Raw genomic sequence first — 247,448 nt, forward strand, 5'->3', positions numbered from 1 at the left:
TATATAAACTATTTAATTAAATCTAGCAATATTTATATAAAGTGTAATAACTCTTTTAACCTCTAAATTCTATATAGTAGAAGAGGCTCCTTTTACTTTATGCTTTTTATTACTAATATATATAGGTCTAAGATCTCTTATAAGGTCTTTATTTATTATAGTATAGTATTAGCACCTTTTATTAATAAGAGTAAAAGTTCTAAAAGTTTTCTAAAGGATTATATCTATATATATAAGGTTTCTATTTATAACTCTCTTAACCTTTCTTTATCTCTTTACTAATACTTTCTCTACTTTTAGTTTCTAACTTTAACTAAGAGCTATTCTTTTCCTAACTTAAAAGAGGTAGACTCTAATGTTTTATTATTATCTTCTAATAGTAGTTTAGCTTTAACTATATTAATCTTTACTATTTAAACTAATAGAGCGTATATATACTTGCAGATATAATATCCTAATACTTTATACTAGTAATAGAGTCTTTTCTTCTAGCATTTCTCTCTTTCTATAGAGTCTATCTATTTAGCTCTCTACTTTCCGCTTGTATTATAGCATTCTCTAGGCTTTTTCCTACGGCTATTACTAGTACGTATTAGAGCTATTATTATATTCCCTTTACTATTCTTTACTAAGGTTATAAAGTAACTATAAGAATATATAATCACTATTATTTTTATTCTAGATTTCTTATTCTTCTCTTTCTACCTCTTATTTAATGCTTTAAACTAATCTATTTCTTCTAGATTAGTTATAATTTGCTCTACCTTTATAGTAAACTTATAGTAGTCTATTACTTTAGCTATAGAGGCTATATATATATAGATAGAGTTTAAGAAAGTGTTTTAAAAGTAGCTAATCTTTATATTATTTTCCTAGCTCTCTCTATTAGCACTTAGTAGAAGTTTATTAAACTTGAGCTAGTATTTATACTACAGCTAACTTAGAGAGTGCCTTATATTTATAAGATGCTCTAGGGCTTTTACTTATTTATTACTATTTAAGAAGATCTTATTAAGCTATATAAAGAAAGCTTTAAGGTTCTTACTTTTTATAGAGTTCCCCTTTTTCTAAAAGTAATACATTTAAGCTCTCTCTTATGCTAAGAAGGTGTTATAGATAGTATTCTAATAATACTTAGCTAAAAGCATTGGTTTTACTTTAAAATAAATATAATATAAGCTTCTAAGCCTTAGAAGGTAATCTTAAAAGGCATCTGCCTAGCTATTCTATATTAGCAGCTTCTAATCTCTAAGGCTTAATAGTTTATAGTTAGTCCTCGTATAAGTTATTGCTAAGAGCGACTTAATTAAAGCTCTTATAAGATTGCTCTAGACTAGCGCGTCCTCTAATAGGCCCTACTAAGCTTCTCTTATTCTTTAGTTATTTATAGTAGCACGCGTTTCTAATAATTCAGTTTCTAGCTATTATTAGCACATATATATTTCTTAGAAGGCAGCTAGTAGTTAGGCGTTTAATATATTACACTAAGGGCTTTTATTTCTTAATAGTATTAACCTAAGGTCTAATATAAAGCTAATAGGTAGCTATAAATCTATAATTAATTAAACTTAATATTATAGATAAGTCATATATATATAAAGGCTTAATATAGTATTTAATAAGTTTAATAAAAGAGAGAGAAGAATCTTCATCTAGATCCGAAGAAAAGTAAGCGCTCCCCAGTTAAGGCTTAGTAAGCTAAGCACGGGCATAGCTCGTGCTTTACTTCTAGGGCTCGCCTCTTACACTTTACCTCTAGAGCTCGCTTCTTATAAGCTCTCTCTTATGCTAAAAAGGTGTTATAAATAATATTCTAGTAATACTTAGCTAAAAGCATTAGTTTTACTCTAGAATAAATATAATATAAGCTTCTAAGTCTTAGAAGGTAATCTTAAAAGGCCTTTGCTTAGCTATTTTATATTAGCAGCTTCTAATCCCTAGAGCCTAATAGTTTATAATTAGTTCTTATATAAGTTATTACTAAGAGCAACTTAATTAAAGCTCTTATAAGGTTACTCTAGGATAGCATGTCCTCTAATAGGCTCTACTAAGCTTCTCTTATCTCCTAGTTATTTATAATAGCACGCGTTTCTAATAATTTAATTTCTAGCTATTATTAGCATATATATATTTCTTAGAAGATAGCTAGTAGTTAGGCGTTTAATATATTATACTAAGGGCTTTTATTTCTTAATAGTATTAACCTAGAGTCTAGTATAAAGCTAATAGGTAGCTGTAAATCTATAATTAATTAAATTTAATATTATAAGTAAGTTATATATATATAAAAGCTTAATATAGTATTTAATAAGTTTAATAAAAAAGAGAGAAGCATCTTCATCTAAATCCGAAGAAAAGTTAGCGCTCCCCTGTCAAGGCTTAGTAAGCATAGTTAGTAAGCATAGGCATAGCTAGTGCTTTACTTCTAGAGTTTGCCTTTTATAATATTAAACTTATAAATTTAAAGATATAATTATAGTTTATAGATTAGCTACTATTAATAAATCTATATTATATATTTAAAGCTAAAGTAATAATAATTGCAATTATAATATATTATATAGAATAGAAAGTCATTTTTAGAAAGCTCGCCTAGGTGAGCCGTATGTAGTGTGGCTCCTACTCTTATATGCAAATTGGTGCCTAAGGCTGCGTCGGTGGGGCAACCTGTAGGTAACAACCTTAAATTCGCAAGGCTATCCAGCTCTAAAGGCTGTGCTGCAGTTGCATCAACTCTAATCAACTTCAATTCAAAGTTGTTTCAACTCCAGTTAAACCCCCTTGGTACCTCTCGATTATCATATCACGCGGGCTCCCGTGCAGAGTCGCTACTCCAACCTCATCGCTCTTCTAGGCCACCCCACCACCATGTCTCTCCCTCCGGTGACGGTCCACATCAAGAGAAAGGCCACAGATGAACCAGTTGACTTTCTCCGTGCGTTTCGATCAACCTATCTATCTAAATGAACTGGGCTTCGTTGCTGACCTTCTTTCTTTCTCCACCCACAGGTGTCCATGAGCTCCATGGCAAGAGACAGCGTAGAGCTACAGACTTTGTATTCTCTCGACAAGCTGTACCCGCACCCAACAGCGAGACCAACACCGCCCCTCCCCATACAGATCCAAATGGAGCACCAGGATCGAATGGGATTCAGAGGACACCCGGTCCACTGTTTCCGGCCCAGCAGACCATGGTGCAAGTCTCGCCGCCCGAGTCTTCGTGTTATGCGGAAAGCGCAGAGCCCGGAACACCTGCTGTTAGATCAGACCAGTCAGTATTGTCTTCGAGTGATAACTCCTTATCCCGAAAACGCCCAGCCGATTACAATGATCTCAGCATGCCCCTGCCAGCTGCTCAGGTTCGACGTTTCCATATGTCCCGAACACCCACAGGTCCTTTGCGCTCTACAGCGGAGGGACAGACTCGGAAGCGAGGCGTTCAACCCGCTATCTTTATTGAGCGCAAGGGCAGTGGGAAAAGGCTACAATCAGCGCAGCCAGAATTACAAGGAACTATGGGCCCAATTGCCGCACAACCTCAACTACCTCGGCCCCAAAAAAGACCAGGTCTTGCTGCGAGAAGCCAAGCCGTCCCTGGGGGCCTCGCTAGTAAGCAAAACTCGGCCCAAGTACTGGCAACAACTCCTCTCAACCGGAATGTGCGTTTACCTTCTGGCCTGACGATGCCTTGGGATGTTAATTCGGAACAATTGGCTGCCGAGATGCAAGCTTATACTTTACAAGAAATAGGTAAAAATCTTGCTGAAGCCGAGGCAACAATACCCCGGGCTCAGCTTACGACAAAGGATGTCAAGATGAAGAAACCGCAGTCAAGATTTAAGCCCAGAAAGCCAGCATTGCGATATCACGAACGGCATCCGAATGAGGTATTGGACGTACCTTTGAGAACGGACACTGAGGATCATTGCAGTGATGAAGAAATGGAAGATGGTTCCGAGTATATCATTGACACATATGTTCGCATGCCAGCGGAGGCTTTAGAAACATCCCATATCGAGAAGAACGTTGGTCTCCTTGTTCTCGACTCGCAACCAGACATAGATCGATTCTATCTTGAGGACTCTGATAGTAGTGAGGAAGAAGAGGACGAGGATGAAGACGAAAATGGCAAGTTCGAATGACTGATCCTGAACCAAGTAACTAATTACTTGTAGCCGAAAACCACTACACCGCGGACTATCCGGATGATGAAGTCGCGTCTGATGACGAGTTCAATCAAAACGCCTACCTCTACAGAACTCACAATGCGTCTGACCTAGAAGAATTCGACGAAAACGACGCTACCTATAGTGACGATGAGGCTGACGCCACCAAATACCCGTGGGAAAGTCGACCATGGATTAGACGCCCCGAGAATCGTGACCTGCTTGCTGATGGCGGAAACGAATAGAATCTCAGAGTTCGAGGTCAGTTGCTACATGCTCACGCTCTGAGGTTATATAGTACCATGTGAATTAGAAAATTGAAATGATTGACCCAATACTATAGATCTTCATTCCCCTGTATATTTCCATAGGTTCAGACTAATGATCCCAATATTTCCCCGATTGCTTATTTTCCAGGGTTTGACACGTGGATTTTCTATCGAAAAGCCACAGCCACTGAAGAAGCTGGACAAGAACACTCATCCCTAACGCCAACAAAGTGATTGCCGACCCAAATACCCCAGGCCATCAAAAACCCCTATTCTTTCAGGGCCCCAAGAACTTTACAGCAAGTCTTCAGCCTCGATATATCGCCAAACCCTACGCCATCTCTCTTTATCTACGGCAACAATCAGCATTCTTTATTGAGGGTCATAGATGGTAAGCCTGGGTACTTACTTCCTACCAGAGGCGGTGATATCAAAATTCTTCTGGCCATAGCTTTATGTTCCTCGCTGACCCACTCGTATTGGACCGCACGCTCGGGGTGTAACTCGACGAGGGTAAATGGGTAGTCTAACTCCATTCCTTCGGACGTGCTCCTCTCCCGGACTAAGGCCTCTACCCATGTAACCTTTCCGTTCTCATTCAGGATAGGGTTCCAGTCCTTATCGGTCAGTGGTCTCCTGTTGTCCCTGTAACCCCGTGAGGAGAAGCATTGATCGGATGTCCTAGAATCATAGCCATAAACACCGGGGAATTGCAATGCAAACAGCGATGGGAGCTCTTTCCATTTGTGCTTGCAGTCTTCCTTCAAATAACGGATCCAGTCAATCTGTTCAGGGGTGTCTTTTTATATTAGCGACGCGGTGGTAAACGAAGAAGACCATAAGAGAGAAGAGAGGGGGTAGCAGAAACATACACGCTTTATTTGAATGAGGAGGTTTGTGTGGTTTAGGCTGTTTGAAGTGTTGACCCGCGTCCGCCGAGGATGCTCCTAACTCTCTATTGGGACAAGAGCGGCGCCGGTCTGGCGAAGTTCGAGTGTTTAGTCGGACCTCTTCCGAATTCATACCTCCGTTCGGACGAACTTGGGGGAGATTGCTCCTCGTCGGTAAGTCTCGATGGCGCTTTTGAATACCGCGAGGCTCGCTTTGGCTAGGGCTTCTTCTCGGTCTTCGAGGGTCTGGAGTAGTCTTCCTGAGATGGAAGTCTTGAGGTGTAACTGAAAGAAGTAATGCGTTGGAACTTTCTTTGGAACATTCTCCAGAGCCATAACAACCGTGATCGTTTGGCTGCTGAAGCATTTCCATCTTCGGAGGGGGCAGCTTGCATTCGTCGAGGTTCCAGTCCATCGATGAGTCTCTCGATATTTGCTTATCTTTGACAGTCGGGTTAACTTCCTCGTCCTTAGAAGTGCTGTTCAAATGACTGTTCGAGGGATTAAGGATCGAACTCAAGTCCATTCGATGAGCCACATCGCCACCCTGGTCCTTCTCCTCGTCATTGTTCTTATCCTCTACCCCGGCCCCAGAAAAGAAACCAGCACTGCTGTCCCTGTTACCTGCTGAAGGATTGAGCATTCTATTGATGTCCATTCTGGAGGGTTGGGTGTTGGTAGTTGGCTGGGTCATGCTGAGTGTTATATGAAGTCACATCAAGCCTCGTTGGTTTTCCAACGTATGCATTTCTAGCTTCAAATATGCGTGTAGTTGACGTCAAAATCGCAGCAAAGGTTTCAACTTCTTAAAAGTAACGAGAAGTCTATTCAAGTTCAAGTTATTAGTGATGAGCAAGGAGACTAAGTAGGAGAACGAGAGACACCCCCGGCAACAGGGGGCTATAACCAACATGTTATTATCGCAGACGTTGTACAAGACCTAGTCTAGTAATAGAAGGGTTGGTGCTTATTGCGGTCCGGAATGCACCATCCAAGACTTGCCGGAGGAGCTTCTCCATAGTGGCAGAAGCGAATCTAGGCTTTGTGCAAAGTAAGAGGGTTCTTAGACACCCAATGAGACTCGAAGTACTTAATCTTGTCTTTGTGGTTCCAGCACTTTGGTTCTACTATGGATCTTCAGCGATATATCAGTTTTCAGTACCCGAACGGCAATACTTGCTTGACGCCGATACCCTCTGGGCCGAGATAAGTAGGCGGGACAACTGGAGAAAGAAGCATAACTGAGCCGTTCTTCGCCGAACCCCGTCTTCGACCGGGTATCTTCTATTTTTCATACTACTCTGCTCTGGGAAGTGGCCAATTTCTATACTCACTGACTGGTCATACATACAAGGTGACCATGCTTGTCTGGTTAACGGATTGGAAAATTATTGGCCACTGTGAGGGTATTCATCTCCTACCACATTCAACACGCTCCAAAGCTGCAGGAGCTCTAAATGTGACAGTGTCCTTACCAGACTCCCGGGAATTTCCCGCATGCAATGTACCATCATCTGATTCGACACAATTACTAGGACGTGGCCATTTTGTCTCTTCGAATAGGTTACCTATCATATAGGCTTGGAGCAATGCTTCTGTTCTTCAGCGGGTGCTCACTGATCTTCTTGCATTTGCAAATATGCCCTTACTCACCCGTTTCGCCGTTTCGGCCAACCCGTCACATCTACCAACCGTTCCGACCTAGCCGACACTTTCGGATTACCATCCCGTCAGTATGTTTCGAAACGAATCCAACAGTTAGTACCAGGATAAAATTGCTGAAGGTTGGATGTTGGATGCTTCATTCGATCATTCTGATAACAATAACATATATATCGCGCTAAATATGGCAGAGAGTTTAAAGGTTATGAGTATGGCTAACAGGAGCGCCTTTTCCACAAGCTGGAAAGCCATGAAACCCCCGTGAAGGAAGAAATGAAGGGGCAATAAACATGTCCAGAGAAACGTGGGGTACGTCTAGTTCTAGACTACTAATGTCAACGATGGGGATTCTACGCGTGGGGAAAGCGTAACCACAAAAGCAAGAAAGAACTCCATTGCAAAGTTAGATGTGTTTTTGGACATTGCCCGCTGCTGCTTTGAGCGGGAATGCAGCGCGGAGAGCCAATCAATTTTGGCGCGGGTACCGCCGTAAGAGATGGAGGCCTCGGATTAATCGCTATTCTAGTGGAAGGCTCCGTGGAAGGGATGGCTTGATGGCCCCTACAGGTAGGCTTGCAATTTATTCCGTGCCTCCAACTTGCGAGATAGTTGTATGCTTCTAAGATTACAAAAAGGTTCTCAGAGCTATGCACCTGTACTGTACGGCAAAGCTGCAGGCAGACAGATAGATAGATAGAAAGAAGCCTTGCGATAGCTCACCCTTTACGAACAAAGCAATGTGTAGGTGTAAGATGAAGTTTTACCAACTGATTATTGCTGAGATGACTTCTAATTGCAAGCTACCTACCTACTGTACGCTTACTTACCTGAGGTGAGGTAAGACGATGCGACGGTACATAAGCAAGGCTGCCAACCACGTGATCTATAAGAACTTTTATAGGTCGCATGCTTTGGTTTGCTTCACGCCAACTCTCAATATACTACACCACATGCGAGTAAGAGGCCGTAATGACTTAGGGTTCAAGCTGCATAGCGCGGTGTGCATCATGGAGCAGATACAAATAGATGATTGAAAGGAAAGGGGAAAACAATAGCTTCTCTATTCATCCACTCGCTCGCACCAACTCGACCGCTTTGTTGCAACGCCGGCCATTGTTGTTGGAACTCTTGCAAAGAACAGCCCTCTCCTCTCCCATTACATCTCGCGACCACCCAAGACACACACTCCCCTACTGGTATTTGCTCGACTTTTTTCGACGCCTTTTCATCAACGGGCCCGAGTTCACTTTGCTTGAAGTTGGAGCTGTCGCTACCTTTGTCGTTCACTGCGCGCGAAGACTTCAGCCTTGCCCCTTCGCACTTACGACATCCACATACACCCGCAACTCTACAGCATGGCAACCATCAATGGCCCCGTCCGCTCAATAGAGGCGCCCGGAGTCAGGATAGACGGGCAACTGCTGCGCCAAATGCAGTCTGAAGTCGCGTCGCTGCTTGGCCGACCGAACCACAGCTTTCCAGGCGCACAACCTGTGAGCTTTGCAAGGAAGCATCTTGAGGAGTTGACCCGGCAAGAGTGAGTTGGGCTGTGCCCCGGTGATTGAAGAATGCGTATGCTAACTCCCTATAATAGCTATTACGTTTGCGAGAAGTCCGATGGGATGCGATATCTTTTATACCTTACAAGAGACGAGCACGAAGAAGAAGCGCAATACCTCATTGACCGCAAGAATGATTACTGGTTCATACCCAAGAATGGCTTGCATTTCCCCGTTCCGCGAAACGTCGAAGGGTTTCATACAGACACACTGATTGATGGTGAACTGGTCCTCGACAAGCTTCCTAATGGAGGGGTACAGCCCAAATACTTGGTGTTCGATTGTATGCTGTTAGACGGAAACAGCTTGATGAATCGCACGCTGGACAAAAGGCTTGCATATTTCAAAGAACGAATATACGATCCTTACAAGGACCTCCTCGTTCGGTATCCAGAGGTATGCCAATCAATCCTATTTATGTTTATAAGCGCCTAATAACTGATCAGGAAAAACAATACATGCATTTTATAATGGAGATGAAACAAATGCAATTCAGTTACGCCATAGACCTGATGTTTGGCAAGATCCTGCCCCACCTCCCGCATGGCAACGACGGGTTAATCTTTACATGTCGGATGTCTGATTATAAATTCGGCACTGATCAGAATATCCTGAAGTGGAAGCCAGAGGCCGAAAATAGTATTGATTTTCGCATGACACTCGATTTCCCCACCAAGCAACCTGACGAGCAAGATATCGCAGAAGGATATAAAGAGCCTTACGTTGATTACGATGCAATGCCGGTATGCAATCTTCATGTTCACCAGGGAGACTCGCATAGAGAAACTTGGTATGGCGAAATGTACATCGAGAAGGACGAATGGGAGCGCCTAAAGTCATTAGAAGAACCGTTAAACGACAGAATTGTAGAATGCTACATGGATTCGCAAAAACGTTGGAGGTATATGCGATTTCGCGATGATAAGACGAATGCCAATCATACCACCACAGTCGATAGTGTCATTGAGAGTATCATGGACAGAGTGACGAAGCAGGATCTGATGGCTGCGCAGAAAGTGATTAGAGATGAGTGGAAGAAGAGAGCTGCCGAAGAGCAAGCGAAAGAGAAGAAGATGGAGGAGAGGAAGCGCGTTGCATCTACTGGCATCAACCCTGCGAATGCGGGCGCGAAAAGAAAGGCCGAAGAACAAGGGAATGGGAGGCCAAGCCCTGGACCTCCTGTAAAGAAGGAACTGTAAAGTAAGCAGGTTTTGGGCGTATCGTGAGTACTGCGAACATGGATCACGATTGCTATCAACTATTTGTGCAAGGCGTTCGGTCTGCTGGAGCTTTGGAAAGGGTAATCCTGCAGACATGGCAGGATGGGCGTCTGGGCACGGAGGCATGGTCTTCACGGGATAAACGAAGACGATTTTTATATCCTTTTGGTCTCCTAAGCGCTATTTATCTAGTATCTGGGGTAGCAACGCAAAACTACTTGTTTGGTAGCTTGGGGACGACGCGATACCAAAGTCGGCATTTCGCCTTGAGGGATCAAGTATTCTACAGCATGAATGCATGTGAGAACCAATGAAAAGAGTGCCTGCAGCCATCTCTTTGATTCCCAGGAGACAAAGAGCTCCTGGCATCTACACCACTTGAACTTTTTTGCGCTTATGCAAGGTATTTTGCGCCGTGAGGAAGGAAAACACAGTAAGATAGCTGAAGGTCTTGTAACCTTCATCTATATAGTTCAAGCCTACCCTGTATTAGCCCTTACATCAACAATACAGTTGTGTCAGTCAACGTACCTTTTGAATATGAATTTGTTCCAACGCTGACGAGACATCGCGCCAATTCGAGAAATGAAGAAAGCCATACGCCACGCAACGTAAGAAACGCGCGATCATCTCTTAAATCAAAGCGGCAAGAGTTAAGAAGCCCACCAGGAAGGCAAGCCTGACGTTATTTGCACTACCGCTGTTGTTTACTTGCGCGAAGGTGCTCGTGGGCGCGGATGGGAGGCCATGAGATGCAGTAGTGCTATTGCCTGGTGGCGAGATCTGGTGGACGACGGTGTTCACTGCGGTTGAAACTGATGTGCCGCCGGGATAGTTGAGGGTGTCTGCGGAGGTAGGAAATCCTAGCGAATTGCTGGATGAAGAGGTGGCTTCGATGGGTCGTACTGATGCTGAGGGTGATTCAGAGGGCGATGATGATGCCTCCGAGCTTCTGGGCGATTGCAATTTCTGTGCCGCAACTGTACTTGCCGTACTGATCACTGGCGTAGCGGTGATAGTGATAGTTGTAGTACAATCGCATACATCCGTAGCTGAAGCGCTGGTTGCTAGAGATGAAGCAAAGTAGTTCGAATTCAAAGCGACGGTCTGGGTAGTTGTGCTTGTCATCAAGATCGTGCTAGTAATACCAGAGGATTGAGTGTCAGAGGCTTTTGGCGATGATTGCGTGGTAGATGACGGGATATTGGCTTCGCCAATGCTGGACGAGACTTGGGATGTGAGTCTAAGTTTGGTGGCTGCCCCACTTGGGAAGCTCATTGAAGCTGTGGTCAAAGGAGCAGTATAATACGTAGATTCACCACCCCTAATTGTGATGCTGCTGGTTGCGATTACGTTCGAGATCGTGGAAACTGTAGTAGTATCCGTAGTAGTAGACGTAAGACTCCGAGTAGGGCTGTTAAATTTGCTTGAAACCGAGGCGGTGATTGAACTGTCTGAAATAACGGAAGTACCGGCCGCGGAGGGATATGTGGGTGGGACAGTAGGCTGGGTTGCCCATGGACCCCTCGCGGTAACAGAAGTAGATGGTGTCTCAGTCTCAGTCGTAGAGTCTATCATAGGGACGCTCAAAGTTGTGGCCGTAAGATAAGTTTCGCTAGTGATGGAGGACGAAGTCTCTGAAACAACATCAGAGAGCCTAGTCTCTGCAGTAGCTGCTGATACGGGAATGCTTGGAATAGCGGCTGGGGAAGTTGGAATAGAGGATTGAGCTTTTAAAGGGGCTCTGGAATTGGAAGATGAAGATAATGTCTCAGTCCCCGTTGTAGATTTTTGTGACGGAAGCGCTTGAATTGTTGCTGCAGAAGATGGGATATAAGATTGATTATTTGAGGAAGGACTCGAAGCGGAAGGTGTAGATGATATCTCGGTCCCCGTTGTAGTCTCTACCGCAAATGTACTGGAAGTAAAGGCTGCAGAAGACGGAATAGAGGATTGAGTCGACGAGAGAGAATCCGAAATGGACGGCGAAGATGATTTCTCAGCCTCCGTTGTAAATACTGCCCCGGATACACTGGAAGTGGATATTGGTGCGGTTGGCGTGACGATAGCAGAAGCTGTAGACGTCGCATCTGGGCTGGTGGAAAGGTCTGCGGATGAAGGAGTGGATTTGGGATAATCAGAAGTAGTCAAAATGAGGACAGAGGGGGTATCAACAACACTGGCGGAGGTGGATAATAGAGGTGGCTGCATGCTCTCAGAAGTAGCGAGGATTGAGTCTGAAGCTGTAACAGCTCCGGCTAGATTTGACGAAGTAGTGGTTGAGCAGTCTTCCGTGGGGGAGAGAGAGCGAGACGGGGAGGGAGTGACCCCGATGTCTCTACGGTCTAGATCTGGCAGATGGATTGCGCAAGGAAGTCCATCTAGCAAGTCATTAGTAGAGAGTAGGTAGGTTGGGCTTCAGGGGGGAGACGTACCCTCACACTGTGCCCCAGCATGTGAGACAACAAGACCTGTGGAAACCAAGAGGGCGCTTAAAGAGACGATGGTTAAAGAAACCTTCATCTTGACGGGATGCTACTGAGGAGGGAGTGGAGTGTCCAAGGGCCAAAAGAGTGTGGGGGGATGGAACCAATTCCAAGATTCTTTTCGTGCTTGTTTTGTGTGGTTGTAGTTGTAAAAAAAGTGTGGGGTGGGGAAGATATATGGATGGCTGTTTGTTTATCGGAATGGCGATTGATTGATTGATTACAGACAAAGCACAGTGAATGAATGAATGAATTAATGGCAGGAAGCCATTGCCAATTTAGCAAGGGAAACCGGTGAATCTCTCACTTTCGGTCGGTCTTTGGACAAATCAAATGCATCATTTCAGTCATCTCACAGGACAAGGGGAACAAGTATGAGTATAGTACGGTATTGCAACAAGCAAACTTAGAGCAAGAACCTAGCTTGCCTTGTGTAGTATTGAGTCTTGGTCCCACGCATTTGCCTTCCCAATCAAGTATGAATACCAAGAGCTCACGCATACAATCAACATGATAAACAGAAGAGATTTGGACGGCGGCATTGGCAGATCACCCCTCAACCATCCAGTAGAACCTAATGCAAAGAGACTTGCTTGGGGATTGGAATGAGCAACAATTCAACTGGGCCAACCCAGGGGCACTTACGCGTATTCGTAGAATGGGACCTGGGACTGCGATACAAAGGCGCGTTGAAAGATGTTTGTATCTTTGCAAAGGATACTACTGTCTGGATCGAGAGATGGGAAAAGGTCGAACGCAGTAGAGTAGAGTAGAGTAGAGTAGAGTAGAGCATAGAGTAGCATTGCAACTGCCAAATAATCAAGCACAAATGCAAATGGTACAAGGCCACGCCTCGCACCTTCTGACTGTGACATGTACTCACTATAGCAAATGTGTTGTCAGCTTGCAATTGGATTGGAGCTGAGCCGGATTAACATGTCAGTGGTAGATAGATGTAGATATTGTATGGATGCATGGATGATAGACAAATCGAGAAGAAAGCCGACAGACACATTGAACTCTTTCATCCCAACCTGAGACGGGAGTCAAGAAAGAGTGAAGGAGTGAATAAGTGAAGGAGTGAAAGAGTGAATGATTGCAGTGAGTGTGGTGCACGTGCCTTGCTTTAAGTTAGACGCGTCTTTTTTGTACTGTACGATGTGTGCAACGCGCCGCGCCTACTGTACAGTAAGCATTGCCTCCTGCGAGATTAGATCTCCCCCCCTCCTCTGCCCCCAGCCCGCAAAACAACAACCAGAAAAGCCGCCACGCCGTTTCCTTTACTTCATACCATAGCCATAATCGCCCTCCCTAACTAGAAGAAAATAATTAACTTCATCTTCCCTGCACCAGCACCAGCACCAACACCCGCGACTGGAGTCCCCCCCAATTCAAAATGGCTCGGCGCCATGCTGAGAGCGTGGCTCAGGAGCCGCAAGGAACCAGTCTTGTTTTCAACGAACCGCTGTCATGGCGAGCGGGAAAGCCCATTGCCACCGGCGAGCTGCTGAAGAGACTCGACGCGCTGTCAAACGAGCTGCGCGAGATGGACCAGGAGGAGATTGACAAGGACTCGTTGACCAAAGTCGCGAAGGAACTCGCAGGCCAGAACCTCTTGAGTCACAAGGATAAGGGAGTCCGCGCTTTTACAGCTTGCTGCTTGGTAGATGTCTTGAAGCTTTGCGCTCCCGACGCGCCGTTTACTGGTTCTCAATTGAAGGTGCGGTGCGTCCCAAATTTGGTAGCAAATACGCAGCTAACACTAAGCTCAGGATATCTTCACTCTCTTCATTAACTCCATACTACCAGCCCTGTCGGATCCTTCCAATGCCTACAATACCCAGCACAAATACGTCCTGATGTCACTAGCAGAGGTCAAAAGCATTGTGCTGCTTACGGATATCCCAGGCTCCGACTCTCTAACACTCCACCTCTTCAGTAACCTGTTCGATATCATATCGGGTTCTTCGAAGGCCTCCACGGGGGAGCAGATTGCCAAAGATGTCGAGTATAACATGAGCCAGATGCTAGTGACATTAGTTGATGAAGCCGCGGTCTTGCCCCCGCAGGTTGTTGATATCATCGTTGCTCAATTTCTACGGGCAACGACTCCAGGCGCAGGGAAGGGTAAACACGAAGAAGCACGCGCCGATGAGAAGCAAACTACACTTCTCTTGAAGGAGCTTCCAGAAGCGTACAACATGGCAAAGACCATCTGCAAATCATGTCCCGAAAAGATGGCCCGCTATGTAAGTCAATACTTCAACGATGTCATTATGGATGTTTCCACCGGACCGCCAAAGTCGAATGGCCATAGGAGAGCTAGTGATGCTCTCGATTCGGATGAAGATGAAGGACCTGCTGGTCCCACTGAAGCAGACCTTAAGGAGCTTCAAAAGGCGCATCGATTGCTGCGCGAGTTGTGGCGCGCTTCGCCAGCCGTTCTTCAAAACGTGATTCCCCAACTAGAGGCAGAACTGGCAGCAGATAATGTTCAGCTGCGCCTTTTGGCTACCGAAACACTAGGAGATATCATCTCTGGAATCGGTGCTGCAGGACCACCGCCGCCTCTCCCAATGGATCCTGCTGCGTACCCACCTGTAAGGCTTGAAGATTGTCCTACAACATCGATTTCCAACAGCATTCTCACTACCCCTATGTCTCCCCAATCATTTGCCCAGACACACCAATCAGTGTACGCCAACTTCCTCAAGAGAAGGAATGACAAGTCCTCAATCATACGGTCGGGATGGACTACAGCAATTGGGCGAATACTCGTGACTTCTGCGGGAGGTATTGGGCTGAGCAGAGAAGACGAGAATACTCTGGTCAGGGGGCTTGGGGAGAAGTTGAACGACGCTGACGAGAAGGTCCGCCTGGCCGCTGTAAAAGCAATCTCAAGCTTTGGTTTCCGCGACGTTATGACAAAGTTGGCTCCAAACGGAGGTGTCACCAAATCTGGCTCGGTATTGTGCAGTCTTGCGGACCGAGGCCGGGATCGCAGACATCCCGTGCGTATCGAAGCCATGACTACTTTGAGCAGGATATGGGGTGTAGCCGCTGGAGAAATCGCGGCAGCCAATGAAGTGGTAACGAATGCTCTAGGTGCTATTCCTTCGAAGGTATTCGATGCATACTACGCCAATGATCTGGAGCTTAATGTTTTACTTGATCACGTTATGTTCGAGCAACTTATTCCCCTGAGCTATCCGCCGTCGAAATCAAAAGCATCGAAAGCAACAAACGGGGAGTCCCAAGGCGCAAGTCAGACAAATGGAGATGGACCCTTTAATGCTGATAAAATCCGCACTGAACGAATTCTGCTTGTCGTCAGGTCTCTAGACACAAAATCGAAGAAAGCGTTTTTTGCAATGCAAGCTCGACAGCCGACATACTCCAACGTTGTAGCCGCTTTCCTGAAGAGGTGTGAAGATTTCAATGGGGGCGTCATGGAAGGTGACTCTAAAGAGACAAAGACAAAGCTTGACGGCGTGGTCAATTGGCTCGCGGATCTGCTTCCAGATCCTTTACGAACGACCAACGAACTACTCAAGTATGCCAAATTACACGATCGAAGGAGTTATCAGCTGCTGCGATTCGCAATCGGGTCTGATAATGAATTCAAGACCGTTTTCAATGCCATCAAGGAGTTCTCAAAGCGCATCGAGTCAGCACCGGCAGCCCCTGCAGGCCTGTTAGAAACCCTCACCCCCATCATTTACCGATCGGCGTCACTTGCCTACAACCGTAGCCATCTCCCATTCATCATGCAATACATGAGAAGCGACGAGAATGGGCTTGGTGCCATCGCACATGAACTGATGCAAGAAATATCGGAACGACACCCGCAGATTTTCAAGGACAACGTCAAAGAGCTATGTAAATCATTGGCGGAGCAAGCCCCTTCGGGAACGAAACCTAATGATCTGGGGAGCGTAGAGACCTTAAGAGCATTGGCATCATTCGCCAAGAACCCCAATAGTTCTAAAGAGATACCACATGATCGCAAATTTGTTCAAACCCTGATCAACTTTGCACAGTATGGAACACCACCCAAAGCTGCTAAGTATGCTGTCAGCGTCTTAATGGCTGCTTCTGACCGCAAAGAGATGCACGCAAAGGACCTGCTGGAAAAATCTACACAAGATTGGGAATATGGAGAAGACCATTTTCTCACGAAACTTGCGACCATCAGCCAACTAACATTCCTGGAGCCTAGAACTACAGACGAGCTCAACGATGAGATTCTTGACATCACTACCCAGAAAATTCTCTTGCAAGTTCGAACTACTCGCACTGATGGTGATTCCAGTTGGGAAACCGATGCAGAGGTGGATGAGGAATGCCAGGCTAAAAGCTGGGCTCTTAGGATACTGGTCAATCGTCTCCGTGCGACTAATGATCCAGAAACTGCGAAGAAGCTCGCAGTACCTGTGTACAAGGTTCTAAACCAGCTCATTTTCAAGCATGGAGAACTGTCTAATAAGAACGACACGCCCAAGTCCCACAAATCTCGGTTGCGTCTCCTGGCGACACAGTTGATGTTGAAATTATGTACGAACAAACTGTTTGACGATCTCCTATCGCCCGTCGAGTTCAATCGTCTCGCGTTCGTCTCTCAGGACATCCTCGGAGATGTTCGGCGGGGTTTCGTTGAAAAACTCCAAAAGTATCTGGTCAAATCTAAGCTCTCCCACCGCTTCTACACCATAATATTCCTGACAGCTTTTGAGCCTGATCAGCGTCTGAAGAGTTCCATCATCACCTGGATTCGTTCTCGCGCTAAGCTTTTCCACGATACCAAGAATAGAGCGCTAGAGTCAGTATTTACTCGACTTATATCTCTACTAGCGCATCATCCAGACTTCAGTCTTGATCCAGAGGAGCTCAGGGATCACGCACAATACATCTTGTACTACATTACTACCGTTGTTACTGAGGAAAACCTTCCCCTGGTTTATAAGTTCGCCGAGCGAGTAAAACAAGTACGTGATGCAATCAGCGGCCCCGATCCGGACAACATTTATGTACTCAGTGATCTAGCCACAGTGTTGCTCAAGAAGTGGCAAGAGAAGAAGGGCTGGATCATGCAGACTTGGCCTGTGAAGGTCGGATTGCCTCTCGGGCTCTATATAGGATTACCGAGTCACGAAGTGGCACAGGAGATTGCCGAGAAGCAGTACTTACCAGCGCCGGAGGTCATGGACTCACTGCTTGATGGGCTGGTGAGGGATGCGGAGAAGAAGAAGGCATGTTCTGCATATACCTGTTTAGTGTTCGCCGGGCTAACAATCTGACAGCAAAAGCGGAAATCCGATGATAAGGATAATGATGCTCACCCAGCCAAGAAGCACAAGTCTGATGCAAAGCCCAAAAGCTCACGGAACCCGACAATCAAGAAGGAGAAGCCCGCTAAGGCTGTGAAGACACCCAAGGCCAAGAAGCCAAAGCAGGCAATAAGCACGCCTACCTCCAGCCCTGCCGAGCGAAGGATGAGTGGCCGCGGTGCAAGCGCCAAGAAGACGTACGAAGAACGAGATTCCAGTGAAGACGAGAAGGAATTGTGGGACGGAGTGGCATCTTGGGAGTATGAAGATGGGAGAATAGAGAAAGACGCGAAGGCAGCACGCGATGCTGCGAATTCCGAGGACGAGGTAGAATCGTCAGGTGCCGAGGAAGAAGTCGAGGAGGAAGTTGCCACGCCTGAACCAGAGGCGGAGAAAGAGGAAGAGGTGGAACATACACCTACACCTCCGCGATCGAATACGAGACGAGCTTCTACGAGGAGTACGAACAAACCCCCTCCCAAAGCCTCTACATCGAAAGTAGTGAAGCCGAAAGCCAAACCACCGCGTGTGCAAGCTAAGGCAAAGACGCCCAACTCAAAGCCAGCTGCAAGGCCGAAGAGGGGAGCTGCGAAACAAGCTAAGGATATCGACGAGATGGATTTGGATGAGGATTGAGCTGAATTAATAATCTGAAGCTCTTGCATACATAGCACGATATATATCTGTTTGAGTAATCAAAAGCCTGCGTTGCTTCTTGCTACATGCATAATACAATACCCCCTGGGCTAGGATAGGAAAGGATGATGACAAAAGCGCATTGGTTTTTGCGTGGGATGTACATACTAGCTCGATTCTGGGATGAGATGAGATATGATGGAGATGAATGCTTTATGTGTACTTAGCAGGCGATAAGATAATACCACAGTTGCTTACCCTTTGCTATTCTGCCTTTTATTAATATTGCATGCCTGTGTGCGAAGTTCGAACTACAAGTAGCATTTTCGAGTAGAGCGACGCCTTTAACAGTTCCTGGTGGCGGAGTCATCTTTCTAGCTTTATGCACCTGGAATATTTATGGTGGTTAGTTATCCTCGTACTTACTGTATTGCAATAAGACTCGCATCTAACCCATCACAGTGGCGCACGCGCACCCAAGGGTAGGTAGGTGGGACCTCATTCCTGAATTGGTCTTTTAGGAGCATTTTGTCGAGAACGAGCACGGTGCAAACTATGTTTTAAAACCTAATAGATCATTTTAAGAACGTAAACATAACAGCGAGGGAGACTTGGAGTAGAGTATTTACCTACTTCGCTACATGACATAACATCCTAAAGTCTCACATTCTCAGAGCTGCTATGACGTACAATTCAACATCTTACCAGTAAGAAGAACTATGGTATGATAATCACGAAGCACCGGCATAAGGTAATATATAATCTCGCTCCTGAATTTGCTACTGTCTGCATCGCCTAACTACTCCAATCCACTTCTTCCAGTCTTTCTTGTTAGGCGTCCGAGCATACAGCAGCGGTACATATGTCCTTCTTCGCTCTCTTCTCTCCATATTTTGGTTCTCTCTCCGAGAAGTAATACAATGAATGCTGCTTGGTATCCAGATAAAAGACCCATCCCGCGGACGCCAATATGATACAATGCCTGAGTTTTCATGCCATGTGAGGGATGAATGCGAATAGGAAACGGAAGGAAAGCCTCGTGGGGCAATAAGAGGAAGAGGGTCAGCTTCTCGAAAAAAGAAACAACTGATATAAAGGATCACGTGACGCAAATGATTGCTCCCACGTGACCGTTTGGATTCTCCTTGCCAAGAAGCCGTTGCTTGGAGATCAAGCTATCCATCATTGAAGGGTGAGTGCATGCTAGCAACAAAGACGCATGGGTGCACCCTAAGCTTCAAGAACGTCTTTGTCGGTCTCGGTGGCGGGGACTGATACAAGTCCGTCAACTTCCATGCTGATCTCGGCGATGGGGGTGGACACAATATGGTCGACTTCCATGGCAGTCTCGACGACTGGAGCAGACACTTTAGATGGTGTAGCTGGAGGCGACTCTATCTGAGGTTGTTGTGTCTCGGGCTGCTGGAGTGGAGGCGCGGATGCAGGCTCGGAGTCCGATTCTGGCTCTGGCTCGTCGTCCTCTTTCAGCTGGCTCCGAATGGCAGCCATGATTGTTTGCAAACACTGCTTGTCATTTTTCGACAGCTTCTGCCTCTGCTTCTTCTGCGATATGGAAGTTGCATCGCCTTGCGCAATTAATGCAATCACTGCGGGAGAAGCTTCGGCCTGTTCAACCATTTGTTAGCACGTGCCACGATAGTGATTACGTCCCAAGAACACGTAGCATGAAAGTGAAAGTGAAAGCGAAAGTGAAAGTTACAGCGTAAACGAATACTTATACGTAAATGTAAAGGTAATTGTAAAAAATGGTACTGGGTAACTTACGAGTAGGGCGTTGATGAGCGTCTCGAGACCGCTGGATGCTGTATCCTGTGCAGCAAATGCCAAGAGGTTTAGAACTGCTTGTTGCTCGGCGATTGATCGCGACTCCCAAAGCGCACTCTGTGCTGCCTCGACTCGCTGCCGTTCGCGAAGTCGAGCCCTGTCAATACTACCACCATGTTGCTTGACTCTGTCGTGACATTAGTAAAACGCGGGATTTTAGCTTGTCGAGGAGTTTTATCTTACTTTGAAATGAAGTCCAGCTTGATGCCCTCCTCCGGTAGCTTGTACACAACCCCAAATTTGTTGTCCTCATAAAAGCCTCCGCCAGGCTGCACATCATCTGAACTTTCTATCTCAATGTGGCCGTTGTTCCTTGTACCTCGCCTCCACGCAGGGGTGATGGGCAAACTACCTTTGATCTTACGATAACGATGAGCGGGGCCCAAATTGAAAGGCAGTATATCCATAATATCGTCAATATGAGCCGGACATCTCCATTTCCTACTAAGGTGGGGTTCCTTGGTCATAGGAGACTCGAGGCAGTCAAGATGCCAATAAAGGCCACAGTAACTGCAAGGAATGATCAAGCGATCTGGAGCAGAAGCCGCCTTGTTGCATGCATGACAGAGGATTGGTTTTCCCTTTTGGTCCCTTAAACGGGAGAAGTCAGGCGCTTCATCGTACCCTTTGTGATTCCTAATTTGAGGTCAGCAATGAGTTTACGAGCTTAGATCTACCGAGGCTTACTTTGGTTTTGGAGGAACAATATCTTCATACTCTCCTTCGGAACCAGTCCTGACACCTTCGAAACACTCGCGGATTTCCTTGGGCAGGTGAAACGCACTCGGATTCTTGCCCTCAAGGCTATCAAGAAGAGAGTCAAAACTGCGAGGCGGGCCTTCTCTCCGAGGAGGGTGTTTTTGGTATTGGCACTGATTACAAAACCATTCGTCGGGTAGCGCGCCTTCTACCATGGGTGGATCGACACATTTAAAATGAAAAGATCGAGTGCAGCCATCGCAACAGACCAAGTCGCCATTACCACCACAGGCCGCACAGTAGTCATCGTTATCTTCCTGTACCATGAATCAGCATCGACATCGATATAACCTAGTGTTATAGAGGAATTATCACGAAGAAGGATGGTGATGGATGGTGATGGTGGTAAGTTTCAGTACATGTGGGGGTGGCATGGTTGGTCTCCTCGGCAAAGGCGGAATGCAGAGATTGGCGCCCGGGCGTTTGCAGCACAGCAGTGTGAATGGAATCAAAATACAACCCACTCGAAGGTTTACTGTGGTCTCCAAACAGACCCGCGATAGCCACGACAGATGACATAAATCGTTTTGACGTAGTTGAAAATGAAGGAGAAAAAGCTTACCTGGTTATTGGCAAATGCACTGTTGCCGACGGGGCTATTTCGTTCACCGCTTGCGCGAGGAATGCCAGCTAGGGTCCCGCCGCCCTTTTTCTTCATTGGCCTGTAGTAGAAAATGGCATTAGCATTATTCGTTGTCCGGATATTTTGAAGCCCAAGACTTGAGTGAAGGTGAAGAATATGAAAAAATGGCGGTCGGTCGCACCGTGCGACACCACCCACAAACATTCCAGGCAACGAAAAGAAGAGGCTCGGTAAGTAACACAATGCAACATACGATGCTCGATGAGTATATATTACTTCGGGCTACGAAGCGATGCTGTGATGCAACAAGATTGATGACTTACGATGTTTTGACACGTAGGCCGCTGCCTGACTTCGCTTTCCTGGTTGGCCGGTTCAGCGTGCTCGGTGTGCCAGCACGAGAAGCAGGAACGGAGTTGGGAGCAAGGAAAGAGAGGAGGGTTGGAGAACTAAGGTCCTCGGAATCATAATTAGATTGTGGTCGCGCGGTCCGGTTGTTGAGCAGACGGATCTTGGCCGGCCGTTTGGACGGGGCGACGTCGACAAAATCACCTTCGGATGCAGTATCCATGTCTGGAGGAGGAGCAACAGGAGGGGGAGGCTGATATCGCTCGAAGCTCTCCGGTGTCTCAGTGTTCGAGTTCGTGATCTCTCGTGCAGAGCGCTTCAAACGACTGGACTGATCACTGTCATCATGTGCACGCCCCCGGACCTTGTCCAGATTCTTCGCCTTGTAAGAGATGAATTTTGCGGGTTTGCCCAGTGCAGGCGCTGGGATGGGAACCATTTCGGCATTTGCACCAGAATTTGAGTTTGAGTCTGAACTTTGAATTGATGCTGCGGAGCGTGAATTTTGGTTGTTGTGGCTGAGAGGATGGTTGACTGAAGTAAAAGAAGATGAAGAAGGTGCAGGGACCGTCGCGAAAGTAAATGTTTTGGGGCCGTTCTTCTGTGGCGCGCTGATTGGTGGTGGCTGACTATTGAGATGATTATGGGGGGCCAGAGCTTCGGTTGGCGCTGAATAGCGAGATTTCGTATTGTCGCTTCTATTATGCTTGCTGCGTGTGTTATTATTACGTCCGCCACCGCTAGACGCACCACCATTACTACCACCACCACCACTCTGCTTAGCTGCTGGGCTGGGAAACTCGCTGTCGAGAATCTTCTCGTCGACTGACGATAATGAGGAGGAGCTCGAGATCGACCCGGATCGTGCCCGGCTTAGTAGGTTCGACGATGCCCCGTTCTGCTGCGGCGTCTCGGGTTTCGCATGCGCTGCTTCAATCGCCCCCCCTGTACCCGCACCCGTACCCGTGCCTGCAACTGCAACTGCACCGATTCCCGAGCCATAGATACCGTTGAGCCCGTTCATCGGCATCGGCGAGAAGGGAGACACATAATGACTCTGCTTTTGCTTCTTGGCGATGTGCGCAATGTCGTATTCCTTGAGCGGTGATGTAGATAAATGCGAAATTGACGTGGCCCTCGCTTGAGTGTCACTCGCTGATCGCACGCCCATGCCGGGGTGTGTCTGAGGAGGACCGTACGAAAGAATAGTATTGAGCGTTGAGAATTGGGGAAGTGGCAACGGATCACTTCCATCGCCATTGAAATAATATTCCCCCGTTCTGTCTTTTTTGCCCTCTTTCTTCTTCTCTTTCATCAAAGCTTGAAACTCCGCCAGTTGAGCAGGTGCTGCGCGGCTGTTGTAGACAGCTTCGATGATTCTGACAACTCGAGCATCAGAGTCTCGAGCATCATCATACAGAATGCGCAGAGCATACGCTGTAGGCCACCGCCTATTGTCGACGGCCAGCTGGACAGCATCTTCAATGACTCTGTCGGTTTTACCAAGGTCAATGAGAGGCTCGCCATCTTCACCAAGAGCTGGTTGAGCGGGGAGCGAGGGAACTTCAGGTGCTGGTGTAGCAGGAGTGCAGACCTGGTGGTTCAGCTCTGCAGCTGTGGCGATAGGAGTAGTGATTTCTGGTTCTGTAGTTGCATCTGTAGCTGTAGTTGTAGCCGTAGTTGTAGCTGTAGATGCGGGCAAAGGTGATGCCGACAGAGCAAAAACTGCTTGACCAGATGTTTGATCCATAACATGATCCACCACAGGCGCTTTTTCAGGACTCGATTGTTGCGGTGTCTTCGGAGTTGGCAGCTCAACATCGTCGGTCTTTGTAGAGGCAGATCTACGTCGCAGAGGGATCGTGGGAGGCTCGGGCGTCATGGCCTCGAAGGGGGTGACGGACGCTGTGCGTTTTCCAATCGTAGAACGCCCACCCGCATCCGAACCTCCGTCAGGCCTAGTAGCAGACCTCATGATCTTGAGACTTGGACGTGTGCCCAGAGGTGCCATATTTGCAACAACGCCACCACGCTCGTGGCCAGAATCTGCAAAGCTCGGTCTGGGAGCTGGTAGAGGGGGCTCGACCCAATTTTCCGAGGAAGTCGTTGGCCGTTCAGCAGCAGCATCTGCAGTTGTATTCGAAGCCTCGACAGCCGCATTGTTGGTTGCAGACACAAAGGGACTGCTGTATCGACTTCGCGTCGTTCTTTCTCCCCGCGGAGCCTGCATGGCTCGCAGCCCTCCCTGAACTCGAATGCGACCGCGACCACGAATCCAGCACGCTGCGAAGATGTTAGCTGAGGAAGCTTGGGCATGAATTCAGAATCAAATACTGCTCTATTGTTCACTCGCATGCACAGCAGAATCAATCGTGATTCGGGAGGGGGAGAGGTACAGCCAGTACCTAGCTCTGAGGAATTGGTTGGTGGTGAAGAGCAAATAGGAGGTAGGAGTCGCTAAGGTTTTCCGTACACAGGGGTCGGCAATCGAGAGAGAGGTCACGTGTGAGGAAGAGCCTGTCGCCACCAATTCTCGACAGTATGTGGTGCGTTTCGACAGATAAAGTTGGGCAAATGGAGTCAGCACTGAGAAGGACCAGACTGGCTTGATATAGCTCGGGATCAGGGAGGTGGTTCGTCGACAGGTGGTGTTGAGGCACGGTATGTTGTGATGTAAAGGAGGAAGTTGTGTGTTAGGGTTGGCGAGGTTGGGTTGGCTTTTCAAGGGGCTCGCTTTGGTGGTGGGTGGTCTGGTCTGGTCGTAGCGGACCGGCATACCATAAAATGCAGCAAGCACATACACCACACCACACCACATCCAGCAAATTAATATCAGTATGATCAAGGACCACCGCCCCTCTTTCTTTTCCTTTGTTTACATCTATCGAGCCATCCAGTTCTGCTCCTACGAGGCAGTGCAGTGCTCTCTGCTCACATGCTATTTTATTCTTTGGGCTGTGCGTGAGCTCCTTTCCAAGTGTCAGCTAGGGATTACAATGACAATGAGTATCCTCTACGGGGTAGTAAGTGAGGGATCTAAGGACAGAAGCTTTTGGGCGAGTGAGATTGAATCTAGATCATCTGTAAGTTATCCTATCCGGTTTGATCCCCATTTGAGGTGAGGTCATGGAATTGTCACACGCATTGTCGTAGGTACCTATCTAGGTACCTACGTACCTCAGTCAACAAGGAGAGAGAACCATCGCGTTCCTAAGAAGACGAAGTGAAAGTCAGAATCCTCATATGATGCATATCTCTATTCTCTCATTTACTCGAGAAGTTCTATTGCTCAGGAACAGCGTGTGCAGTGAAATCCTCCGAGATTTTGAAATGCTGGAGGATCATGCCATCATTCCGCCATTTCTAGACTAACGAAACTTGGCTAGAGTAAAAGTTGCTGGAGAGCTCCATAGCATAGCATATCATGGCATAGCATAGCAAAGCAGTGCCTACAGCAAACGTGAAGACGTGAAGAAAGAATGTCGAATGCAAAGGAATTTCTCATCCCCGTATCATCTCATCTCATCCCAGGGGGGTTTTCTCAAATCATCATGCCGCCATACCGCCATAGAATGCTTTACTCGTCGTCGCTGCTCTCCTCATCCTCTGCAGCTGCTGCCGTCTTCTTGGCCGGCTTCTTCTTCTTGGTCTTATTCTTGACCTTCGTCTCCTTTGCCAGGGGTTCCTCCAAGATCTTGAGGACTTCCTCATCTGTGATCTTCTTGTCCGTCTGGAACTTGGACAGATCTGGGCCTGGTGGTGCAGCAAGTTTCTGAAGACCATTCTTTGTGATAGCTTGCAAACCAAATTAGCCTACACTCACCCGGGGTGCAGAATATGAAGGTTTCTTCTTACCAATTGTGGTCAACAGTCGAGCAACCGGCTCCGCGTCCTTGTCACCGACAACCTCATATTGCCTAAAGACGTTGCCTCGGACACACTCTACAACACCAACTTTTGCGTCTCGCTCGTCTTCCAATTGCCTTAAGCTGAAAGGGAAGACACCAAACTTCTTGACGACTTCATTGAGAATCTTCTTTGAGCTAGGTCGCTTGAGAGCATAGGTCAAAGTAGTCCGACGGTGAAGAGTTGGTCGGTTCTCGAAGGTCTTGATCTTTCCAGATCCCAAAGATACACCCATCTCAACACCCCAAACATCACCAACTTCAGGAACGCCATCGCCCTTGGTGCCATCACCAGGAGCAAGAATGATCTTCTTCTTTCCTTCGATCTCGTTACGCTCAAACTCCCAGCTGGTGGTGTGTTCTACCAGATTGCAGTCGTAGCTCTTGACCACCTTCTCCAGCAGAGTAGTGATCCTGCTTTGGGTAGGTGCCTTGACTTTAGCCGCCTTTGCCTTCTCCTCATCAGTGCCCGTAGCAAGGAGTCCAGGTGGTACCATTAGGCGCAACAAAAGCTCGTTTGCATAGTGGGTAGCTAGTAGCAAGTCGGCATCACGGCCTTTGATCACATCATCCTTATTCTCGGCCGAGGGAATGATGATGGTATCACAGACTATTGTTCCAAAGCCATCGATTTGTGCGCCCAACTGGATTTTGATAGCTTCGCCTTCCTTCAGCGTAACGGAAGCCTCAGCTTCATCAGATGTGAGCGGGGTGTAGGGGGTGACGAAAGAGGATGGCGAGACAGTGGTCGGGTGGGAGATGCCTGTGTATGCTGGTTAGTCGCGACCACGAGTATGACTGAAAGTCAAGCTCTGCTTACCCTTTGTGATCTTCTTTCCACGGTAGACCTTTGCGATCTCTTCCTCCAAGAGTTTGTCACCTTTCTCGCAGATGGTGACGATCTTCTCCCCTGGCGCGCAAAGTGCAGTGACGGCCTCCAAAACCTTCTGGGAGATCTGGGCAGCGCTCTTGTACTTTGTGAGAGTGTCGGGGTTATTGAGAGTGTAGTCTGCATGCGTGATTATTAGTTATTTTTCACTGTCTGGGTGCTTCTGGGGCCGTTGTCTCGAGTTGCGAGAAGGATAGCGGGGTAGAAACATCCCACCAAGCTGTCCTGAACTCGATGGAGGGATGGAGGGATGCAACTTACCAACTTCCTCGGTTTCCTTCTTGTCGGCCATGATGCTGGTAGATTTGTATGTATGTGGGGAAATGAATTTGTATTTAGACCAGCAAAAGGGAGAATTTGTGGTATTTTGTTTAGTTCAGTAGTGTGGTGTGCCTGAATGTTGCTGGCTGTGGTGGGGTGGGTTAGTTGGGCTGGGTTGTGCGTGCCCGTTCAGTATTAGCGAGCCGCTGATTGCTACCTTGTTCTTGCGGTTGCTGTTGCTACGACTATTACTGTACAGTAGCAAATGGCAAATCCTTATAAACCGCTACGGTAGAGTAGGCAGTGTACCAGTCCAGTGTACCTTTTATTGTTGACCGATTCTTTCAGTTTGTTTATTTATGACTGCGGTGGTTGTTATCGTCAACCGCATATTTTGCTTCACCCTACACAGTGGGCCTCAATATTGAGGCTTCAAATAAGACCCCAGGCCAGCTAAGTACAGTCAGTACTCGTACCTTACTGTACGTATATCGGTAGTCTATGCCTTTCGCGCCAAAGTCGCGCCTCAGTTACGAATACTGTATATTTATTTACCACCGAGTTTACCCCCTTCCTGGCATCCACCTAGTCAAGCCAGCCGTATAGCACCAATATTGTCGCAAACCTGTCGCGAATGTGCCCATCATGGCACCCGACCCTCAGGATTCCTTACACGTCGACACTGCCTCCGCCTCGGCGCCTGTAGGAGCTGCTTCAGCAGCAGCAGCAGTAGCAGCAGCATCTTCGCCTGGCCTGGCTCATCGCGAGCGCACAAAAGCCGACTTCGAGAAGTATGTCTTGGACCAATATGTCAATCGCGATCTTGTTCATACGGCCTCCATAGTCGCCGACCAGGATAGCCGAGCAAAGCAATACACCCACATGAAGAGCGAGATAGACGATTACAGGAAGGTCCGAACTGACTTTCGACAATGGTTTCCCCTCAGTCGCCTGTATGGCGAGGGCTACAATGGCTATGGCAACGGCCACACGGATGGCCCAACCAAAGTTGTATATCCAGGCGCGAAACCGAGGCTGGGTCACAAGAAGACTCGTCAATTGCGCGTCAAGCGCAAGGACATGGCTCAGCAGGCAGAAGCTGTGGAAGAGTTGGTGCCAATACGGCTGGATGTGGATTATGACAAGATCAAGCTTCGAGATACTTTTACATGGAACCTGCACGATCGTACAGTCCCACCAGATCTTTTCGCTGCCCAACTAGTTGAAGATTTAGGCTTGGTCACTCCAGCAGCGAATCCAGTACTCGAACAAGTTCAGCAGCAACTGCACGAGCAGCTCACCGACTTCTACCCTCAGGTGTATTTTGAGGAAGATGCTCTTGATCCCGAGTTGCCATACTCAGCCTACAAAAATGAAGAAATGCGAATAGTCATCAAACTCAATATCACCATTGGCCCTACAACGCTGGAAGACAAGTTTGAATGGGAGCTCAATAATCCCTTGAACTCGCCCGAGGAGTTTGCACAGAGCATGTCCAGAGAAATGTCGCTGGCAGGAGAATTTACCACTGCGATTGCGCATTGCATACGAGAACAGTGCCAGCTGTTCACCAGGAGTTTATACATTGTTGGACATCCGTTTGATGGCCGACCTTTAGAGGATGCAGATTTGATTAATTCGTTTTGTCAGACCCCCATTACGACTGCCCTTCGACCGCAGCAACAAGCTAGGGAATATGCACCCTACTTATATGAGATGACTGAGGCCGATCTAGAGAGGAGCGAAGTCATATACTCCAGAGAGCAGAGGAGACAAAAGCGATCAGTGAACAGAAGAGGAGGTCCCACTTTACCAGATCTCAAGGATAGACAACGAACTGTACGCACTTTAATTGTCTCGTCGGTACTTCCCGGGGCTGCAGATACGATAGAAGAGAGCCGGATATATAAGAGAGTGGGTGGTACCTCGGGGCGAGGGAAACGTGCAGCTGGGAAAGGAGATGGAGATCTTTCCGAGTCATCGGACAGCGATGATTCATCTCCAGAAACTCCTGCTATGTCCAATCTACTCTCAGGTACTGCTAGAACGAGAGGTATGCGAGGAGCCGCCACAGCCGCGCAACAGAGAATGGCGAATATTGGAAGGTCTGAAACGCCCGAGGCAGCGATAATGCATCACCATGAGACAAGAACTTCTGCCAGAAGATTTGTGGGTCGCGACGCCCGTGAAGAGAGCTTGGATAGTCCGACAATGGTTATCAAACTGAAAATTGGAAAGGACAAATTAAGGAAACTTGTACGGGAGCTCAAGGCCGGCAACCGTCCTTCGAATATACAGCAGACACCATCGTTCAAAAGCTCACAGTCAGCTCGTGGTACGCCAGTTCCGGGCTCGATGGGGCCCCCTTCAACTCCTGGGACACAGAACCAGCAACTGCAGCCTTCGACAACTCCTGGGACACAGGTTCAAATAGGTCGAGTCGATGCTCCACCACCGCCTGCTCCAGGCCAACCTGCTCATGCACCAGTAAGTTCTATATTCTGTTTGCTTCTTCCCTGAGGTCACATGTGATGAAGCTCGAGGAAATAATGCTTCCTCGAAAACGTCCTCATGAGAGTATGTTTGGCCGGCTTATCACCATCAAGCGATGCGAGTCTGATTGATCCTTCAATTTCTCATTCCCTAAATTATACGTTGCTAACATCTTTCCAGCCTCCACCTCCAAGTTGGCTCACGGAAGGCCTAACAACTCTCCTCACTACATATCCTTCGGACCGTTTTGAGGGTGTAATGCGGTACTCGCCGGTCAATTCCACGACCGAAATGCCCTGTCCAGCACCACCAGCAGGGCAACCTACTCCAGAAGGAATAAAATGGATGTATCTGCCCCGGATACGGTGTCACGATTGTCCTGGCAAGTTGTATACCCCAGGTCCGGAGACCACGGTAGGCAATTTCGAAGTGCATTTGAAGAATCGGCAACATCGCGAGAGAGTAGAGGCTAGATCGGCGACGAACCAAGGCGCAAGTGCAAGTGATGGCGGGGGGTTTTAGGTTCGGAATGACATTGTATTGTTTGTATCATTTAAACGTCAGGGACATCAAGGTGTTAGGCGAATGAGGGCACGGATCTCGGCCTGGATGAATATATCAGTATTAAGTGGCTTGGCTAGATGGAATGGAAGAACTAGTTAAGTGAAAATTGAAAGTATTGATTCGAGGCAGCAGGTGTTATCCTGCTAGCTTCACTTCTCTGTTTGAAAGGAAGATACGAATATACTTTTTCCGGGGCGAAGCTCATTGTTTACTCAGGTAAAATAAAAGCAGGAAACTAATACCAACGAAGTTTACTGTTATGACATCCATACCTGGAAGGAACGACCACCCCTTCTCACCATATTTCTACATGATGCCAGCATTTCCACCATCATCAATACCTGACAGGTTTTCCAATTACGCGCATCTAGCTTCACATCTTTTGAGGCATATTCTCTAACAAAGCAAGGTTCCATTCTCAACCGCTCGTGCTTGCAAGAACTGGCTTGGACGTTGCAATGGATGAAGAAGGCCGACCCCAAGTGAGGATTGTTCCTATTGCTCCCTCCAGCTCGAGACTGACAAGTCTCCTCTGTCGCAGAGACCGCGAAGGAAGGCAGCGGAGGCAGCGGAGGGAAAATATAAGCTAGCGGTGCTCAATAAAACAAATGCAAGCGCTCGCTTCCCTCATCAAGAAGAGGCTGACCATGAGACAGTCCGGTGGGGTTCAAAAGAAGAAGAGGAGCCCTTCAAACAAGAAAGGCGTTGCAAAGAAGGGCACTGCAAAGAAGGACACTGCAAAAAAGGACACTGCAAAAAAGGACACTGCAAAAAAGGACACTGCAAAAAAGAAGGGGGCGGGTAAGAACGGAACAGAAGCCCAGGAATCGCAGCATCTTATATCTATGGGGAGACAATTAAGTGGCGATGAGGAACATGCTCAGGGTCCCAATGACCCTAATAGCATAGCGGTACAAGGTCTTTCCAAACACAACGCAGCAGGTGCTCGGACGAACATACCCACGACAAAACTCCCGACGACTCTGGAGTTATGGAGGGCAACAATGGGGCTATGTTAGCTCCTTCTGAGCCTGTTGTGCCAGGAAGGTCAGGATCGAGCAGATCTCCAGTTTCCATCAACTCAGCCAGGAGTGCAACTCCGTATTTTTCCGAGTTTAGGGAGGCAGCCGATGCCGCAGATGCCGCAGATGCCGTAGCCAACGAGATGACTGGCGTCCCGTTTGAGGATGGTATCTGGAGCGCGGTAGCGGCTAAAGCTTCTCCTATTGATAAAATATTAGAAAATATCAGAATCTCGCCGCCAGTGTTCCCGGTGCCGCGGACGCCAGCCCCAACTGTAGACAGCCCTTTCAGAATTCCCCTCTACGCGCCCCCAAAAACAGCACACGTTTTTCAGAATTCTTCTTCAAAAAACATCAAACTAATTTGTTACAGTCTGCTTCAATCACCGACACAGAATTGGACGACACACTGCTCGCTCGGGAAGGCTCCGAGTCGCGTTTGCCGAGTCCAGATGAACGGATACCAGAAAGTCTCGGACTACCTGCATCATCAATTGGCGGAGGTTCTCCTGGGGACTATCAGTTGCCTCCATACTCGAGGGATAATACCACTCCATATCCCCTCCAGGCCGCGGACGAAGTCTTCAGAGACCCTGAGACAGAGCGATAAAGCCGACAAAGGAGACACTAGCCAGCACCTCCACATTGTTTAATGGCAGCGTTATAGCATGGTTTATGATAAGTTTGGTTGACACCAGGGACGTTAAGGTTCTGGTGCTATGCATAGTACTCGGCATTACATGGTTCGAATGCAAAATGGGAGGTTTTATGTAAACCTAATTCGGCTCCTCCCCCAAGGCATTGGATGGGTAACTACTAGGATATTGTTATCAGGCTTGATATCCATTTCTCACCTCGTTACGCTGCTCTTTAATATGCCCGGTTGATACCTGGATGTTCTCTTTCTGTGGAAGATTGCTCTAGATGAATAATCCAAGTGTCAAGACAGCAGATTTCCCAACGTACCTCAGCTAGCAATTTGGAGCTCATAGCTCTTCTTTCTAATCAACCTATCCTCAAAACCCCCCAGGAGTATACCATTCCACTTTGTGATAACACGGCCAAAAGTTATTCAAGGCAGCTACAATACAACGGGCCGAGTAGTACTTTTAAGACATTCCGTCTCCGTTCTACACTAACTCTGTCGTGGTGATTCGCCTGAGGATTAACGAGGTATTTCAAGAAAAGTCACTTATCATATATCAAAAGCGATCTTATTTTCTCACAGCATAGCCTTGAAACAAATTCGTGAGAGGAGTTATCATCATTCAAAATCCATAACGGGTATCCTACCTAATTCAAAAACCAAAAGCCCCAAGTCCAGTCCACGCCCCTCAATCAAAGCACAATACATTAATGGCTCAAGCTTTAAATTCCACACCCCTCCTAACACCCGCACTCCTCGGGGCCCCGTTCAAGGCCAGCGCCGCAAAATGCCCTCCAACAACAGGTCGTGCGGCAAATTTGCCCCCCCCAAAACTGTCTCATGATTAGGTCCTGATTCTGATTGAGAGGAGGATTCCTTACTCTGCTGACCGCGTGTTGTACAGGTCAGTAAAAGCACGATTCGTCGGTGTTTTGTTTATCCAATTTGCGAGCTTGGAATAAAACATGGTCTTTGTGGACGGGCTTGAGATAGCTGCAACCCACATTTGCCAGTCCGCTTTTCGGGTTGTTAATAAGTACTACTTGGGGTGTCAGGATAGGAAGACTTACATTTCGTATTCGTATTTCTTGTATCAAGCGTTACTCCAAATTCATCTGCGACCGTGGGATAAAAGGTGCTTTGCATGTCGTATATGGAATTTGGGACTAGATTGAGGCCCAGAAGTTTATCGGCGTAAAGATTGTAAAGCAGACCTATAGTTTCGTAGTCAGTTTGAGGTCTAAAAGCTAAGACTTTACGCACCATGCGAGTTGTTATCATGGTAAGCCAGGTTGGTATGTGGAGGATTCGCATCCGTGACCACAGCCATATCCTGCCACTTCTTGATGTAGTCATGCGCTGTGTTGGAAAATCTGGTTACATCCGCATTGTTGCCTGTAAGCCTGGCAATCACAGCCATTGCCTCAATACCAATGATACCCTTCAACGCCAAGTTCGTTTGGTTGGCAAGCGATCCTTGGAAATCGTCGGTAGATAGTTGGTTGTCTGGGATCAGAGAATCAGAGACTAGAAAACCAGCCCATTGCTTCAATAGTTGATAGTGTTTAGACAGGTAGGCAGTGTCTGATGTCGACTGGGCATAGGCTAGAGTTGCGATGATCATGTTTCCACATTCCTCAACAGGCATATCCTCTTGTTGGCCATCCTCATGCCCAATAGCTTGCGGGTAATGGCCCCCCATATCATGTATACTCCACTGCTTGGGGAAGCGCCCAGCTTCTTGATTCTCAAACAATGGATCCAGAAGGTACTTGACTAAGACCGGATTAGAGTATAGGAAAATGGGTATAGCCGGAAAGAAAACGTCCACGGTCTGAATATTGCCGTCGGAGGAAATTTCTTTGAGAAACAGGTACGGCTTGGAAATGGTTCCGCATAACTGAGTACCACCAAAGGCTTGGCGTGCCGAAAGCGAAGTGATGGTGAGATAATCCTGGCCACCAGCCGCAAGAGAGTCAACAGCGAAGACATGATCGATAGCTCCATCTACTGTTGAGTAGTCTTTGTACAAAAACTCGACCACTGCAAGATCAGAACCGAAATAACTGGTCCAGAGAGAGCGGACAGAAACGATGCCGTTTGCACCATCGAATTGAATGGCATTCTCCTGGGCATGAACGATGGTGTATAGCGTTGTGATTGGGTTGTTCCCAACATTGCTGAGGTCATTTGCTACAAAGTAATCAGCTGGGTGTTCGGAATTCAAATTCAATCATCCTTACCGAATGCAAAGACAGGGAAGTTGTCACTGATTGCTCTGTAATTGCTATCTTGGGTGTTTGGGAGCTTGCCGTCACGAAGGAAGTTCCCGCGCACAGTCTCATGACCACCAGATTGGGAAGTCAAGGACGGGGTGGCTGCTGTTGACCAATACCTGTGAAAAATAAGTTATGAACTGACAACAAAAGCACCCGCGCTTACCAATTTCCCCAATGGGAACCATCATCAGGAAAATCCGCATTGAACTCGCTCTGTGTTTGACGCCAGGATTTGTGACTGACAATGTTATTCTGATTGGAAAAGCTATATGGCGTCAGTTTATAGATTGTGTGGAATTCGGATTGCCTCTTACCTCCACTGGGCAGTGTCTGTATTGCGGATAGAAACCCATTCTAGTAAAAGTCAGCACCAAGGCACAATTACATCAAAAAAGTACTGATACGTACCTGCTGTAGTGTCAGCGTAGAGTTGAACAGAATGCGTAGCTCCATCAGTTGCAGCAACAGTGACCTGAAGATAGCTGCCGATGATTGACTGTCTCTTGAGATCCTTTGGTGCAATAGGGGAGATGAATGTTACATTCATAGATACTTTTCCTGCGACGTTCATGATAAAGGTTGATCGTTGGGAGGTATATTCAAAGCTCGTCTGCTTGACATTGGTAGGGAAGTCGTCGCCAATTTTCGGCTGCCCCATCCATGTGTATGATGCCCCGTCAACCTTGATCAATCCTGTCCACCCAGTTACGGCTCCATTGGCACCAACGGCTTCTCCAGGTTGGGGGCCTCTTGCCAGGGAGTCAGCTGACAAGTCCTTCTGATTTGAGAAGTGATAGATTGAACTTACGCCCAGAAGCGACTAGGGAGACTTGTCAGAGTTTGTGCTATAAAAAGAGGTGGATTTTGGGGATACTTACGGCCAAGCACCTGGAAGGAAACCTTGGGATCCTCCATCGCTTCCGAGTTCAAGCCATGTGTTCATGTACGGAGATCTAACTATTCCAGATGTCAGATAATTCCCCAGGAGAAATGAGATTACATACCTGCCAGAGGAATCGCGGGAGGTCTGGCTGGACTGAATGTAGCTGCCAAACCGTTGTTGACAAGTGTGCCTAGGGCAACTACGAGGAAGTGAAAATTCATAGCTGCGGGCTAAGGCAATGCAATAAGTATATCTTAGAAAGCAAAGTACGCCTCCTAGGGAGGGTGGGTGATTGAAAATATGTTGTGGTCGACAATGAGATGCTATAAAGACTATGTCCGAGGGGATTCAGGAGAGATATTTATACAAAAGGAAGGTGCTATTCACAACCTCCGTTGACGCGCATTCCTCCATTTGCAGTCACCGACAACTTGCATGGAAAGCAGGAGACACAAGGGCCGAATGAATAGATGGGAGTAAATGTTAGAGAGGTAATGCTTATTGAGTTACACACATGGAACTAAATCATAATAATACACGCGCGTGGGCAAATGAAGGAACTACCGTGCTCTCAGCACCTCTTAGAAAACGTAAGAAAAACAACCATGACTGGTTTAGTTAATGAAAGCCCGAAAAGAAAAGAAAGAAACGTTCAAAGTTTGAAGAGTTATGTTTGTTAGATACTTGGATAGTTCCAGTGGTGATTCGGGGTTCTAACTTCAGAAAGGGCCAGCATGCAGCTCTTAATTGGTGTATTGATTGTATAAAATCAACGGTGAATATCTCTTTTCCCATATCTGCTACTGACTGTATCTGGGTATATTGGCACGAGGGCAACGAATGTGAGATATCAAATGACTAGATTCAAACCCGTCAGAAGAGGCATTTGATCTGTAAATAACGTAATAATATGAGAGGGCGAGTTGATTGCTGTCCACTTGAGGGATCTGATCAAAACTAGGGGTGTGTGGGGTAGAGTATGGGGTACGGGGTACGGGGTATGTGTGCGTAATTCCTGTTTTTTATTCAATATTATATGTACCTTATATATAATTCATTTTGACAATCAATTCAATTGATGAAAGCCACATCTCCCGCACCAAGCAAGTGGTAACGGGGTGGAGACCAGAACAACAAAATTGCCAATAACACAAGGCCACATGACAGGAAGATACATACATTAAGTCCTTCGGGCCGGTCCCCAGCTCCAGATATTCAGCCCGACCTTTTGTCCTCTCAAGACCGGCAAACCGGCATGGAAAGTCTGCTCATACCCTCTGCCATCTGCTCCTAGATTCTCCCAAAATACCGCATTGCCCTTGATCGGCTTGAACGTGATTCCAAAATCGTCGCCCTTTCCACCACCACCATCATCATCACCATCTGGTCCATTCTTTTCACATTCGAGAAAGTCGCACCACCTCCCCTTTAACACATTTGGCATCTTCATTCTTGGAAATTCGGTTCCTAAAAGTCAACTTAGCATACATCCTATATAAAGTCAAGACTCTATCCTCGAGCTCATACTGTACCCACAACAGAGGGCAAAAAAAAAAAAAGAAAAGAAGAAAAAAAAAAAAACGTTCTTACCTCCTCCCTCACAATCAGCATCAACATACACCATAAACGTGCTCACACGATCTGCCTCTCTACTTCCACCACTCCAATCATAGTGATGCTTATAATGACCTCCCAATCCGTATCTCTGCGTCCTCAATCTTTCGATATGTAGGTCTGGACGCCATCCCTGGAAAGCACGGGATCGATGCTCAATGCAACGAACGACTTCATCACGGTCGACGAGAGCAACCTCAGAGAATCGGATGTCTTTCTGAATCGATGTCTCAGTGCCAGAAGTCACTGTGGAGGCGGCCCATTTATCTTCACTGCGCGTTCTTCAGTCACGTGTGTTTAAATCTGAGACGGATGTGTCGGGAATATGGAAATGGGACGATGATAGAGCTCGAGAATAGAATAATCTTATCTGAGCTGAGTGGTCGTGAAGAGTTCATAGGGCTGGCATTACCTAGGTTACCTACATAGAAGGCATAGGATAGTCCTAAGACGCTTCAAGCAGTAATCGTTTTGCCATCGGAAGTTTAGGATCCAAAAGCAATTAATGAATGATGCAAAGCGAAAAGGGAACCAGATACCTGATGCTAATAAGATGGGCCGATTCTTCAGCAGTAAGGAAGTTCTCAATATAGATGATCAAAGGTTCTTGAGATAGGATGAACGTGTTGTAGTTGTGTGGAGGACAAGATAGGGGTTCGTCTGTGGCAATAAAAGAACTGTTGAATAAAACATTCTGGTGGTCCGAGGGTTTTTGTTTCTGTGGAGTGCCAAATATTACATTTGAGAGGGGAATCCAGACGAGGACGCAGAGAGGGAGGAGGGCAGCGATGTAACCCAGCATTGTGATGGCTGTCCTGATACTGGTGTTGGTGAGACGAACCAACGGGCGTCAAATATGGTGCGGTTTCAGCTAGATCACGTGCATTAAAAGGAATATCCTAACTACCACTACGCACCGAATCCAAGCTCTAACATTCTACTCTTCCCGGCCTTTGTATGGTCTCACCTAATTGGTCCTCCATATTATTATCTTCTTATGTCCTGGTTTCAATTCTAAGGTCCCGGTCATAAGTGAGACTTAAAGGGTAAATCACGGTTAGAAACCTGGTTTAGGGGGTAGACGGTGAGCGAGGCGCAAGGCTTAGAAGACAATAATTCGGCCCAGATGAGGAAGATGCAGTCTTGTAAGAATGCCTATTGCTTATGGGGAGGGCTGAAAAACATGGTGTTGATTTGAGGGATAGCCGCTGGATGGAGGAAGGCCATTTTTGATCATTGTAACACTATTTTGGAATGTGTATGAATATTGCAGAAGAACCATATAACAAAGACATGAAAAAAAAATAGGATACATGCATGATGTATAATGAGTATATGCTGGGCGTCTGATATTTCTAGAATACATCATGGTTTAAGTATTGTTGTCATGTGCTGTGCCGCTACACCACTCGGTGATATTGGTAGAGTGAGCACTGTTTGGTGTAAGTTTTGACAGAACGAGAAAGATCCCTTCGTAAATCCATACCCACAATTCATCGTTCCTACACTTTTATGGGGTCAAGGGTCCCGAATTGTTGGTGTGACTTCCCCGTGGGGTCTTGGTCTGTTCTATTGTTCTTTTTGTGACGCCATTTGCCCATGCCACCCCAAACTCCAACGCTATGCAATTGAAAATTATCGGTCATCCGCCCGTCTTCGATCAATACACCAACTTTGCCAATACTTCGTCGCTCTTGTTTTTGGGTTGATTGGCGAATCCTTCGCTGAGAAGTATGGCCAGAGAAGCGAAGTTGAGAGAGCTGCAGCTGCAACGGAGAGCACGCAGTCAATACTACCATGCCTCCACATCCTCTCGTTATTGATTCCGAAAATTCTTCTTTTGATAGAACAGATCGGTTCTTGAAGATCCCAAATTTATAATCTTCGGACATCCATCTCGGTCTTTCTCTAGTCGTGTACACTCGAAGCAGTAGAAAGCATCGGAGATACCCTATGTAAGTGTCAGTACAGATCCCCTCTATAATATTCGACGAAAAAATACCTCGCCACCACAAACAACACACTTGTTCTGGTAGTTGCCAAAGCTGCATTCATCACAGATCCGAACTAGGGTCGTAGGTCGCACGTAGGAGTCGCATACAGGGCATTTTCCGTCGCACTTATCGCAGAGGCGTCCGATATGAGTGCCAGACTGCTTGCGACACATTACGAGATCACTTGAGAAAATGTCAGTATATGTCCCAGGAAATAGAAGGAGCCAGAGAGGCGGGTGGTGACAAGATGGAGGGGTACGGCAAAGTGGAACTTACGGATGATGGCGAGACATATTGCAGGCTTATGGATTTGCAAGCACTTTGGGAGGTAGTCGTTCGATAATTCTGGATTGACTCAAGCTCAAGATGAAGACGTAGGATTCCTTCGTTGTCGTTGGGTTAAGGAAAATGTAGTAAGGAAACGAAACCAAGCCGACCTGAACTTATCAAAACTCCGCCCGCCACCATAAATTGATTGGTAAGCGCCGAATCGGGTAATCACCTTCGATAAACCAGATTGGCAGCCGCAATGACTTCGTCCATATCCATATCCATATCCATATCCCTCGGTATGCATCAAGAGCAGGACTGTTAAAGACGTATTCATGTCGACATGGCGGAAGCTATCGGGTTTGTTCACGTCTAACTCGTGGCCGTAAGGCAAATGCTAAGACTCTGCAGACCCATCGCATCCGCAGTCGTCGTTCCCGAACATGCGCCAGCCAAATCCCCGAGTGCAGGCGCAAAGCGGCGATTATCATCTGAGCCCGAATCTGATGCCAAGCGTTCCAAGGTTGAGGAAGAGATTAGAGAGGAAGACAAGCCATCGAGCCAGCGATCATCAATCAAGGCCGAAAGAGACAGCCCGGAAGAGCAAAAGAACCTTGGCTCAGATAGGCGCAAGAGCAGCGTTCAAGAGGAACGGAAGCGTGGCCAACGTTTATTCGGCGGGCTTCTAAGTACATTGAGTCAGAGCACGCCCAATGGTCAGCAGAAACGACGGCAGGAGATTGAAAAGCGTCAACAGGAGAAAGCTAAACAACAGAAGGCCGAAGATGAGGGACGAAGAACACAGAAGCTCGCAGACTTGAAGGCTGTTCGCAAGGTCGAGCAAATCAAATTCGACGAGCAATCGGTATGCTATTGCCTTATGGCTATCTTGATATTGTGCTAATACCTCTATGGATGCGAATTAAGCATACGAATATGCTGGCAATGGCCAATTCCCTTACTACCAGTGCGGAACCTAAACTGGTATGCTGCGGAGGTCTTCTCTTCTGAACCAGAGCTGACTATGACTCTAGTATTACAAACCATGGGAGCTGCTGCCACGAGAGGAAGAACGTATCAAGGAACAAATCGCCGAAGCTGAGGCTTTAATCGAACGAGAAGTAGACGAATTTTACGCCCGGTATCCCAAGGCAGACGAGGAAGAGTCATCTGCGAAAGAGAAAGCTAACATCACGTCCAAGGAGACGGTGGGTGAGCCTCGTACCGAGTCTCCGTCTGTTTCTAACGCTGTTGATACTACTAATGATACTCCTGTGACTCAGTCTGAACAGGTTACAGCGGAAAAGCAGTCTATGGAAGAACATAATGGGGAGGTAGTCGTTGAGAACGAGGAGGATACAGTCATTTACTGACTGCATCCCATTTCTTGTACAGGTCATGGCATTTGATCGGAGTCCGGATTTTTGTTTGGAATGATATCCAGGCCGTTTGCTGTAGACTGGGCGAATAAAATGTTCATGACTTTTCTTTGCTTTGGCAGAGAAATAATTCGATGGTAGTATTAGTATATCAAAGTTTGTTAGAGTATAACATCAAGTGCAAAGTTGTGATTTGGTAGTTTGAGTGGCTAGGGGTGAAGGCTCTGAAGGGTGAGGGAGGGGGTCGATTATAACATGGATTAGTAGTTAAGATTACCTGGTATGGTTTTAGTAATAGGGATTAGTAGTCGGGGATTAGCAATCAAGGTTTAAGATTAGTATATAAGATCCAGAGTAAAGAAATAAATACTAAACCCTTCAAAACGTGTTCAAAGATACAAGAATTAGTGATCTGCATAGGAAAATGGATCCCTGATATCTTTAATGCGCGCATTTAGGGTGGATTACTAGCATACGGACGTAGACAACAAGGTTTGCATTGAGGGGCAGTTAGTTCATCATACGTATAAATGGGCCCGGTCACCGTGCCCCTCTCAACGAACACGAATACACTGTTGTTTCTCACAACCTATCACACCAATCACAATGGCTGAAAAGCTCACGCCTAAGGACGTCCAGTACAAGACTGCCGTTTTGAACGGCAAGACTTACAGCTATATTCTGGCTGAACCTCAAGGCAAATGCCTCAACACTATTTTCCTAGTTCATGGATGGCCTGATATGGTAGGCCTATCCTTATACAAAAAGCCGTCTGCCTCTATAAGAGCTGTTTCTGGAGCCTATCTGCGGGCTCAGACTACCTTGCTCTCTTAATCGCTTGACTTTATCTATGCTAATTCGTCGGGGCAGGCGTTTGGTTGGAGATATCAGATTCCCTTCCTAACCTCTCTTGGCCTTCGAGTCGTTGCACCGGACATGATGGGTTACTCTGGAACCGATGCGCCAGATTCCCCTGAATTCTACACCTACAAGCGCGCGGCTGATGATCTGGCTGCTCTTGCAAAAGAACTTGGCCTGTCTAGCATTATACTCGGAGGACACGACTGTAAGTACCATTTGCGCTCACTATCTTCCCCCTCCCAATTAGACCCGAAGTTGTATCAAAGACGTCTGACGTTACCACCCAACCCTGTCACATGGCCTGCATACCAAAAATCTTTATGGAACTGCAACTGAATTGTATCACAGGGGGAGGAGCGGTAGTCTATCGCGTTGCGCTGCGATATCCAAAGCTCATATCTGCTTTCTTCTCTGTCTGCACTCCGTATTTCCCACCACGCAAGGAATACTTCCCCATCAGTGCGCTGCCAAATTTCAAGTACCAGGTTCAGCTTGCATCTGGTGAAGTGGAAAAGCATATTGTGGGGGAAGAGAAGCTTGGTCAGTTATTGAATGGAATGTATGGGGGTAGAACTCCTAGTGGAGAAACGACGTTCGACGTTGCCGTTGGTGTTGTTTACGACAATTTGCCTGAAGTAGGACCCTCGCCTTTGTTGAGTAAGGAGGAGATAGACTTTTATGTAAAGAGATATGCGATTCATGGAATCCATGGACCATTGAACGTAAGCAAATCGCTTCTCCAACCCCTCCAACCCAGTACCAAAACAGATTGTTGACTTTACCTTCTTAGTGGTACCGAACCAGTGAGCTGAATTTCAATGATGAAATAGAGTTGGCGGAAAAATCCGTGGAAGACCTGAAATTTCAGATGCCGGCTTTGTTTATTGGAGGAACGAAGGATCAAGCCTTGCCGCCATCCCTGGCAGCTGGAATGGAGAAGTCGTTCAGAAGTCTAACAAAAGGAGAGGTCAACGCTAGCCACTGGGCTTTGTGGGAGAAACCCGCCGAAGTGAATCAGTACCTCAAAGAGTTTCTTTTTGGGCAGGTCGGTCTAGCCAAAGCTAGCTTATAAATGTCTGGTCTTCGTACATCAAAAGGTTGCCTGATTAAATAAAAGAGAGGTTGTGATGAAGATGTTTTTGGCGGTGGTGCATTGAAGATCCTCTGGTTACGACTGTAAAGACTGCACTTACTATCCATCAACATACTTCGTATTCTCTCTACCTTTTGGATTATGACTATAAAAGCATTCAACTTTTAACATGTAAGATTGAGTATTTGAGCTACTCCAGGCGGGTGCCCCCTAGAAAGCAAAAAGCCCGAATAGCATCGCATCACGCCACTGAATAACTTCATGCACACTGGCGGGAAAGCGAAGGAACTAAAGGGTGGCGTGCTTAGCATACCTTGGGATAGGTACTAGAGGCGGGATGCTTCTGTTTCTTTTCTCTTTCCTTTCTTTTGTTCTACTTTGTCCGCCAAGACATATCTCGAGTTCTGATGTAAAGATGTGGTAGCGGGACCTGGGAATTAGCTGCTACGAAGTATAATAACAGTATCACCCCCAGAGCCTTCGGTACTTGTGAATGAAAGAGGAATGGCATCTGGTCCGTCAGCTCAGCTTAGCTCAGCTCGGCTGAATCTTTAAATAATAAAGGTATCACGCACATAGTATAGGCCGCCACGGACACGGACACGGACACGGACATACGATAATACGATACGATACGGACACGGCCACCTTTGTTTATCCGAACTCAATATGACAGCGACGGCTCCCACCCACGGCCACGGCTCCCACCAGGCGGGTGATTGCTGTTGGGTTGGCACTGACCACAGGCCTGCAAGCTCACACTTGATTTTACCTCCATAGAGTTCGCAGTCTTACTGTACTGTACTGTACTGTACTGTACGTACAGGGATAGTTTGTAACGGTTTGTTCTGTATTCGTCATGTCAATGAGGCCTGGAATGATGGGAAAGAGAGACACCTCGGCCTTCACCTGACGCCGAACTCCACTGCATCCATCCAAATACCCTGCACATCTACCGAGATACGCATGTTTGCCTGAGATCAGTGGCATGTCCACCTGTTTGACCACTGCTTTGCTTTCTTTCCAAGGGGCAAGTAAGTACTCGAGTACACGTAACAGAGCCCCGACTCCCGACCCCCGGTACGGGCTTCCTTTACACTTGTGAGCTTCTTCGCTCTCCGGACCCTCATCTCTAATCCGCTGCGCTACGCAAGTTTGACTTGTGGATCCTATCAACCATACCCATACCCATGCCCATATATATAGATAGGTAGGAGGTGCTCACTCGCCTTGTACTTATAGCTAAGTACTCACTCGCCTTGTACTTTTGGCCGCTTGTCCTCTTTGTTCTATTCCAAGTATTAATCAATTGTTCTCGTCCTTCCCTCTCTGCCATATTTGCATTTCTTTCAATCACATCCCAACCTCTGGACCGAGTAATCCAACACACACATTAGACATTCGCCATGGCGGCGACAGAGCCAGAGCCAAAGCCAGAGCCAAAGACATACGCCCCAGTGACCACGCAACCCGGCCTCATTTCACGTATTCTCACCAACACCTCCGTCCTCACCCGCCGCAATTCTCAAAGGGCATACGATGATTCAGACGAAGATGAACACGTCAGTATGGCTTCCGACTGGAAGATGATGCCCGAGCTCAGGATGGTCCAGCGCCAGGGCGAGAAGGATGAGGTAAAAGGGCGAAAATTAGGAGTCACGTGGAAAAACCTGACAATCAAAGGCATTGGTGCTGATGCGGCCATCAATGAAAATGTGGGATCCCAGTTCAATATTCCACGGGCCATCATGGAAGCCCGAGGTGGCGCGCCGCTGAAAACAATTCTTGAGAACTCTCATGGCTGTGTCAAACCAGGAGAGATGCTCTTGGTTCTCGGTCGCCCTGGAGCCGGCTGCACCAGTCTATTGAAGGTATTGGCCAACAGGAGGGAAGGATATGCGGAAATCACAGGCGATGTACATTGGGGAACCATGAATCCAAAAGACGCAGCCCAGTATCGAGGACAGATCGTCATGAACACAGAAGAAGAGCTGTTCTTTCCTACACTCACGGTTGGACAAACGATCGATTTTGCGACTGCTCTCAAAATTCCATTCAACCTACCCTCAGACAAAGCGACCCCGGAAGAGTTCCAAAAAGAGAATGTTGACTTCTTATTGAAATCCTTGGGCATCCCTCATACGCGTGACACAAAAGTTGGAAATGAATTTGTACGTGGAGTTTCTGGCGGAGAACGTAAACGCGTTTCGATTTTAGAGACTCTAGCAACTCGGGCGAGCGTTTTCTGTTGGGACAATAGTACGAGAGGTTTGGATGCTAGCACAGCCCTGGAATACACCAAAGCGGTTCGAGCCATTACAGACATATTCGGTCTCGCATCAATCGTCACACTCTACCAGGCTGGAAACGGGATCTACAACCTATTCGACAAAGCCTTGGTAATCGACGAAGGCAAACAAATTTACTATGGTCCCCTGAAGCAAGCTCGTCCATTTATGGAGGATTTAGGCTTCTATTGTGATGATGGAGCGAATGTCGCTGATTACCTCACTGGAGTCACGGTCCCATCTGAGAGGAGGATTCGCGAAGGGGTCGAGAGCTTCCCACGGACAGCCGATGAGATTCGAGCGGCGTATGAGAAATCCAGCATCAAAAATGAAATGGAAGCGGAATACGATTATCCCACTTCAGAAGAAGCGATATCCCGGACTGAAGACTTCCGGATTAGTGTTCATCACGAGAAAGCTAAAAGCCTGCCAAAGATATCTCCATATACGGTTTCGTTTGGGCGCCAGATCGATGCTTGTGTCCGGCGCCAGTATCAGATCCTCTGGGGTGACAAGGCTAGCTTGATCATCAAGCAAACCTCCGTCCTTGCCCAGGCCCTCATCGCTGGATCACTCTTTTACAATGCGCCTGCTAATTCTGGTGGTATCTTTGTCAAATCTGGAGCACTGTTCTTGGCTCTATTGTTCAACAGTCTCATGGCTATGTCCGAAGTCACAGAGTCTTTCTCCGGTCGTCCTGTTCTCGCAAAGCACAAGAATTTCGCCCTCTTCCATCCCGCCGCCTTTTGTCTTGCGCAGGTTGCAGCTGATATCCCGGTACTCTTGTTCCAGATCACACCTTTCTCTATTGTATTATACTTTATGGTTGGATTGAAACACGATGCTGGTACCTTCTTCACCTTTTGGATCTTCTGTCCGTATTCTCTTCTCCTCATTCCTACATTCTCGCTTCCGAACACATCCCATGCTGTCAAGGTTTCCTAACCTAGAAGTAAATTTTTACTAACATTTTACGAATTTAGTATTTGCAACATCAATGTGCATGACAGCTTTATTTCGGTCTATTGGTGCTGGATTTACGACTTTTGATGGCGCCAGTAAGGTGTCAGGGTTCCTAGTCTCGGCTTTCATTATGTATACTGGATACATGATTCAAAAACCCGCAATGCATCCCGTAAGTTCTAGTGCAGACTCAGATGAACGTAATAAACAATTTGCTAACTATGGTATGCAGTGGTTTGTCTGGATCTATTGTATGCATCCTCCCCTCCGACCCCCAATCCCCTTCTAAAACAGATGGGCCCACGTATCTCCACCGCACAAGGCCTCATACGCCCAGAAATTCCAAGTCTACATAATAATGGGTTGTGGCCTGGAGCTAATTTTGTATAGGGATTGATCCTCTAGCTTATGGCTTTTCCGGAATTCTTGCCAACGAATTCAAGGACGCTATAATTCCTTGCATCGGAACAAATTTAGTCCCCAACGGTCCTCAGTATGGTGATCTTCTCTATTCAGCTTGCGCTGGGGTTGGAGGAGCTCGACCTGGCGCCACTAGCGTTACGGGAGCTGAGTATCTTGCCTCGTTATCTTACTCCGCGTCAAATATCTGGCGTAACTTTGGCATTGTTTGGTAGGTTTATTTCCGGCCCGGATTAACTTCTAAGCAATCTCTAACATCAGCAGGGCTTTCTGGGTTCTTTTTGTTGCAATCACAATCGTCTCGACAACTCACTGGAAGGCCCAGGGTGGAAAGAGCGGGGTTCTCCTTATTCCCCGTGAAAAGGCCAAGAAGAACATCCAACATCTTGTTGCCGACGAAGAATCCCAATCTAAGGCGCAAGTTGATCAAGAAAAGAAGGTCGCGGGCTCAGGTACCTCTTCTTCCGACGAGATAACGGTCACCGGTCAACAATTGGTTCGGAATACCTCAGTGTTCACCTGGAGAAACCTGTCATATACGGTTAAAACACCCTCTGGAGACAGAACTCTCTTAGATGATGTTCATGGATGGGTCAAACCTGGTTCGTTATATTTCCCCCTTGCTCTCAAATTGATTTAGGAGCTGAATGAGATATCCCGGGGCTTGTCCCTCGGGGGTTGGAACTTATTTGAGAAATATCTGCTAATGTGCATCGCTCTAGGACAATTGGGTGCTTTAATGGGGTCGTCTGGAGCTGGAAAAACCACACTTCTAGACGTTTTAGCTCAGCGTAAAACAGATGGTACGATCAAAGGATCAATTCTTGTGGATGGGCGGCCTCTCACTGTGAGCTTTCAACGCTCAGCTGGTTATTGTGAGCAACTGGATGTTCACGAACCTTTGGCAACTGTTCGGGAAGCACTCGAATTCTCCGCCCTCCTTCGTCAGTCTCGAACAACTCCCCGAGAGGAGAAGCTCAAATATGTCGACAGCATAGTCAATCTTTTAGAAATGCACGACATAGAGAATACCCTTATCGGAACTACCGGCTCTGGTCTTTCCGTTGAGCAAAGGAAGCGGTTAACTATTGGAGTGGAACTTGTGTCAAAACCCAGCATTCTAATCTTCTTGGACGAGCCTACCTCCGGACTTGACGGACAAGCAGCTTTCAATATTGTTCGTTTTTTGAGAAAATTGGCAGATGTTGGACAAGCAGTTTTGGTAAGTCATCAAATTCAAAAGTCTAGATATCCTACGACCCCGAATCTATTTAGAGGAATAATGCTGATTACCATTTCTTGACTCTAGGTAACTATTCATCAACCGTCCGCTCAGCTATTCCTTCAGTTTGACAGTCTCCTGCTATTGGCCCGGGGCGGCAAGACTGTTTACTTTGGCGATATAGGCCCTAGTGCTGCCACTCTCAAGGAATACTTCGCTCGCTATGACGCTCCTTGCCCTAAAGATGCCAATCCCGCTGAGCATATGATTGATGTTGTTTCTGGCTCTCACTCGCAAGCAAAAGACTGGAACAAAGTCTGGCTTGCTTCGCCCGAGTACAAGCGATCTATCGAAGAATTGGAGCATATAACTAGCGACGCCGCCTCAAAACCACCTGGAACGGTCGATGATGGCTTTGAGTTCGCCATGCCGCTCTGGCAACAGACGAAGATTGTGACACATCGCATGAATGTCTCGGTTTGGAGAAACACTGACTACATCAACAATAAACTAGCACTTCATGTTGGATCTGCTCTCTTCAACGGCTTCTCTTTCTGGAAGATCGGCCACAGCGTTGCAGATTTACAACTACGCCTCTTTACGGTCTTCAATTTCATCTTCGTAGCCCCAGGAGTCATCGCTCAATTGCAGCCACTCTTCATCGACCGACGAGATATTTACGAAGCAAGAGAGAAGAAGTCAAAGATGTATTCTTGGATCGCTTTTGTCACTGGCCTCATTATCTCCGAGCTGCCCTACCTGTGTGTTTGCGCAGTGCTCTACTTCGTTTGCTGGTACTATACCGTTGGGTTCCCTACCGATTCCAATAAAGCCGGTGCCACGCTCTTTGTTATGATTATGTACGAGTTCGTCTATACGGGTATAGGCCAGTTTATTGCAGCATATGCTCCGAATGCTGTGTTCGCTACTCTTGCCAATCCTCTGGTTATCGGGACCTTGGTTTCCTTCTGTGGTGTTCTTGTTCCGTATGCACAGATTACGGCCTTTTGGCGTTACTGGATTTATTGGATGAATCGTAAGTTATATCCAGATCTATATGTCTTCTCCAACTTTACTAATCCTCGCTTTCAGCTTTCAACTACCTCATGGGATCCCTCCTCACATTCACAACTTTCTCCGCTCCAGTCTACTGCGCCGAGTCGGAATTTGCGATCTTCAACCCCCCTCTCAATCAAACCTGCGGTGTCTACTTGGCAGATTATATGAGTGGTATAGGCGCTCGTACAAACCTCACGAATCCTAACGATAGATCTCAGTGCAAGGTTTGCGAATATCGGACTGGATCCGATTATCTCTCGAGCCTAAACCTGGTCGACTATTATTACGGATGGAGAGATGCGGGGATCGTGGTGTTATTTGCGTTCACCGGTTATGCCATGGTGTATCTGTTGATGAAGTTGAGGACGAAGCAGTCCAAGAGGGCTGAATAAGGTGATCGTTCTGGTGAGGACCGAAGCGTTGGCGGCTTGGCTATACATACGTATATGTTCTGTCAATATTTCAGGGGGTAACTTGGGTTAATGCCAGACCTGCATAAATTTGTTTGGGTTTTCAAAAGATGGCGTTCTAGAGGATTATTTGGGAAGTAAAATTTAATTACAGTATATAGATATTAGATAATAAGCAGATTCAATTGTGCAAGACACAATAGATGCTAGTCATTGAGTGGACTATCATTGCTACCAATATGGAGACCACTATCCTGAGGTATCTAACTGTCTGTCCCATGCGAAGTGATAGAACATCTAGATATAGGTTTTGACCACATCACTCCTGCAGCGATTCAGACTGATTTTTAAACGGGTGTCGTGTATGTTTCATGAGGGTATCGATATTCACTAGCTAAACTCCCAGATCGCCAGCCAAATTACACATTACAGAGCATTACGACCCATAGCGATTGACCCACCACCTAAAAGACGCGTTCCAGACCACTAAAATTCGTCCATCATCTCACCGGCCAGCTTGTATCAAATTTGACAATCCACTTCAGACAGTCTCCCCTGGAGCCGAAGCCGCAGCTGGAGCTGGAGCTGGAGCTGTAGTGGAGACAGGCTCGACAACACCCTTCTCCCGTTCCGGGAATTCGCCTCCCTGAGCGACACGTCCGTACTGGGTGAAATAAAGGTTCAAGCTACGATAATCCCAGTTTCTGCTCAAAAACAAGACCGTGCATGCAATGACAGGAACATTGAGAACGTCCAGGATACCGAAGAAAATAAATCCACTGGTGACGCTAATTTCATTACCGCCATCATCAAGACCGTAGGCAATAGCATACAGAACCCAGATGAAAGTGAGCCACGATGACAGGAGCAAGTAGCTGCTCTTGATTTGGAGACGCCTGGCGGTGATGCTGCCGGTGTAGAGAAGGGAGCTCACGAGGAGGAAATAGGCGAAGACGCCGAAGGCATAGAAACCCCACTTGTAGTGTGTAGCTACCAGAGCACCAGAGAGCCAGGATGCTATCCAGACCCAGGACAGGCCGATGTTATAGATTATTGTTGCCCAGCTCACACCGGACACCAGACCGACCGCGATGAGAATCGGCGCCCATCCCACGAACCTGTCATATGGTTAGTATTTGCGTGGAAATTGCAGAGAAGGTCATATATACCAATTGATGTATTTTGCGTAGAATATCTGCCGAGTGCCAGAATCACCTGTCGATGTTGCGATGGGGGTACTTCCTAGGTCACTGGCCATAGTGAAGTATGCTACAGCTCCGACGAAGAGTGAGATCGTAAACAGGTAGTGGAATATCTTCTCTCCAGAACGAGCAACGTAAGAATGGCCGACTACGAGTAGTAGAGCAAATAGGTATATGGCAGTTACGGTCCATAGCCAATCAGAACCTGATACCGTGAAATGGTGACCACCCACTACAGGATTGAAGAATTAATTTTCAATTCTCGGAGAAGTCTTGAACGAGATACCTAGAGGGTGTGACAATCTACTAACCTGGGGGGTTTATTTTGAGAGCATCATTGCTGCGCTGAAGCAAGATGGACATCTTGGGAGTAAGAACGGGAGCTTTGGGTTTGTAGCTGTGTACAGACGATGGATTGGTATTATATACTAAGTTTGAACTGATTCCTAAGTCACAGGAGGGGTGACATGAAACTTATATCCTTCCACCAACATCTAAACAGCATCATACAATGCCAGTCTTCGGCACCTGACAAAAGTTTGGACATCTTCCAATCAGGCGTACATGCATACAACTCTATCGATATACTTCTACGTCATTGGAATGGAGAAGCACTGTGAGCTTTATTGCAGACTTACGGAATACTTACCATTTCACTGCAAGGCAATTGATTGCTTGCAGCTATGACTGGGTTGCTTACGCAGGTAGGCAGCATGTGATGAATCTGTTGAGGAAATGATAGCTGATTGTCGCCCATGCCTCTCCCATCTCCGCTAGGCACTGGAACGGGATAATCGGCAAAATGGTGGTGTTATGACGAGGAAATTGTTTATTGGCGACAGAGGGAGTATTCGTGAGGCGATTCGGAGTCTTCGGAGGGCTGGTCGCAATGCAACTTTCATGCTGGTGATGTGACTTGTGGGCTGATTGGTTTAGGGGATGAAATCACCTACCGGCATACAACATGGAAAGCTTTACTACTGTGGTAATGCCGTGCTCTTAGAAATGCAGAGTAACAAGATAATTATCCAGTCAGCTTGCGAATTGGCGACAACAGCACACATGCAGGTGGGGCAATTCTGAGACTTCCGAAGTTTCGGAGCTTTTCCTCCACCTTCTCGATGTTCGTCTATGAAGTACTTCATACAATTTTCAAGCTCCCAAATGATTGACAGAAGGTAGGGCATGTGTACCAATAAAACTAATAAGAAAATCCACTCAGGTGGTGGTTCAGCAACTGGCGAATGCTAGCGGAAAAGCTCCTGTCGATTTCCCTTGACGAAGAGCGAATAAAATCAATGAGGAAATGAAAAGGTAGAAATATGTCATCTATTAAACAAATTGCTCTATATTACTGCGGGGTTGGATGATGCAACATATCATGATCGTGGCACAGAACAAGGGGGTCGCAAGCATTCGTGGACCGCACACACCTTTCAACTTCGTAAATCCCACTGAAGATGGGAACAGTAAAATGGACTTTTACCCGGTATAATAGCCGGGAGGTGTTTGAAGATGCGAATAACGATCCACCAAACGCTCCTTTACTCCTATGTTACACGAGTTTGTTAAGGAGAAACAGATTGGTGACCCTGACTTTGCAGCAAACACAAAAGATAAAGCGTGTCTAGAGAATGCACAATGAAAACAATGCGAAGTTGTGAGAATCTAAGGCTAATAAACCAGACAGAAAGGTACGAAGTTGACTATGAGAACCGGACTTGAGCGCGAATGTGGACTTCCAAATATTTTAGTCTGGTCTATGAGACAGGTAGATACTAAAATAATGCGAAGGTAATCATGTGACGGAATTGTGACTTTTCCTGGTCATTGGCTGCAAAGACCTGCTTTTGAAGGTATCGTATTCTCAAATAGAAGGGGTATATATTTTTACAAGAACTGACAGCTAACTAAGAGGATCGTAATCTGTCCAGCCGGTTTCTAGCACCTTCCACCAGCGCCGTTTCGCGATTCAACAATGCAGTGATCTGGGCCATCTTTGCTTTTCTGATCTCAGAAGGTACCTTCACACCTCTTGACGCCGGTCTTGCATCTTCCGCGGCAAGATCCTCAACTTGGTCCAGAAGCTCGTCCTTCAATTGTTTGACTTCGTCGAATCGTACCCAAGGCTGCTTCGTCGTCCCGAAACCGTCCACTGTGTCCCCTTCCCCAAGAACTGCACTTTGCACCTCAACTATCTCCTCAGCCCAGCCCCTCTCCTTGTCAGTCAGCTCGCGGCCAGTTGCCTTGGTAGCTTGTCTCCTCAATTTCTCAATTCGTTCCGTCAGCTCCTTCTGCCGTTTACTGGCTTTTGAGATTCGCGCCTCAACTCTTTCATTGACGTCGGCCGCGGGTTGGTCGTCTCTATCGTCCCCAGTAATTTCATCTACACGTCCGGCAACCTTATGGACCTCTTTGATTTGACTCTGCAGCTCGATCTGTAAGCGTTCGCATCTTCGGAATAACTCTGCTGCGGCAGTTCCAATTCGAAGAGTTTCCTCGCTGAGAACTTTGTGAGCGTCAGTCATCACATGAAGGGTTGCTGGTGATAATCGGATGTCTTCTTTCAGTAGCCGCTTGTATCTGCTATGTCGTAGCTTCTCTAACAACGATGGGAGCGCAGATTGTTCCTCGAGGGCGTGAGCGGGTTGGTACACAGGTCTTGGGTTAATTATAGGTTGCAGTGGCTCAGAGTCATAAGTTGGGGAATAAGACTGATGGCCGATTTCTTCGATTTCTCCGGTGTCCGGAGACTCAAAAATCACCGCGACTGGATGGTATGGTGTTGCAGTGAGGATAAAATAGCCAAGATCCGGGTCCCGCATGGCTACGCTCGAAGCAAGAGGAGACAATCGATCTTTGGACTGTTCTGTATAAATTCTCCCCCGAAAAGAATTGTGTGCCTTGACCATTAGATCAATCCGGAATTCGGCACCAACTCCGCTGTCCCTCAATTCGTTTTCCAAAGTAAATACCCAAGGCGTTAGGGATATATAAGTGACGCTGGAAGTATCTGTAACGAAGAAACTGTACCGTGAAGTGAAGTCGCTGCTGAACATGGGCCAATTCCCTTCCCAAACTTCCCCATTCCGTGTCGTGTCGAGAACTTGGAATGTCAATAGTGACGGGGGATCAGAATCGTCCGTAAATTTGAGAACTTTAGATCCGGGTTTGGGAAGCCATTGTGCTTCTACGCCATCAAGATCGAGCGAAATAGAAAGTCGACCGCTGCTTGTAAGCAAGCAAACCACCCCAAGTGATAGCCCATTGCCGGGGTCGTCAATTTCGAGGTCATTCTCTTCTCCGAACATCAACTCATCTACATCGAGTTTCGGACCAATGACATAAATGTCAGTTAAGAGATTGTCGAGCTCGTCTTCCGACTCCTCGGGTGCCAATTCAAAGTCGAAAGGGCCTTGCAATTTCGGAACCTTTCCTGGCTTTGTTGGCCTGGCATAGACGTCTGAGTGCCGATCGCCCAAGGGAGATGCAACCTCGGCCGGTTCTTGATTATCTAGATCAGACATCCATGCTAGTTGTTGCTGAGTGAGAATTCTGGTGCCTTGGGGCACGTCTTGGTCATCTTCTATGGCGGCAACCTTGGCAACGATTGATACAGATAATGCTGGTATCAGAGTTGGAGGTGGCGACCACTTCTCGGGGAGTAGAGGACATAGAGCATAGACGTCGCCTTCCCTCATCGCTATCCAAAGAGTCATGGGTGACCACCCACCGCTCTCTCGGCCGGCGAAGCATGCTGATGCAACTTCCATTTCGAAAGAATCAGGTGAGAAGCCCGTGTTCATGCCTGGTTTCGAAGCTTCAAAATCTTGATCAAAAGATGTTCCGTCTGCTAGCTTTTTGAGATCTATTGAGAGCGTGGGCTTGTCAAAAGACCAGCGATCATCCAGGGACAACTCCCAGACCCGTACCACAGCAGCTTCCGTCACCGTAACCAAACAAGATCCATTTACTCCAAGGGGATGCCATAAAGCCGAAACAATAGCCGCCTGTGATGTGACATGTGTTTCAGGGCCGAGCGTGTACGTCTTTGGTTTCAAAGGGCTTGTGTCGAAAGCAGTGAGGTGTGATGAGTCCGGCAAGATTGCAATATGTACAGTATGCGTCGTTAGGATCGCAAGATAGTTCGTGTGCGGAGATATGATCAGTTGCCTGATGTCTTCCGCTAAGGAGACTTTGAGAGTCTGGAATGTTAGAGACTGTGAGTCGGCAAGAGTTCTAGAGGAGCTTACTCTGTACCCTTGAGCGTGATCCTCGTCATATTGACTTGGACTGCCTTCCCTTCCCTTCCCTTTAGAAGTGCCGTTTTTCGTTTCCTCCTCGTGAATCCATGCTTCCTTCAGGTATGCAAGATCTGCCCATCGTATTTCCTTCCCAACAGCTGTAAAGATCTCCGTTCCGCGGCGCGCAATCGTTCGACGAGGACCCGGCTTCGCATTCTTCTTTTTGCTCGTGCTGGATCCGTTTAAGGAAGCGGTACAGGTGCCCGCAGGTTTTCTGGAAGCACCAGTAAAGAGGTCATAGCCAGGAGTTCCTTTCCCGAGCCATGCTGGCGTGTAGCTGATTACCTGGGGCATCTTGGAGGTAGAAGCTAGGGAAGAAGCTCAAGAAGCTTTGAAAGGTGTTGGGTTTAAATGCAAGTCATGAGGAACATGTTTGCGACAAGCAGGTGTGAATTGATGGTGTGTTGTTGACAAAGCTCTGTACCTTTTTTGAGGCGCCTGAGAAAACAGCGCTAGTCGCGTTCCTGCAAGACAGCTCACAGCTTGCCTTTCTCGACACGCCTTCAACGCAAGAACAAAGATGCCAGCAGCAATACGAAACACCGTAGACCGGCTGGACAAGCCAAGTGCTTACTACCAGAGCAGGGTAATGCAATGCCTTCATTTCATCGCCTCATGATTGTGCATTTTGCTAACTATCAGCTTTTCCCTACAGACCAAGAAGCGCAAGTACGACAGAGACAATGAGGAGCGCGAAAGAACGCCAGAGGAGCCAGCTGAAGACCCCCTGAAAGATGCTGCAACTCTTTATGTGGGAAATTTGTATGTGCCAGCCTGATGTATCCTATTTTCTTTTAGATCGAAGCTTACGAGGCGCATTCAGGTCCTTCTACACAACAGAAGAACAGATTCACGAATTGTTTGCTAAGTGTGGAGAAATTAAGAGGTTGATTATGGGCCTGGACAGATTTAACAAGACGCCCTGTGGCTTCTGTTTCGTCGAGTACTATACGCATCAGGATGCATTGGATTGCATGAAATACATTGGGGGAACGAAGCTTGATGAGCGAATCATTCGGACGGATTTGGATCCCGGCTTTCAGGAGGGGAGGCAATATGGAAGGGGAAAGTCTGGCGGCCAGGTGCGTGATGAGTACCGGGAGGAGTATGATGAGGGTAGAGGTGGCCTTGGTCGAGCGATTCAAGCAGAGAGACTGAAGGAAGAAGAAGAGTATGGGAAAGGTAGATAAGCTCATACAAGGTGTAAATTCGGCGTTTTGGAGGCGTCTGGGGAAAGGGGGATTAAGAGCATTGTGAAATTCACAGCACTTAAAATGGAATATTAGCTGAATACTATTATGTATTATGCCATTGCCTTCATTCCTGATATACATCCGGGTCAAACGCCGTCCCTGTGCTTCATACACATACTGTACAACCTTCGATTCGTCTGTCCATAAAATGCACTCAGTATCCTGGAGGATTGACTCGCTGTGATACTCTTGTCCACTTTGGTAGCTCTGTAGCTGCGTTAGCAAATGTCCAACTGCTCCTGTATTTGCTATCGAGAACCCACTTCGCATGCTCTTTCTGTATTTCTTCTCCTTCCGGTCGAAGATTGTATATTTGTCTTTTGGCACCATCTCCTGCTCAATTGGCATCTCCTCCTTCCACCTCTCCACAGCCTTCGTAGTGATGCTCTTCTTCGTCAATGCCTTATCTAGAGTAGCTACAAGCGAGTCGACTGCGCGTAACCGTTTGCGTTGTCGTGCCTTTTGGAATTTGGAGAGTCGCCATGGGATCTTCCTAAATTGAGACATGCAGTCAGCAACGAGCTCATATAAAGCCAAGTCAAGGACAAAGGGGTTTGGCATACCATAGAAGACCCCCGGATAAAGGATTCGTGGGTCTGAACGCTCCGAACATTGTGGTTGATTTATCTGAATCTGAGGAGGGAGGAGCTGGACTGGTGTTGGAAGGTTGCTTGAGATTTATCTGCGCCAAGGCGTCCAATCGCATCGGCCAATCAGGGTCCATTCTGTCAACCTGCCCTGCTCCTCAAACAGCTCCCCACCAAGCAACAAGCAACGAATAGCACAATCATAATTCCACCACCAGGCCTGCCGCAATGTCGTATTACTTTGCCATTATTGGCACTCAGGATAATCCTCTCTTCGAGTATGAGTTCGGGACGGCTAAACAGGGAGGAGATGGTGTTGCCCGATTTCCGGAGCAAGCACGGCATATGAACCAATTCATTGTCCACAGCAGTCTTGATATTGTAGAGGAAGCACAGTGGGCACAAGGGCAGATGTACGTTTCCCCAGTATTCTATTTTATTAGATATCCTGACAGAACCGCTTGGCACAGGTATTTCAAATGCATCGATCGTTTCTACAACAACTACGTTTCCTGCTTCATGACAGGTGGAAGTAAGCGTTCCCTTCAATTGTACTATAACGAGACCTAACGAAAGTTTAGATGTCAAATTCCTCCTCCTTCATGCTCCTTCTCAGCCCGCTATCGCAAACACCTCCCGAGCCAGTACTTCTATAGCTGCGAACCCAACATCACCGCAAACGGAGGAGGCAATCAAACAATTTTTTACGGAAGTCTACGAGAATTGGGTCAAGACGATCATGAGCCCCTTCTACCACGTTAACATGGAAGTCAAGAGTCCAGTATTCAGGAGTAGAGTTGCTGCTGCTGGGAAGAAATATTTGTGAGCGGTTTATGGAACGGGACGAATAAGACTTAAACCACCTTCGGTGGTACAAATGGCGCTCTGTAACAACTTGAACATCTTGGAGAGATATCTACAGATGCACAGGCATCTTAGTCCGTGATAGCCACACGACGACAGCGTCCCAAGATTCCGCGACAGGTAAGCTCCTATGAGGCATAGATTTACGGGATGAATTTATTGAGCCTGCCACGGAATGAGAAAAGGGATGGCATTGATGTAAAAGGTTGACGGAGGGGAGGTTGGACGCATCGTGGATGGAAGATTTACGTGGATCCCCTTCCCATTGGGAACTTCCAGATTCCTAATGTCTTGTTCAGATGAAGTGATAAGATAGGGAATACTTTCCTTCCTGCTAGGGCCGTGAAAATTATATAAGAAGGCAATGATCCAAATGTTTCCCTGTGAATCAAGCTGTCGATTTAGTTCATGACCATTTGGACAAAGTTGTACTTGAAGGGCTCGCTGTTTGATATTCTACATTCAGGTAAAAGTGCTGCCACGATTAGGTGAGCTCAAGCGGAGTGTTGAAGCTTTTACATTTATAGCAGGTTAAAAATGACAAACGTCATCGTTAGTAAATACAACGATTGAGTGTTATGCAGATATTAAAGTGAAAGAATGCGTCTAATATAAAGGAGAAGAGAAAAAATATTGATTTGGTGACTTCAAGTTTCGTTTCTTCCCCTTGAAGGCCCTTTGACTCATCTAAGTGGCTCACGAACTGTTTCTCTAACCCTCCCTACCATTCTTTATACTTGTATATACCAAAATAAGATATTCTGTATCAAAAAACCATGTTCTCCCTGGCGCAATTGGTTAGCGTAAGTCAGCCTTTGCATCGTATCACAGTTATCATCACTAACAATATTCAGGCGTCCGACTGTTATCTGTTAAGATCTGCAATCGGGAGGTTCTAAGTTCAAGCCTTAGGGGGGAAGATGCAACCATTCACCAGGAATAATTTTTTTGGCTTTCTTGGGGAAGTATTTTTTTGCTCACATGTGCTGGCTTTAAGCGAGGACTTCTTCATCCAACACTACCCGAGCTACCTAGCCTAGGTAGGTATTATTAAGTCGGTCTTTGCGGAGACCAAAACATTATAATGAAATAACTTTATTTCTATCGGAAAAACCTATTTTATTTTTAACTAATTATATATAAATATACTTACTTGTATAGCATTAATTTTCAAGATTAAGCATCTATTAATGTTTCCTGGAAGAATCAGAATACTAGCGCTTTCATAGTGTTAGCGCTACTCTAGCTTATCCATACTGTACCATAAGGATTATCAGGTAGTAGAGGTCATTTGATAGCAGAGATATCGCTTCCTCACTATAGTAGAGTCGCAAGGGGGCGCGACTCTGATATCAAGGAAACTGGGATTTACGTTTGTGATATCTGGAATGCATACCGCTTCCATACGACACTGCTACGAGCCTACGTGTCTTGTACTTGTCACAAAATGCCACCCATTTAATATAATATAGACTAAATAGCATGGCATGCTGCACACGAGAATGCGGTCTTACAGGCTCCTGCTACGTGCTTTTTCACAAGAATACCATTGGCTACGGTGTAGACTAGAAAGGGCGGCATGGTACACAAGAGAATGCAGTGTTATGAAGATCCTCGGCATCAGGATCACTCTAGATAGTATATATGTCTTGTATAATGTCTGAAAGTAGTGGTGCAAATTACCAGTAATATCGTCAAGCATAATGCAATCTCAACTGACCGTCATCGGTTGCGGCATCTTTGGTCGTGCCATTATAGACGGACTTTCATCTGAAGCCAACCAGTATCAGTCATACTCCCTTGCCTTGACGCACCGTCGCAAAGAAGCCACAGAGAAACTTCAGAATGACTACCCTCAGACATTGGTGACGAACGACAACACAGACACCCGAATCTGGATGTCACCTAAACACCAGGAAAACAGGCACATTGTTGTGATCGGGACGCAGCCGGAATACACCGCCAATGTATGTGATGATATCACTCAGGCCTTTACATTGGCTGGCGGAACCCAGGAGCTGGTGGTGGTTACCGTGTGCCCAGGCATCACCACCTCGCAACTCGAATGCTGGCTGCCTCCCAACACTCCCATTGTACGGACAATGCCTAACACGCCAATTGCTATCAGACAGGGCGCGACGGCCCTTTTTGCCAACCGTTCGACATCTTCCGTAGTGGCATCCGAGATCCAGTCAATCTTCAAGCGCATGTCTCCTGCTGTGGTGTTCCTCCCGCGTGAAGAGCTGATGGATATCGTAGCCTCCGTATCCGGGTACGTATACGCAACTCGAGATATGTAGCCATCTTTCTCCGGCAGATGCCATCTCGTCTTTTCTCTGCTTCTTTCTCCATTTTATCCTTTCATCACTCTTCACGTTCGTCATTCTTCATCAGCTGATCGCTGCCTCTAGGTCTGCTCCTGCCTACTTCTTTCACTTGATCCAATCTTTGGTGGCTGCCGGGGCTGCCTTTGGTCTCCCACCCGAGATTAGCCGCCGACTAGTTGTCCAGTCTTGTCTTGGCGCGGCTCTGCTAGCACAGACAACACCTGATGCTACGATGCTTGAGTTGTTGGCCGATGTATGTGTTGTAGGCGGCAGTACTGAGAAGGCTATCCGCACCCTGGATCGACTTGACACAAGCACGACTGTACTAGCTGCAGTGGAGGAAAGCTGGCACGCCAATCGGGCAATGAACGAGGAGGTAAAGGCAAACTCCCAATCCAGCAGCGAAAAGATAGAGCAGGGAAGTGTTGATGTAGGACACCAGACTTGCTAGTATTTGAAACCCCACAGCCTCAGTTACCATGGTGGATTTTGCATGATATTGCCGCAGTTATAATACCTTCTGTTTTCTGCATCCCTACATGTCCTTTGCCTCGAGGTCGCGGTGCCAAGAGTATCTATTATCGTTATAATCGTTGGCAGTATATATATATTATTGCGTGCGGAATATGATTAGCGCTAATTATAAGTCTATTCTGAACCGCTAGACCTCCACTACCACTGCTTACTAAGAATAATCATTGCAGCTACTCGTTGCCCATACGATGCCTCGTAAGATTTGAGATACTGTACATGAAAATCTTCTAATTGAATTTAAGAAAGACCTCTGAGGGTGGCGATATGCAATTCATCCCCCAACCAAAACCTTAACCCTGTCCGGATTGACCCGATAACTACTAGGCAAATCTACTTCCTCTTGCCCATTGCCGTTTCCAAGCAACATTTCAACAATAGCCTTAGCACTCAACGTCGAATTTGGCATCCCATGCCCTGTAAATCCAGCACAAACAAAAAGTCCATCCGCACCCCCTAGCCCAAGTTCTTCAGTCACCTCGCCAACCCAAGGTCTTTCGTCGCGAGAGAAGCCCATTATGCCAGTCCATTCATGAGAAGCTTTGAGTTCTTCAGAGGGAATGGCTGAGATGTCCAGGACGTTGTTGAGTTTATTTCTTAGGTAGGAAGCTGCGGTTTTAGAGGTAAATGAGTCGTCTGAGACTCCGACGCCGGCCTGGGCAGCGTATTGGCGACCGCCGCCGAACATGAGCTCTCCTCCTTTGGATAATGAAGTGGTGGTAAAGGGGCGTTGGATAAGGTAATCGTCTTGATGAATATCATTATTCAAATCGTGGTTATGAAAGACATATGTCCTTCTTAGCGACGAAGATGACGAGGAAGGACGAGCAGATGCTGGGGGGATAAGCGCGCTCATTTCTCCTTGTACTGGCACAATTAGATTGCTCATTTTGGGTAGGAGATGGGAAGTGTATGCATTTGTAGCAACAACAACCTTTCTCGCCAAAACCATACCGCGGGGTGTATGCACCATCCAACCCTCATCAACCTTTTGAAGTTGTGTAACTGGTGTATTAGTCTGCAAATTAAAATCTCCTACTTCTGAATCCTTCGAACTTGAAAGTAAGTTCTCAAGAACCCAACAAATAAGTTTATAAGGCCATAAACCCGCCGCATTGACCTGGAGAAAGGCACCCACAGCCCGCGGAACCCTCAAATCGGCTAACGAAGGCGACCTCAAATCTTTGGTGATGACTTTCACGTTTTTTGCGAGTTTTGGAAACATTTTTTCGAGGACTCTGAAATGCTGTAAAGAGGTTTTAAACATGTTTTCGTCATAATATGAATGAATACCCTGCGTGTTCACCCAATCACACTGAATGCTATTCTCCTCAACCAAGTCTTTTAAGAACCGAAAATTCCTCAGTTCAAAAGCCCCGATTTCGGGTGGTGAAGCATAGATTGCGGGCTGGCAATGTCCCCCGTTCTGTCAAAAAATTTTCAGTCATCAATCTAGCTTGTGGTGTTGGCTAGTGAAAGGACTTACACGACCAGTAGCACCCCAACAAGCCTCTCTAGCTTCTAGCATCAAGATATGTTTTTCCTTATCTTTCTGACGCAGGAAATGAGCCGCGAAAGAACCAGTGATCCCAGAGCCAATTATTAGGACATCTGTGCATGTCGGGAGGGTGGCGGTAGTGCGATGGTCTAAGAGGGCTACTGAGGGGTCTTTGTGCCAGAATGAGGATGTGGATGTCGCGGTTGGGAGACTGGCTTGATTTGGGGTTGTTGTGGCTATCATTTTTATGTATTGAAGGGTTGAAAAAAACAAGCAAAAGAAAACGGGAGAAGATGTGCATTTAGAGTCTCGCCAGGTGTTTATCATTTAATATTTATGGACGCTGGGTTTTGGCAAGTGGGAAGCCATTGTCGTCGTCATACACACGGGTGTCATTATCGTATATAAACTCATCCACAAGCTCTCTCACTCACTTCATCGTTAGACCACCATCACCACCCCCTTATCCAGAATACTTAGTGCCCTGTTGATCTTTTCCGTCATGTCATCAATCTAAGACGAAATTAGCTGGATTCGTGTCACAATATATTTGATGATTTACCCTTGACAGATCAAACAGCTCGAAATGAGAGGCGTCCACCTCTACTACCGCCTTTATAAACTCAGGATACCGCCCCTCCCATCCCAGGACCTTCTCCTCCCTCCACTGGTCCCCTCGAGATTCTGCCCCCTCCCTTCCTTCGGTCCGTCTGGTCGCTTTCACTAACACGCCCCACGGCGGCGAACCACCCGTCCCCTCATAATGTCCCACAAACTCCACGCTCTCATCTCCTCCAACGCCAACATTCAACACCTCTCCGGCTGCTACCGCCATGTCACCAATTTTCAGTTGTCTTCCCTCACTTCTCCCTGTCCACACGGGCAATTTCCACTCCGCCATCATGTCCACGGCGTGATCAAAGCTAATCCTCACCAGATCAGGTAGTGACCGCACAGCGAACTCATCTAGGTAGTGTTTCTCTCCCGGAACGTGGAATGATGTGTCAATAATCAGCAAACCTTTCACCAAAATCGTATTCCCTATTCCCTCCATCCCAGCCTCAGCAAGTAACTTCGCCATCGCCAAAGCTAGCAGACCCCCCAATGACCAGCCTCCTAGAATTACCTCACCTTGCACATCAGCGTCCCGCAACAGCTGGACGTAGGCTACAGCCATGGCATCGATTCCTCCGGTCCAATGAGTACTGGTCATAAAATTCGGGTTGTGGATGGCCCAAACGTTGCGTCCGAGTGATCCGAGGCTAAAGTATCCGAAGGTAGTACCGCCGCCATCGTGAATCAGGATGAGCGGGGTAGTGGGTGGAAGGTACGACGGGTGTGATTGGATCAGATTTGGGTTTGCGTCAATCATCTTCGTAGTGGCAAGAGTCGTAAAATAGCAAATGTCAAACCGGGGAAAATATAAGGCAACTTCGTGTTGCATTAAATAGAGTGGCGATCCAAATTGTTGTACAATGGATCTTCCGTATCTAGTAATTCAATCCGACATATAGTTCTCCCATAAAACTACCACAAAATTCGTCATATGCTGCAGCAATCGAGGAACTATCAAGCCAAGGTTACACGACGGAATCGCCTTACTTGAAATCATTGGATCGACTGGGATATCGCTCCAGCTCATAAACGAGGTACACGTTGTCTGTAATACCGGTACTACTAGCAACTGAACGCCACAACTGAACGCTTTCCTGTTACGTGTCTAGAGAAAAAGAGTCAAACAATGTGCGGCTGTGATGGGCTTAGCCTCATTTGACGGTTTGCGAGATAACTGAATTCGCGCTGTCCTACCCTACGGTCCGTCGAAGATTGGTCAAGCACGGAGCTTATTATGTCAGGGCAAGCATAGCCTCCAGCTCCGAAATTATCCCTGCTTGCTTGCTAAGCGAGAAGCGAGGCTCCCCCCTATTTTACAGTGAGTTTTGAAATATAAACGTGACGTCATATATCTCCTGCCTGATAAAATTACGCAGAGAATTCTAAATGAACTGTTTAAGAGAAGGTAAACCGTTAGGGCTCGACGTTCAGATTTTCTAGACCTTTCAACTAGAATCACCACTTCGAATATCAAGAAGTTGACTATAAACATTGTATAATATTCAAGTGTTCGCGCTAAGCTGTGACATAAACGGGAGCATATGGTTCTGACTTATGTCTTAGTAATAAGTCAGCACTAAGTAAGCTTGAAAAAGAGCCGAGCTAAGGTTCGAATAGCCTGGCACCCGTCTGGGGGCGCCATTCTGAGTTCTATTTGAAGCTCAGCATCCGCTGTTTCTTTATATCATCAATGAGCACACTCCAATGGTGCTCCTCTAGTCCACATTGCCTGGCTTCTATCCAGCCTTTCATGAGCGGCGCCAAGTCTGCCGCATTATGATTCTCAGACGGGCCACACTTTATAATCTTCTCACCCCATTTGATCCTCTCTACTGGGCTTACAATTGCAGCCGTTCCTGTTCCAAAAATTTCAAGAAGTTCCCCTGAATCAGATGCTGCTGCTAGTTCTGACATGGTGATTTTGCGTTCGCTGACCAACCAACCTAGAGGCTCAAGCTTTTCTTCAGCAAGTTTTAGAATGCAATCTCTCGTAATACCTGGAAGTATGACCCCATCTAGAGGCGGAGTAACCAACTCAAATCGCTCCGATTTCGAAACTCGGAGCGAGATGAATATGTTCATCGTTCCAGCTTCAGTGATGGCGTCGTCATCTCCAAACAACCACAGACATTGTTGATACCCACGGCTTTGTGCAGTCTTTTCTGGAGCCACGCAAGGAGCATAATTCCCACCAACTTTATGGCGCCCAGCACCTCCTGGCCAAGCCCGGGTGGCTATCGCGCCATTTGTTGCTTCAAGAGAAATACCGCTATATCCTTCTCCATAATATGCTCCGACTGGTGAGGCCACGATGTAAAGAAGCGCACTTGTAGGAGCGGTGACAGCAAGACCACCGCTGGTGCCCACAAGTACCGGCCGAAGATAGAGGGAGTACCCCTCTTTCCTGATATGACTGAGAAGAGGTTATTCTGGCCAACGGAATATTCTTACAGTAGGATGAATCTTTCTTCCACTTGCACAAACTCAGCGATCAGCTTAAGGAGCTCTTCAGAATCGAATGATGGAAGTGCTACTCTCGCAGCGGATTCTTTGAAACGCTCCATGTTCATGCGGGGTCTGAAAAGCCTAAGCCGACCACTTGCATCTTTGTAGGCTTTCATGCCTTCGAAGCATTCAAAGCCATAGTGAAAGACGCAGGCGGTTGGATCCAGACTAATGCGTTGGTAAGGTAGGATTTGAGGTGTTTGCCATCCACGATCAAGGGACCAATGGACTTGAAGCATATGATCTAGTGCGCTCTGTCAGCACCCAACTATCACAGACATATGATTAAAGTTCCAACCAGTTAAATGTTTTCCGAACTTTAGATCTTCTGGCGCTACTAACTTTGAAGGAAAAGGATTCCTTATAATCTGTAGCTTCGAATTATCCAATTCTCGTGGCTTGATGGAGGGGCAGGATGAACCAGGAGATGACAGCAGAGTCGATGCCATTCTTGCGGGCATTGAAATAGATCTTAATAGCTTTCTGGCCTAGTATCTGGTGAATCAAGGCTTAGGCTCTCAATTTAACAGTATATGGACATAATAAACAACATGATGAGCAGAGTACAACTTTGAGGATCAGTACTATTAATCCGTCCGGACCGAAGCGGTTGCAGAAGCCGGTCCGGACAACTGAAGAATATAATCACTAACTAGCGTGAAGACATTAAAATCAAATCGTAATCAACAATCACATTTGTGTTGAAAACCGGGTTATATATCATTTCATTGTTAATTTATACGCTAAATGGTTCGGATCACTTTTAGAATATCTAAATTGAATAAAACCCCTTTTCTAACAGTATAATACATAATGCTTGCAACTTATTCTTAGCCAAATTTCTGTTTTTACTTTCCGAGCCTCAAGATATTCATTGGATCAGTCTTAATAGCCTAAGAAATATACATATCCCCGAAAAGAAAACAATTCGTATTTGGTAACGATGAATACGGAACCCTTCATTCCCCTAGTCTAGGAACTTGCGGCTACAGTCTCAGGCACTGTGTCTGGATAGTGCACGGAGTTTCGCATAGACTGATACTGTAAAGCTGTTAGGTCTTCATAAAGCGGCTGCCGTTCCTGGCCAATAAATTCTTTCAATGGCCCAACGTTGATATGCCTATCTGCCTTACAAAAATACACAAGACTCCACCTCTCGGGCACTGTATCACCGGTCATGTCAATTGGTTTCGTGACTCGATGCATGCAAGCTCTAACGTTTCCATTGGTCCATCGTTGGAATGTCTCAGAAATGAGGACAATGACCTCCTCATCTCTATTATACGGCATTGGAATGAATGTACCTGGGTTCTCACGGTCTTCATATTCCAAGCCACCAAGTTCACTTGGAAAGACGAGCGAAATAATTCCGAAGTCGGTATGTGGCCATATTCGACTGACTTGGTTGCTTTCCAAAGTTTCTCGAGCAACTGAAGGAAAATGATTGATGCGTATAGTGCTAGCCTCGTTGGTGCAACGCGATGAGAAAAGGTTGGGGTCATGGTGCATTTGCGAAGCGAGGACTTCAAGGATATCGATGCAGAGCTTGCCACAGTTGAAAAAAAACTTATCCATTGTAGCCTGGCACCCTGGAAGAGCTTCTTCACATGGCCATTTATTAGGGAATTGCTGGTCGTTTGGGATTCCACAATCGAAGCTTTCCTAGACTCTGGTCAGCTTGGATTTAGAGTCCGAGACAAGATTAACACGCTGACCTTGTTGTCGCTAAAGCGAGGAGAGTCGACATTGCCAGTATTGCTTTCTAGCCACCATGTTTTTTCCTCACCAGGTGGACTCCAGCCACGCTGTTGGCCTTTACTGGGGTCATTTATTGTAGGCTTCTTCACATCTAAGGGCAACTGAAAGATCTTCCTCGCCTTTTATCTTTATTAGCATACGGATATGGAGTTCTTCGAATGTGGCTCACCATTGTGAATGCATCCTCGACAACCGGAAGCGGAACACTATGATTAACTAACTTTACAAACCCTTGCTCAACCATGCCGTCTAGCAGTTTTGTGCTGAATGCGTTACATTCATCCTGCGTGCCATTTCTCATACACGCGGCATCGATCACTACTGGTAGTGGCGCCATTTTGGATACGCAGTATACACGTTTGTAGTTTCTGACTGAAGAAGAAGGAGAACTACTATGCTGCTGACTGGCTGACAAAGATTATTGTAGTTTGCAAGGAATTGGAGTTTGCAGGCACCCCGGAAAGATTTGGTTCAACTTTACTTGCCCACTGTTGCAACTCAACATTCCGACTATTGTGTTCCTTTTTTTTTACTTTCCAGACAGCGGCTCAGTGTGGCTATGCAGCTATCGGATCGAGGAACAGATCACAAGCACTTCCGGGCCACATTTTCCTACTGTACTACCGAACGGTCCGAGATTGCGGTCCGCGAAATCCCTAGCGTGCGTGATACGATGCACTTAGAAGGGATTATGCAGTGGTTGTTAAAACATGCCTACTATTGCGAGGTGCAGGACATGTTATGCGCTAAGCCCAATCAGGTCCAACTAGACCTCCTCTCTCTCTGATTACTAAGCATAATCTGGATCATTTCATATATTCCACTTTGTAGTTGAATTCCTACCTACTTTAGCCTAATAGCGAGGAGTGGACTGCAACCAAAACTGAGTCTACTATAGCCTATACTAGTGCTCCTCTATTTCGCATACTTCCAATACTTCCAATATCTACGTATCGACTTTCAATCTTAGAGATCAGATTGTTAGGCAAGTAGAGTATTACCGCGGTTATTATTCGAAGCTGTCAATACACCGTTCAACATGCCAATGTAAGTTGAAGTTCCTGGTTCGAACAAAGTTAGCTTTCCAAGACGCTTAGTAAATCGGTTCATATCATCAAGTCTCACACAATTGCAGGATTCCCAATCCATCCGAAAAATATGCTCCCTTCAACCCTCCCACCCTTGCAGACAGAAAGTGGCCCTCCAAAACCATCACACAAGCGCCCCGTTGGCTGGCAACAGATCTTAGAGATGGAAACCAGAGCCTTGCATTCCCTATGACGGTTGAGCAGAAGTGGACTTACTTTCAACTGCTTGTGCGCATGGGCTTCAAGGAAATTGATGTGTCGTTTCCTAGTGCGTCTGACACTGAGTTCATGTTCACCCGCAAACTCATCGAGACACAATATGCAGTACCCGAAGATGTTTGGCTTCAGGTCCTTTCACCATGTCGTCGAGAGTTGATCCGAAGAACCGTGGATAGTATCCAAGGAGCTGAAAAAGCAATCATAAGTTTATATATTGCTTCCAGTCACTCTTTTCAAAAGACAATCTTTGGATTGTCTAATGAGGATGTTCTGAATATTGCAGTTGATTGTGTGCGATACACGAAATCGATCACCAAAGATGATCCTAATCAGCAAAAGACGACATGGAATCTGATGTTTAGCCCCGAAGCATTCTCAGACACAGACACCTCCTATGCTATTGCTCTCGGTGAGGCTGTAAGGAATGCTTGGGAACCAACGGTTGACGTGCCTATGATTCTGAATCTCCCGGCCACAGTTGAGATGAGTACGCCAAACACCTTTGCTGATCAAGTCGAAATTTTCTGTCGAGGATTTCCACGAGAAGATGTCACCGTCTCGTTACATCCACACAATGATCGTGGTTGTGCTGTAGCCGCTGCAGAACTTGGACAATTGGCTGGTGCTCGCCGCGTGGAAGGCTGCTTGTTCGGAAACGGCGAGCGAACAGGAAATGTTGACCTTGTAACGCTAGCACTGAACCTCTACACCCAAGGGATTGACCCGCACCTTGACTTTTCCGATCTTCCAAGTATTCGAAAGACCATCGAGTGCCTCACTCGAATCCCCGTTCACACTCGTGCGCCATACGCTGGCGATTCTGTCTTTCTAGCCTACAGTGGTTCCCACCAAGATGCAATAAACAAGGGCTTCAAGAGGTGGAACAACCCAAATCCAGGCCAGAAAAATCTCTGGAAGGTGCCTTATCTACCACTGGACCCAAGCGATATAGGTACCACTTATGAATCCATTATCCTTGTAAATTCCCAGAGTGGCAAGGGCGGTGTTGCATGGACACTGGAGAAATCGGTGAACTTGGATATGCCCAAGGAATTGCAACATGATTTTTCTCAAACCGTGAAACGCAGGGCTGATGAGGTTGGCAGAGTTTTGACTTCTGTGGAGATACAGGACATTTTCTTCTCTGAATACCATGTTATAAAGAAAGATCCGAGAATCTTAAAGTATGAAGTGGAACGCCGGCAAAATGACGGGCTTTTTATGGTCAGTGCCATACTTATTATAAACGGTTTCGCTCGGCGCATTCAAGGGGTGTCAGATACTGTGGGAAGTGCGATTTCTAGTTCCATTGCCATTGGTACTGGTCTGCAAATATCTTTCGAGGTCTTTGAGCGCAACTGGAGCAAGGAGGGAGGGACACGAAGAATCGCTATTGCAAAGTGCCAATTGAAGAACGTACTTTGTGGTGCATGGGGGGCCAGTATGAACGATTCTTGTGTGCAGGCCGATTTACTGGCTTGTCTTTCATCCCTTTTGGTAAGTCCGCCCCATTTTCGGTTGTTTGATATTTGATTCTGATCTTAGATAGAGTGTACAAGAACTTGCGCCGAGTTTGGGACTTTTGACTATTACAACTAATTTTGAAGATACGCCAGCGACATCTACAAAGGCTGCAGTGGAGTTGCGGCCGTAAACATTCAAACATTTTTGTTGAAGGGGTATGTTGGCATCACAGGAGTGATCACTTCTCACTAGCTAGTATTCATCGGTAAGACTTGATTCTGGTTTAAGTGGTGGTAAGATTATATTTTGGTGTCTAAGTCTAAGTGTGGATGACAAGGCGAAGAGGTGATTGTAGATGTGAAAAATAACATGATTTGGCGAGATCAAAGCTCTCATGTTCAATTACCCTCATACATCTAGATAATTGCGGAAGGACCGTGGCTGTGTTAAGGTTTCGGACCGAGCTGACAATATATTACTGTTCGGTCCGGTCACCTCATGCCAGTTGATTCTGGACTACAAATAAGTGCCAAACTACCGTAGATAATGGGATAAGACAGTTACATAGCGAAGAAAATCTGCAGCAGCCAGCAAAAAATGTATCATACAAACAGACCTAGGACTCTCTATGAAAAGGTATTTGACGACCATGTTGTTGAAGAGAGAGAAGATGGAACAGTACTTTTATACATTGGTAAGTTGAAGATTCCATGATCTTCAACTTTGACTCTAACATCTTCAGATAGACACCTGATCCATGAAGTGACTTCACCGGTATGTAACGATTTTATAAAAGAAAATTGCTTCGACTAACTATTTGTAGCAGGCATTTTGGGGGCTTGAAGCTCAAGGTCGCCAAACCCGACGTCCTGAACTTACACTTGCAACATCGGATCATAATGTCCCTACTACAACCCGCAGGCGTCCAGTGAAAACTGCTTCTTTCCTTAAAGATCCAGCCTCTCGCTTACAGGTCCAGACGCTGGAACGTAATGTGAAACATCATGGGATCCCATACCTAGGTCTGAATTCCAACATGCAAGGTATCGTACATATCATTGGACCAGAATTGGGGTTCACGCTTCCCGCCACCACCGTGGTGTGTGGAGACAGCCACACCAGTACACATGGTGCATTTGGAGCTCTTGCATTTGGAATTGGAACAAGCGAAGTGGAACATGTGCTCGCGACGCAGACTCTTGTCACGACGAGAGATCGGAATATGAAGATTGTGGTAAGAGGAACACTGGGTGAAGGCGTCAGTTCTAAGGACTTGATCCTTTTCATCATTGGAAAGATTGGTGAGACGAGTTCTTATATAAAAACAGGACATAAGCTAATTTAGCATTAGGAACTGCTGGTGCAACTGGGATGGTGATTGAATTTGCCGGTCCAGGGATTGAAAGTTTGAGCATGGAAAGCCGTATGTCCTTATGCAACATGTCAATCGAAGCAGGTGCAAGAGCAGGAATGATTGCACACGATGAGACCACAACTCAGTACGTTAAAGATAAACCAATGGCACCACACTCATCTTCACCTCTGTGGGATAAAGCACAGAAGTATTGGCAATCCCTATCATCAGATCCAGGCGCTCACTTTGACAAAATTATCGAGATAGATGCTACAGGCGTCGCGCCTACGGTGACGTGGGGAACCTCGCCCGAGCAAGTTGTGCCAATTACGGGATCCGTGCCTTTCCCCGAGGATTTTGAGGACCCAGTGAAGCAACAAAGCTGCAGGCAAGCTTTGGAATATATGGCCCTTGAGCCAGGTACCCAAATGATAGACATCGCGGTCGATAAGGTATTCATAGGGTCGTGTACAAATGCACGCCTCGAGGATTTTCGCGTTGCGGCCTCGGTGCTTAAAGGAAAAAGAATCTCGCCCAGTCTCAAACTAGCATTGGCGGTCCCTGGGTCAGGTACTGTAAAACGAGCAGCTGAAGCAGAAGGACTCGATATCATTTTCAGGACTGCTGGATTCCAATGGAGAGAGGCCGGATGCAGTCTTTGCGTTGGGCTGAATGAAGATGCACTTCTGCCGTTCGAACGCTGCGCAAGTACTAGTAACAGAAACTTTGAGAGCCGACAAGGGACTGCTGGGCGAACACACCTGGTATCTCCAGCAGTAGCAGCTTCAACAGCACTTGCTGGAAGATTGACCGATGCTCGGCTAGAGGATTGGTCAACCCTGAAAGATTCTGTAAACTTGGCGCCTTCAACCTATAACGATGGCTTGATAGATTGGACTGGTTCCGATGCCACCGACACTGATCCAATTCCAGAAAATTCCCCGGCTCCAAAACAGATCGCTACTAACTCATTTCACCATGCCAGAGGCAAAGTCGCTATTCTAAATCGAGCAAATATTGATACAGATGCAATATTTCCAAAACAATTCTGCACAACTATTAAGCGTCAAGGGTTAGGCAACGCACTATTCTACAACCTTCGTTACCATCAAGATGGCAATCTCAATAGCTCATTCATCCTTAATCACAGCGAATACCAGAAATGTCCAATTCTTCTAGCGACCGGTCCAAACTTTGGCTGTGGCAGTTCTCGAGAACACGCAGTCTGGGCGTTGCAGGATTTTGGTTTTAGAACTGTATTGGCTCCAAGTTTTGCAAATATCTTCCATAACAATTGTTTCAAAAATGGCTTGCTTCCAGCAATTCTGGATTTAAATGCAATACAAAGCATCGTTAAAGAAGTTAATGATGGCCGCATCATTGAGATAGATCTCCCTACCCAGTCTGTGTTGGATGCTGAGGGCCGTCAAATCGGGAGTTTTGAAATCGAGGAGCACAGGAAGAGCAAACTGCTGAATGGAACAGATGAAATATCAACAACTTTGCTATCCGAGAAGAAAATCACAACTTTTGAGAGAGACAGGAGGATGTCCCGACCGTGGATTGACGCAAGCGCTAAGATGGGACTTGACTCGGTGTTTTCGCGGGTGCAGCCATCACGCAAAACCTTGGAAGTTGATATCAAACCGAGTTCAATAAAATGGTGATAACCAGAAGCTTATAGGTAGACCCAACTCCTAAGACCCAATACCTGATATCTCATAGTAATCCAATCTAAGTCATAAGTATTATTTCTCCGAAATTTCATCCCATTTCTGTCGCAAATGCCTGGTCGAGGGGGTATTCATGGAGGACTGACGAATACTCAAAATGATTGGTAGAAGAGTCCTCTGGAAAATCAAAACCCCGAGTAGCAGAGAAGGGTGGCAGTTGGCTTTCAAGTAAATCAGTTGAAGAAGCCATACCGGGTGATGCTGTTTGCCACAAAAGCTTTTCGACCTGCGACCTTTTTACTTTGTCTTGGGCTTGTAACCTGGTATCATTGCTGGGTTTCAGTTCCCAGTGTGATATTCTGGTAAGATGGCTCACTCCTTCAAATATTTCCGCGAAAATGCCCCCTTTCGTAGCTAGTCTAGCAAAATATCCACTCGCCATTCCCAGATACCGCTGATACGGAAGCTGATCTTCACCAAATTCAAGGTGACTGACGGCAATAAATATTAAGCTAGCTGACAAAAGTGGCAAGTGAATATGGGGCCTATGGGCTATCAGCATGTAATGATCTTACTAAGCAAAATAAATGTAAATAAACCCACCAATTGAGTTCGGGATCGTTAGTACGAAAAGAATGGGTGAGGTCTATCGTGGCTTTGGAGAGGCTGATGCAACGCTCCCAACTGTGCAAATACGTTTCCAAGATATCCGTCGGGCCAGAAGGCGTGCCTTGGATCATGGCCCAGCGGTGTATGGCGAAGTTAGCTTCTGCGTATTTGAAGAATAGGTCCAATTGTATGTCTGATTCTCGAGAGGTCTTGTCGACTGGTGATAAATCATTACTGTCAGGAGGTCGATAAGCTACGGGAATGGACAATCTCCATGCCTCTAAGACTTTAGACAAATCAGATATCGATGTGGCCGTCTCAGCCGGTGTCATCTTGAGAGCTGACTTGCTATATATGACCGTTACAATATTCGAACAAAGCCGAGCGTAGCGATAGTTCACCAGCTGCCATCTAGACTGCGCTGAAGGCTGGTATGCAACTGCATTGTCCGTTTTGGATGGAGCATCGTACATTATGAGGTTGTCATTGATCATCTGATAGAATTTTAGTATGGATGAATAGTGATTCGGAGGTGACAGGCGTACTGAATACCCACCAAATCTGATCACGAGTGGCATCTCGATAGAATACAGTGACCAAAACATGCATTCCATATTCTTTTGTTGCTTTATTTCTTCCGGGTTTGAGGGTTGTTGGGGAAGTATTAGTGTCAATTCTTGGATGACCTGGATCGATTGTGACAGCAGTGTCCTGATAAGGCTGATATCTTGTTGGTTCTTGGTGTAAACCACCTGAAGGATACCCTGTGAGCAATTGGCCTGCTGATTAAGCTGTAAGTAAAGGACAATTTACCAGAGTCAATAAAGCCTGAGGGCGGTTAGCCTTCCAAATGTATTTCTACAGCCAGAATGCCGTTGCACCTACTTGGAGCTGAAGAAAGGTTGGCTGATCTCCAATTTGTTCATTTTTGGTCTGTAGTGCTCGGTCAAAGTAACCAGTAGCTTGCACCATACTACCACTGCTGGACTGCATCTTCTTGCTCGACGAAAGAGATAAGGCTCTGCATCCAATCGCAAGAACACCATTGACAAGCACAGAAGCATGGGGATTCACACTTTTAGGTGAAAATATAAGATCTGCTAGGGTGTCTTCAACGAATTCCCGGTCAATATATGGTGGTTGTCTTTGCAATCAACTTATTAGCCTTTGAAACTTGACGAAAAAGCGGCGAACATACATATAGTGATCTAGAAAGAAGGCTGATTCAAGTGTCAGAACAGTCCCTTTGTTGGAATTTATCAGGGCCATACCGTCAAGGAACTGAGTGGTATCATTAGGAGCGTAGAGAGAAAGGCTATCCGTGGTCTCATAATTCTTCGGACTTGCCTCACGTTTTGGAACATGTCGTATCCTTGCGGTAAGCCGCTCAAAGAATATTGAAATACCATCTTTAGAATTGTTGTCGGGAACGTGTTTAGAAAGAAAACGGAGCGGAGCTAAAGATGAGAAATCGCCTATCATTCGTTAGTCACTCAATTCCCACCATGCGCAAAGTTTCAGCTTACGGCACATAGTCTCTGCCCACGCCTGGCTCCAACCTAGGTCTGTCCCATAAGAGAGACAATGATCTGATTTAGAATGAGAGAAATCACATCTAGTAGTAATGAAATCCGAAAGGTGATCATATTTATCGGTGACATCGGATGACGGAAGTGAATTGTGAGGCATCAGATCTCTTTCACTCAAATTGAAAGAACTCATATTAAACTCCGCACTTGGTCTTCTATTAATAATTAGATTGATATGATAAATCTAAAACTGCTTACAGATAAGGAAGTTCCGTGCTTTCTTTCCGAGATTCGTTACAGAAAAGCATATTTCGTTTCTCGAGCTGGTCCTGTACATGTGGGCCTCTCGTCTTGCCTTCATACCCTGGAGTATTTGGATGATATGTTCGGGCGTGCAAATAGCTCTGTCGGCTACTAACAGTGCTTGATCGGCTTTTAGTATATAGGCAAACATGATCCGATTTCTGTTAAGTCAGAAGTTAGAAGCATACAGCATGATCCCCAGATAGTGTCATTACCAAGCATTGTGAGCAGGTTGTATTGCCATCACCTATAACATTAGAGGCGCCCTTGATGTAATTTGACGGTTTTTAAAACTTACATCGTATTTTACGTTGTTTGCAATTCATACATGCGCCTTTTCGGCGGGTTATCCTTGGGATATTGTGGTTTTCCATCTTCCTTTGTGGTACGTTTTATTATCAGTGATAGACTATAATGGCATCTCCCTTGAAGGAAAAGATGTCCGGATATGTCGCGACCAATGCTCAATTGGCGGCCATGATGATTAAGCACTCAGAAAATAGGTCTGACAGGTTTAGAACGCCCATTCTGGCTTCGAATTGTTTCCCATGTGAGGATAAATGAGACCGCGAAATCAGAAGGAATTATGACGTAAAGCGATATTCTGATTGCTGATGGAACATTCGTACAAGGCGAGATAGAATATCCCGCTGCATATGAGAGGATAGTGCTCCGACGACAATTGCACGGGAAAGTCACTCGATACCAGTGGGGAATCTAGAGCTATTCCTTCTGTACGCGACGCATATAAGATGAAGTAAGGGAAAATGGATAGAAACCCATTATTGAGAATACTTGTGGCACTGCATTTCTTTGGCTGCCTGCGCTACCAGACTCTGGAGTTTACGCTGCTGCTGTCGGCTTTAACCATGTGGCCAAAATCTATCCACCTCAAGCCTCCCTCATTGCGGAGACCCTGTAGACATCGTCACCTTGAAGACCCGCTACATCACAGATGGGTGTTGTTTCAACGTTGTAGTAACTCCAAGTCACACATCGGCGATGGGTTTTACAACCCCTCCTTCGACTCAAGATTTGTCGCTGCTGTGAAACATTGCAGCTCGGCTTAACTTTTGAGCATGCAATTGATCAGCTGCAAGGTAATACAACTGGAGGTCCCGCATTTAGGTAAGACAAAGTGGAAAATATCATGATCGCTCCTATGGCATAAAGTTCTACTATTCATCCCGCGGAAATCATGCACATGCAGCATGCAAAAGACTAGATACGGAGTATCGCAAGAATATGAACGACATGAAAAGTAACACAATGTAATCAGTATTGTCTGCCGGCCAAACCAGGATTTATGTGATACATGAATGTCATTTTGTTTCAAGGTAGACTAACCGGATTCGGTAATAACACTTTCGAAAACACCACCGAGGCAGAGCCAGATAGTAAGACACGTACGTGTTAGTCAAACCGTGTAAGGAAATGCAACAACCGAACAAGATTTCCAGACCGTGGTGAAGATAGAGCGGATATGAAAGTTTTGAGAGATTTTTAGGATTAGGGCAACAGTGTATTATAATAATTTTATGGGTCTATTTATAAAGCAATGGCTATTTCTCAGCTTGGCAGCATGTTGAGAAGGTTTCTAAGTACAATCTCTCACAGTTCCATTAAAGTGCTTGTGAACTCTCGCTGGCAGGACCACTGGCTTTGTGATTAGACATCTTCTCTTCTCCGGAATTTGTCCCTGCGTTTCGGACACCCTCCTCTTCGTTCTGGGATTCTACCTTCTTGGATGTCTTCAGCGAGAGCCAATTCATAAAGACAGGGCCGAGAATAGATGCGGCGGCCATGGCAACAGCCACGTAGAATGTCTGCACAATAGCTTCGTTGTACGCCTCGAGAACCCGTGGCAGCTTTTCCGGGGAGAAATTTTCGCGGAGGAGCGTGACGCCAGTTTGAATGACGAAGGAGGAATTGATATCAGGAGCATAGGAGTGTAGATTCCGGATGAGCTGGTTTTGGAAAACGTTCTGCGCAACCGACAAGAAGATGGCGCTGGAGAGCGTTTGGGTGAAGATAAGAATCGAGATGGCTATAGGCTGGTCTGTCGGCGCGCTGGCTACTTGAGGAACCAACATGACATTCTGAGCTCCAAGTCCGGCCCCTGCACTTAGGAGAATTTGGTAGCCAAGCCATTCACCTATGCGAGAATTTGTTTTGAGGGTGCTTAACATGCCAGCTCCTACAGCTGTCACCACAGAAGAGAGGATCAGGAATGGAGTGTAGTAGCCGACTGCCGTAACAAGTCCACCACCGATGAGGGAAAAGACCACAAGGCCTAAAATACTAGGGAGGTTTCGGATGCCGGATTGGGTGGCACTGACGCCTTGAATGGCTTGAAACCATATAGGGAGCTTCTCTAGTTAGTTAGAGTTAAGAGAAGGTGAACGTATGTAGCTTACGTAATATGTGAAGATGAACAGTGCCCCGCCCATGCAAACTCCGAACCATACAGCGCCCAAGATGTTTCGATCTTTCAATATGCGTAGAGGAACTGTAGCCCTATCTTTTTGCCAGAACTCAACCCCTATAAACACCACCATCATGACACCGAATACAACAAACAAAGCAATGATTCGAGCGTTGTCCCAGGGATATTTAGCCCCGCCCCATTGTAGTGCGAGTAACAAACAGATAACTCCCGGAATCAGGAAAAACGTGCCTATTAGATCGAAAGCTTTTACTTTCTCTTTCCAGCCGAAATTGCTCTGAGGCGGTGTCGTACTTGGCAAAAAAAGAACGATGAAGAGAATGGCCATGCCACCGAACGGGAGGTTGATATAGAAACACCATCTCCAAGTTACGTGGTCGGTGAAAACGCCGCCCAATCTATCTTTCGTTAGCTTATATCGCCTGTAGTAGGCTCGGATTTGCACTGTACTTACAAAGGTCCCGCAACACTAGCAATAGCGTGCATGCTCGACAGGAGTGCTGTGTAGATAGGACGTTGACGCAGCGGGACATTCGTTGCGATGATGAGGATAGCGCCGGTAAAAATGCCAGCCGCTCCTAATCCCGCGATAGATCTTCCAACGATGAGTGCGGCCGACGTGGGGGCGGTGCCACAAATCAATGAACCCACTTCGAAGACGGCGACACCTGAAAGAAACACCCATTTGGTGGAATAAAATGTATACAGCTTACCAAAGACCAACTGCACGGCACACGTCGTGAAGAGGTAGGAACTGCCGTACCAGGCCACATCGTCGAGGGAGTTGAAGTGGTTGGTGATCTTTGGGATGGCGGTTGCGAGGATAGTCCCATCCTGAGGAAAGAGACAAGTTAGAAGTGAATGACTGAGGGTAGACAAGGGTGGGTTCAAATACGCGGTTTGCTCACCAGGGAAATACAGAATAAGGACGAACAGAGGGCAATGCTCAAGAGTACCAGCTTCCATGAAGCAAGTTCTTGCTCTTCTGCTTTCTCGTTCTCTGCGTTTGTACAAGTGGTATCTTCATCTCCACCTTCGGATTTCTCGTTTTGCTGAGGTTGAGAATCTTGCTTGAAATCTGCTGTTGGTGGGATTGGCGAGGGCAGCGGCGATGCCGTAGTAGGCTGCACCGCACTCATCGTGACTAAGTTACAGATGAAACGGTGCTGGAAGGAAGAGGTAGTGTTGAGGTTGGAAAGGGAATGGGAAAAGACAGAAAATGGAAGCGAACGCGAACGAGAAGGCGAGAGGAAGGTAGTGAAGGGAAGCAAGCGAAGAGAAGGGGGTGTGATTAGACTATTGTCGTCGTACTGACCAATTGGACACCACGATTCCGATAGGACCACACCCGCCCTCTCGCTCGCTCTACACACACGAGGTTAAAGAGAAAGGGGTAACACAAGCATAACATCGGACTGGTTCGCATGGTACAAGAATATCATGCAACGCCAACACAACACCAAGGCCTAAAATAAGAGTTCGAGTTCGAGTAACATTCTGTAAGTCCTCGGGAAAGTGAGATTAGTGAATGTGTTGTCAATTCGCAAGCACTTGTGGAGTAATGAGCAGCTTATTGAACACAAGATCTAGAGCTACTATAGCGAGAGTTTATTGGAATTTATAGATATTGTATAACATGCATATCTTGTATTTTTTCATTCTATCTCCCCTTAGAGGTTATGAAATAAATGCAATATACTCCGGAAGCATCTGTCCATTGCTGGCGAATACGGAATCCCGCAGTTTTGCACATTTCGCCCATCAGATCCGCGTTCCATTTCCCACTCGTCTCGATGCGAACCCTTGTGCCCTTATCGAATGCAATGGAAAGACCCTTTGCTGGAGTCACCTGAACGTCGGACCGAGCCGCGTAGTACACGTGCAAGTTACGGTCTTGTTTATCAAACTGCGACTCGCATTTCCAATCCTCAAGCCGGAACACGTCCTGTCCTAGAGCCGCATTCGCCTGTGATAAGGCGTTGAGAAGGTATTCCACAAATTCAGGACTGTTGAGGTTGTATGCTTGATGAATTTTGGCTTCTTCATGACAGATGTCCGTTGAGAGGATGAAGTTGCAGTCGATGTTGGAGAATTGGCAAGCGCTCTTGAAGCGGGCGAGGAAGGCGCTAGCTTCTGAGCGCTGATAGAAGTTGGCGATGCTATTGCCCATCCACAAAAATGTGACAGAAGACAAGCTATCCAGATTTTCGGGTTTGCTAAGCCATGAGACGCAATCCTCGTAAGTTCCCAAGAGTCCAGTGATGGTGAGGAGTTCAGATCCATGCATTGTTTCTGTCAATTCATTGATACTGTTCGTCAAGCTTTGGAGGGACACGTCTAGGGCGTAATAATGGATGGGTTTCTGCTGCAGTTTAAAGACTGACATGATAGTTTTGGTCTTTCGAATAGCCCTTTAGTCATTCAGTTTTCATCTTCTATACGCAGTCTTACTACTACCCGCAAAGCGAGGCAGGCAGGAACAATTTGAAGAAACAATGCACCTCACTTACCCGCACCCCAACTCAATTAAAGCACCACCGTGAGGGACATTGGCAGAAATCTCTGACGCATATCGATTGAGAATCTCGATTTCGCTGTGAAATAGATAGTAGGAAGATGTTTGGGAGAAGCGGTCGAAAAGCTCCAATCCTTTGTCGTTCCACAGCAGGAATGAGGGTAGGAATGGGGGTTTAGAGGAAAGACCGTTGATAATTTGTTCAGGAAGGCGAAGATAATCTATATCTTGTCGAATGTCGAGAATCTTGTGGTCAACAAGACTGGTCAAATTACCATCTGGCATCTTGAAAGATGCTAAGTAACCAGTCAATCTCAATTATTCGCCCTCGGATACTTATCATAAATCAGGTAGATTACTTTACACAGTAGATTAATTTACACATGACCTCCTAGAGCAACGTGTAATTGTGATTCTCTAGCTCACTCTCAGAGAACTAGTTTCGTTTTTTTCTACCCCTCTTTTCAATGTTACATCGCAAGGAACGAGAAGTCCGTGCATAATCCCCACCATAATCTGCATGCATGAATCTTTCTAATCTGTTATGCTTTTCTAGATGTTGTACTTCGGGATGTAGTGCTCTCGGAAGAGGGTGGGACAGAGGCACACGATCTACTCCTCCCACGAAGACCGAAAGAACACAATTAAACAACCCGACTTTCTGACAACCTATTATTACTTAAATATTATTGCTACATACGTCAGTTGTATGGCAAGAATACCCCCCGCCGGAAGATTTAGAGCTGATTGGAGCCCACGGCTCACATAAGTATACCAGTATTAGCTACTACAACGAATACTCGAGGCGGATTCCATTCAAGCATAAAAGTTTTTCGTCAAGCAATATCACACTTTGATTGATCATCGTCAGATTTTTAAGATGTTTCTCACCAATGGCATAGTACAGCTCCTCGATATTCGAAAATCTTCACTCTTAGATCTAAAATCAGAAATCATCTCCGGACTTACTGGCCGCGGGGTAATAAGAACAATGCCTTCGCTACTCCTCTGGGACGACGAAGGCTTGGAGAACTTCTACAGCTGGGCCAAAAGCCCCGACTACTATCCCAGTCAACGGGAGATGGAGATCCTCAGAACTCAGGGCCTCGATATCGTACGCAAGCTGCCAAAGAGACTGGTTCTGATTGAACTAGGCTGCGGGTAAGATTTTCAGTTTTCAAATTCCTGGGTTTTTGGTTGCGAGATGCTCAGACCATCGTAGAAGCCTTACCAAGACCGTATCGATCCTAGAGAACCTGGAAAAGGAGGGGCACGAAGTGTCCTACTTTGCCCTGGATGTTTCAGAAGAAGCGCTACGCCAGAACTTAGGTGCAATGAGTGAGCGATTCAAAAGTTGCGGCAAAATCAGTATCTCGGGCTTCATTGGTACATATGAGGACTGCGTGGAATGGCTGACCACATCTGCTAATCTACCTGTATCCACTGTCACATTCCTCTGGGTTGGAAATAGTATTGCGAATCTCAGCAAAACCGAGGCGAGTGCCCTAATGAGTCGGTTCCGCGAAGCGTGTTGCAAGATATCTATTGATTGCAGTTTTTTGGTCACTGCGGATTGCTGCACTGCTGAAGATAGGTTGGTCAAGGCATATGACCCAGATGTAAGCAGCGCGCGCACGTTCCTCTATCACGGCTTGCATCATGCCAACCGGTTGATGGGTGAAAATATATTCGAGGCAAACCACTGGAAATGTATCATGAAGTACGAGCAGAAGGAGAACGAGCTTCTTTTTAGCTACGTGGCAAAACAGGACGTCGAGGTGGACGTTCATCAGTTGCACGTGACTGTCAAGAAGGGTGAGGAGATACATTACTTTTTGAGTGGGAAGTGGAGTCAGGCGCAGATGCGAGTTATTGCAGAGAATGCCGGGTTTGAAGTTCGTAAAACTTGGACAGATGCCCAGAATGAATACTGTTAGTCTTTACTTCCACATCACTTACACTAGGCTAACTTATCTTCAGGCTGTTATTTTCTGCAAAGTGCATGGTCTTAAGTTTCTCAGCTCGCCTTTCCTGCTAGACTTCGACTTTAGAAATGGCACTATTAAGAAGGGCTAACGAATTTCAATGGACTTTCTATCGTACTCGTATTCCCATCCACATTATTGACTGTAAATTTCCTATAGTGTCTCTTTTCAGCTATCTGGAGCCTCTCGTACTAGAATTTCCACAACGAGTTTCTTCTTGTAATAAGAGAGAAATAAATCGTAATACCTTAAAACCTCTATAGTACTAAAGGTACGCTGGCGGTAAAATAATAACAGGGGCCCGGGATTAGCAAATTACTCAATCACTGTAGTATTGAGTCGGTGAGCTAATGGAATGTAACTCCTTTCAGCTTCGAAAACTCACCTCTTGCATGCACCATTAATGAACAAATAGGAATTCTAGGCTTATCCATATCGTGTAACTTCATACTCCGTTCCTGTCAAAGCCCGAAGTGGCAAAGCAAAGGTGACAGGTACGGAACGGAGTTACACTATATGCGCCAAAACCAAAAAACCGAAAACATCTAGTCTTTATTCAAAGTTTTCAGTCTTCAGGTTTTAGCTTTTCGGTTTCGGCGCATCTGTCGTACAGTAGCTCCGTTCCGTACTACGGACAGGGGAGCCCCACAGTCTGATTCTATTTCTAATTCCGATGCAACGTGAGCATTTCTCTCAGCTGCCTCGAGCAAGAAAGAAGCATGGGTAAGATAAACCTGCCAATTAAGTAATACCATGCTGTCAGATTTTTATATGAAATACGTCGTACATGAATGCTCCGTGGCGCACGTAGCCGTAGATGGTGGCTTATGACCTATTGTACTTCGTGTTACAGATATGCGGTACATAACGGGCTTGAGAATCGGGATAGACAAATTCGTGTTTGAGGCAAAAGTTGACAGTTGCAAGTTCTATGAATCGATGAGATCCATATGACGTTTTGTACGAGATATTATTGCCTCTAAAGAGCGATTACAAGACGCTGAAGTCTACAAAAAGTGATAGTTGTGACGGGAAACTGCACCACACCCCCTTGAACTAAACCCCAATTAGAAGGCCATGCTTTCCACGACTGACAAAACTCGGCATTTGTTGAAGTCGTGTTCGAGACGAATTTGACTCGAGTTGGACATGAACTTGTCTATCCATCATTGAGTGGAGGGTGCTACCCACCTACGTTTACCTGTGGGTTCCACATCGTGACATCTTTATGCCGGCTTGATGCTTGCTGCTTGAGGAGCACACTGTATTTCCACAGGCACATTCTTGTAGAGACCTGTCTGAAGTGCACCGATTCATACAAGCTTGTACAAACCAAAACAAACCCGTAATATCGCATGCCAAAATTCAAACTCAAAATTCGAAAGAAAGTAACTAAAGATTCACGAGACAAGATCGCCAATTCATAGATTCCAGCTTTGGCCTTGGTTCGCTTGAACCCGAGTCCAACTATAGGCCAATATCAAACTGGAAATTGCTAGAAACTTCTTTTTTATACTCGAAAACACGGCCTGACCAAGCACTACGAGAAGTCATCTGAAATATCCTCAACTATGGAAAACAACGGCGAACAAGCATTCCAATCCCAAATTTACAATTCGAATGCGCCACCATCCATGGATATCTGCGTTCACGATCTAATTCAAAAGCGTGGTACCGCACAGCCCGAAGCCGCCGCGATCGATGCTTGGAACAGCCATTTGACATACGCGGAGCTCAATACCCTCTCGTCGTCTTTCGCGGCTTATCTGGCTAGCCATGGGGTCGGCCCTGAAGTCTTTGTGCCTCTCTGTCTGGAGAGGTCGAGTTGGGTCCCAATGGCTATGCTTGGGGTTTTGAAAGCCGGCGGTGCCTTTGTGCTTCTAGACGCCTCGCATCCAATTCAACGGATGAAGGAAGTCTGCTCCGCAGTCGAGGCAACCGTGGTAGTTACGTCGAAGGGAAATGCAGCGAACATGGCCAAGCTGGGCCTCAAGATGATCTTGATAGACGATATGGTTGTCTGGTCGAAAGAAAACAATAGTTTTAAAGCGACGGTGAAGCCTAACAATGCTGCCTATGTAATGTTTACGTCGGGCACGACTGGAAAGCCTAAAGGGGTCATCCTCGAGCATCGGTCGTACTCGACGAGTGCCCTGGCCCACAGCAGCGCCACGGACATGCATTCCGGCTCACGAGTCTTGCACTTTGCGTCATATGCTTTCGATGGTTCTATAATTGAGATCCTAACGACGTTAATCGTGGGAGGTTGTGTGTGCATTCCGTCTGAGGCAGACCGAAAACGTGATCTGGCTGGAGCCTCGCGCCGACTAGGCGTAACGTGGGCGGTTTTGACTCCATCGCTTACCCGAGTGCTTGAGGTTCACGACTTTCCAACGCTGAAGACATTAGTCTTTGGTGGGGAGGCAGTACAGGTGGAGGATGTACAGAAGTGGTCTAACCACGTTAAGTTATTTCAAGGCTACGGCCCAACCGAATGTGCGGTGGTCTCCATGGTGAGGCGGCACGAGGTAGGTGATATCGACGTCGATGCCACCAACATTGGCCGAGGCGTTGGGGTAACCTGTTGGGTGGTTGATCCGGATGACCACAATCAATTATGCCCGGCTGGCATGACGGGAGAGCTACTGCTAGATGGTCCTTCGGTCGGCCGTGGTTACATTAATGATCAGGCTCGAACGGCAGCAGCGTTCATAGATCCACCCGCGTGGCACCGCCAGCTCCGGCCGAATACCATTGCTAGATTGTACAAGACGGGTGATTTGGTTCGTGCCGAGAATCGGACCATTCGATACGTGGGCCGCAAAGACACCCAGGTCAAGCTGAAAGGGCAGCGCCTGGAGTTGGGTGAGGTGGAAGCGCATATACGACGCTGTTTTGACGGCGTTTGTATTCAAAACGTCGTGGTCGAGTTGATCACGCTGGCGGACAAGACGAATTCGCAAATTCTAATGGCCTTCATCTTGGCGGAACGTGAAAACACAAGTGGTAGACAAGCCGAAACCTTGACTGCGAGCGGAATATCGACATACGAAGACAAGCAATGGATTATGGCGCCAAGTGAGCAGTTCCAAGCTCAGGTACAGTTGGTGAAGACAAAATTACAAGATCTGGTCCCTCAATACATGGTTCCTATGGTCTTTCTCCCTCTCCAATCAATGCCTTTGATGGTCAGTGGGAAGAGCGATCGTCGACGGTTGCGCTCTCTAGCTGCACACCTGACAAGGCAGGAGTTGGAAGCTTATATACGCGCCGATGCTTCTCTAAACAAACGACAACCTTTCAGCCCCATAGAACGGTGGATTCAGCGACTCTGGGCGGAGGTTTTGCAGATCCCTCCAAGCCATATAGGACAGGTTGATAGCTTCCTGGGACTCGGTGGGGATTCGATGGCCGCTATAAAGCTCGCCGGCCTTGCTCGACGGCAAGGATTGGCGTTGACGGTCGGCCATATATACGACCATGAAACTCTCATCGAGATGGCTGCGGCGATTTCCACCCAGACGTTAGATTCTGCGAATATTGCGTCGTTTTCACTGCTTTCGGAGCCAGATGGCCGGGATGCAATGATTGACTTAGCTATGCGGCAATGCCAGCTGAGTGATGCCGGTGAGATCGAGGACCTGTATCCCTGCACCCCTCTTCAAGAAGGACTCATGGCACTCACAGCCAAAAGACCAGGCGCGTACACAGTCGCCACAGAGTATGAACTCCCGAGCCACATTAATATTGAAAGCTTTAAAAGGGCCTGGGACGAGGTTTCCGAAGCCAATCCAATTCTGAGGACCCGCATCATACAGGCAGGTAGTGGATCGATGTATCAAGCCGTCATTTGTGGAGTTCTGCCCTGGGAATACTTCGACAACCACGGACCAGACATGACGAAGTGGCAAGACTGGCAGGTGGGTCAACGGCTGGTTCGACTTTATATGAACCAGCGGCTATCTACCACCGAGCCGTTTCGCTTTATTCTGGTTCTTCATCACGCCATCAGCGATGGCTGGGCGATGCCATTACTGTTGGAGCAGGTGGAAGCGGCATATAAGGGGACGAGTCTCTTGTCTCGACCGTTCAATGGCTTCATCAAGTACATATTGCAGATTCGCAATGAAGACGAAGCATTTTGGAAGATGCAGTTTGCTGACTTAAATGCCGCCATATTTCCTGTAGTACCATCGCCGGGGTATGTCCCTAATCCGACAATAAAAAAGAAGTGTGTCATCGCAACAGATCCAACTGCGGGTGTCTTCACCATTTCCAACAAGATCAAACTGGCTTGGGCCATCCTTTTGGCCCTCTATACGGAAAGTCCCGATGTCGTCTTTGGCACCATCTCCACCGGTCGTGGTGCTCCGGTGCTGGGAGTCGAGGAGATGACTGCTCCTACCACTGCAGCAATCCCAGTTCGTCTGCGCCTAAATCCCGACGACACCATTGCCGAAGCACTTGGCAACGTCCAGGAGAATTTCATCGCTACCATTCCGTTCGAGCAGTCAGGCTTGCAGCATATCAAGCGTATGGGATTGGAAACGGAGGCCGCCTGCCAGTTCCAAAGCTTGCTGGTAATTCAACCGGAGGAAGGGAGCCTTCCAAGCATGTTTTCCAAATTCAAAGATTTGTCTGAGCTGTCCGCTTTCAGTACCTATGGCATCACATTGATTTGCCAGCCGTCGGGCAGTTCGGTCGAGGTTGAGGCGACCTTTGACCAGCAATTAATCGGCGAGATTCAGTTGAGCCGAATGCTGCATCAGCTACAACATCTCTTTCAGCAAATGACTCCCTCTCAAAGTAACCTGCCCATACGAGATCTCAACAAGATTAGCTCACATGATTGGTCCGAGTTGACTCTTTGGAATGGAGACCTCACCCCGCGAGTCTACTCATGTGCCCATGAACTCATTCAAAAGCAATGCTGGGCCCAGCCCAGTTCGCCGGCAGTTTGTGCCTGGGATGGGGAGTTTACCTATGGTGAACTAGACCAGCTCTCATCCGACTTGGCCGTGTATCTCATAGACCAAGGCTTTAACCCGGGACTTTTTATATCTCTTTGCTTCGAAAAGTCGCGTTGGACTACTGTTGCTATGCTAGGTGTAAGCAAAGCGGGGGGGGCTTTCATCCTCCTTGACCCCTCGCACCCAACCCTCCGCCTACAAGGGATATGCCAGGACGCAAACGCGCAATTTGTCATCTCGTCGGAACGGAATGCGATTTTGGCGGGGAGTCTTGCAAAGAGATCAATACTTTTAGGCAATCATCAGAGACCCACTTCTCATAAGAACGCCTCTTCGCGATCGCTGCCCACTGTCAATCCAGAAGCCCCAGTCTATGCTGTATTTACATCTGGATCGACTGGGAAGCCGAAGGGGGCGGTCATATCTCATATGTCCTGGTGCACGAGTGCAGAGGCCAATCGCATCGGTCTCTTTCTAGACACTAGCTCGAGAGTCTTACAATTTGCCTCTTATGCCTTTGATATTAGTATTGCCGATAACTTCCTTACCTTGGTAGCTGGGGGTTGCATCTGCGTCCCCTCCGAGCAAGACCGGCAAGGGAATATTATCGAATCCATCAACACCCTAAAGGCTAACTGGGCGTGCATAACCCCATCCGTTGCTCGTATGATTGCCCCAGAGAAGGTGTCTTTAAAAACACTAGTCCTATGTGGCGAACCAATCGCCGCCGAGGACATCCTTTTATGGTGCCCGCACACTCATCTCCTGAACCTGTATGGGCCTGCGGAGTGCGCGATTCTCAGTACGCTGAACAGGAATGTACGCGATCCGAAAGATCCTAATGATATTGGATGTCCTACTAGTGCTGTAGGCTGGGTGGTGGATGGTAACGATAATTTGGCACCAATTGGTACTATTGGCGAGCTCTGGATCGAGAGCCCGATTGTTGGATATGGCTATCTCAATGACCGTAAAAGAACAGCAGCGTCTTTTATCCCAGCAGATGAACACCCTCCATGGCTCACTCAATTTCGACCCGGAGGAGTTGAACGGTTATATCGGACGGGCGATCTTGTCCAGTATACCGCAAATGGTTCCCTCCGCTATATGGGCCGTAAAGACACCCAGATCAAACTTCGCGGGCAGCGTATCGAATTAAGTGAGGTTGAGCATCACCTTCGCCAATGCTTTCCAGGCGTACAAGACGCTGTCGCTGAGGTAGTAGTAACTACTAAAGAAGGCAGTCGACCAATCTTAATGGCGTTCATTATGCTGGAACCAGAGGTGTTCAAGATAACAGATGAACGTTTCAATGCAAAAGTCAACGAAGCACTTGAAAAACTAGAGGAAATTCTGCCAAGATACATGATCCCGACAGTGTTCATCCCCCTGAACACTGTTCCTCTCAGCAAATCCGGCAAAGTGGACCGTAGACTACTCCGGAGTCTAGGCGCAGAGCACTCTAGACACCAGACGAGCGCGACTAGTACCATCTCTAATGTGAAGAGAGGGCCAGTTACTGAAGTTCAACGCCTTCTATATGCATTGTTCGTCGAAGTTATCAAAATCTCAACAGACGAACTCAGTATCGATAATAATTTTTTCCGCCTTGGTGGCGACTCGATTGTGGCCATGAACCTTGTGGCTCGAGGTAGAGACAACGGATTGCTTTTCACCGTCGCTGATATCTTTGATCATCCCACAATTGTATCTCTTGCGGAAAAGACGCAGAGACTTGTCAGTAAACCGGAGCTACAAACCCGACCATTTGCTCTCGTAGGAGACGGGCCTAGTGTGGAAGAGGTCCTCGAGTGCGGTATCGATCAATGTCAAGTAGATAGAGATGAGATCGATGATATTTATCCTTGCACACCTCTGCAGGAAGGGTTGATGGCACTAGCAATCAAGACGGCAGGGATGTACATCGGTCGATTCGAGTATCTGCTTCCGCAAAGTATTGATTTGAAGCGTTTCCAGCAAGCCTGGGATGCAGTTTGTACTGAAAATTCAATACTTCGAACACGAATAATCCAGTCAACCAAATATGGAACCCTCCAGGTGGTTTTGAGCAAACTACCTCCATGGGAGATATACAACAGCCTTGAAGAGGAAATGAGTCAATCTACCAGGAGAGTCATGAGCCTGGGTCAACCCTTAATGCACCTAGCCTTAGTGCTCTCCCCGGAGGGAAAGAAAACTCGATTCGTTTGGAGCATCCACCACGCATTGTACGATGGATGGTCATTGCCGCTGCTGTGGGTCCAGGTGAAGGAAGCATACGAACACAAGCTATTAAAACCCCAGTACTTCAACCGCTTTATTCAGTACCTCGCTGATGTTGATGGCGGCGACCGTTTCTGGACCTCCCAATTGAGTAATCTACAGGCGGCCGTCTTTCCATCATTGACCCATTCCGATTACAGCCCCGACCCAAACCATTCATTTACTCACACTATAACCAGTCTCCCGAGCCACAATAAAGAGTATACCCTGTCCAACGTGCTCCAACTCGCGTGGGCATTAGTACTCGCACATTATACGGACTCAGACGATATAGTATTTGGGCTCACTGTAAATGGGCGAACTGCTCCTATAGGAGGTATCGCGGAGGTGACGGGGCCGACTATCGCGACAGTACCCCTGCGAGTGTCTCTAAACCAGGTGAAGACCGTAGGCGACACTTTGTCGGAACTGCAGCGACAAGGGACCAGAATGATCCCATTCTTACAATACGGATTGCAAAACATACGCAAGCTCAGCACCGATGCCGCCAAAGCGTGTGAATTCCAGACTCAGTTGGTCATTCAGCCTTCAAGCATCATGGAAGACGAAACCCTTGGCTGGCTCGGAAAGGCGGATCAAGGAAGCGTCCAGGGATATGAGGACTTCGCTAGTTACGCGTTCGCAATGTTCTGTCATATGAATGACGATTCTAGCGATCTCCAGATCACGGTGACTTACAATTCATCTATCATCCAGGACACCGAGGCTCAAAGACTAGTTCAGCAGTTCGAGGCTGTCGTCTGCCAGCTCTCGACAAAGCCACATGACGCTATCCGAGATATCCAAGTGGTTAGTGCTAAAGATTTGACTCAGTTGGCCGAGTGGAATGGACAAGTCCCATCTGCAACTCAAGAAACGCTTCATAATCTCGTTCTCCGCCGAACTACCAGCCAGCCGGATGCAGAAGCTGTTTGCGCTTGGGACGGTGTATTAACATACCGGGAACTAGGCGACTACTCCGCCCGTTTAGCAAAGCATCTCCTGACTCTAGGTATTTCACCCGAGTCGAGAGTCGCAGTGTGCTTGGAAAAGTCTCGATGGTCAATCATAGCATTGATTGCAGTCCTCCGCGCAGGTGCAGCGTGCGTTCTCATTGACCCAGGTCACCCACGCCAGAGAATTGAACAGATCATCAAAAGTTCCACACCACAGCTACTGCTGGCATCAAAAATACATGCCAATGTTGTTCGAGGTCTCTACAGCAAAGTTGTCCTGACTGGGAAAGACCATATTCTCGGCCTGCCATTTCTCAGCTCTGACCTGCAAAGTGTGATGCCTAGCCAAGCTGCATTCATCCTGTTTACCTCTGGTAGCACTGGCACACCAAAGGGTGTCATCATGGAACATGTCAATCTGGGAACGAGCATTCTAGCTCATAGCGACGCTCTAAACCTCAGCTCCGCTGCAAGATCCTTACATTTCGCTTCATACGCGTTCGATATAAGTATTTATGAAGTTTTTAGTACATTAGTCTGTGGTGGCTGTGTCTGCGTTCCCTCTGAATATGATCGAATGAACAATCTAGTTGGTGCCATTCGCCAATTAAGAATTAATTGGGCCTTCCTAACACCCTCCACACTGGGTCTCTTTGCGCCGGAAGATGTTCCCTCGCTAAACACGATTGCACTCGGAGGCGAAGCGGTCAATGGCGAGGTGGTGGACAAGTGGGCTAATAAATTGACGCTCATCAATGCCTACGGGCCTGCGGAGGGTACTTGCTGCACTGCTGGGCCTATTCCATCGACGGGGTGGCGAACAGGAACAATCGGAAAAATGCTAGGCAGCGTTGGGTGGATTACGAGTCCCTCTGACTCGTCAAAGCTGGCGGCGATTGGTTCCGTCGGAGAACTAATCATCGAGGGCTCTGTCGTGACAAGGGGATATTTGGGCGAGCCTGAGAAGACAGCTGCTGCTTATATCAACAGACCTGCCTGGCTGCGAAATTTTCGTGCAGAAGGCGATTTAAGCCGACTTTACAAGACTGGTGATCTCGTGCAATATAATTCAGATGGCACTATACGTTATGTCGGTCGGAAGGACACGCAGGTGAAACTCCGTGGACAGCGCATTGAACTAGGGGAAGTCGAGTACCACATCCAAAAGTGCTTCCCTAATGCGACCGAAGTCATTGCAGAAATAGTAGTCCCAAAAACAGACGGAAGCTCCCCGCTGCTAGTCGCTTGTATCTGGCTAGATACCGTCAAGAATATTGCTTGCGATATAGTGGCATCAAATGAGTTGAAGGAATTATTTGTCCTGCCAGACGAATCTTTCTTTTCAACCTCCCAAGACGCAGAGACCAGTCTCCTAGCTTCCATCCCTGCCTACATGGTGCCAGGGCTGTTTCTTCCTCTGCGACAACTGCCAATGACACGGAACGGCAAAATCGACCGGCGACGGCTAAGGGAGGCTTGCAGTTCTTTGATGACCGACCGGATTAATGAGTATACAGGACGAACCAAGGCAGTGAAACGAGCCCCTTCTACGAGCACTGAGCGGATGCTCCACAGTATATGGGCACGCGTGCTGAATCGACAGCCTCAGTCATTTGGAGTTGACGATAGCTTTTTCCGATTGGGGGGCGATTCCATCAGCGCCATGCAAGTTGTCGCCCATTCTACGTCTGCTGGACTTCGGAGCTCTGTTGCTGCCATCTTCCAGGCCAAGACTATTGCGCGAATTAGTATTCGGACGGAACAGATGCAAGATACCGTCGAATGGAAAGCTGAAAAGTTGAATATACCTTTTGACCTATCCCCAATTCAACGCATGTTCTTCGAGACTGCTGCGGAAAACTATCATCATTTCAATCAAAGCCTATTCTTCCGACTCACCAATCGAGTGTCGTCGGAGAAGATGGAGTCGGCTATTAGGCGTGTTGTCACGTGCCATGCGATGCTCCGTGCGAGGTTCACGCAGCAGCAGCAGCCACAGCCGCGCGCTTGGACACAAATGATAACCGATGACATTGATCACAGCTACAGCTTTCAAAGCCACCGGCTAACATCCCTCGACTCAGCGGCTACTCTAGTCTCTTCTAGGCGACAGACTCTAGATATCGAGAAGGGGCCGCTTCTAGTTTGTGATCTAGTCCAGGTGGATCAAAATGGGCAGTTCTTCCTCTCCCTTATTGCACACCACTTGGTCGTTGACACTGTCTCGTGGCAAATCATCATTGCTGATATTGAGGCACTACTCACTACGAGAGACGCCCCGCGGACGCCCACTCTTTCTTTCCAGACCTGGACCCAGCTCCTGGCCGAATACACGGCAACAAACCTCCCTCCCGCTAAGGCTCTACCCAACTTTACCCACACTCCCTTGGATGACTACTGGGGCGTTTATGGCCAGCCAAATACATGGGGGGACGCCTCAGAAGAGGTGTTTAGTCTCTCCGAGCATGTCACCCAAAGCCTTCTCGGCCGAGCAAACGACGCATTTCAGACCCAGCCCGTAGAGCTACTGCATGCAGCTGTCCTGCAATCATTCCGTCAGATATTTACCGATCGGCCGACACCTGTCATCTTCAATGAGGGACACGGTCGAGAGCCATGGGATTCGAGAATTGATCTTACTCGTAGCGTTGGTTGGTTTACAACTTTTTGGCCAATCGATATCCAGATCCAGCCAGAGGATGACGTCCTAGAAATCGCGAGAAGGGTCAAAGACGGGCGACGACGAGTGTCTGGAAGCGGTTGGCGTTATTTTGCTTCTCGATACCTTCATCAAGATGGTGTTGCAGCCTTTGGGACAGCCGATCCCCTAGAAATTTCGTTCAACTATCATCCCGGCCTTTCTCAACACTCGGCATCACTCCTACAATATTCCCCAATCACAAAAGGCGAGCTCCTTAATATGCCCCAGAAGATGCCACGATTTGCATTGATAGATGTCCTGGCGGACGTTAGTGATTCGCGCCTGTCTTTTACTTTCATTTTCAATCGTTTGATGCGTTACCAATCAGCAATTCGCAAGTGGATCCAAAATTGCAAGTTGTGTCTTGAACACACAGCGTTAGAATTGATTCAAAAATCTACCGTTTTCACTCTGTCCGACTTCCCCCTGTTGTCATATTCGTATCCCGAACTAGATGCGTTCGTCAATCAGGTTATTTCGCCGCTTGAAACCGATAACCTAGAAGTCGAAGATGCGTATCCATGCACACCAATACAAGAAGGGATGTTGCTTAGCCAGGCAAAAGATCCCGCCCAATATTTCAACAAGTGGTACTTGGGGTTCCATGCCCGGAATGGATCCGCCGTGGATCCGGCGCGACTCATGCGCGCCTGGCAGCAAGTTCTACACAGACATCCTTTGCTGCGCACTGTGTTCTTTGACAGTCCTTCTCAGAACAGCTCCCAGGACCAGCTCGTCTTGAAAAAGGCACCTTCAGAATTTTGCGTCATTTTACCCAACGATAATGACCCGTTAGAACGACTTCTAGAGCATCAGCCCTTTGCAATTCGATACTTGAGACCTCACAATAGACTTGTGATATGTGGGTCATCTACAGGGAAAACGGTATGCATGTTTGAAATTAGCCACACGATAATAGATGGCATCTCCAGACAGATTCTTTTGCGTGACTTGGGATTTGCATACGATGATCAGCTTGACCCAACCCCAAGGACAGCATATCGGGAATACGTGGAATTCATTCATCACCAATCCATGGGTGATGCCCGCAAATATTGGGAAGACTACCTCAGGGCCGCTGAACCTTGCTTTTTGCAAAAATCACCAGTGCGTCAGCTTGTAGGTGCCCCTATACAGCGAAGAGAATTTCATTTCGCACTGTCTTCCCAACAGTCGCTTCGTGAATTCTGTTCTAGATTCGAGTTGACAATGGCGAATGTATTTCAATTGGGATGGGCGCTGGTACTTCGAGATTACCTCAATCAGTTCGATGTCTGTTTTGGTTATATGACATCTGGAAGAGATGCCGCTATCCCGGATATTGACAATGCTGTTGGCCCTTTCATTAACATGTTAGTTTGCCGTATTTCCCCTTGCGGAGGAGAACAAGTTTTGGATCTGCTGCGAAGGAACCAGGCCGAATTCGTGCAGAGCTTGACGCATCAACATCTATCTCTAGCAGAGAAGATAAAAGGCGCAAGGCCATCTGAAATGGTCTTATTCAATACTATCATGTCTGTGCAGAAAGAGTTAGAGTGCCCTCCGAATGCATCTACTCTTGATTTTGACGAATTAAGGGGAGAAAATCCTACTGAGGTGAGTTATAATCGTAACAATCGCCATTGCGGTGCGCCTAGAAGATTATTGACCTGACTGTGTCTAGTATGATCTCAGTGTCAATATTGGACTTTTAAAAGATGACATTGACATTGCCCTAGAGTACACAACAGCCTTCCTCTCTGAAGAGCAGGCCCAAAATCTGGGAGATGCGTTCGAGCAGGCCTTGTTGAGTATTATGTCAGGACCCCGACTAATTGTCTCGGAGCTGAATACATTCGGCGCTTTGAGTAAACGACGTGTGGGCAATTACAATGTGCAAGTACCAATACCGGTTGAGGAGTGTGTCCACGATCTTATCCACAAGCGCTGCCTGGCTCAGCCATCTGCTCCTGCTGTTTGTGCCTGGGATGGAGACTTCACGTATGCTCAGCTCGATGAAATGTCGTCTGTTCTCGCTACCGAGCTCAAGAACCGAGGAGTGGGACCTGACATTTTTGTTCCACTCTGCTTTGAGAAATCCCGATGGACCCCTATAGCCCTGCTTGGAATACTCAAAGCTGGCGGCGCGTCCGTTTTCTTAGACCCATCCCATCCATTACAGCGACTACAAAGTATCTGCCAAGACACAGCAGCCTCGCTTATGCTCACTTCCGAACACAACCAGGATCTTGCTGCCACGGTAGGGCCAGAAGTGGTCGTTTTGGGGGGTCAAAGTACGATGTGGAGTCCTAAGGGTGTGACTAAACTTATTAGCACATCAAAGCCGAGCAATGCGCTGTTCGCTGTCTTTACGTCTGGTTCTACGGGTAAACCGAAAGGGGTGGTAATTGAGCATCGTTCATTTGCTACTAGCGCCCGAGCTCATACTGCCGCCTTTCAGCTCAAATCCGATTCTCGAGTTTTACAGTTTGCCTCATACGCATGGGATGCTAGTATCGCCGAGCATTTATCTACGCTGATTGTAGGAGGTTGTGTCTGCATCCCATCCGAAACACAGCGACAGGAGGACCTTGCGAAAGTAGTAGCAGCATATCAAGTGAACTGGATGTTTCTAACACCTTCTATGTGCAGGATATTGGATCCATCCAAGTTCAAGACGCTAAACACACTGGTTGTTGGTGGAGATATTATTACTCCTAAGGTGCTGGATTTGTGGCGGTCCCATGTTAATCTGCACCTGGCATACGGGCCCTCTGAGACCTCAGTCTTTTGTTCAAGTACTCCTCCTGTGACTAACGATATGGACGATGGCCGTAATCTAGGCCACCCGTTTGGTTGTAATATGTGGATTGTGAGCCCAGAGGATCACCACAAGCTCCTTCCAGTAGGCGCTGTGGGCGAGTTATTGATTGAGGGGCATATCGTAGCCCGCGAATACTTGAATGATCCTGCCCGAAGCATACTGGTTTTTGTTTCACATCCTACTTGGCATTCAAGCTTCCGTGAACCTGGCAACAGCCGATTCTATAAAACTGGCGACTTGGTCCGTTATACCGATGGCGGCGCGCTTCAATTTGTGGCGCGAAAGGATTTACAGGTCAAACTGCGTGGCCAGCGAATTGAGTTGGGTGAAGTGGAACAACACCTTAGCTGCGCCTTCCAGGAGGCCAGCGACGTAGTAGCGGAGATTATCAAGCCAACAAGTGGTCATCCAATGCTCGTAGCATTTGTCTGCCTGGCTCGAGAAGGTAGCGTTGAGAAGACGGATGCCAAGGTGCACTCTTCGGCTCAGGTTTTACTCCTTGGTGCCAGTGAACAGTTTTGCATGATGGCCCGGGTAGCGGAACAACAGCTAAGCAATAATATCCCGGCTTTCATGGTACCGTCTGTCTTCTTACCCATCCGATATGTTCCTCAGACCCCCAACAACAAAACGGATCGGCGGCAGCTCCGCGAGGCGGTCATGGCTTTAAGTTCTGACGGCCTTGAAAGGTACAATTATCTTGGCACTTCTAAGGAACAGCCATCGACGGAAGGCGAAACTTTACTGCAACGAGTATGGGCGCGAGTTTTGAATAAGACTGTAGAGAATATCGGCGTTCATGATAGTTTCTTTCGTCTTGGGGGAGACAGCATTAGCGCCATGCAGGTGGCATCACAATCTAGCTCCGCTGGCATGAGCATCACGGTGGCAGATATCTTTCGTTGCAAAACTATCTCACAACTGAGCCTGTTAAGGAACAAAAGTGTATCTGCAGTTCACCCACCCGAAGTCACGAATTCGCCGTTTTCCCTCTCGCCTATTCAGAATTTGTTCTTTCAGGTTTCACCCCAAGGCCATAACCAATTCAACCAGGACTTTTGTCTCCGATTAACGCAGTCTGTGTCATCGGATAAAGTGGCAGATGCCGTTCACCAGATCGTCCGAACCCATTCTATGTTCCGGGCACGCTTTATCAAAGACCACAATGGCAACTGGTTACAAACCATTGGGACCGATACACCTGGAAGCTATCATTACCAAGAAAATTCTGCCATATCAATGGAAGCTGCGGATGCGATTTTCGTTTCGAGCCAGAAGAGACTAGATATAACAAAAGGTCCCATCGTATCAGCTAACCTGATCAACGTTAGAGAGCAACAATATCTCTTCTTAGCAGCGCATCATCTTGTGGTCGATTTAGTATCATGGCGGATTGTTATAGGCGATTTAGAGGATTATTTGACGACTGGGGCGATCTCTATCCCGCCATCTTTGCCTTTTCAAACCTGGTGCCGACTACAGGAAGAGTATGCCATACTGAACCTGGCTCCAGAAGGGTCGAAGCTTCATCATCCAGCGCCAACTATTCCTTCGGGTGATTATTGGGGAATTCCTGGGAAAACGAATTTGCTTCAAGATGCTATCGAAAGTGGCTTCGCTTTGGACGAACAAACCACATCATCATTGTTTCACGAGGCTAACAGTGCTCTCCGGACACAGCCAGTGGAACTCTTCCTGGCAGTAATCTCACATTCATTTGCGCAGACGTTTAGCGACCGACCTGTTCCAGCTGTTTGGAACGAGGGGCATGGCCGCGAACCATGGGCTTCCAATATAGACGTCGCTAGGACCGTCGGCTGGTTTACCACCATGTGGCCACTATATATCCAGATCACCAAGCCCGATCTTTTTGATATAGTTCGTCAGACCAAAGACAAACGTCGGAGTGTACCGAGTAATGGATGGGCACACTTCACGTCTTCTCTCCACCCCAAGGCCCAAGGAATATTCAAAGAGGAATCGAGAGAGATCTTATTCAACTATGTTGGGCAGTATCAGCAGCTTGAGCGTTCCGATTCGCTTTTCCAGTCGGTCACAAGGCCCGCGACATCGGACGTTGCTAGAGACATGCAACGGTTTGCTCTTATCGAGATCTCGATATCACTGAAGGACAATTGCTTACACTTTGACTTCAACTACAACAAATACGCTGCTCAAAATCGCCCTATTCGTGACTGGATTTCCACTTGTGAGCGATCGCTCAAATCGATAGCAATGGATTTTCCCTCGCAGGCGCCGGAGTTCACTCCTTCGGACTTTCCACTTATGTCCTTCGCTTACGACACCCTAGACACTTTTCTTACATCAGCATTGCCCCAGTGCGATATCTCAAGCACAGAAATCGAAGATATATATCCATGCTCACCAATTCAGCAGGGAATATTGCTAAGCCAAGCCAAAGATGACAAATTTTATCAAACTCTTATCATCTGGAAAGTACAAGCTCAAGGAACGTCCCGGCCGGTCAATATCGAACGCGTGATTAAAGCGTGGCGCGGGCTTGTTGCCCGCCATACAATTTTTCGCACAGTGTTTGTCAGGAGTGCTGCTGATGCCAACTACGTCGACCAAGTTGTGCTTAAAAGACCGTTCGCCGAAGTGTGTGTGGTTTCATCCGATGAAGAAAATAGCATGATGGCGCTTCTCTCAGAGCAGCGCCAGCTAGTTTTCGCTTACGGTGAACTTCCTTATCGGTTCAGTGTCGGCCAGACACCAACAGGAGATGTCCTATGTTCCCTCGAAATCAATCATGCTATCTTTGACGGCACAGCAAAGCAGATTCTGCTTCGCGAGCTCCAGCTGGCTTATGAAGATAGTCATCTTTTAGCTCCTCCCGTACCCTACAAGGAATATATTTCATACCTTGCCAATATTTCAGAATCATCAAACAAAGCTTATTGGGCAACGTATCTGGAGGGCGTCACTCCTTGTCTTCTCCCAACGACTATCAATGAGACACAACTTGTGGAGGATAAAGACATGCAGGCAATTAGTGTCGACGTAGGGTTGGCCTCGAATCTACGGTCATCATGCGATCACTATCAACTGACCCTATCCAACTTGTTCCAAGTCGCATGGGGACTTGTTTTGAAGTCATATGTCGGCTCAGAATCCGTTTGCTTTGGGTACTTGAATTCAGGCCGAGACATACCAATTCCTCGAGTCGAAGATGCAATAGGGCCATTCATCAATATCCTTGTCTGCCGCATGGCACTGCCCAGCGAAACTTTATTGATTGACGCAATGCGAGAGTGCCAGGCCGCATATATAGGGGCCATGGAACACCAAAATTACCCCCTGGCTGACATGATCCGTATGGCCGATCTGCCCGCCGGCGGTTCCTTGTTCAACACAGCCATGTCCTTACAAATCACGAGAGAACCCGGCGTGGAGGATAAATCCTCCGTGGGTGTGGAGGTGGTTGGAGGAGAAGATCCTTCAGAGTATGATCTTACGGTCAACATCGTTGTTGGGGTAGACCGCATAGATGCTACGCTGTCGTATTGGAAGTCAAAAATTGCTGAAGAGACGGTTGAAAACATCGCAGACACCTTTCGCCAAGCCATTCACGAATTAAGCCATAATGCCAATGCTCCTATTAGTCATGTTCCGATGCTTGGCGAAAATGGCCGCAAGGTCTTGCAAGAATGGAACCAGAAGCTGCCTATACCGGTTCATAGCCGTGTGGAAGATTTAATACACCGACGATGCGTAGCAATGGCTGAGTCACCTGCTATATATGCTTGGGACGGTGAATTTACGTATGGAGAAGTCGACGAGTTATCTTCTACCCTGGCAAAACACCTTGCCCAGTACAATGTTATGCCAGAAACGTTTATCCCTATTTGTCTCGAGAAATCTCGCTGGACAACGATTGCAATGATAGCAGTAGCTAAGGCCGGTGGGGCTTTTACCCTCCTAGATCCCTCACAGCCCGTCCAGCGTCTACGTGAGATCTGTAACACTGCAGAGGCTAGAGTAGTTATATCATCTGAACGTCAGGCTAGTATGGCTGCTACCTTTGCCCGAGAACTTGTTATCATCGGCGATAACCAGAAAGATTGGATTGCCACCGCATCGTATGATCGACTGGAAGATACACCACGAGTGGAAGTATCCCCCCAAAATGCCCTATACGCCGTCTTCACCTCGGGTTCTACCGGAAAGCCAAAGGGAGTCATCATCGAACATCAAGCCTTTGTGACCAGCGCAATAGAACACAGCTTAGCGCTGCATATGAACGAAACATCTCGCGTTCTTCAATTTGCATCATATGCCTTTGACGCATCGGTTGCCGAAAACCTTACCACGCTTCTGGTGGGGGGGTGCATCTGCGTTCCCTCTGATATTGAGCGCAATGATCTTTCTGTAGCTATTGCTAGATTGAGAGTCAACTGGGCTTTCTTCACGCCTTCGATGGCCAGAATCCTGAACCCTGTGGATCTCCCATCTTTGCAAGTCATGATTATCGGCGGAGAGTTGATTTCAGAGAAAGAATTGAAGTTGTGGCAAGAAAGTGTTGATCTCTATTTGGCTTATGGCCCATCCGAGTGTTCTGTCTTCTGTTCCGCAACTAAGAAAACTTCCAGCGGAACCAGTGGGAGAAACTTGGGATTTAGTTTTGGCTGCCGATCATGGATTGTGGACCAAAATAACCATCTGTCTCCTATCGGTGCCATTGGCGAATTATTGATCGAAGGTCCTAATGTCGCCCGTGGTTATCTCAAGAATCCCGAAAAGACGGAAGAATCATTTATTCAGGCCCCCCCTTGGCTTGAGGAATTTGGATGCGACGAATCGTCCCTCATATACAAGACTGGGGACTTAGTCAAATATAGCAAGGACGGCTCTCTATACTATATCTCTCGCAAGGACACGCAAATCAAGCTTCGCGGCCAACGCCTAGAATTAGGGGAGGTTGAGCATCATGCACGACAATGCTTTTCGGGCTTGAGCGATGCAGTTGTCGAGATAGTGACTAGAAAAGGACACCAGCCGATTCTGGTTGCATTCATTTGTATGCAAAAGCGCTCATTACCCGCAGACCTTTGCATACTAGCTGAAGCTTCCGATGACTTCCGGTCACAGACTCAAGCAGCAGAGGTACAGCTGAGCCAAGTACTACCAACGTACATGGTTCCATCGCTCTTTTTGCCCTTGCAGTGCATCCCCTTGAACTCGAGTGGCAAGGTCAACCGTCAGTTGCTGTGCCAGGCGGTAGAGGCGCTTTCTTCAAGTCAAATTCTATCGTACAGCGGACCTTTAGTTAAAAAGAGTCACCCTACAACAGACACGGAGCGAATAATCCATACTATCTGGGCAAGAGTACTCAATATAGGTCTTGAGTTTATCGGTATAGAGGATGACTTCTTCCGTCTCGGTGGCGATTCGATCAGTGCAATGCAGGTTGTATCACAGTGTGCTGCCAATCAAGTCAATGTGACTGTAGCTAACATATTCCGCCACAAAACGATATCTCGAATCAGTCATAATATCCAACTTTTGAAATCGAATCCCACTCATTCACAGATCAAAACAAATACATCATTTGATTTGTCGCCAGTTCAGCAGCTGTTCTTCGATACTGCGCACAACGGACATGACCACTTCAATCAGAGCTTTTTCCTACGCGTCAGTCAAACAATTGACCCAAAAAGGTTATTCAGCGCCCTCAATGAACTAGTGTCTCTTCATCATATGCTTAGAGCACGATTTCAGAAAACGAATAACTCCAAGGACGTCATCGATTGGGAACAGGTCGTTCCCCAAAGTGTGGAAGGCACTTTTAGATACAAAACACACCAAATAACATCTGTGCAAGAAGGGGGACAAATCTGCCTCTCTAGCCAGAAAGCGATACGTTTTGTGGACGGACCCGTTTTCTCGGTCGATCTTCTCAATACTGCCTCTCAGGGCCAGTACCTTTTCCTCGTGGCCCATCATCTTGTTGTCGATCTCGTGTCGTGGCGAATTATACTTGCAGATCTGGAAGAACTTATAGTATCGGGATCGATTTCTGGGAGACCTTCACTGTCATTTCAGGCTTGGTGTCAGCTCCAGGCTGCCTATGCTGCTACTCATCTAAGCCCAACAAATTCGTACCCAGGTGATATTCCACGACCTCAATTGGATTACTGGGGGGTAGCTGGCCGAAGTAATCTTGTTGGAGATGCTCTCGACCAAGGATTCACCCTTGATGAGAGCATAACCCGGACTCTTTTCGGGACTGCTAATGACGCTTTTCAGACTCAGCCTGCAGACCTGTTCCAGTGTGCTCTACTACACTCCTTTAGACGGGCCTTTCAAGATCGTCAAGCGCCAACGATTTTTACAGAAGGGCATGGTCGCGAGTCATGGGACTCCAATATTGATGTGACAAGAACTGTAGGCTGGTTTACGACAATGTGGCCTACATATATCGAATCCCACGACATTTTAGATATCCTTCGCGAAACCAAAGACCATAGGCGGAGGATACCGAAGAATGGATGGGCATATTTCTGCTCCCGATACCTGAGCCCCGAAGGCCGTGCCGCCTTCCACCACGAGGGGCCTGCAGAAATTGTGTTTAATTTCACAGGGCTATATCAACAATTGGAACGATCTGACTCCTTATTCTTAGCTACCGACACCTTTGAAAACGAGATCCTCGATGTAGAGAATGATTCGCCACGTTTTGCACTTATTGATGTAGCTGCCACTGTGGTTGACCATTGCCTGAGTTTCAGCTTCTTTTCTAATCGCCAAGCTGCCGCAAAACGTCCAATTGATCAATGGATCATTGGTTTCGAGCAGTCACTATGCGAATTAGCGCAGAGGCTGCCGCATCAACCGCCAAGCTCTACTCTGTCAGACTTCCCGCTTGCATCATTCAATTATGCCACGCTGGATAGATTCCTAGGCGAGACGCTGCCAGAGATTGGGTTGTCTAATAGTCAGATTGAGGATGTCTACCCCTGCTCGCCCATCCAGCAAGGCATGCTACTGAGTCAACTGAAGAGCGCCCTTGCCTATCATAATCGATTCATCTTCAAAGTTACATCTTCCCAAGGGAGTTCTAATCTCGATATGGAACGTTTTATTCAAGCATGGCATCAGGTGGTTACTCGCCATGCCATTCTAAGAACGTGCTTTGTTGATAGTCAGTCCAATCGAGGCCACAGGGATCAAGTTGTTTTACGGTTTGTCCCAGAAGATATCATTACGATTCTGCCAACCGTAGAGGAGCCTATCCAAGCGCTAAATATTCAACCATCGAAAGCGTCATTTGAGGGAAAGCCTTGGCACCATCTCACCATTTGCAGTTCTCAAAGTGGCGAACTCTTAATTTTGCTGGAAATCAATCATGTTCTACTTGACGGCACTTCACTACATATACTGGTGCGAGACTTACGCCTTGCCTACGATAAAGCCTTATCATCCGGACCCGGACCATCTTATCACAACTATATTGAGTACCTTCAAACTATCCCGTTGAACGTGGCTAAAGAGTACTGGACCAGATATCTTAGTGGAAGTGACCCCTGCATTCTCCCAACCTCCTACCCAAATGACACGCGACCAAGTCTTCAAAGAATGCAAGCCCATACTTTTAATCTGGGGACAGGTTCTGATCAACGCAAGCTATGTGCGGATCACGGGTTGACACTGTCCAACCTTTTCTATGCTGCTTGGGGATTGGTTTTACGAGCATATACCGGATTGGAAGATGTCTCCTTCGGTTATCTCACCTCCGGCCGTGACATCCCAATCCACGGAATTGCAGAGGCAGTGGGCCCATACATCAACATGCTTGTCTGTAGAATGAAGTTCTCGAAAGATCTTGCGGTCGCGGAATTGCTTCGAAATACCCAAGAAGATTATTTGCGAAGTTCAAAACACCAGCATCTATCCTTAGCCGATATCCAACGTCCACTGAATCTTCCAGAAACATCCCTCTTCAATACCATTATATCCATTCAAAAGGGGGGTGTCGCCACCCGTGCCAGAGAAAAGACCTCCATCGAGATCGAGGCTATCGAGGGCGAAGACCCAACCGAGGCAGGTCCTATCCATATATCCCCTAAACATATTTGCTAATTCATGACAGTACGACATAACGTTGAATGCGTGGCTGGAAGACAACAGCATCGAAATCTCTATGAATTACTGGACTTCATTTATGTCAGAGGCACAAGCTACCATGGTGGCTGATACTTTCAAGCAAGCTGTCTCGGAACTCACACACAAGGCTAACGAGACAGTCAACGATCTAGATCTGTTTGGTGCAGGAAGTAGAGACCAGGTTTCAAAATGGAATAGCGAAGTACCTGCCCGAATCAACAAGTGTGCACACGACATTATCTATGAGCGTTGTCTGGATCAGCCAGATGCACCTGCGGTCTGCTCTTGGGATGGCAATTTTACCTACTCAGAACTCGATGCCCTTGCCTCAACGCTAGCAAGTCACCTCATTCGGAAGCATGGAATTGGCGAAGAGATTTTTGTGCCTGTCATTTTCGAAAAGTCCCGTTGGACAACGGTGGCTATACTGGGTATTCTTAAGGCTGGTGGTGCCTTCATTCTTCTGGATCCGTCCCATCCTCTCCAGCGGCTGCAAGATATCTGTCAAGATGCGAATGCTACGCTGGTAATTGCTTCAGAGATAAAAGCTCATCTCGCCACTAGCGTAGCTACTAAGGTAGTAGCTATTGGTGACCATGAATTTGGCTGGAGAACAGACATGGAGGCAAGCATTGTCTCTTCAGTGACACCCGAGAATTCAATATACGCAGTCTTTACTTCCGGCTCCACTGGGAAACCGAAAGGGGCCGTGATATCTCATGCTTCCTGGTGTACTAGTGCTGAAGCAAACCAAATTGGGCTATACTTGGAAAGGGGTTCACGCGTTCTACAATTCGCATCGTACGCGTTTGATATATCCATCGCGGATATACTCCTCACTCTTTCATCTGGTGGCTGCATCTGTATTCCGTCTAACGAGGAACGCGAAGGCAATATCACTAGGGCAATAAGTAGGCTTCAGGTGAACTGGGCTTGTTTAACGCCGTCTGTTGCCCGGATCTTGGAACCAATCGCTTGCCCTAGTCTAAAAAAGCTTGTGCTTTGTGGAGAAGCAATCGCTCCCGGGGACATTACCCAATGGGCACCCAATGTGCATCTTTTGAACCTTTATGGACCAGCTGAATGTGCAATCTTAACGACTCTCAATCGTTCAGTGCATGACAATAGAGATCCAAACAACATTGGATTCCCAACAAGTTCTGTTTGCTGGATTGTTAATCCACAAGATTATGAGAGGCTGGCTCCTGTTGGAAGTATTGGCGAATTGATTGTTGAGAGTCCCATTGTGGGCCGTTGCTACCTGAACGAGCCCGTCAAAACGGCGGCATTATTTTTAGAATGCCCATCATGGTTACGTGAAATGCGTCCTTCGGCAACTGGACTAGTTTACCGAACAGGTGACCTAGTCCAATATCTGGAAGACGGATCTATGCGGTATATTGGACGCAAAGATACCCAAGTCAAGCTCCGAGGTCAGCGTGTTGAGCTTGGTGAGGTAGAATATCACCTACGCGAGTCGTTTCCAAATGCTCAGGATGCTATCGCTGAGGTCGTGAAGCCCACTGAAGGCAGCCGGCCACCGGCCCTCGTGGCATTTATCGCTCTCAACAATAAGACTGAGGCCACGAACGATGATTCTCAGATTTTTGGCACTCCTGATGATTATTTCAAGAAGGGCATTATAACGACGACGATGAAGCTCGATATCGTTCTTCCAGTCTTTATGGTTCCGACCATCTTTATTCCTATAGACTACATCCCACTAACAAAAACTGGGAAGACGGATCGCCGGACTTTAAGAGTTGCAGCAGCTTCACTCACTCGGGACCAGATTCAATTTTACACTTCCTTGAACGTGGTAAAGAGAGCACCATCAACTGTAGAAGAAGGAAAGTTCCTAAGCTTATTTGCTGATTTATTCAGCCTTGACGCTGTGGACGTTGGCGTTGATGATCACTTCTTCCGACTCGGAGGGGACAGCATCATGGCAATGGTCTTAATTCCCATGGCTCGAGACGTAGGCTTTGTCATCGAAATGGCCGACGTTTTTAACCATCCTAAAATCTGCGATTTAGCACTTGCTTCCAGACCACTCACCACCGAGAAAGATTATACAGTCGCTCCATTTACCCTGATTCAGGATGTGCCGATTAGAGAGACTATGATAATGACCGCGGCAGACAGATGCCAAGTGTCAGCCAGCCAAGTCGAGGATATTTATCCATGCACGCCATTGCAGGAAGGCCTCGTAGCCTTGGCCATCAAGAAACCTGGGAAATATATTGCAACTTTCGAGTATGAGATCGCAGCCGATATTTGTCTTGATCAATTCCAGACTGCATGGAATGCGACTGTTACAGCAAATCCTATTCTCCGCACCCGAATCGTCCCATTTGATTCAGGCACCTTTCAAGTTGTTGTTGGAAAGAGCATCGTTTGGAATTTTTATGATACTGAAGTGTCATACACAAAATTAGTAAAGACTCTTACTATGGACATGGGGGAAGAACTGGTGCATTTTGGAGTGATCAAATCAGAGGCAAATTCCAGGAAAGGCTTCAAGTTCCATCTCACTCTCCATCACGCCTTGTACGATGGCTCTTCGCTCTCCCTGCTTTGGAGCCAAGTACAAAAAGCTTACCACAAAGAACCACTACTGACAAGACCCTTTAATCGATTTATCGAACATATTCTACCAACAAAAAGCAACGAAGATTTCTGGAGATCCGAATTCGCCGATTTGAGTGCTCCAGTCTTCCCGGTTTTGCAATCTCCGTTGTTCATCCCATCACCAACCTCTTCTCTCAGCCATGTCATCTCTGATTTCAACCATACAATGACTAACTACACCACATCCACACTGATTCGTATGGCCTGGGCTATAATCATGTCTTCCTATACCGATTCCGAGGATGTCGTGTATGGGCTTACTGTTAACGGCCGCAGTGCCCCACTTCCTGGGATTGAAGATCTTACTGGTCCAACCTTTGCCACATTTCCCGTGCGTGTACACGTCCGTCCGGGTGATTCTGTCGGAGCCGCGTTATCGTTAGTTCAACAGAAAGCCATAGATATGATCCCATTTCAGCACTGTGGCTTGCAAAATATCCGCCAGTTCAATGAAAACACGGCTGCTGCATGCAGCTTTCAATGTCATCTAGCGATTCAAGCGCCAGCAAGATTTGGAGACGCCGGGATTTTCTCCAGCGTGCAAAGTAAACACGAAGATTATGGAGCTTTTGCCAATTACGCCTTCGTGATAATATGCCATCTTCCCGAAAGGAGTCAACCAAATGACATCATTGTCTCGGTGAGTTACGATGAGCGTGTTGTCCAGCCTTTAGAAGCTACGAGGATGGTGCAACAGTTCGAGCACGTTCTTCTTCAATTGTCGGATGGTCAATTTGAGAATCGCCAACTCGACACTCTCGATCTCCTTAGCCCGCAGGACCGACAACAAATAGCAGATTGGAATTCGGTCGTGCCATCCTCCCATGAGGCTTGCTTGCATGACTTAGTTCTGCAGCACTCTATACACTCACCCAACTCTCCCGCAATCTCCTCTTGGGATGGTCACATGACATTTAGAGAATTGAAATTCGCATGTTCTTCACTGTCACAGCATCTTGTGACCCTCGGGATTCAGCCAGGGCTTTTGGTGCCGTTATGCTTCGAGCGCTCAAAATGGTCCGTCATTGCTATGATAGCAGTTCTTCAACTCGGAGCTGCCTGTGTTTGCTTAGATCCAGCCCACCCCAAAGCCCGTATACGAGATATATTGGACCGCACCAATGCTAAATATATTATCACGTCGCCATTGAAGCAGCATATTATGGCCGATACAGACGCTACAATAGTCACTATCCCTGTCTCGGATGCAAAGGCAACAGTGGGCGAGTTTTCAGCGCCTCGTGTCACTCCCCACGATACAGCTTTTATCATCTTTACATCTGGTAGCACTGGGATGCCCAAAGGCATATTAATGGAGCATGCCAACCTAGCCACCAGCATTCGCCACTATAGCAGTATGATGCGCATCAATCAGGAGACTCGTGCTCTTCATTTTGCTAGTTATGCCTTTGATGCTAGCATATATGAGGTCTTCGGAACTCTTGTTAATGGTGGTTGCATCTGCATACCCTCTGAGTTTGAACGCATGAATAGTATTGTTCCTTTCATTAATGAGCATAAAGTGAACTGGGCTGTATTTACACCTTCCCTTATCACTTTGATACGGCCCGAGAGTATCCCTGGAGTGCGGACCGTGGTTCTCGGAGGTGAGGCAGTAACTCAGGAGAACGTCCGCATCTGGGCCTCTAAAGTAACCCTGATCAATGGCTACGGCCCTGCTGAGACAACTATCTGCGCGGTCGGCCCGCTTCCCGAGGTTGGTTGGAAGCAAGGGACTATTGGACAGGTCACTGGCGGTATGGGATGGATCACCATGCCAAATGATCCTTCACGTATTGCTCCTATTGGTGCAGTAGGAGAGCTCTTAATCGAAGGAGCCGTAGTCACCCCTGGCTACCTCAATGATACCGAGAAGACTGAAGCGGCATATATCGTCAGCCCGCCTTGGCGCTATGCGTTTCCATCCGGGCTTGGTCAGGGAAAGTTATACCGAAGCGGGGATCTCTTCCAGTATAATTCAAACGGAACATTTCGCTACGTTGGCCGTAGAGATACCCAGGTGAAGCTACGTGGTCAACGAATCGAATTGGGTGAGATCGAGGAAAATTTGAGACAGCTATTTCCAGATGCCCTTGATGTTGTCGCTGAAGTTGTTATTCACCAGAACAGTCCATCTATCATGGCATTCATTGCGAATGCACATGTTTCTACCACCAGCGGTTACCCCGACAGAAGTGGGTTGTTTAAAGATCTATTCAGTGTTCCTGACGAGGGTTTCTTGACTCGCGTTAATGCAGCAACTGTCAAACTTCGCCAATCACTTCCTAGTTACATGGTGCCAGCAGTTTTCCTACAAGTACTGGATATTCCACGAAATACAAGTGATAAAGCAGACCGGAAAGGACTGCGCGAACAGGCTGCCGCCCTCTCTCGTGAGCAGATTCAGCAGTTCTCCACTTTTGCATCGATTAAACGGGAGCCAATAACGGAGAAGGAAAAAGCCGTGCAAAGCCTTTGGGCAGACCTCTTCAAAATTCCGTCGGAGCAGATCGGGGCAGATGATAACTTTTTTCATCTGGGAGGAGACTCGATTATCGCTATGAGACTGGCAATGTTTGCCCGTCGCCAAGGATTGCGCCTACCTGTATCGTACATCTTTGACCACCCAGTGCTTTCCGATCTAGCTACTTTTATTGGTGACTTATCATCTAATGGTCCAACTTCAGAGTACCGTCCTGGATCATTGCTGTTAGGCATTACCGACTTGGAGTCATTTGCGACGCAAAATCTAGCAGCATCATCTCTACCATTCGAAACCTCGAACGTTATTGATATCTTGCCCACCACTGAAGTTCAGAGCCAGCTTCTCGAAGCGAAAAATGTCACCTATAGCCGTCTCTATCTACCCACGCACGTTGATCCGGAGCAAATTGAAGCGTCCTGCCGTGCTATTGTTCGCAAGCATGCTATCCTTCGTACTATATTTGTTCCTTATCAGTGCGATATTCTTCAGGTGGTCTTGCGAACTATCGACTTTGAAATGTCGAGGCTTCATTGTGATGAGGACGTGACGGACTTCTCGGAGAAGATATGTTCTCAAGATTCTGCCACTGAAATTGATTTTGGCACTCCTCATTTCTGGCCTTTTCTAATATCCCGGTCCGAGTCGGAGCACATGCTCGTCCTCAGAATGACACATGCACAATATGATGGAGGATCATTTCCATTGATTTCCAAAGACTTTACTTCCGCATATAACAACTGCGCGTTGCATATCTCTCCACTCTCTTTCGCGCAATATTTGCAATTCCGCACAGCTCAGAAAACTCCCGGGACGTACGATTTCTGGCAGCAATACCTTTCTGGATCTCAGATGATCGATATTCGCACAAAAAGTGTACTACCCCAAGCAGACTTTCAAGATGAGTTTTTAGTGAAGCCATTGAGAGATATCCCAGTTCCCTCTACTCCTGAAGGGATAAGTATGGCTTCCCTCGTCAAAGGAGCGTGGTCTATTGTTCTAGCAAAAATGACAAAGCGACCAGACGTTGTATTCGGCAACATCATCAGCGGACGAGATGCGCCATTGGAGGATATCGAGACTGTTTCGGGCCCTACCGTGACCAAGTCTCCCTTACGAGTAACCTTTCAGAGAAACTGGACATTTAAAGACTTGCTGCATCACGTCCAAATCCAATACACTCGCACTATGCCATTCGCCAACATAGACTTCAAGGACATTGTGAAGCATTCAACAACATGGTCGCCCAAGACAGATTTCAGCAGCGTTGTCACTCACCAAAATGGAAATTTCGATCTGACTTGCTCGATAAATGGCGTGACATCACAATGGAAGAACTTGGACTTTGGGATACCAACCAACTTTAACGTGGTCACCTATCCGAACGAGGGCCGCCTCTACATCCAGTTCGCTGTCTCGAGCAAGACGATCGGGCTAGATGCTGCGAACGAAATGATCGACGTGTTATGCAAAACCATTTCTGAAATCTCAGAAAATCCAATGCGAGACCTTTACTCTCTAGATTCATTTGGGGCGGCGTTGGAGGATTAGTCTTGTTTATTAACTGTGATGTTGTAATATAGGGTCGAGTTTGTAAATAGTAACGTTGAATGCAAGCCCTCTAATCAGTGCCAAGTAAGCTTAAGGCAGAGTATAGTTATCAGCAAAGGCGCTATTTTTCTGGTGAAGTCCCCGCCTCGTACTGCAGTAACAATTCAGGCCAATAATTAATCGGATCTATCATTTGTGAGAATCGTCAATCCGTTTCCCCCCGAGACAGAAGAGTCAATTTCCCTCGTTGTGACTGGCAGGCCCGTTTCAGCCATCGGATGACCAGGTCAAAGGGGCCAAAAACCTTAACTTTACTTCCATCACTGACCATAATAGTGCAGCTTGCGAATTCTTGTACTTGTATAACGGTAATAGAGCAGACTACATGGTCCACTCTTATCTTCGGAGTCTCCGCATCATGTACTCTATCGTACTCGGTCTTTGGACACAAAGTACACCCTTAGTCCTTGCAAATATCGTGTTACGCAACCAGGACTGCCCCGCAACTAACGTCCTTGATTTATCATATTTGAAAATATGTTTTTTGACGTATTGTCTCAAAATACAAGCCCAACTTGTTTTGAACAACGCGAGGAGCTTCCATGCATATAGAGCTTCTGCTCAATAGGCTAGAACTGGTTGGTTGCCGCCGCGCTACCACCCGGAATCCGCAAGTGCCGATCACAGTGTGACTGCCCTGTAAAGCTGTCCGATGTCATATATATTATGTATCCGCGTGCATGCTAGTAGCATGGCTGTACATGTTAAGTGTTGTCCTAATGTATATTCATATAGGGGAGGCGTTCGAGATGACCATTTGAGGCGAGTGATCGAGTTTTGGAAACGGTTTCGTGCAGCTTCCCGGTTACACGACGTTTTCAAGTGGACTGTTCAATTCGAGATATGCAAATCAACGGAAGTGTTGATTATCCGGATAATGATTCATGGCTCATTTATGCAACTGACGCCAAAGAACTTTTGTTATAGCCATGAAGTTTGCCCGCTTCCTTTTCCACTCTACCTCTCCACTATTCATAGAATTTCTTGTCACGTTGATCCTTATAACTCATAGTATATTACAAAATACCATCATATGTCGATTGAAAGGCATTCAAGTCATCAGACAATGGCGTCCACTACAGTATCCAACGAGTTTAAGACCTTCGCTATGAGGTCGCCTCTCATATTAAGCGTGATTTCTTTACTCATCCTTGCTGCCTTTGTAAGATACCTCCTCAATCGCCCTAAACGCCTAAATCTACCGCTCGTGGGTTTGCCCGAGAGTGATGATTGGGCAAAGGACCTGATAGAGGGAACTATAAAGGTAAAGACAACATACAATCTTCTTCATTATACCAACATATGGCTATAGAACTAATAATTTATATTATCCAACAGTATCCAGATACACCATTCTTCATGCCAACTTCACCCCCAACAGTCATGCTTCCAATATCCATGTTGGATGAAATAAAGAATCTCCCCGAGAAAAAGGCGTCTTTCAATGAATTGCTTCGAGAAGTATTTGCTGGAAGGCACACTGGGTTTGGCGATGATAGATCCGAACTAGTGGCTGCCGTGAAGATTGATTTGACACGCAACATTGCCGGCGCTCTGGATGGACTTCAGAATGAAATCAAGTACGCGCTCGACAAAGAATTTGGACCATGTTATGACTGGACTTCGATTGAACTCTACGGAAAGCTAGCTCGCATTGTGGCTTTATTAAGTGGTCGTGTATTCGTCGGTCGCCCTTTAAGCAGAGAAGAGGAGTGGAGTACGTGAATTGAAATTTCATGTTTCTTATATCAATACTCCTCTACGATCCTAGAATGTGTTTCCGAAGATCTTGCTCGGAGAATGCCTATTTTCTGATTTTTCGCTACACACTCTAACATATCTTGGAGAATAAAGCTGACTCCCTACTCTTCGCAGTTTCTTCGACGACAGAATTTGCGTCCAATGCTCATTTGGCAAGGCTGGCGATACTGGAATGGAGCAGCTGGATGCGGCCATTCGTTGCCCCATTCCTCCCAGAAATTCGAAGACTCAATCAGCACAAAACGCGTGGTGCGGAATTGCTGACGCCAATCCTCAAAGATTGCCTAGCAAAAGCCCAAGGCGAAAAGTCGGGGCTAGAGGGATATGAAGACGAGCAAGGAACAATGATCTCATGGCTTCTTAATCATATAGATCAGAAGGAGCGTGCTGACGCACTGGTCTTAGGTATCAACCAGATGATGCGTAAGTCTTGTTCTTGCTGGATGAATGGGTAAAAGTCTTACAAGCCCTACAGTATCATTTGCCGCGATTTCCACAACAAGCATGTCTATATGCCACACCATTTATGACCTAGCCTGTCGGCCCGAGTATGTCGAACCTTTACGCAAGGAGATTGATGATGTTCTCCGACAAGATGGATATGATATCGACGGTGAAGGTTTCTTGAAGCTTAAGAAGACCAGCATGGCAAAGCTCCGCAAGCTAGATAGCTTCCTCAAAGAGTCTCAAAGACTGTCCCCGCTTTCCATAAGTATGTATTCAGTTCAAATTGTTGAAAGATTTGGTACTCATCCCCGTATCTAGTGTCAAATCCCCGCGTGGTGACCTCTGATCTTACTTTGTCGACTGGACTTGTCTTGCCTAAAGGCACACACTTTGGTGTCGCAGCATATGCTGTGCATACCTCAGCAGGCACGACTACCTATTCGCCCTCTTACAACCCACCTGGTGCCAAACCCCCCACTGAGTTTGACGGGTTCCGCTTTTCGAACTTACGCGCCATTAAGGGAATGGAGAACAAGCATCAATTCGTCACTACATCGCCCGAATCTCTCAACTTTGGTCATGGAAACCATGCCTGCCCCGGTAGATTCTTTGCAAGCAATGAGATCAAGGTTGTATGCATTGAGCTGTTGAGGAATTGGGAGTTTAGACTCAAGGGTGATGTGGAGAGAAAGGGTGGCGTGGATAATCGGCCCAAGAATGACTTCCAGGAATTTACTATAATGCCGAATATGTTTGCAGAGGTAGATTTCAAGAGGCGGGGTGAAGTAGACTTGAAGCTTTGAGGGGTGTCATTTTATTAACTGGTGTTACCAGCTATAGTCTTTCATTATAGGACCTTCAACTGTTTAAGTACAATATTGATATATGGTGGATTCAGGTCTTTCCCTTTACCAAGCCATCTTGGCTAAAATACCCTTTGGCCACTTACTCACACCCCATTTTCTAGCTTCATCCAAAAGCAGAATGCCAAGTCCAAACGCAGCCGGCAAGAAGAAATGCTCAGCCGGAACTTAGCTCGTACCCAGAGTTAACTGTAATTGTGGGATATAAAGCCAAAAAATAGCCATGACCAGCGCGAAGACAATAGCTGGGAAGGGTTACAGGTTCTGCATCATCTTGTTGAATGCTGGAGGGTGTTGGAAAATACCTAGACGGCGCGTACGAAGTGTCATTAGGGTAAAACATTGCATGACGACTAGATTCACAAAGTAGATACTGGAAGCCTCACTGAGTCTGGCAACTGCATATTCTGCATCGATACTATCGGGAAGACTACCGTAACCGAACCACAAGTCGCTGAAGGTAATGCCGCAGCGTTGCAAATAAGTAAGACATGATAAACGAGCAAAATGTCTCGAGCACACCAATAATACCGTAGGCTTGGAATATGAGTTTCCAGTCGACGAGACGATCGGTCTTGGGTTTGCGAGGTCTTCTGAGAAGGACATTGGATTCAGCTAATGGAATTTTTGAGACTTACGTATCTTCAGGGCGGAATGAAGCAGCCTCTGCAGATGGAAGTGCGATATCAAGCCCTTCTCTCTCGACTAGTCGCAAAGTCCTACCAGGTGAATCTGTTGGAATCTGGTGAATAGTTTCGCCTAGTTTCCTTCTCCTTTCCTCTCTTCTGTGTATAGAGGATTGGCGTTTATTCGTCTCTTTGAACATGAACCCAAAACAAGCAATATCTAGCTTGATTTTATCTCTCCAATCGTCCATTTTGATATTTCGTTTTACCAGCTTCAGTGTTAAATTTGTCCATGGCGAGGGAAATGCACGCGTCGCATCTTGAAGTCGAGATCTTTCACGCTCGGAGAGTTCGAATCTTGGACATCCACTACTGATACATCTTGTTGCTGCTATGCATCCATAGTTACGTTTCTTCTGTCGTGTATCGGAACGCCTATTCAGGAGATCGAACAGCCAAGTCTCTGGGCAGTCTCACGATCGTTCTTGGTAGCCGCAACCCAAACATCGCCAAGAGAATTCGGTTGGCATAGATCCTGTCGTTTTTGCCGATCTTCGACGATTCTTGCGCAATACAGATGATTCTTCTCCATGTTCTCCGTTTCTTCTAGGGCTGTATGGTCTCGGGTATGCGCTGAGTGGTCTCGTATGGAGGCGGAGATATTTGATAATCGGTTTCAAGCGCCATTTTCATAGGGTTCAGGTGAAGCAGTCGTTCACGATATGTCGTGGCGGCGCTTCCAGTCTAGTCGTGGCCAATTCCTTGGCTGTTGCCCAAATTATAATACATCTGTTTGATCCTGGTCCTGGGCTTCAACGGAATTTCTACCTGTTCGTGCGTTTCTGGTAAACGCATCGTGCTGGCACTTTCCTTCTATCTGACACTGGCTGTCTATTTCTTCACTCTTTGAATCTGGAATTCAACGAACTAAAAGCAGTCTTGATCTTTCATCTACCGTCCCCAACTCCCCCCAATAATGTCTTTCCGAGAGCGATACGAATCACGGGACCCAGTCCCCAGGAGGAGGAAAGCAAGATGGGAGGGTCTCCCACGTTGGAGGAAAGCGAGACGAGGTGACGATGAGAAGAAAGAAAAGTCGAAAGAAGTGAAGGTGGAGGACGATGGTGAAAGTAGCGATGATGATAGCAGCACTTCGACGGCTCAAGCTCAGACATCAGCACCACCGCCTCCCCCGGCTACTTCACAGATTTCTTTCTCGACTACCCAGGCTTCTCAGACTTTGACATCGGCAACAGCGAGCTCACAAGCCGCAAGTACGACGGCAGCAACGTCAGTTCCACCTCCAAAGCCACCTGCTGCTACCTCAGCAGCCGCTGTGACAACATCAGTAAGTTAAAATGTTGATTCATATTTCCAACACTCTGACCAGATCTAGTCTCTACCTCTCCCTCCACCTCCTAAGACAACGCTCTCTACATCAGTATCAGGCTCAGCCGCTGGTGCAATTATCTTGGCATCCTCGGCTGCACCCATCGCCAAATCCGAGCCACCGTCCGCCCTTCCAATCCAATCTAGTTCAGCTCTCGTTGGAACGGTCGCTCCAGCAAAGGCATCATCAGCTAAAGAGGAATCCTCGGCTGGAATTTCCGCTTCCACATCGACAAATTCAACAGCTCTGGTTCTAGGTATCATAGGAGGAAGTATGTTGCATCGCCCACCCCTCTCCAGGTCTATTTTCACTAACATACACCTAGTTGCCGCAGCACTTTTCATAGGCCTCATCATCTTTTTGATCCGACGTCGTTTCAAAGCCCACCGTGCTCAGTACCCCGCCCCTAACTTCCCCTCCAACCGCAGCAACGCCACTCGTTCAATCTGGGGTTCTGAATCCTCGGCCACCTCTGGAGGTCAAAACACAATGGCACAATTCGTCCCACCAATCTTCCAGTCTCGGAACCCGAATCTTCCCAACACCTACGACAATCATAACGGTTCCGCCGCTTTTGGGAATAGAACTACAGTAGCGGATTTCATGCCGCCTATCTTTAATCCCCGACGTCCGGAAGCAAGTCATAATAATAATCACAACGATATGGCCACCATGCCAGACGACTTCTTCGCCGCCGAGAAAGAAGATCCGCATACGGGTGGCAGCACACTAGGCAATAAAGCCATAGATCGCGAAGAGCGTCTTGGGAGAGTAAGGACCGATATACTCACCGAACGGGAGCTAGGCTTTGGTGGCGGGATTATGAAGGGGAAGAACAAGAACAATGACTTTCGACACCAACGGGATAGTGTAGATGTTGATGATGTGGAGCCGCTTGGTATTAATAAGGGTGCTGCGCAGAGGGATTCGGTGGCGACGAGTGTTGCGAGGTGGAAAGACCCTATTACGTGGGCGCGAGATCAAGCGAGGAGGAATGATACGAGGGGGGAGAGAATAGGTTGATATGATATAATATTATAGCAAGAAGATTGAATACACCCGGTCAAAGTTGGATTTAAGACCTTAGATCTACGAAGGAGTAGAATCAACCAACACGTGGAATAAGACGACAATGAAATCTGGACCAGCAAAAAGTAGGTCACATGAAGCGCTCGTCAGTGCTCTCTTTGATCAGCATAACCATCCTTCTCTGGAGAGAAGGAAAGCTTCTCAGCTTCTCCGCGGAAAGGCTCGATGGAGGTTTTGCAGACGAATGCAGAACGCGGCCATCTGCCTGACTTGGAGAAGATTTTGTTTTCGTCATTCGAGCGCTTCATGTGTGGTCGCAGGGGTAACCAGACATAATAGAAGTCTGGTTGTATACTGACTGCAGTTTGTAAGGTCGAGGGAAACTTCCCGGGAAACTGAACTCACTTCGGCATGTTCATATTGGGGCAGCGTTGGTATATTGGTATGGTTTCTTTGATTTGATATCGAATCAGTGCTTGTGCTTGGCTGATGAGCTGACGAGCTTCTTTTTGAGATGCTTGGGCATCTTTTCTTTTCTCTTTTCGCGTTTGTCTTCCTTGACTGCTTTTTTGTGTTCCTAGTAAATGTGAGCTGGTGAAAGTCGGGAGACATGGAAGCGTGTACCTTCTTGACATCTTTATCCTCGAACCTCTTCCCCCTTGGTGTGCCCTTTTCGAATCGACTCTCATCTTCGGTATCGCTACCCTCTTCATCATCCTCCGCGGAAGAACTACCACCCATTGTATCTTCGCCATCAGCTTCGTTTCCCGATGACATGGGTACCTTGTCTGCGAGTAAATTTCGGTATACTAAGTCATCCTTCTGACCCTTGCCAATTTTCTCTGCGTCGCGCTCGAAGTCATATACTTGTTCTAATGTTTGCGGAATGTATTGCTGGCGAAAGACTTCGTTCTCGACTTCTTGCTCGGCAGCAGCTTGCTCGCCTTCCTCTACCACAGGCCGTTCGACGAACAATTTCTCGAGGGAATCTGTGAGGCCAGGTTCCTGTATTTGTCCACTGTGGGCTGAGATAAATCCAAAGACACTTTGCTCGGATAGGACATTGACACTCTTACGCCTAAAGAAATCAGACACGTTTTTAATATCCATTCGCAGAAACTCGAGAGATCGAGGATGATCGTGCTCAACACTCTGAGAGACATCGATGATGAACAACTTTTTCTCGTGGTATAAAACATTATACTCGCTCAGATCTGCGTGGACGAGTTTGCAAGTCTGATACATTCGTCGCATCAGCCCAAGCATCTGAAGATACAAGACTCTCCATTGCTCGTCCACGTCGTCACCGTGGAGTTCGACATCTCGCAGCCGTGGCGCAGCCCATCCCTTCTTATCACCCAAAAACCCCATGACTAGAACGTGAAGTCGTAGGTAGACAGGTTCCGGACAAGGGATTCCAGCAAGGTATAATCGCTTTAGATTTCGGAATTCCTTCTCCGCCCAAACTTTGACCATAGCGCGGTTATTGCCCTTGTTGTAGCCTGATCGGAAGCGATGTTCTCCGGTTACATAGCGATCACGGTCCTTGAACACCAGAATGCTTGTCTTGTAGACTTTGATAGCTCGATGAATTGGTTGGGATTCTTCGCCCTCGGAAGATGACATCGATAGCGCTCCGTAGACATTTGCTTCTTTGCCGGTACTCAGACACCCATTGACTTCTGATACTACGCCTCGATTGATCATCTGCAAGAGTAGCATCCGTGTCCGTGGATCTAAGACCTGCTCACTGGTTGCTCGGTCTGATTTGTCCTTTCCGTGAGTTCGATGGGACTCTCCACCGTCAAGCCGGATCTTCCCGGCATGCTTTGCAAGACTAGATATCTGATCATCGACGCTGGACTTGGTGTTTGCACTTGGCTTTTGTTGTGGGTTTATGCGCGGGGCAGTGGCGCTCTGGTCGTTCATCTTGCGTTGGCGGTTGTAAGACTTGGTGAGATCTCCGGAAGATGGATCGTACTCCATATCCTCAAAGTATTCCTCTTCATCCTCGTCGAACAGATCGTCGTAGACCTCATCTTCGTTGTCGGCGGCGTATTCTGTTTGGCCACCAGCAGAGCTTGGTGGGGCATCTTGGGCAGATGAAGAGGTATCGTAGCCGTGATTTGGCACATAGGTATGAGTGGGAGACTGTCCGTCTGCTGGAGTAGAGGGCATAGAGACCTGGGGGGTATTCGGAGGTTCTGCCATCTTCTTGAAATGTTGAGTTCAAAAGGGTTATAACTTGTAATTTCGAGGGATCATAGAATCTTTTCTTTCCATGTCAAAGTAATTCTGCCAGACCCCTCACTTCTTTTGTTGGCGGTGAGGGAAGATCAGCGCTAAGGCCATTTCGGGACCTCGCGACTTTCAGGATATTTGGCGCGTCAACTTCTTCCTACGCGTGATGCAACGGGAACTTCAACAACTGCTTACGCCTCCACGATATTGCTCCTGGAAGCTTTGAAATCCGGGAGGGACTCAAATAATCAGCCGCGCGATATAGAAGTGCGACAATATATACCTACTCTGAGCAATCCTCGAAAGTCCCGGACGACTACTGCCCCGCGGGCGCAAACGGATCGCAAAGATGTACATCAAGCAGATCATCATCCAGGGCTTCAAGAGGTAAAACTCTCATGAGATTCTTTCCCTAGGTCATAGCTAAGAATCTACAGTTACAAGGAGCAGACTGTCATCGAACCCTTCTCCCCAAAAACGAATGTTGTTGTTGGTCGCAATGGCTCTGGAAAGAGTAACTTCTTTGCCGCAATTCGATTCGTGCTCAGCGATTCCTACACTCAGATGGGTCGCGAAGAGCGACAGGCTCTGCTACACGAAGGTTCAGGGTCCGCCGTGATGTCTGCCTACGTGGAGATCATCTTCGACAATAGCGATGAGCGATTCCCCACTGGAAAGGACGAGGTGATCCTGCGACGCACGATTGGTTTAAAGAAGGATGAATACTCGCTTGATCGCAAGAATGCGACTAAGACAGATGTCATGAATCTATTAGAATCGGCTGGTTTCTCACGGTCAAACCCTTACTACATCGTACCCCAGGGTCGTGTCACGGCGTTGACCAATATGAAGGATACGGAGAGACTAAATCTCCTTAAGGAAGTTGCCGGCACCCAGATATATGAGGCACGTCGATCTGAATCATTAAAGATCATGACCGATACAAATAACAAGCGTGCCAAGATTGATGAGACACTCGATTACATCAAGGAACGTCTTTCGGAGTTGGAGGAAGAAAAGGAAGAGCTGCGTGGCTACCAAGAAAAAGATAAGGAACGCCGTTGTCTTGAGTACGCGTTCTACCATCGAGAGCAAGTTATCTTAGCCGAGGCTCTAGATGAAATTGAGGATTTGCGCCGAGATGGCATCGAGGGTACGGATGAAGACCAGGGGGCTTTCTTGGAGGGCGAGCGTGCAATTACCGAGGTGGACGACGAAATCAAACAATTGAACCGCCAGATGGAGCTTCTCAGACTCGAACGACGCCAGCTAGAGGAGGATCGACGTGACACTTGGAAGACGCAGGCTAAGATTGAATTGGACGTCAAAACTCTCTCCGATGGCTTATCATCCACCGAACAAGCCCGGTCGCAACATCAGGAGGAGCTCAAGTCAGTGAAGCAGGAAATCGCTGCCAAAGAGGCCGAGCTGAAGAAGATTTTACCTGAGTACAAGAAGCGGAAGGATAATGAGACGGAAGTCAAGCAGAAACTTGATGCTGCGGAGGCCACCCAAAATCGACTCTACAACAAGCAAGGTCGGACCTCGCAGTTCAAAAGTAAGGCTGAACGTGATAAGTGGCTCAAAAGTGAAATTGAGGAGCTGAATATAGCTATGGGTGTGCAAAAGGCTAATCGCTTGAACGCGGACGAGGAGGTCAAGTCTGTGCAGTCTGAAATCAAGAACCTGGAAGAAGAAATTGCTGGCCTCCGGAAACGACTGGATGGCTGGGGTGGCAGCCGACAAGCCTTATCCGAGCAGGTCACCATTGCAAAGGATGCTCTGGAGAAACTGACCGACGAGCGCAAGTTGCTTCGCCGCGAAGATGACAAGCTTGATTCGGTTATAAGCGATGCTCGACATGAGAAGGAGCGTGCTGAGCGAGATCTATCTCATACCATGGACGGCGCAACCTCTCGTGGTTTGGCAACAGTACGCCGCCTCAAACAAGAGAATAATCTTGAAGGAGCCTACGGCACTCTGGCAGAGTTATTTGAGGTACCAGAAGACTGTCGAACTGCGGCAGAACAAACCGCTGGCAACAGCTTGTTTCACTATGTCGTTGACAATGAAGAGACAGCTACTATACTTATGGACGCTTTGCAGAAGCAAAGAGGAGGTCGAGTCACTTTCATGCCTTTGAGCCAGCTTCGACCCAAGCCAGCGAAGCTGCCGAAAGCATCCGATGCTATGTCATTGATAAGCATGCTCACCTATGAAGCTAAGTTCGAGAGAGCTATGAGCCAAGTCTTTGGCAAGACTATTATCTGTCCAAATCTTGCCATTGCTTCGCAATACGCTCGTACTCATAATTGCAATGCCATCACCCCGGAAGGTGACACTGCAAACAAGAAGGGTGCTCTGACAGGAGGTTTCATCGACACTCGCAGATCACGACTGCAAGCAGTTCGGTCTGTTAACAAGTGGCGAGACGAATTTGAAACCTTGAGGAGACGTGCTGTTGAGGTTAGACAGGAGGTTGAGAGAAAGGACCAAGAGATTACTGCTGCGATGGGAGAGCTTCAAAAGCTCGAGCAGAAATTGCGTCAACTCGACGACAGCTTTGACCCGCTGAAGATGAAGTTGAGAGTCTTGAGTTCACATTTGGAGAAGCAGAGAGGTCAGCTGGAAGATCACATTCGTCGAAGAGAGATTGTTGAAAAGTTGCTCAAGGATTATGGCGACACTGTAGATGGATTCGAACAAGAGTTATCTTCCGACTTCAAGAAGGCACTAACTGCGAACGAAGAAACCCAACTGGAACAGCTAACTACGACCGTCGCAGACTTACGAAAGCAATGGAACGATTTGAGCAAGAGTAAACAGGAGCTTGAGGGCCGGAAGCAACTTCTCGAAGTCGACTTGCGCGAGAACCTGAGAATGAAGTTGGACCAATTGAACAGTCAAGAAATTGATACCAATGCTGGTATTGGTTCTGGAAGCCTTAAAGAGTCGCAGCGTGAGCTCAAGCGCATCCAGAAAGCCGCTGCCGTCGTGGAGGAGAAACTGAAGGAGAACGATGTTGCAATAGAAGCAGCTGAGAATAAGGTTGCCAATCTGCAAAAGATCAAGATTCAAAAAGAAGAACAACAGCAGGAGTTGGCCAAATCCATTGAAAAGCGCCACAAGAAGATGGAGAAGAGCAGCGCCAAGAAGGCCTTATTGATTGTCTCAGCTGCGGAATGTGCTAAGAATATTCGTGATCTGGGTGTTCTTCCCGAGGAGGCCTTCGAGAAGTTTTCCAATGTCGAGTCCAAGACTGTAAGCATCTTGCTGCAAGAGTATTGACATGTGCTAATTGTTCACAGGTTACTTCTCGTCTCAAGAAAGTTACCGAGGCTTTGAAGAGATTCAAGCACGTCAACAAGAAAGCTTTTGAGCAATATAATACCTTCACGAGCCAACGAGATTCCCTAACTAAGCGACGACTAGAGCTCGACAAAGCTCAATCCTCGATTCAAGAACTGGTCGAGATTCTGGATACACGCAAGGACGAAGCCATTGAACGGACATTCAAACAAGTCTCTAAAGAGTTTGCATCTATATTTGAGCGTTTAGTTCCTGCTGGTCGCGGCAAGCTCATCATCCAACGCAAGATGGACCAACGTGTTCGTGAGGAAGAAGACTCAGATGACGAGCCTCGTGAGTCGGTTGAGAATTACACCGGTGTCGGCATCAGCGTATCTTTCAACAGCAAGCATGACGAACAACAACGAATCCAGCAGTTGAGCGGTGGTCAAAAGAGTACGTCACTTCCCCTTCTCACAACTTATATCTAACAAACCACTAGGTCTCTGCGCCCTAGCCCTGGTCTTCGCAATCCAACAATGCGACCCAGCACCCTTCTACCTCTTCGACGAAATCGACGCCAATCTCGACGCACAATACCGCACGGCCGTCGCGCAGATGCTGGAAGAAATCTCGCTCCAGCAGAGTTCTCAGGACAATGAGAATGGGGCTGGTGGCATGAGTGGGCAGTTTATTTGCACGACCTTTAGGCCAGAGATGTTGCTCGTTGCGGATAAGTGTTACGGAGTTACGTTTCATAACAAGACGAGTGGCATTGATGCTGTTAGTCGTGAAGAAGCCTTGAGGTTTGTAGAGGGCGAGGCACCGAAATAAGGGGGGAAAAGGCAGCGGTACTGGATATGAGACATTCTGGGGCGTTGGAGTTTGAGGATATACCTCATTTGCTTTTGCATTTTATGATTGTTATAGTAGAGAGGGGTGCACATAATGAATATGATCTGTATGCATAACGGAAGAGCTTATATTGAATATCTGTATTGTAAACAGATTGAGGCTAGCTGCACCGCATACTCCGTAAAGGTAAGTAAGCATATACTTCAACCTTACCATTAGGAATTCTGTCTGACTCAAAGCCTGACATTTCTGACACTGACACACCCTGACTGCTTGTCAGCCTCGCCGCACTTGTACCAAAACAGATCCCTGCTTGCGAGAGGGATCTGCATGGGGAGGGTGTCCGTGGCACGCTACGGAGTAAAGACGCCGCTTTCGGGTGCGGCTGCGGGGGTAAGGTAGCCTCGCCCCGCTTTCCCCAAAACAGTCCTGGTGAGCGAGCAGTGCGAACCAATCAGCATGTTGTTTGTGCGAGGCTAGGCTGCGTACTTGTTCATCCTGTGAGTTTTGTTATGTGCCGCACAGGGAGGTATATAAAGATGTTATTTCTCTCTCGATTGAAAGGATATTAGCAGCAGTACAGAGTAAAGAGGTTTATCTTCACTTGGACGATCAAATCAAATCAAATCAAATCAAACCAAATCGATCGGAAAGGCAGTCTAAGATCTATCTATCTATCACTTTACCTTCACTTCAATATCAAACATCTAGCAAACGAAAGAATTACTTCCAACTTCGCTTTCTATATCAGCAATGGCATCTACAATTCCCCCAACCCGTATGGTCGTTACTACACACAAGAATGATGGTGTATCCATCTTCGCCGCCGATACCGTTTGTGAGGCCTTCCAACCTTTCGGGCCTGGCAAAAGCTCTTTCTCCTCATTGTAAGTCCTTCTCTCTCCACTTCACCTCGTCCCTCTCTCCCTAACATCCACCCAAGCCACAAAAGCGACACGGTCCCCGCCTCAAACCAAACCGCCCTCCCGATCCTCACCAACACCCTCCCGCGGTCCCCTCCCTCCGGCGTCCTCTTCTGCACCACCGACATAGCACCCAACTCCTCCGCGCCCATGCACCGCACCCTCTCCCTCGACTACGCCGTCGTGCTAGCCGGCGAAATCGTCTTGCGCCTCGATGGAGGACGCGAGAAGACCGTCAAGCAGAACGAGGTTATTGTGCAGAGGGGCACGAATCATGAGTGGCATAATCGCACGGACGAGTGGTGTCGGATATTGGTTGTTATGGTAGGGGCGGAGGCTGTCAAGTTGGGGGGCGGAGAGGTTTTGGGGGAGACGGTTTTTGGAAAGCCTGCACCTCCTCCGGCTTAGCTTGGCTTCCAGTTGGTTTTGGGGTTTAGGTTTGGGCTTTTGTTCTGGATAAGTAGGAAAGGAAAAGAGGAAGAGTTGGGTGTATGATGAGATAAATATAGAGGTTTTACGTTATTATATATTACTTTTCTTTACATGCATTTTGACATGATAGGAAGTTAAATGAAATTCATGGTGGTAGCTAATTATGCAGGCAACAACGACTTTCTGGGTAGTCTATATTTAACCTAGATGCAACATAATGCCAACATCCTCTGGACCTCTTTCGATCGAACCACCTCATATGGTCAAAGAATATCAACATACAAGGCTTCGTGTATCGGGCTTGATATGTTGAGTAGTAACCAATACTCTTAGAACAAGAGGAGGACATAGTATATACGTAAAGTCTTTCTTATGTCAAACATAACTCAAACCTCCTTCCCAGTCGCTCCCGGCCCACACGGATACTCAAACTTCACCCTATGTCCCTTGATCTTACATTTCGAATCCTCGGGCCTAATAACCCCACCACACCTACAACCCGCCATTTCCCGAATTCTTTCCTCCACGCTTAGACTCTTATCTGGAGAAGCTGGTCGGGGAAACTTCTCTAAGATCTTCTTTCCAAAAGACTCTGAACTGTTTACAAATCATTAGCTTGACATATCTGCACGAATTAAGTAAGTCCACTTACTTGCATTCTTCAAGAGATCTCAGGCGCCAACGATCCCAGAACACGTACCCAAGCCGTCGGAACCCCTCACTATCCTCATCATCCCCTTCTCCCCCCCAAGCATTGGATGTAGAGTTAACATACAACTCAAAGGGCTGCCAATCATGCGTCCAATACCAGCCGATATTGGCAGACATCACATTATCAGGTTTTTCACGATCAACCAAAGACATGGACCTATCATCCCATGCCTCAACCTTTGCATCACATCTGAGCACCTCCACCCCAGGATCCACAGGCAAATACCTCGGGTCACAATCTAACGCCTCTATTAAGAACGGCCCGTCCCCACCCCGCCACTCCTCCGCCCATCCCCTCACCAACTCCTCCAAAACCCCACCTTCCGCCTGGAACAAAGCTGTCAAGACCTCAATAGGCAAACTAGTAAGAAATGCCTGCTTCTCTTCGAAACAAAGGCCCTTTGTCTCACTGGAATAGAAATCCGCATCCCAGCGACAATTCCAAGGATCCGGCCTCGGCTCAATTTCCCACAACTGCGGATCGCCCGCGGCGAGACGATTGAATTCATTATCCTCCATCTCCTGCCATTTCTGCCGGATCCTGTCGGTCATGAAATCATTCACACAGCTTAGTTCCTCGACTTGCCAGGCGGGAAAGCGACACAGGAAGTGCTCGCATAATTCTTCGGAGTACCATTCCGCGGAAGGGCGAGCGAAGAGGTTCCCGAAGATCACGAAGCGGTAGATGGCTCGTAAGATGCGGTCTTTTTCGATGGACGAAAGGTCGTCGAGTGTGTGTGGATCTGCTTTGCCTGTAGTCGGACTTGGGGAGTGTTCTGTGGCGTAGTGATTCATGATGGGTAAGGTTTCTTGGACGTAAAGGTTGGCTATAAACTTCACTTCTTTATGCAATGCCCAGAGCGGTAACATATTGTCCGAAGATGGTGATATGTTTCGTCGATTGGCACCATCGCTTTCACGCCATCTCAAATCCTCGGACTCCGAAAAGTAATTTTCAATCCACTTCAACGCTTCAGACTTGGGAGGGCCACGGATAAATACCGTAATTTCCCCTTTCGCTTCTCCATACAGTGTAAATCGTGAAGAGCTAAGATGAATTAGTATTGTAAGAAATCAACGTCTCGTGCGCCGTATGCCCCCCCTCGAAACAGCTCCCCCCTCCCTTCTCGAACTTGTATGAAAACGAACCTACTCCAGAGCTGCTAGAGCCTCAACCGTAATAACAGGGCCAATGTCACGAGCGATAACAACAGGCAGGATTTGTTCTCGACACTTGCGGAAGATACTATGCAAATAGGGCGATGCTCGGACGAAAGCCCAAAGGCTGCCCACATCGGGGGCATTCTCTAGGATTAACGCTCCAAGTTCGGCGGGTAAAGTATCCATAAGATCTCTGGTGTTCGGTCGAGTGGTGTGTGTTGTTAGGCAATGTAAGGTTGAAGATTCGGTGTTTTGTAGAAAAGTAAAGGATGCGATGGGGAAATGGTATTAAGAGTCAGACGAAGAGTAGCACAGCCTCGTTTTACAACCGAGGGCCACGGAAAGCTATTTATTTCTTAGATGGAAAATTGCACTTGACAAAGACTACTCTTTGCATATGTATTTTGTAAAAGAAAACATCCTTGTTGCTTGCCTCATTATAGATATAATTTAAAACCTCAAATATGCTAAGGATAGACTAATGTTCACGTGATCTAGACGATCATGCTACTTGATGCTTTAGGTTACCTCAGCGGTAGCAGATTGTAGAATAACTACCTAGCTGGATAGCTAGCTAATATGGGTGTAACAAATCACGCATTTTAGCTAGGAAACCCCCATATAAGGAGCTATATACCCACGTGACAAGCTTACATTCCGCCAGGCAGGGGCTCGCTTGCGCGCAACGACGACCCGCTTTCTTTCCTTTCACTCAGTACGTAAAGATAAATGTGCATCTAACCTATAATCAGAAATATTCTACTATCAATCTCTCATTGACCATAGATTTCAAATGTCTGGCTCAAGAGCAAGTAAAGGGTGTCAACAATGCCGGAAGCGTAAAGTCAAAGTACCCTGAATCTGCACATCAATCTCCGAGACACAAATTACTAACAGCGAACATGCAGTGTGACGAAGGCCGTCCTTTTTGCAACCGCTGCATCCAACGCGGTGAAGCATGCTATGGCTACCGCGACCCCCAAACCACCTACCTCTTCAAATCAGAAAACGAGCGTACTGCAACGCTCGTCTCGCGGGCCCAAACAAGACCACGGCGCAGAGCCTCATCTCTGTCATCTAGCTCTCGTCTACGCATCACGCTCTCAGTCAGCTCCATAGATGACAGCGACCTCGAGAACGCAGCCCAGGATCTGGATCTAGGGACTCCGTACCCGTGGCTGAAAGATGGGTCGAAAGCACGTGAGCAAAGCGTCGAGAAGAGGGCTGTCGATAAATTCTTCGAGAAATTCGTCCTCTTTCCCTGTAACTCATCCTCCTCATCTGGCTTCCTAGAACAGCTCCCCATGCTGTTCGAAGAAGTGCAGACCGAAGGACGAGTAGCGCTGCGGTGGGCTGTGCGTGCTGCGAGTTTTGCGAGTCTGAATAATGAACAGGGGAATGAGCAGTTGGAGCGGAAGGCTAGTGTGTGTTATGGGAAGGCGTTGGAGGCGCTGGGTGACTCGTTGAGGAATAAAGAGGAGGCTGTTAGCGATTATACGCTTATGACCGTCGTCATGCTCGATCTATTCGAAGTATTCCTCCCCCACCCCCCCCTTGACTTCCTCTTCCTTAACAAACGTCGCAGACCATCTTCATACAAGTCCCCACCCACAGCCGTAGCGCACATACCGAAGGAATGGCTCAAATCCTGCGTCTGCGCGGTCCGGACCAGATATACTCCGCGCGCGGCTGGTCTCTATACAGACTCGCGCACCACCGCTTGCAGCGGCAACAGCTCACTTACGACTCCGCGCCTGCGATTTCCCAGGAACAGGAAGACTTGCTGTCGAGTTTGACGCCGGATACGCCTAGTAACCGTATCACGCATGACAATTTCGCCATTTCGAAAATCTGTGCTAGTGCACGTGAATTGAGGGCGAAACTGGTAGCGGGCGATGAGCGGAGCGATGAAGAGACCATGGAGCTGGTGAGGAAAATGGTCGAGTTAGATCGGACGGCGACGGGGTGGCGGGCTGGGCCGAGTTGGGAGTATAGGGACGCGAGGAAGCATGATATTGCGGGGGCACCGGAGTGGTTTCCAGCGCATATTCAACTCCATCACGATGCGTGGTAAGTTTGTGAGCTCCGGACATGGAGAAATGATATTGATATGTTTTTTCTTCTCTTGCAGGATTGCTTATGAGTGGAACTATCACCGCACCGGCCGTATCATCCTGCATACGCACATACTGGAATGTTTGGACCGGCTGCTAGATTCTGTTTCTCTTGCTAGTTGGAGCTATCCTTCACCGTACATGCTCCCCCTCTCGCGAAACCCACTCTCCCCCCTTCCTTCCCCTCACAACTCACTAGCTAAAAACTCGCATTCAAATAGACCACAACGTACATCCACATCCAGCTGCGCATCCTCCGCACCCTCCGATTCCGCTCCCACGCTCTCCGAGCTCCAAGAATACTACATGCATTCAAAAAGTGTAATCTTGTCGCTCGCCGCAAAAATAGTCTCCACGGCATGCCTCCCCTTTGCCTGTTCCCCAACCCCAACCCCCACTATCACTAAAACTATCACTAACACCACCCAGGCCCCCCAATCACTAGGATTCATCGATTCCGCCGGGACTCTACTAATCCCAACCCCAGAAGCAAGGGCATTAGAAAGCGAGATATTGGAGGAGAAGAGAACCCTTCAAGGTGTAGGAGCATACTTCCTTCTCTGGCCCATAAAGGTAGTCAAGGGGAGTAAACATGTACGGGATGAAGAGAGGGAGTTGGCGACGCTGGTGAGTGAGATGATTAGGGACGTTACGGGGATGAGGGGGCGTTTAGGAGAGAGGAGTTGCTTTTGAGCCTCTCTCTCTCCTGGGTAGAGGGAGGAAGGCAAATTAATGACAGCTTTGATGCGATATCAATCAAATCCGAACTTATTTCAATATCAATGTAATTTCCTAGCTACATCCCTAGCAAAATCAAACTCCAAGCTCTCTCGTCTTTCTATCATGGGTATCAATCACAGAGCTGGGGACCAAAAGGTCAACCACCGCCCATTGTTCTCTCTCTTTCCAAGAATCAAGCAAATATAAAAAAGAGGTATCCACTGTGTCAAAAATACAACCAAGCCATAATATATTGCCCCATAATTCCAAAAACTCCTCGTCCTCGCCGAGTTAACGTGTGCTTTTGACCCTTTGAAGCCATATAATTCAATAACATCACAACGGCCACCGGTTCATTATCGTTAGTAAAGGTGAATTTGATTTTGCTGACTCCTCACCGCTTTGGTCTCTTGGCTGGTTTCTTCTCTCCAAGATCTTCGTTGTCATCGTCGTCGTCGTCTCCATCGCTCTCGTGTGCTCCACCGCTCGACTTCGCATTGCCTTTCTTGACGCTGATTAAGCACCCTTGATGCTTGAGCCGCTTAGTAAGTTCAGTGCTCGCTCGCATGCCACCAAAATCCTTGGCGTTGTAGACGTGGAAGGCCTGGCTGAAAGCGAGACACCTGACAGGGACTTTCTCCCCGGGGATCATTCTCGTGACATCTAGTATCATGAGGCTGAAGCGTAAGCTATAGGTTCCGGGAGTTCTAACCGAGAGATCGGGAAAAGTGAAGAAGCATCCTTCGACATTATGTTCGTCTTGGCCTACGAACGGTGACGAGACAAGTGTTCCCATCAACCGCCGTTGCTGCCGCTTGTCGGTTGTCCCTGGCATAGCACTGTCGTCTTTATTGGCCACGGGATCCCATAAAGTGCAGTGCATAACAGCGCTTGGTTGTCGAAGCAGTGCGCTTATTTCACCTGGAGTCGAGTTGGGATCTTCTATCATCATTTGCAGAATTGGAGGGGGGTCAATCACCCTGCGATCTCTTTCGCCGAAACCGCAAGCGCGGGCTGCGATGGGCTCTTGCCGCATGCGAATTGAATAATTGGGAGGGGGTCTTCGCATCTCGGGACTGAAGAGAATTAGTTGATATATCTTCTCATATGAATAGAAATCTCTGACCTTGGACTGCCGCTCAGTAGCCCTGATATTGGCATTGACCTAGAAGTAGGGCTTTGAGTGGGAGCGGGAGCGGGACCTGCTGGTGAAAGCGCCATCTGTTGCTGGAATGGACTTGCTGATTGACTAGGCGGTTGAGATATCCACGGGTGAGGATTCGAGACGGGCGAAATTATTTCAGGAGTCGTATCGCCTTTTGGTACATCATATCCACGTCGTTGAACAATTCGTCTGATTTGCCGCGCTTGAGGTTGCGGAGGTCTCTGATCCGGATTATGCCCTAGGTTGCTTTGGTTTTGCGGGTGATTTGGAACGAGGATAGGCTGCGCTGGATACTGTAGACTGTGTGAGTGCGATTGTGGGGGATGATATATATGATGTACAGGAGCATTGGGGTCCGACTCGCTGATCCAAAGGGGATGGTTTCTGTCGGAAAAGCGCCGAGACGAATAGGGGTTATGCAGTTCTGGTTCCATGCGCTCGTTTCTTTGTAGGAGTGATGACATTGGAGGCAAAATAAGTGGAGGTGCTCTTGGATTTCCCCCTTCAGTTGTTCTGGGAGGGTATGGATAACTATGCGGTGCAGGAGCTGCGCCAGCCCTGGTTGGTTCCGACTTCGACATATTTGATTCGGCAGGCGGCAGACGAGACAATTGCTCAGACTATCGGAAAGCAGAAGTGGGAGGTGAGTGGCCTAATATCAAATGTCAGAAGCATTGGGTACATGAAGGGTCGGCTGTCATACCTTGGACACTCTATGGATGAGCCCTTAAAACTTGAATCAAATGACGTTCACCTGCTCCTGCAGACAAGCAATATGTACAAGGTACCTTTGCGATTCTTATGCAAGGCGCTGAAGGTATGTTTTCCTACGACTGTTACCTCTCCATGGCTGTGGCTGCTAGTCTTTAATTTGTAGATTTGCCGGCGACTATTTAAGTCTGCGGAATGGCGGCACACCTCAATCCCAGGGCATAAACTTCAGATGAATGATCAATCGATCGCGATGGGGATAAGGACCGTCCCGACGATAATATGTAAGAATTGATTGTGTTCCGAGTCTGCGAGAACATATAGTGTGTAGTGGACGTCTACTGCATGGCTGACCGAGTTGGCGGATTGCAGCCAGCGCCACGCAGAACCAGCTTGGAGCTTGTAGAAGGGAGGGAGGGGCCAATCGGGGGGTCACACCTTGTATGCGACGTGTTTGTAGTGGCACTGCACTGCTCGTTGGGCCAAGAATCGTCACAAGATGAAGCGCAGGAAGAAGCGGTCTGTATATCGAATGGCAAAGGGCGAAGGAGGAAGAGGTAAGGAAAGGAGAAGGGAGGGCTGTACTTGCATTTGAAAGGTCCGACAGAAAGCAAGCAAGCACGAGCAAGCTGGACCGAGAAACAAGGCAAAGCAAGACGGCAAGAGGGCAAGGCCAGGCCAGACAAGCGCCAGAGTAACGACCCATGCAAGCGCGGGATGGGATGTGAAAGTTTTGGCCATAGCAAACAACAGGGTGAAGTACATACAGCATAGTGAAAGCGACGACCCAGAAACCGGGTGAGATACGTTTCAAGGATGAAGACTAGCTGCATGCCACGGCGGTGCGGATTGAAATCTGCGGAGGGGACAGACGGCTAACGCACACCTCGACCACTCAATGCTCGTGCTCTCGTGCAACAACCAGCGCCCAGTGATCATAACCCCGTCCACGGGCGCCGTGACTGAAATGGACAGACAGCCCGTCCATCCCGATACATCTACGGAGTAAACTTACAGACTACAGTACATTTTACGTATGATTTTATGCCGAAAATTATGCACAGTATTGGTTATGGTATGGTATGGCTTCAAGGATCTTGATGTCGACTATCGATTCGCAAGCCCTACTCGGATCAATCCCAATGCTGCACCAACTTTTACTTCTATTTCTTACCCCTGGGCGCAACCCTTGCCACGCACGACCAACCCCCCCGCCTTCCCCCTGCTTGAAGTCTTCACAAATCAACCAAAAGTCGATCGCTTGCCTACGTACCGATCTTCATTGTGCGTCCGCAAATTTCTTCTATATAAATTTCTTGGAGAAGTCCATCAGGTCTTCTGCGAAGTACCGAGTACGCCGTATGCTCATGTTGAGCAAAACAGCGACAACAGCGACAACAGCAGCGTGCTTCAGCCCTAATCCTGGCCGTCCTCCCGTCTGCGATGCACCTCGGCTTATCATGGGATCAAATCACTAAACAAACGTTGGAGAATCTTCAGCCATGATACGTACAGGATGCAGCTGTTGAACAACCCAAGCTGTTGTTAGTTGTACCATCTGCCGTCATACTGCAGAGACCCCGTAACTCAAGCTTGACCCCCTCTCCTTTCCGCTTCATTTTCTCCCTGGGGAGCCACTGGATTAATCGCTATTTCGCAATTGCGCATCAAGTTCTCAGACTTTCCGAAGGACCCCTCACTCCAGCACCCTGCAGTCATCTGGTGGCACGTCCATCTAGTCATCCCGCGCATTATTTATCAGCGTAGTGTTGCTAGGGGTGGGCTCTTGAAGAATTGATCTTCAACTAGGTTCTCTATTAGCGATTGATCCGATGTAATTAATTTATTCATAGCCTAATATTCCCTGCTATGGACAGCTGCGGATATGAAGCCGCTTTGCATATGGCTTACAGTACTTGTATAACCACGCCACGGTACCTTTATAAAAGAAGGCTTTACTCCGTACGATCTTCACGCCGGAATAAGAGTTTCGTGGAATCCTTCCGAGCGGAGTGCGGAGAGCAAGGACCTCATCGGCACTTGCCATAATATGGGTCTGATCTCGATCTTCTGATCACGCCCCACTAATTGAAGCTTAGGGCCGATACTACGTAAAGTATCTCTCTATAAATTGAAGCACAGACTGAATTCCGCGGAAGCGCGATACCCTTCTTCAACTCTTAATAAGTGCCCAAGTGCCACGAGGTTTCCGTTTCCAAATGCAAAATTTCAGACTGTCAACTTCCCTTTTGTAGCTTACGAGACCCGACGGATAATACATTGCCGATTTGATCACAACTCACATTATTTCATTCGCTTGGCTGGCCACTGAAGGCCTGCTTGTTGCCAAAAGCACGATATAACGTGGACTGGGTGACCCTGGTGGTATGGAACTTGACCAACAAGATAAGACGGTCAGGGCTTGATTACGCATCGGCCCGGTTCGCAAGCCAAGCGCTGCCGAAGTCTATTATTCGTATTTACATTAAGAACCATGCGGTCCGGATTCTGGGATCAAGCACATCCGTGTCGAATCCGGCCAGCTGGATTCAACTACCGGTACTTCGGGGCACATCTACGTTGTGCACATACTTTCTAATAAGAACGAAAGAGGCATCTACTTCGGACAGTCGATCACCATGGCAAATATTGGGCTTAAATTAATTGAACATTCAACTACCGGTATCAAAAACACATTTTCCCTGAAGATAATGGACGTCTTTCCCAACGCCATGGGGACAGTCAAAGCCACCACTAGTATCAAGTCATTTTGTGACACAAAACAAGTTGGTGGCGCTCAGCAATCGAGATTGCTGCATATCCATGTCAATCCTCGGCAAGCAAGCGAGGTTCGAAAACTTGCGACGGCAATAGGATTGGGGGGGTTTGCTTTTTATTTAAACGCGCTTCAAAAAGTCGTTTTCTACACCACCCCTCAGCTCCGCCACGACTTACATTGCAGCTCGATGCCCACTATTGGGTTGGATTTCCACTGCCCACAACACTTTCACAGCTGGTCGCAAGTTCGAATCATTCCATCCATCCGCATAAAACCGTCTCGATTTGAGGTCGGCGATATGACAAGATCCCGGTGCTGCATGTATGCGTGTCGTACTTTGAACGAGGCGAGTGGGGTTATCGGGCTTAAAGTATATCCTTTCTTTTGTGTTCATCACATGAGCGTGCTGGAACCCATGCCTCTAAATCTTTCTTATTGCATAGCTAGCCATTCTCCTGATCATTATGTGATGCCATTCAGGGTGTGACCCCTCTATACAGAACGGTGACGATGGGAAGTACGAAACCATTGTGCTCTCAACTAGTATTGGTCCATTGCTTACACATCTGGTCTTTCAAAGCTGAAATCTGTCGGAAGTAGCAGATCTTATCGCTGAGCGCGTGTAGCATTCATACGCTGGCAGTTACATAACGGTAGGAAGATGTGGTGTGACTTGCAGATCCACTGCCAACTCATACCTTATTCCGACTTCAGCACTCACTCCGTCCACCATCTGTAGTCATTCTTTTCGGCATGTAGGTTGCTCAACACTACCTTATGCATCAAGCCACCACATTATTCAGCTGCCGTCTCTTGGTATTACCATACCCAGCATTCCAAACACAACCTTCGTTGTCCAGGGTATAAGCCACATCTTTGCTTCATGTCTTGATTTCCGCATGACATGAGAAGTCTTTCTGCTTTGCGGTCGATCTTTCTATGACAATTACATACTGCTTGCTTCTTGTCCTTCCTAACAGCACATGCAATCTCATGTATTCCCAGCTTGAGCGAACCAAAGTCCGAGGAACACTTTATACAGATAGCCTTTCTCGTCTTCTTTCCGTATACTTTTTGTTCTTTTGTTTTATATGCCTGTCCTGGGCTCAGATTCGTCGATGTAGTGTCGAATATGAGCGATGGAGTCCTACAAGTGTAGAACCACGTTTTGCTGAATCTGGGACTATGCAGCAGTCTCTTATGCCGTGTAACAGCTCCATGTTTCAACTTATGCGCAAGTACCATGGGCAATGACCCTTTGTACCACCTCTTCTGGCCCGGCTTTAGTAGCCCTGTGAGACCTTTGTTGTGATAACAATCTTGGCTTCTTACTAATATCATCTCATCAGTCATTGGGATGTGTCAAATATGCTCGGATTGCCGCTATGAATTGTCATTGCCTCTTTCCTTGCCGCCTACTATAGAGCGGATTATATATTAGGTGCAATCATGCAATTGATTATAACTCAGCCTAATAAAAGCCGTCCTCGGAGACTACATGCTGGGTTGTCTTCCAATATGTTCCCCTTCCATGCACTTGTTAATAGGTCTTTAAACCTCTCAAAAACTCTCATTCCAAATCTGTCATCGAGAGATTGTGCTCTAAGTAATACATACTCCTTATGGTCCTCCAAAAAAATGGATTCTGAAATAACACCAAGAGGCCAAAGTATGGAGCTCTCGTACCTGGAATCTATAGGTAACAGTTTTAGATTTCTGATAATATTGGAAACCAGAAAACCTATTTCGGCTCGCCTGTGTTGGCGAGCAATATTTGAGCAGTGTCCATTATTTTGTTGGGGCGATATTCTGGAAGACTGTGCCAAACCCGGACACCTTCTTTGGATGTAAAGTAATTTTCCTGCGTCTCGGTAGATACTTGAAAGTAGCAGTGACTCGAATTGAATCGAAAAAGGTATGTCGAATGCAGTAGCGGCTGTGGTCCCATCATTTTCTTGACTGCCACTGAAACAAAGACTCGGTATCCAGTCAAGTCTGCCGTCCCACTCATCAAAGTGTGCAAGACTGACTTCCGTGTGACCATTGACGATCTTGGATATCAATTGAAGATAACGAGAGCGGCTTGGTCCTAAAGTCAAACTCGATAGAGCGACTGGACCTTCTGTTCTTTGATCGTCTCCCATATCATATTTGCCGATTGTGGGCTCGTTACTTGCCATGGATGTCAACAGGTCATTATACATGAATTCGCTATGGAGAAATTCATACTCGCGACCCCATTGACCGAGGGTACTAGAAGGTGATCTCTGTAGAAAGATCCCCGAATATGTCGTACGCTGAATTCCGGCGAAAAACCGGTTTATAAACTTCAGGTGAGGCTTGAAAATATCAGGTGCTTCTCCGGACAGCTTATCGTAGAGGATTAATAATACCACGGATACCACTAGCCCTAAACAATCCTCTGACTCCAGCAGTCTTCTATACTCCTCTGGGCTAGCAGAGTCCAACTCAGGCAAACTCTCTAATAATTTTCGGCATCCTCTAAGAGCTAGTCCTTTCAACTTAAGGATTTCTTGCTTCATTTCGAAGTTCGCACGTCGTTCAATTTGAGTTCCAGATAGGGTTAGAAGTGCGTACATAGCAGTAGGGTTTCGCAGAGCTAGTGGAACGTAAACCGCCAAAAATGGGTTCGAGGAGTCTGTACAAGTCGGGTAGGATACTGAAAACTTATGGATGTAATGATCAAACAGAACTTGCTGGGTAGTTGTGAGGTTTGTAGCAAGGAACGAGATTGTCTGGATCATTGCTGGAGCCTCGGGGCTGGACGCGTTCTTTGGACTACCCCATATATTCCGAGAACTGCAAACTTGTGTCAAGCTACCGCAATCTGTGCTGCTCGATCCTGGTGTCGAGCAGTACCCTTGATCTTCAGAAGGCGTAGCTATCAAATCTCCTACCCAACTGAATGGTTTGGGTTCATCGCGGCTCATCTTTTTTCCTGCCACTCCTTTGGTTCTCGACGGCGATGTTTGCGAAGCTTTCGAAGGCCCGCGACGACTCATACCCACTCGAACCTCGGAATCTGGCCATAGGATCTTAGTGCCGTAGCCTTCACACTGAAGCCCTCTCTGCAAGCAGTTTTCACACTGGGGCCGAACACTGTCACACTTCTTCTTCCTATTATTTGGTCGTTAGCAATGCATGCTGTGAGGTTTATGATCGCAGGCTTCGGCATACCTGCGACGGCATGTCAAACATCCATCCCTCGTCCTTGTTCTGGTGGGTTTGCTGTCCATTTTTTATTCCCTTGGTTTCAGTTCATAGTATAATATGGGGCTACGATAAATAGTTTAGAGGGGTTGAGGTTCATATACATACGTACCCAAGCCCGAGTCAGGTTCGGGTTACCCCCAACTAACTTCCATGCTTTTTGGTTAGCGCCGCGCTAAATGTTGCATGTCTTTCCCCTTTGTAGCTATTTTTTCCGTATTCTGGAGTCACACCCAAATTTGTGTTAAATTGAATGTGAATAGGTGTATTATATAGGTGTTATAATAGGTGGTTGTGCACCTATAATTGCACTTGTATAAGCGGATAGAAAGAGGCTTGCATGTATATAGTTATAAGCTACTAACTTAGTAGTAGCTTACTTGGTATTATAGGGACAGTTGCAAAACGGTATTTCAGGTATTTCAGGCACGCCTTTCAAGCCAAAACCGAATTTGGACACCAGTCCATATCTCTTCAAATCACAACCTCCCGCCTCTAGTTCTCATATTTATAGATTTGGCTCAAGAAGCTGCCCGGCCTCTCGTTTCGTATGGCAACAGCATGAAAACAAAACCAGCTACAATAAATAAGGCCGCCGATATCCAAATCGGCGAATCTGTGTCAACTCCGACATAAGCCGCAATGATAGGTGCCATCAAACCTGAAAGCCTATTGAATAGGGCTACCAATCCGTTACCAGTTCCTCTGATTGGCGCTGGGAAAAGTTCCGGCGTGTATGAGTACAGAAGGCCGTAGACGAGGTTTTGAAAAAATGAAACGGCACACGAAAATCCAAGGACGGCTGACTGGCTTGTTGCTCGAGTATACAGAAACAAGAAGACCCCAGTACAGATGCAAGCAATGGTTCCTGTTCCTTTTCGACCCATGTAACGCATATCAATAGTGAAGCCACCGATAATAGATGCTGGAATACCACAAACGGCCTGGATGGCGTAGTCCCGGTATGTTCTGTCGATTGAACTGGATCCTGACTTTAGTCCTTTGTTTTCCAGATATATTGGAATAAAAGAGTTATAGAGAGGGTATGCCATGCCAATCATGCACCAGAGTAGTATCATGAGTGTTGTAGAATATGCCATCTTCGGGGTGCTGAAGAGTCCCTTGAGTTTGGCAGGCTTTAGAACTTCCAGCTTTCTTCTCATGATTGCTTGATCAGCGGTTTCCTGGGCAATCGAGTGTCCAGATGCTTCGAGTTGGGCATCAAGCTCTTGAAAGTGTTCTAGGGTGAGCCATGTTGTCTTCCCATTGTACGCTGCGATCTGTTCGATTACCTTGACCACTTTCGCGTCCTGCCGCTTGCCGAGAAGGTATTTTGGGGTCTCATGCATCCGAAACATGAATCGTAGAAGACTCATGACAAGGGTGAGTCCTCCAAAAGTCCAAAAGCAGTAACGCCATCCCATATTGTCTTCGTAAAAACATTCTCCGGTTTTCGTTGTAGCAGGACATGAAAAATTGGCAACCAGTGGCCTGCCAAACTTTAGCCGTTGTTACAAAGAATTACCTTTTGAGGGGTAGTCGCTACTTACCAACCAACTAGAACTGCCACAGACTGACCAATTGACCAAAATGCCGATTGCATGGTGAGCAGATATGAATGTGTTGCGGGAATGAATTCCAAGAAGATGGCGCTGTCGACTGGCTGGTTTCCCCCAGTAGCAAGACCGATAAATGCGCATATAGTAGTGAGAGCCGCAAAATTCGGCATCCCACCACCCACTAAGCCTGCCACTGACGAAAGAATCAAAGTGGAATTGAAAGCAAGCTTCCTTCCAATAAAATCCGCACTAATCGGCCAGAGTGTTGAGCCAACCACCAAGCCTGCGTACTTCCCAACTGTGAGAAACGCAATCCGTTTGACAACGAATTCTCTCTTGACTAGCGGACTGATGAGAGTAACTGCCTGGAGCCAAAACTATTTATTATATGAGCTTCATCTTTCTTTGTTTCTCGGATCAGGGTCACTTACATTATCAACAAACCAACCAAATCCAGTAAGAACGAAAAGCCTCCATTGATATTTGCCCATTCCTAGATCAAGCATAGCTTGATTAAGGAGAACAACCTTCAACTCATAAGCTGTATCAGCTCCTGGCTGCACGGTGGTAATGTCGATGACCTTTCCAGCTCGATTGCGGTAGCTGACATCACCCTTTTCAACGGCTGCAAATGTTTCGGACAGAGATTTGGTGTCTTGAGGCTTTGGATCTCCTGGAACATATTGGATATTCATGGCGACTGCTGGGTATGATGAGGCTCCGGATTGAGTTTGAGGAGGGTTGGATTCTGGAAGTTGAGAAATTGAGAACTGTGCTGGATGGCATGGGCTCGAATTAAGTAGTCTTTCTGTCCAGGGGATATTGGTCATGTAGAGATAAGGACCATGAATTTTGCATCGAGCAAACAGCAAGATAGAACTACCAAATGACTATTAGAGCTATCGCAGGTGCTAGAAAGATAACAACGATGGTGTTGTTTATCATTAGATACTATAGCGTTTTACGTCCATCCCCACTAAAAGATAATGTTTTGCAGTAAATAGAAAAAGCGGCACCGCTATATATGTGGTAGGTGGCGTGGGATATCAAAAAGGGATGCGAATAATAAGTGCCGCTTTTCATGTTTGCTATTTACGATTGGCGGCTCTCTTGTGGGGTAGGCCGTAAAACACAGTAGTAGTTAAGATGTACGGAGTACAGGTGGTGAGCTACAGATAAGACTCGAGATTTCTGGCGGCTGGAATGGTATGAATGAGGCTTGGTGGCTAAGATGGGTTAAGGGACGCTCTCGCGGCTAGAATGGTACAAAAGAAGTTTAGTGCGGATTAGGAAACGTCAATGATGCCCCGACTGCAGCCCTTTAGTAAATACCCCATTTTCGGAGACAATAGGAGACGCTTGCATAAGCGAGGGCTGGGGTAGCGCGTTTCTCCCCTTTTACTGGTGCCTTTCTTCTCGAGACAAGCTCTGTAGATTGACATTGTGTAAGAGTCCTATTGGTAGTATACCAAAGCAACTATTTTGCACGGAAACTACAGAACTTGGGTTTGTAATTTTATGCTTCTTTTGTCAATACTTTCCCTTTATCTAACTAGGCCGCATTTTAGCGAAGAAGTGATTGGTTTAAATAGCTCCCCAAATCTGCATCAGGGGCCCATCTTTCCCAATCACCGGATCACTGATTGGTAGTTGAACCTTACTCACTTCTTCCGTTAGTTCCGTAACCCGGTCCATGTCCTTGCAGTACTCATTTTTATACTTTGGAGATCCCTTATCAACCATCAGCTTGCTTGCTTGGCCCCGAAATTTAACTCAATGGACAATAACCTACCTCAGGATATAGACCAATGTAGCGATAGTCTGTATCGTTATCTATGGAGCAGTGTGCAACTCCAGCCGGCAATATGATAACATCGCCCGGTTTCAATTCAGTCAAAACTGAAGGCTCTTCGTCATTATCGAGCGGACCGCGTCCAATAAGTAAAGTTGAATGCCCTTGGAAGACCGCTACGCTTATCAACCTCATATTAACTATTGGTTGATCAGTAGTCTTACCGTAGCATTCATGTGTATTGGGATGAAAATGATGTCTAGGCACTGCCCCCCACGTCCCCTTAAAATTTAGTCAGTATCGAAGAAGAAGACCAAAAATTGAGTTTACCTTCTTCGTCCAATGATTCTTTTCCAACATATTTTGGGCACTTAGTTCCGTATGTGGCTGCGGCAGCACATTGCGGTAAATAAGAACAGGAAGCCTATTGTTTGGGACAAAACGAGTCTGCGGAAGATAGTAAATCTCTGGATGGACTGCCATATTCAACATATCCTCAATGTGTGCTTGCACCCTTACAAGGACCCAACTATCGCTTTATAAATAAGTTAATTTTAGCGCTTGCGCTTCAAATATTACACATTAGGTAGCCGGGAATCCCACTCTATATTGGAATTCACTAGTTGTAATATACATTGCATGACATCAAGCTGCACAATCTTATCCATCTTGGGTTATTCTAGGCGACTCAGTGATTACTCGAGAATCTGGTACGAAGGTAGCTTTATAGTCTTGTTAAGCCCTCTACTTGAATATTTAGAAGCCAAAGCTTTTACCATCTACTGTACCACATATTTTGAACTTCGAGCCAACCGCCTAACCGCTGTCATGCCATCAATAATCCAAGAGATTCCTCCCCAGGGAAGTCCAGAGGGTCTTAAGAGCAAGCAACCAATTTCAAACCCATTATTCGATCCCGTTACACACCTTGCTTATCAACCACCGGAAAAGATCGTCTTACTTAAAGACATTCATCTTCCAGATTCTAAAATCTCCCCAGTGGCATCATCAATTCCATTTCCACTTTTGTCCCCTGAAGCTATTAAGCAGCACCGGAAAGAGCTCTTTTGCAAGGATGTACTCGAGAACTGTCTTTATGCCACCCGCCCTGGATCGGTTCAACTTCGAGGCATGGCGCCACGATACGCACCATTTATTCATGCCTTCTGGACATCTCCTCAAGTGCTTGATATTGTGAGCAGCATTGCGGGCGTAGATCTGGTTCCTGTCATGAACTACGAGATCTGCCATACCAATGTTCAGTTGGGTCCAGGCGGTATCGAAGCTTTGAAGGATACTCCTATTTGGCCACCCGAAGCATCCCAAGAGCAAAAAGACATATTCAACAACCGAACAACAGAAAAAGAGCCCCGGAAGATTTCGCAGCCCATCGTTCCCTGGCATCGCGATTCTCATCCATTTGTTTGCGTCGTAATGCTCTCCAATGCGGAGTACATGCTTGATGGCGAAACGGGGCTGATGAGTGGCGATGGTACTGTTACCAAAGTCCGGTCGCCTCAATGCGTAAGGAGTCCACTTTTAAGTGATCAACTGTCGAGGCTAATAAATATTGGATCATAGGGGCATGCGGTTGTTCTACAAGGCCGTTCTGTATCCCACATTGCAATCCCAGGAGGCAACATGGAAGAACGCATTACCATTGTCTGTTCCTTCCGACCACGTGATCCGAGACTTTTCGACAGCAGCACCAATATGAATATTAGAAACAAGTCGCTGGTTCCAGAGTTGAACTATCAGTGGACCACATACCGTCTTGAACTACTGAGTGAGCGGTTTGCCATTCTTTCTGATGACCTCAAGAAGAGCTATAAACAGACGTGTGAGGACACCGACTTGGACGGGAAGCTTGGCGCTTGTAAGACAGAGACGATCAATGTTAAGGAGCTTTCGGTGTGGATGAAGACCCAGATAAAGTATATGGAGCAGACGTTGCATGAGATGAGACCCTTGACAGCTGAAGATGCGGTCATTTCCAATGTTGGGGATGAGGTTGTTTGATTTGTTTGATTTCAAGAGCCGTGAGGTAGTCTAGACTAGAACCACTGTCGGTGATGGTCTTCCTTGATCTTCGTACTCTGATTTAGGTTAAGAAGTAATTAGGGGATAGAGGATGCGGATTTCTTTTTAGAGCTCATGCAATAGCCTCTTCTGACTTGATGTTCACTGAATTGTCTTTGATTACAACCTGACAGCATGTGAAATGAGTTGAGTTGAGGTAAGTCAGAGTCAATACTCAACTTAATTTAAACCACAAAATGATTACTTAATATAATTTTTTTTTATTGACTAAGACAACTACGAAGAGGAAAGCTGGAAGTACAAGCAGGAAGTTGGGAATAACCTCAAAAGCACGGACCAAGTCTATAAGCGAGTCTCTCGCGCCGCGCCTCAACCCATAACGCATACTTGAAAACAACGATTATTCTCGAACATCAATCTTTGATACTCTGCTCTGCTTAGCACAACATTCAATTGTGTCTGTACCCTGGTTTCAATGCAAAAGGCTGTATGCACGTGCAAGATTACAACTTTGCCTTTCCTATCTCAATTGCGCGCCAACTATCACCATCCAGCGGTTGATATGTCTTCCCGTTGAGCCAGTACAGCTTGTCTTGATTACCTTTATCGCTGGAGTTCCAACTTCTCTTGGAAATATCGAGTTTTGCTTTCTTGAATGTCGCGTTGGTCTCGATTCTAGGGATGTTGTGTTAATTTCATCACAGGAGCAAGAATAATCAAGGGCCTTACTCTGAAGTAATTCTCACCAGACGCGGCATTGCATACCCAGGAAGCCCCGTCTTTTTCAGTTGTTTGTAAAGCTTGTTCATGAAGGGGCCATCGGCGTTAGATTCCAAGGTGATAGCTGCGGCTCCAGCTTGTCCGTCGTAACTGAAGTGCGTGTATGAGAAAGTGTACTGTAGTACATGAACAAGAATTTGCTTACCTGCTTAGTTTTACCCCGTACACCACAGCATCCACAACGCCGGGAAGCTTTGCGAGATGATCTCTAACCTCACCTGCGCTGACATTCTCTCCCTTCCACCTAAAAGAATCGCCCATACGGTCATGAAAACGTACCCAGCCTGTGTGATCATGTATCATGAGATCGCCCATCTTCTGGTAACAATCTCCCTTTTCGAATACATCAAACAATATCTTTTCCTCCGTCGCAGATTCGTTGTTTAGATATTCTGTAAGTAATGCTCGACTTTTCACCCTTCCAATCACTTCACCAGGCTCTCCTAACTTTGCTCTGACACAGAATCCAGTTCTCGGATCCCGATAAGGAGCCTCGGTTTCTGGATCTACCTTGACTAGAAAATTGTCCTGCTCCAAATACCTCCTCAATGGCCCAGCGAATCCAATACTCCCCGCCCCTGCTGCGCTGAACCCTATATTATCAAATTTTGCCAGCCCCTCCGTTGATCGATAAAACTCTCGAATCTCAGGAATCCCGTACCGCTCTCGGAATCTCTCCCAGATCTCAGCCCGTAAACCGTTTCCGCTTGCGACGATGCATTTGTGTGCTCGGTCATAGGATGATGGAGGCGCGTGGACTAAATATCGACATAATTCTCCAACGTAGAGGATACGTGTGGCCCTGGACTCAGTCACATCTTTGAAAAACCGAGATGCGGAGAACTTCCGAGCGAGACAGAAGGTTGATGAGGTCCCGAGAGTGTAACAAAAAGCGGTGAAGAACGCAGTACCGTGGAAGAGAGGGAGGGGTGAGTAGGTTCGAAGAGGAAAGTATTTTTGGGGATCATTGATATCCTGTGAAAGGGGTAATGAAGTCGCTATGCATAGAAAGTTTCGAACCCCGCATGCTTTCGGTTTCCCGGTTGTTCCCGAGGTGTAAATGAGTACAGTCACATCCTGAGGTGTTGCTTTTACCCCGGGAGTAATTATGTTTGGGCTTGGCAAGTTGTCTTGGTTGAGGAGAGTGACGGTGGTGTTTTGTTGTGGAATTGTGTTTGGAAATGTTAAGAGATTCAGCGAGAAGTGTCGCATGCTCGCGGGGACAAATTCCGCTAGATCTGGTGACGAGATTATTGTTCGAGCCGATGAGATATCCATACAGTACATCAAAGTGTCACCTGGTTACGGTTAGTTACCAAACCACACAAGGTCGGGGATATATTCATCGTCAGACAGACCTCGAAGATGGATATTTACTAATGCGGCTACAGCACCTAGTTTCGAGAGGGCAAGTACGGTCACGACCATTTCTGGAGAGTTGGTCATGAAGCAGGCGATGTGATCCTTCTTGGAGACTCCTTCCGACTCCAGAAAAGCAGCCAGTCTGTGGACGTCTGAATATATATTAGCCCCATATATACATTTACAATCCAGGAAAACAACTCACAGCTTTTGATCTCGCCATATGTCCAAGATTTGCCTTCAAACCAGAGGAATTCTAATCCGGGATCGACTCCATCAAAAACGTGGTAGGTTGAGCACGAATCGCCCAGGCTCTCAATTCTGCTCTGGAATCTCTCCCCCCAGGCTCGTTCATGTCTCAATTGCTGAATATCAACCGAAATGGCCAATTTCGCATTAAGGTAAGCTCCAGCTGCCAAAGCGGCAGCGCTGACCAAAGCTCCCGTAGCAGGCTCCATCATCACGAGTTTATATAACAAACCTTGCACTCAAGAATTACCAACTCTCCAGTTCCTCTCTCGGCCCTCAGGTGGATATAGACGTTTGGGTTTCACGATAAGTCCTGGAACGTTCGGCAGTATGTGGGGTTGGGATGCGGGGAAGCCCTCCCCACACAATGCTCGGGTATCCTTACTCAGCCCTCACGACCCCTGGATTCTCCTGCAGGGATGGATACAGTATATATGCGGCATTTAATTCGTCGCATACATATCCTTTCACCTCTACAGTAATCTTCTCGCGTTTCAAGTTATGTCGCGTTTCTGTTACCGGGCATTTGAACCCCGCTAGGTCCGGATCTAGTGGGAACACCGAATATTGTTATCGGCAGTTGTTGGTATCACAGGTAACAGATTAGATCACTTCCTACTAGCTAGTACAAGGTAGTCATGGTTCTGGTTGATGTTATGTAGCCTTCATAAGTGGAAGTGGGAGACGCGAAGAGGTGATGGCCTCTTCGCCGGCTAAGCTACGCCAAGTTACATGACTACAAAGTTCGGGATACAGCCCCTATATCCCAACAGTAGTTGTAATATCCTCGAGATACTTTATTAACAGCTCCAAGTAAATTGCATTTGCAGCCGAGGCACATTTCAAAGAAAACAAAAGTAGTCTCAAAGACATGCGGGCAGATAATATTGTCATTTTCTCTATTGAAGATATCCTCTAGCAACCATTTTCCTATTTAAGCTTTCCTGCTAATATAACTTGCAGGCTATCTGATAGGGACAGAGAACAGATTCTACCGTATATGGTACGACACCTAAGTTGCTGGGCAATGATGGCTCTGCTCTCTCTCAATGGTAGCCTAGCGCAAGCATAGGAGGAGATCAGTTGCATCTGGGGTCACGTATAGCGTTGCGGCAATCTTGCTTATGAAGCAGTCTATCACTTCAGAAGGCGGGTTATGAGAAGACAGATCCTCAAGACTCAATTTTACAGGTTGTATGCTTTTAACCGCTCGGCCAAGTTGAAATGGGTGACTTATGGCCTGGTTTCCTCCCTCTCTTCCCTGCCCGGCCACCTTAAACAAGCTTCCTTTTCTGCCCCGGACTTTTGCCTTTTATATCCACAACTCTTCTTATTGGTATAGTTCTGGATAAACATATTCTCTTTACAAACTATTTAATGTGGCAGAGCGGTTGATTCACTCTTAAGCACTTTGCTAACTCCTAAAACAGTCGAAGCACCTCTCCGAACCTCATTGATTTCGTTTTCATAGGAGCCATCCACGGTGTCGATCTACTCTTATTTAAACGAATGAACTTTTGACGCCATATAAAGCGAGATCGTTTACCGTTACATTCTTCGACGTTCCTCAAGCTTCATCTCCATCTCCTCACCTCCTCAGCGCCGACTTACCTCCGTTCGTTCTCAAGTATGTTAATTCCTCTCTCTTATCAAATACAAGCTAGTAGTTTCTGCGTTTTGTAATTTATATTTAGCTAAGATATGAATAAAGCATAGCGTTCCAGATGACAAGGCCAGGCTAGGAAATAATCTTATGGCGATGATAAAAATGACGAAAAACATGCCCAGCTGCTTTCAACTCTTCCTTTAACACCGCTTATTAGAGAATTGGTCAGTTCTTCTCTCCTCTCCTCGGCAGCATTAAATAAGTCAGAATTCTTTTTGTCTTTTACCGTTTTGCCAGCTTGGTAGTATTTTAATTTACAATATTGCAACGTTGTTTTCATTCTCCATGTACAGCTTAGGATATCACATTCTCTACCACGTTACAGGCTCCACTTACGTCTGACTTAAGTTCTATTATCGAGTATCTGAACCACCGTTCCAATTAGACTTAGGTCAAAGTGCAATCACACAATCCTAGCCTCTGAAGAACTTCTTTCACAAGCCTCTTATCCTCAGCTAACTTAAAGAAACGTCCCAACAACAACCTCACTCTGCTCCTCCTCCTTCACCAACTCCCCATCATCACCCCAAACCCCTTTTAAAGCCTCTTCCGCCCCCTCTACCTCTTTATCACTCCTCAAGATTCCCCTTGCCCTCAAAACCGCCAGACTAGTAATCAACCAATGTCTACAACCCTGACCGTCCTGAAACCGATAATTCTCATGTCCCGCCTTCCTCAACTCTTCAATCACGTCACTTGCCGTCAAGTTCTCGCGCACAGATGACAGGGCGATGGTTTTGATATACTGTGGAGGTTTGTCTTGGGAAACAATAAGGGTTAGAAGGCTGTTGGCATCTGGGCTGGGATCCATGCGAATTCCTTTTTGAGGGAGAGGTAAACTGAGGTGTAGGTGCCAGTGGTTTGTCTTTTGGGTGGATGTGGGGGTGGTGGGTGTTGGGGGTAGGGCAGAGACCAGAATGCTCGTTATGGCGCCGGTTGTCATTGTGGAATGGAGAGAGGAGGGGATGTATGCTATTGGCATCTTGATGTTTGTGAATTGAGTTGATGGAGGGACTTGCTTGCCTGTTTGCTCGAAGTTTGAAGTGGGGGAAACAACCAGGAAAAGTATCCTATGTCTAGAAGGGATATATCAAGAGTTTACACGTTGATGAAGCCAATTCTGATGTGAATACAATTATATCCTATATCCAACAGCGACATTCTATGAAGCCAGATATCACCACTATACACGAAACGGCAGGATGGACGACCCCGCCAAAACACGTCAGCCCAAAGCAGACTAGCTCTAACTCGAGCCCCACCACGCACCGCATAAAATGAGTCGCGCGTCAGATAATTTTCAACTTTTTTCTTTCCCCCTGGCAGAAGCCAGGAAAGGCACCATAAACATCCGCAAATACCGCCAAAATGAAGTACGTTCTTGTATCTGGAGGTAAGAATCATTCTACGACTTTTTCGGGCAAGATCGGACGTGTACTGACTGTGGTGTCGCAGGTGTGATCTCGGGCATTGGCAAGGGTACCATTGGTATGTGCCCTCGAAAGTTCACGAAGCAAATGAGAAGAGCAAGAGATGCTGATCTGCGGGAAATATAGCTTCGTCTGCGGGCTTGCTGTTGAAGACGATTGGGCTTAAAATAAGTTTTTCGGTCACTCTAGAAAGGGTATATTGGCTGACTGGCAGTGCACGTCACATCGATCAAAATCGATCCGTATATGAACGTCGATGCGGGGACGATGGCTCCCACGGAGTAGGTACCCGAAACCTGCATGAACGTTGCGGGAAGGCTAATTCGGGGTAGGCATGGAGAATGCTTTGTCCTCAATGATGGGGGAGAAGTCGACCTCGATTTAGGCAACTACGAGCGATACCTTAACATCATCCTAACTCGCGAAAACAACATCACATCTGGCAAGGTCTACCAGCATGTCATTGAGCGGGAACGGAAGGGTGACTATCTGGGCAAGACGGTCCAGATGGTACCGCATGTCACAGACGCGATACAGGATTGGATCGTTAGGGTTGCGCAGATCCCGGTCGATGACACGAATGAGTGCCCCGACGTTTGTATCATTGAACTCGGTGGTACTGTCGGAGATATTGAGAGTGGCCTCTTCACTGAGGCCATGAGACAATTGAAGAGGAGAGTGGGAAAGGGCAATTTTGTTCAAATCCACGTCTCCCTGGTGCCTGTTATTTCTGGGGAGCAGAAGACCAAGCCTACGCAGCAGGCTATCAAGGAAGTTGGACGAGAGGGATTGGTTCCTGACTTGGTGAGTCCAATTGAAATTATGGGGAGCTTGAAACTGATTAGAATCGCAGATTGCATGCAGATGTGATGTACCTCTCGAGAAGTCCACCATCGACAAGATCGCCATGTTCTGCCAGGTAGAGAACGAGCAGGTCCTCGCAGTCCATAACGTCCTGACAACATATCACGTCCCTCTACTCCTCGAGAAGCAAGGTCTCGTCAAGAACCTTACCTCGATGCTGAATCTCGATGCTATTCCTAGAGCTAGCAGCCTAGTTGATCGTGGATCTCGTACTTGGACGGAATGGAAGAACCTCACTTCTTCTCAGGAACGCCTCTTCGAGACCGTGAATATCACCCTCGTCGGCAAATACACAAATCTTCATGACAGTTACCTCTCTGTCATTAAGTCCCTGGAGCACAGCGCCATGCGCTGCGGCAAGAAGCTCAACCTCGTCTGGGTTGACGCCTCTAACCTCGAAGAGGAGGCTAGAACTGAGAAACCTGCCGAGTTCCACAAGGCCTGGCACTCAGTCTGCACTGCGAACGGCATTCTCGTCCCCGGTGGCTTCGGGCATAGAGGCACAGAAGGCATGATCCAAGCCGCGAAATGGGCTCGTACTAATAAGACCCCCTATCTGGGTATATGCCTTGGCTTGCAAATCGCGGTCATCGAGTTCGCACGCAACGTCTGCGATATCCCGAACGCGAGTTCAATCGAATTGAACGAGCAATGTCCTGACCCAGTCGTTATCTTTATGCCTGAAATCGACAAGGTGAACTTGGGCGGCACGATGCGTCTCGGCCTCCGTCCAACAATATTCCAAGAAGGGTCTGAGTGGTCGCGTCTGCGCCAGCTTTATGGTGAGAAAAAGGAGATACAGGAGAGACATCGACATAGATACGAAGTCAACCCTGAATACGTCGATCGTCTCGCGGTGAAAGGCTTGGAGTTTGTGGGCAAGGACGATAAAGGGGTCCGAATGGAGATTCTGGAGCTAAAGGATCATCCTTGGTATGTGGCCGTGCAGTTCCATCCTGAGTATATGAGCAGGGTGTTGCAACCTAGCAAGCCATATCTTGGGTTCGTGGCTGCTGCTAGTGGGTGTCTGGAAAAAGTCACCGCGGATTGCATGCGGGACAGCGTCAATGGTCTCGAGGAGGGAATTAATGGCGTTCGGATTTGATTGATTGCGTGTATTTACGTGGGCGGCGAGGTGCATTGGGTTGGCTCCAATCGGGTTTATTAAATCTGTTTTGTGGGACCTTAGTCGGCGTTGTTTAGGACATATATATCCCCCGAAATAGAGAATATATTTTCTAGGTTGCAGAACTGTCTGTTTCGTAACTCTTCCTCTGCGTCCTAGCATTAGGATGGGATAACGAGCAAGGTATGCGATTGGTGCGAAGTGCTTTGTGGTTGGATGGATTAGAAGGTCCCCTGCACTTAGCGGCTCTTGATGAAGATATTTATCCGGTAGGAAACACGTAGGTTTGATATGGAATTGACATATACTAATTCTAAACAATCCTCAATGCTTGAAACCTACGCGCAATATGAGTAAAATGACCACCAATTGCTAAGCAGACTCCTATTTAAAGTCTATCTGAAACATTTAAGCTTAATACCACACAGAAAAGGGGGCTTCGAGCTCCACTTTCGCCGCCACTCGCTTCTGTGCCGCTGCCGACCTTAAGTAGGCGGTGCATGTGGATAACGAACGGTAATAACCTCGAAATCTTGAACAACCAAATAATCCCATCAACAGCCTCGTCTCGTCCCATCTGCCCAAATGCGCAGCTATGATTAACGCCCTACTAAATTCCTGTTAATGACGAAGATTATTAGAGGCATTGCGCCTCACTCCACACTCCTTCTCTACCTGCCAGCTCCAGAGTCCCAATGTCTTGGGACCTGCTGAAGCGGTTCATCGAGAGCGATGTCTTTAACCAGAATCCTTTCCTCTCGGTAGCATATCTCTCGTAAGGCGCCCCCTATCTATGTATGCAGAGGACAGAGGATTCGAGCTGATCATTGGCCGTGCAGACGATACGCAGACCATGTCGGCATTCATTATGTTCTTTGCTCCAAGCTCCGGCAATTTAGCTACGAAGAGATCGAGTTCTTCCTGCCCCAGCTATGCCATCTCATCATCAGCGTCGACAACGAGTCTATGGCCTTAGAGGAGTTTATATTAGATCTCTGCGAGGAATCTGTTAATGCGGCGTTACTGGTGGGTGCCATGATTTGCGAGATACGTGCTTGGAGATGCTGATTATGCGACCAGACATTCTGGCTTTTCCAAACCTACCTACACGATCTCTCCCCGAATCCACAATCCGAAGCTTTCAAAACATGTAGAAGGGTATATAACAAGGTGCAGCATATTGTATTTGGGGTTGCAGAGCCTGCAAGAAACGAAAAGATAAAGGAAAATGTGATTCCAGTTACAGTTCTGGCAAGCTTTGTGCTGGCGAGTGTTGCAGTCCCATTTCTGCCCAGATGGGCTGGTCCACTCGCTATTGCTCAGGCAAAGAAGCCTTCGTCAACTGGAGATGTGATATCCGATACGAGCCAGACGCAGAAAATAGTTCGCAGCCAAACGACGGCGCCGGTTCTTCACGATCGAAACGGGGGGCGAAGGAAAGAGTTGCTAGTACACCTGTTCCTAATAGGACTCGGCCCAAAACAAGACGAGCAAGTTCCCTCGAGAGACCGCAATCTTCTAGCTTGGGTCAAAGACCGACTCTGGACCACAGACCTCGGCCAGCGCATCTCGACTTGAATATCGATCCCAGACTGAGTTCTTCATCTCTTCCTCTGCCCAGCTCACGATCACCGCTGGTCTCGGTGACTAGACCTACAACTCCAGCCACGGCTGGTCTGACTCGGCGTCCAGCGGATAATACTAGAAGACATTCCCATATTACAAGACCACTTACGCCATCTGCGTTGTCAGATGCCCAGAAAGTGAAATTATTACGGCAAAACTATTTCCGCTGTCAAACTCAATTCCTGACAGCGCTGGAAGATATCTCAAATCGACTAGTGATTGTTCCAAAACCTGCTCGTTTAAGTGCTTTGCGTGCTGAGCTTGCTCTCATAGCCCAAGATTTGCCAGCCGAAGTGGATATTCCGATTATATGTCCTGCGACACTGGTCGATGGAGCACCTAGCAAAAGCCGACATCATCGAATTGTTCGTTTGAATCCAGCTGAGGCGACAGTCCTGAACAGTGCAGAGAAAGTCCCATATCTACTGATGGTGGAAGTTTTGCGGGATGACTTTTCTTTCGAGAGCTCAACTGCTGATAACGAGAGATTATTGACTAAGCTGTTTTCTCAACAAGGTACTGGGCGAAGACGTATCTTTGACTTGTCGGAAGCGGCTCAGATGCATACAAATCTCAATGGGACGAAAATCAGCGACACTCCGGCAGACAGTGTTTTCGAGCCTACCTCTGGAGATTTGGGCAGCACTCCCTTAATAAGATCTTCAGATGGTACCCCTCCACCGAAGGAGAATACACCCCCTACTCATCCTGGCATGCCTCCCAGGCTTTCTAGCGGTGCAACGACTTTGTCAACAGCTTCAGCCCTTACAACTCCACGAACATCGGAAGTATCTACTTCGAGGTCGGGCAGCCCGAGAGGTTCCCGAAAAATGACACTCCCGAGCTATGGAAAATCCGGGGCATCAGATCAGCCAGACTTCTCTGCATTGGCTACCCACATGCGGACAGCATCGCAAATGTTGGCACAACTCGATTCTACGAGTGGGAAAAGACCAAAGAGCGAGGTTGCCGCCATCCGCTCGAAGATCATCGCGAGCATGCAAAGCTTGGAGGAACAGAGTTTCGACACAGATGATGGCGGCGGCAATGCTCCTACCTTTGATTTAATAATAGCCAATGCCAATGTTGCAGCGGCCAATGTCGAACCAGGAGATATCGAGGACGAAAATGTATCCGAACCAGGTTTGAATAGTGGAGCTGGAGCTGCCCGAATGGAAAATGATCAGAAAACTGGTGGTGTACAAAGGAAAGGCGATAGAGATGATCCAAGTGCCGCAACATTTGGTGAAGCTTGGAATGTGAAGAAGGAGCGGATACGAAAATCGTCACCTTATGGCTGGATGAAGAACTGGGACGTCCTCAGTGTTATCGTCAAGACTGGAGCAGATCTGAGGCAAGAAGCTTTTGCTTGCCAGCTGATCCAGGTGTGCGATAACATTTGGCAGGATTCTCAGACTCCTGTCTGGGTGAAACGCATGCGTATTTTGGTTACGGGAGAGTCATCTGGTTTGATTGAGACTATTACCAATGGCGTTTCGCTACATTCTCTCAAACGAAGTCTAACACTCGCCACTATCGAAGCTGGCCAAAATCCTCGAAGACGAATCGCCACCCTGAAAGATCACTTTGTGAAGACGTTTGGGGTCCCAGAAAGCGATGCGTATAGAGCTGCGGAAGACGCATTTAAACGTTCACTAGCAGCTTACAGCATCATCTCCTACGTCTTACAGCTCAAGGACCGACACAATGGCAATGTGCTCATCGACAACGAAGGCCATATCATTCACATCGATTTCGGATTCATGCTCTCCAACTCCCCAGGATCAGTTGGCTTTGAAGCTGCACCTTTCAAGTTGACGCAAGATTATGTTGATGTTTTCGGTGGTATTGGGTCTCCTGGGTTTGAAGATTACAAGAAATTATGCAAGCAGGCTTTCCAAGGTACTTCCCTGCGATACAGACAAATCTATTATCATTACTAATATACAACAGCTCTCCGACGCTCTGCAGATCATCTCATCGACCTTGTAAGTATGATGGGTAGAGAATCAAAAATGCCCTGCTTCTCCTACGGCGTCCAGCAGGCCACAAACAGCCTACGACAACGCTTCCAGCTCCAGCTCAGCGCAGACGAAGCTGAACAGTTTGTTGAGACTGACTTGATTGGGAAGTCGCTAGGGAGTTATTACACACGACTGTAAGTATCTAGCCCCCGTTTCGTCTAGAACCCCGGTTCTTCAGGCCTGATCTTGATATTGATGCTAATATTTGGATCATGTAGATATGATACGTTCCAATATCGTACACAAGGTATATACTAGGAGGAGGATTAGATTCGCTGTTTATTCAAAAAGCTCGGGCTGCATTTTGGAGGCGTTGGATACTTGCATATCGTGGTGCATTTACACATGAGATGGATGACTGGGCATAATGTTTGTGACATTTCGAGATGACCGGCCAGTAATTGGCGAGTACAAATTATGTCGTGTTATGAATGATTCGACTTGATGACATAGTTACCCCTTGTGGTTGTTCGAGTGCTCCCCGTCAATTTGATCGTGCTTTAAGGCCTCGAGCTGGATGGAATCTTTACCCTTTTTCAAGGACAACCGAATGACCACATAGTTTCAATAACAGCATTATTGCAAGTTCAAAGATCAAGTTCAAGGGCTCACGAACTCACTCAATGCATACATGCTAAGTAGTGCCCCGCCTCCGACCTCGCTAAGCTCTCCGAAAAGGGGGAAGCAGCGACAGAGAAAGCGCAAGGGATATCTATCTACCTTATCCAACAATACCACGACAACATCGATACTCCCCCAACTCAATATCCTACTCCGCCACATAATATTTAAGGGTGTTTTTGGTTCTTGGAAATACTCATCTCTCGGTCTCCGTTTCGTTACACAACACTTATCCAAGATAAATAGCTACAGGTGAATAGCAGAGTGAATTTGGACGCCTCAACTTCAGTCTCCCACCCCGAAATTCTATATCTAGCAATGCTGACCATCCTGACACGTAGTCTTCTTCTCTTTCCACAGACTATCGAGACTCCCTCTTCAGCTTCGACACCCTCACTGTCGACTTTCACTCTTAAGCACACAGTGTCTCACCAACATCAAGATCAATTGCAACTGCAACTGAAACAAGACAGTCAACATCAAAATGCCTCCAATCGCAGGCCACAACGAGCACCAATGGACCAGATTCGAAGTATCCCTTCCCCAATTCCCCTCCACCTCCCTCAATCCCTAATACACATTCACTAACTCCCATCTCCCATGCTCACAGCTAAATACAATGCTCGCACTCATGGCCCGTGGGATCCACCTCGACGGAAACCCCTCCCCCACCACGAAATTCAAAAGACGCTCCCACTACATATCCAAATCATCGTCCACATCCAACGCATACCTCACCTTCGCAACGGCCCTCAATCACGCTCTCCACGGTGATAGATATCAAGAAGATATTTCCAGGCGCGAAGTAACCCGGCAGCTGGACAAGATGCTGAAAGATAAGAAGCAGGTCGTGGGACGCGGCGGGTTGATGGAGAGGCAGCGCACGGGCCGCATTACAAGGTCCTTGAGGTGTGCGTGGGAGAGTAATCGGAAGGCGAGTAGTGATAGAAGTCTGGGTGAGAAGAGGCAGAGGGAGGTGGCACTAGGTTTTGGTGGTGATCCTCGTGCTGATGCAGTGCGTAAGTAAATCAATCACCGTATCTCTGGAAATCATGGCATGACATGTCGGATGAGAAATTGAAATTGGAATCGAGACTGACTTTATCACTACTGGTGTTTAGCAGATATGGTTCGAAGCAGCCATACAAGCGCAGGATGTGTTCAGAAGAAACCTAGTCGAAATTTGGCGATTGTGGGGAAGATGGGTAGGTATAAGAGCGCGGCTGCTGTTCTTGATGAATGGTATGAAGATGGGGATGGGGATGCTGTGGGCGCAACGGCGTATACGATAATGCCTATTCCTGCTTCAATTGGCTACGCCTCATCTCCCCTTCAGGTCGCCACAACCACCACCGCGTCTCTCAGAATCGTCACATCCAACTATGCATATGCCCCGACCTCGGACATCGACATTCCAACGCCTAGTCTGACGCATGATCACTCGTCTCCTCAAGAAGAGCACGCTGTGCCTTCGCCTGGGGAACGTGGTTCTGGACAGCTTGGTGCTATGCCGGGATTAGTATTTGGGAAAGCTGCTCGTGCTGTGAATGTGGATGCGGATGTTGATGTGGTGATAGATGATGATGTGGCGAGGACCTTGGAGGAGGATTTGTTTGTGTCAGCCGAGAGTGGTTTTTGACTTGATCTTGCTTTGCGGACGGATTCATTCATGCGGTTCTATTAGATGAGATGCCCTTTGCAGCGTTGACCTTTCGGTGGGTTTGGTGGGCTAGCTATGTGAAGGGAAGTGGCTGGCTACAGGTGGGAAGGTGATGGAAGGGGGAAAGCATGTGTTAATTATTACTTTCGGTGATAGAATGAACATCTAATTTATTACTCCTGTGTGTTTATACAGTGAGATAACTTGTGTAATTGGGAACGAAACGTGGGTTTGTGTCTTGACTCTTGATGCATTTTCCCCAACTACTTGGTTAAGCAGGATAATATTACTGCTAATTTGATATTCTATTAGAATGAAACAGAAATGTTGTGGACTTGATTACATATACATCACTGCAGTAATTGACATATAAAACGGCAATGAAAACCTATCTACTAAAGAAAATGGAAATCCATCGACTCCAAACTCCCTCCCTTCCACTCCCTTTTCTTCCCTCCATATGCACCACGCATCAACACCTCAAATAACATCAACCCGCATAATCTTCTTCCTCTCCGCCCACCACCCAATCTTCTCCCCATCGTCCACTTCCCTCCCTAGCCCCAGAACCTTCAGCTTCCGCCACGCTACTCCCGACCGCCGCTCTAGCTCCCGCTTCACTTCACCTATCGTCAGTGTGGGAAGTATGTCTTCCAGCGCGTAGTGTGTGTGTGCGGGCCGTCCGTAGCCAAAGAATCCGCCGGGCTTTTGGATAATGAATGTCATGTTCACGAGCGTGAGAGGTGGGGCTGGTGGAAGGAGGGAGGGGGAGGGGGAGGGGAGGATGACGAAGTCGGAGCTTAGGGAGGGAAGTGGTGTAGGTGAAAACCTGGGTTTGAGAGACGGAACGATTAGTAGTTGGACTTGGGGCCGGGCAGGCCCATTAGGTCTAGGTCGCGGACGTGGTAAAATCTTAGGCGGAGGCCGGACCTGTGGTTGTGTAGGAGTTTGGCTCTGAGCAGCCATATATCCAGGCAGATTCTGAGCTGCCATAGCCTGTCCAAATGCCCACGGGTTCATATTGATGTTAAACTTCGGTGCGGCAGGTCCCTGGGCTACTCCTTTCCTCGCATTATATTCCTGTTCTTCCTGCTCTCGTATGGCTTTCAACTCTGCCCGTTTTGCTTTTTGCTCTTTTTCTGCTTGCGCCTTTTGGGATTGCTCGGCATTCCATTGTGCTGTAGGTGGGTAATCATGTATTAGCTTTGTGACTATTCTATGGATTTAGAAGAATATTATAGAGAAGTTATTTCATTTTCTACATGCGCATAGAAATAATGGAAATGGTTGGGATGTCTTACCTAATCTTGTTGCTTGATCAGCTTGTAAATTCCGAGCTACTACTTCAGGAGGCAGCTGTCCTAGTTGTTGCAAATGCGTTGGTGTTGTTGGGCTAGTAGCTTTCTCTTTTCCTTTCCCCTTTCCCTGTGTTTTTGCTCTTGCTGCTACTCTCGCTGCCTCGGCATTGGTTTTGTCTAAGATGTCTTGCACAATTCGATAATCCTACAACGTTAAAGAGTCAGCGTTCCTTCAAAGGCTAGGCGAATCTTGATAGTTGCGGAGAATTTGTATTTAGGACTTCTGGAAAGATACGTGCCGTTATCCTATTAAGTAACGAGAGGCAGGAGAAATTACTTACCGGGTGCTGGTATTGCCCAGAGTACCAGTTTGCATCAAGAAGAGGCTCATCATTTTTAGTAATCCCTGGTTCGGGCTCATCCGTGATCCCCGCCATTACGCGCGCTACTTTAAGTCCATGTTTTGTCCTGGTGACGAGTTCCTTTGCAGAAATTCGACGCAGCGGGTCTAGGATTAACGTTTCGGCGATTGCTCCCCTCAGTGTTACGCTGTATATATCATTTAACTTTGAATGAGAGGGGCCTTCCTCATCGATGTCTTGACGGTTCCCGAGGGTCTGTAGATTATGCTTCAGATATTCTGATTTTGTGGAATTGTAAACATGCATGCTTTGCCATTCGGGTTGGGATTTCTTGTGCATAAGACAATGTAATATTAGTCCGATTTGCCACACGTTACTAGCAGTTCCGAATTGACGGTTTTTGATCAGACTAGTGCGGAGGCGGGACTATGATACCGGATGTCAGCATGGCTTCACGACTCGATTCTTCTCGAGAAAGTTAGCTGGAAATGGTGCTTACTTTGTTCCACGGCCTAAGACCCCTTAGATCTTTCCTCAAGTTCGTATCTATTTGTTCCTGTAGCTAATTCAGAAAGGTGTCTGGGGGTCATTTGAGCTGAGCTTAGAAGTGGATCTAGATAGGGCAATAACACTCACTCACAGGTAAAAAGAGAAATGTTTCCGTTCCCCACCACGCTCTCTTGTTTAAACAGTTTGGAGATTGGAAATCTGGAACATATTCTGACATTCCAAAATCTGCTATCTGTAAAGTGTTAAATTAGAGACTATTTCTCTATTTCAAAGTAAACTGGCCTTGTAGGGAGGAGTATTTCGATGCTCATTATCTGTAGTAGGTGCTCCAACGAGGACTAGAACATCTACAGATTAGTATATCGTAATCTGAAAAGAGGTAGGAACTATTACTATTCCCAGGTTTGAGATCGAAGTGACAAATCTCCCCTCTGCTCCTCGGATGTACATTTCCTCCGGGGTTTTCACTGCCGCAATGCATTACTAGAAGTGCTCGTGCCAAGCAATGAAAGATCATCCACAACTGGACTTCACTAAATGGAAGTTCACCAGCCTTTTTCTTATTGTACCACACATCATGCAGGTCTCCACCGGGACAGAATTCCAGGAACATACGATGCACTTCAGACGCAGGATCCTGACTTAATGTTCCCGCGCCCAAGTCCTTGTAAATTCGACGATATATTCGAACGATGTGCTTAGTTCTCGCCGACAGAAATGATTGGAGAAACTCGCCCTCTTCTATAAGCCCCGGACCCTTAGTGCCGCCAGGTCTTAGTGTAGTTACCTGCTTGACTACAACGTCCTTGAGTGGCTTATGATCTCTATCCGGACCCATGTATTCCCAATGACCGACAATGCCAAATCCACCTCTGCCGAGAACTCTTTTCGCGACCCATCCTTTGCCGACTCGGTTCTTCCACTTGCTTTCACTCGCAAGCCACTTGCCATATTCGTATGGCTCCCAAAACGGGGTCTGTCGAGCTGGAGTCTGCCAATCTGACGGTACTGGAGGTGCTGCATTTGGCATAGGGATTGCAGAGCTCTGAAATTGGGCTGGCTGGGAACTTCCAACAGCTAGGGCCTCGATATCAGGCATATCCGAGGACGCCATTGTAAGTTCTCCACTCCAAATGCCGATTGAGAAATTAGGATGGAGAGGTTCAATGCAAAATATATTTTAGGGTTTATGGTCCAAGTAAAGTCAACAAAGATTGCTCTTCTCTTTGGTAATTTGGCTGTGAAAGAAAAGACATCCACCATGGAAGTCGCACTTCTTTGTTGATTGTACGCAATTGTGAAACTTCAACTAAAACGAATGCGAAGAATAAAGCCAGGAATTAGAAATAATCTAGACGCGGACTCGTGGTTTGTTCTTACTAAGCTGTTGCTGTTTCTAGCAGTGGTCTGGTCGAGGGGTGTTCCTGCCATTCATCGCCACGTCTCGAGGATTTCAAGAAAAATAAATTGTATCGTAATGCATGCCAGAGCTGACACTTATGAGGGCTCAATTAAGCAGGAGCACTAAAATAGGCATGGGAAGCTTTGCAAGTTGATATTGATAAATTGAAACGAGCAATGAAGCCCAGTGTTTCTCTCACAAGTTGTGCCTAAAACACCAAGAATTACTTGCTTTGGATGATTAATGGTATAGGAATAGAGACACTTATAATAGGAGGGAAAATAGCGTTCTCGCTAAATTTCGGTTTATGCATTATAAGTTGACAAGTACTGTAACCTTATCCAGGCTGTGCAACTAGTGACATGATCGTAGTTGGGTCACTGTCACAACAGAGTCTCCGATATTGAAGGCTTGGGTCATTGTCAGCAGCTATAATACTCTAGGCAGAATAAACTTACAAAGTAGTAATTAATACCGTTATAGAATGACCGCTCCAAGAGTGACATTTGAGCCTCCTCATCCTCCGTCAACTTCTTCATCTGCCTTATTAGATTTAGCTCATAGTCCCCATGACTGTTTTCCATAATTTTCAAAAGGCAGACTTCAAAGAATCTTGGATAAAAGCCCGCCGAAGCCCAATCCACAAAACACACAGAGCCATCCTCTAACCAAATAATATTTCGTAGTGCAAGATCCAAATGACACAAAACTAAGGGATACTCCTCGAGGGCTAATTTGGACTTGGTGTCTGGTAGCCTGAAGTTTAACCAACGCTCCATTTGTTTGGTTGTTTCAAAGGTTGGCTTCCCATTCTCTTCCCAGAGTAGTCCGCGCGAGACACCCGTCTGTAGTGGACCAGGTCGCTGGCCCTGTATAGTCGAAAAGTGTGAGAGGACCTTTGCAATCTGGTTTATCTGATGATTATCCACTGATTCAAGAACTTCGCCATGGATGAATTCCATAACAAGAAACCCTTTCAAAGTTGATGTGCTATTGTCGGTCCAAGTGAAGTAGCGATATACTTGTGGTATGCGAATAATGGTGTTATCAAGTAGCTCTAGAGCTTTTCTTTGGTTGTCTGCCTCTTCGGCTGAAACATCATGGCCGAATTTGACTACCACTTCCTCTGATAGTTTTATTACAGGATTCCCATAACCGCCGACAACTTGACGATTGGGGTCGAGACAGCGTTGAACGATATCCAAGTCGCTCAAGTCCTCATGTCGATAAACTTTAGGTGTCATCTTCGTATCTGGCTCGGACGCAGTTGACGATTACATGAACTACCGGCACATAAGTAAGGGCAGATTGAATTAATGAAGTCTGATTTTACGAAGTAGAGCGGGAGACGGCAGAGGATATCACCAAATTACCGAAGACCAGTTTTATGGTCACTCATGATTATGTCAGCAGCTAATTCCAACACCATGCAACAAAGTAACGTACTGAGAGCAGGATTGATTCGATTCAAGGGGAAGACTTGGTTTTATAAGGATCTACGGATGCTACGATGAGATATACTCATGCATGACTAAGCCACCCTCATTGTCCCCATATCACGTGGTCCAAAATCCACTTCCATAGTACTCGAGTATCGCTTGGCTATGTATCACGTGAAATCCCCCCTATTCTACAAACCCCTGTCCTGTAACGACCGAGTTCCCTGACTATGCTGTTTTTAAAGGATCAGGCTTTAATCTCGAGTTGATAGTTGTAAATAGTCCGATAAGACCACTTTGTCGTATTTCTAGATAAGATGCTAGTTGCCGAAAAATGAGCTTTTGTTGCATGTCGTACTTTCAGATAAAGATAAGAAAATGTATTAAAGGGTGCATGTTGAGACCACATATTCACCATTTCCTAGTAAGAAATAATAAAGCAACAGATTCAATTATTATAAAGCTTTTGAATAATTGCTCCACTTTATGCTAATCTTGTTTTGTGAATAGGATTCATTTGTTTGTACTTGTTCTCGGTGGATAGCGTACAGTGAAGAGAAGGAGGACCATGCTTTATTCGAAAATTCAAGGCCGACAGTTAATGCAAGTATGAGGGAATGGTTCTATTTACTTTCCATGAGATAAGATTCACTCAACCTGTTTAAAGGAATAGAGGATAATAGTGAATACATAGGTAGATTCTATGCATAGTCTGATATACGAGGCAAATTCAAACGATCGACAGATCAATAAGTCAATTGACTCCGACTTGAAGTATAAGTAGTAGCCATGTGTCCCTGCCTTAACAGAAGCTTTTCTACTCAACCTCATCCAACAAAAACCATAACAGGATAACATCCAAGCATCTTAGTTTCACTTCAACTCAATACCACTCTCCTCAACAACAAACTCGTCATCATGCAACTCCTCAACCTCCTTCTCGCAATCATTGCTGGCACTGCCACTCTGTTCAAGTTCGCTTGTGCCGAACCAATTCCGGCCGCCGCCGGTCTCAATGTCATCGCACTACTCCAATCCAGAGGCGTCCAGGTCGATGCTGGTCAAGCAGTCCAACATGACAAATGCTGTTTCCCTGGCTGCAAAGCCTGTCGCCCCACATGTGGTGGAATCTCACATTGCGTTTTTGTAAGTAAATTCCCCTTCGGCCCTGCCTTACAACTACCCTACACAGCCTGATATCTTTAGCAGCCCTACCGCGCCTGCTGCGCAACCATTCTCACTAAGGACGCGGATGGGACCGAACAGGTCTTCAACATGCAAGGAGAGTCTGTTACAGTCATTGATGCGGAGACATTTGAATCACTGGCTCCAACCCAAGACGTCCCAGTTGCTGCCCGCGATGAGCCTGCATCTCTCCCAGCTAGAGCCGACTCAACCGCCGTTGAGGAGAGAGCCCCGCTTGCTCAACTCTGCTGCACTTCTAACTGCAAATTCTGTCACGGTGGCTGCGGTGGCTGTGGTGGTCCGGTAAGTAGCTATGCACGAGCCGTCTTCTGAAGTTCTATAGGCTGACTATTCTATTCAGGCATATAACACTTGTTGCACCCTACCTGGTATAATATTCAAGGAGTAAGGAGAGTTGGTGGTAGCTCAGCTGAGTGATGGACATTGGTGGTGGAGGCGTTGGTCATTCAGCGTCATGATTCTGGCAGTTTGGCGGGAGATAACTTGCGACGGGCGTTTGCAGTGAAGCTCGGTGTTGCGACTCGTTGAGATCGAGTTCTCATTACCCGACGCATTGGAACATTGATTTCGAGGTGAAATGCAGCGAGATTTTCGGATGCGGTCATGATACCTCAATCCATGCAATAAGAAATGATTTTTCCTGACAGTCCTGAGCTCTCACTTCGTGACATAAAAAGTGCAATAAAACAGGCACCATAGATGCCGTTCGGGGATTTACACTTGCAAAAGATAAATCAGCTGGAATTTCTGCAGCAAACGGCCCCTTAGGCGTGAGCATCAAGTCTCGCGCTAGTATTAGCGCCATCACTCCCTCTTCAATCTGGTAGGAACAAACTAGCTAACGCTCACAGGGCGGCTGCATTATCGTAAAGCTGGATGGTAATGATAAAATTGCCCTAAATAAGGTAGTAGTCAGATCCTACTACCCTATCTCCCTGGTTCTAAATGACATGATTTCTATAGCGAGTTGATTAAAACTCTCCGACCCCTTTCCCGAAGTGATGACCCTTGGCTACCTTTAACCATGGCACCGAGTTCGCGTCGTCTGTATTCGATCCAACAGTATTGCCCCACCAATTCAACTTGACGTTGTTATAACTCAGGCAGAAGAAGATGATAATGGTTGCTAGCGCGGTACCAGTGTCCATCGCAGCTTGGAGCAGATCTTACCACAATTAGTAAAGACGAGAACGTAGGTTGCAAAGGGACTCACAGTTGTACCGCTTCCACCATGCAAAAGCGCGCCTGCGGATGAGGTGGTTGAACAGGAATCCGAAAATAAACCATAACGAATATTGAGCTACACCTCGTTAGCATTGGGCAAGCAAGTAGCAGACTGAAGAGCATACTAGTGTTGGCAGGCGGAATGTTGCCTGCGGCGTTGAAGAAGATCGGGACGTTGATGTACCGCACCCAGCTGTTTGGATACCTGCGATAAACTAGCCAGACGAGAAGAGTCACCACCGGCTACAGAGTCCGAGTCAGCAACCGTCAATTAGTATAGACAAGGAAGGACACGACGAACCCCAATGATGAAAAAGTACATAATGCCGCTATACACCTGCCCGGACTGGAACATCCTCTGGGGACCAATAGAGCCCCATATGATAGAGGTACTGTAGTATACTTTGGCGGCGTTGCAAGTGAAGCGTTGGGTGTTCTTCGGGGAACATAGATTTGGGATATGACCCATCATCCATCGAAGTACTGTTTCATTAATTTAATCGCCGTCCATCTTTTTCTTTTGGGGGTATGTGCTTACCACCGACTTGAGTCATAGTTGCGAGTATCGTAGAATATATCTGGCCCACAAAGAGGACACGGGGAGGGATTTTCTACGCGCCCCAGGGTTAGTGATCGTTTCTGTATGCACACAAAAAGGGGCTTGACGTACCATGTACTGCCCGAGCTTCAAATCCTGGGCAAAATCCATGCCGTGCTTTACGGAATTATACCCGTAGCACTTGACCATCATATTGGCAATTGGCTTTCCGGGCCATGCATACCCTGCGATGAGCTCCGTGATGATGTTAAGGAAGCTGCAATTCTCTCGTTAGTAGGTGGACAAGCGTAACCAAGTCTCAAGATTTTGCACTAACATTCTTTGATTCGTCGTTCCCTCCAAAATCCCTTCTGGGATAATCAGCACCACACCCATACCAAAACATACAACGATAAACCCCCAAACTGGCAAGCCAGAGTCCCAATTTCGAACCGTCACAATACCGAGGGCCAGCACCACTAGCGTCAAAATCATATACCACCAGTCCGGAACTTCTTTATATTTGTTCATTAGTCTCTTGTGTATGTCTTCTCCACCGTTACGAGAGTTCTTGAATCTGGCCCATATCTCAGAGCCGTTGTAAAGATAGGTGTGGACGACCATAGCGGTCACCGCAGCGAACGAGAGGGCGTACGAAATCGAATAGGACATGGAAATATACATGGGGGAGTAGGCTTCGTATTTATCCACGAGGAAGTTGAGGTTCGAATCGATAACACGCGTAATGTTGTACGATTTGCCGGTATTGTCAAATGTACTCGAGGACAGGAGTGGAAGGCTACCCACACGATCAGTTTTGCGAATCTAGTGGGAACTTGAAAGTATCCGAACATGATAGTCCTAAATATCTCAAAATGGTGGGCATGTGGGCACTTACTATGAGCTGTTCCACACGTTGGTATAGTATAGAATTGGGGACAGGAAAATATAAAAGATCACCACAACGGCGAAAGCATTACAAGAGATGTAAAATGGTGTTGTGAGGGGAGAAGGGTTTGCATAAGTAATCTGGGTCCAGTCGATGCTGATAGGAAGTAGTCCCAGGCCTGAGTTCATCTGTGCTCACATTAGCATCTTCACCATCACGCTTGATTCAAAAATCGCGACTTACACCAAATATCGTGTTGACCTTCTGGTTGTGTGGGAAGATCCACGTGAGGAACGCAAATGTGCCTAGACTTGTCCAGATATAATCTGGGAACCAGAAGAGCACGAACGCAAATGCAGTAACATATCCAAAGAAACGATAGCGAGTAATCGTCCAGCCATTGGCGGAGGAGTCGTCCTGCTTGCCCTCGTGAAGCGCTCGGAAAAGGACCGTGGAGGAGAGAGAGCTGGGCCATATGAGAGCTGCGGGGTAAACCAGCCACCTGCGTGCCAGGCCAGCAAGGCCAAACCTAGATGACACTGTTAGGAATAATGCTTTAAGAGCGGCACCTTGACAGGCTGTGTCAAACACCAGCTGAAAGAGGGACAATGCATAGCACAACTCACCCGAGCATCTGGGTAGTCAAGAGATAGAGGAAAGCAAAACCCGCGCCGTAGTCACGATTCCAATACTGAGGGCTGATGATGGCGACCAACGATCCATTGGCGTAGGCAGCGCTGGCACTAACATTGACGCACTGGCGGATCATAAAGTTAGAACTATGAAGGATGGCGCGCGAGCAAGTGGGTGGAACTCACAATGACAATTAGAGCATGCTCCTTGATGGAAAACTTTCCAGGATTAACGTCGAAGGTGAACATGCCCAAAGGGACTCTCCACCGGGGGAGCTTCTCCCAGGCCCGGCCGATGGGGAAAACGAGAAGTTGGGCTACAACATAACCAATCGAGAGGGAAGGCTAAGATATATCAGTACACAATTCAACACTCTCAGAAGGCAGAGCGTACATAGCGAAGTCCGAAAAACTCGTTGACGCCAGAGAATAGCATAACAAATATAGTGGTGAGAATCCAAGCTCGGACAGCTGAGGCATCATCAGTCAACACTGAAAAACTTCCGAGGGGTTCTGAGATACTCACTATTGCAAAGGGTGCTTGGGTCGTCCGTGTTAGACACACAAGCCGCTACCTCGGGAACTAATAACACACATCAGCCTCATCGGCAGTCAGATTGGGTTGCCCTTATAAGGGCACTCACATGGCGATTGATCCCCATCAACGTTCCAATGGAAGGCCTCATTTGGTACTAATTCTGTTTTTTCTGCCCTTTGTATAGGTACTTTACTGTCGTCTTCATCGATTCCTCTTTCCAACGACGAGTTCGACCCACTATCCAATGCCTCTGTTATAGTATCCGGATTGGTTTTCTCCTTCGAGTCGGTGTTCGCGCTCGGTGCTGTACCTCGATGGGTCGAATCATTGAGCTCGTAGATCTCGGAAGCCATGACGGCGTGCTATGGGCGATATCCACGAACGAATATAGAGAGCTATAATAAATCTAATAGAACATGTAGATGAACGAATATGATAGAGATTTGCGGCGAACATAATAACTTTATTCTTCGCGGAAGATAACAGAAGGATCGATGTCCGGGGCCTAGAATACACTTCCGGCGTATCATTGTAATGGTCCCACAAATTAATGGCGATATATTTAAATAATATGTCATAAAGACGGCGCATCCGTTGTCTTTGGTGCTAGGTGGTGGAGGCTCGGACCCGTGAGGGATTCTGACCTAAGGAGTATACAGTTCTAAATTTGGCTTCTCCAAACAAGAGGCATTATTCTTACTTTATATTAGCACTAAACTCGACGAATTCCGAAAATGCCCCCACATTATTCGCAGCAATGCGGCTTCTTACTTCTGCACGCGTCAACTGGTGGTCCTCCAGGATTGACATCAAACGTAACTTTAGCGACGGGAGGTCCGAAGGATGTTGTATTTGACCAATGAGCATCCTTGCAGCCATTGTTAAGTGGATCTCTATCCAATTCGTGATAACGATCAGAAATCGCGATATCCGCTAAGATCTACTTCTTATTCTTAGACCGATTCTTTAACGTCTACATCCCACATAGCTGAAGGAGATCTGGGTTCAATAGAAATATAGCTATGAGAATTCATCGGATATTCTTATTCAATTGGTATAGAGGCAACTTCACTGCCTTGGAAAATAATATGCCACCGAGAGAATACAAACACAATCTTCAATATCGCAATAACTTCCAATTTGGACTTTGACAGCCGCGGTCAGATCTAATTACGAGACATGTGTATCCGTAGATTCATCCTCGACGGTAGGAATAGTAACGGTGACGCCAACAAAGTTCCTTGGGTATGGATGCTTTTGCCAGAAGAACGAGACAGGCGGCGCAGAGCTCCTCCAGCAAAGGTCAAAGAGCAGAACAATATATCGCAATGTATCATACATCTACAAGCGCAGCCCACAAACTCTCAACCCCACTTGCCGAGCCATCCCGGACTCCACAACCAAGCCTCAAACTTTCCAGTCCCCAAGTCCTCTGGCACATTGCATAGCGGCTGTTTCCACTGCATGTTCTTAAGCTTTCCATAGCCTTGGTGAGTAGCTGGCTGCTTTATGAACAATTCTATCTGCAGTACCTGGGGATTATCATCCCCTTCCATGATCCTGCGCGTCTCGAAAGCTTTCCTGGCAAACACACTGGCACGCGCCTCATCGCCATGAGCAATAGCAACCTTGAACGCCTGTGCGTATGCCCTATATCCCAGAGAAGTAAAGCTCATCCGCAATTCCGTGAGAAGCTCAAGGGTCACCTTGGCGTTGGTGAGATACTTTTCGGGACTGTTCACCAAGTAGTTGCAGGGCGCATCGTTGTTGGCTCCCTCAATTTCCATCGCGTGATTGAGTATTGCATTGGCAGCCGCCCGTATCTCAAGCGGTTTCATGCATCGCTCGCAAATACATTTGAAGTTGAAATGGAATAGGATTTGTGCTTGGCGGGTCTCATATGGCCAGAACTCGTTGCCGTAGGTCCTGGTGATTTCCTCGCCAGATTTGATATCCCTAATCGCGTGAACAGTGATTTTATGCAGGGCGGTGTTCCAGGTGAGGTACGCGTTGGGTAGGCAGCTGTGATTAATTCGGTGTGCGTCTTTGAATAAGCCATATCGTCGGGTGGTAGGGGAGTCTAAAGGAATGGCATTCACTTCGACTATCCCTAACAATGGTGTCGAGCTCCCTTCGAGTCTGTTCTGGAGCGAAAAAATAGCCCGGGTATCCTCTTGGCTTAATTGTTGGTCTTTCATGGCCTTAGCTATGCCCGCATCATCTTGGTTTGCGCCGAGTTCGACAATTGGGCTCTCGGAGAGTATTCGGGTCCCGAGAGGAATTGCTATGGTCGCTCTCATGCCTTTTCCCTTGTTGGGAATCTCGACAATGGTGTACATGGTGGGCATGTTGAGGAAAGAAGTGTGCAATCCTAACATGACGCGGTTAAACGATTGCTCTACATGATCGTGGGGTGCAGCTTACCCTTGACAGGTATTTATATGTTTAGCAATATGGTGTCAAAGTTTCCAATTTTCAATGTTTGGGTTATCGATGAGCAGTCATAATGATGGCCAAGTTGATCGCAAGTTCCTATTTTCGTTTAGCAAGCGCCATAGTTTAACCGCATAGTTTTAGCAATTGCTTGACTCTCCGATGGATTGAATATTGTTTGGCAATCACCCCAGGATCGATGACAACTTTGTTATATGCTTATTGATTAATTGAACACGACCCGATCTAGTTCCCAGCCAACACCTGACTCCAACGCCTTTCAATAATATTACAAACCGATTCTGTAAATATCAAATGCTAACCTCACAGACTTTAATCCTTCCAGCGGTTCAAAAATCTTTGCATATCGTTCGAGGGGGTTGGCGATGATTGGGTGGCCGCCTATTTAGATGTCAGCAGTATGCTACGGGACTTTTGGGTAATAACCATACTGTATTCGCGTGACTAGAAACGCTGAAAGTCTGCGATTGGGTGAGGGTAGTAACTTGACTTGGGGTTGGTAGGAAGGTGGTGGCAAATTGAACAGCAGATGTAGGGTTGAGAGGGACGGTAGCTGTCTTCGTGATCGCGGTTGGAGGGACTGGCTGCATAGGAGCGTACTTTGTGAGGCCGGTTTGAAGTGTGTATGAGATTCCGAAATTCCCCTCAGCTTGCGTGCCAGAAGCAGCACTTCCAGTGTCGACCACGTTGTTCTTTGTGGCAGGTGGAGATGTGTCCGTGACAGCTGCATTTGCAGTTGTGACCGCAGCCGCAAAAGTACCAGTCATGCCAGTAAGCGTGAATCGACTCGAGTAGGTAGTGATGGTCCCTCCAGCTGTTGCCGTCGACATGAGTCCAAAAAAGCTTTTTACCAAGTTAGCATTCAGTCAGTCTGGAGACTTTCGGTAGCGGTTACTATGCATTTGTAGTGCTTCCTCCTACACCAACAGGAATAGTCACAACCGCAGAGTTCCCCGTAGTATAGACGCCATCGGAAGCCGCAGCGTATAGTTGTGTTGGATCCGTACCCGACCCCGAATATAGGAAAAGCTGATAGCTCGCGAGATCTGCGATAGCCGGCGCAGTACCATCGTCCGCCCACTCGACTGTTAAAGACGTCCCGCCAGGAACTGAAGCGGCTGCAGCAGGAGATGAGATTACCGGTACGGCAGATGCTAAGGGGGCGAGCGTCGCAAGGAAAACGAGGGCCCCTGACAAATGCATGGCGACGGCCGGTGCTCTATGTGCGAAACGAGTGACTTGTTCGAGGACTTGAATTCGAGTGTGAGGGTCGTGGAAGGCGAAGTTGAGAATTGATGGCGATGGCCTCGACGATGATAATGACTGAAGTAATAATGTGTGTGATGTTGGAAGATATCACGGTCCTGGAATTAGCCGCTCTTTAGCGCGGAACGCGGAGCGCGGTCTTATCCAAAATAGAAACACGAACAAACCGGAGATCAGCTTCGTATTCATATTCAACCATATTGTATTATTGCTTCTTTCATTGTAGCTTATTATAAACCTCGTACCCTCACTTCTACTATCAAATTATTGTTTTACATATGTAGGTTAAAGTTCACTTACTACTACTATTACTACTACTACTACTAGACCAAGTCATTTTTTTGCCCCACGCTGCATGCGACGGGACGGTTATCAGCGGGCCAATTCCTCTCAATTGTTTTACTCGCAATTCTCCAAAATTGCGCCACTTCTACTTCCGCAAAGTAAATTCTTTCAACCTCCTTCTCCTCCTCTGCTTCCTGAAGATACTCAATAAAAGTCCATCATGTCAACAATCAGCAAACCCGCCGTGAAGCCAGCGCTTGCCCTGTCAGCCACCGAGCTGATCGGCAACACCCCGCTGGTGAGACTGAACAAGATACCCCAAAGTCTGGGAATCGAGGCCGATGTGTATGCGAAAGTGGAATTGTTCAATGCCGGCGGGAGTGTGAAGGATCGTATTGCACTGCGGATGATCGAGGAGGCAGAGAAGTCGGGAAGGATAAAGCCTGGAGATACCCTTATTGAACCAACGAGTGGTAACACGTACGTACAGTCCAGTCTGCTTGACGACGTATTCATGTACTCACACGCTCTAGTGGTATTGGTCTTGCCCTCGTCGGTGCCATCAAGGGATACAAAACCATTATTACCCTCCCCGAGAAAATGTCGCCCGAGAAAGTCGCTGTCCTCCGAGCATTGGGTGCTACGATCATTCGCACCCCAACTCAAGCTGCCTTTGACTCTCCCGAATCCCACATTGGTGTTGCAAGGCGTCTTCAAAAAGAGATCCCGAATTCCCATATCCTAGACCAATACACGAACAAGGACAACCCACTAGCGCACGAGTTTGGAACAGCTGAAGAAATATGGGAACAGACAAATGGCAAAATTACAGCAATTGTTGCAGGTGCTGGAACTGGTGGGACCATAACCGGCTTGTCCCGAGGACTGAAGAAGCACAATCCAGATATCAAAGTTATTGCAGCAGACCCCTTCGGCTCAATCCTCGCCGTACCCGAAAGTCTGAACCAAGAGCACGCGAATGAAGCATACAAAGTGGAGGGAATTGGCTATGACTTCATTCCCGATGTTTTGGATCAAAAGGCAGTGGATGTTTGGTATAAGACTGATGACCGAGAATCATTTGGGTATGCCAGACGATTGATTGCAGAGGAAGGTCTCCTGGTTGGTGGCAGCAGTGGAAGTGCAATCGCAGCGATGGTCAAGGGTGTCAAGGATCTCGGTCTCAAGAAAGGGGACACAATAGTGGTTGTCCTCCCTGATAGCATCCGCAGTTACCTTTCCAAATTCGCCGACGACGACTGGCTGGCAGCCAATGACCTCCTTCCTTCAACACCACCAAGCACTACCCCATCGTCTCCAATCCTCTCCTCTACCACGAAATCTAAGAAAGATCCTTACTCTGGTGCCACTCTCCGCTCTCTCCGTCTCAAGCCTGTTACTACAGTCCTTGCCGACTCACCTTGCTCTGAAGCAGTCGAGACCATGCGCGAAAAGGGTTTCGACCAGCTTCCCGTTCTCGCTCCAACGGGCGGAAAGCTCGTCGGACTCGTTACATTAGGCAACTTACTAAGCTGGATCAGTCGCGGCCGAGCAAGCGGCAAGAGTCCCGTTTCGGAAGTGATGTTTGACTTCTCTTCCATCCCAGAAGTGATCACAGACCCCCGAGACATTAGTAAACTTGCCGAGGCTCCTAAGACTAATGGAGTTGAGCAAAATGTGGCAGGAGAAAAGAAACAGAAGACGCCGAAGAGAAAGTTTGTTCAAATCACACTTGATACTCCAATCAGTGCTTTGAGCAAATTCTTCGAGTGGAACTCCGCTGCGATTGTTACAGAGAATGGGGACGCCGATAGTGATGGGCTACCTAAGCCAGTCGCTGTCGTTACCAAGGTTGACTTATTGAGTTGGTTGGTTAAGCAGTCTAAAGTATGAAGCACGCTAGCTGGGCAATTTAATTCAATTTATAGGCGCAGGTTTCTGATTACTCATTTGGCATTTAGCGTTCTGAGAGGGCGGGGAATAGAAGGCTTCAACGCCTAGAAATTATGGAGTTTGGGATAGATTCTGGAAGCTAGGGGGCAATAGTATGAATATTTGACGCTGGATGTTTCCCTGGATATCTAAAATAAACAAACTCTTCAACATGACCCGCTGTCCAAGTGGAATTGATACTGGTGATTCTTTAGAACTTTTCCTATTGAAATTTCTGGTGGTTCATCGAATGCATTGCTTTGAGCGATTTCCTTTGATAGATTGCAAATCTACTATATCAAAAATATGCAAATATAACCCTGTTGACTTTTAGCTATACTTTCCCATTGTCAGATTTTGAATTGTTCCATGCCATGCCGTGAATCCAGAAACTGACTGCAATATTTCCCCCTGAGATACGCAAGCGTCACGCTAAACCTTGTCTGGGCCTTCTCGTGGACTGGAAGCGGAGGCTTATGAAGGCTATCTATTGTTTTCTACTTAGGATGCCGCGTAACTTATCTGCTCGCTTTTGTTTCCATGATGTCAGCGGGATTTGAGCTTTTTTAAGGATAGTTGCCGAATATGGGTAGCACCGCTCGTCTCTAATTGTAACTGGGTGGACGAACTTGATTGTTGCTCTTTACAAAGCTTGATGCTTTTATTCTCTCGTCAATCAGAAGCAGTTACGTCTGGCTATTCACAATAACAACGATTGAGATTTTACTCCAAGTGTAGTAAATTATAGAGAAAGTTCCGCAGATATTGACTCCCGTTTTCCACGCTCGCTATTACTTCCATTCAACTTCTAAAATCCATAATGATGAGCCCTCAGGTTGTTTCCCACCTTTAAAGACAAATCTCTCATCTGCTTCGCGGAAAAGCTTTGCCCAGTCGTCCAAGTCCCTCTCTCTCGAATTTTGCACCTCCATCATTGTCAGATCCATCGATCGCAGCCTCTCCTCCTGATAAATCGGTAATACGCCCGGTTCCGGCAATACATATTCGTTGATCACAATTCGAGCCCCCTTTTTGAGCGCTGGAATATGGTTGCGTAGTATCAGAATACAGTACTTGTCGGACCAGTTGTGGAAGACCCATCGGAAGAAATAGACATCTGCATCCTTCACAGGTTGTTGTTCTTTCAAGAAGTCATAGGCCATAAACTCGATCTTGTTGGCCATATCCAGAGGCAAGGTTGCAGGACCACCTGCAACTACTTGAGGGAGATCCTGGACGACGAGATTAAGTTTCGGGAAAGCAGTTGCGAGTGTGATGCATGCAGATCCATGAGAACCACCGACCTGCTGCTGTTAGAAATACACTTGGAAGTGCGAGACCACATACATCAACAACAGTACCATTTCCGAAATCCGCCCATGGATAGTTATCAGCTACGTATTGAAGATCGAACCCGGTACCCTCAGTATATGCCCTCATCGCATTCCCAAACCGCTTTGCTCTTTTGGGGTCCTGGGAGAGGATAGCAAAAGTAGATTTATCAGAGTTATTCGCCAGTGAAAACCCCTATACAATCAGCTCAAATTAAGAGATGGGGACGCAAGGAATATCATACAGTCTCATTAGGTTCCTGAGAACCAGGATACTTCAACATTGCATGTACTGTTTGTGCAGCCGCTTGCCAGAGCTCACCGGTACTAGCGCCAACCCAGTCTGCCATTTGCGTATCCTCTGCTATTAACCTTGATGCTGCAGTATGGGCAACAAGACCCTTACTAGGCTCTTTAAAAATCCGGTTTGTCATAGCATGGCGTAATATACGTTTCACATCACCTTCATTGACACCACTTTTTTCGGCAATCTCACCAAACGTAGCTTCCCCATGGATTGGAATCGTCGACACCAGATTGAATTGACTGATTGCTTGCATACTCAGGAGCGAGTCATGCTTTCAATTGTCAGTGCGGAATGAAAGTAGAGTCGGTGACTTACGTTGAAGCTCATGAGGTGTCCTTTCGGTCCCAACATTAGATCACGCATCATCAGCGAAGCATCTATGATTTTAATTCTAGCAGCCTCAACATCAGGACATTCTTGGGGGTCAATGAGTGGTTTGTTTGGAGCGTCAACGTTGAAAGAAGGCAGAGGAAGTTCTTTGGCAAGTAGATATTCATTAACTTTGGCGGTGTTTTCTGAAATTATCACAGCTAACTCGGTGATAGAGGGTGAAGTCATATTGAATGTATAATAGAGCAAGGTATTTTCTGCTTCTGGATAAGCTATTCATGCTTCAGCTCAAGACCTCTTATATGAGAGGCGTGCCCACCACTTGTCGAGGATTAAGCTTATTGCTTAGATGTGGGACGGCTATCTGTGCCTCTCAACTGCTAGGGCTCCCGACGCCATGCCGTATATAAACAGTAAAGCAGCGTCTTATAATTGACTCGTAAGTGGGATGTGGCTGCTACCTAGTGGTTGCAGCCTATAGCCTATCCAATCGCGGAAAGACTACATATACAGTACACCGGAACCGAAGAACAAGCATCAATAACCTTGTAACGAGGCGCCTTGGACCTATATTTGGGACCCTAACCTTTAAATGCTGTGATAGGGGAGGCTTATTCATGGGCATGTTACGCAGGACTTTCGAAATGATAGTATCTTTGGGGAGCGGTTGAAGATGCTTATCTAATTACATTATTACAAGCAAATACGTTTGGAAATAAGAAGTACTGTCTATTTACGTCAAGTTGGCAGACTTATAAAGGGAAAAACTGGTCGAACTTCCCCGTCGGATCCCATACACCCTTAAGAGTTTCTAATGTCGCCAAGTTGTCACCGTAGACAACAGAGTATGGTTCGTCTCCTACCGCATAATTGATATACCTGTTTGATTAGCGGAAGTGCAGTAAAAGTTTCTAAGTGGGTCTTACGTTGCATTCGTTGCTGTCCCGCTGGTCTCGTACCACAAACTTCTGACAGATTTCCCAAATGACACTGCAGCAGCATTCAAGCTAGCATCATCATACCACGGAATAACTGCAGCATTGCAATTGATAGTGGATCTCCAAGGATAGGACGAAGAGGAATCGGGTAGAGTCCGAGTCTTTTCCATGGGGTAGCAGTCGACCATTACAGTGCTGGCCGACGTGCCGTTAATTGCTATAAAATCAACGAATTCGTTCCAAATTGAGCGCCATGTTGCTGGCACCAATTGTGCGAGTCCGGCACCGTAAGCTGGCTTATATCCCCCCTTTGCGCAAAAGGAATCGCCTGATGCATTGACTTCATCGAAGGGCGACCAAGCTGCTTCTTCCACTACAGGTCCAACGGCTGTGATGGAAGCAAATGCGTTCGGACCATCACTATTGTTTGCTCCCGCATATGAACCACTGACTAGCACCACTGGAGTTCCATCCGAAACTGCATAGTAGAGGAAAACAGCCATCTCTGGCAAAAGATCCAAATCGTTGACTGCTTCAACGACATCCTCGATTTGATCCTCTGTAAAGATCCAGCTTCCGACCCAAGCCCCATTCTCAGCTGTTGTCACGGGATAAGATGTAATGGTTGCCGACGTGACGATGCCAAAGTTAGGACCCGCGCCTCGTAAAGCCCACCAGAGCTCTTCCTCGGTTTCTGGTGTTACTGTGAGCTGCGTTCCAGCTGCAGTGACCACATTGAGAGAAAGTAAGTTGTCAACACCAAGTCCGTAAAGTCCCATGAGACGACCAAAACCTCCACCTAGAATGGCGCCTAGTGCGCCAACACAATTGCAATTGCCGGTGGGGATTTGTGCGCCATTTGAATAAGCTGCATCAACAACACTCCTGACCAATGCTCCGCCTTGGATGGTTGCTTCTGTCTTATCTGCATTGAAAGTGGTACTATTCAGGCCGCCCAAGTTGATCAGAAGACCTTCAAGACCAAGGTGGAAAGTCTGACCCCAGCCGTGACCACCATTTTGAGCCAGAAAACTGATGTTGTTTTCATTGCAGTATTGAACCTTAATTCTGAGTTAGCAATAAACCTCAAACATGTGATGAGGGGGAGAGTGGAGGGGAGTAATGGGAGAAAATCGCGGGTCTTTACAGTAATAAGGACATCCGATTCAGTAGCTACATTCACAACAAGACCTGGGTCAGGAGCATCAAATTCACTCCATCTCGGTGCTGCCGCGGTAGAGTAGGAGCATGAAGCTCCAGCGGAGAGCTTGGGGCCTAGCGTTTCTGCAATAGCGCAAGAGCAATTATTACAGGTTCGAGAACTGATATGTTTCGCGAAGGTAGTGCTGCCTTGAAGCAACAGCAAACCAAATTGAATGATGTTGAGGTTGTTGAAGAACATAGTGTCTCAAGAGTACATACAGTAGGTCAAGGTGGAAGGCTCAATAGGACGAGGTTATTTTAACGGAGCGAGCTTCCTTCAAATACTTCTGACCTCAATATTATTGTCTGCGAAAGCTGCGGATATTACCATGCATTGTGATGGGGCGGCGGTTGGCAACCACGTGGAAACCCTTGTAGATATCCCGTTCAAGTTACAGCTCCGGCGCAACCTGGTCACGACAAAGGTTTTCATAGGCCGAACGCGTATCTACAAATATACTGCCACGTGCGATGATATTGACGGAAATCAATTTACCGAAGGAAACCTTAAAGCACTCAAGACTAGTTCGGCATAGATAGAGTATTGTCATGTCAACAGCTTGAAAACAAGTCTATCGATCCAGTCTCCGCCAACTTCTTATGCCAGTGGGCTCTCGACGAGAGTCTTTCTTGCATCAGCTTACCACAAGCACTCGCCACGCGGGAATGCAGGGAAATGGCCCGATAATGTGTCTTTGGTAGCGACAACAATCTAATGCTATCAGCTCGATCGACATATAATGGTCAAGTTATACACCACCAGCACTTACTTGAGAAACAACAAAGTTCGCACTATCCGAAATAGGCACAACCGCTTCCTGCATTCCAAACTTTTGCGCTATTGAATTTCCAGATTCCGATTGAGCAAACCTAAGAGATCAGATGCTGTTATAAAAAGCAATATAATAAGATCTTACCCGGGCTCGACAGCGAATGATATGATGTCGTTATGCTCGAAATGGATTTTACGGACGAAGTAGTGAGCCATGGCTTTCGAGGAGCCGTACGCCGCCATTGGGGCTGGAGCTTTCTCCATGGCACTAATACTGCCGGCTTGTGAACCCAACACCACAAATTTTGGCTGCGATGACTTTTGCAGAAGTGGAAGAGTGGCTTGGAAGAGAAACAGAGGTCCTATTGAATGTTCAAGTTAGTCATATCTACATACTGTAAAAAGTACTTAGAAGTGTGCAAAATACTACCTAGACTATTTACTGTCATGTTATCCAACACTTGTTCGGCGGTGATACTTGCCACGGGACCCAGGGAGGCAGAAGTGCCAGCATTTGCAATAACAACATCGATTTTGCTGATACTATGCTCTGATTCTAGTGTCCTCACGGCGGCGATGGCATCCTGTTCTAGACTGCTGTCTATTTTCACCGTTATGAGCGAGCTATTTTTAGCTTTCGGCAGGGACGAGAGGGCTTTAGTTGAAATGCTCTCCAAATCTCGAACTGCCGCAATGACCGTCACATCAGACTTTGAAAGATACACTGTTACAATACCCTTCCCAATACCTGAGATATGTGATTAGCTATATGCCACAAGATATCTTCCACATTCAAGTTGTTTACCTCTATTCGCACCAGTTATCAACACGGTCTGTAATGAAGACGAAGACATTTGTGGGTCAGAGCAGGGACTAACTCAAGCCGCACGAATAAGAGTTAAGCGAGAAGACGAGCAGTAAACTCGGGAGCATGGAACGAAGGGGGCAGGTGAGTAAGAAGGGGGGCCCTGCTGAAAGATAAGTCATTTGCCATCTGCTTATCCGAGGAAGGGAACTTATTGCGTGCTTGAGATCCAGGAACACCTTGTACTGTACATTGCTTTGTCCTAGGCCTCGCACAGACCGTCTGTATCGCAGTTTGCCTCGCGGTCCGTGCAAGTGGATTCTTTGACCACGATGTACGGAGTACGAAATACGACGTGTTGTTGATAGATCTTTGATCAGTGGGTACTAACACCTCGGTTCGGTGGGCGTGGACGTGGACGTGGACGTGGACGAGCAGGTGATTGTGAGGGTGTGGGGTCTAGTTTCCGTTCTGTCATGCATATTGCAAGTACTAGTTTCCTGCATACCCGGAGCTGCCTATATAGCCTTTATCACCAGGGGTATTGTCAGCCATCTGTTTGATTGGGCTGCAGGCTTGTCGATAACAAAGCCCCCGCCAATATTGAAATCCTTAGAATCCTGTGATATAGCCATAGGGGTAAGTTCGAGGTAGCACCTCCGTAAAAGAACCCCAAATGAACGCGCCATCTCAAGGACTGAGTTGCATATTGCAATACGCCACACGGGACGAGTTTGAATTCGTATGAATACACACCCTTTCTGTCTTAACCGCCGGCAATATTATGCACCCAAGTAGCCAGCCTCGGCTCCTGCTGTATGCAATGGTCTATGCATGGCTTACCTTCCAAGTCCGTCTCCTCCGCCCGCCTGTGAAACAAGGTTGAAATTTTCCAACTCAAATCTTTTTAGTTTTAATTGGTTACAAATGAATAATATATCAGGTGATCATAATACACGTGCGGCCACGCGAAGAGAAAATGGGGGTTTCAGCGGGTCTGTCCTGGGAGTAAAGATAAAACAAGGGAGAAAGGGAGAAAGGGAAGGAGGCCCGAAGCATCACTTTAAGCTATGTTGGTATACCATACGTCTCGTGCAGCAGAGACGTGCAGCAATCAAACATATAGTCCTGTTTAACCACTACTAATACTGCTTACTTTCACTTCACGTCAAATTTTATTTTGTCTTTCTTCAATATACTCCAATCGGGCGTAACTTTCACACAACTTTCAAGTCCGCCAAAATGAGCAGCTACAATTATTCTCAGTCCCAGATGATTGGGCTGGGCGTTGCATTTACTATCCTGCCTGCCGCTTTCGTGGGTGCGAGGCTCTTTGCGAGAAGGATTCAAGGCGCAAAGCTGGGAACTGACGACTATTTGATTATCGTAGCATGCGTAAGTTTGTTTGCGATTCTGGCTCGCTCTTGTATCTCTGACTTCCGAACAGGCTTTTTCAATATCTTGTTGCGTTGTCCAACTCATAGGTGAGGCTATTGTGCTTTCTGAATGAACATCCCACAACTAACCCTGTTGCAGCTGCCATTGATGGGCAACTAGGGCAGCATCAAACTGATGCCTCAAATGGCATGCCTATATTAGACGATCCAAGGTTCTTGAAATATGAGCGAGTAGGTTGACAATTACTCGAGCGTCAAACAGAAATCTAGGGCTAACCTCCAACTTCTAGTGCAAATTTGCCCTACAAATGCTTTCCGTAATCGGACTCGGTTTGACGAAGTCCTCTATCTTATTCTTCTATATGAGAATATTCGCAACAAGCTCTTTTCGTCTGGCCGGCAGAATTTTGGTGGGCATAGTCATCGCATGGACAATCGCCTTCTTCTTCACGAACCTCTTTACTTGCGTTCCCGTAACCGCCCTGGTCGAACAGTTCTATGGAAATAAATGCATCAATACTATTCCTATGTGGTATTCGGAGTCGGCTACGGATATTGCGCTAGACTTGACCATCTTGTCCATGCCTATTCAACCAGTCATGAACTTGCATCTTCCTTTGAATCAAAAGATTGCTGTCATGGGCATCTTTCTTCTCGGTGCTACGTAAGTTTTATGATTCACGCGTTCTTGCTTGGCCAATCGTAAACTAATAACTGCAGTGTCTGTGCAGCAAGTGTTACCCGTATAGTAGTCTTCGTTCAAATCGGAAGTGTGCTCCAGATTCATTATAATGACGAGACTTGTAAGTATTCCTTACTATTTGGGAAGGTTCTTTGCTAATTCTTCTTCAGATTATACTTCACCTGTGTTTTTCTGGACTGTTATAGAGCTGGCGCTAGGAATAATCGCCGCGTGCCTGCCGACACTGAGACCTATTTTCACTCAAACCAGAAGTCGACCATGGACCAAAATGTCATCTTACTGGAGCTCGTTGTCAAGCCAAGGAACACTGAAGAATCAATCGAAGTCGGGGCTCAGTAGCACTCAAATGAGTCGTTCGAAGGGTTTTGATTCTAGAAGCGATACGGCGGATTCAATGGGGACGCCTTTTGTTCAGACGCATATTGAGGGAATTGAGCTTGACGAGAGTAAGCTTCCGAGGGCAGGTGTCATTCGTGTGCAGAACGATATATCCAGTAGCAATCGTTCTTTCAATTAGTATTGCAGGATGCGCCACGCCGACCAGCATAAGAGAAGAGTTTCCTGGATAGCATCAATTTACTTCTTCAACTACGTCTTTGACTATGTCTCTATCATATCCAGCGCCTTTTTGATACGCCCGCCTTCTCTTTAACTTCTAAAAATTACTGCTTTTTTGTACATAGCATTTGAGCCCCTTGATGGGTGCAACGGCTCTTAGCTAGCGTATCTCACTCTCCCGAGTCCCCGTCGCAGTATTATCTGCTCGGTCGAGAAATGCGAGCCTAGCAGCTGTGTCTGTCGATAAAAAGTCTCTTCACTTCGTTCGGCTCCTCTAACACGGTTGTGGGCAAAAAGTGTAATCTCTTGTTATAACTCATATTTGTAACGGAATCGGGTGGTCAAGGGCTTGAATAAGAGCTCTGACTCCACGAATGCTAAAGTTTTCCAACCCTAATAACGAAAAAATCACATCTTGCTATCTCCACGAGTTCAAATATGCACACGTTACAAATTCTGACATTCTCTACCTCCACCTCTCAATTTCTTATAAATCTCCAAAAGAAAAGTAAAGAGCCATCAATTCAGAGCAAACTAAGATTGAGCCACGTTTCCTCAGCAACCATACCCTCTCACTTCTCATCTGGTAAGGACCAAGTATAAACAACTTGGTCATCACCGTCTACCGTTTCAGCACGTTTGGCCTTCTCGTCAGGAAGCGACCAAGTATAAACAACTTGGTCATCACCATCAACGGTTTCAGCACGCTTGCTTTTTTCGTCCGGCAGGGACCAGGTATAAACAACTTGGTCATCACCATCGACAGTTTCAGCACGTTTGGCCTTCTCGTCCGGAAGTGACCAAGTGTAGACGACCTGGTCGTCACCATCGACGGTCTCGGCTCTCTTGAGGTTCACTTGTTTACGTTAGCTTTTGAAAATTCCTGAGGTTTCCATTAACTCGATGGGGACTGACCATTTCCTGTAGGGAAAGCAGAAGCAAAACTACCAAGCAGCAGAAGAGATTGGAGGAGTTGCAGAGACTTCATGATGTTTCCTGACGTAATGTTGATGTGATGTGTTTGGTGTATGGCGGGAGTGAGGAATCTGCTCAGTTGTTGGTCATGTATCTTAAAAGGGATTGCTTTGCTTATACAAATAACTTCGGGTAATATGTTTCAACAAACAAAATATACAGACAATCTTCCTAATCTTAATAGCTAGGGAAGTCAATCAAACTAAGCTAAAAAGGAATCTCCTACCGCTTAGATATCAAAGTTTCTCTCACCGCCTGTGTGTCGTTGCCGCTTCGTAAAGGGGGGGGGTATCGGATGAACATCTCGCTAGTAGTTTTAAGGTTAAATCTACTTTCTCATCAGGTAGATTCAAATTCTTTCCGGTCAGCCTAGCCATAAAAAGGATCAATCATGATATTTTAATCAATGACCGATAAGGAAAACAGGCTAAAATAAGATCAGGACGCTGAAAAGAGAAATAGCCACAAAAGATAAAGTGCAAGGTTTACTGTTGACGACTTTTGAGGGGGCAGACCTTATTGATAAAGTTACGCTAACAGGGAGTTCGTCCGATTTGTCCCCCCTCATCTGCATGACACATAACCCATTGGCTTACCATCATGCAAGCAATATCAATATTGTACCTTACTACAAGGTTGCATATATCACGACAGGACATTTTCACCAAGCTAAAATTTGCCGCGTATACTTCGAGCTAGTACTGCGTATGTGTTGGCGTGCTACGAGAATTCGACTGAATGACCCCACGCGCTTTATGCAGGTGGAAGCAAGACTATCTCCCATTCTTATCTCTACATTCGTGTTTTTACTTTTTTATGTTTAAAGCTCTTTTCATCTAGAAGTTTCAAGGCCGCAATCTTCGCAATCTTCGACAATGGCTCTCTCCTTGTTTTCATCAAAGAACGTAGACAGTTACAGTCCTGTCGAAACCTCTGATAGCGAGATCGGTGAGACTAATATTCAACTCGGAGAGAAAAGAACAAAGCAATGGTCGCGGACTCAAGTCTTTCTTCTCCTTACAGTCAGCATCATCATCTCCAGTATTTCCGCGTTTAGCATTGGGGCTCGTAGTCAAAATCCACCCAAGCGAGTACTTCTAGGTAAGAAATAGCTCGAAACCGGAACATGATCAAACGCTAAGCTTGCGGTCTATAGCACCAGCTGGAAACATCCAAGCTCCAATGATTTACAACCAGACCTATACTTTAGAGCCAACACCAGAGATTAACGAAGCATGGGATGATCTGTTCCCTAGTGCGTCCAATTCCCCCACAGCAAAAGTTTGCTCTCTAAAACACTGCTAACTCTCATTTCAGAAGGCAAAGGTTTTATACAGCATCCAGAAATATCCCCTAACATCTCCGGAATCGCAGTTTTCCACGAGCTCCATTGCCTTGTATGTGGTGTTTTCCCATTATCCTCCCCATCCCATTATCTCCCTATCTATCTAATACGCCTTCTACCTACCCAGAATATCCTACGTATCGGTTTTTACGCCGCTCTGAATGGCAATATCGAAGCTATGTACGAGGTTCACGACCACAACAGTCGACCAGATCCACACCATCTCCGCCACTGTTTTGATTATCTTCGCCAAGCACTCATGTGTGCCGCAGATACAAATTTGGAGCCTGTGGATTTTGAGCTGGGTGGCGTGACGGGGTGGCGCTTTGATAAGACGTGTCGGAACTTTGACGAGGTCAAGGAATGGGCAGAAGTAAATAGGAAGTGGGATGATCAGATTAAGGAATCTGGTAAGGTGTAGTGGTAATTAATGTTTCTGGAGTAGTGGGTATTTTTGCATCTTGATAGATTATTGCGTTTAGCTTTTTCCTAAATATACGTTGAAACAAAAACCATCAGCAAATGTTTTTTATGTGATTTTGAATTTTCTTGAGGTAAATGTACGTTTTTCTTTTACCTCTAAAAGATTGAACAGAGCACAGGTGGACGGAGTCCTCTGAGTTTACCAGACACTGAGGCTAGAACCGTCTATATCTCTAATGGCACATTAGTTTGGACATAATAAATTCTTCTATACGATGCAAAGGACAGCTTCTTGAAGATAATATTTTTTATTACGTTAGACTCATACTTCTAGAAAAACTTGATTCTGATCTTAGAGATTATCTTGTTCATCTTTAGAAAGAAGAACACCCTGATCAAAAATCGGTACAGCACGCGCTCTTACCCAAGCCGAAAGACTTTCCCAATTTACACATCGATGGTGCCCATCAGCAACAGCCGTGAGTGCTGGTGGATCTGTATGCAGCCACGTGAAAGTGCTTAGAGACGGGTCTCCTCTGCACATGATGGCTTCTCTCAGCATCTCCATACAATGATCTATTTTCATGTCATCAGCTTTCTAAATTGATGTCTCTACTTTTTATCTTTGGGGGATCAATATCTTACCAATATGTGCTTTCCATTCTACAAGCTCCTCTTCTGTTTCATTGACAAGGTAATGGTCTTTATAAACATAATGTCTGATTTTTTTCTGTTGCGTTTTCAGTATCCGCCAACAAAATATTGATATATCTTTGACTTTTCTATCTCTTCTCCCAGGGAAAGATCTCTAGAAAAGCCCAAATAGGGTATGAATTACTAACCAAACAATGCAGCTCATGCGAAACTCCCATCTCAACTGCGTATCCCGATCCATCAGCTAGTGGAATAGACGTTGTGTTATAATAATCCAGATCCTTCTGCGGCGCTGAAAATCTGATATCTGCTCATTGGAAAGTGTCAATTAAGGCCATATCATGAACTTATACTCAACTTTCGGAGAATTTACATACCTTCGAATAGCTCATGCCATGCGCTCTCAAGTTCGGGTCGTGGATCTCCTATAAACGGATTCCCCTCTAAAGCTACAGGAAATGTTCGTGTTTCGTACTTCACTGCTGAGCTCTCAGCGAGCGCTGTGAATTTCATCAGCCTCTTGTACTCGTATACGCAATCTCTCTTATGGGGATTCACCTACAGGGAAATAGATCCGAAGGGGGGCGATCAAGACAATTACTAGATTCCGTCTGTCGATGATAAAGCAATGAAGATATTATGATCAGAGGCACATAAGCTATTGTCAACAAGAAAATCGATACATTCACAAAAGTCAGCCGGGAACAAATACCACGGCGCTTGTGCTGTAGTTGAAACGAGCTGATGATCTCTTTCGAATCATTGTCTTGGTTTTGACTTAGAAGATGTTGCTCTACACCGAAATCCTTTTCATGGTCCATGGCCGCTGATTTTTCGCAGGAGTTGGTGGTTTCAAGAAAGATGCGTCTTTACTCCGTACTTCGGAACCGTCTGGGTATAGAAAAGTGCAATAGCACTTATCGAGTAATAATCTCAAGGTCGACTAAGGATACACAATTACCCGTTTTGGTGAACGCATACAAGCAAAGGTTTGATTCGTCAATGGTATGGAGTACAGGTGTAACCACCCACGCTAGCGAAGTTATCCTTGTTTGTTAGATGTAGATAACATACAGAACTGCGGAGGTCTTCCCTCATGTAGAAGGTAAGGATGGCAGATTTGGGGCATGTTGACAAAGCATTCCTCAAGATTCTTGGGTCAAGATTCAAGCATTTCAAAGCTATAGTGATACATGGGCGGACAGGGGTACGCATTGCTTGGCATGCGATGCAAGATAAAATGCAATATTGTGAAGAGATCTTTATGCTGCTTGTGTTTCATTCTACGGCACATATTCTCGTATAGGAAATGTATGAGACATGTTAAGCGTATCAAGTTCGAAGCCCCTCGGTATTCGGGAGTGTCTAGCTTACTACGGAAGTTCGAACGTAGGTGCACGGAGGTCCCCGCCCCGACAGCCCTACCTGCAGGTTCCATACTGTGCTCCGTACTCAGAAGCTCAGACCGTGATGCCAGCGGCATAAAAAGGGTCTGTGCGTAGGGTTCTTGTTGGCTCGGGATGAAGCAATTCGGTAGTTTTGTATGGAAGGCCCAGCGAGGTGCAGCCAATAAATATCATTCTGGATAAGAGCTCCGAAAGAAGGCGTTCCGCACAAGCGGGAGGCCTTGTATAGCCCTTGTCGGATCCACTTAAACACCTACAAGCACTTGGAAGTCATGTGCACGGAGTAGACAACTCAGTGCTGTATTACCCCTAGGCCTAATTACCCCTGTGTCATCTTCCGTAGTACAGATTACCTGCATATTTGGGGCCTGTTCCCTAGGTGGATCAGGGGGTATCGGACGAACCCTTCGTTACCTACGGAGGTAAATAGGTACAGTTAGAACTACAAGGGTTCTATAGGCTACATTAATGATTTTCTCAGGTCATCGAAATGGAACTGGCCATTTACCAATGTTTAACCCCTATAGTGTTATATTAGTGTTATATCGCCTTCTCCGCAAAAAGTATCTAGTTTTCAGTTGCGTTTCCTCAAGCTCCTTGACTATATGAGTTAATCAACTTGGCTACATGATCCACTATAGAGTAAATAGGGTCAATTTAGAGTCAGAACTAGTTATACAGCTCCAACGATGTAGGCTAAGCTCCACAGTTTCAAATGTTCCGGAGTCCTCCGTAGCAACATGTGATCAACTACTGTAGCAAGGGTTCGTCTGATGTGTTCCCCACATTTTATGTGCATACGACACATGCAGTATACGGAGTTGCGCTAATGCCGGGCGCGCTACAGTAGGAGATTTACCCCCCTAGAGTTACCTGCAGATAGGGCGAGGGGCTAGGGGCGAGAAGTGGGGTATCTGTGCGTTCAGGTCTTTTTCAGGCTTCACTAAGTCACTCTCGCTTTCGGGCTGCATTTGCAAATGCAATGCAATGGAGTTTCAAAAGTTTCTATCTGAAAAACTTCAAATAAGTATAGCCTAAATCTGAGATCCATAAGAAGTAACGTAAAACAATTTTTCCTTCTACCACTAAGATTTTAGAGATTTGAATGCTTGTAAGTCCGACTTATATGCCGAATTCCCTGCCTAAATGCATAGATTGCAATTTATTAGGCTCGGCTCATTAGCATTACACATGAAGAACGACCCGCCAAGACGACATCACAGCCAGATGTCATTGGGGCACCCTTGAATTCAGGCACAACTGTTCCTGATGACTTGTTTAATCGCAACTATATAAGTCCTCCTAAAAGAGCAGTCAAACTCGAGCTTCATCTAGTATGATATCTGCAGCCTGCTCAGCAAGGGCATAGAGTGTCGCCTGTGGATGACCGCCAATCGGCACCGGGAGCACGCTGCCATCCACCACCCGCAAGCCACCAACACCCAAAACTTTCAAATCAGACCCCACTACTTTCCCCATTGCTACCGTACCGGCTGCGTGCTTGTGAGACATACCCACAGCTCTAATTCGCTGCTCGATTTCCTCATCCAACGAGTCAGGGGAAAGCTCAGCTTGCCCTGGCGGCGCTACCTCGCCTTCAATATACTCTTTAGCCGGTGACGTCTCAAGCATTACCTGCAACATCCGCCGAGTCCCATAGATAAGGCAGGCTACATCTGCCTTAGTGCTGTAGTAGTTGCTGGTTATAAGCGGCAGGTCTGAGGGCGAGGTCGATGCAAGTGTAACAGCACCTCGAGACGTGGGCAGGAGGAGCATGATTGAGCTCGAAATGAAGGTGCCGTTCATCGGCAATCCAGGAATACCCGCAGGTGCATATATGACTGATGACTCGATGTGACACCCCCCAGCCTTTAAGAGTGACGAATCACTATCCTGGGTAGATTCTTCGACCCTCTCCAGAAAGTTGGATGGAACTCTTTCGTTCACAACCCAGTCGCAGGGCATGCCTTTAAAGTATGCAGGTTTGTTCCAGATTGGGTTGCCCATGGCTAGACCTTCCTCTGGATGGCGAACTTTCCACAGCTGAAAGTGTGCAAAGTGGTCGAACAAGTTCTGGCCCACTTCTGGTGCATCATGAACAACCTGAATTCCGAGCGCAGAGAGAGCTGATGCAGATCCAATACCCGACAGCATCAGAACCTGTGGGGTTCCAAATGTGCCGGCAGATAATATGACTTCCTTATGGGCCTTGATAAATCTGCCATCGCTGAGTTGAACACCGGACGCTTTCGGCCTTTCCTCCTCATCCTTGGAAAATATGATGCGGTTAACACGCTTGTTTGTAATGACTGTGATGCCTTCAATCCCATACGCTTTCTGGGCAGGTTGTCGCTGTCCATCTCTCCAGTTCTCAAGGTATTCTGAAATTCCTTCCGTGGAGCCGACAGGATCGGGATTGTATTTCACTCCAATGTTCGTCCAAGCCTTCAGTAATGGCTCCCGAAGGCCGTACTGGCGATCAGGATCGCTGGCCGAGGTTGAGATGATATGAATTGGACCCTCGAAACCGTGTTGCTCGGGATCGGCCTTCTTGTCAAAATACTTCTCGGATTTCTTGAAGAAAGGAAGCAGACCGGCATAGCTCCAGCGAGAATCGTCGACGATTGCACCCCACGCATCGTAATCAGCGGCGTTCCCACGAGACCATCCGGCGTAGTTGACTACAAGTATTAGTAGAGTGCTCACCAAGATTAAATACTCTTCCGGATTCGCAACATAACAAGTCAGAGTGGAGGGACAAAGAACAAGGTTGGTTACTAGTACTCCCACCCCCAAGAGCTTTCCCAGCATTGTTGATATGAACTCTGTTATTTGTTGTGGCATCAGGAAGACTTGGATACGCCCAATCCAAGTCAGACCCTGTAAGAGCAAAACTGCCGAAGGGCGAACTAGCATTTGGGTTATCAGAAGCATCTGGTCCCGCTTCAACAATGATGATATTTAGCGAAGGATTGCCTTGATGTAGTCTTACTGCCAGTGTGCAGCCAGTGAGCCCTCCGCCAACGATAATGTAGTCTGCTTCTGTCGCCGACATGGCTTGCTTGTGCGAATTATCTGATCGTATGTGATGTAAAACTCAAATACCGGTAGTTTCTTTTTGTAGATTTGATTCAATGGTGTTGCGCGAGCTGAAATTGAAGAAAGTTGGTCTTGTTATCTCTACAAACCAGAAGGATGACAAGGGCTTTATAGCCGTGGGTAAATTGACCTCCTCTCTCAGTCTATAAAAAGAATCGTTGGAGTAAACGAGTTTTAATGCCTTAAGTCCGCCAACTGTCTCATCCATGGAAAGCCCCTGTTGTTGGTTACATTCACGTGATAGCGTAAGGGATTGCGATACCATCTCATTTACAGTAAGAGCAAAGACTTAGCCGGTGTAACACTCCATTCTACCTTTTCGGTTTGTTACATTGACCCCTCGCTTATTTCCCAGCCCCTATCATTACGCGTAGCTTTCAGAATGCCACACGTATATATCCAAGTATAGAGTAAGTCCCTTTTTCCTTTTCAATGTGCTAAATGCAACCCGACGCGCAAGATAAACACCAATTCCCAATTGTGATACTCTTTCTTACGCGGATTCTTTTGAGTAAAATATAGTCTAAGAGCAATACAAGAATGCCCACGTGAGCTGTCCCTCCAACTTTATGCAACTCACCTGGTCTGGCAACATTTCACCCCACCTGCATTTATCTCATCTCTACCAAGCTCCAGCATAGCCCGGTTTTGGAAAACCTTGCATTGACTTTCAACTCTCCCGCTTTTTCTTAATTGATAAGATAATAGTTGTGATCTTTAGGCAGGTCGATCGGTCAATTAAGCTACCTAAAACATCACATTCTCACATTTGAGATGATAATAATTCCACTTCAATTCGTCTTCCATTGCTAATAGAACGCTTATTTAATGAAACCAGACACTTTTGAATTTTAATTACTTGGTCCAGACACCTCAACTAATATTTTAATTGCTGACTAACACCCTAGTTTGACGCATATAAAGGCTTTGGTGACGTGCTATATGTGAATGAAGGGTAGGGATCCTGTAATCCATACACGTGATATCGCTAACCTGTGACCATATGTTAGAATGATACGACTGGATTATACGATGGAATATCGCTCGAAGCTAGTATAAAGAGATTAAGTTATATATATTAACATATATATTAAGAAGAGGATATGAATGAATACCCGAAAACCAGTTTGTGGTCAGTCATGCTTATGTCAGCAGCTAAATCCAGCAGCATATTTTACTTTACGCTTAAAGTTCGTTTTGAGGTTTGGAATCTAACATATAAGTGACCGCACTAGCTTAGAACCATAAGTGTCTGTATTCAGTACTCAATTTGTATCTGTCTGACCGTAGAACTATCGGTAAAACAATCAACCTTACTATAATGGCCCTGCTGTTATGGCCCTTCCATGCTGGTCCTTGTCCTCATCTACCTTGGAAGGCAATCCTATGCGGAAAACATTTGATCCCTTGAAACCACTCTCCTCTTTCAGGGTGTCATTTTACAGACAACCTTCGGGGAAAGGGTAATATCGCCGTCATCTGTACTCGCGCTCGAAGCACACGACACTACTTCTCCATTTTGCGCGTCAGCGACACAAGAAATGGTCTTTCCAGGGCACATGACTTTCCCAGGTCCACTTTGAGTGCCTGTGTAGTGGCAACCACTTCCAATTGCCGAAGGTAAATCAAAAGTACCTGAGGGCCAAGGCACGTTTTTGCTATTTACTTTGTCCGTTTGCTTTATCCTATCGTCCTGAAAGACTTGAGCTTGCGAGCTGCCGCAAACATCAATAGTCATTCCAGGTTTTCCAAGGAACACTGTCCATATGTTTAAGGTGACAATCGTTTTGTGCTCCAAGTGGGAAAATTCAAGCCGGACTAGTATTGTAGGAGTAGGTAGAGGCGTTGAAGCACTATCCCGTTTTGGAGTTGTTGATCCTACAGTAGTTGTTGGTTCGGTGCAACGTTCAGGTAAAGCTTCAGTGGTCGTAGGGCATGGTGTGGTTGTTCTGAAAATCCATTGACAGTTCACAAGTGTGCTACCAACCCAGGCTGTATTTGTCAACTTTGGAAGTACACCTGAGAGGTATCCTCCATCCAAATCCGTCAGAATTGAGCTACCAGGTTCCGGCAAATGGCTGCATAAAGTTGATGCTCCTCCACACGAGACACTTTTCCCACCCAAAGTATTTGTTTCATTTGAGTTTGAATATATCGAGGCAAAGTTCAAACTACTAAATTTCTTGGCCGTCGAAAACGTTGTAGGACGAAACGACGTGAAAAAAGATTTGCTTACTGAATAGCTGGTTGAACGCATATCTGGATGAGAGTTTTCAGATGTTAATGAAACACCAGTTGTAGGAATAGTACCAGGAGTTGCGGATGAACAAGTGGTATCTGATTCGGATATTGTTACTGGTGGTGGTGGAAACGTATCCTGGAGGCTGTAGTGGACGTACATTGAGGCATAATCTTGGTCAGAGTATTCTAATAAGATGGATGAATAGGCAACTTGATCGCTAATTAATAAGGCATTGACTTGAACAGGGCAATTGATTAGTAGAAGTAGTGTTTATTTATATTCTCTATACACTAGGCATGAATGAATACGAGTTTCGCCCTTAGAACAGGTAGCATCCAGGGAACTGAATCCTCCTTAGCCATATTCGTGGGAAAGGTGATGTGTTTTTTAAATTTTCCTTCTTAAAATCTGTCTTCATCCTCACATGCTGTAAAAAAAGTATTTTGGAGTAGAGGGATATTTTTTGACCTCTACCTTCAATTATATGGTTGTTATATTCGTGGAGATTTCGGACATAAGAATGCGAGGAAAAACAACTAGGGCGCTAAAAGCAACGACGCTAGCGCGGGTAGGCCTCCGCTACTGTAGCTACTTCTTTCAGCTCGGTGTGCGTGCCGTACTTACAACAGCTTATAACAAACCCCAACTGCCCGCCATCTTGTACACCAAAGCACTTTATATTAAAAGATTGGCGCAGCAGGAATCCTTCAGGATCTTTTTTTTGCATGCCAAGGCGTCAGCGCGCCGCATGGGTCAGTGCATTCTTAGATAGACAGGTCCGCCTATGTTCACGACCGGCCTTCATTTGCATGTCGCCAAACCAGATATCACGTCGATTGAAGCAACTCTTTGCCCCAACACTCTACGAAGATGTCCGACTGCCGCTTCTACCTAAGCGATGAAGTTTCAAATTTGATACTCAGGCAGGTGCGTCAACCAAAAATCCCACTCAAGCAGGCATTTTGAAGACGTAAAACTAAAACCTACTAGGTTTTTCTTACCAGCCCAAATGACTTGCAGAGTCTCAGCCAAGTTACGAGTCATTTCTATCGAATTGCTACACCAGTTTTATATGAATCGCTCGTCTTGACGGCTTCCAGATTGCAAAGCCTATATGCAGATACTAGATTAAGAAATCTCCGATCCAACATAGTTTTTTGTACACGCCATATCACAATTCAGGGCGAATATCCCGACTGGAATATTTTAGCCGATCTGATTTGTCAACTGAAGCATTTAGATTCAATTCAGTATTGTCCCTCGTGAGCCTATCACTTGAACCAGCTCTAACCTATGTTAAACCAGATGGAAATCGTGGGACAAACCTTTCCCAGCGATAGTTCGTGAGCGTCTAGAGGCAAATTGGCCCGACACTCCTCTTTATATTGAGAACCTTCCAATTGGTCACCGATCAGATGATGTGGATATACAGCAACATGACTTGGATATCATGGACCGGCTTTTTGCTTGCTCCAATGTCCGTATTATCAAAGCTGATATCAATTATGAGCACCCCATTACAGGTTTTCTAGGCCTTTCTTGAAACATATATACTCAAAGGAGGACAGGAGGCAATTCAATACCTCTTGATGGTCACTTATTTCATCAATACGAGGTAATCTTACATATGCCCGTATTCGAGCCGGGGGTTTTCACGTAGGCCACAAAGATAGTTGCAACTTATTTTCTGCTACAATAAATGACCCCTGCGTACTACGCTAAAACTTGTCTTTTTCCGACTCCGTATCCGCACTCGAAACCTTTAGTAGGACAGCACAGCCCCTCGACTGGTACAATTTCTGACTTACATTCATCCAATAGAAAGGTCAAATATTATCAGATGATCCGATATCCGAACATCTCCACCTACTGTAGCCTGCTGCGTCAAGCTGATGCTTCGGGGGAAGTGGGGCATTTCACGAAGATCCGGTTTCTATAATAATTCTCAGGGGTTGTATGGAACTTTTAGTATTTCAATAGTTAGTATTTGCGGTTCTTTCTGCCTTTTGGTCCGATGTCGCACTATCATTTGTCCTTTCTATCCCCATCAAGGTGTCGGGAGTCCAGATTTATCAGATCTTCCCCGTGAAGTGCATTTAGTATCCCAATCATCCTCTCATTACACCATGTTCTATAAGTTGCTTCTCATCCCGCGTATTACGGAAGGTATCTAGAGCCCTTATTTGCACATCTTTCCTTCGCTTGATTTTATACTCAGCCAGTAGTTAGAGCTATCATAGACGCAGCCGTGTATCTAAGCAACATGACAAATAAAAAGGAGCTACAGTTTTCAGAAGGCTTGGGCTTTTTGTCAGAAATCAAGGTCGAGGAAAGTATCGAAAAGCCAGAGTATGGAAAAGTGGATGTGGAAAAAGGATGGAAGACTACAACGGTCAACAACAAACCCGAGGACCCAAATCTAGTATGTCTATCTTTTTTCCCTTTCTATTTCACCATTCAATTGGAGTGAAGGATGTCTGACATGTATCAGGTCACTTGGGATAACGCTGCAGATCCCATGAACCCCAAGAATTGGCCCATGAAAGACAAGTGGATTGTCACGCTTATCATCTCGCTGTTCCTACTCGCAACCTTAATGTCCTCAACGATAATTTCTCCTGCATTACCTGACATTGCAAAGAGTTTGGATATAACCAGTGACGTTGAAATCCAAACCACAATATCCGCGTTCGTGCTTGGCTATGCATTCGGTCCGTTGTTCCTCGCACCATTATCTGAAATGTATGGACGAGTCATTGTAGTCCAGTGGTCAAATGTCTGGTTCGTTATCTGGAGCATTGTAAGCGGATTTGCAGCAACGAAAACTCAACTGATTACAGCTCGCTTGATGGCTGGTATCGGTGGGAGTGCAGCTTTGACGGTAAGTCAATACTTGAGAAGTTTCACACCATTTCATGCTGACCCATATCTCAGATTGGTGGTGGAATTGTAGGTGATGTATGGAAACCCGAACAGCGAGGAAGATCATTGGCATTGTACAATTTGATCCCTCTGTTAGGTCCTGCTTTCGGTCCTCTAATGGGGGGTTACATTGCGCAGCGAGCTTCGTGGCGCTGGTCCTTTTTTACTCTCGCCATATTCGAAACAGTTCTGATCATTCTTTCTTTTGCTACTTTCAAGGAAACCTATGGCCCTACAGTCTTAAAACGAAAAGCCAAAGCCCTTCGAAAGGCCACCGGAAACTTTAACCTCTACACTAAGCACAAGAAGGAAAACCCCGCACTCTTACCCAAATTAAAAACTACGCTCTCTCGGCCTACCAAACTCCTCTTCACACATCCCATAATCCAAATTCTCGCCATATATGGTGCTTATAGTTTTGGTCTCCTTTACATTGTTCATACCACCTTTCCCAAACTATGGACCGAACGTTACCACGAGTCTGTGTCACAATCCGGACTCAACTTTATCTCAATCGCCATCGGATTTACAATTGGAGCACAAGTCGCAGGCCCCATCACAGATCGCATTTGGCAACATCTGCGCAAGAAGGCAGCAATATCGAACCCCACTCTAAACGGTTTGGAACCAGTCATTATCCCAGAATATCGCGTCCCACTTATGGTTCCCGGGGCACTTCTAGTACCCGTCGGCCTCCTAATATACGGTTGGTGTGCACAGTCCCATACACACTGGATTGGACCCAATATTGGTATTGCAATCTTCAGTGCTGGGACGACCGTAGGGACGCATTGCCAGACTGCTTATGTCATTGACGCGTATCCGGATCACACGGCTTCAGCGTTGGCGGCAATCGCAGTGATGAAGGACTTTGCTGGTTTTGGGTTTCCCCTATTTGCTCCGCAAATGTACAAGGCATTGGATTATGGATGGGGAAATACGTTGATTGCGGGAGTGGCTATTCTTCTTGGGGTCCCTATGCCATGGGTCTTGTGGAACTACGGGGCCAGAATTCGAGCAAAATCAGGAGCAATTCGAGTGTGATATAAAGCCGCAAAGCATTAGCACATATGGGCTAGATATAGATAAGGATATATAGCTTATGATACAGTTCAAAACCCCCCGCAGGAGTTTAAAACCTGCAGGTGTGCTATAATACGGGAGAAACAGACATCATCTTCTAATAAACTCCTTTTTTCTATCTAAAATCGTTCTTATGATGGAACATGAGTTCTGTGTTCCTCGCGATTCGAAGGGTTTCAGATGAGAAACGGGGGTCAAGCACGTGACTCTGTATAAAATATTAATTGAACATATACTGAATAGGGAGGATACTTGATTCTATCAGATGTGCCGAAGGTCTAAAGAAAAATAACACATCAATCAATGCTCAAGATCGCATTCATTAGGTAGGAGTGGGACCTATGATCTTGGTCATATCACTTAATATCAAGACAATTACCACGTGTATTATCTTTTGGTAACTCAATCACCCATCATAGTCGCCCTAATAAATGCCAGACTTGACGATCGATAAAATTATATGTGCTCCACAATGAGGCACTTTTAATCTCTCAATTCGAAGACCGAGATTTTGCTGGTTTTAAAGAAGCCACAAGGTGGGGTCCCAAGAAGGAATTGTGAATTGCTTTCACATATATGCCCTTCTCACAGAAAGCAAACCAATTCACAGTAAACGATTCATTGGCTACACACTCTCGGATGCCACCAAATCCCTATTCATGTCCAATGAATCTCACAAGAATAAATTTGGGAAAGTGAACTTAAATAAAAGACCACCGGTGATCTATCACAATTTGAACGTTTTGAATATATTCAAAGCCACCTGGACTGGCTAAAGTGTTAAATTTATAAATATAAAGCTACCACCCGTAGCAATCACGACCTTCTGCTCGACTCAGAGTTTATAGCCTAGTTTCCACCGCGTGTTTTCCAACAGCCTAGTTTCTCGCGCTCCGATCTCAAATAGGGCGACGTGATATATCTCAACGGGAACTCGATCGTACTCGATTGTGCAGGGAGCAATGAAGAAGAACCATTTGGCTGTAGCGAATGCGAATTTCGCACTATAACTGGAAATATCTCTTCACCTAGAATGCGCAACTTGCACATAAACCATCCCACTCACCTACTCGCTCTCACCGACTGGCGTTGAAACTCAAGAGGGAAAAGAAATGTAGTAAGCTTTTTTTCATTACGCATCCCTATCTCATAATGGATACAAATCAGGGCCAGGCCGCACACAAACAACTCAAGATCAATAATTACGCCCGAACGCAGCCCATTGCACTCCTATAAAACAAAAGTACCCGTCTCATCGCCTCATCACCCTATCCTCTTTTCACTCAACCAAGAAAAAAAACCCATGATACTCGAACAGAACAAAACCAATATGTAAAATGAAACCGCCACCGGGGCCGAACAGGACCGTGAGGTCGAATGCGTTGTATGGATGAATCGAAGATGTGTGAAACACAATGTCGTAATAGGGAGGATAGGCATAGCGACATTATCCATCGAGAGCTTTCAGCGTTATTCGTCATTCATGGTGAGTGGTGCACATTGCCTAAACACCATGGCTCTTCGTCCTCTGGTGATGCCTCACGCCCCTCGGGGTGCCGTGTCCCACCTCCGACTTCCTCCTTGCACTATCCTCGCGCTTCAGCACGAGATCACACCACTTGCTCCTACCCGCCTCACCCTCCTTTCCCACACAAGCCTCAAGAACCTTCATCCAGCCGTCTTTATCCGCAGCCGTATTGGCGTAGAAATCAATGACTTCGCCGTTGTTAAAGCGAATTCGGAAGCCTTCTTCAACGAACATATAGCCCTCTTCTTCTTCCGCAAAGCCTGATTTGCGGCGCTTGCCACCTTTGCCGCTGGTTTCTTTTTGTGTGAGGGCACTACGGTCATCGATCAGCTTGCTGGCGTTCGCGAGATTGATGGTTGCTCGGGGTTGGCGGGTTGACTCGTGATAGGCGGTGAGTTTGTTGCCTACGAGCTTGAAGTAGCGACGACGCCAGTACTGGGGACTCATTAGTTGAAATCTTGTAAACATGGTGAGAGTTATCTTACTGGACAGTCACCACCTTGTTGACTAAGATGACCTTCCCAGTTGCGAGCAAGTGCTTGTTCAGCCTCTTTCATTTCTCGAATGCAGGAGTTCATACTCTTGGGAATGTCATCGTCGGTGGCGCCTTTAGGCTTTGGCACGAAGAGGAGCTGAAGTTCAAGTTTGCCAACCTTGTATGGAGCCCGTCGTTGAACAACCGTATTTCCGCGCTTACCCTTCACACTGGACGAATGAGTTGCCTCTTCAGTCGCCCATTCATTGAAAGCTGCAACGTCGACAACATACGGTCTTCCGTAGCATTTGGACTCGTGATCTTTCAAGCACACGTACGATCGTCCAAAACTTCCATCTTCGGCAGCAAGAGGAGAGATAAGGTCCCAGCCTGTAGGTTGTACGTTATTATTCCTGGCTTGCTCTTTCCGTCTTTGCTCCACAAGTCGCTCCTCTTCTTCTTTATGCCGCATCTCGATTTCTTTTCGCTTCTTTGGTGAGGCAAAGACTCGACTGAAAGTAGAAGGTTTTTGTGCTTTGTGGCCTTTCGTAGGGGACTCCATGACCCGCTTGGGGGCTGGCTTAACCAATTTCGCGTTCAGGGTTAATTGAAACTCAAGCTCATTTGGCACCACCAATTCAAACTCTTGTCCAATCGGTGCATTCCTTCCTAATTCAAGCCAGGCGGTAGTCACACAGTGAACACCATTGTCAAGGGTCAGACTGAACCAGGTTTGCTCATCTAAGATGGTTAGCAGTGCCAAAAAGCGAGCGTCGGGATTCTTACTTTTGGGTAATGGAAGATCCAAGTCTTTAACACCAATAACCTTGACAAACAATCTTCCTCTCTCTCCAGTCTCTTCAATCACCGGCCCAGTAGTGGGGCGGTCTTCGGCCACTATACTTAAGCCTGTCACATTGCTATCCTGACCAGGCATTGGAGGTGCAGCCCCTGGTGCCGGCTTCTTTCGAGGGTTTGATCTACTACTGGTTTTTCGCATTTGCCCGTTCCATGGCTCGACAGTCCACGATTGTGGACGGTCTTGCTTGATGGGTGAGTTACCAGCGGATCGAGTTCCATCGCCCTTGTCGTCGCTGCTAGCGACAATGAGTTTTGTGTTTTGTCTCATGAGGTAACCGCGCTGTTTATGGGGAGAAAGATTAGCATAAAAGTTATAATGTGCATTTGCGCGAGAATTAGACGCTTGTCCATTGTCATTTTCGGAAGAAGCAAAAGCAGAATGCGAAGGTGGGTCAAACGCAACCTTTTGGGCTTCGATCACCCGGTCGAAATCTTGATCAAGACTCAAACCAAGATCACTGCCAATGTCAAGAGTCAAGGATTTCTTCTTGAAACTTGGGTACCTCTCAACGGCATTCTCACTCTCCCCTTCTCCAAGTTCACGGTCGAGGCTGAGCGATGGACGGTTGCGATGACGTTCAGGAATTGCTGGGATGTTTGGTGTCTCGCCACTGACTTGACGCCTCATTTCTCTCATGGCCATGAGATCCGAAGGCGTCGCGGACGGCCTCGTCTTCAGATTGGAGCCGAATGACTTGATTGTTGCAACTCGCTCGGGGATGCTGGGGGAGTCGCGAGGTGGAGAAGGTTCCGTGGCCAGAGGATGTCTGATAACAGAGTCTGGACTTCCCCTGTCCAACTCATCGTCCTCATCAGATCCCCATCCAGTGCCGTCATATTCCGGTTTCGAGGTCGGCATTTGGCGTTCATCGGGGGTTTCTGATCGTTGGAGGTACTGTTGAGCTTCAGTCATACTTGGGGCTCGGGCGAGAGGAACATCCTTTGGTGGAGGCGGTGGTGGAGATGGAGTCATATAAGATTTCAAGCCTAGGCCAAAGTCATGGTTATCCATGAATCCTTTGAATTCAGGGAGAGAGTTCTTCCTATCCAGTTGCAGTGGACTTTGAGGAATAGAAATCTCTGGCTGTGGGGTAGGAAGGTCATCTTCACCAGAACTGCCGCTAGATTGAAGATCTGGGTTGATGGGTGTGGGATCAGAGTAGTCGCTACCAGCATCTTCTTCGGGGGGGTTGAGATGGGCGTTGTCGTAATCATCCATCCGCGACTCGTTACGCTGGTACATATCAGGGATTGCATATACATCAACCTCATCTTCCTCTGGCTCAGGTTTAATGACAACGCTGTCGTCATTCTCAGCTATTGATGCATCTTCCGTTGAGGGAATCGGGGTGTCTGGATCAAGAGCAGGAGGACGCTCAGGACTTGAACTAGGCATCGGGGAGGAGAAGTTGTAGTCAGACTCCCGCGAAGATGTCTCTTGTCCATTAACTTTTCGCATGATGGATTCTCGTGAGATGCGCGGGGGTAGCTGGTAGGTTCCGAGATCAGGAAGATCATCGAGAGTGTCCTCATCTTCATGTACCGTTATGGACTGTTCACGGTCTGGCGTATGACTCTGTTGTCGCTCACGAGCGCCAGCACCAGCACGTCGCATTCGACGCTCTCGCTGCTGTTCAGCCATCGTTTTGGGTTTATCCTCGTCTGAGATCATCATCAATTGCAACCGCTCTTCCAAGGTCAATTTTCCACCCGACATCCCTTGTATATCTGACTTGCTGACAGGAGAGGCTGCAGGTGGAGATGGTAGATTTCGCTGGGTGGCACGTTCAGCTGCTGCGGATAGTCCGATGGATGAAGCTGAACCACTTCGTACATGTTGGCTCATGCCAGGAAGTGGTGGCAGAGGTCTGTGATCACCATTTGAATTTAGCGAGTCGTTACGAATGGCTGCTTGGCGTCCAGAGGAAGTTGGACGGGCTTCAGGCATTGGGCTCCCTTCAGGACCTTCAAACGGATCCTCAAATTGCCCCGACATCATGCTATTGCGATGAACATCAGGGCTAGCATGTCTCCAATCATCCGGCCCAACGACTGGGGTTTTGTCTGTATCCTCAAGCGATGCATCAAAGCTATCATCCTGCTCCATAGAATCACCGTGAATAATGTAGCTGTCTTCATCTTCATCTTCACCGGAGTCGTAACTGTTCTCGCGCGACCCTGTGCCAATCGATGAGAGATCTGGGGTTGCCATCTCGTACTCATTGACTTGCGGTGGAGCAGCATCGAACGTCACGCTCTTAGCATGCCTGTGAAGAGCACGTCCTGGCGGAAGAGATCTCTCATCACCGGAATTATCCTCTGAGAACTGGCCATTCTCCGAGTCAAAGCTGGACTTGCCGTTGAAACGACCAGTAGCTAGCGATGATTTTGTAGGTGAGATTTGATCCTTGCTTGGAGATCGATTATGGTTTCCGCCACTTTTGAGCGGGGTTTTGGTAGGACTGTACAATGGGGACCCTGTTATGCTATCATTTCTTTGAAGACCAAACGGCCGTTGACGCTCCGCTGAACGCAGTCCCTCCAAACCCGACCCTCCATATGAATTTCCTTGTAATTGCTTTGCCAGAGGGCGTTCAATGAATGGAAGCGAAGTAGGATCGTATTCTTGTTTTTGTTCGCGCGCGAACATGTTGCTATTCTTGACACGCGATGCGCGCTGCAGACGTTCGATCGAGGAGCGTCGAGTAGGTGAAGGGGATGTCTCTCTTCCAACAAATACACCATTATTCTCCGAATTAAACCGTTTTGGTGTCGCTGGATCACGACCTTGCCAGAAGAGTCGCGGGGAAGAGTTGCCCTCGGAGGCATTGAAAGGGGACGACTGGAATGGAGACGAGTCCGCATTGAGCGCCATCTTCTGCGTGTTCTAGATCAGTATTTAATTCTCCGAAAGGCGCAGTTCATGGTGTGGCTTCCTTACCTTGGTTGGTTGAGTGAAGCTTGGTGAGTTCCTTCTTTGCTCAGTAGGAGCCAATTCAGACAGAGGTCGAGGAAGTTTGGTCGGTGAAGGAGTGCCCTTCTGTATGCGCAAAGGGTGGACCTGTCTGGTGTCAATAGAGTCCTGAATCTGCGAAACCGCGAGTAAACAAGCCATTGTACAAGCTTACCGACTGCGAAGGTGACGCCATTGGTTCCAGCTCACAAGATCGTGCCAATAGAGTTCCAGAGAGCCCAGAGACAGTGGTGGTGTATTCTTAGAATCGCTATGGCTCGATGTGGTGATGGCATGGAAGGATGGCCAATGTTGTGGAGGCTTTTGCGACGCGAGGAATGGCGCCCTTAGAGAGTGCGAGTAGAGAGAAAGAACTGCAATAATGTTTCTTATACCCTTCACAAACCAACCAAATGTAGTACTATCTGCACCAGAAGAATAAGTGAGAAAGCGATGCGCAATTGAGAGGGGGGGGGAAGTGGTGGTGGTCTTGAGAGTTGGTGGATGTTATTAAGACCATTCAGGTGTAGCAGCGGTTGTTGTTAGTCTAGCAGATGTTGTAACTATGGCAACGCTTTTGAACTGGGGACCCTGGCATTTACTTATCTCACCACTTGCCTTACTTGCTCTCTTTCACTGCGGTCTTGTTTTATAATATTTTTCACTTTGTGATAAGTTACTCTACAAATTAAATACAGAACATCGGGATATCCGTTTACCTTATTGTTTCTGCAAAGTTCTTTATTAATTCTTGGATGTTCGTCACGGACCTCCCCTCCTCTCATCGCATTGTTTACCTTTCCAAGTTATCCAGCTAATGCATGCGCGTAACCGATTGTTTCATCTTCTTTAGTAACTTTTTGACTGTGGTGTTTGCTCTAAAGTTTCTCGCGGACGTTGTCCGACGCTCAGATCCCGATTCTGTTGTGCAAGACCAGGCCATCTCCGTATACAGCCGCCCTTAGCTGAGGTGCAGAACCATTCCTCAAGTTTTGCGTGGCATCTTGCAACTTTCTTTTCTTGCATGGTCTCGAGCAATCTTTCATCTTGAATATATCTGAATACTCAGCGTCCTCTCTTCTCCTCACGCCATTGCTTGTGAAAAGTTGTTTCTTGTCATTTCTAATTCATCACGTGATTGACCAGATGAAAGGCTTTATTTCTTGTCTTGAGTGGCTTGCTCTTGTGTGACTGGACTTCATTGTTTGCCCCTTCTTCTCTGAGAGCTTTCAAATTCGTATCCACCATATCAGTCTTTCAATACCCAACTCGGTGTTGATACAGAAATTAGTTATTACATATTCAAACTTTCCAGACGCCGTCAAGAATTCCACCCTAAGGAATACAAAGTTTTATCCTGCCTGCAGCATTACATAAATTAATTATAGCTTCTACGCACTCATTCGCAGTCCCTAGATCAGTGATCGTTATCCAAAATGCTCATACGGAGGATGTACGCCACCAAATGCTCACACCAAGAACGCCCTTGTATGCCCAAGCCATCCATCCCATCCATGTTCCCACTTTCTTTTCCCTTGCTCGAACTAAAGCTAAGAAACCCCATTTATAATAAGTCCAAGTCCCAAGCACTCACTCAAATCTAGCCCTCACCGGTACAGTCACATCCGGACTCGTCGGCTCATCCAACCAACTTCTTTCGTGCACCAGCGAAAGCTTCCTCTTATCCCTCGTCTTCGTCGTCTTTGCACTCTTCGCCCACTCCCTCACACTCGCCCGACTCGTATCCGCCAACTCCATCAGTTCCTGCCCCTCCCCTTTTCCCGAACCCATCTCCACCGGTCTTCTCACCTGCCCTTCCCAAGCCGGAATATCCAAATGCTGCTTCGATCTCACCTGCATGGGCTGTTTATACACCGGATCCAAGCGCCCCTGCGAACTATTCGACCAAGTCGTGGGTGTGTACTCCGTGGACGCCGGAGATGTCAGATCATGGCGAATACTCATACGGCGTATGCGGTTGCGTTGGTTTCGAAAGAAGAAGAATATTATGAGGATGGAGAGTGATGCCAGAGGGGTGGAAATCCCTATTGCTAGCTTAGCTCCTGTTGAGATCGTGTTTTTTGATGACAGATCCAGTGATGGGTCTGCGGTCTCGAAGGGCGAGGAATCTGATCTGGGGTTGAAAGCTGTTGCCGCGAAGAGGCCTGGTGTCGACTTTGACATTTTTGCATCTTGGTGGACAATCAAAAAGGAAGAGTAAGAGAGAAAAATGAAAGTTCAAAAGAAATAAGATAATGAAAAGACTGTTGAACGCCCGAGGTCAGCGAAAGAAGGAAAAGAATCGTACGCGTGCCAAGGGGTCATCAAATAAAATGAAACCGGCTGATGTCATGCTCGAAAGAGAAGGTGCGAATGAAGCCCGACGACCGCATGAGGAAATATAAAACAAACACCATCCCAATCTCGGTGTAAACCCCCTTGGCGTGGCGAATGAAATAACTGCATAGGCCCGAAAAGACGAATGGGTTGGACGTTCTGGCATTGTTGTACGAGAGTATCGCACTGCACCTTCCGTCGTCGTCGCGACTTGCGACGCTTGCTTCTCATGTCAGCGCCTACTATACCTAGGTACCCAGGCTCGACGCGAAAGACGCAATTTCGGAGGAATGATAGCGTGCAGCTGTAGGGCTGAATCTCTAAAGAAACCAATGGGACGTGGAGGTTGAGATGTAAGATGATTTGGCTCTAAAAAGAGCGCTTATGGAGGGTGTCTTCGCTAAACCCTTCCCTAACTTAACATTCAATCAAGCACGTGATATATCAATGGAGCTAATAGGGAAGCTAACATAGCGCCTACTTCGAAGAGTTCTGTAGTTTGGGAAGCTCATATCAGTGACTACGTACCTCACCAACTACCACGAAGATAATTTGACAGGAATGAATAATAGTCACGTGATGCCTCGGCAACAACCATTATGTGAATTGATATTCATGATGAAATTATTCATTTGCTTTTAGTCCTATATAAACAGTAGTGGCTGTATTCTACGGCAAATATATAAAAGGTTTTTGGTCTTTCCAGGATCCATGAAATTTATAGGGGGAGAGGATATATCATCTGAATTGGATGAGATACTTGTAGAATAGTCTTCGCATCCGACGCTCTAGGTATACACGTATACCGGCCGTTAAAAACAGCTATTCTATAGGAGGAGCGACTAACGTACTTTTAGAGTGGTACTTTGGGCACGCTGCTGAAGGGTGGATCCTGTTTGGGAAGCTGTTTAAAGCTGTTTCAGTAAGAGCTACGTGCCTTCTAGGCAGAAAGGATGGCCCTGGCCGTAAGCTGTCTCTACTGATAGACTTGGAGTAGGAAAGGCCCCTGGATTGTTACTCCTATGTTTACCTTGGTAAACAATAATGGACTACCTTATGCGAATAAATAGTAGCAGCACGACTATCTGTATATATATGGGAATGACCTATGGTTTTTGAACTTCGACCTCCACTACAACAGCATCATACAAATACTTCAGCCCAGACTCTCGAATCATACGAATCATGGAAGCCACCACCAAGAGCCCCACGACCCTTCTCACATTTCCTGCCGAGATCCGGAATCTCATTTCCCATCATGCATTGGGTCATCGTACTGGTCGCGTTTCACTGGAGCTCACGGAAAGAAAACCACTCCGCATGAAGATTTCAGAATACGATGAGCAGAGTGACGGCAAACCCATGAGGACCCCCTTATGACTTAGTCTGCTTCAAACTTGCAAGCAAATCTACGAGGAAACAAAAGACGTATTGCTTATGCAGAATCAGATCGTCATCCACGCATGTCCTTCCCTAAACTCCTTCGAATATGACTCGCCATTCAACTTCATTGAAGTTCAAGACCTTAAACTGCACGTCAATCTCACAGATTTCAATGAATGGTGGCAAGGCTTGGGAAAGTATACTCGACGTTGTGAGTTGAAATCCTTCACGCTTGTGTGCAACAACTATCTGACCCCAAGTTTTCAGATGTTTTTCTCAATCATGTACAAGGAGAAGGAGCTCATCGATATGTTAACTTCGACGTTTCGCTCTGTGGGAGGTGAGCTTAAGAGCCGAAAGATCCAGAAGAAGCTGGTCCTGAAACCAGAGGCAGTGGAGTTCTTGCATCTTCTTTTGGATCAAACTCACGCCTACGACAATGCTATGTATGACTTTCATGATGCATTTGGTGGGGAGTTATGGGTTCAGGATAATTTGTGCTGGAAGGAAGGCAAGCGGATTGTTAAACTGAGGGAATGATACCATGGGATACCAACTCGTGGAAGAGGTTGTTGAGGAAGAGTATAGACTTGGGTGGCTTATGCCTCGGTTTGTAGCCAAAGATAATTTTCAGAATTCGGTTGGGTTCGAGACAAATTTTTGAGAGTCATCCGCACATGAGACCCAATGTTTAGTCTATCGAAATGAAAACATATAGTAAATCACAATGCCTGCACATATTTGAGAAGTGATATGGATGTCCACGTAGTACGCTCTCGTACAATACTACTACTCGAATCCGTCGTTCATGGCGGACAGCAAGGCATTTCAGATAGAACAAAAAACAGGAAGCTAATATTGCAACCTATCCTTAGAAGAGATGCTGAATTGTATAAGTTGGTATCATTTTGAGCTACAAAGCTAATAAATATGACTAGTGTCATTCCTCAGGGGTTTCCCCCAGCCAAGGGTCAACCATGCTTGTCTCATTGCCTAAGTACAAGATTTCCCGCTAACTCCATGACCTCACTCTCTGTCCCAAGTTTTCACAGCTTTTCTCCAAGCCTCATCTCTCCGCCGATTGCTTTCTGCATCTCATAAATCACCTCCTCAAAACCCACCAGACCGCGGTAAAGCTCACGCAAGTAATCCTCGAATGTCTGGGTGATAACCAACTTTCGATCCACTTGTCTCAAGCCCGCAGTAACATCATCCGGAAAGATAGTTTGGACTGCTTCTACAGTCTCCCCTAACAAAGCGAGCTTGGAAAATGCTTCAGAGGCAGATCCATATGCGCGAGTCCCAAAGACGCCCTCATGTGCAATCTTCATGACCAGGGAATTTAATGCTGCACCCTGATTAACCCAATCTGCGAGCATGTAGACGTACTTCGCAACGCCATCCTGCCCAAGATTCGAGTATAGCTCTAGGTGTACGATATGGCGGTAAGGAAGGTCTAAAGATTTGTGTTCATAAAGCATGGTCTGTGTCATCACGTCTACCCAGAGATCAAGGGCATTGAATACAAAGGTGTTTCGACTCCAGAGCATATCTCTACAGTCGGTATAGATCTGTTTGCATACCCTGAGGAACGAGAGGGAAATATCTTCACCGGTGACTCCTGGATGTTCGGGCTGGCTTGTTTCGAGAGTTTGAATCTTAAGACGGGCTAGCTGATCGGAAGTTTCGGGTTCGGCGCGATGTAGCGTAATACAGCCTGAAGGAGCTCCGAGAACCATGCCAAAGATGATGTTCCTGATCTCGGGTGGAAGGACCAGGAGTGTAGGTGGCGCCGTGGTGTGGCGAGTCAACTTCGTATTAGGTCTGTTCATATTTGCTGTTTCTTTGAATCCGAAGTTGCGAAAGCCAACTTAGCCAAATCCAACAGGGTCTTGTTATGGTTGTGGGAAGAAGTGCCACACTAACGAGCCTTTGAGGTTTTTATATGCAATGCGCAGGAGACGGAAGGTGCCAGCTCCTAGGCGAGTCTAACTATATATATTCAATGTTGTTTCGTACATGCACAAAGCCCGCTCCCATTCATCTGTTTTTCGTATTAGTATTGCCGTTCTTTCGACAAGTGAATGTTTCATACCTACACCGGAGAAATTATTATCCCAAGTGCAGGATAAGCGCAAGTTCAAATAGGTAGGTAGGTAACCCGCGAAATCGCTCAATTGTATAGTCTCCGGACGGCTTTTCCAGTTTGTTGACCTCAAAGTATGTCTCCTACTATTGTCTTGAATCAAAACAGCAACCCAGGGCAGAGCTAAACACAAGGGTAACAATTCCGCGAGAACAGTCTGAATTAACCAATTGCCCCTTCAATTGACACGTTCAAAGGCACCAATTGTTCGCTTAAAGAAAGGGGTTATGCAACGACGCCGCCTACGAGCCCATGTCTATTTAGTGGTAATGCCGATATCTAGGCATTTGGGTGAATGTATAAATCCTTATAATTGTAGGCTGAATGGAAAATGAATAGATTACAACAGTACAAATAACAATGTTGTTATGAATGTGAGACAATGGCCGCCTTCCAGCTGACTAACCATTCAAAGACAAATGTATTATTTAAAGCACTTGCCTCTGCCGTGGTCTTGAACAGTCCCTTTTTCTTAAATCTCATAAAACTGCTCAGCTTCGTCGATTCGGACCTTGGTCAGTCAACACACTCTCGTAATCAGGATTAATAACTGGCTACTACTATAACCCAAACGGCAATGGCTCCGACACGAGTGGTCCCGACACTCGTCACAATCCCGGCAGAGATCCGCAATGCTATATTCAGCCACCTTCTTCCCAGCCCATCCGATCGCCTAACCATGGAGCGCGACAATCTGTCCGTCCAATCCAAGCCCCACGCCCTTATATACCACGAGAAAAAAGGTATCAAGAATCAGCGGATCTCCATTGCTCTCCTCCGAACTTGTAAGCAGTTCCACAAGGAATGCAAAGGACTTTTAGACTGGACGCAATACAGTTTTGTCTTTGATTGTTTTCATCTAGCAAGATGCGTCGACGAATCTAGACACTTTCCAACTTCGACTTTTAAGCATATTAGGGACATAGAATTGCAATATGACCCCTATGAAGATGGCCACTGGGGAGTGGAGTGTTTAGGATTATTGGCACGGTGCGTTGAGCAAGATAGTTTGAAGGATTTTACAATCACGACTCTCTACAAGGATGATATTAACTTGTATGGCGATGGTAAAATATGGGGACAGCAAGTCCGTGGACAATGGCTACGATTTCGGGTACCAGGATCTCCCGTGGATCACAGTGGAGAATTGACAAATCTCGAAGAGCGGCGCGTGATTCTGGACAACCTGTTGGAGCTTCTCTGGTACATTACTACCTATGTCTCGTTGGGGGATTTTGCTGATATAGCGGAGGCAATGTACGCTGGGCTTGGGGGAGAATTGTGGGTTGGAGATACACTTTGCTGGGTAGACGGGGTCAAGGTGGGAGTAGTACCAGAGCTGAAGGGGGAGTAAATTCTGAGGCCTTTTCCACCAACTTCGCGTTTCTTGAAAGGGAAAAGGTCTAGAAATGGTCCATAAAACTTATTTAGATGGTTATGAATAAATTAATTATGAACTAGTCATTATTGATTCTAAATGTTATCCACTTCGAGCTGAGATCCCGTAAAAGGCCAAATTTGATCCAAGTTCTGCAATACAATTATAAGCTCACTTAAAGCTGTTTATTCAAAGTTAATGCGCCGAAAGGTGCAGAATAGACATGTGTTATAAAAATAGTTCTGAAATCTAGAAAACATACGAGAAACGCATTTCATTATAGACTGCATTAAAACCTCCTCGCCTTGTCATCACACTTAGACGTAGACACCTAGAAACCATACCACCAAAACCAGTGAAAACTACCAATGCTAGACATTCGTGTTTAAATCAAGACCAGTTGCTAGCCAGGGCGGGGTAAAAAGGCTTAACACGGAGAGGAAAGAGCGTTGATCTTGGAAAACTTTTCTCCCATTCATTTCACAGCTTGCGGAAAGACATTCATCTTTTTAATATGTCTCTACTAGACTTTCAGGAAGGGCTAATAAATGACCACCCTATCAATAATACAGCCGTTTTGTCTTTCGGATAAGGCAGTAACTGTACCGTTGAGGGTCACATATATATGATACATGTGCCAATCCTTTATCATTTCGGCTGATTTGCTATTGTAGAATCTCTCTCTGATTCTTCTCCTTCTTCGTCTCTCTCTTCAAGCATGATTTCTTGTCCATTGGATCCTTCCCTAACCCAGAAGCTCGCCACACATGCTAGAACAGACAAACCAGCAACACACCAGAATCCTAGGCCGACTATCCCGATCTCTAATCCTTTGCCAAAAATAACGAATGCAATCACTGGGAAGAAGGATCTGCTGATATTTCCGATCGTTGTACCTGCTGTATGAATAGTACCACGAACAGATGGATGTGGCGTGCAGTCATTTATCAGGAGGGTAGTCGCCGGCGTGACTCCGTTTCGGCCTATGACAAATAGTAGGAGGATAAAACCCATAGCAATCCAAGTAAATACAGTTTTTCCCTTATCGATCTTGGCTGACGCTACGAGTGAGAGGAATGGCGCGAGCACATAGACAATCGGAAAGACGAAGAGTGCACTCCGCCATATCTGGACTGTGCCCCAGCGGTCGTTCAATTTTGGATAGATAACCATCTGTAAGACAACTCCGATGGCTCCGAGGCTAGACATAGCTAGCCCAACTTGACGGGGATACATTCCTGCTCCGCCATTGAAACGAAATGGAGGGTGCTGATGCTTTGGGTTTCCTGCAGGTGTACTGAGGAAGATTGCCCAGAGATTTGTAAATGTAGCCAGATGCCCAGCAATGATAAAATGGGCGAGCATTGTGCACAATACATTTGGAGTCCAGATTCGCAAGAAGGGAAGTTTTCTCTTTGCTTTTGGCTTAAGTATCACCGGTGGCGGACTGGCCGAGCTCTGAGGTGACGACAAGCCCTCAATGGGATATAAGCCGTCTCTTTCCGACGTACTGACAGACGTGTAATCGTGGTGGGTTTCGGACGCGCTGCCAAGCTTGATGCTACGGATCTTTCTCCAGAGTCGTCGCGCATAACTTCCTTCGTGATGGAAGCCTTCGAGAGTCTCCTCAACCCCCCAAAAAACCCCAAGAGCTGCAACGGCGTAGATCGTCCCTGCGAATACGTTTGGTAGAGCATATGGATATGCCTTGAATGGACCTTCACCAGGATTGAAACTCAAGAACCCTCCGACCAGAGGGCCGATCAGCATACCTGCGCTTGCAAATAATGGAAGGAGCAACAAGGCCCGAGTACGATAACTGAGCGAGTTCAGTACAAAACACATGTTATGGGCAGGCAAAGTTACACACCGTTTTTCCGGATTGAGTTCTGCGACGACACATCTCGTGATGCCCACATTACTGCTCATAGCTCCGCCAAAGACTTGCCATAGAACCGCCGAGATAAATGTCGTGGAAAACCCATACCCAATACATGCGATGCCAGAGCTCAGCAAGCCTATCAACAACACAGTTTTACGCCCGACAAATTCAGAATCAGCAAGCCGACCCCATAACATCCCCGTGCAGACCTGCGCTGCTGTTTTCGCCCCAATGATTACGCCCGCTTGAGTTGAGATAGTAGTTGCAGAAGCTGATGAATCAAAGAACCTTAGCTGAAAGTACATGTACGTCTGGTTTACCACGTCAGTCTAGATTGTCGCACTGTAAGAAGGTTTGCACCTTTGTACCTGTATGGACGTTGCTGCGAGGGGATCTGCCATTCGAGCAACACACATAAGAGCCAGCTGGCCTTTATTTGGGAGGCTCCAGTAAGATACTTTGGTTACCAATGCTGGCGATTGAGTCTCAACTTCGCCGCCATTTGTGACGATAGGCTCGGACTGCGCTGCAATTGATTGCGATACATGATTGGGTTGGGACTCAGCCCTAGCGGCATGTTGTCGTTGATAATTCATCGCAGAGACCACGCAAAAATTTGATATCAGAAAGCGACAGATGATAGGGCTGCATTTTATATTTGAGAGTTGAACTGACAGTCCCGGACAACGGATAGTGTACTCATGACGTGGTCATTATCAATGGGGCCACTTCATATATTCAACAAAAGTGTCTGGCCATACAGTCGTGGCCAGTGACATTCTGCCGATATTTCCGATACTGTACTTGAAAATTAGCCAATGACTTTCCTATCGCATGTCTCCAATGGTAGACATCCTGGTTTTTAACGCCATGGTAGATATTATCATGGATTCTAAAATACGTTATCCATGTTGATTGCTGAACTTGTTTCCTATGTAAATTAGAAAGGGTGTAATTTTATAGATAGCACACAAAACAGGCCCTTTATATACAGTTCTAGTGGTCTATTTCCGATCTAGTAAACCCTTTTATAGGCTAGTGTTGGGATGTATGTCACACGTACCACGTGACCTTAGTACTCGTACCGATGACTAAGCAGCGACGAGGCCTTCACCTCATCGCCGCAGCCTTAGCTAGAACCTCTTCTACACCTAGAAATACAACCATGAAAACCACAGATTACTAGGCCAGACCAGTGCACTATGTGTATACCAACATTAACTGGTATTATAATTAATCTCTTGTTTAGTGATGATTATAATAACCACTTATAGTTCATAAGAGATTTCATTCTTCGAAGACCAGCAGGTCCTAACGCAGACTTATTCGGGTCCCAATAATAGCAAAAGAATAATCTCACAAGTATCTCCCAGTATATTCATGCCCACGGATCATTTGCTCGATTGCTAGATGAAACAACTTTCTTCATTATCCAAAACTTGGGCCTCGATAGTACTATATCCAACCCCAGCAGCTTAGAAGTTACTTAGAAGTACCATTACCCTTCCCCTTCGCAGCACCCTTATCATTATGTCCATCCTCCTCGTCCTCTTCCTCCTCTTCCTCGACAATAGTCTGTGTGTTCGAATTTCTTCCTGCTGTAGCTTTCCCCCAAACTCGAGACACCTCGGGTGTCGTGAGGCCCTGAATTTTAGGTTCCGCGGCATCAGCTCTTATGGACTTACTCCGCTCGTGGCGTATGTAGGGTCGTTTGGATTTCGACGTGTTGGGGGCGGGGGATTGTCGGTTGGTGCTGGCGGAGGTTGAGGTGGGGGTGGAGCTTTTTGGATTGGTATCGGGCCTTCCATTGCTGCCATCGCGGGATTCAGAATCAGCATCCGTTGTGTTCGAAGATGAGGGGGAAGGAAAGCGCCAATCTTTGGGGTCTTTGGGTGGAGACATTGAAGTGGGCAAAGGGTTGGCGTTCTTGTGGGAGTAGATAGTTTGCCAAGTAGGTGGGCAGCTTTATTTCAAATATCTGGAAGCAAACGGCTGTTGATATGACACTTGGTGTTTAGTTGTATTCAATTTGAGAGCGAAGACTTCATAGGGAATGTGAATTGGAGAACGTCAAAGAGTGGGTTTCGCCAGCTACTTTATAGTATAACATTGTTTGAATGATTGATGGGTTGGCTGTGTTTTCTGAGAACCAATTTCCATGACGGTTTGACGAGTGAGTAATGAATAGATAATGTAAACAAATAAACCCTTTTCTAATTAGTCGGCTGGATTGATTCGTTCTCCTTGCTAGGTGTAGTGGCTTGGTAAAAACATGTTGAGACTTATGACTGACAAGAGCTTTACTCGACAGCCTTTGAAAGCAAACAAGTGTCAGGGTAAAGGCAAATCTTCCGTCTAATAAGCTGATCAGCGTGGCTTCGCTAGAGCCCCTGGAGTCCTTCTAAAAGCCAGCTAGCACATTAGCGGAAGCTTCCACTTTCAACTTCGTTTTATTTCTCATTGAATCTCCAGTAGTTCTTTAGATTTCTGCTGAGATAAATTAACATAAAACTAGGATAGTCAAAAGTATCATTTGAGATTGCATTCATGCCTTTTACAAGGTCAGAAGTCTTTTCATTTACATTCGATTTATATGGCAGGTCTATGGAGTTTTTCACACATGTCTTAAAGGATAGCACAAAAATTAGATGTAGGATCCCGTACATGCAGACACATGCAATTGTTCGCAAAGTAAGCGTCCGTTGAATTGAAAGTAATAAGCAGGTATCAATGACATCAAGAAATAAAAAGGGCAAAGCAACCAAGATCAGCCTTGTTAAAGTCCCCAAACCCAACACAGAATCTTCGAAAATCAAGGAGAATAAAAAGCACCAGATTTTCCCCATGCCATTAGTCCACCCCAATCATAACCGGAATCGAGAATAAGCCGAAAAGTCCCAACAATCTAAACTGCTTGTCCATCACTAGTATCTGATCTAATTGCCTTCATTTTTGGCACTCCACATTGAAGCCGCCAAACCTTTCCAAGGCTTGTGCAACCCAACAAGCTCATCATCCCGAAACATAGCAGTGGGAGGCGGGAGTCGGTTGCTGGGCGAGGAGAAGGCAGTGTTGGCGGGCGTTGCGGCGGAAGAAATTGACGGGTGGGGATAGTCGAGAGCCATCTCATTAGGAGAAGATGCCTGGGGAGTTGTGGAAGTAGAAGTAGAGGCTCGGTCAAGGGAAGTAACATCGGAGGTGGAAGTGAAGGGTTTGTCGATATCCATATCCATTAGAGTGTCGATGAGAGAGCCGGATGCGGTGTTAGAGGGACGAGGACGATGGCGGATGGAGGATGAAGGGGGACCGTTGGTATTGTGAAGAGCCGGTGCGGAAGAACGATCTGGTTGGCTGTCCGGGTTCCATCCAGATGATGAGAGAGCGAAATCAACGGTGCTAAGAGACCTGTCTCGAGCTCCGGCTGTGCGTGAGGCTTCAGGTAAGGCTGCTGTTTCGACAGGAGTATCCAACGCGGGATCAGGCGAGGCTGCGTTTAAAGTAGGAGTTATATCGTAACCGCGAGAGCGCCAGTGGTCGCTTCCTCGACACATCCCAGGTCCTGTAATAAAACCTTCACGTTGACCAGAGCCAAGGAATGTCAAAAGAACGTCAAGTTGCTCAGTGGTATAACCATGACTAGAGCTAGTTGACTTGCCGCGACCTCCCCCGCCTCCTCCACCTCCTCGTCTACTACCACAGCCCTGGCCTCCTTGAGAGGAGTCTTTCGTTGACATATTGCCGAGTTACTTTTCACGGAATGAGGTGTGAGTGGTGACCCGATGATAGGTTTGTTGGTGATTGCCCGTAGAGGTATTTGTTCGTTGAAGAGCTGCCGGAAATATAGAAGAACGTGGGTAGGATGTTTTGTTCAGAGACGTATGCTTAAACAAGAGATGTGCACGCAGAGTCAAAGGACAGGAATAAAGTTGTCAGATAGAATGCTTGTCGTTCTGCTGCCCACTTGATGGAAGTGGTGTGGTGTGGAGGCTTGCACTGGAGTGCAGCATTCGGAGAGCGCTCGAGACAATCAATTCTTTTCAGGTGCGGAGTGAGTCGGTGGTCGTTCTTCCAACTGCTATTCACATTTTGAAGCGGCCGGCAAACACAAGAACAGAGTCAATGTGGAGTGATTTGGACGGGTATTTATTCATGTAGCAAGTTTCTGCGAGCTAGTCCCAAGTTGCATCCTGGTATGTCTTACAATTGGCAATGAACCATAAAGGAATGGAGTCCTGCAAGTAAGTGATCTGGGGAGTGTGGATCGTCACGTGATACTGTGTCACCTTTGTTCACGTAGAAACTCTTCTTTCCTTCATTGTTTGCGATAAGCATCGGTGGAATTTTGCAGCCCAGGGTCCAGGGGTATGTTTCTGGACAACTCTTAGCTCACCAAGTCTTGCTTCAAGATATCTTCTTCTCTTTATCCTTCACGGGCGGTGCAAGCGTCTCAATGGCGTTAATGTTAACGGGCAGATACTTCCCCTTTTTTGCCTCTTGAAGCCACGGTACTCCGATCTCCGATACAGACTTCCTGACCAATTCCACCAAGGCTTTAGAATGTGGTGCACCTTCTAAGAGACCAATGAATGATACTCTTGAAAGCCCCAGAGCTTCACACAGTCGAGCATCACAGTCTTTCGGTAGTTGGACCAGCCGTGTCGCTGGGAGACCTTGGTGTTCTTTCGATGCCGTTGCGATGAGTCGTGGGAGCTGGGCGTTGAGAATTGATGGTTGAGTGGATATTGGGACGAAGATTGCCGAGAAGTGTGTGGATGGTTGCGGTTTGGCGAGCTCGTCGGCTTTTATGACCTCAATAAAATAATCCCTTGTTTGTTCTGGCTTGGAAGCTTTGGAGGAAGACTCGAGGTGTCTAACGATGCTATTGAGCCCCACCACCACGAAAGATGAGATGTTAGGTACTGGAGGCTTCGATGTGTCCAAAGGGACTTCGGCCAATTTTGCTTCCTTCCTCTTCCGTTTCTTGTCACGCTTCCCTTTCGAGGGCGCGGCGTATTTCAAGCGGTGTTTCCCAATTGGGGAGAGTATACTGCAGGAATTAGGTTATTTTGCCTCTTTTGGATCAATTAGATTTCTGCCTACCTGCATAGAAGTTCAAGGAGAGTATCTTGCTGCTCTGGATTGATTTCTGGCCTAGGATGTATGAGAAGCTATAGTTGATTGAGATGGAAGAATCTGGCTTACCATTGAATCTGCGTGAATGGAGAATCTAGTTGGAATACGGTCTTTGTTTTTCGCTCCATGGTTGCGGACTTTGGAGATGATTTCCTTTGCAGAACTGCAGCACCCAAGCACCCCTTCCTGCAAGCAAAATGTTTTCTTAAAAAGGCAGGCAGGCCGTAAGGTCAAAGCTACGGGAGTTTAGTGGAAAGGAACAATTGATAAAGGCGGTGCTTTTCTAAGAGGCAAAAATATCCTAAAGACGCGTCGTATAAAATTATGCGAAACTAACCTCACTAATATCAAGATTACACGCACTAACACTGCATAACTCTACCTCCTTAGGTATTGGGAGGACAATGCAGATATGCTTTACAGTGGCCTTGGTGTAATGACTTATATAACAACTGGTGGTGAACCTCAATTAAAAATGTAGGTCGTGAATTACTGTGAACTAATATGAGTTTTACTTGACAACAATATTATACCAAATCCTGTTCTCACCGCCTACCAAATGGAGCTTCTAATTGGTTCGCTCAGTAATCAAGCAGCACAGACATATTTACCTCCTCCACCTCGTAATTTTCCCCTCCTTAACGATAAGGAAACGGCGCTAAGCCCCAATGTGTGCTAAAGCCGATGAAGCTTGAATGTCCAACATGTATTTTGTGCCCCTCCCTCGAAAGTCAATAGAAAGACCACTCACTGATCCTGAGTCTAGACGGCTCTGCTTCTTTCACTACAGAACTTGCCCTTCTACAGCTTGCCCTATTTTTCCTTTTTTCTGCCCACCTTCGTCCTCTTCTGCCTTCCATCACCCGCCCTGCGTATTCTGCCCAAGAAACGCGGAGCCTTGTCTACCTTACCCTATGACGAGGGAGCTCACGTCTCGTCGCCTAAAGTGTTGATCTTCAACCTCAAATAATCCCGTGTCCACATATTGGCAGCTCTACCGCTACCTCTACCACTACCTCCACGCCCGACGCGTATGGAAAGTCACAGCTTCATCACATCCCTATGCGATTCACCCTGGGATTAAGTGGCTTTTGAGCTTTTGCTGTGGCCCTTCCGCCCCATCCCATCCACGACTTCACCTACCCCCTCTACCGTGCTCTGTATCTGCCAAATGGACCGCGAGGCTGCCGAGTTGTCGCGAGAACGTGCGGTCTCTTCAGAGCCTTGCTCAACTCGACCCAATCCATTCGACGAATCCGTAACCTCCTCCAGAAAACGGCAGCGTGTATCACGCCCAGACTCACGCAGCAGATCTGTCGATACCGCCCGCCATTCAGACCAGGTGCCTGATTCCAGTCCTCTGCGGGAAGACAGTACAAATCCCGACTCTGAGCCTCCCCCCCTACCTCAAACCCCAACCCGAATGCCTTCCGAAGGTCCACCACCGCCAGAGCCTACCTCCAGCAGGGTCACCATCAACCTCCGAACTGTCCGCCCTCTAGAGTCAATACCCTCGTCCCCGCCTTCTCCATCCAGGATGACCAACAGCAGAGAAGATGTGGCTACAAGAGCAAGCGTGGAATCAGAGAGTGATGCATTGTCAACAATTCCAGCTATCGAGACGCCTTCTTCATCGCCGTCGGAGCGACGCAGTCCTTCAATCGAGCTAATAACTATAAGTGATGATGGTGGAGACTTTGGAAGTCGGAGCCCACCAGTGGCTATTCTAGACGGGGATACAGTCTTCACCAACCCGATGCTGGATTTCCCATTTCTAGATGACCAATCTTTGGTGGATGCCGTTGCGAGCCTTAAAAATTATATGCAATTTGGTACGGTCCACCCAATACCACAACCTCTTATCTAATTGCTAACTTTCCTAGATGAGTGTAGCAATGAAGATGGCTTCTGCAGATTTCGCGACTGGATGGAAAGCTACTTGAATTATGCAAACGATTATCGAACCTTTCACGAATCATATCTAAAGCATCGAGATTTCTGGATCGCCTTCCCCCAGATCATATGGGCATTGAGTTATCGAAGCAAATTCTTCGGGAGTTGGCTGCACAATCGTCGAGATGGCCGCCAAGCAGTGACAGAAATGTTCTCACAATTTGCCCGACTTGCTGGTAGATTTGTAGGAATGGACGTCAAAACACTGGCATACCACGCTCAGAAAGGCGACACCGACGAGATTCCGGACCTTGGAGGCTTTCCGATGATGAAGGCTTATGCGTGGCTACTGAAAAAGGATGAAACACAGCACATTGGCCGTAATCTGGACACACACTATCGCTGGAACTGGGACGAAACAGCTTTGCTCATGACCAATAGCTTTCAAGAAGAAGGCGGATCACTCCCGAATCTTACCAAACTGGTCAAGGGTCAACTAATGCTGATATCACAAGTTCCAAGGATCATCGACAAGTTGGTAGAGCCTTGTCGCTTGGCCGTTAAGATCGTCGCCGATGCTTCGAGAGTTGTGGAGCAGCCAACCCATCAAGAATGGGCTCGACATGCTCGGGAACAAATATCCCAAGGCTTTGACTTCTTCAAAGTCATGGCTCTGGGTCTCGAACACATCATTGAGAAGCATGTCACATACCTCACCCCTGATGCTGCACATTGTTACTTGTCTAGTCTAAGCTCTATCCTACGTAACGCGCTTGTGTCTAATAGCGAGGCGACTAAAGATATGACCGAGCGCTACCGCGTAGAGCATTCAGAACTTCCTCTTAAGATGTTGCCGAAGATTATCTCTGTGGACTGGAGGTTTACCATCTTGAAGAAGCTCATCACATCGACACAGATGCAATTACGCGTAGTTGGAGTCACAACTATGTGCACAGACTTACTCAGTTTATATAACGCCCACAAAGATGCCGCCGAGCCACCTCGAAATCCTCTCCTTTTTCATTACACCCAGTTCATTCTCGAGAACAAGCTTGTCGAGTACATTGTTGGCATCGGATCGCATCCCGAAATAATCAATGAGAGCAACAGCATTTTGGGCTTCTTGATTGCTACAAAGACTTACCCACCGGAGCTGACAGACTTGATTTGGCAAACAGTGATGACTAGCCAAGACCCAAGAGTGGTGGAGGCCATTCTGCGAATGGTCAGGCAAGTTGTAAATTTATTTGACTACCGGGGTCTCCTCCGCATGTGTGAAAAGACGTGCGAGCTCCCTATCGAGGCATTTACACTTCCAATGCGCGAATTTTATGAGATTCTTCTTCGCCATTTCGTTAACAAGGGGTCAACTGAGGGTATTCAATACATCGATGCACCACCATACGACCTGTGCATACGACTCATTCGTGAGTCGTCAATCATCACACCAGAAGCTCCGACTGGATATCCAGACATCCAAGCCTTCGCTGCTTCACGGCTCCGAGAGCTCCTCGTGCACGGTCCAGCCACTGATGTTCGGAAAACCATATATCAAAGCTGCATAGACGATGTATCATCAAGAACCTCCACTGCTGCAGGTAGTATTTGCGTCATCAACACGATTCTACTTCGGCATAAGCCAACCGACTTGCATACTCTCACCACGCAGCACGGCCTCACCCAACTACTAGTCGAGGAGTTAGAACAAGCCGTCACCGGAGAACGACATCCATCTGTCATGAACAGCCCGGCAAGTGCCGCTCGCCGTGAACTGCTTCTAATGATAATTATCAATGAACCAAATACGATCTCGGAAGATCTAGGGCGGCGGCTCTGGGACCACCTCGTTGGCATCAAGTCGAGAAGTGTCACCGACAAGAACACGTCGTGGAGTATTCTCAACACGGCCATCAAAAAGTCGCCCAACAATGCGTTCATTACAACGTGTTTTAGACAGTATCTTCCGACTCTCCCACCTGATCGTTTCACCACTGGGGCATTGGACTTTGCGCGAGCATATGTGAGTTCTTGGCTTGGGGAGATAGGTGATGAATTTTCGGAAGATCAATCATTCGAGTCACCTGCCGTTCAACAAATATGGCAGATGATTCTGAGTGCGCCTCCAAATACTATTGATGCTGCCGCAATCGGCACCATCGTTGAGGTCTACGTTGATAGTGCACTCATTTCGTCTATCCCTCGGACTAGAGCTCGAGACATTCACCTCGCACTTGTCGGCCGTTGCTTAAAGCAGCTCGCAGAGGCAGCATCGAAACTTAAAGCATTTAGTGACGAAACCTCGAGCAGCGATGATGATGGCATGGTCATTGTTCCCTCTGAAGCTCAATTCCAAGACCAAGAGAGAATATTCGCCAGATCCCTAGCCGTTTTACGCGAGTTCCTCAAGGCTTACCAGTCGAAGCCCCAATTTTCCGTTCCCAAACCTAGGTTTCCTCCACCCCTAATCTCGAAGAGCAATGAAGGCGAACTCTTGGTAGTCAAATATCAGTCTTTTGACGGCAATACGCACACCGAAATACGGCATCTGACTCTTGGCAAATTGAACACACCAGCATCTTTGTTCACAAGCCTACAGAAGGCCACTGGCTTCCAAAACTACAAAGTGTATAATGGAGGCAAGGAGATCACATCCAGCGAAGCCGATGTTTGTCCATCGATCGAAGAATTAGACCTCAAGGGCCTCGTGTTGGTTCAGAGTCGTGAAGATGCAGATGGGCCTACCTCCCCTTCTGATGGCAGCAAGAGTACGCTCGAAGCCGAGATTGTGAAACATTTCGATGAACTGTGGGGGTATCTAAGTATGCATGAAACTGTGGCGCAAGAGGTAAGGGCATCGCGATCTCCCTATATTCGTGTCTAACATGATGAGACAGATATATTATTTCCTAGTCCAGTTCCCGATTTACGATCGAATATTGAGGGATTTTGACTCAGAAAAAGCATATTCTGAGATATTTCCACGGGCCCGTCCGTTCAAGTCTTTGTATGCGGTACATGCCCTCCGCCAGCACATTATCAGTCAATCCCACAAGGTACATACCCTCAAATCTTTCTGCTTGTCGGTTCCACTGACATGACAAGGGGGCTGTTGATGAGGCCATCTTAACGAGAGCAGTATCTCTCATAGTTGCAGCTATCTCCGACCCGGAGGTCCTTCGAGAGTGCGCAAATGATGAGCTGAGAGACTGCCTTGCACTGCACCTGATCGATTGTTTGGTGCAGCTCTTGAAAGGTATGGACCCTCCAAACTCTCAAGTACGCCATCTAATTTGCCCCAGAACCAGTACTGCCCTTAACTATCCCAACCCTTCTTGACGAGGTTCTTCTGAGGCGCCTGTTGCAAATGCTCGAAGACTCGAGGTTAACTCGAACTACGCAAAACTCTGTACATTTGGTATTTAGGATATTTGAAGCTATTTTAGAAGCTTCTCTTTACAGCCCCGAGCTGTGGAAGTTGTTTGTTTCTCATCTCGAGAACACTTCATTGCTTCGAGACCTTCTACTAGAAGATCCCCATTCGGTCACCAGAAAAAGCATCGTGAAGCATATCACCAACAAGTGCAGTTTCACCCCCAGGTCGATATTACCCTTCAGCCTATCTTAGTTTTGTTACTAATTCGTATTTTAGCCTGGCTCAAGTCTCAAGTATGGATTTTGCGACGGCCTTTTGGCCATTAGTATCCGCCCTAATCCCTGAAGCAACTCTTTATCCTGAACAATGTGACGACACGTTAACTCTGTCTCTTACCCTCTTCAAGAAGCTAGCGGGATCGGACATCCACTTCTTCAACCTTGGGGACCTCATGAAGCAATGGGGCTTCCTGTTACTCTCGCATGATAGTAGAGAGGTAGGCCGATCCTCTTTGGTTGGCAGTGTGTAGCTAATCTTTCTTCAGATCGTTGGAAATTTAGATAGCATGGATAGAGTTACTAATGGCCTGATCAATCTTTTGTTCTGCGGCGCGTCCTTTGCAAAGGCTTCTCAGCAAGACTTGTCATGCAGGTACGGCTTGACATTCTTCACTCCTGATCACTGCTAACAGGCATAGCTCGCTTGGGACCGAGCTCTTTCGGAAACACCTCTTCCCCCCAATTGATAGCACAATTCCCAAACTGGATGAGATCCTCGTCCCGAAAATTCCCTTGCTTAATCCTTTAACTCGTCATACGATGTCTGAGACCGTATTTTTCCTGGTGAAAGATGATCCTACACAGTACAATGAAGTGTTGGCCTCTCTGGAGAGTCTTGTGGTTCATGATGAAGCAATCGAGGATGGTACGACTAAGTCGCCCTATTGTGATCTCGTCTTGATGCTTACTACAAGATGCCTAGGCCCATACACCTACGAGCTCCCATTCATGTTCGACAGGAGCAAGTCTATCAGATCCCACACTGGCTATGTTGGGCTCAAGAATCTCTCAAATACATGCTACCTAAATTCACTATTTACACAACTCTTCATGAATGTATCCTTCAGAGAGTTCATGTTGACTGCCCCAGTGGCTGATGGCGAAGATTCTCAGAAGCTTCTTTCCCAAACGCAGATCCTATTCAGTCACATGCAGAACACACTCACAAGATTTGTAGATCCACAAGGTCTCGCAGGGTCTATCCGTACCTATGAGGAGACCAATATTGATGTCAACATTCAGATGGATGTCGATGAATTTTACAATCTACTTTTTGATCGCTGGGAGAGCCAGATTCTTGCCCCGGATGCAAAGAAACAGTTCCGGGGTTTCTATGGTGGCCAACTAGTACAGCAAGTGAAGTCGAAAGAATGTCCTCATATTTCCGAGCGCCTGGAACCGTTTTCGGCTATTCAGTGTGATATTAAGGGTAAGACGTGCCTGCAAGAGAGTCTGCAAGCTTATGTCGATGGCGAGATTATGGAAGGCGGTTAGTACTCCCTCGGGGCCCCATGAAACCTTGGCTGATAAACCTTGTAGACAACAAATATAAGTGCTCGACGTGCGATCGTCATGTTGATGCTGTCAAAAGGTACGCCCATCCTCTCTTGTAACGTTTTATACTAATTTGTTTCGTCAAGGGCATGTTTGAAAGATATTCCTGACAATTTGATTTTCCATTTGAAGAGATTCGACTTCAACCTGCGTACCCTGCAGCGAAGTAAAATCAACGACCATTTCTCATTTCCTGACAAGATCGACATGCGTCCTTTCAAGGTGGAGCACCTGATGGATAGCTCTGCAGAAACCCCAGAAGATGTCTTTGAACTGGTTGGCGTTCTTGTTCATGCTGGAACTGCGGAGTCAGGACACTACTATTCTTTCATCCGTGAGAGACCTTCCACAAGTGAGAAGGACAACTGGGTCGAATTCAATGATGACACCGTATCATCCTGGGACCCCAATTACATGGAGGCGGCTTGCTTCGGAGGCCTCGAATCTCGCGGACCTATCGACAGCGGTACTATGGCGTATGAGAAGAGCTACAGTGCATATATGCTTTTTTATCAGCGTTCATCAGTGGTCGCGGCGCAAAAACAGGCCTTGGAGGAGTCTAAGCTGCCCAGTCCGGTTCGCTTACCCCTAGCACCGACGTTTGCGAACCACATCGCCCAGGAGAACGAGCTTCTGATGCGGAAGTACTGCTTGTACGATTCTTCGCACGTCAATTTCGTTTCGAAGATGCTCTCGAACATAAAGAAGATCAACGGAGGCCAATGTTCCTCTACTCACAACTTGGAAAAAAGGGCTCTGTTTGTTGCTCTTCATCACCTCGACCAGGTCGTTTCTCGAACTAAGGAACTTCCCGACTTCGTTTCATTCATGCTAACGATACGGCAAATCTGCAACGCGTGTGCAGAGTGCAGTAGAGACTACCTGGACTGGTTCTGCAGTTACCCGGAAGGCCTTCGTCAGCTGCTTGTAAAAAACCCAGAGTCCCTAGTCCGTGGTGAAATTGCTTCATCCATCCTGTCAGCGTTGAATAAGGTGAAGTCGGACGCGGCATACGCTTACGGGATCAGTGAGGATGAATTGGAAGATGCCTCTAGCGATAACGACCCTCAGTTGATCTACAGACTTATGAAGAATCTGGATAGGCTTTGGGAAATTTTTCACACAAATTGCCGCGCATGGCCAGAGTACTTTGGTTTGCTCGCTAGTATTGCTAGCTTGGGAGAACCAGAAGCAACTCTCCTGTTGGACACAGGCTTCTTGCACAGAACTTTGGATATTGTCAACGCCGACCCTCTGCTGAATCTTACTCCGCAATTTTCACGCATGCTCAACATCGTCAACAAGCGCGTCAATACACGGCCCGTGAACTACGAGGCGGTCATCACTCTTCTGTTAAAGCTGTTGCAAACTTGCGATCCTTCAGAAAAGGTTGTGCCTGACAGGGCCCCAAGACTTGACTTAGCACTGGCTGCGGCACCAATCCCGCTTGCGCAATCGGAATATGCTCAGCTCACACAGCACTGGACCAGGAGCGAAGCTCATATCTGCGTGGAGAAGCTTCTTCATATCCACCAGAATCCATTGGCAACGAGGCAAATTATTATCACTCTTTTGAAGTGGCCAGCGGACTTCGATTCTGCCATCGATTTCCATATCTACCAAGCTCTTTCGCACGGGACTCGGAAAGGTGTGACTGCCTACCCTTGCAGTCCGTTCCTCAAAGCCGCAGTCATTTACATCGAGCACTCGGAATCAGACTCGAATAGGGCGCTGGCGCTGATAGGTCATATTGCCCGAGCTGCCAGCCATGTTGACAACTCGGAAGGCTGGGCATTCTTGCACTTCTTCAAAGATATCATGGGTCTGCAATCCATCTCCGAAAACAGCCATGTCACACTCGAGGAGGTCTACGCCACATGTCTTGATAACGTCGGTAACTGGGCGCCCAGCCTACTGACTCACTTCGACAGTGGAGTCCGGACGGATACCGAGCAATTCCTGTACGATTTCATATTCGCCAACAGCCCCGAAGAATCATCCGAGGATTCTGACGACACAATTACGGCTTTTGAGGGTGTGCAGAAGCTAGCGATTGATTGCCTCAATTACCTACATGAGACATATATTCGACCGCGCCAGACAGTTGTAAGGGCGACGCTAGTTAATATTCATGAGGTTATTAGCAAGGCGTCGCCGTTTTTCGAGATTCTAGAGGCAGATGACCCGCAAGGAATTAAGTACTTCAATATGAGAGATTGTAAGCCAATCCTTCTCCCTCATAAAATATCCACTAACACACATTAGCGATTATTCCCAACCTCAAAAAATTCATAGTCGAAGAAGCAGACGAAGAAGTTTCCGGTAAGTTTAAATATCTTCCTCCTCTTACCTAAACTAACAACAACAGACTGGAACGGTTCTGAAGACGAATATGGCTCCTCAGAACCCATGGGCGAGTCTATCACCGACCTCTGCGCTCCCCTCCCCGACGACGATATTCAACTCTGAGAGACCAGCCTCATGAATTTTACGAAACAAAATCCCGTGGTATTTAGCGTGTGGAGTATTGGGAAAATGGAAAGGGACATGGAAATGGAAATGCAAATTATTGATAAAAATACAATGGCGTAAATGACACTCGAGGAAGGAGCTGTCGCAGGAGTTGTTCTTTCTTTTAGTGGATGCCGGGCTGGCTAGCTATTCTTTCGTGCGTAGGGGTGGGGCAAGACATTGGGGGTTTGCTTGGCTAGCTCTAGATGGCGCTCGTTAGTTATCTCGCTCCTACCTACTGGTGGTACGAAGATTTTGCATGATGCAATGCAATGCATTGGTTTCATCCTTTGGTGAATTTCTTCTACTCAATTGTGATTGCGAGGTGATTGGTAGTATTTTGTGCCTTGAGATACTATAACCATATCTAGTTCCGCCACGTTTAAAACCTAACTCACACTCGCTATACACACCACACCGCGTTTGTAATATAGACGTGTTTATGAGATCGGTCTTTGATTCTCGTAAATGGCGAAGAAAGGATTGTAGAGCTGGGAAGGAAAGAATGAATGAAGGATTATTTGGGTATCTTGGAAAGGGTGATGTGGTTGGTTAGAATTGACTGGCTGGGTTTTCGATTGGAGAGAATGGATGTAGGGAGGAGGGCAAGAAATTTATTTGGGGTAGTAATGTACATGGAGACCAGAAACTTCTATGATACAGATAGATAGCTGTTTACAGGCTCAAATATCAAGACCGAATCAGGCAGTACAGTACTCGTTTCAATACGGACGGAGGCTTATTCATCAAGGCTCATGTCACAAATATCCTATATCGAAGGTTAGTAAAAACCTAGAAGAAGGGGGCATATGAATCTCAGCTCACCATTCTCCGCGTCTTGAAATCCTCATACAGCCAATCCCAGAAATCCCTCCCCCTGCAATCCAGATGCCCGTCGGGTCCTAAATCGCAAATAGGCCTCACGCTCTCGATTTCTCTCTCGGTAGCCTCAACCCACGGCTTCGGGCGCGGATCGTCGCTGAAATGCACATACCGTGCCTCCTTGATAACCTCGCCCACATCCCACTCGCCGCCATACCTGCCATGTTCCCAGCCGCGGAACTCGCCGGACAGGAGCGCGTATTTCCTGTGCGGCAGCACTACGCAGTCGTTTCCGTAGAGGGCGTTGACGATCTCCATGTCGTAGATGCCGAGCTTGGCTTTGGAGATGGAGGTCTGGATCTGGGAGAAGCCGGGGGCTGAGGGCGTGATTAGCATGATGTGGGAGGCGAGCATGGGGGTGGGGAGCCAGTAGGCGCGCGGTGTGGAGACGCGGGAGGGGGGCGTGAGGAAGAGAGCGTCGAGGGGAGCGAGGAGGGTGGCGTCGGAGTCGAGGACGAGGAGCCGGGAGTGGGTTGTTTGGTTGAAGGCGAGGAGTTTGGTGTAGGATGATGCCCATTGTTCTATGTGTTGATTGAGGGTTAGTAACGCATGTTTTTTTATCCTTCTCTTACTCTGCTAGTCTCATCTTAAAGCAACAGAGAGAATCAAAAGCAACATGGAAAAGTAACAGGAAAAGGAATGGGAATGGGAAATGGGGACTTACGATATTCTAAATCCTTACTCAGAACATCAATCGGCACCAACGTAACCCCGTACTCATACTTCGCCTTCAACAGCAGAAACCCCTCCATCTTACTCGTCTTATCCAAACTATACGTGCTCGGATACATGAGCAACCTATCCGGCTTACTCCCCATCCTATGCAGCGCCTCGAACATCATCACAGCATTACAGAGATAATCCGGCGTGGTCACGTACTGCACATACGCGAACTGGGTCCAATCGGTCCCGTTCGCCTCGGCAGCCCCTAGTTCCGGGACGGCCACGGGCGGGTTCAAGAGACATTTCGGCCCGCGGAACCCGAGATGCGTCAGTAGGTCGTGGTTCTGCGCCTGGGAGCGGAAGTAGAGGAATGTGCAGAGGAGCACGAGCAGGATTGTGACCTGTCGGGCGCGTTTGGAGCGCAGGATCTGGCTGAGTGTTGGGGCTGGGATGGGGCGCTGCACGTGGTGTGATGTGGAGAAATGGTCGTTGCCTGTGCTGAGGGGGATGTAGGGGGAGTTTTGCAGGAAGTCGGGGAGGTCGTGGTCTTGGGGGTATGAGGATCGGGTCATGATGGAGGTAGGTGAAGACTGGAGGCGGGATCACGCGGGGTGGTAGGGGATGGTGCACCAGGTGTAAATGTAGGGCACCATTGGATATTCCCGTAGATGTGTTTCCTTGGGCTTTGGTTAGCCTGAAAGATACTATGGGATAGGAGGTAAATACAAAGTTGATCAATGGATTCACAGATTCGTGGATATAAAAATGTAAACCCAAATACTGAAATAATCCAATCCAACCAACCCCTTAAAGTACCTCCCTTCCGGGATTTCCGCCGCGTGATCCGGTTTAAAATGTTATAAAGATAGATTATTATTCAATCAAATCAAACTACACATCATTCGTAGAAGATTGCAACGGGAATAAAGTACAAAGTGGTTGATGAAAAGCTAATGATTTAATAGTAGTAGTTTGAAGCTTTGAAGTCGAAAATATTAGTGGAGCCGATATCACATTCAGCTCGACGCTGTTTTAAACATCATCCTCGCTGCCGTAAGCTCTCAAGGACAAAAGTTCGGATCACGTGCCATAAATAGACACCTTTTGTCACAGGGCACCCAACTTTTTTTTTTTTTTTTGTCGATGTGCAACAAAACTTATCCGACTATTTCCTCATTAAGCCTCCACTAGCACGTGATTCAATTCACTTCTTTTCAAGATGTAAGTTTCATATATTACTAATCTAACTTTACAAATTCTAGTGCCTTTTAGCACACATTTCACCAAAAAGACCTTCCCGAGACGTCTCGTTTAACTCCAGCCTACCAAAGAACAACGATTTCGCTCAACGTCAACGATAAAAGCTTCTCAAGACCGTCTCGCTTTACTCAAGCATTCAAGCATGTCGTGTCCCGAGCTCGAAGGCTCCGCGCCACCGCACATCAACACCATCCTCTCGCGCAGAATCGAGCATGCCATCAAAACGCCAACCCCAAAAGAATGCGTCAACGCCAACAAAATCATTATCAATGGAGCTGGTTCCGAAACTATCGCTTCCCAAGACGGTCTTTGATGAGTCCGCATTTTAGTTTACTGCTGCTTTGAAGATCATCCTCGCTGCCTTATGGAGTAAGCTCTCATCAATAAGTACTTGGGTCACGGGCAAATCCGAGCAAATTTCCGTCAGAGAGCAATTGTGTTTTTTACGACGTGCAACAAAACTTATTGCACTATGCTCCCATTAGGCTATCCGCAGCACGTGATTCAATTTAATCCATTCCAAGAAGTAAGTTTCATATAATATTAACACGGTATACTGACTTAAAAAAAATTATATAATTAAATCCTGAAAATATAGCGCGAAAGTATACCTAGGTACTGGGGAAATGTGCAAGTACTTAAAACAAGCAGTTCGTGTCACGTGCCAGAAAGGAAAACATTTGTTACATGTTACAGGGCCGCTGCGTTTTTGCCGAAGTGCAACAAAATTTGCTGAGCTATTTCCTTATTGGGAAACATATACCACGTGATCCATTTTCAATCTAATTCAAGAAGTAAATTCTCCCACAGTACTTTGCGGCCGTCTGCACAAAATCACGCGAGATAAAGAATAGTCCTTCTTCATACAAGATGGGTTCCACATCTGAGGGAGAAGCCAGTTAATTTGTGCTTGAGAGAAAGACTGATCAACCACCGGAACAGGAGAGCTGCATAGGCGCTGCGGTACAGCCGGTTTGCTGCCGCAGCAACCGTCCTCGCTCGACTTCAACCCGACCGAGAAAGTTTGGAGAACTTTGTCGAAGCGGATCTTTTGGGTTTCTTGGAAGAGATTTTCATCACTATGGGTGTCCGAAAGGCAATTGCCAGAGGCAATTTCCACCATTCTAGTGTCTGGACAGATGAGCTGGGATAACGCAAAATTTCAATAAGCTATTGCCCACCGCTACTGTAACCTTCTAAACCCTCATTCCAGTACACCTAACCTCAAGTCTTATCAACTACGCTTAGTATCAGTGTACAACCACGGCGAACAGGTTCACAATGCGATATAGCGCATTCATGTAGCGCCGATAGCTGCCGTTTTTCTTTCTGCTTGCAGGCGTAGTGAGGCCTTGTGCATTTCCATTTCCTTCATTGTGCCCTTGCCAGATACCACCTTACCATTGCCATCTTTGAAGCTGTAGTCCCAGATATGCTCGTTAGGATCCTCCCGGGAACGAAAATCTGGGGCCGCCCGAGGTGGCAGATGAGGATCGGTATCATACCGCCAATCTATCTCGATTGCACGACGTGCGGCAGGTGTTGTTGGTAAGGTCCCATGTGCATCTTCCTCTTGCAAATGAAGGAGAAAGTTGCTTCGCAGTAGCCAGGACTTGCCGTAATCAGGGCACGAAGGGAGCTTGCATGGGTAAGCCCATACGTGTCCGACAGGGAGATAGGCATCGTCAACCTCGTCATCGAACTCAGGAGGAACGGGAGGGCTGGAGACGTAGGAAGTCATTTGTCTGCGTTGCCTTAGATCAGGGCGTTTATAATTGCAGTGGGGGGTGTCTGTGGATAGGGATAGAATCTACAATAATCATTGAGAGTTTGGCTATAAAGCTGATTTCGAATCATATAATGTAAGTCTTTTGATGGTGAAGGGCAAAAATGACCAGTCCTTAATCGCCAACCTCATGTCTGGATTTGGTCACCGACACCTGCGTGTAAGCGTGGCCCAACCACAAACCAGAAAGATTGATTTCTTCGAGTTACACAACGCCAGCTCGGAATCACTCCCTTGCTTGGACCCTTCACCGCTTCCCCTCCTCCAACATCGAAAAGTCGTCCTTAATCAAGTCTAAAACCATCCAAGACTTCTCACAACAAAACTGAAATATCCGAAACCTATCCATTTCACTTCTTGACGACAGAACGTCTCCCTAGGGTGATCATGTACACCACAATCAAAACATTACAACGTAACTTCGTCACTGACCCGGAAAGATGGCTGGGTCAAAGCATATACTTCAAGAGTCTGTTCTCTGGGAAATGGGGTGATGAACAGGAAGATGGCTCATACTTTATCGAAACCGACGCTCACATCTTTGAACACATCCTTCGGTATCTTCGGACCGGGGTTCTTCCAGTCTTCTACGACAGAGGAAAAGGTCACGATTTCGCGCTTTATCAAGCTCTACTAGAGGAAGCGAAATATTTCGTCATTGAACGACTGGAAAAATGGTTACGCGAACGCAAATATCTGGAGGTCGTCGAAATCCGTTATTTAGCTACCGAAACTCAAGACCGAGGAGCTTACAAGAAACATACCAGGTCTGATAATGAGGGCCGCACATTCATGGTGGAGGATCACTTTGTTGAGATTACAACGAGTGGCAACATAGAGACTACAATGGTCCCTATGGTACAACAACAGAACTCCTTCTACTGCCCCAACGGAAAGCATGGCAAAAGCGATGAAGGATACTGTAGGAGCTGCATTGAGCAAGCAAGAGACGACAAAATCTATGTAAATGGTGGCTGGAGAGAAGAGGACCAACTCAAGTGGTGCATTGTGCGGAAAGAAGTTGTTTTTAACCACGATCTCTGCGTCAACGCGTATTTAGAAGATGCTCTGCCATGAACCGCAGACTTTAGGTCCTATGTAGCAAATAATACTATACGCCTTACGAGTTGTTTGTCGAGTTATTAATGTTGTAACTAAATGAATACGTGGAATCTCACTTCTATGATGGATATATAACTGCATGCGAATTTTAACATGAGAGCCCGGCGAGGTCTCGTTCTGAAACAGAAATGACAACGATGTGAGTTTGAATTCTTTTCCTATGTCCCCGGGTTTTCACGACCCGCACTATGATACATACGCCATCCAATGCATCCGATCGCAGCTCTTGCTCTCGGATTCAGATCCCAATCCCATCCTATAAACACCTTTTGAGACAAAAGAAACTATGTGTAAGGGTATATCTAACAAGTTTCGACCGCGGCAGTCTTCCCGCCCTTCCACCCCTCCCCCACCATCAAAAAGCACCACTCCCCCTTTGTAACAGGCGTAATATCCTCAAAGCCATTCGGCGTCAAAGCGCCCCGTCTATGCGGCCCCTTATCTTCTCTAAGGCCCTCATTCCCCCACTTATCCCTTCCCTTCGCACTCTCCCCGACCTCGACTTCTTTGATCGACATACCGCTCTCGTAGAGCGTGCTACTGGTCATGTTTGAAGTGCAGGTACTTGAGGAGTAAGAGAGGGAGAGCTTCATTTTATGCAGCTCGGATGGGGCGAATGTTGTTTTGAGAGCTGGTGGCGGGGCGGGGACTTCGATTCCGCCGAAGCGCGATGGGCCTCCGTAAGCGGTTTTGTATCCTTCGTTTACATCGACCAGTGCTGCTAGAGACACGCCGAGCCATTCGTATGCGCGCATGAGATAGCCCTTGGTGATGCGCTTCCCGTTCTGTGCCAAGACCAAACGCCGGAGCTCGTCGACGGCTTGGGATAGGTCGGAGGGAGAGAGTGTGTGCGAGTAGGTGTGCAGCTGGCATTTGAAGGTGTAGATGTGGTCGAGGGAGAGGAGGGTGAGACCTTCGGAGGAGAACAGGATTTCGTTTTGGCTTAGGGAGCGGGCGATGAGGTCGTGGGTGAGCGCGCAGGTTGTGGTTGATGTAAGGGATTTGGGGCAGAGCCAGCCGGATCTGGAAGGGTGTTAGTTTGCGTTTTGAAAATTATTGTAGGACACCAGCAAGAATCATATGTTCCCTATGGAAAAAGTGAGATGAAGGGGAAAGAAAGCTGAAGGCTTACCCGATGGAGAATTTCTTCTCTGCCTTAGCAATTGTATGTCTCAGGATCTTTTCCGCCTTGGGCGTCAAAGTGCTAGCGTGCAACAAAGATATGCCGTAGGGATTGGGTGACAAAGGCGTAGGAGGCGTAATAGGTGTGCAAGGTAAGGTTGGAGACGAAGCAGCTGATGGGCTCATCATTCTTGGAGAGGCGGCAAAGTCCTTCGGCGAGGATGGTAAGCTGGCCCATTGTGTGCGCGATAGTGTCGAGGAGGAAGAGACATCAGATGAAGAACCAGAGATGGAGGAGTTGGCCTGCGAGAAGGTTGATGATGTGCCGCTGAAGAGTGATCGGGCAGGCGATGTGGTGATAGAGCCAGATGGCGATGAGGTGCGGGGTGATAGTGGGGACGAATCCCCAGGAAGTTTGACGTCTTTTCGGACGACGATGAGGGAGAGATGAAGTCTCTTTCTTGCTAGACGGCTGGAGACGTATTCTAGCGCGGCGGTGAGGGGTTCTGGAAGTTGCTTGGAGTCAAGGATCGAGGACCCAGCCTCCAGTGGCGATGAGATGCGCTCTTTGGTGATGGGCATATTGACTGGGGATGTTTGGAACTTTGGGTAGTATAACGATTGCGAGATAGGGTCCGAGTCGTCAGGACATTCAACGAGGGTGGAAAGCATCTCAGTTGAGGAGGTCGTTGACTTACGAAGGTGCGCAATGATAAGGAGTCAATGGCGCAACAAGTTCTCGATGGCTTTGAAGAACTTCTTCGTGGCGTCGACGACGAGATATACAGACGCTTCTTGAGCTTGATACTTTAATAGACAGGAAGAAAGCGTTTACATCCTTACCTGAGGGTAGCAGGTAGCTTTGAAGTATATTCGAAATAGAAGCCATTGCAGACCACTTGGGCCACTGACAAGGAGATCTGGGGTTGTAAGCGCTCAGAGTTCCGACGAACAGACTCTTTGATGCTATTTAGAGATGAAAGGAGAGTCGTGATAGGACCATTGATTCTCAAGGTTCTGGGGGAGTTGTTGGTGAACCAAAATAGATATTGTGGCGCTTTTAGGTTCGGGTAATGTTGCAAAAATAGATTACATGCATCTTAAGTACGACTCAGGAGGTGATAGCCAACACACCTGCAAGGATCCTTACCACCATTCAACATCAAAGCACAGTGCGAGAATAGAAAAAATGGAGGGTGACCGTATACTCCGGAATACGAACCCCACCCCTCTTCCAAACTGCCGGATATGAGTCTGCGCCATTAAGAAGTTTCGGTGGGGATCTGATAGGGCGAAGAGGACGTCGACCCCTCACTGGACAGCGCATCACAATTCTTGTGCATCTGCGGCTCCCGAGATAGAAACAGATAATTATGCCTTCTCTGCAACATTGTCGAATCAAGTACTTCTAGGTAGTGCAGCTTGCAGCTCGCAGCTCTCCCCGCACAGTGATTAAGCTCGGTCCACATTGCTCTTGTCGATCACTACACGTGCCGAGGGCTAGAGGCTGGAGCTAAAGCTGGCCGGTGTCTTTCTTTACGGATTGAAGCCTTTGCTAATGATTTTATGGACAGGCTCTGACTGTTTCTTCTTTCCTTTATTGCTCCAAATCAGCGCTCCGGAGTTCTACGTAGGTATCTAGCATAAGTAGATAGATAAATCCATAGATGTCTCCTAGCAAATGCTACAACAACACATACATAGTGATGTGAAGTATGACTACAGCACAGAACGAGCGCGTAGAAGAAAGCGTTCCAGTCCAGATGTGCCTCCTTGTACCCGGGTGTACAGAGATGTATTCCAATACTAGGACGTGGCTAAGGAGTGCAATGTGATGGCGTGTGGGAAAGCTAGAAGATGGATTGGGCTTGGCTTTGCTTGGCTTGTGTTGGAGCTGGCTGTGAATGGCGACAAGGGAAAGAGCTGTGCGGTTGCAGGTGGGGGTTTGTACTCGTAGTTGTTCTTTCCCGACTATGGATGACGGCTTGGCCCGGTGAGGATGGAACTAAAAAAGAAGGTGAAGTGCAAAGAGATAGTACGGAAATATGGTATACAATGGTAATTCTAGATTAAATGATATACACGCTACTTGCCTCGAGTTTAAGCAAAATAATTATAATAGCCAAAACATGCCCTTCATAAGGGGAAGGACAATGCTACTCTGAAGAATGAACGACAAAATAGGGTATCATTGGTTGCCTCTCAGAAAACATTGGTTCAATCCTCTTTACCATCCATACCTGCTGCTTGCCTCGGCTCTGTTGTTTCTGCCCTTCGCAAAGCTTTCCTCCAACGCTTCCTTTTGGCTCTGCGCAGCATTGACTAACTGTTTCAGGCTGTGTTTACCAGGCGCAATAGATCTAACAGGGTTATGAGAAACTTGCTCTCCAGCAGCTCTGAGCTCCTCATTATGTAGGTATTCTTCATCTGTATTGAAATTGATAACCTTCGTGGCAGACTTATTCCCTCGACCACCCTTCTGTCTTCCAAAGAGCTGTCGTCGTTCCGCGGCAGAAAGGTTGAGGTCTCCAGCTATGTCGTCGAGGGACTGTGATACTGGGGGTGTAGGGACTGCTGGTAGTGCAAGGCCAGACTGAGAGGCATTTGGGGTAAAGTCTTCGTACGAAGGTTCCAGGCTGTAAGGGTCCTCTGATTCCTGTGATTCCTGCTCTGGTGTGTCGAGCATCATTGGTTTGTATTCTCCGTTTGAAGGTGTCATAGTGCTTGTTTCCTCCGACCCCATTGAAAATAGCGATACCTTGGGTTTTGGTGCAGGTGTTTCTGCTTTAGGCTGAGGTTTGGCAGGGGTGGAGGGAATGGAAGCCGCCGCAGAGAGTTGGGCAACCGTTTTCTTCTTCGGCTTCCGTGAAACTGATAAAGGCCTAAACATCAAAGGCTTTCCGACCATTTTAACCTCCTCGGCAGACTTCTCTTCGTTTTGTGATGCTTGTGGTGGAGGAAGAGTTAACCCATTTCCTCCACTCGTAGACGCTTGTTCCTCAGTATATTCTCTCTCCGGCTCTGGCTCTCTGCTGAATCCTGGAGCTGCTCCCGTCTTCAAGTTCACACCTGCCCCAAGACCACCCTTCTTGACTGCATTGCCACCTCCTAATGTTGTGCTCGTCTGCCCTGTCCGTTTCGGCGCTGGAAGGAACGAGTTGAACCCACTGAATGCTCCCCCTCCTATCTTCGCTCGTTTCGTAGGAGGCTCATCGCTTTGAGTGTCGTTTTTCGTAGAGGTTTGCGGTAGTGAAACTCGGATTTTGCCTGGATTTGCTCGATCGACTACCTTTTGAAATGCTGGCTTTGACGAATTCGCCGCTGGTTTGACAACGGGAGTTTCTTCGACATCGGATGCATCCGAGTCAGAGTAATCCACGAGAGCCATATCTTGAAGCTGTGCGTTGGTTGTGAAAGTCGAAATGTGAAGAGTGGTTCAACTTGGTGGGGAAAGAAGCATGAGGTTCGGCCGGCCAAGCGATCCTTCCCCAAAGCGCATGTCCCGCGCGACTGCACGAGTGTAAATCCAAGCCTTCCCCAGTTTCCAACGACAAGGCTGAGCTGAGTCCAATCACTTCAACACTGTCACCCAAATGAAATACACTCCGATTATTGAATAATACCACTCACTCCTTGAATATCCTGGATTTACATGCAGAGTGCTTGAGGTGTCTGGTACAACTCATGAATGCGCAATGTCTGTTATCCAAGTAGAAGAGTATATCCCAAGCATCACGATTATATGTTACCAGCGCTGACACTTGAATATAGTCTGGTCTCGTATCAATTGCGGACCAACTACCTGAATACAATTGCAGATGGCGTTGGCGAACGTCTCATCACGATCAATGATTCTTTTCTGAACACGGCGGGGTTTAAAGCTGCTGGATGGCGTCCTAACACCGCGAATATCAAACGAACACATTCTCCACCAATTCCCACTGCTATAGCTTCCGAATATTTCCAAGCTGCTCCTAGGTCAGCAGGTCTCCCCACAGGACTGGAAGATGAAATTGAAGAGGGTGGCATGGTTACGGGAGGTGGGGCTGGAGATACAGTCGGCCCAGGGATAGCTACGAAAAGGCGTCGCCGACGAGAGCAGATGGAAGAGGAAGATAGCAGTGACCTTAGTGATGATAGCGATGAAGAGGGCGATCAGCGCGCCGCGCAGCAGATAAAGTTCTCAAAGATGCCAATTCGAAATCGTTCCGGTTCCTCTCCAATTCGTGGCTCGAACCTCCGCCAGACCTCGACCATAGCTTCTCCAACCCGAACCCCTGGTGCTAGAAGAGGATCACAATCAGCGCTGGAAGCTGTCAAGGAGCGTGCCAGGCGTGATACTGTCACCAGCAGCGAGATGTCTTCTGAAAACGAGTTCGACGCGTCTGCTTTCACACGACAGAGAGATGCCACCCGTAATGCGACAAAAGCAAGCAGAGCACTTCATAGTCAGACATCGGATCCTAATGTGGGCATGAAAAGGCAACAGAGTGATCTTCTAGAGGAAGAAGAGGAAGACGATTCAGATGTATCGGACATGGACTCGGAATTTGAAGGGAGCATCGATTCAACCTCTATCCTTGATAGTGTTGACGGAGCACCCATAAAAGCTTCGCCTTCGGATGCTATCATTGGTACAGTGCCCAAAGAGCTGACACGGTCTCCAACGGTCAAATCGAAGCCTGCGCCACCCGTGCTTCAAGCCCTACCTCCTCCACGGCCTATTAGTATGGTGCAACCCAAGAGTCTGCTCTCTGCTGCTATCAAGGCAAGACAGACAAAAGCTGCATCTCCATTTGAATCATTTGCATCACTATCAGGCCAGGGTGATCCCAACCCCCTATTACTTCGGATCTGGGCACCCTTCGCAACGTCAACAACTAAACCATATGAAGTTCTCATCCGAAGAAGTGTTCATATGAACGAGGCAAATGATAGACAGGTTACTGTCGCTGATCTTATTGGGTTGAGTCTTTGGAGATATGCAGAGGAGAAGCTTGAACCCGTGATTCCCCCAGAGAAACTCAATGTAAATTGGTGGACTTTACGAATGGTTGAGGATGAGGAAGTCGATTATGATTTCCCTGCTCTCGAGCGTAACAAACCGCTTGTTTCTTTTACTACTGAAAACAATCGTGCTGCAAGGTCAAGGTCAAATTCCAAGCCGTTTGACGAGTTTGCCCTCGTGCAAGCGACGGACGAGCAGTTTCAACAAAATCAAAGTCTCACGCCTCAATTCAAACAAGAGTCCGTACAAACAGCTCCACCGGAGGACGACTTTACATCCAGAATTACCCCAACGCCACAGCTCTCAAATATAGGGGCGTCACCTCTCTTATCAACCCAAAACCGCCCAAACCCACTCCTTACAACTATGTCTGCTCTACGACAAAACCAATCTTTGGCTGATCTACCTACGCCTGGTGGAGCTCCATCGCAGCCTGCTGCAAGATTGGGCGCTCAAAAACTCCTAAGAATCCATATACATTCCGCAGATGCCGCACCAGGACAAATGATAACTTTGGACATTAGCACAGATACATATCTTGCTGAGGTTCTCGATGTCGTGTGCAAGAAGCGACAATTAGACAAGGCTAACCATGTCCTCAAATTGACGGGGTCAGGAACTGTTGTACTTTTGGACCGTACCGTAGAATCAATTGGCAATCGCGCAGATTTGGATCTGTATCGCCGGAGGTTTGCAACAGATGGCCCATTGACAATGTCGGGCTCACCAAGCAGTTCTTCCCCGAAAAAGCCCATGATGACCGATCGTCCGGAATATGGCAAGATTAGAAAGGGACAAATGCTTGGAGCTCATCCGCTGGCCCAAGAAGCGGTCAAGCAGGATGAGCTTGGCAATTCGAATTATCGAAAGTATATTGTCTGGAGAAAACAGCCAATGAGATTTGTTGGGATGAACGAAAGAGTGATAGCTATTGATGGGGAGTATTTGCATATAATGCCATCATCTACGGGTAAGACGATGTTTGAGGGCCAAGGCAAGACAACTACGGTGCATTTCAGTAATGTCGTTGGATGTAAAGTCACACGGAGGCATCCGACAAATTTCAAGGTACGAGGATTATACCAAATTTATGGGTCAATACTAATCTTCTACAGGTTGTCGTCTACAAAGCCACAGAGACCAAACGATATGACTTTGAGGCAAAGAGTGCCGACGAAGCCGCTGAAATCGTCTTTGAAATCAAGAAAGGAATATCGCCATACCACAACGTCTAAGGCTCTTGCCATGTGTAAGAGACCGAATCAGAGGCCGGTGTGCTGTCCACGCAGTTACGGATGCCTACATATTGGGTCCTCAGAAAACCAGATGTATACCTACACACTAAGATCGGCGTGTACTTGTCGTGTATACATTGTGCATACGCCCTACACTATCTTCAGCTTTCCGAGCCTCATTAGAACGCGTATAGCGACACGTTGCCAAGGTGAAGTGCGAACAGTTTAGGTTCTGGGCAGTGGCGGCATGGCAATTCGCGGAGTCGTCGCGGGAGGCGTCGGCGTGGCGTGGGGCTGAAAGCCTTATAGTAGCGTCGATTGATGCACCGCATTTAGTAAGCGTTTCGGTGAAGAGATACGATACAGCCAATAACATGGATTTCCTGAAAGGCGGGATTCGTGCATGCACGTACGAGCTTGTATTTACGGAGTACAGTACGTGTCAGGTCAGGGGATTGTGGTGTGGCTTTCAAAAGTAGGCAAATCCAGGACCCTGCACAACTACTTCCATTCGGTGGTACCATTTGGTGGTCTTGAGATGCAGGAAATAAGTAGATACAGTATAGCTAGTTAATCTATTATTAACATAGTTACAAAACAAATAATAGTTTTTTTTCGATTTGTTTGCATTTGCATGACCTGCATAGGAAAAAGAGCTTGATTTTTACGAAATACAGTAATGGGAATTTCAAAGCCTGAAACCAGGCCGGGTAGGTATTCCTTCCTCTGGCGTACAGTACAGGTTGCTTTGTACTTACTATATGGGGGAAAGCATGGATAGTAGCAGGGGTTTGAGATACTGGGGTGGTAGGGGGCGGGGCATACAGCCTTACAGTAGGAAAGGAGAGCAAGATGTGTATGTAACTGTACGAAGTAAGACAGGCAGGTAGGCAGGTAGGTAGGCTGTTTGTTTAAACATACCTAGGAAAGCCGGTGAGCGGGTGGAAGGGGATGTGGAAGGGAAAACTCAAAAATGTAGAGAAATAGAGGGATTTTGATTTTGATTTTGATGCTGAGAATTTTGATTTAGTATTATAAAAAGTATACGGAGTAAGATGTTCCGAAATCAGCGCTTTGTATATACTATAACTCCAGACATGGATGACCCTTCCTATGCATGCATCGCTCAAGTAAATTTTTTACAAATGCTTCGCTCTTCCGCTTCATATCATATCTCCCTCCCCTAAATACCACACTCTCAGTAAACCCTCTACATATTAACAGCCAACAACGCAGCCCCTCCAAACAACGCAGCCACACCCACAGCACCAGTCTGATACGCAGCAGCCGCCGCACCCGTGCTGCTCGAAGACGAAGCAGAAGCAGAAGCAGAAGCAGAAGCAGAAGCAGACGCAGACGCAGACGCAGACGCAGCAGACGCAGAAGTAGCAACCACAGTCGTCTTGCCCGCCGAGTTCGTCGTGGTAATCATAGAAGCCGTAGCCGTAGCCTTGCTAACCTCACTAGCGACCGAGCTCGTAAGCACACTCACCACACTGCCCACCGAATCCGTAACACTGCTAACGTCCGACCTCACGCCCGTGAGCACGGACGAGGCGTCCGAGCCTAGGGACGAGAGCAGCGATGTGGCGGTTGTGAGCACGCCGTTCACGACGCTCGTTGCTGTTGATTCGGCGCCGGCTACTATGCTGGTTGCTGTGCTGAGAGCTCCGTCGATGTCGGATGTGGCGGTTGTCTTGGCCCCGTCGAGGACACTGGTCGCGGTCGATTCGGCGCCGTCGACGGCTGCGGTGGCGGTGCTGAGGGCCCCGTTCACGTCGGATGTTATGGTGTCGAGGAGGTTTTGGGCGGAGACGGTGGAGATGATGGTGAGGAGGGTGAGGGCTTTGAACTGCATGGTTGCGGTGGAGTGGTGTGGAGTGGTGTGGAGTGATGGAGTGGAAGAGAAGTGTGGGTATAGATAGGAGTTGAGTTCGGTTGAGTTGAGTTGAGTTGAGTTGAGTTGAATTTGTTTATTTGGCTGGATGGCTGGCTGGCTTGAGATTCGAGGTGTTTGATTGTGTGATGGTTATGGATTTAGATCAAGGGAAAAGGTTTCCTTATATACAATTTCGACATCAGCTGGTTAGTTATTCACTCAGCATTATTTATTCGGGGCTCAAGCCACACAGGTACGTCACGGCACAGCCAATTTAATACCTTAGATACAACGCCACAGTCAGGCACTGCCGGGCGATCTCCATTCTACGGTAGATCTCACCAATAGGAATAAAGTATTTATGCCAAATATATGGGGACTGCACAATGCACCCCTAATTAGGACATGAAACACCAGCCTCACTTCGTATGTAACCCACTACGGCCGCCGCTTCTTCGCCTCTTCTCCGGATTTTCCGAAAAGGCATGATCGTCACATCGGTAAAATCTCCTAAAAGGGTGTATTACTCGACATCTCCTACAACGCCGTTGTACTTTGCGACATGTTTAATTTCGAAGGTCATGTCTAGTTCAGTCATGTTTTGTCGATTAACCTCAGCTTGATATCTTACTTTGTACAAGTTATACGAGTGGTAAGGCTCAGCAAAGAGTACCGTACTGTAATACAAGTGTGCTTCAGCCTTAACCATCGTGGCTCAGTAGTCGTACGAAATCTTGCCTTTTCCACTATAGTACACATGTTTTAAAGAAACGCGGCAGGGCGTAGATATATTTATAATACCGGCCTAGCCTGCAAGTTGCAAGGCTGCAAGCTAGTTTGAGAGCCTTAATTTCGTATAGTTATCCTCTTTCATTTCCAACTTCGACGTCTTGCCTATCTATATCTATATCTCATCGATCCTCTCCTCTCCTGGATTCCTAATTATATGTTGCGCCTAGAATTAGAAACCTATGCCCATGTTCTGTCCTACCGCCTGCTGCATTTCTTCTCAGCGGGACAGGAACGTGGGTAGCTTTGAGCTAGAGAGGAGAGTATACGCCGGGGTATATATTTACAAGTCGCCTATTACATCGGTTTCGAGGCAATTCGATCGATGCTAAGAAGTAAAGTCTATTGATTAATAGTATATATTAAACATCTCCTTTTTTCATTTCCCCTTCTAGCACTTTAAGCCTTCGGGCGTTATCAGACCCCACCAGCACTCGCAGTTCTTGTTGCTTATTATAGAAAACAAGGCTGGATCCTGCGTGTGTATCAGTAGCACGCTTTGAACATATGGAGGCGAAGCATTGCTCCAGTCCAGTCCAATATACAAGCCTCGGTGAGCTGAGCTGAGCTGACAGCCTGCTGTCTGTCCTCCCACACCATACATACATACATACATACACTCCTCCCATCGCGTAACACATGCACAAAAAACACAAACCAGCCTCTCAGCACGCGCACGCATACTCCGTAGTACTGAGCCTCGATCGGATTCTCATTTACCAAACAGTAGGTAAACGCCTTAAAGCCCGCCTTGAAAAAGATTTCAAGTCTTGTATTCCGCACTTGGTAATATAACATTTCCCAATATCTATATCCGCGGCGGCTAAACCGCATATATAGTGGAATCGATCAATATATTATCTACCCTTCACTTACTTCACTTTAATTCCGAGCCCTGGAATTCCTCATCGACGGGTGCCGAACAATGACCGTGGTGGGCACCGAGAGCTAGCACCTACTATCTATAAGCAGATAGATAGATATCCTGCACGCGATGGGGTAAAGGTCAAACGAAGGTATTCCTATTAGTATTACTAATAAACTGAGCATACGTATATACACACGGTCAACTTATTTCCTTTTGATTTCCAAGCTGGAAAGAGAGGGAATTTCCACAAGCTGTGAGTTCCCTGCTTCGCCTTTTCCCATACTTGTTTATATACGGATCCTAGGATTCCGAATTTCATCGATGGGTTTAGAGGTGATTCGGTTCTCTAGATGTGCTGGGGCTTTTGAGATGGCGACACTGGGTTATTTGTATATGGGTTTTGATGTAATGTGAAGAAATGGAGGTAGAAGTGGCAGTGGCATTCATGATACAGGTTTGCACCTACTTTCCCACCAAAATTTAAAGAACGTATATATGAATGTCCGAGTAGACTTATAGCTAGCACTCGCTATTTGTATTCTAGAAACACTTCTATTTCAACACATCTGGAAACATACTCCAACTCCTCGTCTTATCAGCAAACATCAATCTTTCCTTAGGCGCTGAAATCAGAATCCCGTTTTGCATTCAAGGTCTTCTTCCACAGCCAGACTTTACTTCTTAGACAGAGAATTATCGATATAACAGACGGAATTTTCTAGGTACAGAATGCAAACGACATGAGAATGTAAGGGCGAGGTAGCTCAGGATGATGCCTAGAGCGGACTCTTATACCGCAGTGCCTTGTCCCCGTAGATCTAGGGGCTGGAAAGGAACGGGTGATGCGAAATGGGGTTGCTGGTGTGAGGTAAACTTTTACTATCAGGCTAATTGCTGTCAAATTTATCCGTTCGGTCGATTTCTAAACTACTACTTACTGCTTTGCGGAAATTTACTGAGCCTCTTAAGAGTGAGAAAATGAAACCACTTCAAAGTTCAAAGTACTGGATACATAGTGTAGTGATGTGGTGAATTTTCCGCACATGCGATCCTCCACTGGTGGATCCCAGCCTTCGTTGTTTGTTGTGGACTTATTTTTCTGTCCAAGGGGGGAAGCTGCTTAAACATACTTGTTCTCGTGATCTTATGGCTCTAATTCACTTAACCAATCTCTAACACTTGTAATCGGTCGCTGCGCTACCTGCTTGATATGAGGGGACGTGAGACCAGAGGATGGTAGCGTGAGGCTCTGCTCCAAGACATTGTTTCATCTTGATAACAAAACAACTTGACAAGCGAGAAGGAAAGTTCTCTCAAGAATAGCTTAATCGTCTTCTGTTCGAGGGTAAGTGATGCGCATAAGGATATACAAGTCTAGGACTTCTAAACATCTAGTAGCATGTAGGTAATTGTTTGGTCTGATGGCCCGAACTAATTGAGTTCCAGACTATCCTGCTTGGAAGCCACCGATGAGCTAAAGAGGGCCGGGGCGGACAATTTTCGACTTGTCAATTCCTTTTAGCACATGCTCAAAGTCTTCGGCAATGTTTTAAGATGTTTATTTGATTATGACCCCTTCGCCTTCCCATGCTTAACAAGCAAATCCGTCGTGGCCATTTTATACTCCGGACACCACTGTGCCACCTTATCCATCCTATTTGCATTCCATCTCTCCACCTGATGATACCCAAGCGGCGTATCATACCAAACGGTCTCGACGGCAAAAGTAGAAGCAACTTCCTTGCTAGGCAGACTCGCACCGGGTATATCTTTCATCTTATGATAAAACCACTGATCCTCAAACTTCAAGCACGGAGCCTTCGTCACGCACCCCTCCTGACTGATTGCCCCAGATTCCATCTCCCCTTTCCAACTATCCTGCTTCACAATATCAAGTACCATCGAGCGATTCCGCAACGATAATCCCCCATTATATCCCTCGCCGTGGCCAGCTGTCCCCCCTACTGGCACATCGACCGGCGCTCCGACGAAATCGTACTGCAGGTAGTCTTCCATGCGAAGCTCGGAGTTCGCGCAGATTATGCTATCGGCTTGGAACAGGAGAACGTGTCCGGCTGGCGCCAGCTGCTCCCAGAACCATGGCGCGGTGAGAAGTTCCGAAACAGCCGCATGGTTTTCAAAATGCGTATCCTCTGGCAGCGCCCATATAGATATCCTGCCCTCGTCCACGGCTCGCTGGAAGGCGGCCGATTGGTTTAGCAGACTGCTTCCCGTGGAGGTGAAGAGCACAATTGGCCAGTCTGGACCGAGGACTGAGGAGAAATGCAATATTAATGGCGCGAGATTGCTCAGAGGCCGGTCTTCGATGATTGCGGCGACGTTTGAGAAGGTGTCGGTTTTGTTGGCGTGGAGTGATGAGAGGTTCAGAGGGGTCCAAAGTGGTACAGAGGGCAGGAATACGGAGAGGAGAAAATAAATGACAAGCAGAACAACGCCGGCCTTGATGAGAAGCACGGCTGGAGGTTTTTTCTTCTGGACTGACCACGCCATTGCGCTAGAAGGAAGAAAAGATTGTACCAAAGGAAAGAACATAGGCAGGAGAATTGAAGGTGATCAATGAGGAAGATAAGACTTACCTGCACTTGAGTACGTAGGGGTAGGCCACGTTTTGAAGGGCTGAGGATGGTGGGTGGCTTATTTTATCTAATGTTCCCGTCGTCCCGATGTTGGATCTGATGGGGCGGCTTCTGCTGATCAAAGCTTGTTGTGGATACGCGTGCGCGTCCCACGAAATGCGTATCCCTTCCCCAGTTTTCCTCAGGGGTATACCAAAGAAGCGTCGTTGCTATTATCTCACTAGTCTCAAATCGCCTTACTCTGGTCTAACAAAGCTTATATAGACATGAGGTACGAGTTTTACCTCCATACTTCGTACCGGTATTTGAATAGGAGTAAGCCGATGAGAGTGAAGGAAAAGAGTTGGGAGAGACGGTATCCATTTTCATAAATTCAAGCTCTTTAGTTTCAGAGGTTATCATGTGAACATATCCGGGGTGCTGCAATTGCTGTCCTTCCGTCGAATCCGTGGATTATTATTAGAAATTGTGGTTTCAAGTTACCATGTCAGCCTCAGAAACCCCTGCCAAGGCGCTAAACCCCCTGCCGCCACAGCGGGGCTTCGCCACAGTTACGGTAACGAGCCTGGGCCGGGGCCGGGTCTCTTATAGGGCTGTGGAATTCAGGGCGTCTTTCAGGCTTTCACCATAGAAAGGTTCGGCGCTATTCCAGCCTTCATTACTGTAACACTTTCGATTAAAGGATAGAGATGTGTGGCACCGTATGTGGCTAGGGTTTCCGTAGAAGGGACGATCAATCGAGTGATATCTTGAATTACCCTTGCCTCGTTCCTGTCCTGTATCTCGGCAAGCTTTATCGAATACATCGTTGCGAAATAAGGAGACTTGAGGAACCGTCTGCTCTTTCTCTAGTAAAATTCAGCAGAGATTCTTACTTGCATCCGTGATGCCTAAATCGGACTTGTCCATAAAGCTACCCTTAGTTGCAAGGACTATTGTGTAGCTCAGACGCGCATAAGGGGTACTTTTTGTTTCCCTCTGCTTTTGATCGCTAGGCGTTGTAGAACTAGATGCGATAGAGCCAGCTTCCGATTGTTTAGCACGAAGAGAAGACGACGACTTCCTCCTTGCAAGTAGGTGATTCAACCCCATCTCTGTTACCCAGTATATTCCGTTGTATTCTTCGAGATCTATCCTAGTCTGGTCGTCTTGGTTGCAATATTCCTCAGGCCAGCGTCTCTCCTTGCTCCAATAATCAATTAGATTGGGTTTGTTATCGTGGATGCCGCTCGTTGCCCTCTGGTCACATGTGCCCTTGACGGCAGCATCTGCAAGAGACGTCCGCCGTTGCTTTCGAAGGGACTCGAATGGAACGAGATTAGGTGGATCTTCAGATTCTTGCAATCGTTTTCGTTTTTGTTCCCCAGCCTATGGAAACTTGACTTGAGTCGGTGCTGGGAATGCCGATTTGTAAATGGAGAGAGGAAGAAGTTGGGGCCCGCTTCGTAAGGCTAAACTCAACTACCATCCGGGACCTACTTACTAATTGGCGTCGAGCAAAACATTCCGTCTCAACCCTCACGAAGCTTGCTCTCACCCTCCGTCCTGAAGGCACCGCATTCAGAACTGGATAGTTAATATCCACAATGAAAACGTGCTGTCGCGAAGCAGCATGGAACGTGCGCAGTCACGCTACGAGTACTGAGTCCGGCCAATAAAAAATATGCTCCGGCAGCGTTGCACATCGTTCAACGAACAAACACCTTCCACCAGCAGCCCAACCACGAAATCCTCTGCCGACGGTTTTCACACTTCGGAGCTATGGAGAGAAAAGTTTCGTTGCCAATGGCGCCCACGTTCATGGTGTCCGCACCAGGAAAAGTCATTGTCTTCGGTGAACATGCTGCAGTGTATGGCAAGCCAGCTATTGCTGCGGCCATCTCTCTCAGATCTTATCTCCTTGTCACCACCCTCACGAAGTCTCAACGCACCATCAAACTGAATTTCAGAGATATCAATTTGAATCATATATGGAAAATCGACTCTTTGCCATGGGATGCTTTTAACCATCCTTCTAAGAAAAGCTTCTATTACTCCCTTGTCAACTCCCTCGACTCTCAATTACTCGACGCAATTAAACCGCATGCAGAGGCCGTGTCGAAGACCTTCCAGAGAAAGAGCGAAAAATCCATGTACATTCTGCGACCGCCTTCCTCTACCTCTTCCTCTCCTTGGGCTCCCCGAACAGTCCTGGATTCATCTACACTCTTCGATCCACCATTCCAATTGGCGCTGGTCTGGGTAGTAGTGCCAGTCTCTGCGTCTGCTTGAGTGCGGCGCTACTCCTTTAGGTACGCACCCTTGCAGGACCTCATCCTGATCAGCCTTCTGAGGAAGCATAAATATGGATTGAGCGTATTAATCGCTGGGCATTCGTAGGCGAGTTGTGCATACACGGAGACCCTAGCGGGGTGGATAATGCGATCTCTACAGGTGGAAAGGCCGTGATCGTCCAGAGAAACGACCTTGAACCACCATCCGTCACTCCTATTACCAAGTTCCCGAAATTACCACTCTTTCTCGTTGACACACAACAATCTCGCTCAACGGCTGCGCAGGTAGAGAAAGTACGAACATTAAAAAATACTCACCCGGATATGACAGAGTTAATCTTAGATGGGATTGGTCAACTTACAAATTCTGCACTGGAGCTCATCTCATCCGCTGATTTTACGGGCAATGGTATCTCTAATACTCTCGAGCGCTTAGGAACTTTAATCCGTATGAACCACGGATTCCTGGTTGCATTAGGGGTCTCTCACCCCCGTCTAGAGCGCATCCGCGAGCTTGTGGATTATGCGGATATTGGCTGGACAAAACTCACCGGTGCTGGAGGTGGTGGATGTGCTATCACACTCTTCCGACCAGACGTCAAAGATGAAATTATCAAAGAGTTGGAACTGAAGTTGAGTACAGAAGGATTTCGGAAATATGAGACTATCCTAGGTACCGACGGAGTTGGGGTTCTTTGGCCTGCGGTATTCCAAAATGACATCGATGGAGAGGGTGGCAAAGAGATCGATCAGGAAAAGTTTGAAAATGCTGTCGGCGTTGAGGGTATCGAACAATTAGTTGGAGTGAGAGCGCAAGAATATCGGGAGGGATGGAAGTTCTGGACCCGAGCTGTTGTCTGAGAGATTAATAAATGACCGATCTTCAATAATCAGGTCCAACCTGTCGAAGGAAAAGTCAAGTGAGCCAACGACTTACAGTCGCGAGCCATTAAGTTTGACTTAACTCTAGGTCGGAGGTAAGAATGCAATTAACCAATTGCACAAGGAGCATAGTTAGACTATATCAGCTCCAAAAAATTAGAGATTAAGGATAGTTGAGATGCCCAAGGCAAGGCGGACTTGGATTATAAGGGATAGTAGGACTAATAGTAGGACGGATTATTATAAAGAGATTTTAAGATAGAATAGAATATTAATAGCCGGTCTTCCTCCTCTGTTCGCTTTGCTTATAAAGTTTTTCCAATATTGGACAACTGTGCCTTATCCTCTATTAAGTTAAATTCTTTATTAGGGTCGTTAGGGCCAGCACTGGACTTTCCTTTAGCGAATCTATTTATTAGGCCAAGAGCATGTATGATTGAGAGGATGTAAGCCACTAATAAAGTTGTCTACCTGTCTCTGATATGACTTTCAAGTCTTGGGCTCGAGATGGCTTTGAACCTCGGAGCCATTAATGTGAATTGTATTCTTCTTAGACCCTTTTTATTAAGCGCTTTTAATAAAATTCTTAGGATCCTTCGTCCTAGCCATTGTTCATTGTTATCAAAGAGAAAGATCGCTGAAGATGGCAATAGAAAGAAACAAGTAGTCTGCTAAATCAAAAATTTGCAGTATGCATATAAACTCGGATATATAGAGAAGAGTGTAGTGGAAGAAGGTATATAGAAGGGTAAAGATTTAGGAGAGAGGTAATACGAGACAATGCCATCTTGCGAGAGGAATCTGCCTTAAGAGATTGAATAATTTATTTTTAGGGGGGGAGGGAGTACAGGGGGGCGGGTCCTGTTCAGGCTCCTTGGGAGCCGACTTGGTACCCTTAGATACAATCGTGTAGAGATGACAGCTTTCGCATGGCCAGCCGAATATGAAGTATATTATAATTAGTTTATGGAAGGCAGAGCAAGAACGTGACTGAGTAACCTAAGTAGAGAGTGAGGTGAGGGTAAGTAGCGCCTAAGCAGAGCGGCGATGGTGACTAACCGCGTGGGAAGGAAGAGAGGTTTAGATTCGGTGAGATTACCCACAACATCGACAGGAACGTTCTTTGTAAGCGTTGGCTCTGCTTCGACTTGCTTAATGTGAACTTCTCCACCTCCTTAACTTTATGGCATGGCTGGAAAGCTTTTGTTGTGACCCTAACTTCAATCTCCTGCAGCAAGTTTATGTCCATTCGAAGCCGCTGTTTGTAGACAGTAACCGAAAGGACCCCCTCGAACATTTTACGCCAGCTCCTTTTCTTCAAAAAGAACGCTAATTGTATGCATATGACCAGTTTTCGATGCGACTTTGAGGGCATTGCCGTATGCATCTCTTTCCGTACTGATGAATACGACTTATCTTCAGATCTTCAATTTTCCGCATAAAACGACATCCTCTCCGAACGGGTGCCACTCAACATGATCGAGTCGAACAGCAGCCATCGGCTTTCCTTCGTCATTAAGGCGTCTAGGTGGAGAAACAACCACTCCTCCTGTCCCTAGCCATGTTGGAGCAATAGTGACAATAACGGAGTTGATGACAGAAAAATTCTCGGGTTGGAGCAATGAATTGATGACAGTCCCACCACCTTCAACCATGACACTTCTCAAACCCTCCACACTAAGAGCCTTCAGCACAACCTTCCAATCAACTTTGTGGTCACTGACGCCTGTGGTCGCCATTTCAACCGTAATGAACTTGCCTCCGGCGTCGTCCAAAATAGCTTTCTTATCCGCTGGTGGGTTTGCCAGTCCTATGATGATATACGGCGCTCTTCCCTGTCCATTTCTTGCCAGCTGGAAGATCTTCTGGTCCGCAGTAAAGTCCCAGCGTGCGGCAGGATCGATGATAATTGGACGAGGCTGGCCTTCAAGTCCTTGCCCACCATATCCGCCCACTCCCTCGATTCGACAATTCAGACTTGGGTTATCGGCGGCGGCGGTCCCAACACCGATGAGAATAGCATCATATCGAGAGCGTAAATAGTGCGTCATAGCCTTTGATTGAGGGCCAGATAGTTGAGTGGGAGCTCCGGGTGACAGAGCCAGCTGTGAATCGAGGGAGGTTGCGAAGGTTACAGTTGTGAAGGGGAAGGAGGAATTTTGAACATGTGGGAGATCTTTGGGGGGTAGGCGAGGCTCAAGAAATGGTCGATGCTCAGCTGGGAAGTGCAGCGTATCCTTTGGAAGGGAAGCCATATTCTATGAAGCGTCGAGAGAGATCCCAGGGGACTTGGGATTTTGTGAAATTCCTGGGAATTCTAAAGTCAATATGGCCTTATGGCCTTTTAGATATGAGACTCACAAATACATGAGGCGGCTTGAAGTAGTGGTGAAGGAGGTAGAGGTGGGGTGTGGAGGGGTGTGGAGGGGTTATATTTTGTCGGATTTAGCTGTGTTGGGATATACGAC

At 47.0% G+C, this 247,448-nt stretch overlaps 54 protein-coding genes and 1 non-coding gene across 55 annotated transcripts; 25 read left to right on the top strand and 30 right to left on the bottom strand.

Moving 5' to 3' along the window:
- Positions 1-4,797: 4,797 nt before the first annotated feature.
- On the bottom strand, positions 4,798-6,019 carry LHYA1_G003424 (uncharacterized protein; the record flags this gene model as incomplete). The annotated part of the gene is made up of 2 exons (XM_031148395.1): positions 4,798-5,234; positions 5,308-6,019. The coding sequence occupies 2 exons, from the start codon at positions 6,017-6,019 to the stop codon at positions 4,798-4,800; spliced, it is 1,149 nt and encodes a 382-aa protein (XP_031007251.1).
- Positions 6,020-8,342: 2,323 nt separating this feature from the next.
- rnp-2 (mRNA-capping enzyme subunit alpha) lies at positions 8,343-9,745 on the top strand (the record flags this gene model as incomplete). The annotated part of the gene is made up of 3 exons (XM_031148396.1): positions 8,343-8,524; positions 8,582-8,942; positions 8,993-9,745. The coding sequence occupies 3 exons, from the start codon at positions 8,343-8,345 to the stop codon at positions 9,743-9,745; spliced, it is 1,296 nt and encodes a 431-aa protein (XP_031007268.1).
- A 3,903-nt stretch (positions 9,746-13,648) lies between these two features.
- Positions 13,649-18,215, top strand: pds5 (Sister chromatid cohesion protein pds5; the record flags this gene model as incomplete). The annotated part of the gene is made up of 3 exons (XM_031148397.1): positions 13,649-13,972; positions 14,025-17,525; positions 17,553-18,215. 3 exons carry the CDS (start codon positions 13,649-13,651, stop codon positions 18,213-18,215), a joined length of 4,488 nt encoding a protein of 1,495 aa, XP_031007250.1.
- Positions 18,216-25,327: 7,112 nt separating this feature from the next.
- Positions 25,328-26,836, bottom strand: cdb4 (Curved DNA-binding protein; the record flags this gene model as incomplete). The annotated part of the gene is made up of 4 exons (XM_031148398.1): positions 25,328-25,522; positions 25,574-26,418; positions 26,476-26,664; positions 26,806-26,836. 4 exons carry the CDS (start codon positions 26,834-26,836, stop codon positions 25,328-25,330), a joined length of 1,260 nt encoding a protein of 419 aa, XP_031007249.1.
- A 614-nt stretch (positions 26,837-27,450) lies between these two features.
- On the top strand, positions 27,451-29,820 carry snf5 (SWI/SNF chromatin-remodeling complex subunit snf5; the record flags this gene model as incomplete). Its single annotated transcript, XM_031148399.1, has 2 exons — positions 27,451-29,292; positions 29,479-29,820. 2 exons carry the CDS (start codon positions 27,451-27,453, stop codon positions 29,818-29,820), a joined length of 2,184 nt encoding a protein of 727 aa, XP_031007253.1.
- Positions 29,821-32,245: 2,425 nt separating this feature from the next.
- On the bottom strand, positions 32,246-34,913 carry gtaA_0 (Glutaminase A; the record flags this gene model as incomplete). The annotated part of the gene is made up of 11 exons (XM_031148400.1): positions 32,246-32,363; positions 32,412-32,547; positions 32,601-32,744; positions 32,794-33,723; positions 33,774-33,925; positions 33,973-34,074; positions 34,124-34,163; positions 34,218-34,558; positions 34,618-34,629; positions 34,688-34,766; positions 34,814-34,913. The coding sequence occupies 11 exons, from the start codon at positions 34,911-34,913 to the stop codon at positions 32,246-32,248; spliced, it is 2,154 nt and encodes a 717-aa protein (XP_031007252.1).
- A 959-nt stretch (positions 34,914-35,872) lies between these two features.
- Positions 35,873-37,108, bottom strand: P4H1 (Prolyl 4-hydroxylase; the record flags this gene model as incomplete). Its single annotated transcript, XM_031148401.1, has 3 exons — positions 35,873-36,159; positions 36,283-36,587; positions 36,846-37,108. The coding sequence occupies 3 exons, from the start codon at positions 37,106-37,108 to the stop codon at positions 35,873-35,875; spliced, it is 855 nt and encodes a 284-aa protein (XP_031007275.1).
- A 1,014-nt stretch (positions 37,109-38,122) lies between these two features.
- Positions 38,123-38,593, bottom strand: LHYA1_G003431 (PHD finger-like domain-containing protein 5B; the record flags this gene model as incomplete). The annotated part of the gene is made up of 3 exons (XM_031148402.1): positions 38,123-38,257; positions 38,309-38,483; positions 38,577-38,593. The coding sequence occupies 3 exons, from the start codon at positions 38,591-38,593 to the stop codon at positions 38,123-38,125; spliced, it is 327 nt and encodes a 108-aa protein (XP_031007276.1).
- Positions 38,594-38,913: 320 nt separating this feature from the next.
- Positions 38,914-39,943, top strand: LHYA1_G003432 (uncharacterized protein; the record flags this gene model as incomplete). The annotated part of the gene is made up of 4 exons (XM_031148403.1): positions 38,914-38,930; positions 38,982-39,435; positions 39,498-39,554; positions 39,605-39,943. The coding sequence occupies 4 exons, from the start codon at positions 38,914-38,916 to the stop codon at positions 39,941-39,943; spliced, it is 867 nt and encodes a 288-aa protein (XP_031007277.1).
- Positions 39,944-40,555: 612 nt separating this feature from the next.
- Ephx2_1 (Bifunctional epoxide hydrolase) lies at positions 40,556-41,882 on the top strand (the record flags this gene model as incomplete). The annotated part of the gene is made up of 4 exons (XM_031148404.1): positions 40,556-40,693; positions 40,820-41,015; positions 41,159-41,532; positions 41,601-41,882. 4 exons carry the CDS (start codon positions 40,556-40,558, stop codon positions 41,880-41,882), a joined length of 990 nt encoding a protein of 329 aa, XP_031007278.1.
- Positions 41,883-43,309: 1,427 nt separating this feature from the next.
- bfr1 (Brefeldin A resistance protein) lies at positions 43,310-48,247 on the top strand (the record flags this gene model as incomplete). Its single annotated transcript, XM_031148405.1, has 8 exons — positions 43,310-45,065; positions 45,175-45,326; positions 45,387-45,405; positions 45,545-45,785; positions 45,839-46,176; positions 46,297-46,796; positions 46,884-47,832; positions 47,889-48,247. The coding sequence occupies 8 exons, from the start codon at positions 43,310-43,312 to the stop codon at positions 48,245-48,247; spliced, it is 4,314 nt and encodes a 1,437-aa protein (XP_031007271.1).
- A 559-nt stretch (positions 48,248-48,806) lies between these two features.
- On the bottom strand, positions 48,807-49,830 carry FDD123_1 (Protein FDD123; the record flags this gene model as incomplete). Its single annotated transcript, XM_031148406.1, has 3 exons — positions 48,807-49,383; positions 49,435-49,699; positions 49,779-49,830. The coding sequence occupies 3 exons, from the start codon at positions 49,828-49,830 to the stop codon at positions 48,807-48,809; spliced, it is 894 nt and encodes a 297-aa protein (XP_031007272.1).
- A 1,547-nt stretch (positions 49,831-51,377) lies between these two features.
- On the bottom strand, positions 51,378-54,065 carry NUP82 (Nucleoporin; the record flags this gene model as incomplete). The annotated part of the gene is made up of 2 exons (XM_031148407.1): positions 51,378-53,672; positions 53,721-54,065. The coding sequence occupies 2 exons, from the start codon at positions 54,063-54,065 to the stop codon at positions 51,378-51,380; spliced, it is 2,640 nt and encodes an 879-aa protein (XP_031007273.1).
- A 226-nt stretch (positions 54,066-54,291) lies between these two features.
- NCBP2 (Nuclear cap-binding protein subunit) lies at positions 54,292-54,961 on the top strand (the record flags this gene model as incomplete). Its single annotated transcript, XM_031148408.1, has 3 exons — positions 54,292-54,357; positions 54,427-54,533; positions 54,595-54,961. 3 exons carry the CDS (start codon positions 54,292-54,294, stop codon positions 54,959-54,961), a joined length of 540 nt encoding a protein of 179 aa, XP_031007274.1.
- Positions 54,962-55,178: 217 nt separating this feature from the next.
- mrpl31 (54S ribosomal protein, mitochondrial) lies at positions 55,179-55,637 on the bottom strand (the record flags this gene model as incomplete). The annotated part of the gene is made up of 3 exons (XM_031148409.1): positions 55,179-55,231; positions 55,288-55,517; positions 55,588-55,637. 3 exons carry the CDS (start codon positions 55,635-55,637, stop codon positions 55,179-55,181), a joined length of 333 nt encoding a protein of 110 aa, XP_031007269.1.
- Positions 55,638-55,839: 202 nt separating this feature from the next.
- trs20 (Transport protein particle 20 kDa subunit) lies at positions 55,840-56,437 on the top strand (the record flags this gene model as incomplete). The annotated part of the gene is made up of 3 exons (XM_031148410.1): positions 55,840-56,024; positions 56,082-56,143; positions 56,193-56,437. The coding sequence occupies 3 exons, from the start codon at positions 55,840-55,842 to the stop codon at positions 56,435-56,437; spliced, it is 492 nt and encodes a 163-aa protein (XP_031007270.1).
- Positions 56,438-57,254: 817 nt separating this feature from the next.
- Positions 57,255-57,395, top strand: LHYA1_G003440. The gene has a single exon. It is a non-coding gene; the product is annotated as a tRNA-Gln (tRNA).
- A 2,212-nt stretch (positions 57,396-59,607) lies between these two features.
- Positions 59,608-61,074, bottom strand: ordL_2 (putative oxidoreductase; the record flags this gene model as incomplete). Its single annotated transcript, XM_031148411.1, has 2 exons — positions 59,608-60,759; positions 60,820-61,074. The coding sequence occupies 2 exons, from the start codon at positions 61,072-61,074 to the stop codon at positions 59,608-59,610; spliced, it is 1,407 nt and encodes a 468-aa protein (XP_031007256.1).
- A 2,022-nt stretch (positions 61,075-63,096) lies between these two features.
- Positions 63,097-64,010, bottom strand: BAT2_0 (Branched-chain-amino-acid aminotransferase, cytosolic; the record flags this gene model as incomplete). Its single annotated transcript, XM_031148412.1, has 2 exons — positions 63,097-63,850; positions 63,898-64,010. The coding sequence occupies 2 exons, from the start codon at positions 64,008-64,010 to the stop codon at positions 63,097-63,099; spliced, it is 867 nt and encodes a 288-aa protein (XP_031007293.1).
- Positions 64,011-66,748: 2,738 nt separating this feature from the next.
- On the top strand, positions 66,749-68,670 carry LEU4_0 (2-isopropylmalate synthase; the record flags this gene model as incomplete). The annotated part of the gene is made up of 3 exons (XM_031148413.1): positions 66,749-66,756; positions 66,845-68,513; positions 68,566-68,670. The coding sequence occupies 3 exons, from the start codon at positions 66,749-66,751 to the stop codon at positions 68,668-68,670; spliced, it is 1,782 nt and encodes a 593-aa protein (XP_031007257.1).
- A 407-nt stretch (positions 68,671-69,077) lies between these two features.
- LEU1_0 (3-isopropylmalate dehydratase) lies at positions 69,078-71,501 on the top strand (the record flags this gene model as incomplete). Its single annotated transcript, XM_031148414.1, has 4 exons — positions 69,078-69,174; positions 69,223-69,254; positions 69,304-69,781; positions 69,832-71,501. 4 exons carry the CDS (start codon positions 69,078-69,080, stop codon positions 71,499-71,501), a joined length of 2,277 nt encoding a protein of 758 aa, XP_031007294.1.
- Positions 71,502-75,570: 4,069 nt separating this feature from the next.
- On the bottom strand, positions 75,571-77,533 carry roqT_2 (Efflux pump; the record flags this gene model as incomplete). The annotated part of the gene is made up of 5 exons (XM_031148415.1): positions 75,571-76,317; positions 76,366-76,792; positions 76,849-77,062; positions 77,108-77,228; positions 77,303-77,533. 5 exons carry the CDS (start codon positions 77,531-77,533, stop codon positions 75,571-75,573), a joined length of 1,740 nt encoding a protein of 579 aa, XP_031007258.1.
- A 2,256-nt stretch (positions 77,534-79,789) lies between these two features.
- dtpB (N-methyltransferase) lies at positions 79,790-80,846 on the top strand (the record flags this gene model as incomplete). The annotated part of the gene is made up of 2 exons (XM_031148416.1): positions 79,790-80,070; positions 80,132-80,846. 2 exons carry the CDS (start codon positions 79,790-79,792, stop codon positions 80,844-80,846), a joined length of 996 nt encoding a protein of 331 aa, XP_031007295.1.
- A 1,619-nt stretch (positions 80,847-82,465) lies between these two features.
- On the top strand, positions 82,466-109,374 carry vlmS (Nonribosomal peptide synthetase; the record flags this gene model as incomplete). Its single annotated transcript, XM_031148417.1, has 6 exons — positions 82,466-84,615; positions 84,658-92,668; positions 92,720-93,379; positions 93,447-100,046; positions 100,137-102,401; positions 102,697-109,374. The coding sequence occupies 6 exons, from the start codon at positions 82,466-82,468 to the stop codon at positions 109,372-109,374; spliced, it is 26,364 nt and encodes an 8,787-aa protein (XP_031007259.1).
- A 1,126-nt stretch (positions 109,375-110,500) lies between these two features.
- Positions 110,501-112,445, top strand: P450-3 (Cytochrome P450 monooygenase; the record flags this gene model as incomplete). Its single annotated transcript, XM_031148418.1, has 5 exons — positions 110,501-110,698; positions 110,773-111,151; positions 111,310-111,618; positions 111,671-111,907; positions 111,961-112,445. 5 exons carry the CDS (start codon positions 110,501-110,503, stop codon positions 112,443-112,445), a joined length of 1,608 nt encoding a protein of 535 aa, XP_031007255.1.
- A 3,574-nt stretch (positions 112,446-116,019) lies between these two features.
- LHYA1_G003449 (Serine/threonine-protein kinase) lies at positions 116,020-117,761 on the bottom strand (the record flags this gene model as incomplete). Its single annotated transcript, XM_031148419.1, has 2 exons — positions 116,020-116,127; positions 116,175-117,761. 2 exons carry the CDS (start codon positions 117,759-117,761, stop codon positions 116,020-116,022), a joined length of 1,695 nt encoding a protein of 564 aa, XP_031007254.1.
- Positions 117,762-118,140: 379 nt separating this feature from the next.
- On the top strand, positions 118,141-121,913 carry sudA (Chromosome segregation protein; the record flags this gene model as incomplete). Its single annotated transcript, XM_031148420.1, has 4 exons — positions 118,141-118,178; positions 118,229-121,052; positions 121,100-121,535; positions 121,582-121,913. The coding sequence occupies 4 exons, from the start codon at positions 118,141-118,143 to the stop codon at positions 121,911-121,913; spliced, it is 3,630 nt and encodes a 1,209-aa protein (XP_031007298.1).
- A 774-nt stretch (positions 121,914-122,687) lies between these two features.
- Positions 122,688-123,265, top strand: LHYA1_G003451 (uncharacterized protein; the record flags this gene model as incomplete). The annotated part of the gene is made up of 2 exons (XM_031148421.1): positions 122,688-122,821; positions 122,878-123,265. 2 exons carry the CDS (start codon positions 122,688-122,690, stop codon positions 123,263-123,265), a joined length of 522 nt encoding a protein of 173 aa, XP_031007281.1.
- A 2,689-nt stretch (positions 123,266-125,954) lies between these two features.
- On the top strand, positions 125,955-127,968 carry LHYA1_G003452 (uncharacterized protein; the record flags this gene model as incomplete). Its single annotated transcript, XM_031148422.1, has 4 exons — positions 125,955-126,011; positions 126,070-126,693; positions 126,747-127,231; positions 127,293-127,968. 4 exons carry the CDS (start codon positions 125,955-125,957, stop codon positions 127,966-127,968), a joined length of 1,842 nt encoding a protein of 613 aa, XP_031007296.1.
- A 421-nt stretch (positions 127,969-128,389) lies between these two features.
- Positions 128,390-129,741, bottom strand: VELC (Sexual development regulator VELC; the record flags this gene model as incomplete). The annotated part of the gene is made up of 3 exons (XM_031148423.1): positions 128,390-129,071; positions 129,122-129,453; positions 129,502-129,741. The coding sequence occupies 3 exons, from the start codon at positions 129,739-129,741 to the stop codon at positions 128,390-128,392; spliced, it is 1,254 nt and encodes a 417-aa protein (XP_031007297.1).
- A 6,661-nt stretch (positions 129,742-136,402) lies between these two features.
- LHYA1_G003454 (putative MFS-type transporter protein) lies at positions 136,403-138,135 on the bottom strand (the record flags this gene model as incomplete). The annotated part of the gene is made up of 3 exons (XM_031148424.1): positions 136,403-137,372; positions 137,432-137,817; positions 137,872-138,135. The coding sequence occupies 3 exons, from the start codon at positions 138,133-138,135 to the stop codon at positions 136,403-136,405; spliced, it is 1,620 nt and encodes a 539-aa protein (XP_031007283.1).
- An 889-nt stretch (positions 138,136-139,024) lies between these two features.
- Positions 139,025-139,724, bottom strand: yjlB_1 (Uncharacterized protein; the record flags this gene model as incomplete). The annotated part of the gene is made up of 3 exons (XM_031148425.1): positions 139,025-139,171; positions 139,233-139,514; positions 139,563-139,724. 3 exons carry the CDS (start codon positions 139,722-139,724, stop codon positions 139,025-139,027), a joined length of 591 nt encoding a protein of 196 aa, XP_031007300.1.
- Positions 139,725-141,775: 2,051 nt separating this feature from the next.
- Positions 141,776-143,875, bottom strand: FAT1_1 (Fatty acid transporter protein; the record flags this gene model as incomplete). Its single annotated transcript, XM_031148426.1, has 5 exons — positions 141,776-141,947; positions 142,002-142,142; positions 142,198-143,350; positions 143,411-143,566; positions 143,620-143,875. The coding sequence occupies 5 exons, from the start codon at positions 143,873-143,875 to the stop codon at positions 141,776-141,778; spliced, it is 1,878 nt and encodes a 625-aa protein (XP_031007299.1).
- A 2,822-nt stretch (positions 143,876-146,697) lies between these two features.
- ura7 (CTP synthase) lies at positions 146,698-148,728 on the top strand (the record flags this gene model as incomplete). Its single annotated transcript, XM_031148427.1, has 5 exons — positions 146,698-146,722; positions 146,785-146,817; positions 146,974-147,040; positions 147,092-147,563; positions 147,613-148,728. The coding sequence occupies 5 exons, from the start codon at positions 146,698-146,700 to the stop codon at positions 148,726-148,728; spliced, it is 1,713 nt and encodes a 570-aa protein (XP_031007282.1).
- A 9,907-nt stretch (positions 148,729-158,635) lies between these two features.
- On the bottom strand, positions 158,636-159,496 carry LHYA1_G003458 (uncharacterized protein; the record flags this gene model as incomplete). The annotated part of the gene is made up of 2 exons (XM_031148428.1): positions 158,636-158,662; positions 158,711-159,496. 2 exons carry the CDS (start codon positions 159,494-159,496, stop codon positions 158,636-158,638), a joined length of 813 nt encoding a protein of 270 aa, XP_031007279.1.
- Positions 159,497-161,868: 2,372 nt separating this feature from the next.
- Positions 161,869-165,071, bottom strand: pgt1_0 (Glutathione transporter; the record flags this gene model as incomplete). Its single annotated transcript, XM_031148429.1, has 14 exons — positions 161,869-162,062; positions 162,111-162,197; positions 162,247-162,364; positions 162,423-162,604; positions 162,660-162,732; positions 162,792-162,936; positions 162,997-163,458; positions 163,558-163,736; positions 163,792-164,077; positions 164,175-164,305; positions 164,367-164,525; positions 164,575-164,651; positions 164,707-164,763; positions 164,825-165,071. The coding sequence occupies 14 exons, from the start codon at positions 165,069-165,071 to the stop codon at positions 161,869-161,871; spliced, it is 2,397 nt and encodes a 798-aa protein (XP_031007280.1).
- A 2,413-nt stretch (positions 165,072-167,484) lies between these two features.
- On the bottom strand, positions 167,485-168,375 carry KRE9 (Cell wall synthesis protein; the record flags this gene model as incomplete). Its single annotated transcript, XM_031148430.1, has 3 exons — positions 167,485-167,553; positions 167,604-168,015; positions 168,068-168,375. The coding sequence occupies 3 exons, from the start codon at positions 168,373-168,375 to the stop codon at positions 167,485-167,487; spliced, it is 789 nt and encodes a 262-aa protein (XP_031007302.1).
- A 562-nt stretch (positions 168,376-168,937) lies between these two features.
- On the top strand, positions 168,938-170,616 carry CYS4 (Cystathionine beta-synthase; the record flags this gene model as incomplete). Its single annotated transcript, XM_031148431.1, has 2 exons — positions 168,938-169,203; positions 169,257-170,616. Coding segments are annotated over 2 exons (1,626 nt in total), but the record flags the coding sequence as incomplete, so codon positions are not given.
- An 830-nt stretch (positions 170,617-171,446) lies between these two features.
- Positions 171,447-172,851, bottom strand: aurJ (O-methyltransferase; the record flags this gene model as incomplete). Its single annotated transcript, XM_031148432.1, has 4 exons — positions 171,447-171,959; positions 172,003-172,182; positions 172,232-172,564; positions 172,609-172,851. 4 exons carry the CDS (start codon positions 172,849-172,851, stop codon positions 171,447-171,449), a joined length of 1,269 nt encoding a protein of 422 aa, XP_031007264.1.
- A 524-nt stretch (positions 172,852-173,375) lies between these two features.
- azaL_0 (FAD-linked oxidoreductase) lies at positions 173,376-174,963 on the bottom strand (the record flags this gene model as incomplete). The annotated part of the gene is made up of 3 exons (XM_031148433.1): positions 173,376-173,502; positions 173,550-174,622; positions 174,709-174,963. The coding sequence occupies 3 exons, from the start codon at positions 174,961-174,963 to the stop codon at positions 173,376-173,378; spliced, it is 1,455 nt and encodes a 484-aa protein (XP_031007263.1).
- Positions 174,964-175,677: 714 nt separating this feature from the next.
- aflD_1 (Norsolorinic acid ketoreductase) lies at positions 175,678-176,390 on the bottom strand (the record flags this gene model as incomplete). The annotated part of the gene is made up of 3 exons (XM_031148434.1): positions 175,678-175,898; positions 175,967-176,284; positions 176,342-176,390. The coding sequence occupies 3 exons, from the start codon at positions 176,388-176,390 to the stop codon at positions 175,678-175,680; spliced, it is 588 nt and encodes a 195-aa protein (XP_031007262.1).
- A 4,685-nt stretch (positions 176,391-181,075) lies between these two features.
- ustYa_1 (Oxidase) lies at positions 181,076-181,740 on the top strand (the record flags this gene model as incomplete). Its single annotated transcript, XM_031148435.1, has 2 exons — positions 181,076-181,229; positions 181,292-181,740. Coding segments are annotated over 2 exons (603 nt in total), but the record flags the coding sequence as incomplete, so codon positions are not given.
- Positions 181,741-185,116: 3,376 nt separating this feature from the next.
- Positions 185,117-186,857, bottom strand: pdh1 (Pyranose dehydrogenase; the record flags this gene model as incomplete). The annotated part of the gene is made up of 2 exons (XM_031148436.1): positions 185,117-186,745; positions 186,795-186,857. 2 exons carry the CDS (start codon positions 186,855-186,857, stop codon positions 185,117-185,119), a joined length of 1,692 nt encoding a protein of 563 aa, XP_031007301.1.
- A 4,549-nt stretch (positions 186,858-191,406) lies between these two features.
- Positions 191,407-193,109, top strand: vrtL_0 (Efflux pump; the record flags this gene model as incomplete). The annotated part of the gene is made up of 3 exons (XM_031148437.1): positions 191,407-191,565; positions 191,635-192,024; positions 192,078-193,109. 3 exons carry the CDS (start codon positions 191,407-191,409, stop codon positions 193,107-193,109), a joined length of 1,581 nt encoding a protein of 526 aa, XP_031007260.1.
- A 1,543-nt stretch (positions 193,110-194,652) lies between these two features.
- Positions 194,653-199,127, bottom strand: BUD4 (Bud site selection protein; the record flags this gene model as incomplete). The annotated part of the gene is made up of 3 exons (XM_031148438.1): positions 194,653-195,111; positions 195,162-198,899; positions 198,954-199,127. The coding sequence occupies 3 exons, from the start codon at positions 199,125-199,127 to the stop codon at positions 194,653-194,655; spliced, it is 4,371 nt and encodes a 1,456-aa protein (XP_031007267.1).
- Positions 199,128-212,492: 13,365 nt separating this feature from the next.
- Positions 212,493-213,352, bottom strand: LHYA1_G003469 (uncharacterized protein; the record flags this gene model as incomplete). The annotated part of the gene is made up of 3 exons (XM_031148439.1): positions 212,493-213,138; positions 213,192-213,242; positions 213,294-213,352. 3 exons carry the CDS (start codon positions 213,350-213,352, stop codon positions 212,493-212,495), a joined length of 756 nt encoding a protein of 251 aa, XP_031007266.1.
- Positions 213,353-214,395: 1,043 nt separating this feature from the next.
- Positions 214,396-222,572, top strand: Usp34 (Ubiquitin carboxyl-terminal hydrolase; the record flags this gene model as incomplete). Its single annotated transcript, XM_031148440.1, has 13 exons — positions 214,396-215,056; positions 215,108-217,962; positions 218,012-218,170; positions 218,220-218,370; positions 218,417-218,714; positions 218,767-218,986; positions 219,035-219,141; positions 219,188-219,414; positions 219,472-220,038; positions 220,089-220,140; positions 220,190-222,321; positions 222,369-222,425; positions 222,472-222,572. The coding sequence occupies 13 exons, from the start codon at positions 214,396-214,398 to the stop codon at positions 222,570-222,572; spliced, it is 7,587 nt and encodes a 2,528-aa protein (XP_031007284.1).
- A 781-nt stretch (positions 222,573-223,353) lies between these two features.
- On the bottom strand, positions 223,354-224,731 carry GNT1_0 (Glucose N-acetyltransferase; the record flags this gene model as incomplete). The annotated part of the gene is made up of 3 exons (XM_031148441.1): positions 223,354-223,383; positions 223,440-224,017; positions 224,161-224,731. 3 exons carry the CDS (start codon positions 224,729-224,731, stop codon positions 223,354-223,356), a joined length of 1,179 nt encoding a protein of 392 aa, XP_031007285.1.
- A 2,861-nt stretch (positions 224,732-227,592) lies between these two features.
- LHYA1_G003472 (uncharacterized protein) lies at positions 227,593-228,282 on the top strand (the record flags this gene model as incomplete). Its single annotated transcript, XM_031148442.1, has 1 exon — positions 227,593-228,282. One exon carries the CDS (start codon positions 227,593-227,595, stop codon positions 228,280-228,282), a length of 690 nt encoding a protein of 229 aa, XP_031007286.1.
- A 347-nt stretch (positions 228,283-228,629) lies between these two features.
- On the bottom strand, positions 228,630-230,031 carry LHYA1_G003473 (uncharacterized protein; the record flags this gene model as incomplete). Its single annotated transcript, XM_031148443.1, has 2 exons — positions 228,630-229,350; positions 229,460-230,031. The coding sequence occupies 2 exons, from the start codon at positions 230,029-230,031 to the stop codon at positions 228,630-228,632; spliced, it is 1,293 nt and encodes a 430-aa protein (XP_031007287.1).
- Positions 230,032-231,676: 1,645 nt separating this feature from the next.
- On the bottom strand, positions 231,677-232,837 carry LHYA1_G003474 (uncharacterized protein; the record flags this gene model as incomplete). The annotated part of the gene is made up of 1 exon (XM_031148444.1): positions 231,677-232,837. The coding sequence occupies one exon, from the start codon at positions 232,835-232,837 to the stop codon at positions 231,677-231,679; it is 1,161 nt and encodes a 386-aa protein (XP_031007288.1).
- A 366-nt stretch (positions 232,838-233,203) lies between these two features.
- sin1 (Target of rapamycin complex 2 subunit) lies at positions 233,204-235,692 on the top strand (the record flags this gene model as incomplete). The annotated part of the gene is made up of 2 exons (XM_031148445.1): positions 233,204-235,525; positions 235,573-235,692. Coding segments are annotated over 2 exons (2,442 nt in total), but the record flags the coding sequence as incomplete, so codon positions are not given.
- Positions 235,693-240,794: 5,102 nt separating this feature from the next.
- LHYA1_G003476 (uncharacterized protein) lies at positions 240,795-242,115 on the bottom strand (the record flags this gene model as incomplete). Its single annotated transcript, XM_031148446.1, has 3 exons — positions 240,795-241,743; positions 241,826-242,034; positions 242,110-242,115. The coding sequence occupies 3 exons, from the start codon at positions 242,113-242,115 to the stop codon at positions 240,795-240,797; spliced, it is 1,164 nt and encodes a 387-aa protein (XP_031007290.1).
- Positions 242,116-243,610: 1,495 nt separating this feature from the next.
- On the top strand, positions 243,611-244,959 carry ERG12_1 (Mevalonate kinase; the record flags this gene model as incomplete). The annotated part of the gene is made up of 2 exons (XM_031148447.1): positions 243,611-244,066; positions 244,180-244,959. 2 exons carry the CDS (start codon positions 243,611-243,613, stop codon positions 244,957-244,959), a joined length of 1,236 nt encoding a protein of 411 aa, XP_031007291.1.
- Positions 244,960-246,398: 1,439 nt separating this feature from the next.
- On the bottom strand, positions 246,399-247,238 carry RIB7_1 (2,5-diamino-6-ribosylamino-4(3H)-pyrimidinone 5'-phosphate reductase; the record flags this gene model as incomplete). Its single annotated transcript, XM_031148448.1, has 1 exon — positions 246,399-247,238. A coding segment is annotated over one exon (840 nt), but the record flags the coding sequence as incomplete, so codon positions are not given.
- Between the last annotated feature and the right edge of the window lie 210 nt (positions 247,239-247,448).

This window comes from Lachnellula hyalina (genome assembly GCF_007821495.1).
Source record: "Lachnellula hyalina strain CBS 185.66 chromosome Unknown contig00030, whole genome shotgun sequence".
Lineage (NCBI taxonomy): Eukaryota > Fungi > Ascomycota > Leotiomycetes > Helotiales > Lachnaceae > Lachnellula > Lachnellula hyalina.